At 42.5% G+C, this 270,471-nt stretch overlaps 5 protein-coding genes and 2 long non-coding RNA genes across 7 annotated transcripts; 4 read left to right on the forward strand and 3 right to left on the reverse strand.

Annotated features, from left to right (window-relative positions):
• Positions 1 to 11,180: 11,180 nt before the first annotated feature.
• Positions 11,181 to 15,672, reverse strand: RLN3 (relaxin 3). Its single transcript, XM_032208501.1, has 2 exons — positions 15,490 to 15,672; positions 11,181 to 11,437 (listed from the first exon to the last, which is right to left on the reverse strand). The coding sequence occupies exons 1-2, from the start codon at positions 15,647 to 15,649 to the stop codon at positions 11,181 to 11,183; spliced, it is 417 nt and encodes a 138-aa protein (XP_032064392.1). The 5' UTR covers positions 15,650 to 15,672.
• Positions 15,673 to 29,566: 13,894 nt separating this feature from the next.
• On the forward strand, positions 29,567 to 86,168 carry RFX1 (regulatory factor X1). Its single transcript, XM_032209479.1, has 23 exons — positions 29,567 to 29,786; positions 33,530 to 33,640; positions 35,314 to 35,418; positions 38,866 to 39,196; positions 45,988 to 46,097; positions 51,167 to 51,250; positions 52,354 to 52,446; positions 57,284 to 57,379; positions 58,732 to 59,112; positions 62,112 to 62,206; positions 63,984 to 64,425; positions 66,745 to 66,926; positions 69,268 to 69,387; positions 69,782 to 69,897; positions 70,742 to 70,860; positions 71,258 to 71,367; positions 72,108 to 72,259; positions 72,551 to 72,648; positions 74,118 to 74,267; positions 76,381 to 76,589; positions 76,714 to 76,867; positions 78,126 to 78,171; positions 80,508 to 86,168. Exons 4-23 carry the CDS (start codon positions 38,911 to 38,913, stop codon positions 80,672 to 80,674), a joined length of 3,210 nt encoding a protein of 1,069 aa, XP_032065370.1. The 5' UTR covers positions 29,567 to 29,786; positions 33,530 to 33,640; positions 35,314 to 35,418; positions 38,866 to 38,910; the 3' UTR covers positions 80,675 to 86,168.
• A 270-nt stretch (positions 86,169 to 86,438) lies between these two features.
• DCAF15 (DDB1 and CUL4 associated factor 15) lies at positions 86,439 to 109,455 on the reverse strand. The gene is made up of 13 exons (XM_032211209.1): positions 109,317 to 109,455; positions 104,380 to 104,477; positions 104,103 to 104,238; positions 100,593 to 100,699; positions 100,005 to 100,141; positions 98,290 to 98,460; positions 94,759 to 95,346; positions 92,563 to 92,654; positions 91,144 to 91,272; positions 88,661 to 88,746; positions 88,179 to 88,283; positions 87,266 to 87,381; positions 86,439 to 86,865 (listed from the first exon to the last, which is right to left on the reverse strand). Exons 1-13 carry the CDS (start codon positions 109,431 to 109,433, stop codon positions 86,810 to 86,812), a joined length of 1,938 nt encoding a protein of 645 aa, XP_032067100.1. The 5' UTR covers positions 109,434 to 109,455; the 3' UTR covers positions 86,439 to 86,809.
• Positions 108,772 to 115,023, forward strand: LOC116504283. Its single transcript, XR_004254793.1, has 3 exons — positions 108,772 to 108,858; positions 112,008 to 112,142; positions 114,989 to 115,023. It is a non-coding gene; the product is annotated as an uncharacterized LOC116504283 (long non-coding RNA).
• Positions 115,024 to 118,096: 3,073 nt separating this feature from the next.
• PODNL1 (podocan like 1) lies at positions 118,097 to 139,876 on the forward strand. The gene is made up of 11 exons (XM_032238987.1): positions 118,097 to 118,389; positions 122,321 to 122,578; positions 122,735 to 122,828; positions 124,421 to 124,485; positions 130,018 to 130,127; positions 130,618 to 130,774; positions 133,143 to 133,258; positions 133,854 to 134,511; positions 135,738 to 135,886; positions 136,547 to 136,715; positions 139,214 to 139,876. The coding sequence occupies exons 1-10, from the start codon at positions 118,387 to 118,389 to the stop codon at positions 136,695 to 136,697; spliced, it is 1,761 nt and encodes a 586-aa protein (XP_032094878.1). The 5' UTR covers positions 118,097 to 118,386; the 3' UTR covers positions 136,698 to 136,715; positions 139,214 to 139,876.
• A 2,770-nt stretch (positions 139,877 to 142,646) lies between these two features.
• CC2D1A (coiled-coil and C2 domain containing 1A) lies at positions 142,647 to 219,038 on the reverse strand. Its single transcript, XM_032211411.1, has 30 exons — positions 218,970 to 219,038; positions 216,521 to 216,634; positions 215,177 to 215,309; positions 213,354 to 213,463; positions 212,098 to 212,166; positions 209,305 to 209,442; positions 206,799 to 207,168; positions 205,235 to 205,359; positions 202,024 to 202,096; positions 200,100 to 200,213; positions 197,524 to 197,654; positions 186,778 to 186,850; positions 185,428 to 185,543; positions 180,143 to 180,275; positions 178,270 to 178,442; positions 176,745 to 176,867; positions 171,039 to 171,097; positions 168,560 to 168,676; positions 166,175 to 166,248; positions 164,657 to 164,715; positions 163,369 to 163,420; positions 159,444 to 159,543; positions 156,380 to 156,470; positions 152,419 to 152,550; positions 151,030 to 151,085; positions 147,291 to 147,357; positions 144,563 to 144,689; positions 144,371 to 144,447; positions 144,135 to 144,182; positions 142,647 to 143,268 (listed from the first exon to the last, which is right to left on the reverse strand). Exons 2-30 carry the CDS (start codon positions 216,581 to 216,583, stop codon positions 143,248 to 143,250), a joined length of 3,024 nt encoding a protein of 1,007 aa, XP_032067302.1. The 5' UTR covers positions 216,584 to 216,634; positions 218,970 to 219,038; the 3' UTR covers positions 142,647 to 143,247.
• A 12,951-nt stretch (positions 219,039 to 231,989) lies between these two features.
• Positions 231,990 to 236,372, forward strand: LOC116502967. The gene is made up of 3 exons (XR_004254634.1): positions 231,990 to 232,067; positions 232,636 to 232,737; positions 236,090 to 236,372. It is a non-coding gene; the product is annotated as an uncharacterized LOC116502967 (long non-coding RNA).
• Positions 236,373 to 270,471: the final 34,099 nt, after the last annotated feature.

The following is a 270,471-nucleotide window of genomic DNA, read 5'->3' on the forward strand; positions in this document are numbered from 1 at the left end:
GGGGCTGAGAGCTTAGCAACACAGGTATTTGCCCCGTGTAACCCTACCAGCCTATCACATATCCTGCACCAGGCACTGAGTTGTACACAAAAACAAGATAGCAGGAGTTCAATCACTGGTAGGAGCAAATGACAGAGGGAATTCTAATTCTTTTACAGGAGCAAAGCAATTCTTACAGAAGTTATTATTATTATGACCCAGTAATTCTACCTATTCTACTATTATTACCGTATTTATCGGCGTATAACACGCACTGGCGTATAACACGCACCCCCCATTTTAACACAAAAATTTGAGTAAAAATTTTTTTCATTAAAAATAAATGACTTGGAAGCTCGGAACTTAATGTTGGATTAAAATTTATAACATTAGAACATGAATTATAACATTAACTCCTCTTAAAAGGCAAATATGAAATGAAAAAACACCTCTTTGAGCAAAAAAACTTAATCAGAATCACTGCTTTTTGGAAAACCAAAAACCTCTTCCTCATCTTCACTCTCTCCCTCTTTTTTCCCTTCCTTCCCCCTTCCTCTTGCCTATCAACTTCATCCTCTTTGTCTTTCTGCTCTTTCCCTCTCTTCCCCTTTTCTTCCTACCTCCTTCCTTCTCCCTCCCTTCTTCTTTTTCTTCCTTTCTTCTTCCATCTTCCTCCTTCTCCTTCCATTCTTTCTCCTTCCATCCATCTTTTCTCCTTCCATCTTCTCCCCCCCTCCCTTCTTCTTTTCCTCCCCCCTCCCTCCTTCCTTCCTCTCCTTCCCTTTCTCACACACAGGAAGGGGAGGGGGGCTATCTAGTCGCTTTCACAGCATAATTTCTTTATCTAACTTTTAAAAAACAGTGTGCAAATCAAACGAGATTTTCGTAACCTGCGAAGCACCAAGTTATATTATGTTGTTACAAATTCGCAGCTACTCCATTCTTTCTGATAGGGAACTACATTTCCCAAGATGCCTCAGGTCCTCAAAGCGCTGAACGCAGCTTTGCAATTGACTCCAGCGAGGCCTGGCAGCCGCCGGCTGGGGTGGTTGTCAGGGCGATGCGGAGCGGACGCGCCGTTTGTTACTGCTTCCAGCAATCAAGACGGACAAGGGAAGCGACTGAAACGGACGCTGGCCTCGCTCTCCTGCTGCGGCTTCTGTTTCAGTAGGGAAGAAAACTTCCTTTCGCTTCCCGAATTTGACTGGGTCCCGGGGCTTCTGCCGGGCGGCAGAAGCCCGGGAAGCGAAAGGAAGTTTTCTTCCCTATTGAAACAGAAGCCGCAGCAGGAGAGCAGGGCTGCTGCCGGCCGTTTCACCTTGCGCAGCGAATTTGACTGGGTCCCGGGCTTCTGCCACCCGGAGTATCGGCGTATAACACGCAGGCAGGGTTTAAGCTTGCAATTTTAGTTTTAAAACTGCGTGTTATACGCCGATAAATACGGTATGTCCCTTCAAAATAAACAGCCTGCCCTTTGTTTGCTGGATTCATTGCTCTGGTCTTAATTTCCCAAATTTAGGGGTGTGTGTGGTGGGTATATTTATGGGCATTAGTTGCAATTAAATCAATTCCTTCCAATATCTGGATGTGTCAATAAGGATCTTGCATAGGAGTGTAGTATTTCAGCTGCATCTATGCCTGAGTTACTGTCCATGCTTATTTTTGTTCCATTTGGTTGCAAGAATGAACTGGTGTCCCATTTTTAACTGGGGAAAAAATGTTATTGGAAGGACAATTCATTATCTGTTAGCTTTAGTTCTTAGTTCTAGCCTCCCCCCCTCCCGAAAAAAAAGTTTGGTATACGTGAATTAAATCATAGAATCATAAGGTTGGAAGGGACCTTGGAAATATTCTGGTTGCAACCCCCTGCCCAGGGCAGGAGACCTAATACCATCTTGAACAAATAATTTTCCAATCTCTTCTTGAAAACTTCTAGCAATGGAAGCAACCCACAACTCCAGGACGCAAGCTCTGCCGGTTCACCGACAAATGCGCGATCATCAAATCTGCGCCGACAAAACCGCGCCCGCCATCAACAAACAATGTAATGGGACACGAAAACAACGTTATAACCCTAACCCTAACCCTTTATAACGTTTTCGTGTCCCATTATGTTGTTTGTTGATGGTGGGCGCAGTTTCGTTGGCACGGATTTGACGATCACACATTTGATGGGTCACGAGCTCTGCCGTTGGTTAGTTATTCTGTCAGAAAATTCCTTCATAGTTCCAGGTTGGATCTCCCCAGTGGTCTGCAGAGTGCAAAACCTTTTTTTTAAAAAAAAATTGTCTCTTCAAAATCTTGGTGCGTCTTATACTCCAGTGCGTCTTATACTCCAAAAAATACAGTACTCAAATTTTCCACTACCTGTTCTCCGGAACCTGTGGGAACCTGCTGAATTTCAACCATGGAACTCCTCTCTGATGAATATGCTTCTTGTCCTATTTTGGAGAAAAAGTCAATCTCCCTCTTCTCTGCGACACTCAGCATCTCTCAGGATCTCAGCGTCTTTTCTGTATCATAGTGATCAGAACTGGACACAATATTTTAAGTGTGGCCTCCCTAGTGCATGTTTCTCAGGATCTTGATACTCAGGACAAGCTTGCACTCAATCCAGACAAGACCGAGTGGCTATTGATGTTACCTCCCAAGGTTAGTCCAGATATTCCACCTCTTAGCCTGGGGGGTGAAATTATACACCCCTCAGAGAGGGCCCGCAATTTGGGGGTCCTCCTGGATCCACAGCTGACGTTAGAGCACCATCTGTCGGCTGTGACCAGGGGGGCTTTCGCCCAGGTTCACCTGGTGCACCAGTTGCGGCCCTACCTGGACCAGGAGGCACTTCGAATAGTCACTCATGCCCTCGTCACCTCAAGACTGGATTACTGTAACGCACTCTACATGGGGCTGCCCCTGAAGAGTGTTCGAAGACTACAGCTGGTCCAGAATGCAGCTGCATGAGCGATATGGGGTGTATCTAGATACGCCCATGTTACACCTATCCTCTGCGAACTGCACTGGCTCCCCATTGGTCTCTGGATGCGCTTCAAGGTGCTAGTTGTTACTTTTAAAGCCCTACATGGTATTGGACTTGCCTACCTGAGAGACCGCCTCCTGTCGCTTATCTCCCAACGACCAACAAGATCGCACAGGTTGGGCCTCCTCCGGGTGCCGTCAACCGGACAATGCCGGCTGGCGGCTCCCCAAGGGAGGGCCTTCTCTGTTGCTGCACCGGCCCTGTGGAACGATCTACCCGCTGAGATCCGGACCCTTACCACTCTCCTGGCCTTCCGTAAAGCCGTCAAGACCTGGCTGTTCCGGCAGGCCTGGGGCTGTTGATTGATATCCAGCCCCGCTTAGATGGAATGGATGATGTGGAATTTTAATATTGTATTTTCTATTTTTAAATTTTAAATGTTTCTTTGTCCCAATGGGAGTGGGCAGCATACAAATTTTATTAAACTTGGAAACTTGGAAACTTGATGCTTCTGTGGATGCAGGCTAAATTTTATTGGCCTTTTGGGCAGCTGCAGCACACTGCTAGCTCATACTTAAATGGTGGTCCACCAGGACACCTACCGTAGATTCCTCTTACAATTACTACTGTTGAGCTAGGTACCACCTATTCTACAACTCTGCATTTGTTTTTTTCTACCTAAGTGCAGGATCTTACTTTTCTCACTACTGAACCACGCTGCATTAGATAGGGCCTAATGCTCAGGTTTGTCAAGATTCTTCTGACTCTTGAATCTAGCTTGGTAGATGTTAACAATTTCCCCATCTTGGTGTCTTCTGCAAATTTGATCAGTTCCCCTTTTTGTCTCCCTCATCTACACCGTTTATGAAGATGTTGAAGAGAACTGGGCCTCAGACAGAACCTTGAGGTACCTCACTACATGCTTCCCTCCACATAGATTGAAGATTACACACAGTGTGTGGTTGGTGAGCTAATTGTGAATCCATCTGGTGGTTGCACTGTCTATCCCACATTGTTCTATCTTACCAAGAAGTAGGCGGTGATTTATTTGTCAAATGCCTTAGCGAAGTCCAAGTATACTATTATCCACTGCATTTCTATGAACCATTCATTTAGTCACTTTATCAAAGAAGGTAATAAGGTTTGACTGGCATTGGTCTGATAGTTTTTGAACTGGCTGTTTGATTTGTGGCCATGATTACATTTTATGACAGTGAACACTGTAAATAGCCAATATTTATTTATTTATTTTTATTTATTTATTTATTAGACTTATATACCGCTTCATAGGGCTTTCAGCCCTCTCTAAGCGGTTTACAGAGTCAGCATATTGCCCCCAACAATCCGGGTCCTCATTTCATCCACCTCGGAAGGATGGAAGGCTGAGTCAACCTTGAGCCGGTGAGATTTGAACTGCTGAACTGCAGATAACAGTCAGCTGAAGTGGCCTGCAGTACTGCACCCTAACCACTGCGCCACCTCGGCTCATTAATATTTGCAACTTTGCAACTTTAATAAGATTTGTATGCCTCCCACTCCCTAGGGACTCTGGGCGGCTCACAACAAAAGCAAAAACATAGAATATTAAAAGTACAATTATTTAAAATAAAATCATCCATTCAATCACGTGGGGCTGGATTTCAATCAACAGCCCCAGGCCTGCCGGAACAGCCAGGTCTTGATCGCTTTACGGAAGGCCGGGAGAGTGGTAAAGGTCTGGATCTCCATGGGTAGATCGTTCCATAAGGCCGGCGCAGCTACAGAGAAGGCCCTCCCTCGGGGGGCCGCCAGCCAGCATTGTCCGGTCAATGGCACCCGGAAGAGCCCCAACCTGTGTGATCTTATTGGTCGTTGGGAAGTAAATGGCAGGAGGCGGTCTCTCAGGTAGCCAGGTCCAATACCATGTAGGGCTTTAAAAGTAACGACTAGCACCTTGAAGTGGGTCCGGAGACCAATGGGGAGCCAGTGCAGCTCGCGGAGGATAGGTGTAACATGGGTGTATCTGGGTACACCCATTATCGCTCGCGCGGCTGCATTCTGGACTAGTTGTAGTTTCCGAACACTTTTTAGGGGCAGCCCCATGTAGAGTGCGTTACAGTAATCCAGTCTTGAGGTGACGAGGGCGTGAGTGACTGTCTGAAGTGCCTCCCGGTCCAAATAGGGCCGCAACTGGTGCACCAGGCGAACCTGGGCAAAGGCCCCCCTGGTCACAGCCGACAAGTGGTGTTCTAACGTCAGCTGTGGATCCAGGAGGACCCCCAAATTGCAGGCCCTCTCCGAGGGGTGTATAACTTCCCCCCCCCCCCAGGCTAAGAGGTGGAATGTCCGGACTATCTTTGGGAAGCAACATCAATAGCCACTCGGTCTTGTCTGGATTGAGTGCAAGCTTGTTCGCTCCCATCCAGACCCTGACAGCCTCCAGGCACTGGCACATCACTTCCACTGCTTCGCTGAATATTGCCCTTGCCCTTAATATGCACGCCAGGGAATCAGTGTGGGTGACTGTATGGTTAGCAGATGTCTTTCCTGAGGCAGTTTCTAAGCCTGGCTGTTCTCAAAAACTTCCAGATAGCTTATGATTAAGATCAGGAATGATATAAATTGTTTAATTGTCTAGCCTAGCAAGGAGGAGCTAAGTTCAATGTAAAGATGTTATCAATTTTCTATTTTTTTCCCCCAAATATATTTTAGACTGTTTTTGTTAAAGATTTATACTGTGTATGGGTTCTGGGAAGTCAGGGAGGGAAGGCTTGGGGGGGGAGGGGGGGAGGGATGAATATTAGGCTTGACGAGGGGTGTTAGATTTTAAAGTAATATGATTGCACATGTATACTGTCTTCTCTTATTTTTTCTTTAAAACTAAGATATGTTAAGTATATTGATATGGAAGCATAAATACCATCAACATAGATTGGAGTTTGCTCAGAAGCTGAAATACACCAAGTGAATGAGAGGAAGAGTGGGAAACAGGGGAGAGAAGAAAGATAGGAAGAGAGGGATAGGAGAGAGAGTAAGGGGGGAAGATGAGGATAAGGAGGAGTGGAATGAAGAGAGAGGAGAAGGAGGAAGGAAGGGGAAGTAGAGTAGAAAAGGATGACGGAGGGAAGAAAGGAGGTAGGAGAGAGGTAGAAGAAAGAGGTGTATGGAGAGCAGACGAACTAATAATGGGTTTTTATCTTTTTGGGCGTTGATGACAAGAGGAACTGATGTAATTACTATTTAATAATTTAATACAATAGGATACTGGCTATGTAATAGTATCCATGTGACTGTATGTTATGAAAATGGAAAATAAAAAAGTATATTTACGAGAAAAAACTTTTTGTGTTCAAATTATTTTGGGAGAAAACCACCTAGGAATCCCTGCGCTTTTAAAAAAAAATCCCAGAAAAAACACAATCCAAGCGAAACAGAATGTATTTCCACTTGGAAGCCCATTGATCCTGCTATTTTATACCATCTGTTAATACTGAAGTAAGTGAAAAGGCTTGGTGAGCCCATGGCTAGGAGGATTTTGTTTTGCAGGGGATTGTGTAATTTAAATATTAAGAGTTAGGGGCAAAATAGAGGAGGGATTGTTATGTACAGAATGTGAGGTCTTGCAGATATAAACAAATAAATTTATAAGTTTATTGAGTATATTCAGAGGTGGGTTCCTGCCAGTTTGCACCTATTCAGTAGAACCGGTTCGTCAAATCTACCGAACTGGTTAGAAGAAGTTCCACCAGTGGACACGGAAAGCAGGCCACACCTACAGAAGAGGTTCCAAAAATTTTTGAAACCCCCCCCCCACACACACACAGACTCACACAGAGAGAGAAAGAGAAAGAAAGGAAGAAATAAAGAAATAAAAAAAGAAAAAGTGAGAGAGAGATGAAAGAAAAAAAGGAAAAAGGGACAGAGAGACAAAAGGAAGGAGAGAGAGAGAGAGAGAGAGAGAGAGAGAGAGAGAGAGAGAGAGAGAGAGAGAAGATATGGCCGGCAAGCCACTCCCACCAGGTCACATGGCCGGCAAGCCACTCCCACAAAGAAGGCCACACCCACAGAGTAGGTTCAAAAAATTTTTGAAACCCACCACTGAGTATATTTAATATCAGATTGTCACAGGGGTGGGTTGCTAATCCCGTTCCAACTGGTTCGGTTGGAACGGGGCCGGTGGCGTCTTCATGCACGCGCGCAGTTCACGCATGTGTCTTAGCACCTGTGCGATGCTCCAGCTGCTCGCGGAGACTTGTGCAGGCGCTGTATGTGCCATCCAGCTGTTCGCGGAGAATTGTGCAGGCGCCGTATGTGCCATGCGCCTGCGTGGAAGCGCAGAAGCCTTCAAAGACCGGTAAGGAGCGCAGGCGGGCGGGTGGGCCCTTCGCCGTTCCTGGAAGTTACTTACTTCCGGGTTCGCCGACCAACCGGTTCACGGGGACCGCCGCGAACCGGTTGAAACCCACCCCTGGATTGTCACAATAAGAGGCACATACCACACGTGTATAATATATGACTGCCAAACACACAGTAGGGCCTGGGGTATAATGCAAAGATTAGGAATGGAAATGTGTTTGGAACAAGAAGGATACCTATGCCTTTTAGCTACCAAGCTATAGTTTACATTTACTGTTGCTTTGCAACTGCTGAAAATCAGTAATAAAGAGGTTTTTTTTTCCATCTGCGGAATCCAAATAGAGTTGCAGGTTTGTGCCCATCTGGAGTTCCACAAATGCACAAAAAAAATTATACAGGAAAGCTCTCTCGAGCAATTGGCCATTCCCTTCCCACAATGTGTGCATCTTTTTGATCTATTAGACCACTTACTCCTTTAATTCTGGCTAAGAAGAGCATGAGTTATAGTCCCACTTATGTAGATTAGTGAGAAAACTGGCATATACAATTCAGTATATCCCACCAGTCGGTCTTCCTTTTTTAGCCTAGTTGCAGAAGAAAATACGATACTAATATGATTTACATTTTCTCAAAGTTTGGTATTATGGCAGATTGTTCCAGGAAAAATTGCACATAACCACTCTGATAAATGTCCCTTTTAGACATTTAGACATTTTATTAAGACTTATAGGCCGCCCTTCTCCCTGAGGGGACTCAGGGCGGCTTACAATCACAAGGGAAGGGTGTGCAGTAACAGGAGACAAACAATAAGTGACCAAAATAAAATGGTAAACCACAACATGCATTCAACAGTCAACACTCGGGCGGGTAAGTTGGAAACCTATCCCCAGGCCTGCTGGGAGAGCCAGGTCTTAAGGGCTGTGCGGAAGGTCTGGATGGTGGTGAGGGTACGAATCTCGACAGGGAGATCGTTCCACAGGGTCGGAGCTGCAACAGAAAAGGCTCTCCTCCGTGTAGTCGCCAGTCGACATTGACTGGCGGATGGAATCCGGAGGAGGCCCAGCCTGTGCGATCTAATCGGTCGGAGGGAGGTGATCGGCAGAAGGCGGTCTCTCAAGGTCCCTGGCTTTCCCCTAAACTTTTCCAGCTCTTCTCAACATTGTTTAGGATGTTTGCATGAAGATAAAACTCGTCCAGCTGCTTGGAAATGTTGTGCAAACATCTTGTAGTGTTTATAGTTTGAGAAATACTGATGCCATCAAAATGAAACAAATCTATGTTGAGTGTCCCCATTAAAACAAACTGTTATGAGTCAACGTAGTGCATCTCATCAATTTGTTTCATATTTTTTTTCCTTTTCAGCTTTGCTTTATGGTCATTTGAATCTCAGAGCAGCAGATGTAGTTCCTCTCTTAAGAGATCAAATGAATAACCATGGAGGCACCACCACTCTGAAAGCTGTTGAGAGACCGCCTTCTGCCGATTACCTCCCCCAGACCCATTCGATCCCACAGATTAGGCCTCCTCCGTATTCCATCTGCCGGCCAATGTCGGCTGGCGACTACTCGGAGGAGGGCCTTCTCTGTGGCTGCCCCGACCCTCTGGAACGAACTCCCCGTGGAGATTCGAACCCTCACCACCCTTCGGGCCTTCCGGACGGCCGTGAAGACCTGGCTGTCCCAGCAAGCCTGGGGTTGAGTCCCCCCCCCCCTACTCGAATGTGCTGTGTCTGTTGTGCTTTTAAATTGTTCGTATTGTCCGATTGTTCTTGTTTTACTTTTTTGTAATTTCCCCTCCCTTGGCTTTTGTTCAGCCGCCCTGAGTCCCTTCATTTCATTTCATTCATTTCATTTCATTTATTATATTTATATGCTGCCCTTTCCCCCCGAAGGGGACTCAGGGCGGCTAACAAATCAAATCAGGGAAGGGGGGAGGGTACAGACAAAAAAATAAAAAATAAATGATACATAACAATACATAATTTAAAAACACACAACAGTCATACCATTCGAGACGGGGGCAACAGCTCTTTAGCCCCAGGCCTGTCGGAACAGCCAGGTTTTAACGGCTTTGCGGAAGGCCTGGAGGGTGGTGAGGGTTCGAATCTCCACGGGGAGCTCGTTCCAGAGGGTCGGAGCAGCCACAGAGAAGGCTCTCCTCCGGGTAGTCGCCAGTCGACACTGGCCAGCGGATGGAACTCGGAGGAGGCCTAATCTGTGGGATCTAATCGGTCTAGCGGAGGTGATTGGGGAATAGGGCGGCCTACAAATTGAATAAACTCCAAACTCCAACTCTGTTGGTTGTGAGACCAACTCAAATACCAACCAAGAATTTATTTATTTCTTTGTTAAATTTAATGCTGGTCTGTGATCATAATAAAAATGGATTGATTTTTTGATTTGTTTGCTGCCCATCTCACCATGAGTTCATTTGTAAATTATCAAATGTGAGAGAATATTTGTGACCTTCACCATCACTCAGAAAGCCATTGCATTACACTTTTCCACCAGGCGTTCTCTGCTTTTGGCCCGAATTTTCCTTGGTGCTTGGCCATTCCAGGAGATCCAGCTCTAGTAATTTCAACTGAGTGGAACAGGAGACTAGGGAATGCAACTGTCCATCCTGGTTGTGATTGAGGCTCATTGATGAAATTACAATTCATGGAAATAGTGTTAACAAGACTTACAAGACTTAACAAGACTGGGGGGGGGGGAGGTTGGTGGGGAGGGAGGGATGTATAGTAGGCTTGACGAGGGGTGTTAGATTTTAAAGTAATATGATTGCACATGTATACTGTCTTCTCTTATTTTTTTCTTTAAAACTAAGATATGTTAAGTATATTGATATGGAAGCATAAATACCATCAACATAGAATGGAGTTTGCTCAGAAGCAGAAATACACCAATAAGAGGAAGAGTGGGAAACAGAGGAGAGAAGAAAGATAGGAAGAGAGGGATAAGAGAGAGGGTAAGGGGGGAAGATGAGGAGGATAAGGAGGAGTGGAATGTAGAGAGAGGAGAAGGAGAAAGGAAGGGGAAGTAGAGTAGGAAAGGATGATGGAGGGAAGAAAGGAGGTAGGAGAGAGGTAGAAGAAAGAGGTGTATGGAGAGCAGAAGAGCCAATAATGGGTTTTTATCTTTTTGGGCGTTGATGGCAAGAGGAACTGATGTAATTACTACTTAATACAATAGGATATTGGCTATGTAATAGTATACATGTGATTATATGTTATGAAAATGGAAAATAAAAAAAGTATATTTAAAAAAAAAGATACAGCAGCTATTGCTATTGGAGAGATACAGGTTGATAGATGGAAGAGTATAATTCAAAATGAGCTAAGCTTAGTTAAATTCAATGATAATAGGTATAGTTAAATAAAAATTGATAATGATAGTAATGTATACAATGCTGAGCTGTTATGATAAGTAATAATTGGATATGAATAATGACTGTTACCTGAGAAGGGAAGGTTAGAAATATTTTTGGACTATATATAAAGATTATTAATAACAATAATAATAAAAAAGAACAAAATTAGACAGAGTTAAGTTTTAACTAATGGGGGAAAATGTTATGATATAGGGTGTAGTTAAATAAAGGATAATGATAATAAATTATATACATGGAGGATTAGAAAATTCTGGTATTAAATAAAATACCAGGGGGGGGAAAAAAGACTTTCATGTGAGAAAGTGGGATCCATAGGCCTCTTTGACAATCAGTGTCTACTTTGATGAAAGGCATGGATGTTTCATGGAGGAACTCGTGTTGCATTTGCACGCATGCTGGTTAATAAATCTTCAAGCCTCACAAATTCTATAGTATACTTCCTTGTTTTATTTTATTTTTTTTTAACCAAGGAACACATGCGGTAAATGAAAACCTCTATCTAACATAGAGAACTGATCTCACGCTTGCTGCAGCCCCACTTACAACAGGCATTGCTCAGGCTTTCCATGACATCTCGGGCTCCGCGATCCAAAGGCCAGGGCTCTTCGGAGAGGGCATAGCTCTGCCGACCTTGCCAGCTCCCATAATTGTCAGCGGGATCCTGTTGGGAGGAATGCACTGGATTCCACTCATTGGATAACGATGTTGCATCAAATGCTTCTGCAGGATCTCCCCCAAGGAAAGCACTGAGATTTCCTACAATGAGAATATAACACTGGAAAGTAGGGAGATCAGAGGCAACATATTGGACTCAGTAAGTGGACTCTCTGCTAGGAAGTCAATTGAATCAGAATATCTTAAAGTAATATGCATTAGATGAAGCATGAATAAATATTTAGCAATAGCAATAGCAGTTAGACATATACCGCTTCATAGGGCTTTCAGCCCTTTCTAAGCGGTTTACAGAGTCAGCCTTTTGCCCCCAACAATCCGGGTCCTCATTTCACCCACCTCAGAAGGATGGAAGGCTGAGATTTGAACCACCGAACTGCCGAACTGCAGTCAGCTGAAGTAGCCTAACTCTAACCACTGCGCCACCTTGGCTCTTCTCCCTGTTTCCTGTGTCTCTACTCAAAACAGAAGCTGCATCTCTGAAAGTGGCTGTGGTTGGAGGAAGAGGATATAACTACAAATTTGTAGACAAGGGACAAGCATCCCTGTCTGGGAAACTAAATTGCAAGCATTTCCTTCTAATGTCATCCCCCTTTCAATATGCTTTTAGTTGCCCAAACAGATCTGATGGCAATTAAATCGACACATGGCATTTCCCCATCAATGAGGCTCAATGTTCTGCACTAACCAATGATCATCTTCGCTTGCATTGACTTTGATACGTAGAAAAATGATGCTATCCAACCACTGCTCACTTTTTTCCCTTCTTCAAAAAAAGATGCTCACATTACTAAGCTCTGTTTGAAAAAGGTTTCCGTAAATCTGAATAATTTCTTAGTACCTGCTAAATCTTAGAATTTGCTCAGCCTTCTGCTTCAGGGTTATTTCAGATATTTTGTTTATTTACAAAATATTGATATTACCAATGAAGTTAATAACAATTCACCAAGGCAGACCAACAATCCGGGTCCTCATTTCACCCACCTCGGAAGGATGGAAGGCTGAGTCAACCCTGAGCCGGTGAGATTTGAACCACCGAACTGCAGAACTGCAGTCAGCTGAAGTAGCCTGCAGTGCTGCATTTAACCACTGCGCCACCTCGGCTCTCGGTGTTTAGGCAAACACACACACACACACACACCCATTTAACATCCTCTGCAGAAGTATCAAAACCTACACATTTCAAAACACCTTTGGAAAACAAATGCTTTGTAGGCTGCCTCGGTGAATTGTTATTAACCTCATTGGTAATATCAATATTTTGTAAATAAACAAAATATCTGAAATAAACCCTGAAGCAGAAGGCTGAGCAAACTCTAAGATTAGCAGGTACTTAGAAATTATTCAGATTTACGGTAACCTTTTTCAAACAGAGCTTAGTAATGCATCTTTTTTGAAGAAGGGAAAAAAGTGAGCAGTGGTTGGATAGCATCATTTTTCTACGTATCAAAGTCAATGCAAGCGAAGATGATCATTGGTTAGTGCAGAACATTGAGCCTCATTGATGGGAAAAATACCATGTGTCAATTTAATTGCCATCGGATCTGCTTGGGCAACCAAAAGCATATTGAAAGGGGGATGACATTAGAAGGAAATGCTTGCAATTTAGTTTCCCAGACAGGGATGCTTGTCCCTTGTCTACAAATTTGTAGTTATATCCTCTTCCTTCAACCACAGCCACTTTCAGAGATGCAGCTTCTGTTTTGAGTAGAGACACAGGAAACAGGGAGAAGAGCCAAGGTGGCGCAGTGGTTAGAGTGCTGTACTGCAGCCACTTCAGCTGACTGTTATCTGCAGTTCGGCGGTTCAAATCTCACCAGCTCAGGGTTGACTCAGCCTTCCATTCTTCCGAGGTGGGTAAAATGAGGACCTGGATTGTTGGGGGCAATACGCTGACTCTGTAAGCCGCTTAGAGAGGGCTGAAAGCCCTATGAAGCGGTATATAAGTCTAACTGCGTTTGCTATTGCTAAATGGGTTAAAGCTTAAGAAAGGATTATGGTATCTTGTCGAAGAAGGAATGCTATTTTGATGTGCCTTGGTTTCTGCATTTTTCGTGACAAATATGCTCTTTTCAGTACCAGATAAGATGTTTTCCTCAAACGGTATCCAAACTTTGCACCCAAAAAAACGTTCCACATTTGGTTTTTAGCATCTCTTGGTAGAGCAGAAAGGACTCCTGTTTTCTACAGGAATGACTTCTACCAGCCAAGTATTGCATTGTCCATTAGGAAAAACCTAATATAATAAAGTGTCTTCCTATATTTTTATATGATTCCAACTGGAGAGATTATATCTACTTTTAAACCCAATCTAGCATTCTTGGGAGGGTATGGGTGACAAATCTCATGTAGCAAGGTATTTACTGACTGGGGTAATAGGAATTTAACTCAACTTGCACAAAATGAGTAATGATAATTAATTTTCTTGGTGTATGGCAAGGCAGCATCCCTGAATGTGTTTTCTCAAGCTACCCTTTGCTGGAAATATCGTAAGGCCGTGATGGCGAACTTATGCCACGCCAGGGGTGGGTTCCTGCCAGTTCTAACCTCTTCTATAGAAGAGGTTCCACAAATCTACTGTGCCGTTTAGAACCGGTTCCAGCTCCCTCCCTCCCCCCGCCCGCACCACGCTTGCCCTGCCCGCCGCTCACTGATTGGCTGGCTCACCAATCACCCCGCCCACCTCTAAGAGCCCTATCTAAACCTTAAAATCTTAAAGCTGTCAAGTTTGAACACCCCTGGGGTTTTTTCCTCTAAAGGGTTAGTGGGGCAAGGGTCTTGTAACTAGACAGCTTTAAGACTTTCTCTGTTCAATGCCAGAGTTCCTGAGCCAACATGACTGGAGGAGGAATTCTGGGAGTTGAAGTCCACAAGTCTTAAAGCTGTCAAGTTTGAACACGCCTGGGGCTTTTTTCCTAAAGGGTTAAGGGTGCAAGGGTCTTGTAACTTGACAGCTTTAAGACTTGCACACTTCAATGCCAGAGTTCCTGAGCCAACATGACTGGAGGAGGAATTCTGGGAGTTGAAGTCCACAAGTCTTAAAGCTGTCAAGTTTGAACACCCCTGGGTTTTTTTTCCTAAAGGGTTAGGGGTGCAAGGGTCTTGTAACTTGACAGCTTTAAGACTTGCACACTTCAATGCCAGAGTTCCTGAGCCAACATTTTGGTTGCTAAACAAGAGCGTTGTTAAGTGAGTTTCACCACATTTTACAAGTTGGCCACACCCACCCAGTCACATGACTGCCAAACCACTCCCACCCAGTCACATGACTGCCAAGCCACTCCCACTCGGCCACATGACCAGCAAGCCACTCCCACAAAGCAGGCCACACCTACAGAACAGGTTCTAAAAAAATTTTGAAACCCGCCACTGTGGCACGTGTACCAGAGGCGGCACACAGAGCCCTCTCTGTGGGCACATACGCCATCACCAGCTGCTCTTCTGGTTTCCAGCATGTGCACCTGCGCCAACCAGCCAGTGTTTGTGCATGCCGGAGCACCGGAAACTCAAAGACTCTCTACATCGCTCTACATGGGGCTGCCCTTGAAAAGTGTTCGGAGACTACAATTGGTCCAGAATGCAGCCGCATGAGCGATACTGGGTGTACCTAGATACACCCATGTTACACCTGTCCTCCCTGAGCTGCACTGGCTCCCTATTGGTCTCCGAACGCGCTTCAAGGTGCTGGTTATCACCTTTAAAGCCCTACATGGCCTAGGACCTGGATATCTCTGTGACCGCTTCCTGCCACATACCTCCCAGCGCCCAATAAGATCTCACAGGGTGGGCCTTCTCCAGGTGCCGTCAACTACACAATGTCGTCTGGCGGCTCCTCGGGGGAGAGCCTTCTCTGTAGCAGCCCCGGCCCTCTGGAATGATCTACCCCCTGCATTTAACCACTGCGCCACCTCGGCTCCATGTTCTTGAAAGTATCCAGGTGTTGGAAGGTGGTAACTCAAAATTCCCGTTATGCAGGACTATGTTAGCTGGGAATTTTAGCAACTGTAATTCCCAGCTAACATAGTCCTGCATAATTGGAACCCCAGTCCTATTCCGTTCGGAAGACATCACATAAGGTAGAGCTCGGACCTTAACTGGACTCTACCCCAAGTTTGCCAAGATCCCCTTTTGCTCACCTGCTCGTCTCCAGCGGGATCCTCCACAGGTGAAGATGACAGCACGGATGAACTCCCTGCCACACAGCTTCACCCCATAGGACGGTGTCCTGGCTTCACTCACCAGCCACTTCTCTGAGAGCAGCACTCCAAGCACCAGAGCCAGCAGGAATTTGGGCATGGCTGAGAGCTGTGCGGGACGGAAATTGGGTTTCCTGCGACAACACAACTGCCTTTTGCTAGTTCCTCAGTGTAGCTGAGCCCCTTTTATATCTCCAGGTGGACATGAGCATCTTTCCGGCTATCTCCCCGATTAACAGCAGGAGGGGGTAGCGACCTTTCTTGGTGGAGGAGAACTTGGGAGATGTACGCTAATCAGAGATAACCTTTTCCTTGTTATCAGCTGGGCAGATAGGGAATTGTGTTCAGTGCTCACCTGGCCTTTCCGGGCATGGACAGGCGTGTAGGTGCATACCGAGAAAATGAACAGCAAAACATGCAAATGTTGATAACGAGTGGGAGAGGAACATAGGCAGAACAACTCCCCAAGACTTCCCACACTTATGTATGCATTTAGAAGACCTTTATGTTCCAAATAACAAGGTGGCACTCAATCCAGACAAGACCGAGTGGCTACTGATGTTCCCTCCCAAAGATTGGCCAAGTATTCCATCTCTCAGGCTGGGGGGTGAAATTATACGCCCCTCAGAGAGGGTTCGCAATTTGGGAGTCCTCCTGGATCCGCAGCTGACTTTAGAACACCATTGTCGGCTGTGACCAGGGGGACCTTTGCCCAGGTTCGCCTGGTGCACCTATTGCGACCCTACCTGGATCGGGAGGCCCTTCAGATAGTCACTCACGCCCTTGTGACCTCAAGACTGGATTACTGTAACGCGCTCTACATGGCGCTGCCCTTGAAGAGTGTTCGAAGACTTCAGCTAGTCCAGAACGCAGCTGCACGAGCGATTGTGGGTGCACCCAGGTACACCCACGTCACACCTATCCTCCGTGAGCTGCACTGGTTACCCATTAGTCTCCGAACTCGCTTCAAGGTGCTAGTCGTCACTTATAAAGCCCTACATGGATTGGACCTGGGTACCTGAGAGACCGCCTCCTGCCAATTACCTCCCATAGACCGATCAGATCGCACAGGCTAGGCCTCCTCCGGATTCCATCTGCCAGCCAATGTCGGCTGGCGACTTCCTGGGGGAGAGCCTTCTCTGTTGCAGCTCCAGCCCTCTGGAACGAGCTTCCCATGGAGATCCGGACCCTTACTACTCTCCCGGCCTTCCGTAAAGCAACTAAGATCTGGCTGCTCCGGCAGGCTGGGGGGCTGTTGAAATAGCCAGCCCCACTGTAACTATGAATGTTGTGCATTTTAAATTGCTGTTTGTCTATTTGTCTATTTATCCCCTTTCCTTGTTTATTGTAAGCCGCCCGGAGTCCTTCGGGAGTGGGCGGCATACAAGACTAATAAACACAAACACAACACAAATATATCAACAGAAGCAGCAGGGAAGACAAGCAGGGTTCTCATTCTTATTACATCTCCTAGTTTACCCTTATCAGCTTGGGCATTTGTCACGAGTAGCTGGGAATTATAGCCGAATTGCCCGCAATGCACTAGGATAGAGACAGTTCCTATTGTGCTACATACCTCTGTCTAACCTCAGATCGATGCTCAACAGTGGTGCTCCAGAGCAAATTTCCCCTTGCATTTGTGTTGTTTATTGGATTGATCAGGTCATTAAATTAGGAGACTTAAGACATTGTACATAGTTAAACTCCATTAAAATATAATATAAATTCAAATAAGTTATGGGAAGAATACTTACCAACTACCAATTATCCGTTAGTCTGTGTCAGAAATTGTCTTAACCACTGGCCTCTTTGAAAAGCTACTTTTTTTGGTTTTTAAAACAAAGGTGGAGTTGTTTCAACCATCTCTGAGTGGGGATGGTATTCCAGGGAGCTACCTGGACATGACTCTGGTGTTTCTCAAGATGTAGCTGTTTAGCATACCATCCCTTTGAACTTATATAGGAAGGGCACAGTGGTGGGTTGCCATTTTTTTTACTACTGGTTCGGGCGTGCTCACGTGACGTTTCTGCACATGTGCAGAAGCATCCGAGAGGGTGGGTGGAGCCTCCCGCCACTGCTACCAGTTCGCCCGATCCAGGCCGAACCGGGAGAAACCCACCTCTGGAAGGGCAGAGATAAACACGAGAAAGTTGTTCATTAAAGAACCAGGCTTTATAGATGACAATCAATACCTTGAATTACATCCAAAAGCTCACTAGTAAGCAATGCAGTGGTGGGTTTCAAAAATTGTTCGAACCTACTCTGTGGGTGTGGCCTCCTTTGTGGGAGTGGCTTGCCGCCCATGTGACCAGATGGGAGTGGCTTGCCACCCATGTGACCAGATAAGAAGATGCCGACGACACTTGTCAGAACCACCTTAAATGACCTCACACACAGCACTGGCATGCATAAGAATAGGATGTAAACTTGTTTTTTAAAAGGCATCTTTGGTTTGCGTTAAAACAACTTCAACACACGCAATGTTCTGATTGCACCACAAACGCAGTAGCCATCCTTACCTTTCACAGAGGCACTGAGTTTTATAAATAGGAGCATGATAGTGTAGAATAATCATCTCCAAGGACCAGTGGTGGGCTTCAAAAAATTTTGGAACCTCTTCTTTTTTTGTGTGTGTGTGGATAATGTTTTTATTTTCCATTTTTTCATTTTCATACACTCACATATATACTGTGCATAGCCAACGCCATACAACATTAAACAATAATCGCAGCAATTCTTCTTGTCAACAATATCCCAAAAAATAGAAACCCAATATACCTCTTCCACTCTCCATACACCTCTTTCTTCCACCCCCCTCCAACTTTCTATCTTCCCTCCATCATTCCCCTCTACCCTACTTCCCCTCCCCCTCTACCACTCCTCTCTCCCGGTCCACTCCCTCCCTTCCTTCTCACCTTCCCTCCCACCCTCTCTCCCATCCCTCTCTACCCATCTTTCTTCTATCCCACTCCTCCTCCCGGAACCTCCTCTGTAGGTGTGGCCCGCTTTCCGGGTCCACTGGTGGAACCTCTTCTCACCGGTTCGGTAGATTTGACGAACAGGTTCTACCGAATAGGTGCAAACTGGTAGGAACCCACCTCTGAAACAATGGAACTGTAACACATAGAGCAGAGGTCTCACCTTGGCATATTGAGGTGCACCCATAACTGGTCTTATGGCTGTATTTTAGACAATGATCTTCAACAGAAGCTCCATGCAGAGGGCATTGAGAGGTGTCTAGGGCATCAATAGCTGTGATCAAGTTCTCCTGATCCAAAAAAAGAGTATATGAGATAGATCTAGGAATATGGCTGCTGCTTGCTCTTTCTGCAAGAGTTGTGAGTTCAGCTAATATATCACAGTTTGGTCTCGGGAAGTGCAATCACATCACAATTAAAGATGGCGGATCTCCAACACAGCTGATCTATAAACCCCAAACTATTTGGTCTTGTAAGGTTTGAGCCTCAACGTTTTGTTCTTTTCAGATCTTATTTCCAGGCAGTGAGAGAGAACATCAACAGCATCACTTGGTCTGCCGGGGGTCAAAATGTACAGTTTGATGATTTTATATTAGACAGATACCTGACACCACGCTATTGGATGACCTTCCTCGTGGATCTCATGTAGATGGTAGATGAAAGAGTTTTGAGTCTTAAGAAGCATCAGAAATCCCAGATCTCTCTCTTTTTACCGACACTGAATCCAGGCAAATTATTTTAGCTCATAGGGAAGAAAATGTCGACATGCAGTAAGTTTCTAAGGGGAAGACTACTTGAATTGTTCCTTTTGTTCAGATTTCTTTCAAAGTTGATAGGCAGTGACAAGTTTTCTGTTCCTCACATTGGCCCAACAGACTTCCATCACTAAAAAGAGAGTAAAAATGCAATTTATCCAGCTCTCTGTGCCTTACTATGATGATCCTGGGACACTATACCTGGAATTCTTCAATGCTGCTTGTCCAATTGTAAAAAAAATGGGAACTACTGCAGAAGAACGATTGCCTGGCAGATGGTTTTAGGCTGAGGTGGCGCAGTGGTTAAATGCAGCACTGCAGGCTACTTCAGCTGACTGCAGTTCTGCAGTTCGGCTGTTCAAATCTCACCGGCTCAGGGTTGACTCAGCCTTCCATCCTTCCGAGGTGGGTGAAATGAGGACCCGGATTGTTGTTGGGGGCGATATGCTGACTCTGTAAACCACTTAGAGAGGGCTGAAAGCCCTATGAAGCGGTATATAAGTCTAACTGCTATTGCTAATTAGAATAAATCCATTCCTTAACCTCAGAAGTGTAGATTTCTTTCCATCCATTTAAAATAATTCTCTTTACGAAGTCCGAGGCTTGGTACAATTCTTCATGAAACGTCTTTATGCAAATATCTTCCACCTTTCGTTGGCAGCAGGAACAGGACTGAACTTTCCTTATCTCTCCAAATTCTGTCCTTTCAGCCTGCTAGAGATAGCAGACAGTCTTCCTTATTTTGTGATAAGAAGACCGCCACGGTCTCTCCCGGGCGTATGCATAGCAAATGCCATCACAGATAAGCTTTGGCCCAAGTGCTGAGTAACTAGCTTGCTCTGGGCTGCATGATAAGGGTAACATTTCAGACAAAGGACAGATATAGACCCTTCTTAATATCAGGGCAAGGGAGTGAAGTCAGAGGGATATGGCCTCTATGCCCTTGTTGAAAGCATAGGGGAAATAGGATCTTTGGATTTACCTTTCTCTCTGGGGTTTCTTCCTGGCTTCATTATAGAACTGAACAATAACTTGGGCTTTTTTTAAAATTTAAATTGGACTTTTATGAAAACTAGGAATTCACTTTTGTGTGGCGAAACTTCCAAAACAGGCTCAGCTATTACTAGCAAAAATCCAGACAACTGCTAGATGGAAGCAAACAGATATAACTGCTGTTATTTGCAGGTTGTTGTTCTAATTAAGTAGCCTTGTATTCACAATTCAACTGCGGGGGTAGTTAGTTATATCACGTTTTTTGGGTGTGCAGCAGATGAGCAGGTTAGCTGGGTTGCTCAACAGTAAGGCACTAGTGAAGCAGGTGTAGCAGAAGAGCACAACTTCCTTTCCCTATCCTTACCACTTTCGAGAAGGGATGATTGAAAGCATCCTGTTGTGTGATATTGCTGTGTAGTTTGGAGGTATTACTGTTTCAGGCAGGAAGATAGTGCAGAGAGTGGTGAGGACGGCAGAAAAGATTGGAAGGTCCTTCTATCCAGGACATAGCACATAAGCAATGCTTGAGTAGGGTTTGCAGCAGTGGTGGGTTTCAAAATTTTTTAGAACCTCTTCTGTAGATGTGGCCTGCTTTGTGGAAGTGGCTTGCCAGCCATGTGACTGGGTGGGCATGGCCAACTTGTAAAATGTGATGAATCTCACTTAACAACGCTCTTGCTTAGCAACCAAAATGTTAGCTCAGAAACTCTGGCATTTGAAGCACACAAGTCTTAAAGCTATCAAGTTACAAGACCCTTGCACCCCTAACCTTTTAGGGAAAAACCCCCAGGGGTGTTCAAACTTGACAGCTTTAAGACTTGTGGACTTCAACTCCCAGAATTCCTCCTCTCGCTCTTCATCTTGGGTGTGGGGGGGGAGGGAATTGGAACCGGTTCTAAACGGCATGGTAGATTTGTGGAACCTCTTCTATAGAAGAGGTTAGAACTGGCAGGAACCCACCCCTGGTCTGCAGGATTGTCTGCTAAAGGAGCAGGTTGTGGCCTGCACTGTTGTAAATTGTAAGCAAGAAAGCCTCTGCACAGATTTGTCCTTTTTGTTAATTGTACAATAAATGTGCCATTTACTGATTAGGACAGTCTATGGACAGTCAGATGACTGATGGTGATGATGATGATTTGGTTACCTTATATGTGGAGTATTGCAATGTGTTTTATATAAGACCACCCTTGAAGACTGCTCAGGAGCTGCAGGTGGTTCAGAACACAGTGTCAGGCCTGCATTTCTATTCCTCTTAGAATTTTGGCCTGCCACATTCTCTTATTTCATTATGCTGTTTCTTTAAGTAGAGTCAATGGGAGGGGGAAATAGAAGGAGTAGAATTGTGGAATGTATTGTTTTTCATTCTTTACTAGAAGCCAAGGTCATCCTTTGTTCTCCGCACAAGTACACCTGACCGGAAGAAGCTGGGCGTGGACGCCAGTGTGGAAGAATAATAGCAATAGCAGTAGACTTATATACCGCTTCATAGGCCTTTCAGGCCTCTCTAAGCGGTTTACAGAGAGTCAGCATATTGCCCCCAACAATCTGGGTCCTCATTTTACCCACCTCGGAAGGATGGAAGGCTGAGTCAACCCTGAGCCGGTGAGATTTGAACCGCTGACCTGCTGATCTAGCAGTAGCCTGCAGTGCTGCATTTAACCACTGCGCCACACTGCGCCAGATTGGACCATGTGGGTGTAGGGACAAGATCATGAACTTTTAACTGGGTGGGATTCTGATGTAACTTCCAGAGTTGGGATCCCCATAGCACGATGCCAACATGCCTGTTTTATTAAATTGGAACTTTAAGCATAGTTTTGCCTTCGACTCTGATTTAATTCTACATGGTATTTGAAACGCTGACACGCAGCATGGTTCAGTGTCCCCATCTAACATCTAGGCTTTCAGGTACAATTCAAGATACTAGTTATCATAAGGCCCGGCTGTTTACGGCAATTTGTTTATCTCCCATAGCATCTGCCCATCCTGTTCAATCGGACAGAGAATTGCATGCTTTCAATATAACAATACCCTTCTAATGGGAGCTATGCCTTCTCTATTAGTGCTCCTGCCTTTAAAACAACATACACCCTGACAAATGTCTACTTCTTCCCTGGCTTTGTTAAAAAAAATAAAAGGTTTCAAAATGTTTTTGTTTTTTTTTACTAGGCGTTGGGCTAACCTGGAGCCCTCAAGAATAATGGTATCTGTACTGCTTCATCTTTGAATGATTATTTTGATTTGCTGTATGCCTGTCAAGAGTTGAAATATTATGAAACAATACGGATTGGAGGACCCCCCCGTTCTTGTTTCTCTATTTACTTTTATTTATCATTTCATTCATTTCATTTATTAAATTTATAGGCCGCCCAATCCCGGAAGACTCCGGGCGGCTTACAACGAAAGAAGAAAAAAGAAAAGCAAAATAAAAGAATAATTTAAAATTCACAACACACATACGTTCTAATCGGGGCTGGACCTTAACACTAAGGTCAACAGCCCCAGGACTGCTGGAACAGCCAGGTTTTAATGGCTTTCCCGAAGGCCATGAGAGTGGGTAAGGTCCGGACCTCTGGGGGTATCTGATTCCACAGGGTCGGAGCAGCCACAGAGAAGGCTCTCCTCTGGGGGCCCGCCAGCCGACACTGTCCGGCTGACGGTATCCGAAGGAGGCCCACCCTGTGGGATCTTATCGGCCGTTGGGATGTGTATGGCAGTAGGCGGTCTCGCAGATAGGCTGGTCCTAAGCCATGAAGGGCTTTAAAGATAATAACCAACACCTTGAATTGCGTCCGGAGACCAATAGGTAGCCAGTGCAGCTCGCGGAGGATCGGTGTAACATGGGTGTACCTCGGTGCACCCAATATCGCTCGCACGGCTGCATTCTGGACTAGCTGTAGTCTCCAAACGCTTTTCAAGGGTAGCCCATCACACTGCACAGATTCCTGAGGACTGGGGCTGAGGTAATGCTGTGTCCAAATGATGATGACATTTGTCTGCGAATTACAGCCTAATAGCCTGTTAAGCATAACAAGCAATCTAATAAACTAGTTGATTGGATTGATTCAGAGCATATATTAAATGATGAGCAAGCAGGCTTTAGGTCTGGATCAGTGGTGGGCTCTGGATCCTGTTGCAACCGGTACAGGCCCGGTGTCCTCCACATGAACCCGTGTGGTGCGCATACACACGAGCATGCCTCGTACCTGCCAACGATGCCTCCGCAAGCCTCCGTGACTCTCCAGCGGCTCAGCGGAGTGTTGCGCAGGCAGTGTACATGCCATGCTCGTATGCGGAAGTGCCGAAGACTTTAAAGGACAGGTAAGGAACTCGGGCGGGTAGGCGGTACCTGGGCGTGCCACCTGCAACCCACCACTGGTCTGGATACTCTATGGACATGTCTTGGCTGAAAGATATATATCTGGCTGAGAAATATACATCTAAAGCAGGCTCTACACTGTACATTTGTTGATTTCTAGTCTGTGTTTGATCTAATTCCCAGATCAAACTTTTGCTCATGCATATAAGAACTCTAGATTCAAAGTCTGTTGCAATATGCAAGGTCACATACTAAGAAGATTCAAACTTCCAGAGGAATGAGGCAGGGATGTATTCTAACTGCTCCACTGTTTAATTTATATATAAACCCACCTGTGGCCAAAATGAACCAATTAGAGCACCACCCTTCCAAAATTAGCAAACAGGCATATTGCCACCCTGCTATATGCCAACTGCATGCTACTTTTGCCACAATAAATTGGACTCAAACAATCCCTTGAATGACTTGACCGGCTGTTGTTCTGAGGAAGTTTTCGAAATCACAGCAAAACCCAAATCCTGATTTTTTTTTTTTTTTTGCAAAGAGATCTAAACAGCCTGCCTGCTGGATAAATGGCTGAAATATTGAACAAGTTAAAATCTTCAAATATTTGGGCATGATTTCCCATAGTTCCACCAAGCGCTGAGCGTTCAGAAAGTCCATCTTCCTATCAGCATTTCATTTTCTAAGCAAGCCTGGGTTTTAACTTTCACTTTTTGCATTTATTGTTTTACTCTTCTTTTTGTCTTTAAAAGTTGACCAGCTGGTTGAATGCTGATTTGTTTCAACCCCCTGCTAGACTGTTTTTTTTCTTATTCCTTCCCTTTGATTTATGTTGTTCTTTTGAATAACTGTAAGGAAACATGTCGTGTTTTTGGATGGTGAAGCGCTTTCATTATATTTACATTATTATTGGACTCTCACTACATAATTTTTATATTTTTTGTATTCGCAAAATATTTAGTTTATTCCTTTTGATATTTTTTTTTAAAATCTTGGTTCGAAATATCCAGAAAATCTTTCTTGTTTCCTTCTGCTTCAGTGTTCTTTGTTCCCTGACCATGTTTCACAGAATAATAATGTATCAGATTATGGTTCTTTGGTAAGAAAAACAAACTGTATAGGTATTGATGAAAAACAAACTGTATAGGTATTGATGAAAGCAATGCCCTCCTGGGTTCAGTTCCAAGTGGGGAAGAAGACACTGGAGACACGGAGGCTGCTTGGAAAGATGGTTTATTGGTGGACAGGACCACATGGCTTGAGCCCTGAACAGAAAAGATGATCACATGCTTCAATGTTGGTGGAGAAGAAGAGAAGGGCTGAGGGAGGGGCTTGCTAGGCTTTTATACCCTGTTTAGTCCCACCTCTCTGTTTCCTGTTCCTGTGTAAGAAATGTCTTCTGATTGGTTGTCAGACTCCCATAGGGCCATGCAAGGGCAACTCTCTAGGCTGCGTTTTGAATCCAGGTTTGGTTGAGTTCTCAGATGCCATGTGGAGAGTTGAATAAAGTTCCAATATCCCTTCCCCCTGCAGCTGCAGTGGAGAAGTCTTTATTATGTAATTATGTATTATGTTTGTTTTGTTTTGTTTTGTTTTGCCTTTATTTGTATGCCACCCTTTTCCCTGAGGGGACTCAGGGCGGCTCACAATTCAAAAAGGGGAGGGGGAAAAGACAAACAATAGACAATACAACATGTTAAAAAGAACACAACAATCGCACAATTCGAGTGGGGCTACAATCTTAACCCCAGGCCAGCCGGGACAGCCAGATCTTTACAGCGGCGCGGAAGGATTGGTGTGTGGTGAGGGTCCGAATCTCCACGGGGAGTTCGTTCCAAAGGGACGGAGCAGCCACCGAGAAGGCCCTCCTCCGGGTAGTTGCCAGTTTGCACTGGCTAGAAGATGGAATTCGGAGGAGGCCTAATCGGTGCGATCGAATCGGTCTAGTGGAGGTAATTGGCAGTAGGCGGTCTCTCAAGTACCCAGGTCCAGTACCATGAAGGGCTTTATAGGTGATAAGTAGCACCTTGAAGCGCACCCGGAGATCAACAGGTAGCCAGTGCAGCTCGCGGAGGATAGGTGTTACGTGGGTGAACCGAGGTGCACCCACAATCGCTCACGCGGCTGTGTTCTGGACTAGCTGAAGTCGCCGAATGCTCTTCAAGGGCAGCCCCATGTAGAGCACATTGCAATATTCCAGCCTAGAGGTCACAAGGGCACGAGTGACTGTTGTGAGGGCCTCCCGGTTCAGGTAGGGACGCAACTGGTGTACCAGGCGAACCTGGGCAAATGCCCCCCTGGTCACAGCTGACAAATGATGTTCGAAGGTCAGCTGTGGGTCCAGGAGGACTCCCAAGTTGCGAACCCTGTCTGAGGGGCGTATAATTTGACCCCCCAGCCTGAGAGATGGAGTACTTGGCCAATTCATGGGAGGGAAACACAGCAGCCACTCGGTCTTTTCTGGATTGAGCACAAGCTTGTTGACCCCCATCCAGTCTTTAACAGCATCCAGCCCCTGGCTCATCACATCCATCGCTTCGTTGAGTTGGCACGGGGCGGACAGATACAACTGAGTATCGTCCGCATATTGATGGCACTTTATCCCGTGCCGTCGAATGATCTCACCCAGCGGTTTTATGTAGATGTTGAAAAGAAGGGGGGACAGGACCGAACCCTGGGGCACCCCACAGGTTAGGGGCCTAGGGGTCAATCTCTGCTCCCCAACTAACACCGACTGTGACCTGTCCGAGAGGTAAGAGGAGAACCACTGTAAAACAGCGCCTCCCACCCCCACCTCCCGCAGTCGTCACAGAAGGATACCATGTGGTCAGTTGGGGCCAATATTATCATGCTTTAATCCCATCCCCTGGAGCTGAAGTGGAGAAGCCTTTATTATGTAAAGTGGACTATCTTGGCCTTCTTAATGGCCCATTGACAAAGTGGGGATGGGCAGGAAGCTACAGGCAGCTATTCTGTCTTTTAAAACATGCTTCTTTCTTTTCACATCCAGAGAAATATTCTGCCTCTTCAATATTTCCTAGGATATTTCATTTTTCTGGGAGAGGGCTGGGTGATAACGTCCTACAGTATAAACTAAGGGAAACCTGGCTTAATGCCAGTAACTGCGAGAGGGATCTTAAGAATCCTAAATATGAGCCAACAATCTGTGGCAGCAGGCAAAAAAACCTAATATTAGGCTGCGTTAACAGAGGGATAGAATCAAGATCACAGGAAGTCCTAGTACCGCTTTACAAAGTCTTAGTAAGACCACACTTGGAATACGTCATCCAGTTCTGGTGACAATACAAAAATGTTGAGACTCTGGAAAGAATGCAGAGAAGAGCACCAAGAATGGGTTAAGGGACTGGAGGCTAAAACATACGAATGGCTACAGGATTTGGGTCTAGTTCAGTGTTTCTCAACCTTGGCGACTTTAAGTCCTGTGGACTTCAACTCCCAGAATCCCCCAGCCAGCACAGTTGGCTGGGGGATTCTGGGAGTTGAAGTCCACAGGACTTAAAGTCGCCAAGGTTGAGAAACACTGGTCTAGTTTAACAAAAAGGACCTGGACAGGGACATGATAGCACTGCTCCAATATTTGAGGGCTTTGTAGGGCTCCTACAAAGACAATGAGGGTCAAACTATTTCCAGACCACCAAAAGGCAAGACAAAAAAACAATGGTTGAAAACTAACTAAGGAGAGAAGCAATCTCGAACTAAGGAGACATTTCTTAATGGTGAGAGCAATTAACCAATGGAATAGATTGCCTTCAGAAATGGTGTGTGCTTCATCCCTGAAGGTTTAAAAAAAAAAAAAAAGACTGGACAACCATTTGTCTGAACTGATATCGGGTCTCGTGCTCAAGCCACGGGTTGGAGTAGATGACCTCTGAGATCTCTTCCAACTCTTGCCATTCTATGTTGTATGTTATTCTACAGTTCTTGTCAATTGTGATGATTTACAATTTACACCCTTTCACTTATTCTTTGGCTGGTCAGCCCCAAGCGAGAGTTATAATGCCTGAAATTCAAAGGGCGGCAAGGAAAGACAACAGGCCTCCAGATAACTCACAATACCCTTAATTTTAACAGCATTGGGAAATGCCGAGGTGGCGCAGTGGTTAGGGGTGCAGTACTGCAAGGCCACTTCAGCTGACTGCTATCTGCAGTTTGGTTCAAATCTCACTGGCTCAAGGTTGACTCAGCCTTCCATCTTTCCGAGGTGGGTGAAATGAGGACCCAGACTGGGGGGGGGGGGGGGGGGGCGATATGCTGACTCTGTAAACCGCTTAGAGAGGGCTGAAAGCCCTGTGAAGCGGTATATAAATCTAACTGCTATTGCTAAACCTCAGCAAAAGGTTAATAAATGGCCCTTTGCTGCCATCTATTGGCCACCAGATGCAAAACATCTGCATCACAATTATCCATACTTGATTAGAACTAAGAACATCCAGAACTAAGATCGATTCAGCCCAGTTTCCTGAATTAATCACATAAGCTGGATTCCCGTTGGCCAAAATGTAGTTTGCTGTTTTGAATTGGTGTATGCAAATAATAAGGCTGCTAAAAATTTCTGCATTTGGTGCAAAAGATCAAAGGAGAATAAGAATTATCAGTCACCATCGGTAATAACTGCTCAACAGTTATCATTAGAATCAGAAACCACTGCTTTGTTAAGTGCCAAAAGTGCAGTTCATTTAGTAACCCCCTCAAAGTTACAATGGCATTGAAGTGACTTATGGCCATTTTCTCACACTTTTATGTCGGTTGCAACATCCCCGTGGTCATCGTGAGATTTATATCCGGATGCTTGGCAACCAACTCACATTTATGACAGTTGCAGCATCCCGGGAGGGGGGGGGGTTCATGCAATTCCCCCTTTTGCAACCTTCTGACAAGCAAAGTCAATGGAATAAACCAGATTCACTTAACAACCGTTTTCCTAATTTAACAACCGCAGCGGTTGTTGACAAATGTGGCCAAGGAAAGCAGTAAAACGGGGCAAAATTCACTTAACGGATTTCTCACTCAGCAACCATCAGTGCTGGGACTCCAGAGTGGTCGTAAGTCGAGGACCATCTGTAGCACCTGTTCTGTTGGTGGGGTTTGCATAGGACAGTGTTTCTCAACCTTGGCCACTTGAAGATGTCTGGACATCGACTCCCAGAATTCCCCAGCCAGCATTCACTGGCTGGGGAATTCTGGGAGTTGAAGTCCGGACATCTTCAAGTGGCCAAGGTTGAGAAACACTGGTCTATCCTATCAGGTGGCAATTCTGCTATTATCTATTTATCTAAAGCAGTGTTTCTCAACCTTAGCAACTTGAAGATGTCCGGACTTCAACTCCCAGAATTCCCCAGCCAGTGAATGCTGGCTGGGGAATTCTGGGAGTTGAAGTCCAGACATCTTCAAGTTGCCAAGGTTGAGAAACTGGCATAGGAGTTTGATCGCCCAGCTAGAAACAGAACAGTGCTTGGTGCTTATCCACAGATCATGCCCAATGTAACGATTCGAGGGATACATTAATTAGTGCAATTAATTACGACCGTTACACTTCGTTCGCTTGCTTTCAAAACAGTCAGAAGAGGCCTTCGGCTGCATATAAACTGCATTTCCCAGAAGCCAAGGAATCACGCATGCGCAGTTCTGAGCGTAACGGCGATTTAGAACGCCCTCCCCAGCATATTGAAAGCTACCGAGCCAGTAGGAAAGTGCCACAGCTCCCAATTCGCTCGTGATGCCTTCAGGAAACACCTCTCTTGCTAGAATGACAGGCTCCTAATCAAATCCGTAGTTGGGATTATCAGCTTTGCCAATAGAAGGATAAAGTTTCCGGAAGGAGGCGAGGCTTAGAACCAACAGAGGAGGAGGAAACGCCAGGACATGATTGACAGCCGAACAGCCAATAAAATCCTACCCGCCGTCCAATCGGCTTCAGGCACCACCCACTTCCCCCCTCCCCGCACCGAAGTGGGTAGCAACAGTTGCCCCGGTGAGGGAACACGGAGGGCGCCATAGCCACCGTAGTCGTGGCGACCAGGAAGCCCGGCAACAACAACAACAACCGCCCACCCTTCCCTGCCTCTGCGCGATTCCCGCCAAAACCGAGAAGAGAGCACGATAGTCGCGACGACGTCCCCGCCCCCGCCCCCTCAGGGGACGAGGCCTCGCGGGGCCGGGACAGTCCAGGTGGGTTCGAGTCCGGTTCCCCCCTTCCTTTTTTCCGTAAAAAAAAATATGGCGAAGCCTGTGATTACTCTTTCCCTTTCTCCGAAGTAGTCGGGGAAAAGTGAGGCGGACAAGTGGAAGTGTTTCCCCCCCCCCCTCCTCCCCGGTGTTGGGCCCTACCGCGGCCACACCAAAACAGGGCTTGACGGCAAAGGGCCCAGGCCCTGAAAGGAGGAGGAGCGTCGACTCTCCTCGGTGATTGGTGGGCGAGAGGGCCAATGGGAGCGGGTGGATACTCTCAGGGCAGCCAATGACGTTCGGAGAGAGGCGGATGCGGGCGACCGCTCAGGAGAAGGGAAAAGGAGAGAATGGTTGACTTCAAACGGCGTCACAAAGTCGGGATGACGTCACGGGCATGAGCTCTTTTTTTTTTTTCCCCTTAGCGAAGTTGCGTAGGAGCGCTAATCACCCGAAGGATTAATTCTCTTAATGAGGATTTAATTAAAAAAAAATAAATAAATAAAAGGGTTTTATAGAAGTCCTGGTCGGTAGAGAAGGTGGCTATTTGATTGGAATAATTCCCATGGGGGGGGGGGAGAAAGTCATAGGTTCATTATACCAGTGTTTTTCAACCTTGGCAACTTGAAGATGTCCGGACTTCAACTCCCAGAATACCCCAGCCAGCGAACGCTGGCTGGGGTATTCTGGGAGTTGAAGTCCGGACATCTTCAAGTTGTCAAGGTTGAGAAACACTGCATTATAGAGTGTTATCTTATTTTTATTTTTTTAAAAAAAGATAAAAGAGCTGGAAAGACTTTTTGGCCAGGTGGTAGATAGAAAGTTCACTTTTGGACAAGAGGATAATAATAATAATAATAATGGCCAACTGCCATGTAAGAGCTGCTTACTTGGCTGTTTTTTTATAAATGGTTTGAAGAATGGGAGTTGCGTTGGGAAAGTGAGTTGTGGTGGGGGTTTTATTTTGTTTTATTTTTGGTCCCTGCTCCCTATGGTTATTTATTTATTTACTTGTTTATTTGTTTATTGAATGCATAGGCCGCCCAATCCCGAAGGTTCTCAATAAAGCTCCCATGTCTGCTTTGGACATGGGTGCCCACTCCTAGAAACTGGCAATACTGAATACGTCGTACACCACTGGTTTTTCAAGAATGTTGAATGTTGAATGTTTATTTTATTTATATAGCAATAGCAGTAATAGCAGTTAGACTTATATACCGCTTCATAGGCCTTTCAGCCCTCTCTAAGCGGTTTACAGAGAGTCAGCATATCGCCCCCAACAACAATCTGGGTCCTCATTTTACCCACCTCGGAAGGATGGAAGGCTGAGTCAACCCTGAGCCGGTGAGATTTGAACCGCTGAACTGCTGATCTAGCAGTAGCCTGCAGTGCTGCATTTAACCACTGCGCCACCTTGGCTCTGAAGGGGTCCCCGAAGGGGACTCAGGGCGGCTCACAATTCAAACCAGGGAAGGGGGATACAAACAAAAAATTAAAACGACACAACAATGCATAATTTAAAACGCACGACAGCCATACCATTCGAGACGGGGGCAACAGTTCTTTAGCCCTAGGCCTGTCGGAACAGCCAGGTTTTAAGGTGGCGCAGTGGTTAAATGCAGCACTGCAGGCTACTGCTAGATCAGCAGGTCAGCGGTTCAAATCTCACTGGCTCAGGGTTGACTCAGCCTTCCATCCTTCCGAGGTGGGTAAAATGAGGACCCAGATTGTTGGGGGCAATATGCTGACTCTCTGTAAACCGCTTAGAGAGGCCTGAAAGGCCTATGAAGCGGTATATAAGTCTACTGCTATTAAGGGCCTTGCGGAAGGCCTGGAGGGTGGTGAGGGTTCGAATCTCCACGGGGAGTTCGTTCCAGAGGGTCGGAGCAGCCACAGAGAAGGCTCTCCTCCGGGTAGTCGCCAGTCGGCACTGGCCGGCGGATGGAATTCGGAGGAGGCCTAATCTGTGGGATCTAATCGGTCTGGTGGAGGTAATTGGCAGCAGGCGGCCTCTCAAGTACCCAGACATAAAACAACATTCCTGTACCATGTTTAGAATAGATACTGGTAAGACAGTGGTGGGATTCAAATAATCTACCAACCAGTTCTCTGCCCTAATAACCAGCTGGGTAGGCGGGGCTCGGTGGTCATAGAGAGCCGAGGTGGCACAGTGGTTAGAGTGCATCACTGCAGGCTACTTCAGCTGACTGCAGTTCTGCAGTTCGGTTGTTCAAATCTCACTGGCTCAAGGTTGACTCAGCCTTCCGAGGTGGGTAAAATGAGGACCCGGATTGTTGTTGGGGGCAATATGCTGACTCTGTAAACCGCTTAGAGAGGGCTGAAAGCCCTATGAAGCGGTATATAAGTCTAACTGCTATTGCTATTGCTATGTGATCATGTGGGCATGGCCAAGTCAATGTCACTCAGGTCGATGGGCACTTCGCCTTAGTTGTTACAATGGTAATAAGGCAGTGGTAGTCAACCTGGTCCATACCGCCCACTAGTGGGCATTCCAGCTTTCATGGTGGGTGGTAGGGGTTTGCTATTAACTCTGCTTTATAAATTTTATAAAGTTACTTCCCTACTTTATAAATCACCATGACTGTGGAACCGGTGGGCGGTTAGAAAATTTTATTACTAACAGAGATACAAAAGTGGGCGGCAGATATAAAAAGGTTGACTACCCCTGGTAACAAGGGTTAACCGGAGAGGCAGTTTCTGTAAGCAGGGCAATAAAGATGAGGCTAGAAACAACACCAGAATGTTTCCTTCCTGCCTTCCTTACAGGATTAGCCCTGTAAAGTGGGAAAAAAACAAAATATTTCTTCCAACAACCGGTTCCCCGAACTGCTTAGAAAGTTACCAACCGGTTCTCCCGAATAGGTGCGAACCGGCTGAATCCCACCACTGTCGTAAGAGTAGTAGTTGAAGATTTTGAAATCAGAGGGGGTTTTTTTTGCATCATGTGCTCAAAAGAAACCTGTTGCTCACTGATAAAGGCACATTTTATGCAGAAGTTCTCAATTTTATTCTCTGGGAAACTCAGGATCAGGAACTTTTGAAAAAAAATATAAGGTAGCCAGAACAAATAGAAATCCTAGTGTGAATCAGTACTGTAGGTGTTAGAATGGTAAACACCCCTCCCCTACCCCTCCACCCCCGCTAATGGAATTGACAGTATATCTGAAACCTCAAATAAGGCAAACATTGCTGTTAAATGTAACTTCAGATTACTAATATAACTGATTTCGAAAAGCCATGCTGTTTCACACGGGTATCTGTTTCAAAATGCTTTAGGTAAAATTATTTGTGTCCTGTGCTTGTGGCTAGGTATAAGAGCACACACCACAATTGGTGAGAGTAATGATAAGAATAAGGTAAATATCTTAAATGTAATGATAGTATAAGACAAATAAAAATGATTATGGATAAGGATATTAAGATTTGTCATTTATGTATTTATTTTTTACTCCGCTCAGTACATAAATATGAATGAATTCTCTTCTTACAGATAGTTCTTATTTAATAACTGGTCATTTAGCGACCATTGAAAGTTACAACAGATCTCCCCCAAAATGCAGCTGGCACTTGGCAGACAGCCTTGTGTTTACAATTATTTGGTTTTATGCTTTTTGTCAGAAGTCTCTACTTACTTTTGGTTTCTGACAAAAAACGCCCATTGAGAACAGTGAGTTCATTTAATAACCACAGCATTCGCTTAACTATTGTGTTTGCCTTACCCCCAGGTATGCTTAACAACTGCTTCAAAAACATGTCGTAAAATTGAGTCAGTCATGTGATGACCAGCTTAACAACCAGCATGATTTATGACTATAATTTCAAGCTCAGTTACAGTTGTAAGTTGAGGACTTCCTGTATTTTCCTAATATTTTATTCCAGATAACATTACAGTTTAATGTTCAATTTCCTCACTGAGAGATATAGGCATTCATTTAGGTTCTAAGGAACATTCCTATATGGAAATGTTGAATTGCTTCACATTTTAAGGTACTTTTCACAAATTGGAAATGGAAACTAAACTGAGGTGAAATATTTTTGAGCGTTCTAGAGATACTGAATGCCAAATACTGCTTGATGTTCTAATGATGTGTTACATCTGATGTTCTTACAGATTGTTAAGTTTGAATTGGATCTAAACGTCAGTTTGCATTTGGGGGAGGTGCCTTTGATTTCTGGAGACTACCTGACAATTTTGGGGGGCAAGATTTCAGAAATGGATTCTTGGTTTTTCTAGGGTTGAGAGTGACTGGCCCCAGGTCATCCATCTGATTTTGTGCCTAAAGTGGGACTATATCTCTCAGTCTCTCTAGTTCAGTGTTTCTCAACCTTGGCAAGTTGAAGATGTCTGGACTTCAACTCCCAGAATTCCCCAGCCAGCATTCGCTGGCTGGGGAATTCTGGGAGTTGAAGTCCAGACATCTTCAACTTGCCAAGGTTGAGAAACACTGCTCTAGTTTATAGCCTGGTGCCCTAACTCCTATACCAGACTGACTCCCTTAGTTTGCCTTAGAAGTAGTTAAGATAACTATGGCATCTGCTATTTATTCACTTTATAGTTATGTTATGTTATGTTTATTATACTTGTATGCCGCCCTATTCCCGAGGGACTCAGGGCAGCTAACAAACAAGTGGGGAAGGGGGAGATACAAAAAACGAAGACAAAAAAACAAAATACAAGAAGCTACAGAACAATCGCAACCATTCAAGTGGGGCTGGGAACTCATCAGCCCTAGGCCTGCCGGAACAGCCAGGTGTTGACGGCTTTGCGGAAAGCCTGAAGGGTGGTGAGGGTCCGAATCTCCACGGGGAGATCGTTCCAGAGGGCCGGAGCAGCCACAGAGAAGGCCCTCCCCCGGGGGGTCGACAGTCGACATTGGCTAGCGGATGGTATCCGGAGGAGGCCTAATCTATGGGATCCAATTGGTCGTAGGGAGGTAATTGGCAGGAGGCGGTCTCTCAGGTACCCAGGTCCGATACCATGTAGGGCTTTAAAAGTAATGCATCATTTCTTTTCACCAAAAACTTATGATAGCAAACAGAAACTAAAGGAATGGCTGGCAGAACTTTAGTACTTTTCGAAACATTAAACAAATATGCCCAGGTTGTAAAATGGCCACAAAATTCAAATGTTTTAAAACTGATCCTGCTGCGTAGCACAAGGTAGACTTTAATGCAGTATCAAAAGGTCATTATAACCATTTAGAAATTACCAGTATCAAGTTCATAAGTTTCAATCAACTTCACGTTTTGCTGTTCATTGCATGGATAATCTCATTGAACATTGGAGGAATAATTATGGAATCTATTTTATGTTTGTATGTTTAAGATCCAGAAGTTACTGAAAGATGAAGGATTTTGGTTGCTTTGGAAAGGCTGAAAGAAAATAAGTACTAACCTTGTAATTGCTTGTGGGGGTTGGTGGTTTTGAATTTCTTGAACAATAAATATAATTTCTGATTCTTTTTGAAAATCCAGATTATACCTGTAATGTTGGCCTTTATTATTGCAGGTTTAATTATTGGCAGCTAGAACCACATGCCATATAAATAATACAACATTTTTACTGGAATATGCAGTTTGGCTACATGTGAAAACCATTCAATTCAAGAAAAAGGTATTATTAAAATATTTTCAATGTTTAATTTTTTACTTCAGCTAAAAATATCCAGTATTCAGAACCATCTAATACAGGGGTGTGAAACTCGATTTCATTGAGGGCCGCATCAAGGTTGTGTTTGACCTTGGGGGGGGGGGTGGCCAGGGTGGCGTGGCCAGCTCAATGCCCATTTTTGACTGTGACTGCCCCCTGCAGCCCTCTGCCAGCGAAAATGGAGCTGGGGGGGAGGGCTCTCCCAAGTTCCATTTTCGCTGGAAGAAGCACTGCGGGCAAGTCCTTCATTGTGCAATCTATCTATATCCATATTATTACCTTTACTTTGTTGATCAGATGGAAGTAAACTTCTGGAGATCTATATGGAACCGATCCATCCCAAAAATGGTTAAACACACCTGTCATATAAGGGAGCTGGGCTTCCTTGACAACGTTTTCTGTACATCCAAGAAACTTGTTCAGTTCTGGTTGAATGGTGGAGAATGGAAGGATGTATATTTTTACAGTCATCTGATCCTTAGCCCTCCGAAGGATGGTCAGCAGCTCTCTCAGACGGTGAGGCCACTCGCTGCAATACCCAGAAGCTTCCACACCCATTTGCTCTCTGATTCAGATGACCCTGGGGGGGATTGAGTGGCCTCAACAACTGTGAGAGAGAGCTAATGACCAACCTTCAAAGTGCTAAGGACCAGATGGCTGCAAAGAGTATAAATCCTTCCATTCGCCACCATTCTGCCAGAACTGAAGAAGCTTCTTGGATGAGAATTGAAATGTTTTCAAGGGGGAAAAAAAACCAAGAAATTCCAGTTGCTTTTTGAACAGCTCTTTTGAGACAACCATGACCTGGATGATTGAGAATCTCCATAGATACGACATTAATCTGGTTAAACTCTGTTCCCTGGGTAGCATAATGTACTGCTCTTGAGTTAATATTGAGGTTTAAAATATTTCAGAATTGTATTATTGAATAGTTGGGTTTGGATGTACAGTACACAGCTGTTAACTTTTAGAGAAGTTTTCAGATTCAAGAGAGCATACCCTGTAAACAGAATTGTGGCACTTTAGACAGCTGTTGGGATAAGAATGAACAATGCCCAGGAAATGTCATTCTTTTACAATATAAACAGGCTTTTCCTTTTTAATTTTTATGGATTCTCTCTAAATAATTGCATAAAGTAATTTTAATTTTTTTTTTGGAAAAGATAAACATACAAGGATAGACATGAGAAATATTTATCTGAACCTCCTTTTCAATATTTAGCAAGTGCAGATAACAAATTTTGAACCCTACTCCACTATTAAGAGCACTTTGTTAGCTCAGTTGTTAATTTGAGAGTTTACATCCTGGGATGTAGATAAATGTTTATCCATAAAGGGACACTATCCTTCTATTCAGTAAGTGTGCCATTAGTAGTGCTCTTTCTGTGCTGGATTACAATGCAGCAGATTTAGAATGATAAAATCACAGGATTGGAAGGGACCTCAGAGGTCTTCTAGTCCATCCTCCTGCCCAGAACAGGAGAACTTATTCCATCCTGATGAATGGCTATCCAGTCTTTTCTTGAAGACCTCCAGAAATGGATCACCGTAACTCGGGGAGGCAAGTTATTCCATTAATTAATTGTTAAGTTCTTTATGCAAATGTGCTAGTGAAAAATAACAATAGAATGGCAACACACATTGAGCTATGTTAAACTACGATTACACTTCGTTTTGACTTGGCTCATCGTGTGAATTGGCCATTTTAATTTATAGACCATGGTTAATGGGCATTGCAATGTATCAACCCAACCAATTGTGTCAATACAACCTCTGAAACGAGCTGTTGGGTAAGAACCAGATTTATAAAGATACCATTCCTCTTATGTCAGTAAAACACATAAATATGTGATCCCAATTTGGATCAAGTCTGAATTCTTAAGGTTCTAAAAAGAGCAAGTTATTTTCACGTTCGACTTGCACAAAAAAGAATGAGCAAGCATGTTGGAATCTTTGGGATGCATGTTGTGCATGATCTGATGCCTCCTATAGTTTTTATGCTTTAGTATTGTATTTTTAAGTCTTTGGCCATTTTAACTTGAAATAATTTATAATGCTTATTTGGTTAAAAGAGGTTTTTATGGTCTTTGTAAAGTGCCAGAAAAAAGGTTTTCCCTTCTGAGACCTCAAATGATACATTCAAAAATATATAGTGCAGGACTAAATGCAATTACCAGCCTGCTTCAGCAAGGCAGCTTCTGATTTTCCTGACAAAGAGTTAAACTCTGTTATTCAAAAGGATGATTATACACTAATCATAATTGTCTGGCTGTCTGAGAAAAACAGCCTTATGCGAAAATAATAATTTCCAGATAGATTGTAAAATATTCTTTAGCACAGTGTTTCTCAACCTTGGTAACTTGAAGATGTCCGGACTTCAACTCCCAGAATTCCCTGGCTGGGGAATTCTGGGAATTGAAGTCCGGACATCTTCAAGTTACCAAGGTTGAGAAACACTGCTTTAGCAACTGTGGTGATTTACTTAACTACAGTTGCATAAAATTGGATATGCTGATGTGATGACTCACTTAACCACAGTGACGAAATTAAAAATCCCAATTGTGATTGTAAGTCAAGGACTACCGTAATTGCTCCTTCGTGTATGAAGCAGCTTTTGAGGCCTTTACACTGTCTAACTACATAACATAAAAATATACTGAACATTGCTGTTGAGGTTCTTTGCAGTTTTCTCTCCATTATTCTTTTAGCTTTAAACAATAAAAAAGGGTTATTTTAAAGCATTTGACTACCCCTAATACTAGGTTGTGATTACAGTAGTCACTTTGGGGATTTATCATTAATGTTGTTTGTCTGCATATAAAACCAAATAGACTTTATATCGTCCATAGAGGCTTATTGAATTTCTTTAAAAACAGGTATACAAAATACTATGGAAGTTTACAAAATTGGCAAAGACACATTATTATGCACTTATTTAACCAGAAACACTGGGAGCAGAATGTGACAAATAGTAAACAAATTACTCTGAATCTTGCCAGTTGTACCATACTTTCTGTCTTAAAGTTCATACTCTGTTCTCTATTCCTTATCCTAACTAGCTGTAAGGGGGTATTGTAAGCAAGTTGAATTTCTGATGATTGTGAGCAGGTTTGTGTTTCATAAAAGAATTCTGAAAAATATGATTTAAGTAGTCATGCAGATTATATTTAACGTTCTGGATTGTTAATTTTCCAGACTAATATTTCACATGCACCAATTGATTTTCCTGCTGCTATTCTTTTCGATAATTGTTTTCAATTGGATTTTAAACATGGCGAGTTATTAAGTTGTCACCCAGTGAATAGAACTGTAGGGAGTTCTTTCTGTCTGTAAAATGCTTTATAATTGATTAATTATTTTTCTTTTCTTTTTTTTTGTTCTATTTGTTTTTCTTTTCCTCTTCAACGAAAGGAAGCAAAAAAAGCCTTATTTATTATCATTTTCCCCACTGTTGGCATGGCAACACAGGCTTATGTTACCGAATTACAGGCAGCCCAGCAACAATCACAACAACCGCAACAGTCTCAGCAACAGCCAGCAGCAACAGCAAACGCAACGACACCAGTGGTGGTGGCAGCAGCAACTCAACAGCAGTATGTGGCAGAATTGCAAAGCGCCCAGCAGCAGTCAACCCCAAAACAGTATGTGGCAGAAATCCCAACTTCTCAGACGCAGGCTCCACCCACTGGGCAACAGACACCAACGCCTGCGCCACAGCAGTACATTGTAGTGACTGTTTCTGGTAAGTGTTCAAGGGATGAAGGAAAGAGGGGAAATTGCCAGGGGGAAAAAAAAAATGAGAGCTGTCATTTGGAGAGATGAAATGCACTTTATTTACAGCAGTGTTTCTCAACCTTGGCCACTTGAAGATGTCTGGACTTCAACTCCCAGAATTCCCCAGCCAGCGAATGCTGGCTGGGGAATTCTGGGAGTTGAAGTCCAGACATCTTCAAGTGGCCAAGGTTGAGAAACACTGGCTTAGAGGATGCTGGCTGGGGAATTCTGGGAGTTGAAGTCCAGACATCTTCAAGTGGCCAAGGTTGAGAAACACTGGCTTAGAGGATGCTGGCTGGGGAATTCTGGGAGTTGAAGTCCAGACATCTTCAAGTGGCCAAGGTTGAGAAACACTGGCTTAGAGGATGCTGGCTGGGGAATTCTGGGAGTTGAAGTCCAGACATCTTCAAGTGGCCAAGGTTGAGAAACACTGGCTTAGAGGATGCTGGCTGGGGAATTCTGGGAGTTGAAGTCCAGACATCTTCAAGTGGCCAAGGTTGAGAAACACTGGCTTAGAGGATGCTGGCTGGGGAATTCTGGGAGTTGAAGTCCAGACATCTTCAAGTGGCCAAGGTTGAGAAACACTGGCTTAGAGGATGCTGGGTGGGGAATTCTGGGAGTTGAAGTCCAGACATCTTCAAGTGGCCAAGGTTGAGAAACACTGATTTACAGCCTTCACGTCGGGGAGCTTATGAAAGCCATTATCAGTGCCACTTCGGTAAAGACAATCAAGTGAAGGAATAATCAGCCCTAATATCAAATAGTTCTGATTCAACCAGTTAGGGTAGACTGACAAATAGTAGCTGGCAATGTCCTTCCTAGGCAGCTTTTAGGAAATATTTCCCTTTGTTTCAAGAACAGAATCCCTTAATCTGCCTTGAAATCTATTTGTGAAATATTCCCCTCACAGATTATAATCATTGAAGATCCCATCTACGTAACTAAATATATTTATAATTTGAACATTTCACCAGTTAACTTTCCTTAATTTGTATGATTTGCACTTCATAGCTTCTTCGTCTGTCTTTACTAGAAGAGTATGGTGAATTTCAAATAATAATTTGGTTAATCTCATCGATCCCAAATGAAGTCCTTTTAAATTTACTACTATATTTTAAAATTGTTCTAATGAAATATATATGTACAAATATATAGGGTAAACAGTTTTAAGTATACAGTACTGAAATTCATGATTAAAAGCTCAGGTGAGATAAGTGATTTAAATTTGGTTTGCAAAAATCAGTTGAAGCACCCATTGAGCATTGCCAGGCCCAGCATTTAACTTTCCTTTAAATATATTTTCTAATTCTCTTATCAGCTATTGTGAACAGATTAATGCCCATCTCTTTTGAATGATACACTTCTCATTGAAGTAGCTATATTTTATACAGTTATCACAGAATTAGTAAATACTGAAACATCTGGGAATGTCTCTGTTGAGTGACTATATTTTTCACTTCCCTGCATATCATGAATGGCCATGAAACGTCTTTTGGTGTTGATTTTGCAGTTACAAATAAATTTTGAGTAGGGAATTAGCAAATACAGAATAGTCTCAGCAAATTCATTCTGGGCCTTGCATCAACAATGAAGATTTGCATTTAGAACTTGGGTATGATGATGAGAATAGAATCTTCCCCCTGTGCGGTATGCAGCAGAACCTTTCTTTCACTAATCAGATTTTTATGATAGATAGATCCTATATATTTTCAATAATAGCCCAAGAATATTAATCTACGTACGAAGTTTACAAGATATGACATGAACTCTGCATCGCAGCCCTGCACGGATCTGCAAGGGTGAGATTCCAGGCCAGTTGGAAATTAAATATAGTAGATTGCTTTAACTCTTCTGCTTACATTAATAACAACTGAAAATAGTCTAAGAGTTCAACATCTGTCTGACTGAAGAGAAGGATGCCAGAGCAGGTTTTGGCTTGGGTTTAATACTTGACTGAGAGATCACCAGAGACTTCCCGGGCTGCAGACAGGACTAGAAAGTTAAAAAACAAAACAAAAAGCATTCGCTGGGTGGGGAATTCTGGGAGTTGAAGTCCAGACATCTTCAAGTTGCCAAGGTTGAGAAACACTGCTATAGAGAATCATTGCTATAGAGAGTCATTGCTACAGATTTTGGAAGATTCTGTAAGTTATCCCATTTGGTGGTATTTTGTTCAAAAATTGCTGCCCTATGATGCACTATTTCACCCAGTTAATGACGACAAGAGTTTTGGTAGTATACAGATTTAGTTTACTGGAATTTATTCCGTTTTTATAAATCAGCCTTCCTTCAGTTTAACAGTTTGTTTTCAATGTATGCTGAATTCTATTTTCATACGTGCCTTGGCAAAAATCAGAAACAGTAAAGGTGATACCTCTTGTTCATATTGAGATACAGATGATTTTGAATTACACTGATTTTCCACCCAGCAAGTAGAAGCAGCAGCTGATTTTCAGCTGCGCTGCAAAAAATGAAAGATATTAATTATAAGTACAATTTTAAAAGACACCATAGGTAAGCCAACTGAGGTGTTCATATGTTTTATTAAATGGTTATTGATATATTTTTTAAAATCAGTGTGTACAAAATGTATTTAATTGGTCTATTTTTGCTATTTTGCCCTTGTAACATAATACACTCAGACAGGCCAAGAAAATGGCCTTTGTGGTAATGATCACATTCTTTTCTGGCTCATTCTAAAGTTAAATACCCACACTCTCAGTTTCCCTTTCTTTCGGTGGAATTGAACTTAACGCATCTCTGCAAGCACAGTTTTGGCTCAGGTTCAAGTAGATTATGTTGCCGTGATTGCCTTTCACACAGTTGCCTTATAATAAATGATGTTGAATTGGCAAGGTAGGAATTTCAATGACTGTTATATTACAAAAGCATTGATGTCTAAAAGTGATGTGCTAAGTTGATGCTTCTGAGAAATTAATGCATAAAAAGAAACAAACTCATATATAAACATAGATTTATTGTTTTTAACGTTTGTAACGTTTCTGACTCTGTTTCCATCTATTTGCTTTCATATCTTAAAACAATAACTCTTATTTCCAAGTAACGTGTTTGATTATTTTTCAAGTAAGTTTAATTTTCTATCTAGCTTTCATATCAGGGAGGGTCATTATGACATTGTGAGAATTTCTGCCCTAGTTGTTAATTCTTTTAATGAATTGAAGAGAATTGGTCTGGCCCCGAGAAGTTCAACAATCCTCAAGTCATCCATTTGCCCGATAATATTGATTACGCTGATCATTCTTCACATTGCAAGAGAACTTCAAGGGAACAGTCTTGAAATCCTACATAATAAATTGCATTTTGTAAGAACAACAAATACGTCCAGAAGCCCAGTGCAGATGGCCCAGTCTGACTTCCTCTGCCCTTTCTCCCCTCCTGTTGATCATGTCAAATGAGACACCCATGAAATGTGAACTGCTCCTTTGCGATTACAATCGGGTGAACAGCCGGCATCCGCCACCCAATCCTGAGAAGAACAGAGAACGTACCTACTCTTGATGCGAATGTTTATTCGAAATCAATCTGCCTGGAAGCTTTAGTAGGAACAAATGGGGATTACTTGGCCAAGGTTCCAGTTTATAAAAGGCTTGCCCGTTTTATTTTCAAGGAAAAGAGCAGTTAGAGCTGAAACCTTTCAGGAGCTTCACCATGTATTATGATTGCCTTTATGCAATGCCTTTTGATCGTAAGTACTTCTGAAGGGATTTCTGCTTAGTACCTCTTGGCCTGTATCAGAGATAGATCCTTTACAAATTACCTGCTGTCTTTGCTCTCTTGCAAGCCCATTGCGGCCAACAGACTTGCAGCATAGAAGCAGAAGAGTCTGCTCTCAGCCTAGAAACTTGATTGTCATAGTAGTTCTTTGAACCATATGCTCTAGCCTGGCTTTTGGAAAAGAAATGTATGCACTGCTTTGGATTATATCTCAAAATCCGGAAGGAAACGAAAGGTAGCATCTTCAGAAAATAGAAAACATTTTTTTTTAAATGACAGTAACATCATTGAGGGTAGATGAATGCTGGAAACTCAACATCCTGATGTAATTGCAGAGGCATAGAGAGAAGTACCAGAGACAGCTGTATTCCTGCTTGCCTTTAGAAAAACACATGCTTCCAGGGATGGATATGGAAAGGAAACATCTGGCAAATAAATAGAAATCACAAAAAATGAAGATAAATAAATATATATATATGGAACTTTGCTGGTGTAAGAGTAATTACGCAAGGCTTGGGTTGTTACTATTAGCATTGTTGCACTAAATGGCTTACTTAAATTGTATTCAATCAAAGAGATGTCTAGGAGATCCAGCTTTCCCAGATAGGTTCTGCCCACCCAGTCCAGATGGCCAGAGAGTGCCTGCTGAAAGTCTCCTCCATTCTGGGGCAGAGTTGAAGGGCATCTTCCCTCCCATGATATAGACTAATGAAGGATGTTGATGATCCCACTCCTGTGACTTCCAGAGGCTTGTGAAATCCTGACTTTTGGGGTTGGGGGGGGGGGAGGAGGCTTTGAAGATTAATTGTTTGTGGAACAGTAGCCTGTATTTTTTTCCCTATTAATCATGATTGATCATAGTTTTTTTTTTTACAGTCAGCCAGATGTTCAGATTGGATTTGGCATTTTTATCTAATGGGATCCTATATATTGCCTAGAGCCCTTTTAGACTGGTTCTTTTTATTTAGCTCTAATAAATAAAATATACAATAAAACTTTGAAGGAGCTCCTAAAATAAAGAGAGGAGAGGCATTTGCTTTATCACTACAAATATTGCACAACTTTTAAATATCAGACTATGTGATGAAGGATGTAGTGGGGGAAGTTATCTTCATTTTTGGGTAAATATATATGGATTGCTTTATTACCATTACAGAGAGTGCTGGGAATTATAACAGCTTCCAGCAAAAACATGCTGGAGAAATCTCATGTAGACTTTTCCCAATAAGAACTGTGCATTTGTAGCCTAAGACAATCGTAGTCTGAACACATTCTTAGACATTACTTTATTCTTGTGAAGAAAATTAATTGTTACATTTGAATAATACGATTTGTTCTCATTTTAGGAGCTGGCTGCTCTGTGTAATTTAATTGTCAATATGAACTGTCAATGAAAGCCACCTGGGTGAAAAATAGGCGGAGGAAGATGTGTTGGATATGTTCACCGTCTTGAATTATTTACAGAAATAATAAATGTGGGATACAAATAAATATATAACTTCATAAAATAAAATATTAATATTTAGTCCCAAAACTCTGGATAAACAGTAGTTCATACTCTACATATGTAGTTATAAAATTATAGCGTTAATACAATAATGCAATAGCAGAGTTGGAAGGGACTTTGGAGGTCTTCTAGTCCAACCCCCTGCCTAGGTAGGAAATCCTATACTGTTCCAGACAAATGGCTATCCAGCATCTTCTTAAAGACTTCCAGTATTGGGGCATTCATAACTTCTGGAGGCAACTTCTGTTCCACCGATTAATTGTTCTCACTGTCAGGAAATTTCTCCTCAGTTCTAAATTGCTTCTCCTTGATTAGTTTCCACCCATTGCTTCTTGTTCTACCCTCAGGTGCTTTGGAGAGTAGCTTGACTCCCTCTTCTTTGTGGCAGCCCCTGAGATATTGGAAGATGCTCTCCTGTCTCCCCTAGTCCTTCTTTTCATTAAAACTAAATGTACTCAGTTCCTGTGATGAGTTGAAGTAAGCCATTTCGAAGACCACGCCTAATCCAAATTAAAGCCTTCCCAAGTGATATGAGTTCACTCTCTTCTTGTTCTCCTTCAAAAGAAGAGTCACTCTTGCCTTTACAAGTAACTCAATTTCCCGCAGCAGTGCTGCTTCTAAAGAAGAGTAGTGTCAGCATGGAATGGGACAACTCTGCGCAACCAACTCGCTGCTGCCAACTCATGACTCATAATAGAGCCGAGGTGGCGCAGTGGTTAGGGTGCAGTACTGCAGGCCACTTTAGCTGACTGTGATCTGCAGTTCAGCGGTTCAAATCTCACCGGCTCAAAGGTTGACTCAGCCTTCCATCCTTCCGAGGTGGGTGAAATGAGGACCCAGACTGTGGGGGTGATATGCTGACTGTGTAAACCACTTAGAGAGGGCTGAAAGCCCTACGAAGCGGTATATAAGTCTAATAAATAAATAAATGACACCAGCTGGCCATGGCCAACTTGCTGCAAGATAGCTTGCCATGGCCAACTTGTGGTGGGACAATTGCGATGGGGCAATTAAATAGTTCAATTTAATTTTAATTTTTCATCATTCGTATTTCATTTTTCTGTCCTTCTGCTTCCTTCCTTTAATGGTTCTATACCACCATTCCTTTGATATTAGCGTCCTTGTCCTACGGCACATCCTATTTCAAGTTCAAGCAGCGAGTCGTCCTAGACCCATGTTAGCAAGAGTTCAGCCTGGGAAAAAGACCCTGGCTCCCTTGTTAGAGTAAAAAAATATATAATGAGGCAATAACTTGATATCTTGTAGCTCCTAGAATAGGAAAAGGTGCTATATTAACTTTTCAGAGAGGTAATTGGAGGGACAATTGTTGGTCACATGCTGCTAAGTGTTGAATGAATACTAAAATTGCTGGTTATTCCTTCACTTCAGAGAATGAGTTCAGTTTTCTGCTCTTCCATTTTTATTTTTATTTTTGAGGTGTAATTGCAAAATTGGGATTTTCTTGGGGAAGCTAGTCTAATATTTATATATATATATATGTTTCTGCCTTTCAATAGAAGGCTCCATGAGGCCCAGCGACACAGTTTCAGAGTCCAGTCCAGGATCCACAGCTACGCAGTCAGGAGTGCCGACTCAGGTCGTTCAGCAGGTCCAGGGCACTCAGCAGGTACGTGGCTCAACTGAGAGTCTTGCTACTAACGTGACATAGATGCACTAAAGCAGTGTTTCTCAACCTTGGCAACTTGAAGATGTCCGGACTTCAACTCCCAGAATTCCCCAGCCAGCGAATGCTGGCTGGGGAATTCTGGGAGTTGAAGTCCGGACATCTTCAAGTTGCCAAGGTTGAGAAACACTGCACTAAAGCAATCAGAGGAAGTCTGGCTCAGGTTTCCACATACAATTCATAAACAGTAAAAGAACATGAGATGTAATGAGTAAAAACAAAAGGCATATTGGGAAAGCTGGTCTCCAAAGTAGCACCCGGAGGCTTCAATTGGTCCAGAATGCGGCTGCGCGGGTTATCATGGGGGCACCACGGTGCTCCCATGTTGCGCCCCTTTTAGGCGGCCTGCACTGGTTGCCGGTTGTCTTCCGGGTGCGATTCAAGGTACTAATTATGACCTTTAAAGCGCTCCATGGCTTAGGCCCAGGATACCTGCGAGACCACCTACCGCCACCAGTAGCCTCCCACCGTCCAGTGCGATCCCACAGAGTCGGCCTCCTCAGTGTGCCGTCGGCCAGACAGTGTCGGCTAGCCACCCCCAGGGGGAGAGCCTTCTCTGTGGGAGCGCCTTCCCTCTGGAATGAGCTGCCCCCGGAGCTTCGTATAATCCCCGACCTCCGGTCCTTCCGGCGCGCCCTAAAAAGTTGGCTTTTCCAGCAAGCCAGCCTGGCCTGAACAGAATAAAATAAATGATTGATTATTGTTAATTTTAATTGAATTGTAAATGTTATTGTTAATCTTAATTGGGTTTGTTTTTTGGATACTTTATGTAATTTTTTTAAAAAACTGTGTCTTTTTAAATGTTGTACGCCGCCCTGAGTCCTTTGGGAGAAGGGCGGCATGTAAATCCAATAAACAAACAAAGAAGCTAAGAATAGGAGATGGTTTGTTTGTTTCTCTCATAGCTTTTTGTTTCCTTAATAATCAAGGTGGTTTAAGATGATAAAAATACAAAATATGAGCTACGGTAACAATAATACAGTTGACATGAGAATTAATCACTGAAATAACAATTGAAATCCTGACCCGCTGAGGGAGTGACAGCCAAAAGTATTTTTCTAGGGAGTATGGTCCATGTCTTGGGTGTCATACAGGAGAACTGTCAGCCTTTTACTGACAAGAAAATCTTCAAAAGATCAGTAAGATCTCTCCTGCTAATCTAAGTAGCCAGGCAGGTTTATTGTTGGAGAGAGATATGTAAATAGTTACACCGCCAATCCATTAAAATGGCTTTAAAAGTCAATATCAATGTATTGGATTGTGTTGGAATGCAACTAGTAGCTAGTGCGAGTATCATATAATATCTATGCCAGTGTTTCTCAACCTTGGCAACTTGAAGATGTCCGGACTTCAACTCCCAGAATTCCCCAGCCAGCATTCGCTGGCTGGGGAATTCTGGGAGTTGAAGTCCGGACATCTTCAAGTTACCAAGGTTAAGAAACACTGATGTATGCTTTTCACTGACAATAACTTACCTATTGTATTCTGTAGTAATTGTACTAGCTTGCATACAGCTCATTGTATTTCTCAAGCAAGACAAGTTGTAACCAAGGCAGATAACTGTTGCTAAAGGCAGCCTATGGAGGAAGGGTCATATTTGCCCCCCCCCCCTTAACTATAATTGGTGATCACGCTCCTTCTATTGCTGTACAACTCCAACTGGAAGAAGCCTCATTTCAATTCCAGTGTCCAGGTTTTTCCCTACCAACAGCGATTCTATGTTATTTATTTATTTTAAAAAATATATGTATGGCTGCCCAATTTGCAGCACAACTCTGGGTGCTTCAGAACAATAAAACTACAAACCATAAAAACCAATAAATAACAAAAACATAAAGTAAAAAAACCAACCCCCACCCCCAAGCGCCTCGGTCATTCCTTGGGATGCCCCAAGATTCATCTATGGGACTGCCATTACTGTACTCCAGTGCTCGGCTAAAGAGTCAAATCTTAATGGCCTTCTGGAATGCTAAAAGACTTGGGAGGTCCAAGTCCTAGAGTGTCAGCACTTCTTCATTGAGTAATTAGGAAAGAAGACCACGAGACTCCATAGGTAGAAATCAAGTGTACTTTTACTAATTATAAATTATTAGAAGCGTAGCAAAGCGAGGACTGATTATTTAGGCGCGAAAGCGATTGATATATAAAATAACCCATTCCCCACCCCTTGGCATCCCAGTTGCAGTCCAATCATAATTCTCCTAAGTGTCAGGTGTGAGATAACTTCGAAAGGCATCACCAAGATGGAATGTCGGTGCCGTTAGCCTTGGCGGGAACCTCCTCCGCATGCGTAGTCCGACAGGCAGCAGAACTCCAGAATCTTCCTCCAGCAAAATTAGTAACCCCTCCCAAATACCATGCCCTCCCTCCCCGTTTCAATGGCAGCCGAAGCAGCAGCAAAGCAGAGGCTGACATAGAGGTTGGGAGGTCCTAGAGCCGAGGTGGCGCAGTGGTTAAATGCAGCACTGCAGGCTACTTCAGCTGACTGCAGTTCTGCAGTTCGGCTGTTCAAATCTCACCGGCTCAAGGTTGACTCAGCCTTCCATCCTTCCGAGGTGGGTAAAATGAGGACCCCGGATTGTTGGGGGCGATATGCTGACTCTGTAAATCGCTTAGAGAGGGCTGAAAGCTCTATGAAGCGGTATATAAGTCTAACTGCTATTGCTATTGGCGGGGAGGGTATTACACAAGGTAGGGGCAGCTATTGGAAAGACACCTATTGTTCTCCATTTTAATTGTTCTCTCTCCATCCTATGGAATATCACAAGTAAATAACACACGAATGTACTGTTTCATTCTTTGGAATCAGAAAAATAAGGAAAAATAGAGCTGGGTGTCAAAAGCTTACCAAGGACAGTACAGAACTTCAGATAATCTCCCTAGCAATTTACACGTAGATGGCAAAATAGCACACAGGTAGTCCTTGACTTAACCATTCGTTAATGGAGGGCCAAGGTTACAATGGCCTTGGAGAGGGCCCTTTATATCCTATAAAGTAATTCCAATCATCACAACATTCCCCGCCCCATCATGTAATCAGTTTGGTTGCTTAGCACCCATTTCACATTTGCACCTGGCTGCATCATCTTCTGACATAGATCTTAAGCTAAAATGACCAGAATAGTTCAATACATATTTGAACAAAATTCCAATTAAAATATATATTTGAAGTGTGTTTGTGTGTGTGTGTCTTTCTGTCTGTCTACACCAGTGATAGTCACTCTGGTCCTTACCGCCCACTAGTGGGGGTTCCAGCTTTCATGGTGAGCGGTAGGGGTTTGCTGTAACTCTGCTTTCTAAATGTTATAAAGTAAAGTTACTTCCCTACTTTATAAATCACCATTATTGTGGAACCGGTGGGCGGTTAGAAAATTTTACTACTAACAGAGATACAAAAGTGAGCGGTAGGTATAAAAAGGTTGACTACCCCTGGTCTACACACACACACACACACACACACACACACACACACGGCTACTGGTTTCTCAAACATTTTGCCTTAGAATGAATCTAGTTTCTAATTAATGAGACCTTCTGGATCAAGGAAGGCCTTTTTTCACCAAAGATCTTACAAAAGTCCATGTAAGATGATAGGACATGTACTATGCTTAAAGAAGCATTAATAACCTCTTAGCCATGGAACCAATCCCAATCTGACCATGATTCTACTGGGTGGGGCAAGGATGAAGCACAAACATGGTGCCCCCCCCCCCCCGGTAGCTATCTGCACATTCATTCCACATCATCAAGCTGAAAAAGACCTATATGAAACTGTCAAGGTTAGCTTCAGATGATTTGCCCCCAAATTCAAGTCTAAATCAAAATAACTCCATGACTTTGTCTGCAAAGAATGTTGAAGATTGCTCACAGGGAGCCTCCCGTCAGTTCCAGCTTTTCCTCTATCCACATCTTGTTCGGCAAAGTGTTGGAAATAGAAAACATGGTTACTCTGTTCAGTGCAGATGATGTGGACGCTGAGAAAAAGAACCTCTTTACTACATGCATTATAGCAAGGTAGATTCCAAATGGCCCTTGAAAGAGATTCTGCCTGTACTAAACTGTCTAATCCGATTTATTATGAATTCCTCCTTCTGCACCTCGGACCTCTGCTTAAGTGTTTTTTGTATTTTGTTCTTAATTGTAATATAGGTGTCAAGGGAATTATGATCTCAAATTGAAAGTGGCATTCTTTTTCTGAAATGCTTGTGCTTGTGCTACTGAGAACAATGGGTTTTCACTCAGCTTGCCTCAGTACCATGACATAACAAATACTAATATTTTACAGGTAGTCCTCAACTTACAACCATTCGTTTAGTGATTGTTCAAAGTTACAACAGCACTGAAAAAAGTGACTCATGATCATTTTTCACACTTAGGACCATTGCGGCATTTCATATGATTGAAATTCGGATGCTTGGCAACTGGTTCATATTTACGATGGTTGCAGAGTCCCCGGGCCATGTTATTTAGAGCCGAGGTGGCGCAGTGGTTAAATGCAGCACTGCAGGCTACTTCAGCTGACTGCAGTTCAGCAGTTCGGCTGTTCAAATCCCACTAGGCTCAGGGTTGACTCAGCCTTCCATCCTTCTGAGGTGGGTAAAATGAGGACCCGGATTGTTGTTGGGGGCAATATGCTGACTCTGTAAACCGCTTAGAGAGGGCTGTAAAAGCACTATGAAGCGGTATATAAGTCTAACTGCTATTGCTATTGCTATTTACCTTTTGCAACCTGCTGACAAGCAAAATCAATGGAGAAGCCAGATTCACTTAACAACCGTGTTACTAATTTAACAACTGTGGCAAGAAAGGTCATAAAATGGGACAGACTCACTTAACAACTGTTTCAACTAAGCAACATAAGTTTTGAGCTTAGTTGTGGTCATAAGTTGAGAAGTAACTATGTTGGCTTTACTATATAATAAACTTACAAATTTCTGAGTAAGAAAAATGGTGAAAGCGATTAAGGCTTTCTTTAATCCTGTCTTTTTTTAATCCTGTTCTCTTATTTGCAGAGGTTGCTGGTTCAAGCCAGTGTACAAACAAAACCTGGAACAGTATCTCCTCTGCAGCTTACAAGTGTGCAAGTTCCCCCACAAGTGAGTCTCATTTCTTTCACTGATGCTACCACAAACAGTTGGAAATGTGTTGAAGCTTTCTCTTTTGACCAGCAACCTGCCTGCTGGACAATATTCAAATGCTTCATACATTGCTGTAAAAATGTGCTGTATTTAATCATTCTATTTCGGGTATGAGGTGTAGCTGCATTACAGTACTAGCTCAAGCTGGTATGTTTATTGCAAGAAATGTCATGAATTGCTTCGTGATGATCCCTAAGTATTAAAACCCTTTTCCCAGTCTACAAAATGCATATTGATTAGTGTATTTGATTAACCTACTGAATGTATGTGATTAGGTAGCTTGGCCCAGCGAACGTAGCAACTTACCAGTTGGTCTTGCTTCTTCTTCTTCTTTTTTTTTTTTAATATAAATTTTTATTTCAAACACATAAACACATCAACAGAAACAGACACATGACTTAAAACAACATAGGAACAAGAAGTTCCATCGTATATCATACGGCAGTTCCGAATCGGTTTCTTTGCAGTTGGTGTTTTCCCTTCTATACGTTTCTACCTTTCATTCATGGTCCCCTTATTCGTTATCCATTTTTATGTGCTATTCTATATTTATTTATACTTAGCTATTTATAATATTGTTTACCTATATTGTGCTTTATATTCTTACTGTCATTTATTCTCTTACATACAATTCTAGGTGTACATTCACATGGTTATTCTTTTTCTTTGCCATTCTTATACTATTGTTATTCCATTTAAAAGGTTATAATATACAGTTTGGGTTGCTTTGTTTACCATACCTAGCGCCTGTTGTAACACCACCTTATTTTCCCTTTCTTTTCTTTTCTCCCTCCCTTCCTTCTCTACTTCCTTCCTTCCTCCTCTCCTTCCCCTTCTTCCTTCCCTTACCTCTCCCCTACTCCTACCCTCTTTCCTCTCCTTCCTGCCCTCTCTCCTTCTCTTTCTCTCTCTTCCTCCCTCCTCTCCTTCTCTTTCTCTCCCTTCCACCCACCTCTCCTTACCTCTTTCTTCTTCCCTTACCTCTTGCTTCTGAATGATTTGCTCAACCTATCGTAGTTCTTCTAAAGATAATCAGGCCTTTTTTATGCCAATTGTTTCAGCGGCTCGTGGTACAGAATACACCACAAACTAGCAAAGGAGGGTCAATAGCTTTGACTGTACATGGTGTGCAACAAGTCCACTCTTCACCTGAGGTGAGTGATCAGATATTCAGATTTTTCAGGTTTTGTGAAACATATACAGTATGTAGATGTCCTGTATGCTATGCACCAAAGAAACTGCGTTTTGACTTTCACTGGCTTTTTGTGTTGCTTATCTTCACATCTGGCTTCCAATTCTGTCTTTCCCTTTCCCTGCCTGCTCTTAGTTGCTTTATCTCAGTGTTTCTCAACCATGGCAACTTGAAGATGTCAGGACTTCAACTCCCAGAATTCCCCAGCCAGCGAATGCTGGCTGGGGAATTCTGGGAGTTGAAGTCCTGACATCTTCAAGTTGCCATGGTTGAGAAACACTGCTTTATCTAGTTAGTCCTGTCAAGTTTCCATCTCACTGTTAATTAGACCAAAAACAAGTACATAGTTTTATCATCTCAGCAATACTGTTAACTGTGGGAAAAATCAACATGTGTTGGCCACTTAAAAAAATCAAATAGTCTCTAAGGAAATATAACCGAATGAACAGCATGATTACAGTCCTTTTAGTATGAAAAATAAGATCTTTTTTTTACCTACAATTGATGGACAGTAAAATGGTAGTTGCAGAATTTGATTGCATGAAGTGTTTTTAGAGTATATATAAAGAATTTGCACTGCTTATTTTTTTTCTGTCTGTTCCATTCTGTGATCTGAGATCAGACAGAATAGGATAGATTCAAGCAGAAAGACTGCCTCATGAATTGAGTAGAAGGTGTATTTTTCCATGTAATTCCAAAAAAGTACTTCTGAGTTCATGGGAAGGAGAATGTAACACCTTATCCAAAACATACAACTTTAAAGCACTTGTATGTTATCAAAAGGGAGAAAGATACAAAGAAAAGCATGGCTGCTTTAGAAAATTGAAGACAGATACTGCATTTGTATCATCGATATGCCCAGGAATACCTGAAGCACCATTTTGGAATTGAAATCAAAGTGTTTCAGAGCTACAATGAAAAGCACAGAAAACAAATTCAAGACTAAAGATCTATTAACCAGGCAACCGGAACAGAACTTGGATAGCTTCATGTGAATCCCGGTGGATGATGTCCCGCTGCTGAGTGGAACGATGTTTTGTTTTCTTTGCTATTTTTAAAGTTTTGTATGCTAGGTAAATATAATTTTGCTGAATGTGGTTCCTTAGTTACTTTCCTAATCCCCCCTCCGTTGTTCTTTTAAGTAGTTAATAATGGGGCTTTTCCTATCTGAAACCCATTTTATTCTAAACCTCGTAACAGGAAATTCAGTTAGTGTAAATTTGAGATTTAGGTTTCAGTTTTCATTATGGGCCAGAATAGAAAACAGATCAATATCTTCTGTCTTACTATTCAAACTTGAGTCAACCTCTCAACATCCCAGTCATGGATCCTGTTGGCCTCAGCCAGCCTACTAACCTACGATTAGGATAGAGGATTTAATTTCCCAGATCCCAGCTGAATGGAGATTCTCAATCATCCAGGTCATATTGTCTCAAAGGTACATTTTCAAAAGGCAACTGGACTGGTTTTTTTTGAGGAAGAAGAAGGAAAATGTTTTGCTTCCAGTTACAATTGAAGAAGCTTCTTGGATGAGAAGTGAAATGTTGTCTTCTTCTTTCTTAAAAAATAATACAGATGCTTTTTGAAAAAGCACCGTTGAGGCAGATCCCAGCTGCTTACAGCTTATAGACCTGGAGACTAAACGGGGTTAACTTGCCATCCCAGGATTTAATAACACAACTATTAAAGGTAATCCTTGACTTACAGCTACAATTGGAACCAGAATGCCTGTTGCTAAGTGATGTGACTGTTAAGTAAGCCGCACCTGATTTTATTATCTGTATTGCTACATTTCTTGTTAAGTGAATCATTGTGGTTGTTAAGCGAAGCATGCAGTCATTAAGTGAATCCGGGTTCTTTATTGACTTTGCTAATTGGAAGCCCCCTGGAAAGTCCCAAGTGGCCCTGGGATGCTGCAACCATTGTAAATATATGTCGGTGGTCAAGTACCCACATTTTGCTCATGTGACTACAAGGATGTTGCGATAGTCATAAGTAAAAAGACTGATTGTAACTTACTTTATTCTATGTCATCATAACTTCCAATGGTTGTTAAATGAATGTTTGTAAGTCAAGGACTACCTATAATTCCAAAGAAGTTGCCCATTCTTATATATGTATATGTACTCACGCCAGGTTTTCTGAAGACAGCCTAAGAAAGGGAATCTCATCAACATCAGCCTCTACCACTCAAGTTTTCAACTTTTTACCAAAAGATTTCAGAGATGGACTATAATCAAGCTATCTCCACCGACTGGTGTCATAGTAGCAACTGTGTGAGGGATCTTGAATTCCCAGTTTGACAATCACTTAAATATGAGTCAGCAGTGTGTTGCAGCTGTCAAAAAAGTCAACACAGTTCTACGCTGCATTAACAGAGGGATAGAATCAAGATCACGTGAAGTGTTAATACCACTTTACAATGCCTTGGTAAGGCCACACTTGGAATATGGCATTCAATTTTGGTCGCCCCATTGTGAAAAAGATGTTGAGACTCTAGAAAGTGTGCAGAGAAGAGCAACAAAGATTCTTAGGGGGCTGGAGGCTTAAACAAATGAAGAACGGTTGCTGGAATTGGGTGTGTCTAATTTAATGAAAGGACTAGTGGTTTGGTTTGGTTTTATTCGACTTGTATGCCGCCCTATTCCCGAGGGACTCAGAGCGGCTAACAAAACCAAGGGAGGGGGGGGAGGACAATACAAAAAGGAAAACCACAAAAAACAAACAATAGTACAAAACAGTCTAAAATGTCTCAACACGCATACCCATTCGAGTAGGGGATGGGACTCAGCAGCACCAGGCCTGCTGGAACAGCCAGGTCTTGACGGCTTTACGGAAAGCCTGAAGAGTGGTGAGGGTCCGAATCTCCATGGGGAGATCGTTCCAAAGGGCCGGAGCAGCCACAGAGAAGGCCCTCCTCCTGGTGGTGGCCAGCCGACATTGGCCGGCCGATGGAATTCGGAGGAGGCCTAGTCTGTGGGATCTAATGGGTCTTTGGGAGGTAATGGGCAGGAGGCGGTCTCTCAAGTACCCAGGTCCAATACCATGTAGGGCTTTATAAGTGACAACTAGCACCTTGAAGCGTATCCGGAGACCAATAGGTAACCAATGCAGCTCGCGGAGGATAGGTGTAATGTGGGTGTACCGACATGATATCTCTGGGATTGCCACAAAGAAGAGGGGGTCAAGCTATTCTTCAAAGCACCTGAAGGCAGAACAAGAAGCAATGGATGAAAACTAATCAAGGAGAGAAGGAACCTAGAACTACCGTAAGGAGTAATTTCCTGACAGTTAGAACAACTTGCCTCCAGAGGTTGTGAATGCTCCAACAGAAGAGATTGGACAACAAGTTATCTGAAATGGCATAGGGTTTCCTGCCTGAGCAGGGGGTTGGACTAGAAGACCTCCAAGGTCTCTTCCAACCCCTTTATTCTATTATTCAAACCAAAGCACCCTCCTCAGTCCTGATACCAATGATGAAGATGTCCCTCTTCACACCAAGAAATTCCGAAGGAAAGACTCATTGACAATACTATTTATTATCTACCAGAATCTGTCATGGAACATCCAGCTAGTTTTTCCAGCCCTAATATGAACACTATTCAAGCCCATGCGCAAAGTAGCCATTAACATGGGGAGGGCATTCATAATTGCCCTTGAAATAGGTTCATTGTTGGTCAAGAAAGAATACAGTATCATCCATTCCTCAGTCCCTAAGCCCAACCTTTATTCTCAAGGTCAGTTTTGTCTTCCACTGGGACCTCCTTCTTCCCTAGCTACAAAACCCACAAACTACATCAAATGGAGTTATCAAGCTCTAGCTGAGAAGGAATTCAGAGTCTCTGACAGTTTCCTAGTGACTTTGTAATATTTCATCTTGACTGCAGTCTGGTGAATGGAGTTTGCACCAAATAAGCATAAGAGATTCAGAATAGTCCTGCCCCACAGGGAAGAACAGTTCATTCCACTGGGAAAGTAATCATTTTATCCACTTTCAACAGACATCTGTAGGGATTGCTACATGATCTTCTGTGATTTAACTGTGCAGAAAACGTGTTCTGAGCAAAAACTATGGGCCTTCCAGATGCAAATCCACCTCCAGGATGTTTATTCCCACTGTAGAATGATCTGGTTTTACTGTAAAAAAAAAATGGTTCGTTTTAAGTTTTCATAAAGGTCCTTTTTCTACACTGGAAGCAGGATATTTGAAACCCACCCAGACATTCACACACAGAGGAACTTGCAAACAGATTACTAGGGCCCCAATATATTTGAGCAATTTCTCAGCTATATCTTTACTCTTACTTTTTAAAAATCTGCTTCTTTCAAGCTTTCTTCTGCATTGTTAGTCTAGTACTGGGGGTGGGGGGGTTAGTTTCTCCAAAAGGAAGCACATTAGAATCTAACTCTGCTTCCTGAACAAGTGAGAGGGACTGTTGTAGAGTTCCCTATCACTAGTTTAGAAAAAGGACATTCATGGGAAATCTAATGAATCATTCTAGGTCTTGGTAGCTGCTCGTGTATGGGCATGCGCATATACTAGAGTCAGTTTTTGATTCCTGGTGACTGCCTGGGCTAGTCCCTGCAGTTTTCTTGCCAAAGTTTTTGAGAATTGATTTTCCCTTTCCTCCTTCCTAGGATTGAGAGAGCGGGACTGACCCAAGGTTATCCAACTGGCTTCATGTCTAAGCAAGAGTAGAACTAATGGTCTCCCAGTTTCCAGCCGGATGCCTAAGCCATTAGGCCAAACTAGATCCCAAAAGTACACTAATGGACTCTTGGTGTCTTTCATTCCACAGAGATCGGTCGTGCAGACAACTCCCACAACTCCCAAAGCAGGTACAGTGCAACAACTGGCAGTGCAAGGGCTCCAGCAGGTTCATGTTACCCAAGAGGTAAGTGCTTGTCTTCTTCTCCTGCGTTTCCGCTTCTTGTATCCTGTAGCCACGGAGGACTTCTGCCCTCTGAGCTAGGTAACTAATGTCAGAAAGGTTAAAGCCCTGTCTTTAACCCGGTTCACCCACAAAACGGCGCCCGACTAAACCACGTCGCTGACGTCATCAACAGGGCGACAACAGCGCGGAGACAGAAGCACGCTGTAAACCCTAAACCTAAAATTAACACCTAAACCTAAACCTAACTCCCCTAAACCTAACCCTAAACCTAACCCTAAGCCTAACCCTTAACCTAACCCTTAATCTAACCCTAAACCTAACCCTAAACCTAAACCTAAACCTAACCCTTAACCTAACCCTAAATCTAACCCTTAACCTAACCCTAAACCTAATCCTAACCCTTAACCTAACCCTTAACCTAACCCTAAACCTAATCCTAACCCTTAACCTAACCCTAAACCTAACCCTAACCCTTAACCTAACCCTAAACCTAACCCTAAACCTAAACCTAACCCTAACCCTTAACCTAACCCTAAACCTAAACCTAAACCTAAACCTAACCCTTAACCTAACCCTAAATCTAACCCTTAACCTAACCCTAAAGCTAACCCTAAACCTAAACCTAAACCTAACCCTTAACCTAACCCTAAATCTAACCCTTAACCTAACCCTAAAGCTAACCCTAACCCTTAACCTAACCCTTAACCTAACCCTAAACCTAATCCTAACCCTTAACCTAACCCTAAACCTAACCCTAACCCTTAACCTAACCCTAAACCTAAACCTAACCCTAAACCTAAACCTAAACCTAACCCTAACCCTTAACCTAACCCTAAACCTAAACCTAACCCTAAACCTAACCCTAAACCTAACCCTTACCTTAAGTTGAATCGGCTTTCTTTCAACGCGCTACTTAAAGCGCCCTTCTTTCTCCGCGCTGGCTGTTGTCGCCCTGTTGATGACGTCAGCGACGCGGTTTAATCGGGCGCGGCTTAGTCGAGCGCGGTTTTGACGGGTCACGCTTTAACCCTCCTGCAAAAGTACTCCCTTTATTTCATTCAAGTGATCCCAATAAGTCCTGATCCAGGATTAGTCTACCCTGTCCTCCGTCTTTCTCTTGTGGCTTGTAGCCATCCAGAGATTTCTGCCACTGACCACTCTACTCTACCCAAATAGTGAAGTGGAAAAAGACCCAGAGCGGTGATGGTTTCTTGGTCTTGAAGGTCCCTTTTGTTCTATAGAATATAGAATAGCCAGAGTACTGGGACCTTCTGTCCTCGGCCTCAGCCTTTACGTTCTTGTTTCTTTTTCCTTTAGCTCTGATGGCTTTAGTCTTTCTGTTTATCGTCTAGAATGCAGACAGTGGTCCTTCTAAGAGCAGTCAGCAGCAGGAGCAGCCGCAGGAGCAACAAGGAGTACAGCAAAACCTCTCCCTAGAATGCAGCAGCAGCAGCAACAGCAGCAGCAGCAGCAGCAATGCACCCCAGCTGGCCAGCTGCTGTTTACCCGGCCCGGAGCACAGGCTCCACTACATGCACTCCCTAGATTCTGCCTCGGAGCAGTGGGTGGAGCTGGTCCGCATGCTTCCTCAGCCACTCCTCCTGCCACAACAGAAGGTGGTGATAGAGCAGCTACCATTCCTCTCCTCTCATCACTCCAGCCCCGACCAGAGAGTCAAGATTCAGAGAGTCCCTCAGGTGCTAGTGTTCGGAACAGCAGCTACGGCGCTTAAAGTAGGTCCAGCAAAGAAGGGCAGCAACCGAGATCCAAGAATAGCAAGCCCTGTGCACACCCACTCCTTAAGTGACAGAAAGGCAGAGCAAACTAACACCCTTCAACTTCTCTGCGCCCCCCCCCCAAAGGAATCTCGTCGTAATCATTGGTGGTGGTCAAACGGCAATTTCCCCTTTCCCCCCCCCGTAACCCTGCCAGAGGAGTTGAAATTCTTGGACCTCTTTAGACTTGGAGTTAATTTTGCTTTACATAAATAAGGGGTAAATATAGGAACCTTAAGGAGCGTGCGAGATAGAATTGTTAGAGATGTGATGGCCTAGGGCAGTGTTTCTCAACCTTGGCCACTTGAAGATGTCTGGACTTCAACTCCCAGAATTCCCCAGCCAGCGAATGCTGGCTGGGGAATTCTGGGAGTTGAAGTCCAGACATCTTCAAGTGGCCAAGGTTGAGAAACACTGGCTTAGAGGATGCTGGCTGGGGAATTCTGGGAGTTGAAGTCCAGACATCTTCAAGTGGCCAAGGTTGAGAAACACTGGCTTAGAGGATGCTGGCTGGGGAATTCTGGGAGTTGAAGTCCAGACATCTTCAAGTGGCCAAGGTTGAGAAACACTGGCTTAGAGGATGCTGGGTGGGGAATTCTGGGAGTTGAAGTCCAGACATCTTCAAGTGGCCAAGGTTGAGAAACACTGGCTTAGAGGATGCTGGCTGGGGAATTCTGGGAGTTGAAGTCCAGACATCTTCAAGTGGCCAAGGTTGAGAAACACTGGCTTAGAGGATGCTGGCTGGGGAATTCTGGGAGTTGAAGTCCAGACATCTTCAAGTTGCCAAGGTTGAGAAACACTGGCCTAGGGGTTTTCCTAATTTATTCATTTCCAGCTTTCACATCTTTTATGTGAAACCACCATTAAGCCACTATAAGCCACTGACGCAGTGGTTAGAATGCAGTGTTTTAGGCTGGATCTGCCCACTGCCAGCAGTTCGATTCTCACCAGCTCAAGGTTGACTCAGCCTTCAACCCTTCCAAGGTTGGTAAAATGAGGACCCGGATCGTTTGGGGGGAAATATGCTGACTGTAAATCACTTTTAAAGGGCGCTGCAAATCATTACGAAGCAGTCTATGTCAAAGTACTATTGCTATTTACGGGACACATATAAACTCTTTAAACAAATTTCATTTGAGTGTACATGGAACTTAAAATATAAGTTTTAATAGCTAATCAGGATTTCAAGCTGGGTTTGTGAACAAGGTTCAGTCTACGAAAGAGGAATACTGAAATACTAATCATAAAGAGTATTTTCTGATAATTAAAAAAAAACACTGGACATTGGTATTGGTATTGGTATTTTATTATTTGTATGCCGCCCTTCTCCGGGAGGACTCAGGGCGGCGAATAATTCAAGGGGGGAAAAAAAGGGGAACATAAAAGACAGAATACAAATAATAAAAGTAGACAACAGTCGCACAACCATACATGTCAAGAGGGGAGGGAACTCATCACCCCCAGTCCTGCCGGCAAAGCCAGGTTTTGACGGCTTTTCGGAAGGCCTGGAGAGAGGTGAGAGTCCGAATCTCTGCGGGGAGCTCGTTCCAAAGGGCCGGAGCCGCCACAGAGAAAGCCCTCCCCCCGGGTGGTAGCCAGATGACATTGGCCGGTAGATGGAACCTGGAGGAGTCCAACCCTGTGGGATCTAATGAGCCTTTGGGAGGTAATTGGCAGCAGGCGGTCTCTCAAGTACCCAGGTCCAATACCATGAAGGGCTTTATAAGTGACGACTAGCACTTTGAAGCATATCCGGAGACCGATCGGTAACCAGCGCAGCTCGCGGAGGATAGGTGTAACGTGGGTGTACCGAGGTGCACCCACAATCGCTCGCGCGGCTGCATTCTGGACGAGTTGAAGTCTCCGAATACTCTTCAAGGGCTGCCCCATGTAGAGCGGACAATAGACATCTTTGTAAAGAGTCATTTTGCACATGATGGAGGGGCAACTGCAGTCAACTACAGTTCTGAATAATTGTACCGTACGGTGTGTTGTTATTGTAGTTGCAATACTTCCGAGAGTACCTGCATTTTTTTTTACTCTAGCTCTGCGCTTTGGTGTGTGGGAAAATGTACTTTGCCTTGCATTCCTTTCTTAGCGATCGTAATGCTGAACTTATTTTGTCTAATCAGAGGACCCGCGGTGTCTTTCACTTACACAGAGAATTCTTATTCCATAGAAATTCTGGGGTGAGGATTAGCCTTTGATCAGATTGAGATTGAGATTGAGATTGAGATTGAGAAGTTTATTTCTATGCCGCCCTTTTCCTTGGGGGGACTTAGGGCGGCTTACAACTCGAAGGGGGGGGGGAAACAAACATTTAACACGTAGGACAATACATCATTAAAAAAACACAACATTCGTACCATTCGGGTGGGTTACAGTCTTTAGCCCCAGGCCTGACGGGATAGCCAGGTTTTGAGGGCTGTGCGGAAGGTCTGGAGGGTGGTGAGGGTACGAATCTCCACGGGGAGATCGTTCCATAGGGTCGGAGCTGCCACCGAGAAGGCTCTCCTCTGCGTAGTTGCCAGTCGACATTGACCGGCAGATGGAATTCGGAGGAGGCCTAATCGATGGGATCTAATAGGTCGAGTGGAGGTAATTGGCAGTAGGCGGTTTCTCAAGTACCCAGATCCACTACCATGAAGGGCTTTATGGGTGACAAGTAGCGCCTTGAAGCGTACCCGGAGATCGACAGGTAGCCAGTGCAGCTCGCGGAGGATAGGTGTTATGTGGGTGAAGCGAGGTGCAGATCAATCCATGATAACTGAATGTCAGATACAGGATAAGAGCAATGCCCATGTGTGGAAGAAAAAGGATTCTGGTGGCCCAGGCGTGCTTTAGGGAAGTCTATTGGGAGGGGAGGGAGGGGGAGAAAGGGAGGGGGACGGTAAACACGGCCTTACTTCTTCATCTCAGTTTGATTTCCCTTTCCTTCCTGCTGCTCGTGTCCTCAGGTCCAGCAGCTTCAACAGGTTCCCGTGCAACATGTCTATCCTAACCAGGTTCAGTACGTGGAAGGAGGAGATGCCAGCTACACAGCAAGTACCATGTGAGTGTGAAGAATGCCCTCGTCCTTTCTCGCCTGGACTACTGTAACGCTCTCTACATGGGGCTGCCCTTGAAGAGCACCCGGAGGCTTCAACTGGTCCAGAATGCGGCTGCGCGGGTTATCATGAGGGCACCTAGGTGCTCCCATGTTACACCCCTTTTAGGCGGCCTGCACTGGTTGCCGGTTGTCTTCCGGGTGCGATTCAAGGTACTAATTATGACCTTTAAAGCGCTCCATGGCTTAGGCCCAGGGTACCTGCGAGACCACCTACTGCCACCAGTAGCCTCCCACCGTCCAGTGCGATCCCACAGAGTTGGCCTCCTCAGGGTGCCGTCGGCCAGACAGTGTCGGCTAGCCACCCCCAGGGGGAGAGCCTTCTCTGTGGGAGCGCCTTCCCTCTGGAATGAGCTGCCCCCGGAGCTTCGTATAATCCCCGACCTCTGGTCCTTCCGACGCGCCCTAAAAAGTTGGCTTTTCCAGCAAGCCAGCCTGGCCTGAACAAAACAAAATAAATTATTGATCATTGTTAATTTTAATTTTATTTTTTTTAAAAAAACGTTATTGTTAATCTTAATTGGGTTTGTTTGGGATATTCTATTTAATTTTTTTAAAACTTTTGTATTATGTGTGTCTTTTAATGTTGTACGCCGCCCTGAGTCCTTGGGAGAAGGGCGGCATATAAATCGAATAAACTTAAACCTAAACCTGCTTATGCTATCCTGAAGCTTGAGCCCAATAATTTAATTGGTCAGATTCAGGGTGACGAAGCCACTGCTCCAAATAATGGCACACTCTAGTTTTCCACACAATGGCAAAATCTTTCCGTATTGTGTCCGAACCAACGGATTCCATATTATTTCTAAACCGTAGAGATAACCCCTATTCCAACAAAAGCTGGAACTGAAAACATTTCAAGAAAGAATCTTATGCTACCTTAAAACATCCATTATTGTGCCCCAGTTGTATCTGATAGGCTGGAGTAGGAGTGCCCTTTACATGCCAGAGAAAACCTGGCAGGAACAGGATGCCTGATATGCATGCTATTATTGGTATTTTTACAGAAACTTTTAAAAGAATAAATCTCCTGCTTCTGGAACTTTCCTCCTCTGTGTCTGTTCTGCTCCGGGCAATGGAGGATGGGGAAATCCTGGCAGCTTTTCTCAGTTAAAATGCAAACGGAGTTTGGGATTCCACTTCAACGTCTTATTTACTCAGGAGCTTCTGGATGGGGGCAAATCATACAACATCTCTTTACTGTTCTGCTCCGGTCAATGAGGTTCTGCTCGGGCAGCCAGTTAACTCCACGCTTAGGAATCTCTTTCAGATCACGTTTATTATCAGGCATCCTTAATAGCAAAACTTACAGTTCAGTGTTAAGATTCTTCTGACTTTCCATGATCTGCCCCATCACGTAGTGTAAAAAGATGATGATTTTATCCCCATGCTGAGTGGAGATGCAGAACGCTACTATTCCGGTTCACAAAAGCAATTGAACTGCCCGGCTATAAACTTTGCACGTGGGCAAGATGCCCCGGTGGCCAATCATAAACAAGAGATGTGATCACATGTCATGGAACTACATTTCCCATAAGGCAGTCTCTGCCTGCATTTCCCATGAGGTAGTTTCTTAAAGGAGACCGTTCTTAATTCCTACACTAGCTATATACTGTGCTGTGTCTGTCATACAATTCTGGATATATGTAGTTTTCTCCTCTAGGTTGCTGTTTTCCCCCTAAGGTGTGCATGTGCTTATTTGACCGTGTTTCTTCCATTTCAGACGCTCCAACACTTACCCTTACACAGAAACCCCCCTCTATACTCAGAACACTGGAGCAAATTACTATGAATCCCAAAGCACCCCAACGCAGGTCTCCAGCCCAGCATCCTCACAAACAGTGGCCAGCAGCGGCTCCGTACCTATGTATGTTTCTGGAGGACAAATAATAGCCAATCCAAATGGAAGCAGCACTACAGCAGCAGCAGCAGGAGGAGGAGGAGCAGGAGGAGGAGCACCAGCAGCGGCCGGAAATGGTGCCGGTGGTGGCAGCACTACCGGAGGTGGTGGTGGTGGTGGTGGTGGTGGTGGTGGAGGAGGAGGAGGCGGAGGAACTGGTGGCAGCAGCAGCAGCAGCACAGGGACCTACGTGATTCAAGGAGGTTACATGCTGGGAAGTTCCAGCCAGTCCTATTCACACACCACCCGGGCCTCGCCCGCAACGGTAAGTTTCCACTGAAATATTTGCTTGTTGATTCAAAGGAACGGGACATTTCTTTCCTTGCTGCCAGTGCAACTAGCCTTATTAATGCAGTGATTTTCCAAGCCTACATTTTGGAAAAAGCAATGTTTTGTGGGCAGACTGCTCTAAAAGACAGCTTAGTGTTCGTGTTTTGCTAGTCTCTCTGAAAAGATGCAATTGCAAGAGTGTTGGGCTATTGTTAGGTTATACCCTCAACTCCCCAAAAGAGTAAGCTACCCGGAGTCCTTCAGGTGAGATGCGTGGCCATACACATTGAATAAATAAATGAGCAGACCAAGTTATGGATAGCACATTGTTGTGGCCCAGCAGGAGCCGTTGGAGCTGCCACCAGACTCCGACAGCGAGGGGCCCTATGAGTCGGCTCTGGAGGATGTGGAGGACCCTGGACAGGGTTCCGACTCCCAGCAGGGCACAGAGAGGCTGGTTGGCCACCAGGAGGCGCCTGAGCCTTGGACCAGTGGGGAGGAGACAAGGGAGTGTGATCCTGACGTCCTGCATTGGAGCAGTGGGGAGGAGACAAGGGAGTTGTTCCTGGATGCCCAGCAAAGGAGGGCTAATAGGCGTAAGGAACAGTTGCGCAGTTACAGGAGATAAGTGAACTCAGCTGGTGGTAATTAGGCTCCTCCCAAGACTATAAAAGGAATGGCTTTGCACACGCTCGTCACAGGAATCAACGTATTTACTAGAGCTGGAGAACTCTCGTGGCTAGCTTGGCAGGCTGGATTGCTGCCAAGGACTGGTCTGTGCTGGATTTCCTGTCTGTGTGTTAATAAATCCTTGAAGTATCTTTGTCTCTGCATGCTTTGGTGTAGGACGAGGGAGGTCAGAACAGCACATTATGCTAACTGAGTATATATTTTGAATACACTCCAAAAGTTTACCTACAATCTCTCACTAACCTGAGATTTTAGTAGCACACTTTTTTTTTAAAAAAAAAAACCTGTTTCCTCAAAATCAAAGAGAATTTTTAATTCCTCAAAAGTTAATTTTCCCACAAAACCCCAATAAATGACCTAAAACCACAACTTTTCTAGCTGATTTAAACCCTATGGCAATTTCTCGTAAGATTTCTTCTGGTGAAGGAGATTCTCTTTTTCTATGTTATTCTCAGTGGATTTCTTTGAATTTCATTTTTGGAGATAATGGAAGGTACGGCTACTGTGGCTAGGTTTTCCTGCTGCCCAGATCTGCGGCCGTCTTGGGAGTTCACTTAAGGTGCCTCCCTTTGGGAGACTTTACTTACAACAGCCAAAGATTCTGAATCTGTTTATAATCTCCCAATGGATTCTTGGGGGATGCAAGATGACGCGATAAGAACAAGGGTAACATTTTTGTGTCTGTGATTATAGCTCAGATTTCATGCATTTTTTCTTTTAGGCCACAAGGAGGACATGAATTAATTGTTAGAATTAGTTTTTTTGCCTAACTTTCGTTACATAAGAATTGAAAAAGTATTCCAAAAGTACTTTTTTCTTTCCAAAAGGTAACTGGACTTTCTTGGTTTTTTTCTTCTGAAAACATTTCACTTCTCATCCAAGAAGCTTCTTCAATTCCAGCTAACTGCTGGGGAAAGGATTCATATAGCTCTCTAGTGCTAATGACTAGATGACTTCAACGAATATAAATATAACCTTCCATTCTCCATCAGTTAGAACTGAAGAGGCTTCTTGGACGAGAAGTAAAATGCTTTCAAAGGGAAAAAAACTCAAGAAAGTCCAGTTGCCTTTTTTTTGGGGGGGTGGGGAATCACCTTTGGGACAACAATGACCTGGATGATTGAGAATCTCCATAAAATTGAACAGTATACAAAATGCTTTTTCTCTTTTCTCTGCCTCTCTTTAGAACTATTATAATTCATAAATCTCTTCACATTGATTTCCCAAATGAAATGAAATTGATTAAATGTTTAAATCTATCAACATGCATAGAAAAGGCAAAATATATCATACTCAAAAAGAGCAACGAACAGTTGTACAGGCAGGCAAAATGCAAGAGTTATTTTGACGGAAATAAAAAAGTTTGTTTTGGAAATGAGTGGATAGCAGATCAAAATAAAAGTAATAAAAAATTTCAGCTGAAACTGAAAGAATATTGAGAAAGTTATTTAGGATTAGTCAGAATTGGCACTGGTGGTGGAGTTCAGGGTGCAGAAGTGCAGGGCAGCTGAAAGGGTAGAAATGGGGGGTGGGGATGGGCCGTGGTGGGAGTTGAAGAAGGAAACGGTAAAGGCTTGGGAGGTAACTTGAAGGATCTGTGAATTGCATTCCTCTTGCTTTGTAGGTCCAGTGGCTCTTGGATAACTATGAGACTGCTGAGGGTGTGAGTCTTCCTCGCAGTACCTTATACTGCCATTACCTCCTGCATTGTCAGGAGCAAAAACTGGAGCCAGTCAATGCAGCATCTTTTGGAAAGCTAATCCGCTCAGTATTTATGGGACTCCGAACTCGCCGGCTCGGAACCAGGTAAACAGATGGAAGGGTGTGTAACAGTGGTGGGTTTCAAAAATTGTTCGAACCTACTCTGTGGCCTCCTTTGTGGGAGTGGCTTGCCGCCCATGTGACCGGATGGGAGTGGCTTGCCGCCCATGTGACCGGATGGGAGTGGCTTGCCACCCATGTGACCGGATATGAAGATGCCGACGACACTTGTCAGAACCACCTTAAATCACCTCACACACACCACTGGCCTGCATAAGAATAGGATGTAAACTTGTTTTTTAAAAGGCATCTTTGGTTTGCGTTAAAACAACTTCAACACACGCAACGTTCTGATTGCACCACAAATGCAGCAGTCATCCTTACCTTTCACAGAGGCACCGAGTTTTATAAATATGAGCATGATAGTGTAGAATAATCATCTCCAAGGACCAGTGGTGGGTTTCAAAAAAGTTTGGAGCCTCTTCTGTAGGTGTGTCCTGCTTTCCGGGTCCACTGGTGGAACCTCTTCTAACCGGTTCGGTAGATTTGACGAACTGGTTCTACCGAATAGGTGCGAACTGGTAGGAACCAACCTCTGGTGTGTAACCAGTATGACTTCCCCATATAAGGGCGGGGGGAGGGAGTGTTAAATTTGTGTTTCTGTTTTTATACTGGCAACTATTAGGAGGACACATATTGAAACAAGCATTTGTTTTGGGGAGGAATTGGATTAGCTATAAAACATGGATTGTATGTAATTATGGGGAATAATACTATCTAGCTTCCCAAAACATAATTAATTAGATAAACCTAGCAGCTGCATTCACACAGGACAACCTAATCGGTTTAATTTTAAATTCTTTATTACTGTATGCCTTAGCTTTGCATGTGACCCACGGTTATTTGATCAGTTTACAGTATAGTATTTGATGCTAAGTCAGAAAAAGCTTAATTCAATAAATTTGAAATTTAATAAATTTGTATGCCGCTCAATCCCGTGGGACTCTGGGCGGCTTACAGGGATAAGATAAAAAAGTTAAAAATTAAGAATAAAAAATACAGTTTTTAAAATAACACACCATTCATTCTCTCTAAGTGGGGCTGGACATTGATCAACAGCCCCAGGCCTGCCGGAACAGCCAGGTTTTCGTGGCTTTTCGGAAGGCCGAGAAAGTGGGAAGGGTCTGGATCTCTACGGGTAGATCGTTCCACAGGGCTGGAGCAGCTGCAGAGAAGGCCCTCCCCCTAGGGGTCGCCAGCCGGTATTGTCCGGCCGACGGCACCCGGAGGAGGCCCAACCTGTGAGATCTTGTTGGTCGTTGGGAGGTATGTGGCAGGAGGCGGTTTCTCAGATAGCCAGGTCCTAAGACATGTAGGGCTTTAAAAGTAATGACTAGCATCTTGAAGCGCGTTCGGAGACCAATGGGTAGCCAGTGCAGCTCGCGGAGGCTGGGTGTAACATGGGTGTATCTAGGTACACTCAATATCGCTCGCGCAGCTGCATTCTGGACCAACTGTAGTGTCCGAACACTCTTCAGGGGCAGCCCCATGTAGAGCGTGTTACAGTAATCAAGCCTAGTTATAATAACTAGTTAAATGTTCTGTGAACAGATTCGGTATTTCGTCAAGTCTCCAAGGCTGAAGAGATGCAGGTTCAAATCTCATTCCAGTCATGAACTCACTAGGCAATTTGGCATGAATAATAATAGCATGTTTTTTTGGAATACTTAAAATACTTCATAAACCTTTATTGAATCGGTGGTCCCCAATTTTTAGCAGTCTTGGAATTTTGTGAAAAAGTTAAAGGTACTGTCAAATAACGGCTACCTTACATATTTCCATAATGATCACAACATACTGCTTTCACAGAGGGGCAAGCTGGTAAGGACAGAAAAAAAATTAGTTGCCCAAGATCTTGAATCCAAGATAGATGATTAATTTGAACCTTAACCCTAATCCTTGCCAGCTCCTTAGAATGCTAGTTTTTATTCTGTAGTCTTTTCTTGGGGATCATCCTAGTCTCTCACTCCAGATTTGCTCTCTTCTTAGTCTAAACCAGTGTTTCTCAACCTTGGCGACTTTAAGTCCTGTGGACTTCAACTCCCAGAATTCCCCCAGCCAGCTATGCCAAGGTTGAGAAACACTGGTCTAAACATATAAATGAGAGGTTTTTTTTCCCCTTCCTATCTAAGCAAGCTTCCCCTATTCATAATAGCGTTCTAACCCACCTGCTGCCTCCCTTTCTCAAAACTGGCTAGAATGTCTTCATGTTGTCTTTTCCATTCTACCGAGTTTATTTGGCAGGAGGGACATTTCTCCAAAGTAAACGGTTTGTTATGGTCTAATCGATTTATATACAGGCTTCTATTTTCATTTTTTCTTTCAGAGGGAATTCTAAATACCACTATTATGGGTTGCGCATCAAAGCCAATTCCCCATTGCTGCGGCTCATGGAGGACCAGCAACACCTGGCCATGCGGCAACAGCCTTTTTCTCAGAAGCAACGGTAGGAGATTGTGCGGGGAAAGTGCGGAGTTCAGTGACAGAGGACGTATTCGTGGGTTGTGAAGATACTTGTTTAAACTTAACCCACAGCCCTAAAAATCTAATATGGGGGCCAGTTGGATTGGTGGTATAAGATTTCTGTTGGAACTTTTAAGTTTCCCTGCTATCTGGTTTTGTAGTAACCTTTGGAAGGTTCTGATTAGTACTTTCCCCTACCTTTTGGTTTAAATTTTGTGCAGTCTCAGAAGAACTTCCTTTCTACCTACATCCAGTTTTGAATATAGTTTTGGTAGGGCACCACTGCTTACCTGTCCTGATGCCATGCACGCTCCCTTCCTTTCCTCACTATTACTGTGCTCTGAAATGTCTTGACTCTAAGCTACTTTGTCTTTTAGGCTCAAACCTGTTCAGAAAATGGAGGGCATGACCAACGGAGTAGCTGTGGGGCAGCAACAGGCCTCGGGGCTATCTGATATCAGCGCCCAAGTGCAACAATACCAGCAGTTCTTAGGTAAGAATGAGGCTTGAGACACTGAGAACTTAGAGTACAGTGTCGGCTGGCGGGCCCCTGGAGGAGAGCCTTCTCTGTGGCTGCTCCGACCCTGTGGAATCAGCTACCCCCAGAGGTCCGGACCTCACCCACTCTCATGGCCTTCAGAAAAGCTGTTAAAACCTGGCTGTTCCGGCAGGCCTGGGGCTGTTGACCTTAGTGTTGAGGTCCAGCCCCGATTAGAACGTTATGTGTGTTGTGAATTTTAAACTATTTTTTTTATTTATTTTGCTTTTCTTTTTTCTTCTTTCATTGTAAGTCGCCCGGAGTCCTCCGGGATTGGGCGGCCTATAAATTTAATAAATGAAATGAAATGAATGAGTAGGAGGCAGAAGAGAATATGTACCATCCTTTATATCACTGACCTTGCGGTATTTCTGCGGTGGTAATAGCAATAGCAGCAATAGCAGTTAGACTTATATACCGCTTCATAGGGCTTTCAGCCCTCTCTAAGCGGTTTACAGAGTCAGCATATCGCCCCCACAATCTGGGTCCTCATTTCACCCACCTCGGAAGGATGGAAGGCTGAGTCAACCTTCAGCCGGTGAGATTTGAACCGCCAAACTGCAGCTAACAGTCAGCTGAAGTAGCTGCAGTACTGCACTCTAACCACTGCGCCACTTCGGCTCAGTGAAACGGTAGACCTCAGTGCTCCAATTTTCCACCTATTTCAAGAAAATAAAATCAGAGTGCAAATGCAGCCCAAATTTTCCCTAATAGTTTCACTTGCAAATGATAGAAAAGTGCAGCTGTTCATTGGGGTTTAGTTGACCTTGTCGGACTGCCTTTTCCTTCCTCTTTGCAGATGCTTCTCGCAGCTTGCCTGACTTTACAGAGTTGGACTTACAAGGGAAGAATCTCCCTGAGGGTGTCGGGGCGGAAGATGTGAAGGCTTTCCAGCTGCTGTATCGAGAACATTGCGAGGTATGTCACGGATCATATTGGAAAAGCCAAAATGAGGCATTAGAGCATGAGTAGGTAACCTGAAATCTTTTAGATATTCTAACTGATCCTTTTTCGCAATCGGTGTTGGACGTGATTAAATATGTTCAATGAATTTGGTTTAAAAAAGGGATTGCTGCTGCCAGAAAAAAAAACAATTCCACAAGATGAGCGAGCCTAGTCTTTTGGTAGAGAAAGTTCTTAGCCAGTGGCAGGCTGGAAAAATAGTCTGGGAAATAGAAAGTCAGTGAGCATGGAGAAGTGTTGCTTGGAGTCAGTCAGGTAAGGTGTGGGACTCAGGGGTTTAAGTTTAAATTTAGCTTTTCCGCTGCAAGGCGTAAAATATGCAGTGGATTATACAACTGCTGCTTCTCTGCAGGCTATTGTCGATGTGATGGTAAACCTGCAGTTCACACTGGTAGAGACACTCTGGAAGACCTTTTGGAGATATAATTTGAACCAGCCCAGTGAAACCTCCCCTATAGTTATGTGAGTATTACTGCAAAGTTGTCATTTCTTCCCCCTGTGTGCGCGAGGTGGCCCATTCAATTTACAGCCCTCCTTTGCCACAAATATTAACCGCAACCTTTAACCAACAAAAAAAGGCACCTAAAGATATTAGTGGATTCCATTGTGAAAAGATTGTTGTCAGGGCAAATAAAACATAAACTTCAATAGCAATAGCAGTTAGACTTATATACCGCTTCATAGGGCTTTCAGCCCTCTCTAGGCGGTTTACAGAATCAGCATATCGCCCCCACAGTCTGGGTCCTCATTTCACCCACCTTGGAAGGATGGAAGGCTGAGCCGGTGAGATTAGAACCGCTGAACTGCAATAGCAATAGCAGTTAGACTTATATACCGCTTCATAGGGCTTTCAGCCCTCTCTAAGTGCTTTACAGAGTCAGCATATTGCCCTCACAGTCTGGGTCCTCATTTCACCCACCTCGGAAGGATGGAAGGCTGAGTCAACCTTGAGCCGGTGAGATTTGAACCGCTGAACTGCAGATAGCAGTCAGCTGAAGTGGCCTGCAGTGCTGCACCCTAACCACTGCGCCACCTCGGCTCTCATTCAAAAGGAATGTTGACTTGGAAACAAATTTTCCTACTCATTGATTATTCCTTTGAAGAACTACAGGGAGTGTCATGCCGGCTTCTGAGCAAATGAGCTGTAATTTGGTGATGATTTTTTTTTTTTTAATTTGGCGTATGCATGTTTGACATTTTAGCCACGATGAAGCAGAGAAGCGTCTCCCGAAGAACTGCTTGGTGATCCTCTCTAAGTATGAGCCTGTTCTCAAATGGACTAAAGACTGTGACAACTTGCTATACCAGGGGCTGGTAGAGGTTCTCATCCCAGAAGTGCTCCGGCCCATTCCGAGTAAGCTTACTGCGCACGGCTCATTTTTTTTCCAGCCAATAATGGCCTAAGAGGAACCCAGGGTAACCAGTGGTGGGTGGAGAGACTTCAGCTCTTGGAAAGACTCCTCCTGAAACTGTTGCTTTCTCTCATTGTGGGCTTAAATCCCATGTTCTGTGATTGGTGGGGTAACAGTCTAATTTAGTAGAAAAGAAAGCGGTTAGGTCAACTGTCGATCCATAACAACAACAACAACTGTGAAAGTGCCTATTTTAGAGTGAAATTATTGTTGTGGTTCCAATTCTGCTCCAGGTGCCTTGACACAAGCAATCCGAAACTTTGCAAAAAGTTTGGAGAGCTGGTTGACGAACGCGATGATGAATATTCCAGAAGAGATGGTCCGAGTGAAGGTGAGCCGAAGAGCAAAAAGTTGTGGGGCAGGAAGTGTGGAGCAGTTTGAGATGTTTTCTTCTCCTCCTCCTCCTTATAGGAGATTCTAATATTTTGGGGGGAAACTTGAGGTCTGTGCGAGGAGAGATTGATAGACAATTCCACTAACAGTTGCTGTGTATATTTCAAGCTAGAATGCCACCTTCTTCTTCCCACTTTCTTTTGGAGTTTATTTATTTATTTGACTGATCTATTTATATAGTCACCCATCTCACATAAATGACTTGGTGACTTACAATAAAATAGATAGCAATAGCAATAGCAGTTAGACTTATATACCGCTTCATAGGGCTTTCAGTCCTCTCTAAGGGGTTTTACAGAGTCATCATATTGCCCCCAACAACAATCCGGGTCCTCATTTCACCCACCTCGGAAGGATGGAAGGCTGAGTCAACCTTGAGCCGGTGAGATTTGAACAGCCGAACTGCAGATAACAGTCAGCTGAAGCGACCTGCAGTACTGCACCCTAACCACTGTGCCACCTCGGGTCTCTAATAATAAAATAAAAACAAAATAACTCTTAACTCTTAGAAACAGAGCCGAGGTGGCGCAGTGGTTAAATGCAGCACTGCAGGCTACTTCAGCTGACTGCAGTTCTGCAGTTCGGCTGTTCAAATCTCACCGGCTCAAGGTTGACTCAGCCTTCCATCCTTCCGAGGTGGGTGAAATGAGGACCCGGATTGTTGTTGGGGGCAATATGCTGACTCTGTAAACTGCTTAGAGAGGGCTGAAAGTCCTATGAAGCGGTATATAAGTCTAACTGCTATTGCTATTAGCAAAACCAAAAGGCAAGCTTTATCACACGGCTAGGCACAGAATCAAATGTTAAGGCCAGCAGAACTGGGGCTAACCTGATCTCAGGTGGAATGATGTTCCAAAGGGGGTGCCATGGCAGAAAGTTCCTCCTCCTGAGTCCCACCAGCCAATACTCCTTAGTTGAAGGCATCTGGAGCAGGCTTCTTCTACTGGTGAGATGTGTAGAAACAATTGGGGTAACACAGTCCCGAGCCATGAAGGACTTTAAAGATAACTACCAGTACCTTGAATGTCACCAGAAACACACTGGAATCCAACGCTATTCACAGAGTGGTGGTACTACATGGGCCCAAACCCCAAAGACCTTAATCACCTGCGCTATCGTATTCTGCACCAGCTGAAGCTTCCAAACACACTCTTCAAGGGCAGCCCCATGAAGAGCAGGTTGCAATTTGGAGATCACAAGAGCACGAGTAATTTATAAGTAACACCCACCCCACCCACCCCAATCCAGGAATGGGCACAACTGCTACACAGTCCCAAGCTATGAAAGGCCCTCCTAGCCATGGCTACCACTGTGGTTATTTTGCAGTTGTTCTCTGAGCTCCTTAGTTCCTTCTCGCCAAGCAGAAGGGGGCGAGAAAAGTTACGTCATTCGTCTTTTCTTTCTCAGGTGGCTGCAGCAAGTGCCTTTGCCCAGACCCTGCGGCGGTACACTTCTCTGAACCATCTTGCCCAGGCTGCCCGGGCTGTTTTGCAGAACACAGCTCAAATTAATCAGATGCTGAGTGATCTCAACCGGGTTGATTTTGCAAATGTCCAGGTAACCATCCGTGTCGTTATGCCCTAATTTGGCCACGCTGGTTTTTTTTTCTTCTTCTTCCTTTTCCATTTGCAGCTAGAAACTAAAAATGTTTCATTTTCTTGTTGACTCAGATGGGCTGGGTGCTATTTATCACAAATATTTTTTTTTTCCCTCTCAGTTATTTTTAGTGAACTAAGTAGCAAATATAGAGGTTGCTTCAAATACAGACGTAAGAAGGTTTAGTTTATAGAAATGTTAATGTATACTTTTGATTTTGATTGATTTGATTGATTTGATTTTATTTCATTTATATGCCGCCCTTTTCCCCAAAGGGGACTCAGGGCGGCTCACAATTCAAATCAGGGAAGGGGGGTACAGACAGAAAATAAAAAGACGAAACATAACAATACATAATTTAAAAACACACAACAGTCATACCATTCGAGACGGGGGGCAACAGCTCTTTTGGTGATTGATAAGTAGAAATGTTAACATCTCTTAGATTGTCTTAGATGCTTAACGTTTATTTTCTTAGCACATAACTAACTAATTTGGGATTGAGGGAAAAGACCTACAAATCTTGTTAATAAATCATTGTTTAAAGATGGCTATAAAGGTATAATATTGTGTGGGTCTGTGGAGAGGAGAGGTGAGATAAACAGTAAATAACTTTTAGTTCACTACAATAATAACAAAGAAATGTTAATGGATAATATCTAATGATACATGCAGGTATGTTATGGGGTGGGGGGGAATGCTTAGATATCTTACTTAACTGAAGTTGTTTTAGAATATGTCATAAAGGTGTAACGTTATTGGAGATCTATTGAAACTGCAAATGAATGCCAGTAGGTGGTTGTGTCTTTAAATATAAATGATTCTAGATAAAAACATGTTTAAATAATGGTTAAATGAGAATTGTGGTACAGGGATAGTAAAATACGTAATTTTTCTTTCTTGACTTAAAATGTACAACTCGATTTGAATCAAGTATACGTAAGGATAGTGGAAAAAACTCACGGAATATATTTGTAACCAATCGATACGCTTTCTACAAGATGTAACGAAAGATGATTCTGTTTTTTTGTGTGTTTTTGTTTAACTAAAACAATAAAAAAAGAATTAAAAAAAGGAAGGTTTAGTTTACTGTGCCCATTTGGGTTAGCATTCTTTTTCAAAAGAAATCTATCTCATTATCAAAGTTGTTTTCTCGGTCATTTTTTATAGTGTTTATACTCCACCCTTCAGCCCTGAATTACTTTTAGAAGAGTAAAAACCAGACCATCCATACTGCCAACTTTATAATCTAAATAATACATTACATAAGGAAAGGGAAAAACAGATCATTCAGGCACCTATTCTTTTTTCCCCCGATATATTTTTATTATTTTTACATTTAAAACAATGCAGTACTGCGAAGTCGGAGTGACTATACATTCACATTATATACAGCTAGTCACAACTATTGACAGTTAAGCCTACTCAATACATTATCAATCCTTCTGTCCAATGACAATATTTACAGTTTGTTCCAGTCTTGTCACCTTGTCTTATACCAGTCATAAGATCTGTTCCAGACTTCAAAATATTCTGATTCCCCTTTATTTTTAAGTTCAAGAGTGAGCCTATCTGCTTCTGCACAGGGCAACACTTTTCTGATTATATCTAGCTCTGATGGTGTATTTTCTTTTTTCCAATATTGCAGGCACCTATTCTTAATGTTTAATTTTCCATCCTGTAATGGTCCAGCTGTCATAGGAAGGGGCTATTGAAAAAGGCTGAAATGACTTCCAGAGCAGAGGGACCAGCTGTTCTTCCTCTGGGGGCAGTGGGCAGCCTGACTGGCCTCTGGGAAGAGAGGAGGGAAGATCCTCAGTCCCACAAATCATTTTAGAACATCTAGAGTTAGTGAGCTGTTGGATGGTTCATCTTTTAAGCGGAGACAATATATTTCATAATAGCTCATGATGTATTATTGTTTTCTAAATACCAAATTACTTTGGCTGCTCTGTTTCCATATGTTTTAATTTCTTTAAGCCACCAGATTGGCTTATCCACACAGAGAGAGAGAGTGTGTGTATGCGCAGCAATTGCACTGAAGAATTTTCTCTTTCTCTTTGCTCCTCCAAAGGAGCAGGCCTCGTGGGTGTGCAGGTGTGAGGACCGTGTGGTACAGCGGCTCGAGCAAGACTTCAAAATGACTCTGCAGCAGCAGAATTCTCTGGAGCAGTGGGCAGTGTGGCTGGACGGGGTGGTCAGCCAAGTCCTAAAACCTTATCATGGCAGCCCCAGCTTTCCCAAAGCTGCCAAACATTTTCTCCTCAAGTGGTCCTTCTATAGGTAAGTGGACGGTGAGATGCAGAAGTTGGACCTGCTCTTTGGTGCCCAAGCTGTAAATGACTTAATCAACGAGCCTTGGGGTTCTACTTCAATGATATGTGCATTGGACCACTTCTCTTTCCAGCTCCATGGTGATTCGGGACTTGACCCTGCGAAGCGCAGCCAGCTTTGGCTCCTTTCATCTCATCCGCCTCCTCTATGATGAGTATATGTACTACCTGATAGAACATCGTGTAGCTCAGGCCAAGGGTGTGACTCCTATAGCTGTTATGGGAGAGGTAGGTCTTTTTTATTATTATTATTTTTTATTACATAGACAACACATACAAACAACAATGAAAAAAGAAAAAGAAAAAAAACACAAAAAGAGAAAAAAACCCATCATCACATACAGCATGTCGTTTGGTTACAAGTGTTTTAACATTTATCATTCTTATACATTGATTATTTCATTTAATAGGTTATAATATACAGTTTGGGTTGCTTTGTTTACCATCCCTTCCTCCTGTTGTAACACCACCTTCTTCTCCCTTTCTTTTCTCCCTCCCTCCCTTCTCTACTTTCTTCCTTTCTCCTCTCCTTCCCCTTCCTTCTTCCTGTACCTTTCTCCTACTCCTGCTCTTCCTCTTCCCCTTCCTACCCTCTTTCCTCCTCTTTCTCTCCTTTCCATCCTCCTCTCCTTACCTCTTTCTTTTCACCCTCTCTCCCTTCTCTACTTTCTTTCCTCCTCTCCTTTCCCTTCCTTCCTGTATCTTTCTCCTACTCCTGCTCTTCCTCTTCCCCTTCTTACCCTCTCTCCTCCTCTTTCTCTCCTTTCCATCCTCCTCTCCTTACCTCTTTCTTTCCACCCTCTCTCCCTTCTCTACTTTCCTCCTTCCTCCTCTCCTTCCCCTTCCTTCTTCCCTTACCTCTCCTTTGCTCCTGCTCTTCCTGTTTCCCTTCCTACCCTCTCTCCTTTGGGAGAGGTAGGTCTTATGGCTATTGAAGGTAAGAATGAATTGCTGGCAGAAAGAGTGTTCTGCAAATTCTGATTGTCATCCACTTGGTATCCTAATGAAAGAAATACTTTTCTCTGTATTTGATTATATGAGGTTTTGGTCTATATTCAGCTGCCTTATAAATCTGGTGTATAGCTGAATATAGACCAAAACTCCATATAATCAGGAGCCTCAGTTCTTCTGTTCTGATAGTATTTTTTTGCAGTAGTTCTGTACTTCAAGTGGTTTGATTAATAGGAGATGCCAAGTTAACTCAGGCTGGGTCTCCACTGTCCGTTTTCCTAAACCCAAAATAGAGTTACAGATGGAAAATCATCTATAATTACTCATGCTTTGTAGCCGGTGGAATCTCTTATGCAGGACACTCAGGTACAGCAAGGTATCAAGGTAAAATCATATGACTATATTCTGGATTAAAAAAAAAAAGCATTATGTATGTCTATGCAGCTCTGTGTGTTCCTACATCTGTCCCTTACACAAATTTGTCTCGCTGTAGAGAACATAATTGCTTATCCATGTTTTTTTGTTTTCTTTTAAGTTTGCAAATCTGGCAAGTTCCTTGAACCCTCTGGACCCTGATAAAGGTACTTTCCAGCACTTTAAGGGGTTAATTGTTTTAAGGGGTTACTTGTTTGTTTAATGTCAGATTGTTTGGAATTATTACTCCCTTCCTTTACAAATGGGAGTCAATATTGCTTCTTCCATTTGTATGGAGGGGGGAAATGGTCCAGGGGGGCATATTTAGATATGTTTGCAGCTATGCCTGAAACAGATTCTGCTCCAGTACAAATTGGTTGTCTAGGTTTAGGCTCTTGACACCAGGACTGAAAAAGGAAGACGGTTTACGGCAGAGAGGTATCCATGGGGTTTCATGTAATGATTAACTAGAACCAATGGTGGGATTCAAATAATTCACCAACCAGTTCTCTCCCCTAATGACCAGCTGGGTAGGTGGGGCTCGGAGGTCATGTGATCATGTGGGCATGGCAAGTCAATGTCGCTCAGGTTGATGGGCACTTCGCTTTGGCTGTTACAATGGCAAAAAGGGTTAACCGGAGAGGCAGTTTCTGTAAGCAGGGCAATAAAGATTAGGCTAGAAACAACACCAGAATGTTTCCTTCCTGCCTTCCTTATAGGATTAGCCCTGTAAAGTGGGAAAAAACAAAGTTTTTTTCCAACAACCGGTTCTCCGAACTGCTTAGAAAGTTACCAACCGGTTCTCCCGAATAGGTGCGAACCGGCTGAATCCCACCACTGACTAGAACCCATGTCAGCTATCTAAGCTTGGGAATGCTGCTTGGGTAGCATGCAAAACATGCCAGACTCCAATGCTGCGTACTTTTGGGTGGTCTGCATTTACCCCATACCTCATTTCCTGGAAGGCTTTACAATGTTGAATGAGTCCTCCCCTTGTCCATGCACAGGTCTGGCTCCTAGGTATGAAATTAAGAGTTATCCGCACATCTGGGAGATGTCGTGATTTTTAAACTCAGCACAGAGAGTGGAATTAAAGAGAGACCATTGATCCAGATGTATTTTTAACGCTTCTGCTCAAACTTACATTCGGTCCAAATAAAACAGTCTCTGTTGATTCAGAGGTTATTGATTCCAGGATTGTGCTATCTTTGACTCTTGATAGGGTTGCATTCTCCCGGGAAAAAACAGGTTTGCAATCAGAGGGACTTCCTGGACATGGTTTCTGCTTGGGGTGACATTTCTCAGTGGCAGCGGCAACACTGGGGCAGAAGTCGAGGCAGTGCAGCTGGCTGAGACTGTCGAAGGCCCAGGCCCTGCAACAATAGCAATAGCAGTTAGACTTATATACCACTTTATAGGGCTTTCAGCCCTCTCTAAGTGGTTTACAGAGTCAGCATATCGCCCCCACAGTCTGGGTCCTCATTTCACCCACCTCGGAAGGATGGAAGGCTGAGCCAACCTTGAGCCGGTGAGATTAGCAATAGCAATAGCAGTTAGACTTATATACCGCTTCATAGGGCTTTCAGCCCTCTCTAAGTGGTTTACAGAGTCAGCATATCGCCCCCACAGTCTGGGTCCTCATTTCACCCACCTCGGAAGGATGGAAGGCTGAGTCAACCTTGAGCCGGTGAGATTTGAACTGCTGAACTGCAGATAGCAGTCAGCTGAAGTGGCCTGCAGTGCTGCACCCTAACCACTGCGCCACTCTCTGTACTATCTTGTCCATTGAGATAAAGATGATCTCATGGGTTTTTTTGGAAGCAGGTGGAAGCATGGCTCTTCCAGAAAGCCCTTGGCATGAACTCTAAATCTCTAGATTGGAAATTAGATTTAAGGATATAATAATTTAATTGATTTTGTACAAAATTGATTTCGTACTGTTTTATATTTGACTTCAGTCTGTTAGGCTTGAGGGGGTGTTAAATAAATCACATAAACATCTTGCCAAATGTTGGCTATCTCATATAAGAACTAGTGAGATGTTAACAATCTTCAGCAAGGGCATCAACATTTTGGGAAAAAGTAAGCGATTTTTATTTCTCTGTGTGTGCATATGTGTGTGTGTGTATAAAAATTAAAAAAAAATGGGGGATTTGCAACCCCTCCCCTTCTGGAGTGAAAAATGTGTTGTTTCTCCTGAGTACTAATCCCTGGCTGGGGAATTCTGGGAGTTGAAGTCCAGTCATCTTCAAGTTGCCAAGGTTGAGAAACACTGCTCTGCAGGAATGAGCCACTGTTGTATCTCTCGGGTCTAGCAATTTTGACAGTGTAGGGACAATCTATATCTCTATGGCTGAAGTGACTGGAGGAATACTTAGCTTTGAGTTGATTGCTTGGTTAATGGACAACCTCTAAGGAAATAAAGTTTCAACGCCTCGGTGCTCAGGGTCTTAACTTGGCTTTGTGCCTCCCGTTGATGTAACGGCTTCTTCTTTTGGATTAGATGAAGAAGAGGAAGAGGAGGAGGAGAGCGATGAAGAGATGCCTCAAGAACTGTCTCTTAGCTCCAACGAATCCAGCAGCCTCACAGCCGAGCCTATGGAGCCACCCTCGAAACTGGCACGGACAGATTCACGGGGCATCTTCGTCCAAGCGCTGCCTTCCAGTTAAAGAGAGATAAAGGAGGGACTGACTATTAAAGTGGCCAGCAGGAAGTCAGGGTGCATCTTGCACTGCGTTGTGCTGCCCTGCGATAAAAGATGTGCTGTTCCCTGTCTCCGAGTGGTATGCAATGCGCTTTCATTTCACCCTCCCTGTCCCTGGCCTACCTGTACCCAATACAAAGATCCCAGTAACACTCCTCCTGAAAGCCTGCCTAATTCCTGGTAGCAGGAGAGGGTACTTGATTAGTGGGTCTGATCACGGTTTCACTGATCGGGTCAGTTTCTTTAGTCTGAAACTGGCTTAAGTCAAGGACCCCTTCGCCCTTGGCTGATTTTTGAAGGGAATTTATGTGCTTGACCAAGCATGGTCCCAGCTTATGCTGCTGGGAATGCAAAAAAAAAAAAAAAAAACCCATGCTTCGAGATTATAAAATTGGCCCAAGTTCTTAGCGAGGGCCTAGCCTTTTCTGCCTCTTAGCAGAAGTATGATATGCAGAGCCTCTGGCCCACCTGAGTGAGTTGAGCCATTGAAATTGATTCTCGGTGAGTCATTCCGTCCACTAGGTTGGATCAGGTTGAATGTCGTTATAATTGTGGGGGACTCCTTGTGTCTGCCTGTTCCTTGATGCTGAGCATCTGTCTTAATATTACTCAAGGCTGCTGGGCACAAAAGAGTTTGGAATTCCAGAAGCTCGGACAGTGACGGTCTAATGCTTGGGTATAGGGGCAGGAATTTGCAAGAATTATTCCAGCTTGAGTGAAAAGTTTCTGTTGTAATAATCAGCATTGAATTCTTGAAGCTTTCTGTGGCAGTGGCTGAATTTATAAGTGGATTTTCTCAGTGCAGTATATGCAACTGGGCTTTTTTCAGCTATTCAATGGTGCGGTGTTATTTGGAATAGGGCAGCATACACCCTGTGCAGCTGTAATTGTATCCAAGTTTGGTTTGCCATAGATGTATACATAATGATCATTACTAGGACAAGTGCCATCTGCCGTACCCGTCTTTCTGACCCAGCAAAATTCTGGCTACAGGTTCATTTTCTTTTTAGAGGAAAAAAAAAGGAGATTTCAGCATCATGGTTTCAGTTGAAACGTCTTGAGGTTGTGTCTGCCACTCTAGATTTTCTAATAGAGCTCATAGCAATTCTTCAGATTGTCCAGTGCTAATCTCTCTTGGGACAATTCATCCAAGCCCACTGTTATGTTTAAAAAAAAAAATCAGCCTCACATTAAATATGTCTAAATTTATGGATGTTTAATGTACATTTGAAGTTCTGCTGCAAGGTTTTTCTGTTTCTACTTTTCCCTACTTTTTGGGAGCAGGGTGGCAAGCAGGAGGAGCTGCGTGGTTATCATCCCTGAATACAGTTTTTGGATGCAGCTTTCAGAAGCACATCTTGGTGCTTCTCCTGACGATTGTGATACATTTGCAACTTCTAGCCCAATTCCGGAATTACCCGAGGCATGTCATGAAATCCCACGCTATTTGTGTGAAGCCAGCCTAAGTGAGCCATTTTTGAACTCTGCTAGCACATCAAACATTAACTATCTCAACCTGTTTTGCTAATACCTTTTATTTTTCAAGCCTTACTTTGTAAAGCTAGTGGTACTAAAAGTACAGTTAGCTTTGGCAGATGCTGGGGGCTACCCTTTTATTGACCAAGAAACAATGTTTAGAAACATTCGCCCCACTGTTGACTTCTTAAGGCCATTGAAGTGCTGGTGATTGGAGTGGGGTTATATATATTTTTTCAAGTGCTTGTAGTCCAAAGATTGCCTGCTATACAGGAATAAGCTAGTAAGTGGGTATAGGAAGTGCTACACCACTATGGAACCAGGGTGCTTACTCATCTCAGCATAAACTTCTATTAGCCCAGCTTTATGTTACTACAGAATAACTAGAACAGGGAATGCAACAGAAACTCTAATGGCCAAAATGATAGACAGACATTTCATTGCCAACTTGCTGAGAAATAGGAAGCCAAATGGACCAGAAAATAACTGAATGCATACAAAACCGTAAGCAAGGATCAGCAATTCAGATTCCCTTCCTGTTTGCGAAGCAATAGCACAAATGATCATTATAAAACAACTGGATTCATGGTTCATCAGCTGAAATTGTTTAGACTTTACAGCTAATTTAGAATGGAGCAGGAAGACTTGGGTTCCATTAGCAGCAAAAGGTATTTGATTTTGTAGCTGGGCAAAATTACTCCAGTGCTATTCTTCACCTTTTGACTAAATCTTGAAAGATTATGCGAGGTATATGCATCTCTGTGAAAATAATTTGGTGATTGTGTTCTTTCTAATGAACTTATTTAAGCACTAATAGCCAATGATTCTTGAATCCAAATTAATGATATTACTGTAATATTCCCCTGCAGAAGTCTATGACTGTTAAACAACTGTAGGCTTTTAAATGATACGGATGGGCAGAAGCTGTCAAAACAGTATCTTCTGTTTTAGCCCAACCTCTACATGCTCCCCATTTAGCCCAGCCTTCCATGTAAAAGCACTCAGTCTGATAAACCAGAAGTTATAGTGGAAGCCTTAATGAAAGAAACCCATTTTTAAAGTGTCTTTATTTCCATCCTCAGCTAAATAGGCAAGCAGATTCCTTAGCTGCAGGTGACGTTAGAGCACCAGGATCAGATACTTTGGGATTCTAGTCATGAAATCATTTTCTGTCCAATTTCTTTTGCTACAAGAAGTCAGATGTGTTCCAGGCACTGAACATAAACCTATTACCTTGTAATCCCTCTTAAATATGTAAGCCTAACAAAGCTATTTCTACGTAAAGCTGTCTTTAACGTAGTAGCCCAAGTTGTGAAGTGGCACAATCTTGAAAGGGAGTAAATAAGTGGGAAAACACAAAGTTTGGACCGTTTTGCTTTGCTCCCAAGGCAAAATGTTGCCTTCAAGGAAAAGTTTTGCACATGAAGCACCTCTTAGTTTTGAATTAAGCATAAATAGTATTTGCAAGATGCAAGTGAAAGAGAAAAATTCTCCCCTGCCTTTACTAGAGGTGCCAGAGCCAATACCCCCTGCATTAAGAACCCAGTCTTTCAGAGAAGCACCTTAATACCTCTATCTGGCTCAACTATCATTTTCATAAAACAATTTGTAGCAAAGCAGCGTGTAGTATCCATGGTTTCTACAGTACGATTCTCGTGGCATACCTAAAATTTCAACTCCATTGTCCTAGACATGTGCATACCTTGGTTTGTTGGATGTATGAGTATGTCCATCAGTGAATAGTAAGTTTCGTGCGCCAACAGGATAACCAATGATATCTACAAGGACAAGCACTAATCAGGTTTTGAGAAATCGATTCCTCTGTTCCAGCATTTCCCCCAATCCTTGCTCTCCAAAATGTATGCAGATTTACATTTAGCTTTATGACAGTCCCAATTCTGGTAAAGAAAATTGATCTTTTTGCAAAAAACCTTGCTTCTGTGAGCTAAGCTATTCCCTCTCTTTATAAACTGCATAATGCTGGATCCACCAATCACACAAGACCAACAACATGAATAAGCTTACCTTTGTATTCAGTTGCTGCCTTACACAACAAAATCCTTTCCTTCTGAACCAGGACTCTCTCTATTCACTAAACAAATTGGCTGCAGAGCAGCTAGGAACAGTTGTGAGCAAACCCAGGTCAGTCTGGATACTGCAGAAATACTTGCCGAGTATATTTAGTATCCCACACAGAACCAGTCCTGTTCCCTCTCTGTGCTAGTAACTAAGCAAAACAGATCTGATTACTTGCTACCCTAGTGGAAGTAATCACTCTTCTGGTTTGTAACTGAATATTAGATATTCTAGTTTTAAACAAAAAAATATCTGTGCTTTTCTATGTAATAACTAATTCTTGTTCTATAAACCACCTAAATATTGTGAGATTGGTGAAGATAAATTACTTGATATTTTTGGGTTTTTCAACCATCATGGCCTTATTTGTTCAATTTTTCCAGTGTTTTAAACTTGTGATATAGATGTTTATTGCAAAATCTACATATTGTATAAAATATATATTTTGTGTCAATCTTTTGTGCGACGGCGGCAACAGCAGCAGCTTTAGCTGTTCTATAAGACTTCACAAGTCGAGTCTGAAGAGCTTTGTAGGTGTCCTGGGCCCATGAGATGGGCAGTGTCTGTGGTCAGATGATGTATGTGTGTGTAGTCTAGAGTGCAACAGCTGTTTTCTACCTTTTGTAGTTCTTTCTTAAGAAATAAATTCAGCCGTGTTCTTTGCCTAGGATGCTGCTTGCTTACTCTTGCAAAAATGAGTTCACGTTTCAGCCACCTGCAAAATTAAAAATCAAGGTATTCTGCTTGGCAATCCCACCACAGGTTCTATGACTTGGATGAAGGTTCCCAAACTTTCCTGTAGTAAGGTCCCTAACAGTTCCATTTATTAAATATCCTACGCTGCCCCTGCGAGTTTGCTGTGGTGCCTGCCATGGCACAGGGTGTGGGAACTGCAGATCTAAACATATAAAGAGAGTCAGAGCTATATTCCACTCTTCATACAATTGAGAGAGGCAACAAATAGCAGGGAGGAATAAATCCGTTTCACATCTGAAGTCATGTTTAAAAATTCATCTGCTGGTGCCCCATCCTGGCAGAACCATTTAGATAGGATGAATACAATTGATGTTTTAAATGGAATGAGAATAGCCTTATAGGATTTTTTTCTGAGACAATCAAATGCCATTTGGCTCCCTTTTGCTATTTCACAGTTGTATATCTTCTGCGATACATTTTTTTTTAAATCAAGGTTTTCAGGCAAATTTGTTTCTATTGGAGTTCTATAAAAAGGCTGCTACTCATAATAACTGTAAAGTGGAACACATTTACATTAAACGTCTTAGGGCCTGAAATTCCTATAGTCGTATTTTTGCTAATATATGAATTTTATTCATGAGGACTGTTACCTCTGATTCAAAGTGAAGGTTGCCAATGAAAGAGGAAATGATGCTTTCCTCTCATACCTATCCTGAATTTTAATTACTCTCCCATCTTTTAAGACAACATTCTCTTGAACATTATGAAAAAAATATTTATAATAGTTATTTATGCTATCTGAAATCACACAATTCTGAAACACCTTGCTCAAACTGAGCAAATCTAAGCATGGACAGATACACCTAGGGACCATAGGTGCACCATGAAAAAAAAGAATGTATTATGACAGCCAGTGTGAATTATGGGATGTTCTTGTATAACAAAGCAGTAAGTATCTTAAATTTGCATACTTTCCAGATAGTAAACATTCCCTAATGTCAACCTGTGTGAAAATTCTTTTGTGATGCTGTAATTCCGTATTGAGTTCTTCATCAGAGAGAAAAAGGAACAACAAGAGTCAGTCTCAGTTTAAAATATTTATTGCAGGAGAATAAGACCTGCTGGAGAGAAAACAGAGAAAAAACATTTGTAATCAGTCCACTAGGTATGTGAGGTGGGGTGGCATTTACATTTAAGAAGGGAAAAAAATGGATAAAGTAACAAGTACAAAATGACATTAAAACAAGAAAGGGATTTGGTCTCCTTAAACAATATTGTTGCCTTGGAATTAATTTGTTCTTGCATTAGAGGGAGTCAAATCTTACAGGATATTCCCACCTATCCCTTGTAACTTTACCAAATACAGATTACTATAGAACAGTGTTTCTCAACCTTGGCAACTTGAAGATGTCCGGATTTCAACTCCCAGAATTCCCCAGCCAGCGAATGCTGGCTGGGGAATTCTGGGAGTTGAAGTCCGGACATCTTCAAGTTGCCAAGGTTGAGAAACACTGCTATAGAAGGTTAAACAGCTACTTTCTGCTTTTTCTAAATCAACTGAAGTTGAGCCATCTTAAACAATAATCCTAATCTGCAAGGAAAAGTGTGTTTTTCAGAGTCTCAAGCAACCTCGCCTTTTCACATACAACCCCCACCCCTCCCACAACAGCAACAAGGAAGAAGAGGATGTTTCTATTCACAAAAGCTAATGTATCCAAGATCCTCTTGGCAACATCTACTAAAAGAAATGGGAAAATTAAAAATGTTTTAACAAGGAGGTAGTTGAATTGGACATACAGTTATGGCAAAAAAATGAACAACTGTTGTGTAAGTTTTGCTTCTGAGCCAGATCTCATAAGACAATCCATGTGTACCGCTCATTATCTGCTAGGAATTTTAATGAGCAACCTGCAATTACAAAGAAAAAAAAGAGTTAGCCAGGAACTAGTGTCCTTCAAATACACCTTTCTCCAAAACTAATTACATTATAAAGTCATCTTGGATGGAATTTTTGAAATCTGCTATCTGAAACCAGAAACTACGATAGTAATTAACTGCTGCTTCTTCGTGGGCCATAATCATTCAGAGATTGAATGAAATCTCTTAAAAATCCAGAACCCAGACAGATGTCTACAATCTTTAACGTTACAAATTTTCTAGACAAATTATCCTACATTTTTTTTTCATGAACAATGTCAGAGACAGAAAGCGCCAAACATTTCTTCGATTGAAAGCTGGCTATTATGCAATATTGGTCAGCCAACTGAATTTACCGATTGTGATTAAACTTTCACAAGACAGAAAATACCTTTGTGAAGGGCTTCATTGGTCATTCGGTTGACGTAGCGAACACTGCTCTCTGGTACAAGCCACTTCATTACCATATCCACACAGCTTTTCCGGTAGGAGCTCCACACACTGCCACTGAGAGGCAGGAACTAGGGTTAGTTAGCAAGCCCAGAGTTCACACTTGGATAATTTTGATAACAGCATTTAGAATCATGGAAAAATACTAATCAACTTGCCCTCAAATGTAAGATCATCAGAACCAGTGGCAGATTATTCCCAGTTCCACCACAAAACCGCGTTTGACTAAACTGCACTCGACTAAACTGAGTAGCTGACATCATCAACAGGGCGACAACAGCACCGAGACAGAAGCACGCTGTAAACCCTAAACCTAAAATTAACTCCTAACCCTAAACCTAACCCCACTAAACCTAATCCTAAACCTAACCCTAAACCTAACCCTTAACCTAACCCTAATCCTAAACGTAACCCTTAACCTAACCCTAAACTAACCCTAACCCTTAACCTAACCCTAAACCTAACTCTTAACTTAAGTTGAATCGGCTTGCTTTCAAAGCGCTATTTAAAGCGCCCTTCTTTCTCCGCGCTGGCTGTTGTCGCCCTGTTGATGACGTCAGCGACGCGGTTTAATCGGGCGCGGCTTAGTCGAGCACGGTTTTGTCGTGCCACGATTATTCCCTACGTTCCTTTAATTTTGCTACTATATAATAATGGTCACCAGTCACTTCCATCGGGAGACATAGAATGGTACCTTTTGAAAATCTTTGCAGAAAGATTTCTGAAAATATGTCCGAGGAAAGAGTTGAAGGGCTGGTTTTCATTAGAAAGGTTGCAATAGAAAAATGGTAAAAAAAAAAAGAACTGAAGGATAAATATACCCCCAGAAAAGTAGTAGGTCAACCCCGTCTTACCTGGGCTGCCCTTTGACTTCTGTGAGATCACCTACACTGACAGTGACAAAGATGCCAGTATTCAGATCCCATGCCACTTTGAGGCTGGTGTGATATGTCTTTGGTCTGCAGACGATAATAATGATTAGAAGACCACCCGTCCAATAAATTCAGACAGATAATATCCCTACTTATATCAACATTTCCCCAACCTTACACAGTTGCTCCCAAGGAATTCTTTGCTCATACAGATAGCATATCTTGTCTCCAAACATTTTGAGCATGTATTTTTAATACCTGGGATATAATATTTTAAATTTCTGGTAGAACTGAAGACCTTCAGATTCGTTCAATGCTTCAGAATATGCGGGAGCACTTGGGGTTTTTAAAGCAGTTGGGCCTTTTTGCAGGAGATTGCAGTGTTGCTTCAAGAAGGCTTGTGCAGCAGACACACAATCTTGGAAACAAATCCAAAGAACTGTCTAGCGTGACACGGGACTCACCTGAGCTGTCCCTCTTCATCTGGAGAAGGAAATGCAAGCAGTAGGAGTCCAATATTGATGATGACTTGATTGGTTTCTGGACATACCTAAAAGACACATTTAAAAGAATTTCGTAAGTTGCATTTGGCTGGAAGACAAGGTTCTATTCCAGTGTTTCTGGCTGGGGAATTCTGGGAGTTGAAGTCCACAGGACTTAAAGTCGCCAAGGTTGAGAAACACTGGCATAGATATTATATGATACTCGCACTAGCTACTAGTTGCATTCCAACACAATCCAGTACATTGATATTGACTTTTAAAGCCATTTTAATAGATCGGCGGTGTAACTATTTACATATCTCTCTCCAACAATAAACCTGCCTGGCTACTTAGATTAGCAGGAGCTATGCTGGCTGGGGAATTCTGGGAGTTGAAGTCCACAGGACTTAAAGTCGCCAAGGTTGAGAAACACTGTTCTATTCTTATCTAAAGGGAACCCAAGGTTAAAAACTGAAAGAAAACAAAGGATTGTTCTTAGATCATTCACGCGCCATAACTCTTATAAACCGAAAAGAAATACGCTAAGCGGGAACCCCTGAATTTCAAAATATCAAAATATAAGCCTAATTAACTCGTTGGCAGTTCCTAACACCTAAGCCAGTTTTTACTGAATGAATAACAAAATGTTTTCCTACTCTGCCCTTTTACTAGTCAGAGACCTCTCTGAAGTAATTCTCTTTTCTATTCAAACCAGCTATTCTAAAATGGCTCAAGTAAATTTTTGGGGTGAACAAGTAGTCCACAATAAAATCAGCATACTATTAATATCAAGGAAATGTTGCCTGTACAACCTTATTCCAATTTTTTTATCTTTTTACTATTTCAATCCACATAAGCCATAAAACAGAGACTCAAAGGTCACCTCGAACAGGACAGGTTAGAACTGGCGAGACAGTCCCACTTGGCACTGAATACAATGAGGCAATAGTAGTTATGCCAGAGCTTTTAATTAAAACTTGGCACGGTTGATCAGAATAGTCAACTTGAAGCAAATTGGGAATATTTATCTTCTCCAGGTAGGTGGAGACATCATCCAGGCATGGGTATGGCTCCGTCAGGATCCAATACGACTGGGTCTACAAGTATTAAAGCCACGCCCACAAAGCTCCTCCCCAGAGACTCAGTCGATTCTTGGATTAGCTGTGTCTCCCTATCTCTCCTTGCTAATTACCATGCGCTAAAAATCCTTCAAAATGTTTTCAAACCTTCTCAATTGGCTTCCTCCTCAGACCTCTGCTCCACAGAAACTTTGATTTTTTTTAAAAAAAAAATAGTATTTCTTTGTTCCAATAAATTAGACTGCTGAGAACTTTTTAAAATAATAACAGGTAAGCTCTATTCAGTCAAGACTGCCCCCAAAATGTCTGGATTGGAAGAAGAATGGAAGTTTTTACAGAGTTCCCACCATTTGTATTTTCTGCATTTCTAGTTCTAGATATTAAAGTAAATGCTCATCTTATTCTTTAAAAAGAACTGTGAGGTTCTTCACTAGGGAGCATTTTTTTCATAAATCAGAGTGGATTCTGTCTGTCTCTCTCTCTCATCTATATCTCGAACTGCAACCATGAGACTCTCTTACTCTCCTGAATAATTAAGTTTTACTCTCCACAGTTAAATACACATGCATGTTACTCTCTTAAATATAAGCTATTTTGAGAATATATGTTAAAAGACAACATAAAATGTAAATAGAAGCATCCATTAGGGATGACCTCAAATCTCCAAAAAGCCATATCTCTTCTCTTAATTATACGATCTTGGACTGTAAAAATATATTAATTCTTAAACATTCCTATTTTAATAAGGTGTCTTCCAGAAGTAGAATATAACTCCTAGAACCCCCGTTTACTAATGCAATGAACATTACAAATATGACACAAGAGGAAAGTGGTCTAACAATTCTGGGGGAGGTATGTTGGGAAAAGTCTGGTCTAGAAAACTCTCAATTTGCACTATTTTTATTTATACCATGTGACATCCTCAGGGAGTCCATTTCCACCCCCTTTCAGACAGACAGGCAGCAGTTTGCCTCATACCCACTCTGTAGTCAAAAGTATTGAAAAACAAATAATTACAGAAATGGGACAATTTTGTGAATGGTAAGGGCCTTTATTATTATTTAAGGATGAATTTTTAAAAATCTGGGTTGCATTAGAGCTATTTCAAGCTATGCTGACATTCAAAGGACAGGTAAACTTGCAAGTCAATACTCAGCGCTCTGGTTGAAGGTGCTTGTATAGTGAATAATAGCCAAAAATAATTTATGTTTGTTAAATTTATACCCCATTGTTAAAAAAAAAATCTGAAATATCCTCAGATATTTCAAATATCCTCAAATCAGGCCTGGAGAACAGCGTCTGCATTTTTTTAATGAGCCAATAAGCAATACTATAAAAGTGATGTTCTCAAATAAGGTATCATTAAACAAATTATCATATTCCTACCTCCAAGATGACAATGTCATAGTCACTGAAGGAACAAAACTGCTTGGACCATGAAGCATCATTTCGAATCACTTCATTAATAACATATTCAAAATCCAAAGTCAGCTGCTCCACTGTTAAATATTGGCCCTAGAAAAGCAGAAAGATAGAGGGAAGAATCTGTATCCGTACTTTCTGGCACAGCCTGCTCCTTAAATTAAAGCATTTAATTTTCAGAAAGTCATACAAACAAATATAACTGCTCCTCTGTTTTCGCCTCTAACATTGAATCAATACTCTCTATCCCAATTCATTTTTTCCCTATCAACCAGATATCTTGTGCAAAATCTCCACAATCTACTAGCCAGAAAAAATCTGACATACCCGTGTAATATCAGACTACAATCTTGAATGTATATTAATTTCACAATTTCAGGCAAAAACCACTCAGGGCTTAACATTCTGCTTAAAATTTAGCATGCTATTAAGGCAACAGTTGCCTAAATATTATATTATAGCCAATATTTTTCTGCACATTGATTGATTCGCTTTTCACATACAGAATGTCTCCTCTCTGATCTGGACAGAATCAGCCTCAAAAATTATTTTAAATTGAAGTTCTAAAATTTCATTTAAAAAATAGGGGGGGGGGGGTTTGTCTTTCCAGAACAGAATCAACTGAAATGCAACACAATATATAAAAGACAAAAATATTACTTCTGAAATTCAGGAACTGCACATATAAATAAGCTATGCTAAAGACTTTTTCCTGTTTAAAGACTGAACATCTTTCAAATCTAACAGAAAAGAGAGAAGGAGATCTAGACTGGAAAATCTCTCCCATCCACATAGTTTTTGTCAAATTAATTTTATAGTGTGTATATTTTCTGGCTACTGTCTAGTCCTTGTATGAAGGTCCCCTAACTGATAAATTACACGCCTAGTATATGCTACGCCTGTTTAACCCTCATTTACAGAATAAACCAGAAACGCTTGGGTTCATACAACCCAAAACTATGATTAACAACCATACTAATCATAGTACATAATAAGCTGAGATGAAATCAAACAATATGTTTGTTAAACTGGCAGCTTAAACCAAAGATGCTTGAAAATATAAATCAGAAATACTTGAAACTTGCTGATAAACAAAGCGATACAATTTAAATAATCCCTCAATGAGTTCGGGATGCCTCCCTAATTTAAAAGCACTATATTCCAACTAATCAGGGTGTTTTGTGTGTCTGTGTGTTTCAATACAAATGAGATCAAACAACTGGATAAAGCCAAAAAAGCAAGTAATAAAAAGAATCCAAGAAAGAAAGTAATGAAAAAAATATTAATGAGGTCACATTTCCTTGAGAATAATTATTTAGTGGTCTAGTACTCAAACAGAGTAGCATCTCTTTCTCTCAGATCAGAAGATTCCTAGAATCTTACCTCGCAAACAGCCTTCTCCTTCAAGAGCTTCAAATTTCTTCCTAGGAGGTCTGTCACAACAAATGGCAAGGAGATTTTGTCATCCTCATATTCTGAAATGAAAAATAATATAAAGCCACTATGGACCTTCAAAAGAACGACTCCAAAAAATATCTTTTGCAAACCATAGAAGAATAAAAAGAGGGAAGCAAAAGCAGGAGAAGTGAATGTATTGGGACAGGGTGCTTCCAAGAGAATGCATTCAAAGCATTCTGCCTCCCCTTTGATTATCCAAGGTTAATGCGATTATTATTCCAAAGCATCCAATACCCACTGGGAAACCTTTTCTTTTTTCAAATCTGTCACATGAGATTTGTTTTCATATTTTGTAAATACCAATTCCATTTATTAATATTCTTGCTTTGGATAATTTATTAATAAATGCATAAAATTTATATGCTGCCTCAATCAAAGTAAAATGTCCTATCACTAGCGTACAAGACAAATTTACACGGTATCAGTAATTTATGTTTTGAGTATTTTTGAACAGGCAAAGTGTTTGCACTGAAAAATAGAACTGATTGACTTCAACATGCAGTTGTCTACCTGACTGGCTTCATAATCAAAAATATTTATTTTTGTCTTCTGAATTAGTTCTGGCAGGGTACCATGAACAAATATGCAAAAGAACACTCTTTCTGAATGTATTCTGAAAAACAAGTCAGCATTAATCTTTCCTACTTTCCCATTTTTAAAACACTTCATAAACTATACTGTATTGAAGAAGAATTTGTCACTGCAAACAATGATATTTAAAAAGCAAAACTTACTGGTTATATGTGAAAAAAACCTGTTCCACAAATCCATCTGAATATATATCAGTTATTATTATTAAATTTATAAAACCAAATCAGACACAGTCAATGTATCACTTTGGATTTCTGCATATTCTGATTATATACTAAGGATAAAAGGCAAAAATGAATACATCAAGTATTTAAATATATAGCAGGGTTAACAATGCACAGGCTGAAATTTTAGTTTTTAAGAAAATCAGACATTTTATCAGCAAAGAAATTGACTGATAGGCTGATTAAATAACAATTGTTCTCTTATGAGCAAAACAGTGCTTGAAAAGGTAGAAGAAAATCAACAAGATTGAGGGGATAAAACAAAGCAACTGGAAGGAAATAAGTTCTTCTCAGTTTTTTCTGGCCTTCACACATTGGCAGGCAATCCAATATTATAACAATTCACATTGGCAACAAGAGGAAAAAAGTGTGAATGCCATAGATGGACAGATGCATAAGGTATCTTTTTAAACATCACAACTACCTTAGACAATCAGAGAAGATCAGATGTCTCAGAATGGCTACAGTCCAGAAATTTCTTCCTAGACAAGCTTTAAAATTCAGGCAATACAAAAATACTGTGGTTGTCTACCATTCACACTCCACAGAAAGCAGTGCATAATATGTGACTATGTTACACTAATTTTAAAAAAAAATGTTTCAGGTTATGTGAAATAACACCCAGAGAGTCTATATACTATTAAAACTCTTTTCTGTAACTTTTAAAACCTATAACTGATACGTTATCTCAATTATGCCAGCACAAATCAGAGCACCAAATTTGATTTTTTGCTCACATATACATAATGCAGAATAACTCTTAACTGTGGATATTACTAAGAGAGTTATAAGCTACAGGAAGCAACAGGCCCAAAATTATGAATGAGTCACGGCTAGATCTATTAGCTATTACACAAATAGAATGCACAATTAGGATTCAAGCCACAGAATAGTTCTTCAGTGTTACATAGAAACAAGACACAACAGCAACTTTTAAATCTATTTCATTATGCTAGATATTTCAGACAAAAGGATTCCTCGTGATGTTATGCTACACCATCTGATCTTCTGCTAACCTTAATTGAAAAGGTTGGGTGAAGGGAGAAAAGGAAATCCATGCAGTAAAAGGAGACCCGATGAGGAAGCCATTATTTACACCTAGGCAATGGAGAAGGTGCAGGAAACATTCCCAAGGCTGGAGGAGGTAGCCTTCCCTTGTTCAAACAGAAATCTACTCAGTACATATGGGAAAGAGTGCCTATCCCCTGGAGAATATGGAAGCATGTTTCTTACTGAAATCTGGCTCATGCCTGGCAAATCCTGTCAGAAACCACAAACCCACTACCGCTTTCTTCCCCACACTCACCATCCTCTGTCTCGGAAGAATCGTTGGGCTCCAGGACGTAACGCAGTTTGGTATAGTTCACGTAGCCTGGCTCAGCTGGCAGACTTTCCAGTTCAAAATTGGCTACGAAAGATTCTTTGGGGGAGCTCTCTATATCAGAAGTGCTACCGGTTCCAGTAGACGATGCAGAACTATGAGCCACACTGCCATGTAAGCAAGATTCCAAAGTCTTCCTCAGATCCCAAGAGCTTAAAGTATCCTGGCCCAGAGCCCCAGAGTCAAGGAGGCACTTGAGTCCCTTGCCTGCTGCTGCTGCTTCTTCTTCTATGGGTGCGCTGCCTCTGGCTTCCTTGGCCCTTCGGAAGATGTCTGCGACAAATTCCTTTGCCATAGCTACAGCGGGTGAAACGTGGGTATCTATGTCGTGGGGAGGTACCGCAAGAGGCTGCGTTAATGGAGTCTCGCTCTGGCAGGAGCAGTGGTCTTTTTCCAACCCTTTCTCTAAGCCTTCAGGGCAATGTGTGATAAGGGATGCGTGGTTCACTTCCACAACAGGGGCCCGGGTCTGGCGACTCCTGTCATAGAGAATTTGGCAGAAGTTGCTGTCATCTAAAAGGAAACAACAACAATAAAATCAGAAGTGCCACATAATTTCTACGGCACATTTTCAAGGACTATTTGTAATACGTTGCTGACTAAATTCTATTCAGAAACCAATACATGAACATATATGTACAAATAATCAGTGTTTGGTTGTGTCAACTACGCTCTTATCATTTTTCCCCACTAGCAAACTGGGCTTTAGTCTGTTCTCCAGCAAAGCTTTTTTTAATATATATATATATTTGGGCATACCGGGGGTTGTGACACTAAATACATACCTATTTCCCTGACTCAGCTGATAAAGGAGGAGAACCTTGTGGCTTAGTGGTTAACACATCTGCCTAAGATGCAATACAGCACAGGTTCTAATCCCAGTAAGGGTATGGCTAGCTGATGGGAGCTAAATAGCTTGAAATAGATCTATACTAGTCTCCCTTTATTTATTTATCAGCACAAATGCAACACACACACACACACACATATACACACACACTCAATAGTTATGACAACGAACATTCTATGACAAGCAATCAAAGTAATTCAGAGGTAGATCATATATACGACAAAAGCATAATTTTTATTTCTCTCACGGCCTTCTAAAGATCCACAATAGAGAAAACACTTAAGTTACAAAGAACAATTATAAAAACATCTAGTAGCAAGTTTGACCATTACTATTCAAATCGTCTTGAACAGTAATGGTCCAGAACGTATTCTGTATTAGAATAATCTTTGATTTGCAATAGTTTAGGTAATTTGGGGGGAGTGGTATCACCACTATGAAGTAAGTTGATGTCATTCATTTTTATGAGGAAACTGAAATGCTGCACTTGGAGATATTACCAGAGCAGGCAAGGCATGCCCATCATTGCACTGTTTAAGAGTTCAAACGTTTAAAAACTCTCAGAGATCTCAAGAGAATTATTTATTCTGATAAAATTCCTGATTTATTCAGTTATTTGATTCTTAGACAGCCCATCCTAATAACAACAAGAACAAGAACAAGAAGTCAAGTTGTGGGGCTTTCAAAACCAAACAGACAGACATCTGGCCCGCAACATGTCTGACATCACTATTATGGAAAAGAAAAAAGTCTGGTTCATTGATATTGCAATACCAGGGTGGTTCATGAATTGAAAAGAAGCAAGTAGAAAAAATAACAAAATACTACAATTTGCAAATTGGAAGTCAAGAGATTGTGGAGGAAGAAATCAATAATTGTACCAATAGTAATAGGAGTCCTTAGAACAATAACCAAAGAGCTGCCTGGATACTTGGAAATCTTGAACTTATCAGACCTGAATAGCCTGACTTTGCAAAAAAACCACTTTACTTGGAACTGCCTATATACCAAGAAGTTACCTTAACAGCTCTTAGGTTCTTGGTTGGGACTTGAACACATTTTTACTAGCCCCATGAATCAAAAAGTTACTTGGAACTGTTTATATACCAGGAGTGTCAAACTCGCAGCATCATCTTGTCGTCACGTGACATATTGCGACTTTCCCCCTTCACTAGAGCGAGGGTGGGCGTGGCCAATGCATGCTTCATCTGACCTGCAAGCCGCAACTTTGACACCCCTGCTATATACTCAGATGCTACCTTAATAGCTAGGTTAGAACTTGAAACTGTTACATTTTTCCAGTCCCAGACTGTGAATCGAATTGAAGATTAAATCTTAAATAATAATAAACCATGGCAAAAGCAAGCAAAAGCAGTACCAATAGTAATAGGCGTCTTGGGTGCAATCCCAAAACAACTGGAGCACCACTTGAACACCATAGGCATTGACAAATTCACCATCAGTCAATTGCAAAAGTTGGCATTACTGGCAACAGCCTCCATCCTGCGACGATATCTGTAACACCATCAAACACCTACATCTGCCTATCCCAGGTCTTTGGTAAGGACTTGATAGGTAGACAAAAATGTCAAACCCATTCTGACTGTGCAATAAACAACAACAATAATAATAATAGGAGGAGGATTCATCCTATTACCACATATTACAATATTAGACAACACTATATAAAAAGTAGAGACCTTCAGGTTTCTGGGTTCTATAATGTCCCAGGATTTGAAATGAACACCTAACATTAGAACCATCATTAATAAGGCAACAATGTTCTCTCTGTGTCAACTACAGACGTTCAGATTGCCCCAGGATCTGTTGATTAAATTCTACAGGAGAATTATTGAATCTGTCATTTGTTCTTAACTGGTTTGGTAAAGCAACAAAACAGGACAGGTACTGACTTCAACAGGTATGACTGCAAAAAAAACCAGCTGTAACCAATCTTCCTTCCATTGAGGACCTGTACAGTATACATATATTATGAACCAGAAAGAGGGCTGAGAAAATATCTACAGACCCCTTACATCTTGGACATAAACTATTTCAACTCCTCCCAAGATAGCAATAGCAATAGCAGTAGACTTATATACCGCTTCATAGGCCTTTCAGGCCTCTCTAAGTGGTTTACAGAGAGTCAGCATATTGCCCCCAACAATCTGGGTCCTCATTTTACCCACCTCGGAAGGATGGAAGGCTGAGTCAACCCTGAGCCGGTGAGATTTGAACCGCTGACCTGCTGATCTAGCAGTAGCCTGCAGTGCTGCATTTAACCACTGCGCCACCTTTTGCATGCAATGCCGCTATAGGGCATTGCATGCAAAACAATTAGAAACAAATACAGGTTTTTTCCCCTTGTGCCATCACTCTGCGGATCACCTAATTACCACAGTACTGTCTTATGTCTAAGGATATTTACCCATGTAGTATGGCTGTATTACTATTATTCTTCTCATCTTTTCTACTAGCTTCTATCTACATTGGTATCTTATGCCTATATACTTTGTTGTTTGTACGTACACTGAGTACATACAACAGGCATCTCTCTCTCACACACATATGCAAATACACATAAACACACTTCCACACTCATGTACCTGATTTATGCACAGAAACAGCGCAGGCAACTAGAGAATAGCTGGTGTTCAGCAGCACCACTTGGTCCTTCTTGAGTTGGAATGCTGGCTGAAATGTGGGGAAAGGGTACACCACCTGGTACTTCATGTGCAGCATGAATCCATGCTGCAAACATTTGGCATTCGGGTCACCTGAGAGGTATATGCAAGGGAACAACAGAACCAAGAGAAAAAAAAAAAGCCTCTCATCAGTTGGGAAAGGACTCCTTAGGCAGGGTTTACAATTACCCATTTTTATTGATGAATTAAATTTCCAAGTTAGGGTAATAAGCATATGGCACAATGCACATAATCTAAGTTATGATATCATGCTAATTCCCTAAAATAAAGATTTTTGAAGCCACTGATAAAAAGTTCACTTGCAGGTAGTCCTTGACTTACAACCATAATCAGCATTGGAATTTCCATCTCCAAGTAATGTCGTAGAGTGGCATCATGAGACTGCATTGCTTAACAATAACAATGCTAGCATTCCCAGTTGCCATCCTAACCCCAGATGTGCAGGTGGTTAAGTGGGAAGGCATCCCAGATAATGAGTATGAGGTGCCGAAGAGGGAAGAAGGAGACCTTGGGAGGTTTAGCACAGACAATACACAAGTTGTGGAGTGCTGTAGTGTTCTGTGAGTTCAGGGAGGCTGGGGAAAGAACATGCTCCAACTCAGGGGAATCTCAGGACATCGCAACTCTGGGGCTGCAAGACCGTAGCACAATGTGAAGCTACAGCTTCTCCCTGGAAGCCTCAACCAGCCCAGCCCAGCAGCTCAAACCCACCAAGTCCCAGGACGCCCTGGCAGCATGGAAACCACACCCTGGAAAGCACAAAAGAACTTCTTGGCTCTGGGACTGCAAGAAGCCTCTGAGCTGAAGTGCAGTGCAAGGCTCAACCCCAGTCCAGGCCCAGCCATAGTCAACCACACCATCCTATACTCCAAGGCCCTTGCTGCCCTGCACTCCAACACCCTAACAGACCTTTGCCATTTTCTAGCTTTGGATGCTGACGAGTTGTGCCCAGCTGGCCCCTCAGGAGATAGCTGCTGATCATCTTCCCCAGTTCTCCTAAGGAAACCTCAAAGCATGACATAGGGGGAAAAAAAACCTTATGCAGCCAGCAGTTGCCTTGCAAAGGATCGGGCCAGGCACACCTTATTATCAGCGAAAGAAAGAAGGGGGCAAAGGTCAGTAACATGTCATGAACTATGGAGTGCGGGGGACAAAAGGGCAGAAATGGGAGGGAGATAGGTTGGTGGAGAGCACTGAAATGCCCCTGTAGTTTAAGTGCGGGTTGGCTGCGAAATGTCTGAATGTTGAATTTTTGGCACTGCAGCCGCCACAACCTCTGGAATTGAACTTAAGTCCCTTCATTCAGCACTGCTATGACTTCAAAGTCACTGAACAAATAGATCAGAAATCGAGAACTACCTGTATTCCTAACGATTAACGGTGTCATTAAAAAGATCGTTTCTCTCATATCTGAAAAACTGGAACTGAGCACAAATATGAAATGTTTTTAAATATTAGACAATAATCATCTGATAATGCATTAATCCTAGCATTTTTTTCTCTGTTTCTTTATTCTTCTCTGTCCTACTTAAAAGCTTTAATCATTACCTTCAAAATTATTTGAAGGGTAAAATAAGGGTAAAAAAATTCTCCTCTGTTACTCATGTTCAACTTACCTGGATGTGTAATGGCCATGTCCCGGCAACTGGGACAGTACATAAAAGGAGGCATAGCTACGGTGCTGATGTAGATATCTCTATGGTTTTCATCACTCATCATCATGTTCATCAGGAGGCCATTGGCTGAACGGGTACTGCCAGGACAAAAGGAATAGCGGTCATTCTCAGACAAGTCGACTTACGTTTTTGCATTTGTGTTTTTTAGTTCTGGCTTCCAAATTTTAAAAGTATCTGGCAGACTTCCAATCCCTCAAATTAATCCTCAATAAATTCAATGACATTTGTTTCTAATATACAGGAATACTGATTTAATCACTGGTAACAAAAGGTTGCGGTGTTCTGTTAAATCCCTAGATTTAATTTGTAACAATTCAGAAACTGAGAGGTTATTTGTATTCTGCTAAACTTCAGAGTAATTTCTGTTCCCCAACTTTTCAAGTCAGCATCTCACTTCCTAGATATTTATCATTTATAATATGAAACAAAAAGTATAATTTGGAATGCCTGCAAACAGAGTAAGTCTGCAGAAGGATATAGCAGATAAAGGTTTCAAACTCAAAAGGTTAATTTACTAAAGAAGCGTACTTGAAACCAAAAACGATGACCTTGGAGGAATCGCTGGGCCATTCACATACAGTCAAGTAAAGGTCACTGTAGATTTCTTCATCCTGGAATAATCGGACTTGGCGGACCTGAAGGAACAAGAAGATACTTATTGGAACACAGATGTACTTGGAAAAAGGATGATTAGGCTGTACAATAACTATCATAAAAATAAACCTTCCTAATCTGGAGCATTAATTCGAATGTGCTTTATGGTTCTATAGCCCTGTATCAGAGAATTGCCAAATGTAACTACATGACAAAGAAAACCAAACAGTAAAAGACAGCTAATGCAACCTATTATGCTAGTTAGTTAGTTAGTATTTGCCAAGATTATGAAGCAGGGTTAAGGTCAATCTGACTAGATGAAGTCCCTGATCCACCGATGCAATTAGGAAACATTCAAGGCTAGATTTCCTCAATGAGAAAATGAAGCAATACTATCTGAATCAAATACAGACAGAAGAACTTTGGGAGCAAGAGCAAAAGGAAAGCAGGGGCTCCATTATCTGATTCTTCCTTTCTTTAACCATCACCTTGAAGTTCCCATCCTGACAGATAAGATAAACATTATCATGGTTGAACAAAATATTTGCACTCCATTTGCAGGAGTCTTTGGATGTTGAGCAGTTCAAGTATATTTTGGTTTAACGGAGAATATTGTTTCAGAGGGGAATTAATATGTGTCTGATATAAATTAGATTTTAAAGCTTTCTATATTGGTAGGGATGGCTATTTTAAATTCAAATATTCTCAAAATATCAACTAGCAATTAATCTGGAAATTAATCCAAGGATCAGGCAGAAATCTGGCAATTAATCAAAGGATCAGGCATAACCATATGAAATTATAATCAATATGGTAATATGACAAGAGCCAGTTTGGGATAGTGTTTATGGGGCTGTCCTAGAAACCCAGAGACTTTGAGTTCTAATCCTGCCTTAAGCATGAAAGCCACCTGGATGGTTTTAGGTGAAATTCTCTCTCAGCCCAACACACCTCACAGGGTAGTTATTGTGGAGAAAATAGGAGGAGAGCACAGTAGTATGTATTTTCAGTGCCTTGACTTAGTTATTAAGCAATAAAGGATTTAAAAAATCGAATAAATAAAATGGATGTCATTAAAAAAAATTAAAATGTTAAGTGATCTAACATCTGACAAAATCTTGTATGTCTGAAGAAACTGACATGTAGGCAGCTTTGCAAGATTTGGGCATTTGTTTTTTTAACTTAATTTTTCACTAATGCTATTGCTCAATAAACTAATATAACAAACTATTTGTTACACTAAATTAGTACGTACATGGAAAGACCAACATACAAATGACTGAAACTGATTTATATTTCATAAAATTGCTAAAGAAGTTTGTGATTATTTTTGCTAAATTGGATTGTTACATCCAGTGTAACTTGTCTTCAGAAAGAAATGTTACCAATCTAATTTGTCAAAGCTCAAAGTATTATTTACATTGGTGAAAAGTGGTATTGGAAGGAAAAGTCTCAAGCACAAATTCAGATAGATAGATGAAAATCTAGTACAGGAGCCAGCAGTTTAGAATATGCTACAGCTGTAGCTTTATATCAAGGTATCTGAACTGTCTCTTCTCACAATTAGCTGTCACCAGAGGTTACACTGTTACTGCCTCCCCAGCCCCACTTCCTACAAAATGGTGATTTTCCTTAAAACAAAACAAAATTCAAGACCATAATGATTTACTCCTGCAACTGGTTTGAAAATGATTTTTTTTAATCAGTTTTTTCAGAATTATTCTTCAGAACCGAAGAAGCTTATTGGATGAGAAGCAAAAAGTCTTCAAGCAAAAAAACCAAGAAAGTCCAGTTGCCTTTTGAAAAAGCACCTTTGGAAAAACCATGACCTGGATGACTGAGAATCTCCACAGAAAGAATTATTTTATTTCATAATATGGCAGATATACAGAAAAGAAGAAATGTAAATCTACTAAATGAATTGGAGGGGGGGGGGAGACAACAACAAAATATTATACTTTAAAAGTTGGAGTAAAAGCTATGCATGTTCTTAGTTTGGAGATGTTTCTCTTTATAATTGTTCTTTCTGTGCTATCTTTAATATCAGCTACTATGACGTTTAATCTTCTCTACATATTTTGTTTAAAATGTAACCATTGTCTAGTGTAATCCAACATTTTAATCACTTTAAAACAATGGTTTTTTTTAAAAAAAAAAACCTTTGGTAGTGCTATCATCTTCTAGAAGCTTATTAATTCAGTATGTGCAATTGCTTTATGAGTCATAGCTCCTTGTTTTAAAGGAAAAATAAAGAAATACCATAAACACTTGTTATTAGAAAAATAAAATTCTCTGAAATAGATTACAAAGAAAACTTCCTATCTAGTTTTGAATGACATAAACATGATATCTGAAGATGAGAAACAAACACAAATGTCCCAGGTTTTCTTGATTATCCACCAGAAACAAGGCTGCAGACATGAGGCATGAGGCATGACCATTTTTTTTTCTAATATGGCATTCAATTTTTTTTGTTAGGCAAACTGAAGCTCTTAATGCCCACATTTTAATAAATCAATATATGATGGCCACTAGGAAACATAAAACCACCTAACAGCAAAAATCCAGCAGGAACATTCCGCACAGTGGTGGGTTACAACTGGTACGGCCCAGTATGGGCGTAGTGGTGCCTGCTGGGAGCACCAAGTATTGTTCCAATACGGTGCTCCGGAGGGCCCACCTGCCTGTCCGCTCTCCCTACCTCTATTTGAGCTGACCAGGGCATTTGCGCACTCACACAGAGCGTACGGCGTCTGCAGAGGGTACGCATGCTCATGCTGCATGCGTGCACATGGTTGACACCCAGCCCCGTTGCAGTGTACCGGTTGCAACGGGATCCAGAACCCACCACTGATTCCGCACCTGTACCTGTTACTACTCTGCTCTTCTCATAGGTCAGAGAATCCAAACCAGTGGTGGTTATGACCGGTACGCCCCGGTAAGGACATACCGGTGCCTGCCGGGATCACCGGGTGCCATTCCGGTACGGTGCTCCGGAGGGTCCGCCCACGCTCCTTACCTGTATTTGAGCTCTTCAGTGCTTCCGGGCACGTGCCCAGAGCGTACAGCGCCTAAGCACTGCTCCTCCAAGCAGCTGGAGTGTCGCGGAGCATTGCAGGAGGTAAGGACGCATGCGCATGCTGCGCACGTTCATGTGGTGGACACCGGGCCCCGTTGCACCGTACTGGTTGCACCAGGATCCGGAACCCACGACTGATCCAAACATTTTATACAAGCCCACTCAAAACTCCACACAAGGTTTACATTTGCAGCTTCAGTGCAAAGAAAAGCACTCAAATTGTTTTAATTCTTCTACCTTTTGAGCTGTTTGAATTTTTCTGAGAAGAAACATTAAACTTGTGCTAAATACAAATGGTCAAACTTTGTAAATGTATGTGATAGAGATCTCTGTCAAGTATATGCAATGTGTAGTGCAGTCCATACCATTTTTAGTTTGCTGTGAACGTTGAACTCCCACCAATAGAGATGGTAGATGTAAAAAGAGAAATCGTCATCTCCGCTGCTGCTGGTATAAGACAAGACGTATCTCCCACACTTAGAGAACCCAAGGAAAATGTGTCTGCAAGACAAGGAAAGGCAGGTCAGGGTGAAACTGTAAGATTTTCAAGCAAGCAATGTAAATGAACAGTTAATCACCTTACACCAGGGAAAATAACTAATCCGTAGCAAATTTTAAAAAAAGATTTAAATATAAACTTACCCTGCACATAGGAAATGTTCATCAACAATGCTCTTTAGAGACACACAAACTCTGGGTGGCAGCTTACGAAAGAGACGAGGTGACAACTGACCACTGATCTGTAAAACAGGCATCATAAGTTCTCAAATGCATACATATTCCCTTTATGCCATTCTAACCCAAATTTTATTATGATCTTTGACCAGCATATGTACATCTATACACACACACACATCAAAAGAAATGAAAAAGAAAAGATTAATTTATCCATATATCAAACAAATTTGAGCAAAAATTACAATGCAATAGAACACATGCTCAACAGGAATCACAGTGATAGTCGTTCATGGAAGAGATTTATTTATTTTGGTATTTACAATCAATGATTCCCAAAGGAAGTGCACTGAATCTAGTCAGAACAAATGCCCTGCAATGTCCATGCTTAATTAGAGATTGGGAATAATCACTTTTATTGTGTGTAAAAGACAATCTCCAACATTGAGGCTAAACTAACATCTCGTTACCATTCTGCATCTAGAATATTTCTTTCAATAAACTTTTTGCCTAATCATATCCCATCCTTTATATTGCCTTATTAGATATGCCATAGGCTGCAAGTTTTTCTCTGATAGATATCTTCCAAGTAGATTGGAAATTATCCTTGTTTGCCAGAAATGTCAGATCTGTTAGGTTAAACAGTGATTTTAGCCCATACTTAAAGGTAACAATCTAGATCCTGGCTTTTATCCTTAAAATTCCTAGTTCTAATTTCAATGTTGCCTTTGACATGACATGCTACTTGTCGACATGCTTAATCTTAAAAATTTGGACTGTCACTTCTATGTTGCAGCTAATTAAGTAAGGTCCCAGCTGAATCCCATATAATAGTGGTATCATAATTTTAACCTCAAACAGTTAGTTGAATGTAGCGTACACCTTCAGAGGAACAAAAGGACAGCAAAGTGACGCCACTCCTTTGACCAACCAGGTATGGGACTATGTCCTGATGAATGAAAAGTAACTCCCAAGTAGTCAAAGCATTTGTCTTGTTCCGTGTTACTGCCTTTAAGCTGCCTATTATGAATTTTAGGTCATTTGTTAAAGCCATAATTTTTGTTTGTTGATATTATAATTTTTTTCTTTTTCATATTGTTGAGCAAACCATCCCTATACATCCCGATCAGAGATAGTGGCCAAATAACATAAAGGAAATTGAAGTTTCCTTTGTTGACACATAAGTGAGTTTACATACAATTAAAAATTGACCTCCTCTCCACTCACACCCCCTCAAGTAATTGTGAAAGAATTTAGTAATAAAAAGACAAAAACGAAGATCGTCTTATTCAATAATCACTTACTGACGTTAACTCAAAATGCATTCAAGAGTAGTGAAAAAAGAACATCAAGCAAAGTGGCAAGTTTTACAAGTTATACTATACTACTACTCGCAACGTAATTGTCTATGTTTTTTATATTTATCCTACATCTAAGTATGCATATAGTTCCTATACTCACGCAATCATGCCTAACAAGTTACCCAGAGAAAAATAATAATTTGACCATAATTAATGACTGAATGATTGAACTAGGTTGGAGTTTTGCTGGTTCAAGTCCAGCTCTGAAGGTATGTCCACAAGCCCTTTTATTTGAGACAATCTACAATGTTTAAAACAAGATCTCAATTAGAATGAAAAAAAAAAGAAAAAATGGACATCTGGAAAACAAATCAACATCATCTCAAACACACACCAAGGGCCTACCATCCAATCTAATCCAAAGCCTAGATTTTAAGACCTGTTTGAACAATGCTAGGATACAGCCAATACACATCTTTAAGAGTATAGCTCATAGAGAAGAGGTGATACATGATCATTCCATGGCATGCCCATAAGTGCTGTACTGCCAAATTCTGGACCAGGTTCAGCTTTCAAGTTGTCATCAAAGAGCAGCCATTTATTACAATAGTAATGCAAAATGACTATGAAAACATCTTGGAGAGCTACCTGATCAAGAAATGGGAATAATTAATAATAATTGCACAGGATAAATCTATAAAGGAACTCTTCCTGACCACAGCTGCCATTTGCTCTTTAAGTAGGAATTGAGCCCCCCAAAAACCCCACCCAATATGTGAACCAACATCAGAGCAGTGCAATGCCATTCATGAGTAAAGATGGAAAATCTTAAATTCACAGCCACTCTATCTTCCTAAGATTGAGCTTGAGTATATTTGTCTTCATCTAGATCCCCACAGCTGTCAAAGACTGGGAGCCTTATTTAGTCGCTTACAAGCCATCTCTTTCCCAATCTGAAACATGAACTGAAGCACATCCAAATTATCCATTTCCTCCAAGGCCCTCTGAGGTTATAGCCTACTTTTTCAGAAAACCTTCCAAGAAAGGGAAGGTTAAAGGCTTGACAAAAGTTGTCCAGAACAGTTCAATCCAGGAGTTTACATACCACTGCTTCCTTCAAAGTCAGCAGAATTATCACCATCACCTGGAACTCAATGCTACTATATAGTATTGAATACCAATAAGCAGGTATTAAGTCAAGAATTCTGTCCATTTCTTCAGGAGTTAAAGATTAAATTATGCATCACCTCTGCAAGTCTTGCCCAGTTGGAGCCCAGGTCTAAGTGAATCTGAGTGATTGTATCCACCAGAAAACTGTTATTTACCGTGGCTATGCACATTGCCTTATGGCTCATCTTTTCTCAGTAATTGGTCACCTTTAAAAACTACAATCACCTGGCTATGAATGAACACAACAACAGCAGAAAGACAATATTTTGCAACTCTTAATGCCACAGTGTATTCTTTGATATGGACTTTCATTCACTCTTTGTTTTCTTCCAATAGTGCTCTAGGCATTTCTTCTAGAGTTTCATTCCCATTCCTCAGAAAACCAAGAGGCTGCAGAACAGCAATCCCATCCAAAACATCAAATGTCCATTCGGCAATAACTAAAACCTCAACTGAATCCTCTGGGGGAAAGAAACAGATCCTTTGGGGGGAAAAACAGATCCTCTGGGGAAAAACAGAGGTGATAAATTGAAGAGCAACCAGAGAATAAGACCCTATTATATAAGAACTGACTGTAGTTGGAACATAATCTTCCATTACCAGATTATGTTGTAATGCACCAACAAAAACATCACACGTTGCGTGCAACCCCTGGCACACATTGGGCCTTCAATTATTAGGGGCACACCTATGGCTGCCATTAAACCTTGAACTGCTCCAGATTCAATGTCGTCAGGGAGCAAGTTAAAGTCCGCAAAACCTGTTTGGACTTGGGCAGTATCAAACTGAATACATAAACAAATGCTTTGGCTACTCCACTGCCAGCCAACTCAGCCAGGGAAGCTGGTAGAGCAGCACAAATCAAACTACTGCCTGGAGCACAACGTAGTAAACTACAATGTCTCATATCTGGTTAACAGCAGAGCAAAATCTCTGGAAGCTGTTAAGGCATCCCAGATGACACTCACAACCCCAATCGGGGTTTTCCTGGGATTACAGCAGGTACTAAACTTGAAAGCAAGGTGGGCATACCTTCAAGGGAACTCCCATCTTGGGACCACCCAGGTATTAATCGATATGCCAAGCTGCGCCGAGGTGGCGCAATGGTTAGAGTGCAGCACTGCAGGCCACTTCAGCTGACTGCTATCTGCAGTTCGGCGGTTCAAATCTCACCGGCTCAGGGTTGACTCAGCCTTCCATCCTTCCGAGGTGGGTGAAATGAGGACCCAGACTGTGGGGGCGATGTGCTGACTCTGTAAACCGCTTAGAGAGGGCTGAAAGCCCTATGAAGCGGTATATAAGTCTAACTGCTATTGCTATTGCTAATCTCACCGGCTCAAGGTTGACTCAGCCTTCCATCCTTCCGAGGTGGGTGAAATGAGGACCCGGATTGTTGGGGGCGATATGCTGACTCTGTAAACCGCTTAGAGAGGGCTGAAAGCCCTATGAAGCGGTATATAAGTCTAACTGCTATTGCTATTCGTGATCAAATTGTAAATAAAGGTTGGTTTATTACATACATAGCTCTTGGTTTACAGCAGCATTCAGGGTCTAGGGCAGTATTTCCCAACCTTGGCAACCTTGGCAACTGGGAGTTGAAGTCCGGACATCTTCAAGTTGCCAAGGTTGGGAAACACTGGTCTAGGGGCACCAAGGATCCAGCGGCCTGGCATCCAAAACTATTTTTACCACCTGCCTTCAGATTTCCACCATACTGGGTTTAACCTGCCATGACCTTGATGGAACCACCACAGCTCTCTCCTCCCTCTCCATCCCTCTCCATCCCGCATTCATCCTCCTCATCCTCCTCTGGAACATAACCAACTACCCCCCCCCCTCACCTTCAAATTCCTCCAACAGATCGTAGGGACCTCCCCAGTTACTCCTGCACCCAGCAACGGAGGAGGCGCCGCCCCTGCCTTGGTCGACCTACCAACCGACCAGTCGCACCTCCTCTTCACGGCCACCCACAAAGGTAAACCGGGGTTCGTCACACACAGATCGCGGTCCCCAAGTCAAGGGCCCCTTCCTCAGTTTCTCCAGTCAAGAAAAGTCCGGGGAAACAGAACCCGGGGCCGAGAAAGGAAGGGAAAGAGCGGAGAGGCTGAAGGGCTTTAGGGGGGGGGGCATGAGCAGCCGCTCACCCCGACTTCTTCCCGCCGCCCCTCGAGGACTGTGGTGCCGTGGATTCTCGAGGGAGAACCCAGGCGCCACCCCGGTGACAGAGAGCGACTCCGGCTGAACCGCCGACACCAAGCGGGCCCGAGCCACGCAAGCTGCTCCCGCCGTAATGCTCGAAGCGGCTTTATCGACGCCTTCCTCCTTCCGTCCATCCCACCCCTGGCCCTCTTCCCCCCCCCTGAGGGTATCCTTCCAGCCGCAACGCCCAGCCGCATCCGTCTTTTTTCCCCTCCGGCGGCCGTTCCCGCTCACCTTGATGCGCTCCAGCTGCCGTATGACGTGCTCCCGCCGAGCCCCGCGCCCCAACTCCGCCGAGCCCCGTTTCCCTCCCGAGGCGGCGCCCCGCTCCGATTTCGAGCTCGGCGCCATTTTCCTCACCCTCCTCTGCCGTTCGCCGCTACGCCCCGCCCCGCCCCCCCCTCTCTACCTCCCTCAAGTGAGCGACGACGCTGCCGTGCCCTTGCTGATTGGCCGGCCCTCGCGCACGTGACCGAGCGTCAATGAGCGCTCGCTCGGGACTTCGTTTCGCCTCTCGCTTCCCATTGGTTAAATCTAACCGTCTTGTCATCCGCGGCCCCCTTCTGTGCTCCCACCTCACGGGTGAGAGATGCCACAGTTTGAGCGCTCGCTCGCTCGTGCCAGATATCCCCGCTGGATTTCGATTGGCGGAATCGCCTTTCAGTTTCGGAAGGGGAAGCGAATGGGGGCCACGCCCCCTCCCCCCTGAGTTTTCAGACGCAACGGCAGGGTAGAAAAAGACGCCAGAGAGGGAAAGTATTATGTTGCCATGGTAACGTGGCCACCGGCCCCGGCCTGGTCATCCTGTAGTCTGGACTAAAAAATAAACAGGACGTTATTGAGTTCTGTGGCATTAAAATGTGCTTCTCTGTTGTTGATAAATAATTTTAATAAGGGAATAATTGAAAATTGGTGTATGTATATATATATATATATATATATATATATATATATATATATATATATATATATATATATATATATATATATATATATATATATATATATATAGCTTGAAATAGATCTATACTAGTCTCCCTTTATAAATAAATATAAATATAACACATAAATATAACACACACACACATATATATATATATATATATATATATATATATATATATATATATATATATATATATATATATATATATATATATATATATATATATTTAATTTGTGCTGATAAATAAATAAAGGGAGTTTAAATCCCAGGTTCAAATCCCAGTAAGGGTATGGCTAGCTGATGAGAGCTAAATAGCTTGAAATAGATCTATACTAGTCTCCCTTTATCTATTTATTTATCAGCACAAATGCAACACAAATGTAACAAAGGCAACAGTAAAAATATTGGGTTTCTGTCGTGATGGACTCTTGTGACGAGCCGATAGACAGAGAATGGAAGCAGTTAGCTTCCTCCCATAATTGGGGCTTACCAGGGGTTGTAAAAAATCTATATATATATGTAGCGACTATTTAGAATATTTTGTTGAAAAATGAAGGAATAAGATTTCTGTTTGAATGTATGATATACAAGGATAATGATGAACATAAGCATACCTGATGGTTGATTGGTGGAATTATGCATAATTGAAAATAGTGATATACAAATACAAATGGTTGGTAAAAAAAAAAAATTCTATCATATGGGGATTATATAAAACAGTGTTTCTCAACCTTGGCCACTTGAAGATGTCTGGACTTCAACTCCCAGAATTCCCCAGCCAGCAAACAAGTACATGTCAAATGATAACCCAGCCCCCTCCCTCCAACGACCCCCACCCCAATGTCCAATCTGCAACTCCCTTAGGTGTCTTGGATTGCATCTCCAAAAGGCGTTGGTATGCAGGACGGTTGGCCTAGACCAGGACCAAATACCGGCTACCAGCATGCGCGGAAGATGGTGAGAAAAAAACTCCCTTTTCCATATCACCTCCTGTACCATTTATTCCCATCCCAAATACCATGGCCCCACCATCCCCGTTTCTATGGCAGCCGATAGCAAAGCAGAGGCTGACACCCTGTAAAAATTTTCGTATTTCTCCAACCTGATAATTTGGGTTAATCTAACTAATACACAATCCCGTAAAACAGAGTATGTTAAAATACACAGAAGTGTTAAATGTTTAAAATACGACATAACGCTATTGGGTTTGCTAATTTCTGGAAACCGCGCCATCTTTGTTACATTTAACACAGAGATGGGTTCCTACCAGTTCGCACCCATTCGGTAGAACGGGTTCGTCAAATCTACCGAACCGGTTAGAAGAGGTTCCACCAGTGGACCCGGAAAGCAGGCCATACCTACAGAAGAGGTTCCAACATTTTTTGAAACCCACCACTGCCCCCTCACACACACAGAGACTCACACAGAGAGAGAAAGAGAAAGAAAGGAAGAAATAAAGAAAGAAAAAAGAAAGAAAAAGAGTGAGAGAGAGATGAAAGAAAAAAGGGACAGAGAGACAAAAGGAAGGAAAGAGACAGAGAGAGAGAGAGAGAGAGAGAAAGAAAGAAAGAAAGAAAGAAAGAAAGAAAGAAAGAAAGAAAGAAAGAAAGAAAGAAAGAAAGAAAGAAAACAAACACATGGCTGGCAAGCCACTCCCACCAGGTCACATGGCTGGCAAGCCACTCCCACAAAGGAGGCCACACCCACAGAGTAGGTTCCAAAAAATTTTGAAACCCACCACTGATTTAACATTTATAAAGCTTCTGTTGCTGAAAGTTCTTACCAACAACCCATGTGATCTAGGATTTGGCCATTTGGGGGAACAAAGCTAATTGACCTATTTACTGTATAATCCAATGCACAGATTTTTATCAGATTTTATCTGTTTTGATGGGATTTATTCCTAGAATAAATCGTGTTTCCAACTAAGCTTTTCAGTGCTAGATCTTTTTCTGAATGCAAATTATTGCTCTTTTTAGATTGAACTTCATAACAGATTGAAACTCATCAAGCTGAATGCAGCTATGTCTAAGCCATCTGTCACAGATGTATTAAACTTCTTGTCTTGATGCCTCCTGAAAACTGCCAAGAAGAGTTGGGAATTGAAATACCTGGTGAATGTCAATGCATTAACTGAGCAGCGTTTGGCTAGATGAGTCTATAAAAGGAAAGGGTATGCTATATGAAACAGGATTAAATTTGGAGTTGAGATAAGAGCTGCTGAATGATTAGCATTTCTCTTTTAAATAAAACTTCCCTCAAGTCAAGTTTTGATTCCTCGTGACTAACTGGAGACATCAATGTGGTTTCCTTGACAATATAATAAGGAAGTGGGTTGTCATTGCTCATTTCCAAGATGTACTTTTGTTTTTCCAAAGAAGCCTACGCTCCAGGATTCCCTGGTAGTTTTCCATCCAAAAACCAACCAAATCCAGCACTGTTTTGCTTTTTAGTATCAGCTGAATTCTACTTGATGCTGTTACTTGTTCCTGGGTTGATATTTCATCCATCTCAGTATGCATACTACGCATACATAAGGCCTAACAGATCACACGATGCATTGGTTTTAATTTACTGTTTGGGAAGACAGTTTCTGAGCACTGCAGCATAAATATGTGAACACAAAATTTATATGTTTAGGGGCTGAGTGTTGGCACAGAGCTTCTGAAATTTAGCTGTGGGTCAGATTAAACATGGTTATGTATGAGCCAAATAAAACTGAGGCCTTGCCCATCACTTTACAGCATTTTCTAATCTCATACGTAATTTTCGGGAAATGATAAATGAGGGTTCCAGTATCTCTGGGAATATTTGGCATCAAAGATTGTATAAATATGCATGACTAAAGAAAAACAAAAAAACGCCTGCTCTTATTTAAAGACTATCTTTACATAATTCATTACTTCCCAAAGATAAGTTGCCTGACACCTTCAGGACAGGCAAACTTTTAAAGACAAAGGCTGGGAATGCTTCCAGTAAAATTGCAGTTGCTTAGCTTTATATCACAAATACTGTATGTCTAAGGTTCAATATTTCATTTGCTAGCAGAACTTGGAACTTCTTTGATTGATCTACAGAGAATGGAAGAAACAACATGGGACAACTTTCTTCCAGGAAAAAGAACCCATTCAGATTAGAAACCATTTAACCCAGCTTTCTGATTTCAATAGTAGCTAGCCAGATATCACCGCAGAGCACAAGACCCACAAATACACTAAACTCACTCCTGCTTATTCCCTAATAGCCACTATTGGAGGTAGTAGGCTTCCTCCAAATATGGACATTCCTTTTTTTATGCAACCATAGCTAATATCAACTTCCAGTCCACAAACTTGTATAATCCTGTTTTAAATAGCTTGTGGCTGTTACCACATTTGAGCAAATGCAAACACTGTTAATTGTATGTTGTGTAAAACAAGGACTTTCTTTTGTCTGTCTTGAATCAGCCACCCATCAATTTTGCTGAGTGAATGTGCACTCTAGTGTTTTGAGAGCGCGAAAGAGAGAGAGAGAGAGAGAGAGATGTCTACTCAACATCCTGTTTTTAGCTACTGTTTTCTTAATGTCATAGAGCAGGGGTGTCGAACTCAATTTCATGGAGGGCCGCATCAGGGCTGTGATTGACCTTGGGAGGGGGGAGGCGGGCATGCCCAACTGGGTGGATGTGGCCAACTTGGTGACCATGGCCACCTTGACACCACTCATTGGGCATGGCCAACTGGGTGGGCGTGGCCAGCTTGACGCCCCTCCCCAAACTACTGGCACGTTTCCTTTTTGCATTGGGTGGACTGGACAGAAGCCATGCTGGATCCGACCACATTGTGGGTCCGTGGGCCTTGAGTTTGACACCTGTGTCATAGAGTTTAGATTAGGAATCAAACACTATTCTAGTCTTTTATTGATTAATGTTCTGTCCCCCCTTCACGGCTCTTAACAAACAGCAGGCAGACAAATTTAAAAGGACTTTTCTTTATCAGTTCTCAGTTCAAAAGTGGCTGCGAGCCAAAATAACATAAATTAAAGTCTCTTCCAAGCAGATAACAGAATACAAAACACTCTTACAAGCAATGCACTTCTTCCAAAGTCTCCACGAATCAGGTTTACATGAAACACCAAAGCACTTATCCAAGTGTAACAAGCAATGTTGTACGAACCAAGAAACCCACAAAGGAACGTACATTGACTCCTGCAACTAGGCCATGGCAGTATCCGACCTTTTATCTCCAAACCTGCCTCTCACAAGCCCCAGCTGCAGAATGAATCTTGTATCCCGAAAAGACTCACAGCAGACATCTGCTGAGTCACAATAGATTAATATGTTTATTGTGGCATAAAGTTTTACATCATGTTCATCGGATGTAGTTAATATATTGAGATAGTTGCACCTAGATTAAAAAATTGGTTAGGAAACTGGATCAATTGAAGATATTGAAATAAAAAGGAAATTGCATTTTAAAAATGAGAATTATTTCTTGAGGCATTGCAAAAACGGGGTGCCTTGAAGTCAGTATGAACTCTTGGACAATTTGATTTAGTTTTCTTGGCAAGATTTCAGAAGTGGTTTTGCCATTGCCTACTTCCTAGGGCTGAGAGAGAATGACTGGCCTAAGGTCACCCAGCAGGCAGGGCTAGAACTCACAGTCTCTGTTTCTAGCCCGTACCCTTAACCTTTATACCAGACTGGCTCTCTTTTGAAAGAGGAGAACCATGTTAATATATGATAGCCAAAAGAAGAAGAAGCCTGATAGCATATCTAGAGTTTTTCTGTATAATATGCTGTTTGTATGTCCATTATGTAGTTATACTGTGACATCAAGGAAGTGGGCTTCTTCTATAGATTAACTGAAGTTAAGGTTGATGGTAGAGTGGAAGTTATTGAGATCTTGATGGAATTTGATGGAAAGTGTTTTCTGTGGGTCCAAATTATGAAAATTTTAATTTTCTTCTTCTTGTGCCATAGACATCATCGGAGGTTGGCGATCATGTTGATGATCCTATTTTTATCAATAGCTGCATGAAAAAGTGCTGTTGAATTTTGTCCAAACCAGATTTTGAAGCCATGATGTTCATCTTCTGCCTGGACCTCGTTTGCCTTCAATCCTTCCTTGGAGCATTAAGTGAAGTATGCCGTATTTTTCTGTGTGTCGCATCACATGTCCAAAATATTTAAACTTTCACTTTTTTATGGTTTTGATTATTTCCCTTGGATATCATCTCCTCATTTCTGAATTTGTCAACCCAACTTATGCGTAACAGCCACCTCTAAATCCACATTTCAAAGGCTTCTAGTCTCTTCAAGTGGCTTTCTGTCAGAGACCAACTCTCCAACTCCATAGAGCAGGATAGAAAACAGTGATGGGTTTCAAATTTTTTTTGAACCTACTCTGTGGGTGTGGCCTCCTTTGTGGGAGTGGCTTGCTGGCCATGTGACCTGGTGGGAGTGGCTTGCCAGCCATGTGTTTTCTTTCTTCTTTCTTTCTCTTTCTTTCTTTCTTTCTTTCTTTCTTTCTTTCTTCTTTCTTTCTTTCTCTCTCTCTCTCCTTCCTTCCTTTTGTCTCTCTGTCCCTTTTTCCTTTTTTTCTTTCATCTCTCTCTCACTTTTTCTTTCTTTCTCTTTATTTCTTTCTTCCTTTTTTTCTCTTTCTCTGTGTGAGTCTGTCTGTCTGTCTGTGTGTGTGTGTGTGTGTGTGTGTGTGTGTCAGTGGTGGGTTTCAAAAAAATTTGGAACCTCTTCTGTAGGTGTGGCCTGCTTTCCGGGTCCACTGGTGGAACCTCTTCTAACCGGTTCGGTAGATTTTATGAACCGGTTCTACCGAATAGGTGCGAACTGGTAGGAACCCACCTCTGATAGAAATGATGTAGCATCTGACAAGCCTGATGATCCTTTTTTTCCTCCCCTTACTGATATGCGTGCTCTTAAATATAGGACCAAAATGACACATGTTTGAGCTATGGTATTCCTAATGTGTACATTTGGGGAGGAGAGAGGGGAAATGGACATTTTGTGATTAAATTCAGTTTTAGCTATTAAGCCTCAAGGCACAAGTGATAGTGGTTGTAGAGCTAAAGAAACAGATATTGGTCCAGAGGTGGGTTCCTACCAGTTCGCACCTATTCGGTAGAACCGGTTCGTCAAATCTACCGAACCGGTTAGAAGAGGTTCCACCAGTGGACCCGGAAAGCAGGCCACACCTACAGAAGGGGTTCCAAAATTTTTTGAAACCCACCACTGGTCCTTGGAGATGATTATTCTACACTATCATGCTCATATTTATAAAACTCAGTGCCTCTGTGAAAGGTAAGGATGACTACTGCGTTTGTGGTGCAATCAGAACATGGCGTGTGTTGAAGTTGTTTTAACGCAAACCAAAGATGCCTTTTAAAAAACAAGTTTGCATAATATTCTTATGCATGCCAGGGCTGTGTGTGAAGTAATTTAAGGTGGTTCTGAGAAGTGTCGTCGGCATCTTCATATCCGGTCACATGGGTGGCAAGCCACTCCCATCCGGTCACATGGGTGGCAAGCCACTCCCACAAAGGAGGCCACACCCACAGAGTCGGTTCGAACAATTTTTGAAACCCACCACTGCTGGAAAGGATAGGAAAGTGCCGAAAAAGTGGCATAACACATATGCAAACAACCTTTTGTGTGTTGTGAATTCCTTGTCAGGTTTTGTCTGCTGTGTTAAATAGAAATGTTTTGAATCCATAGATGAGTTCTCAGATGCCATGTGGAGAGTTGAGTAATATCCCTTCCCCCTACAGCTGCAGTGGAGAAGTCTTTATTATGTAAAGTGGGCTAGCCTAGCCTTCTCAATGGCCTATTGACAAAGTGTGGATGGGCAGGAAGCTACAGGCAGCTATTCTGTCTTTTAAAGCATGTTTCTTTCCTTTCACATCCAGAGAAACATTCTGCCTTTTCAATATTCCCTAGGATGTTTCATTTTTTTTCTGGGAGAGGGCTGGGTGATAACTTCCCACAGTGGGATGGGCTCAGAGGTATTGAATATTTACTATACGATACACTAATGGTAATTCAGATCAGAACAAACTTTTTGTGCTGCTGGTTTGAGGAGGGCCACAAGGTCTGACCCAGGATTTATGGTATTGTTGAAAGAAATGTCCTTCTGGGTTCAGCTCCAAGTGGGGAAAAAGACACTGGAGACATGGAGGCTGCTTGGAAAGATGGTTTATTGGTGGACAGGACCACATGGCTTGAGCCCTGAACAGAAAAGGGGATCACATGCTTCAATGTTGATGGAGAAGAAGAGAAGGGCTGAGGGAGGGGCTGGCTAGGCTTTTTATACCCTGTTCAGTCCCACCTCTGTTTCCTGTTCCTGTGTATGAAATGTATTCTGACTGGTTGTCAGACTCCCATGGTGCCATGCAGGGGGCAACTCCCTAGGCTGTTTTGAATCCAGGTATGAGTTCTCAGATGCCATATGGAGACCTGAGTAAAAGGCCAATATTATCATGCCTTTCTGTAGCTGCTGCTGAAGTCTTTATTATGTAAAGTGGGCTAGCCTGGCTAGTCTTAATGGGCCTATTGACAAAGTGGGGGTAGGCAGGAAGCTACAGGCAACTATTCTGTCTTTTAAAACATGTTTCTTTTCACATCCAGAGAAACATTCTGCCTTTTCAATATTTCCTAGGATATTTCATTTTTTTTCTGGGAGAGGGCTGGGTGATAACTTCCCACAGTGGGATGGGCTCAGAGGTATTGAATATTTACTATACGATACACTCATGGTAATTCAGATCAGAAGAAACTTCTGGTTTGAGGAGGGCCACAAGGTCTGACCCAGGATTTATGGTATAAAGAGAAAGCACTGTACTCCATATTCTGCAGCGTTCAGAGGAAGAGCCGAAGAGATGCCTTGGAGAAATTTGCCCGAGAAAAAACAAGCAAGGCAGCCCAGTAGGCGAACCGCAGCTGATCGGTTCCCCGAAGAGTCAGCGCCTGGCTGGCAATCCCCCAGCCTCCTTCGGCCAACATTTATGCACATTATGCAATACGAGCCCCTCCTTCTTTGACTTGGATCGGGTGAAAAACAAAGGGGAAGAAAACATCCCCTTCTTCTCCCTCGCCCGCAGAAGGGGCAGCTGCACGGCGGGAGCCGGTCCGTCCCAGACGCCTTGGTGGGGGGGAGAGAGAAGGGAGGAGGGGGGGGGTTCTTTCCTGCGCTCCCGGGATTCCTCCGTGAGTTGCCTGCGGGCAAAAACCGCTTTGGCTTCGGAAAGAGGAGGAAGAAGGTCGCGCAAGGGCCCGGTGGGGGTGCAAGAGGTACCGCCCTGCGCGGGTCTCTCGATCCCCTTTGGGATCCGTCGGAGGACAGACGGCTCCGGCCAAGCAGGGCGATGGTGAGCGAGCGTGAAGGCGAGGTTTCTAACCGCGTGGGAACCGGGAGCCAGGCGCCCGGCAGCTGCACCACGGAGACCCCCGTAGGGGCGGAGCGGGCTTTGGACGGCGCCCACCTGAGCCGTGGCGGAGGCCGGCCAGGTGTGCGCGCTCCGCCGCTGCCACCTGAAGCTGCCCTGGAGGAAGAGGAAGGAGAGCCGCAGACAGGTCGCAAATGCTTGAACGGGGAGGGCGGAGGGGCGGCGAATGAGGCTCTTGAATTCAGACGCGGTGCCTCCGATGCGTGTCAGCTGCAGAAGGGCGATTGGACTCCTTTAATCCTAACCACGCGGATAAAGTGGGAATCTATATCCGGAATTGGTACCCTGGGAGACAGATTGCTTCGAATTAAGGAGGGCCAGCACGTAGGTGTAACGTGTGGACGTAGCAAGAAAACGGGGAATCTCTGTTAGTGGCATGAAAATTCTTTGCAGCTCACGAAGTTCATGCGCACGTCGAACAGCTTATATCAGGCAGAAATTCTACAGCTATTTGGAACATTTCATAGATAGATAGATAGATAGATAGATGGATGGATGGATGGATGGATGGATGGATGGATGGATGGATGGATGGATGGATGGATAGATAGATGATAGATAGATAGATAGATAGATAGATAGATAGATAGATAGATAGATTAGATAGATTGATAGATAGATAGATAGATTGATTGATAGATTGATAGATTGATAGATTGATAGATTGATAGATTGATAGATTGATAGATTGATAGATAGATGATAGATAGATGATAGATGATAGATAGATGATAGATAGATAGATAGATAGATAGATAGATAGATAGATAGATAGATAGATAGATAGATGATAGATAGATGATAGATGATAGATAGATAGATAGATAGATGATAGATAGATAGATGATAGATAGATAGATAGATAGATAGATAGATAGATAGATAGATAGATGATAGATAGATGATAGATATAGATAGATGATAGATATAGATAGATATAGATATAGATGATATAGAGATAGAGATAGAGATAGAGATAGAGATGATATAGATATAGATATAGATATAGATATAGATATAGATATAGATATAGATATAGATATAGATTAGATATAGATATAGATATAGATATAGATATAGATATAGATAGATAGATATAGATATAGATATAGATAGATATAGATATAATGTATTTAATTCGATTTCTGTAACAACCTATGGAAGAAACTCTACCTATGAAAATTGAAAGTGTCATAAAGATGTTAAAAGGAGAAGATCTTCCCCCACCCTCAAAAAAGAATCAGAAAGCAGATACTTTAGGAGCTAGGACCAGAAAAGAGAAGGAGAGGAGGGAGGGAGGGAGAGAAAGAGAAGGAGAGAGGGCAGGAAGGGGAAGAGAGAGGGTAGGAGTAGGGGAGAGGTAAGGGAAGAAAGAAGGGGAAGGAGAGGAGGAAGGAAGGAAGGAGAGGAGGAAGGGAGGGAGAAAAGAAAGGAAAGAGAAAATAAGGTGATGTCACAATAGATGCTAGGGATGGTAAACAATCCAATCCAAACTGTACCCTATAATCTTTTAAATGGAATAACACTAGTATAAGATTGGCAAAGAAAAAGAATAACCATGTGAATGTATATCTATAACTGTATGTAAGAGAATAAATGATAGTAAGAATATAAAGCACATTACAGGTAAACAATATTTGGTTATAAACAGCTAAGTATAAATAAATATAGAATTGTACATAAAAATGGATAACGAACAAGGGGACCATGAATGCAAGATAGAAATGTATAGAAGGGAAAACACTAACTGCAAAGAAACCGATACGGAACTGCTGTATGATATACGATGGAACTTATTGTTCCTATGTTGTCTTAAGTCATGTGTTTGTTTTTGTTGATGTGTTTATGTGTTTAAAATAAAAATTTATATATATAAAAAAGGAGCTAGGACCAGGAATGGGGAAAGTGGTGTCTAAATGGGTAATGTTGATTGGTTCCTGCTTTCGATTTCAAAAGTTTTATTTCTTTTAAGGCAAACATTTCATCATTCCTCAATCAGTAAGACATTGAAGTACAATTTCTTGTATATCAAAATAATTCTAGTTTACCACCAAATTCTTGTCTAGCCTAATATTTACCCCTACCTCCCTCCACCCTCTCCCCCAACCCCCCTCCAGATTGGTTCCTGCTTTCAACAAGATTATATAGTCCTGTCCCCCACAAATATTTGTCCCCTGCACTGTGGCACCTGTCACAGAAGCCCCTTGGATATCAGCAGACTTCCTTCTCACTCCCTCTTCCTCATTTACACATTTACACATGTAATGCTCTAGACTAGATGATCTGTCTGTTGCACTTCATTGGCCTTTGATTTTTGCTTGAAATTCCTCCTTGTAAGGTCTATTGTGAGGAATTTCGCTCCCGCTTTCCCCAATAATTAGTCAATAAAGCCCCTTTCCATGCCAAGTTAATGAAAACCTTGTATAAGCCCATTCCCAACACTTTGGACACTGTTCCATGTGTGCATGGATTTTATCCAAACATTTAGGGCAAGCATCTGTTCTTCCTACCCTGCATGTGATATTTTTCTCATCCTCTATTTTTTTTTTATTTTCCATTTTCATAACATACAATCACATGTATACTATTACATAGCCAATATCCTATTGTATTAAGTAGTAATTACATCAGTTCCTCTTGTCATCAACGCCCAGAAAGATAAAAACCCATTATTAGCTCTTCTGCTCTCCATACACCTCTTTCTTCTGCCTCTCTCCTACCTCCTTTCTTCCCTCCATCATCCTTTTCTACTCTACTTCCCCTTCTTTTCTCCTTCTCCTCTCTCTACATTCCACTCCTCCTTATCCTCCTCATCTTCCCCCCTTACCCTCTCTCCTATCCCTCTCTTCCCACCTTTCTTCTCTCCTCTGTTTCCCACTCTTCCTCCCATTGGTGTATTTCCGCTTCTGAGCAAACTCCAATCTATGTTGATGGTATTTATGCTTCCATATCAATATACTTAACGTATTCTAGTTTGAAAGAAAAAATAAGAGAGAACAGTATACATGTACTATTACATTAAAATATAACACCCCTTATCAAACCTAATATATATCCCTCCCTCCCCCCCAACCCCTGGTAGACGGTACATGGTATAAATCTTTAACAAAAACAGTCTAAAATATATTGGAAAAAAGAATAGAAAATTGATACCATCCTCTATTTTTAAAAAACCAAACACCCTTGTGCCTTTTGGGGGTTCCACCACAAAACTGCGGAGGACAAAATCGCGCTCGACGAAAGCGCGCATTTGACGTCATCACAGCGCGATGAAAACATCGCGCTGTGATCGAAAAATGTAAAAATAAAGCGAAAACCTTACCCTAACCCCCCCAAACCTAACCCTAAACCTAACCCTAACCCTTAACCTAACCCTAAATCTAACCCTAAACCTAACCCTTAACCTAACGCTAAACCTAACGCTAACCCTTAACCTAACGCTAAACGTAACCCTAACGCTCTAAACCTAACCCTAACCCTTAACCTAACCCTAACCCTAAACCTAACCCTTACCTTTATGTGAATCGGCTTGCTTTAATTTTAATTTTATTTCAATTTTTAATTTTTTTCGTCGCGCTGTGATGACGTCAAATGCGCGCTTTTGTCGAGCGCGATTTTGTCCTCCGCGGTTTTGACGGGTCATGCTTTTGGGTGCCCAATTTCAATTAGTAAGGCATTTCAATACTGTGAACGACCTCTGTCTACATTCCCAAAGGCACAGACTTGGGAAGGGAGAGGGGAGGGGTGCTTCCTGGCCTACCCAATGGAGCAAACAGGAGAAGCATTGAGAGAAAAAGCATGGTATGATATTATACAGAGCACCATTGATTAGCCCCCTCTTCTGCCCCAGCAGCTGTGCAGTGGTCATCTACTACTACTCCTGGCAAGTATTCCTTATAGCTTTCTGCTGAAGAACTACGAGGAGGAGGAGGATGAAGAGGATGACCTGTCACTGTCAACATCCCAGCCCCATGGGGACCCTGCCCAGAATGTGTCTGGTTGCCCAGCTAAATGCACGTGCCCAACAGAGGAGACTGTGGATTGTGGTGGCCTCGACCTGCACATTTTCCCCAGCAATATCTCCACAGATATCCAGCATCTTTCATTGCAGGTGATGTTACCCTGATAATGATTGGGGCAGATGAGCTTTGCTCTATGGGGTAAAATAATAGTTCTCAGAAACTGCAGGTGTGCAGAGAAAGACCACGCCATGGTGGTATGGATGCCTTCCTACCCTTGTTATACAGTGCTGATCTTCCTTCTGTAGAATAACCAATTGCAAGAGCTACCCTACCATGAACTGTCCCGTCTGGTCAACCTACGAACCCTCAATCTCCATGACAATCTGATCACTTCTAATGGTAAGCGGGTATTCCCTGGTATTCCCTGTGTTGCAGGAGGTCCTTCCGAATGTACACAAGTTAACCCTTAATCTGCTTAATCTGCATTGTTCTCTTTAAGAGTAAATGGCTTAGTGGGTGGAAGGGCTCTTTCAAATATAAAGTATCACTTGCTTTTCTTCCATCGAAGAGAGGGTTAAAAAGTTGGGTTCACCGACAAAAGGGCGAACGACAAAACCGTGCCCGACTAAACCGCGTCGCTGACGTCATCAACAGGGCGACAACAGCGCGGAGACAGAAATGTGCTGTAAAAGTAACCCTAAACCTAAACTTAACCCCTAATCCTAAACCTAACCCTAAACCTAATCCTAAACCTAACCCTAAACCTAACCCTAAACCTAACTCTAAACCTAATACTAACCCTTAACCTAACCCTAACCCTAACCCTTAACCTAACCCTAAACCTAACCCTTAACCTAAACCTAATCCTAACCCTTAACCTAACCCTAACCCTAATCCTAACCCTTAACCTAACCCTAACCCTTAACCTAACCCTAACCCTAACCCTAACCCTAAACCTAACCCTTAACCTAAACCTAAACCTAACCCTTAACCTAACCCTAACCCTAAACCTAACCCTAAACCTAACCCTAAATCTAACCCTAAACCTAACCCTAACCCTAACCCTAACCCTAACCCTTACCTTAAGTTGAATCGGCTTTCTTTCAATGCGCTATTTAAAGCGCCCTTCTTTCTCCGTGCTGGCTGTTGTCGCCGCGTTGATGACGTCAGCGACGCGGTTTAGTCGGGCGCGGTTTTGTCGTTCGACCTTTTGTCGGGTCACAAAAAAGTTGAACTGGTTAGAAAGTGGCCAGTCTACCCTCAACCATGGAAGCTCATTGGGTGAGTGTGGGTCAGTCACTCCCTCTCCCTTCCAACCTCATCTTACAGGGTGTTTAAGAGAAAAATGGGAGGGGTTGCTACATACAATATGCTGCTTTAGCTCATATAAAAGGCAGGATAGAACTCAAGTATATTTTGCAGGCGTGTGGGGAAGGGGCTGTTCAGTTTGGAAGGGCTGAGAAATAGCAGCTTGGTCTCAGTCATAGATGACTGGATCATCAGGAGACTGTAAACCAGTTTTATTTACTTTCTGAGCTTGGCACGAGTGGACAGCGAAAGGTGAATAATACCTGTGGATCAGGGGTGGGTTTCTCGCCCCGTTCCAACTGGTTCGGTTGGAACGGGGCCGGCGGCGTCCTTGTGCACGCGCGCGGTGCACGCATGCGTACTAGCATCTGCGCGACGCTCCAGCTGCTCCTGGAGGATCGCGCAGGCGCTGTATGCGTCCTGCACATGCGTGGAAGCGCAGAACTCGTCAAAACCGGGTAAGGACCGCGGGTGGGCGGGCGTGCCCTTCGCCATTCCCGGAAGTTACTTACTTCCGAATTCGCTGACCAATCAGTTCGCAGGGACCGCCGCGAACCGGTTGAAACCCACCCCTGCTGTGGATACTGAGAGGTCTTGCATGGGGTAAGAAATCTAACTGGCACAGCAACTTAGCAGAACCCCAAATATAGATCGGCCTTATTCTAGTTTGTCCCATTTTAAAGGTCTCCCAGACGAAGCCTTTGAGTCACTCCAGTCACTTCAGTACATCTACCTGGCCAATAACAAGGTGAGTATGTTTGGATCAATAAGTGCACACAGTCTAGTGATTTGGGTTTTTACTTGCACAACACCCCCTCCAAAAAAAAACCCCGCAAACATCAGCAAAGAAGATGGGAAATGCTAAGTTAAGGAACCACAAGATGAAAAAAAAAATAGGCTCTGAGATTTCTATATAAAAATCAAATGGTTAATGCAGTGTTTCTCAACCTTGGCAACTTGAAGATGCCTGGACTTCAACTCTCAGAATTCCCCAGCCAGCATTTGCTGGCTGGGGAATTCTGGGAGTTGAAGTCCAGGCATCTTCAAGTTGCCAAGGTTGAGAAACACTGGGTTAATGGATAAGAACCAGGGTTGTTTAAAAGAAGGACTCCTTGATATTTTTTTATTATACTTTTGCCCAGTTTTCCTCCAAAGGAAAACCATTGGATCATGGTCACCATGCATGACCATTACTTTATGTCACCTGGCCAAATCTGGCTGGTTTAGAAAAGTAAACAGGGTTTGACTTGGTTAGTATTAGGATGAGAGACCACCAAGAATACCAGGATTGTAGGCTAGGCGAGGAGGAACACACACACCCAACAACCTTGGATGAAGGCAGTGACAATCCACTTCCATATTATTGTCAAGAGAACCACATGGTTATATCTATGTAGCCAGTAGGCATCAATCTTGATTTAAAGTTTTTTTGTTTCTCCCAGAAATACATAATTTCTTTGGCTGATTAAAAAAAACAATCCCCAAAATTAAGAACAGACATGATTTATGCAAAGATGGAATTCCTCCCTTCCTGTTTAGATTTCTAAATTTAAATTTGATTTCTTAGATTTATTTGGATTTCCAACTTGTCAAATCAATTCAGAAAAACAATATTCTTGTAGAAAATCCCATTAAATTATCTTTAATTTTCAGACTATTGGCTCAATCTTTTTTCTAACCCTTCGATAATAATTCTCCTCTCCAAACAAAGCATGGAATTATAGCCAGGCTAACTATCCTAATCCAGGACCTGGCATGCTCTGGGCTAGAATATTGGCGTTACCTCCCAAATCTAAGGATAAAATAAAATTTAAAAAGCACAATTTAAAAAAAAAACCAAACCAAATTCAAAGTAATAACCAAATACAACAAAGACAGTGGAAAATTAATGTATAAAAACCTACAAAATTAGGTTTTGACAACTAAATAATGAGGAGATTTCAATGAAATGCACTAAAACTGGGTGGATAATAAATTAAGAATTAAAAAAATAAAAACAGATAAACATGATGTCATCACTCTACAATTGGGACTTTTTATGCCTTTTTGCAGAAAGTGCAGAAAATAGAAACTTAGCAACTCTATTAGGAACAATAGGATTCTGAACTGTGAGTGGAAAAGTAGCTTCACCCTCATTTTTGTTACGATTTGGTAAGAATAGACCTGCATGGAATCTTACAGTACTTCCCATCTCACACCGCTTCACAATTGAATTCATTTCCTGCAGTACCTTCTTTTTATTATTTTATTTAACAGCCGTATGCAAGAAAGTATAGAACAGTGATAACATCCTAAAAACTCTTTATAAAAAAATAGAATCAAAATTTAAATGGAAGTTAGCTAGATAAACTTCAGCATTCTTAAAGTACAATAAGAGCTTGTTCCTCGTAAAAGTTTCTCAGGAAAGTAATTAGATGTTTTGGCATATCTATTATCTTTAATATATTTCATGTTTATGATATATTATCGAAGGTTTGTCGTCAATAAAAAGGCTTACATATTTCCCTCTTACATTCTTTTGCTCTCTCCATTATCCTTCTTAAGTATTAGTTATCCGGTGTCTTTCTCTCTTTTCTGAAGCCTAATTAGTTTTCTGCATTATTGGAATTTTGGTATTTATTTATTCAATTGATATAGCCACCCATGTCCTAAAATAATCCTTCCTTCTTTAGGAACTGCTATCCTTTTTTTCTCAGTAGCTTCTACAGCTTATATTTGTTCTGAGTTTATTAACATTTGCTTTTTGAAGTTCAAGACGTGTATTTGAATATGCTCGGTGTAAGTTTCTCTCTGTTTTTTTCTCAGTCGAATCTTTCCTACTGGTTAACAGCAAGTCAAGAACAGTTTGTGCTTTCTCCATCTTTTGAAGGAAAAGTTTGTTCAGAACCTGTTTATCTTCAAAAGCTCCAGTAATTACATTTCCAGATATCTAATCCTCTTGCTCTGGATTGATACCATCGTCTTCTGCCCTTCTTTCTCTTTTTTGTTTTCATATTAAGGTTACTTCCACTGTGCTGCAAATTTATCTCTCGTTTCTAGGCAAGAAGATCTGGTGCAAATCATCGTTTCTTTTTGTCTTCTTAGAATGTTACCTGTGGAAATGCTTTTATTTCATTTTCTAACTCTTTTTAGAATCCTTAGTTAAATATTCGACTCTTGATTTAGATCAGTGTTTCTCAACCTTGGCAACTTGAAGATGTCCGGACTTCAACTCCCAGAATTCCCCAGCCAGCATTTCCTGAGTGGGGAATTCTGGGAATTGAAGTCTGGACATCTTCAAGTTGCCAAGGTTGAGAAACACTGATTTAGATGAAAATCTGTTAGTGATTCCCCCTTAAACTGCCTCAATAGACACCTATTAATCTCCACTGTTTTCTTGCTCAGTGATCTCTTAGCTCTTTAGAATCTCTTTCATATAATTTGTCCACCAGTTAAAATCTGGTACCTCTAGCAAATTAATTTTTGAAGTTTAACCCATACATTAACACCAATAGTTTATTACTCATGCACGACCTGAACCTAGAGTGGATTATATTTCTCCATATGGTTGGTTTTGCTGTTATGTTGCCTGAAGAGCCGAGGTGGCGCAGTGGTTAGGGTGCAGTACTGCAGGCCACTTCAGCTGACTGTTATCTGCAGTTCAGCGGTTCAAATCTCACCGGCTCAGGGTTGACTCAGCCTTCCATCCTTCCGAGGTGGGTGAAATGAGGACCCAGACTGTGGGGGCGATATGCTGACTCTGTAAACTGCTTAGAGAGGGCTGAAAGCACTATGAAGCGGTATATAAGTCTAACTGCTATTGCTATTGCTATTGAAGCAGAGGTTAGTGATAAAGAAGCATTCTCATTTATGGTAGTTTCTGTATTGTGTTTATCTAATCCATTTTCCCCTCTAATTCCAGGTTTCTCCTTTCTTCCAACCTTCATTCCAATCACTCAGTAGTAGTACATTTGTCTTGATACCATATTCAGCCCCTCCTGCAATTTGCCATGAAGTCCATGTTTGCAGTGGTGGGCTCCTGCCAGTTCAACACCAATTTCTCCTGAACCGTATGTTAATTTTCTGAGCAGTTTGGAGAACCAGTTGTTGGAAATCTTTCCCCACTTTACAGGGCTACTCCTGCAAGGAACACAGGAAGGAAAGATTCTAGTGATTTCTAGCCTAATCCTTATCTTAATTGCTGCCCCTGCTGCTTTAATTGTTTTCAGAAACTGCCTCTGGGCTAAGCTTTGTTACTTTGTAACAGCCTTGATGGTTTTTGGCAGTACACCCAGGCATTCTGTCTGTAGTTGAGCTTCTCCGGAGCAACCCCCTTCCCCCCAGTTTTTTGTGGTACTTTTATTCATGGGGCTTTTACAGCTATTTACAGAAGGGTTGGTATAGCCATAGAAGAAATGGCTGAGAGGAAGGATGCAAGCTTGGCATTCTGTGGGATTTTTTTTACTGCCTTTCGGAGGGCATACGATTTTTCCTTAAATCTGGATGATTACCTTAAGATATCTTGTGAGGTGAGTGAGAGCAGCTGGTATCTTTAAGTGGTGCAAATGGATCTAATGATTGCGTCTCCTGGGTGCTTTGTCAGTTCACTTAGCACAGGAGTCTCTTGTCTATGGGGATCCTTCAGTCATCCAGGTCATGGTTGTCCCAAAGGTGCTTTTTTCAAGAGGCAACTGGACTTTCTTGGTTTCCAGAAACCAAACTTTAGTACAGGAGTCTCTCGCATTGCTTCAGAGTGGCCAAGCTACATGATTGCTCACTGATAATAAGTGGATCCTCCTTCCAAATTGTTGTAATTTGCTCTCATGATAATATGGCATAGTAACATGGCACCAATTGTAGAAAGTTAGCACCCACCCCTCTTCTAGAAGAATAACGTATGTTGAGAAATATTAAAAAGGAAGAATATATTTTCCCGGATGAGAAATGGAGAAACTTGTTTTCTTATTGAGAGAAAGCAGGCCCCACCTCCCTCAATAGCCCACAGCAGATGTCAACACTCAAAAGATAAAGAAATAAAAAGCTATATTCATAGGCAAAAATTCCCTGCAGCAACTTCTGAACAAAGACCAAATGGGATTAGCCCTCACTCAAGATGTTAATTTGTCTCTTCAGCTTCTTTAGCATTTTGTAGCCGGAAATATACCCATTTTTTGGAGAGCTTAAATGACCTGTCTGCTAAAGAGTTTCACTTTATGAGCAAGAGTTGGCTGTATTTTAACTATTTTAATTCTTCAATGTGCTCTGGCACCCTGCCTGATTTGTAACTCCGGGTTGCAGGTATTCCTGAGGAAAAGGAATGTATTCAGACAGAATGGTTTAGGTTTCCATGATAGCTGTGACTCATTGATCTTCAGTGTGTATTCCCCCATTTCTAATCTAATGATTGGCTTCCTCAGGGTGCCGTCAGCCAGACAGTGTCGGCTAGCCACCCCCAGGGGGAGAGCCTTCTCTGTGGGAGCGCCTTCCCTCTGGAATGAGCTGCCCCCCCCGGAGCTTCGTATAATCCCCGGCCTCCGGTCCTTCCGACGCGCCCTAAAAAGTTGGCTTTTCCAGCAAGCCGGCCTGGCCTGAACAAAACAAAATAAATTATTGATCATTGTTAATTTTAATTCGAATTTTTTTTTAAAAAAATGTTATTGTCAATTCTAATTGGGTTTGTTTGGGATATTCTATTTAATTTTTTAAAAAACTTTTGTATTATGTGTTTCTTTTAATGTTGTACGCCGCCCTGAGTCCTTGGGAGAAGGGGGGCATATAAATCCAATAAACCTAAACCATTTAGGGCAGCTTTTTGCAAGCAAAGAAGCTTTTTGTATTTTTGTACAGGTAATCCTTGACTTACAACAGTTCATTTAGTTCATTTCATGACCATTCAAAGTTACAATGGCACTGAAAAAGTGTCATAACTATTTTTCACACTTATCACTTATTGCAGCATCCCAATGGTCATGACAGGCCAGGCGAGGCTAAACACCCCTTGATGTGAATGACATCAAGTTGTCCACGCCCAGCCACATGACCACCCCGCCATGCCTACCCAGTTGATCATTAGGGCAGAGAACTGGTTGTTAAAGTATTTGAATTTATGTTCTGAATCTTGCTTCTGTGATCCCAGTCCATCTAAGTTCATATTATGAAAGCATTCATTTTAATATGCTTTATTTTCATTTGAACCATTTTGGGTTTTTCCTGGTTCACGTTTCCCATTTTCCATGTTCCAACTGTGTGCATAAAATGAGAAAATCTTCCTTCCGTACATATTTTCACGTTTCTTTTCCAGCTATCCGTGGCACCACAGTTCCTACCCCACACACTGCGCATTGTGGATCTTGCTGCCAACCACCTGACGTGGCTCTATCCACTCACCTTTGGGCATAAGCCTGGTCTCAGGTAAAGCTAAGACAAAAAAATCGCCACATTTAATTAGAAGTAAAGCCAGCACTGCAAAGTGTTGGCCAACTCCCTGAAAAACTACATAACAAGAATGGCATCGTGGGGCAGGGTGTGGGAGGGTGGGAATGCCAATTTTTGGAAAAGTCAAGCCACTGGAAATCACACCCTCTGTTCAAGGTGGCGCAGTGGTTAGGGTGCAGTACTGCAGGCCACTTCAGCTGACTGCTATCTGCAGTTCAGCGGTTCTAATCTCACCGGCTCAAGGTTGACTCAGCCTTCCATCCTTCCGAGGTGGGTGAAATGAGGACCCAGACTGTGGGGGCGATATGCTGACTCTGTAAACCACCTAGAGAGGGCTGAAAGCCCTATGAAGCGGTATATAAGTCTAACTGCTATTGCTATTCAAGAAGCTGCAAAAGGCCTGACCTGAATTACTAAACAGGGAAGGTTGAAATTTTTTCCCCTCCATTTTTTCCCCTCCATTCAGGTCTGTTTATCTGCACAACAATTACTTGAATAACACCGGTCTGTCCTCTGCTGCTTTCAACGGCTCGGATGCTGTCAGCACCCTGATCCTTTCCAACAATCAGCTCACCTATGTGCCCCAGAATTTGCCCCGTGGTGTTGTTCGCCTCCATTTGCAGGTCTGTAGCTCTCTCCCATCCTGTCAGGGTAGGGAAAAAAGGGTTGGCTAGACCCATATGACCCGGGAAGCTGTTAAGAGAGTGTGCCGTTAGCAGAAAGAACGCAAACTTTTGTGTTAAACTCAAGTTATTCAATTGTTTCTCCATTCTCAATTGTACAAGCCCATCGGAGGCGGGTTGCTCCCGGTTCAGTCCAGTTTGGCTGAACCGGTAGTGGTGATCTGGCCTGGGTCACAGAACCAGTAGCGACCCAGGCTGGCCACACCCCTGAACTGGTTCCTTGGTCTCTTCTGCCATTGCTGGCATGTGCAGAACAATTTTCATTCAACTGAGCAATGTGTGGTGGGTGCGCCCGCAAGGAAAGCGAGCCAGTACCAAATGGTACAGGAACCCATCCCTGAAGCTCATGCTCCATGGTGGAAAACCTGGAAAGCAGAGGTGGGTTCCTAACAATTGGCACCTATTCGGTAGAACCGGTTCGTCAAATCTACCGAACCGGTTAGAAGAGGTTCCACCAGTGGACCCGGAAAGCAGGCCACACCTACAGAAGAGGTTCCAAAAATTTTTGAAACCCACCACTGGTCCTTGGATATGATTATTCTACACCATCATGCTCCTATTTATAAAACTCAGTGCCTCTGTGAAAGGTAATGAGGACTACTGCGTCTGTGGTGCAATCAGAACATTGCGTGTGTTGAAGTTGTTTTAACGCAAACCAAAGATGCCTTTTAAAAAACAAGTTTGCATCCTATTCTTATGCATGCCAGTGCTGTGTGTGAGGTCATTTAAGGTGGTTCTGACAAGTGTCGTCGGCATCTTCATATCCGGTCACATGGGTGGCAAGCCACTCCCACAAAGGAGGCCACAACCACAGAGTAGGTTCGAACAATTTTTGAAACCCACCACTGCTGGAAAGGATAGGAAAGTGCCGAAAAAGTGGCATAACACATATGCGAACAACCTTTTGTGTGTTGTGAATTCCTTGTCAGGTTTTGTCTGCTGTGTTAAATAGAAATGTTAACTGACAATCAGAGCTAATTCTTTTTAGGAAACACAGTTATGGGCTAACACATGAAACCTACAGAACCATGAAAACTGCTCTTTAACAGTATCCCTTCAGAATGTCAAGTGCCCTTTCCTTGTCTGAAGAGGCTGTATTTTATTTATTTATTGTCCTTTATTATTATTTTATTATTTTAATGAATAATTCAAGGTGGCAAAATATGGCCATTTAGTTTGAAGGTGCGACAGCACTGAGTTATGACAATTTTTTCACACTTATGACCATTGCAGCATCGCCACATGATCACATGATCAAAATTCAGATGCTCGGTAACTGACTCATACTTATGACGGTTGCAGGGTCCCGGGGTGATGTGATTATCTTTTGCAACCTTCTGACAAACGAAGTCAATGGGGGAGCCCTATTCATTTAGGCAATTGTGTTGCTAACTTAACAAATGAGATAAAAAAAAGGTTGTAAAATGGGGCCAAGTTCACTTAACACATCCCACTTAGCAACAGAAATTTGGGGCTCAATTTGTGGTTGTAAGTCAAGGATTACCTGTAGTGTTTCTACCTGTACTAGATAAATCATATTACATGACTATTGGAAAATGTCTAAGCATGGAAAACATGCACATTCTTCCATGTTCGCTAAGTTTTAATGATGAGCAAATATATTCAAGAATTCGGGCTCTCTCCAGCTGGACTCAGTCCTGGAAAGTTAAAATTAATTAATTTAATTTAATTTATTAGATTTATAGGCTGCCCAATCCCGGAGGACTCCGGGCGGCTTACACAGAACAAGAAAGGAAAACAACAAAATAAAATAAAAAATGAAGATTAAAATTCTCCAAGACGCATACATTCAAGTTGGGGCTGGACCCTACATAATAAGGTCAACAGCCCCAGGCCTGCCGGAACAGCCAGGTTTTAACAGCTTTTCTGAAGGCCATGAGGGTGGGTGAGGTCCGGACCTCTGGGGGTAGCTGATTCCACAGGGTCGGAGCAGCCACAGAGAAGGCCCTCCTCCGGGGCCCTGCCAGCCGACACACTGTCCGGCTAACGGCGTCCTAAGGAGGCCCACCCTGTGGGATCTTATCGGCTGTTGGGAGGTATTGATTTCTCTGTTTAATATCAACTGCCCGAAAAGCCAAAGAGATTCTGAGGAAGATGCCAGAGTTGTGATTAGTTACCGCAATCCAGCTGTGGATGTTCATTTCCTATTTATTCTGCTTCTGCAGGATAGCAATACCATGAGAGCTTTTTTGGCCATTCTCACCTATAATGCCGTTCTAGATTGTTGGGTGGGGTGGTGGGGAATGAGAGTGGGGCAATTCTTTGACCACAAGACTTCCTTTTGCAGAATAATCACATTTCTCGTATCCCTAAAGGGGCCTTGAGCAGCCAGGGGCGTCTCCGGGAGCTTTACCTGCAGAACAATAATCTATCCAGTGGGGGCCTGAACCATCCCGCCTTCAGGTAAGGATGGTAAGAAGTGAAACTGGCTGTGGCAAAGAGCAATATAATTTAAAATCAAGATGTTGGGTAGACAACTCGCTGGAGTGAGGGGCATTGGAAGACTTTTTAGGCTGAGCCGAGGTGGCGCAGTGGTTAAATGCAGCACTGCAGGCCACTTCAGCTGACTGTTATCTGCAGTTCGGCGGTTCAAATCTCACCGGCTCAAGGTTGACTCAGCCTTCCATCCTTCCGAGGTGGGTGAAATGAGGACCCAGACTGTGGGGGTGATATGCTGACTCTGTAAACCGCTTAGAGAGGGCTGAAAGCCCTATGAAGTGGTATATAAGTCTAACTGAGCCGAGGTGGCGCAGTGGTTAGGGTGCAGTACTGCAGGCCACTTCAGCTGACTGTTACCTGCAGTTCGGCGGTTCTAATCTCACCGGCTCAAGGTTGACTCAGCCTTCCATCCTTCCGAGGTGGGTGAAATGAGGACCCAGACTGTGGGGGCGATACGCTAATTCTGTAAACCGCTTAGAGAGGACTGAAAGCCCTATGAAGCGGTATATAAGTCTAACTGCTATTGCTATTGTTTATCTGGCATCCTGTATCTCTATAGCAAGCTGAAGAGCCTCGAATACCTGGATCTCTCCAACAACAACTTGACGGAAGTTCCTGCTGGTCTTCCTGCCAACATAGTAATACTACATTTGGGCCGAAACCGCTTGAAGGGACTGCCGCCTGAGCGTCTTAGCCGTGCGCGGGGCCTGCAGTACCTCCTATTGCAAAGCAACGCTTTAACAACTTCAGGGATACACCCGGAGGCCTTTGCCCACCTGCGCTCCCTCCACACACTCCATTTGTACAATAATCAGCTTGATGGAATCCCACCTGGACTTCCGCGGCGCGTCCAGTCCTTGATGCTGCTGCACAACCAGATTGCCCGCATTGGCTTGAATGACTTTGCGGCCACCTATGCTTTGACCGAGCTCAATCTCAGTTACAACCGGCTTTATAGCGCCCACATCCACCGCCTGGCCTTCCGCAAGCTTAGGCTCCTAGAAACTCTGGACATCTCTGGCAATAGGCTCACGCTTCTCCCTGCTGGGCTGCCCATCAGTCTTCAAGTCCTCAACCTTCAGAAGAACCAGCTCAACGCTCTTTCTCCAGAACGGTTAGTTAACCTCACCGTGCTTAAGGAGCTGCACCTGGCACACAACCGGCTGAAGGTCAGCAGTATTTCTCCAGGCACTTGGCATGAGCTGCGTGGGCTCAAGGTGAGTCAAGAAGGAAGACGGAAGGAGTTGACTACACAATGTATATTCTGGTGGCTAAAAGAAAGGTCATTTTAGGACAGCAAAATGGTAGAGCTTTTCAGAACAAATTCCTATGTGTAAGTAGAGCCGAGGTGGCGCAGTGGTTAAATGCAGCACTGCAGGCTACTTCAGCTGACTGCAGTTCTGCAGTTCGGCTGTTCAAATCTCACCGGCTCAGGGTTGACTCAGCCTTCCATCCTTCCGAGGTGGGTAAAATGAGGTGGGTAAAATGATTGTTGTTGGGGGCGATATGCTGGCTCTGTAAACCGCTTAGAGAGGGCTGAAAGCCCTATGAAGCGGTATATAAGTCGAACTGCTATTGCTATTGCTAAGCAAATTGGGAACTGACGTTCAAAATCAAGTTGTAACAAATGTGGACGTGTAGATGCAAAATTAAGTTTGAATGTGCAAATAAGTAATTTCCTCTCATATTTAGTTCATCCAGTGAAGTTATATTATTATGGGTTCAGGGCAGACAAAAGGAAAAGCTGCTTTACGTAGTGCATTGTTGTGACTCAGCAGAAGTTTGCTGTGTGTTGAGTCGGGATGCAGGAATATTGCTCCAGCTGTTGCTCGTTAGTGTCGTCTTCTGGAGATAAAAGGACTGATGGTGCCACGCCCTGGTTGCAGAAGTCAATCTGTTCTGACCCCCCTTCTTCGCTTGTTCACAGACGACAGTCAGACAGACTTGAAAGGAAATAACTTTATCAGTCCTGGCTCACGCTGGCTGCGAGCCCAAAATAAACATAAATAAAGTCTCTGGCAAGAAGATAACAGAATGCAAAACAAAGATCTCTTACGGCCAAACCAGGTGTACAGAAAGAAAGCAAATCACTTCTCCAAGTGTCTCTTTGAATCAGGGTTACAGAAAGCAAATCACTTATCCAAGTGCCTCTCACAACAAACCAGGACCGATGAACGATGAACGTTGACTTCTGCAACCAGGGTGTGGCACCATCAGTCCTTTTATCTCCAGAAGACCACACTAACGAGCCCCAGGTGCATTGTTATTCCTGCATCCCAACTCAACTCACAGCAAACTTCTGCTGAGTCACAACAGTGCATTATGAAAGTCTGTGGAAAATACAGATTAGTTAGGTTTATGGAGAAATAGCTTCTTATCTCTAGTTATTGCCATTGTACATGACAAGGAAACCTAATATTTAGTGGATTTTTTTACTTTCCAGCTCCTGGATCTGAGTTTCAATGAGTTGTCATACGTTCCACCAGACCTTCCAGAATCACTGGAATATCTATACTTGCAACACAACAGAATTATTGTCATTATGGCTGAGACTTTCCTCACAACATTCAACATACGGGTCATCTCTCTCAGGTATTATTATTATTATTATTTATTATTTGTTAAATTTCTAGGCCGCCCAATCCCGGAGGACTCCGGGCGGCTTACAAAGAAAGAAAGAAAAAGAAAAAAGAAAAGAAAAATAAAATAATAATTTAAAAATTCCCAACACGCATACATTTCTGATCAGGGCTGGACCTTAACAATAAGGTCAACAGCCCCAGGCCTGCCGGAACAGCCAGGTTTTAACAGCTTTTCTGAAGACCATGAGAGTAGGTAAGGTCCGGACCTCTGGGGTAGCTGGTTCCACAGGGTCGGAGCAGCCACAGAGAAGGCTCTCCTCCGAGGAGCCGCCAGCCGACACTGTCCGGCTGACGGCATCCGAAGGAGGCCCACCCTCTGGGATCTTATCGGCCGTTGGGAGGTAAATGAAAGACCAATTAACTTGCCTTTTATAGAATGAATACGTAACTACTGTAACCTGAATATTATATGCTTACAGCCCATAAATGATGCATCTGTGAGTTTAGTTTATGCGTACCTCTTCCTTTTTAAAACAACGTCAAGCAAAACAAATGGTCTGTATTTGAAATGAAAATAGCCTCCTTTGGACTTCCCTCCAAAAATCTTTTCAGAACCAAAAATGTCAAGCTCCGGTTCTTGTGAGATTACTCTACCCTCCTTGTTTTGTAGATCCAATCGCTTACTGGCAGCCAATGTGTCGGAAGAGGCATTTGCGGATCTGAAATTCCTGGAAGTTGTAGACCTGGCGGGCAACCCGGAGCCGATCACCACCTCTCTCCTGCACGCTAGGCGCCAGGCCCAGACTCAGATGGGCACCTAGGAAAGCAGCCTGGAAGAGGTTAGGTTTAGAGCTCACCGTGGGCCTAACTTATAAGTTTGCATTCACCCTATGTATTTTTCAGCTCTAGCGGAATCAGAAATTTAATGATAGCAATAGCAGTTAGACTTATATAGCGCTTCATAGGGCTTTCAGCCCTCTCTAAGCGGTTTACAGAGTCAGCATATCGCCCCCAACAACAATCCGGGTCCTCATTTTACCCACCTCGGAAGGATGGAAGGCTGAGTCAACCTTGAGCCGGTGAGATTTGAACAGCCGAACTGCAAAACTGCAGTCAGCTGAAGTAGCCTGCAGTGCTACATTTAACCACTGCGCCACCTCGGCTCTGATATAAAAGTTATTAAAATATGTTCACTGATAATAGATTCCTTATAGTTTCCAGCTGGTAGAAGAGCTGGATAATGCAAGAGTTTACAGGGGAAAAAAGTGTAGAAAATTATCTCATGAATGTATGCTTGAAAGTTGGACTACAAACTTGAGAGTGAGATTCATGTGAATATACCAAAGCAGCTTTTATTTTCATCACAGCAAGTACAAGAAAAAAAAATGATGCCATTCCCTACTATGGCAGTTGCCTCCAAGGAAATGTGTAGAGGTAGTCCTTGCTTAATGACTAGCCACTTAGTGACCGTTCAAAGTTACGACGGGCCCACAAAATGTGGTTTGCTTCCAGAGTTCTGATAATTGCACCTCCTCATGGAGGCATGACTGGCATTTGAGATGTTGGCATATGGCTAGTATTTATAGCCATTTGTCCTATGATTCTTGCTGTTTTTTTGGCAGTACTTCCATTGGGTAAAATGAATTTAATGCCTGTCACATTTGTTTAATGATCCTGGCATTCACTTAATGATTGCTGCAAAAAAAGGTCATTAAAATAATAACCACAATTTATGGCTTTTAGTCAATAGCAATAGCAGTTAGACTTATATACCGCTTCATAGGGCTTTCAGCCCTCTCTAAGCGGTTTACAGAGTCAGCATATCGCCCCCAACAACAATCCGGGTCCTCATTTTACCCACCTCGGAAGGATGGAAGGCTGAGTCAACCCTGAGCCGGTGAGATTTGAACAGCCGAACTGCAGAACTGCAGTCAGCTGAAGTAGCCTGCAGTGCTGCATTTAACCACTGCGCCACCTCGGCTGATGGACTCAATAGTCAAGGACTATCTGTCCATATAAAAAATGACAGGGGGAAGAGTGCTTTCAAGTCAGTGTTGAATCCCAGTTGACTGCCTGGACAAATCCTTGGTGTTTTCTTGGCAATATTTCAAAAGTTTGCCATTGCCTCCTTCCTAGGGCTGAGAGGGTGCCTGGCCCAAGGCCACCCAGTTGATTTTCTGCCTAAGGTGAACTAGAACTCAAGCTCTCCTAGTTTTTAGATTACACCAAGCTGGCTGTCTTGTATGAATAGTACGGTGTAAATGCCACCTGCAATTTGATACATCCTAGTTGCAGGTAGATTGGGGGTTGACTTTTCTACATTGCTTTTTAATACTGTTTCCAAAAAAAAATGTGTAGTGTAAATCCAGTGGTTTATAAACATCTATTCTATGCAGTGTAACAGAATGAAACTGCAGCAAACTGAATATCCACAGAAGCTGCAGTTAATTGTTTTAATGTCTTCACCCAGCACTAAAATGATAGCAATGTGTTCTGACCTCCCTCGTCCCACACCAACACACACTCCGAGCCAAAGATAGGTTACGGCATTTAATTAACAGACAGACAGGTCCTTGGCAGCAAACCGGCACAGACAAGCTTGGGCAGCAATCCAGCACAGATAAGGCTTAGCAGCAATCCAGCCTGCCAAGCTCACAATAATGTTCTCCAACATTAGTTCCTGCGTTGACTTCTGCAAGAGGGGCACGTGCGCAAGCAGTCCTTTTTATAGTCTGGAGAGGAGCCTAATGACCACCAGTTGAGTGCAATTACCTCCTGTACTTGCGCAACTGTTCCTGACGCCTATTAGCTCTTCGATGGCGTGCATCCAGGAACAACTCACTGCTGACATCCGGATCACACTCCCTTGTCTCCTCCCCACTGGTCCAAGGCTCAGGCGCCTCCTGGTGGCCAACCAGCCTCTCTGCGCCCTGCTCGGAGTCGGAACCCTGTCCAGGGTCCTCCACATCCGCCAAAGCCGACTCATAGGGCCCCTCGCTGTCGGAGTCTAGTGGCAGCTCCAACGACTCCTGCTGGGCCACAACAGCAATGATTGTGTCAGATCCTACCAAAATGGGGTGGATAATCCCCTGCTTGGACTGGATCCTTGGATGGGGATCTCATTGCCCAAAAAGATTTGTTTGGCCATTTTTATCACCTTGAGTTTTCCCTTCCCGCCCTAGTCCTTTCCCAGTCCACAATGCAGTTCAACTTAAATGTGTAGTATTGTTGTCAGTGCTGCTTCTGCCTTTGCAGAAGATCTCGTGTTACAGGTATAAATACAGCCAATCTTTCTGGATGTGTCACACCCAGCTGATTGTATCTCTTTCTTCTGCAGATTGCCACCTAGAATTCTCTGCACTACTCTACTTCCTTAGGCCTTCTGATGAATCTAACCTACCTGCCAACTTCTGGAAGGGGTTTTGTTGTACAGTGTTTTACTCTTTCGGTTTCTGTCAGCCAAATAAAACAAAGCCGGGGCAAGCAAGTTGCTTTTCTTGGGAGCAAAACTGGAATGCTGATTGCCAGTGGATCTCCGTTTGGCTTGGCTAAGCTTTCCAGGAACTAATTTGACAGTCATACCCAGAAGATGCTAGTGCCTCCTCCTGCGCTCGTTTGCAATATTGGCAAGGGCATTAAAATATTCAGTGGAGCACTTCGCCCACAGTTCCTTCTTCTGCATCACTTCTCACATGTATTTCCAATCTAATAGCCCGGCTTGCTGCAGTGAGCTAGAAAGTTGCAAATGCCAAGGGTTTTCTTTCCCGTGTGTCAAAGCCCATTTAATCGTTTTGCAAAGGAGATGGCGACAGAAATGACAGCTAGGGTTCACAATCACACAGAATTAATAGCCAGAATTATTGGTGTTTTGATTCTTCTACATTTATAGACTTGGGGCAACATTCAAAAGAACTTACCTCTAGAACGTGCCTCCAGAAATCGTGGTGCTCCATCACTGGAGGTTTTCAAGAAGAGACTGGACTGCCATTTGTCCAGAATGGTATAGGATTGCCTGCCTGAGCAGAAGTTTGGACTGGAAGACCTCCAAGGTGGTTCCACCACAAAACCGCATTCGACTAAAGGGCGCTCGACGAAACCGCGTAGCTGACGTCATCACAGGGTGACAACAGCGCGGAGACAGAAGCACGCTGTAAACGCTAAACCTAAAATTAACACCTAAACCTAACCCCCCTAAACCTAATCCTAATCCTAACCCTTAACCTAACCCTAAACCTAACCCTTAACCTAACCCTTAACCTAACTCTAAACCTAACCCTAACCCTTAACCTAAACCTAACCCTCAACCTAAACCTAACCCTAACCCTTACCTTAAGTTGAATTGGCTTGCTTTCAAAGCGCTATTTAAAGCGCCCTTCTTTCTCCGCGCTCGCTGTTGTCGTCCTGTTGATGACGTCAGCGACGCGGTTTAATCGGGCGCGGCTTAGTCAAGCGCGGTTTTGTCGTGCCACGCACCAAGGTTCCTTTCAACCCTTTTATTCTATGTTCTAAATAAGGGTCCATCATTACAGGACTAAAATCATAATAAAGCTTGTATTTTTCTATGGAAAATGTAACTTTGAGATCAAAGACATCATGCCTGTATCAAGGCCATAGAAACTAAATTATTTCAATATCAAATGACTTCATAAACTAATTTGTGTTAGCAGATTTAAAGTCTTTTTATACAAAGATGAATTGGGGGGGAAAATAAATTAAAGTGATAAAATAGATGGAAGTTTCCGTAAGAATGGCGTCTTACTGTTGAGCAGACACATAAAACAGAATCCAGATTAAAAGGAGGTTTGGATAATTTATTACTGGTACTTTTTGTTTTGAACAAAGCTTCTCCCTTCCCTCCTTTAAAAACGTTATATCTTTGTGTCATCCTATACACAAAATAAAGCCATAACACAGATTTTTACAGCCTTTGCTTTTAACATTAATTCTGAAAACCTCTGGCTGAACAATAGTTTCAGAGACAGGCACTTTTATAAAAACGAGGTTGTGAAAATGGGTCGGGAAAGAAAAGGGTATATCGTACATTTGTTTTCCTTTTATCATCTTTACAATAAACTTAAAATTTGGCTTTAAAAGGTATGTAGACAGGGAAGGCCACCTGGATACAACCCACAATTCATCACCTCATTTCATCCTGAGCAGCAACAACAATCCTGAGTTAATTTCTTAAACTCAAATCTTCCAGAAAAAAAAGAACTAGGAAAGATCACATTTCCATCTGTCAAAATGGATTATATTTTTTTAAAAAAGCACCCCAACAGGTTTCAGTAGCTTCTCCCCTGTCTTTGTGTGGGGAAGAGGGGAGCTAAGTGACACAATCACACTCTATATCAGTGTTTCTCAACCTTGGCCACTTGAAGATGTCTGGACTTCAACTCCCAGAATTCCCCAGCCAGCGAATGCTGAATGCGAATGCTGGCTGGGGAATTCTGGGAGTTGAAGTCCAGACATCTTCAAGTGGCCAAGGTTGAGAAACACTGCTCTATATAATGTGTCAGGAAGTAGGGAGTTTTATCTTATCAGATACCATTTTCCATTCAAGAGAAACAGTACAATCACAGATGTTATGAGAAGAAAAATCTAACCTTCGTAAGAGTACCATGGATGAATTTCACAAACTGTTTGTACGCCAGAACTGAAGAGTTATTTCTTTCCCTAGGAGAAAGTCTGCTCTGCTACTCTCTATGCATTAAAGAAGGGAACCATCTCATTTAGCAGTCTTCAAAGATGCTTTGCCTCTTGGTCCCTCCAAGACAAGGTAGAAACAACGAGAAAGTGTATGTTATAAGTCCAGACCAGGGGTGGGGTTTCAATCCCCTTACTGGGATTTGAACCTGTGCTGTATTGCATCTTAGGCAAACTAAATAGCTTGATATATATATATATATATCGGGTGGGTTTCAACTGGTCCGCGGCGGTCCAGTTTGAACACAGGCCTCAACTAAAATGCTGTCTCCTCTACTCTTTGGTAGTAGATATATATATATCAGGAGTGGGTATCAACTGGTCCGTGGCGGTCTGCACGGACCGGTTGGTCGGCGAACCCAGAAGTAAGTAACTTCCGGGAACGGCGAAGGGCCCGCCCGCCCACCCGCCCGCCCTCCTTACCGGTCTTTGAAGGCTTCTGCGCTTCCACACAGGCACATGGCACATACAGCGCCTGCGCGATTCTCCGCGAGCAGCTGGATGTCACATACAGTGCCTGCGCGATTCTCCGCGAGCAGCTGGAGCATCGTGCAGGCACTAAGACGCATGCGTGAACTGCGCGCGTGCACGAGGAGGCTGCCGGCCCCGTTCCAATCGAACCGGTTGGAACGGGATTAGCAACCCACCACTGGTCCAGACCCATCAAAAACTATTGAGTCTTGTGGCTACATACTTCTCCGTGTTAGAGATTGTTTTAAAGAGCAGACTACTTAGCTCTCAGAAGGGAAGGATACCAACATATGCAGGACCCTCAACTGGCATACAAGGCACGCAAGGCTGCACACACAAGGAATCCCAACGAGATCTATTTGACCACTGAAAACCCCTGAAAAGTAATGACGTGAGTCAAAAGTGAATTTTCAGTTGTCAGAATACACCACCAAGGGCCAGGAAATCAAAGAGTGTGCCTGATGCAAAAGAGAGCAGAGTGATGGATGTAGCTATAAGGAAATCTAGGAAATGAATGCAGGCTCTATGGCAGTGTTTCTCAACCTTGGCAACTTGAAGATGTCCGGACTTCAACTCCCAGAATTCCCCAGCCAGCGAATGCTGGCTGGGGAATTCTGGGAGTTGAAGTCCAGACATCTTCAAGTTGCCAAGGTTGAGAAACACTGCTCTATGGCTTCTGGAATAACCTCGTTAAACACACTGAAAGTGCCAAATTCCAAACTGGGCCACCTCAAGTTAATTTGGGATGTTCTGGAATCTCCCATCACTGCAATGGATCTCTACATTACACACCTAAAACCATTTAAATACCCTGGTCAGGGGAGAAAGACCATGTGAATGGGACTTGTACTTCAACCGGTATACAAGGTAGATTTAAAAATTGGAATCCCAATTTTTAAAAAAACAGAGCATGTGCAAAATGCTTAGTGCAAAAGGAAGGAAGGAGTGGTGGATGTAGCTAATAAGGCACCTGTCACATGGATTGTCTCTCTTCAGGTCATTGGGGTTACAATGTACTTATGGTGAAGCCTAGGAAGAATTCTCTGCAAAGTCAATTAATCAAGAATCGGTCTGTGGCATGACTGATCCATCAGCATACAGCCTACGCATTTTGGTCTTTCCACTACCCCTTCACCTGTAACAGTGAAAAGACCGTGCTTGAAAGCATTGTTGCTTGGATAGATAAATGCTTTTGCTTCATTTCCGGAACTTCTGCAGCTGAAAGATAAAAACATATAGGCACATCAATGTTTCCAAGAAAAGTACAGGTAAACCATCAATGGCATTCATAAGAACCAGTTTGGTCTAGTGGTTAAGGCACTAGCTCAAAACCAGAAGTTTGTTAGTTCTAGTACCGCCTTATCATGCAAGGGGTAAGTTAAACCTACTTCACAGAGTTGCGGTGGAGAACATAGGAGGCGGAAAGGATATATCTATATATCAGTGGTGGGTTGCTCGTCCCGTTCCAACCGGTACGGGACGAGAAAATCAAAGAGTGTGCCAAATGCCTGATGCAAAAGAGAGCAGAGTGATGGATGTAGCTATAAGGAAATCTAGGAAATGAATGCAGGCTCTATGGCTTCTGGAATAACCTCTTTAAGAGCCGAGGTGGCTGCAGTGGTTAGGGTGCAGTACTGCAGGCCACTTCAGCTGACTGCTATCTGCAGTTCAGTGGTTCTAATCTCACCGGCTCAAGGTTGACTCAGCCTTCCATCCTTCCGAGGTGGGTGAAATGAGGACCCAGATTGTGGGGGCGATATGCTGACTCTGTAAGCCGCTTAGAGAGGGCTGAAAGCCCTATGAAGCGGTATATAAGTCTAACTGCTATTGCTATTGCTATATGAAGTCCACAAGTATTAAAAGATGCCAAGATAAGAAGCCCCTGATTTGTAGAACACTTTCAGTAGCACGAGCACTCAGTTAAATTGTGCAAACTTAAAATCCTTCAGGAAAACCGTTTCTTCCTGTCCAAAAAGAAAGAAGGGACCCCCCCCCCCCCAAAGGGGAACCCATGATACAAAATGGAAAAGGTTCCGGACTTGTTTCCCTGACCAACTGGGCAGGGAAAAGAAGAATCTACTCACCTCCCTTTCCACCAGATTGCGCTTGTAAAGGGCATCCTTAGCTGCCTCCTGCCAAAGAGTAGAGGAGACAGCATTTTAGTTGAGGCCTGTGTTCAAACTGCCCCTAGTATCGACACATATCCCAATTCTCTTTTTAAATAAGTGCTCATCCATTGAAAACCAAGCTCATGGAGGGCTTGAAAAAGGATTTTTCTTCTTCCCTCGCCCTACCGCCATTCCACAAAACCACTCCGTACCCGTTTTCCATCATTTCCAAGGCGCCGTGCTGCCTCTGTGTACCATTGGAGGTATTGCTCCAATTGAGCCAGATATTCTGTAGAATGAAGGTAAAACATGGTCAGGAACCGTCGCTTGGGGCTCACTGGTGTACCAAGGTCAGTTCGGAGGAGAAAGACAGTTCCGTAGCTCAGCCGTCCATATCAAAATACCTTTCATGATGGCAGCTCCTCCGTGCTGTAGCTGGGACTTTTGCCAGTTGATCTTCTGAATGATGCTTTGATGCTGCTCTACCAGGTCCCTGGGTGGAGGCTGACCAGCTTGATTGTACATCGCTATCTGTTAGCAAGAGTGAGGCGTTCGTAAATCCCTGACCAAATCATTGGGAGAGTGCAGAATACACAATAAGAGACATTCTAGGACCGAATTCTAGCAAGCTAATTGTCAGGATGAATAATCATCCCCCAGAAACATCCAACCTCAAGAGCGTTTCCAACCTTCTGAACTCTCCTGAACAGGTGCTAAGGGGGAGACTTACAGGCACTGAGCAATACAGGCCTAGATTAGAAAGGTTGTCTGTTCGGTGGTTCGAATCCCTAGCTCCGCGTAATGGAGTGAGCTCCCGTTACTTGTCCCAGCTTCTGCCAACCTAGCAGTTCGAAAGCACGCAAAAAATGCAAGTAGAAAAATAGGGACCACCTTTAGTGGGAAGGTAACAGTCAGAGGTGGGTTCCTAACCAGTTCGCACCAGTTCGGTAGAACCGGTTCGTCAAATCTACCGAACCGGTTAGAAGAGGTTCCACCAGTGGACCCGGAAAGCAGGCCACACCTACAGAAGAGGTTCCAAAATTTTTTGAAACCCACCACTGACACACACACAGACTCACACAGACTCACACAGAGAGAGAAAGAAAGAAATAAAGAAAAAAAGAAAAAAAGAAAAAGTGAGAGATGAAAGAAAAAAAGGAAAAAGGGATAGAGAGACAAAAGGAAGGAAAGAGAGAGAGAGAGAGAGAGAGAGAGAACACATGGCCGGCAAGCCACTCCCACAAAAGAGGCCACACCCACAGAGTAGGTTCTAAAATTTTTTGAAACCCACCACTGACACACACACACACAGACTCACAGAGAGAGAGAGAGAGAAAGAAATAAATAAAAAAGAAAAAAAGAAAGATGAAAGAAAAAAAGGAAAAAGGGATAGAGAGACAAAAGGAAGGGGAGAGAGAGAGAGAGAGAGAGAGAGAGAAACACATGGCCGGCAAGCCACTCCCACCAGGTCACATGGTTGGCAAGCCACAGCCACAAAGGAGGCCACACCCACAGAGTAGGTTCCAAAAATTTTTTTGAAACCCACCACTGCCTTGAACAAAGCACTTACATCTCCTCCTTTCTCTTTTAGTTTGGCACAAAATAAGACCTTAGGAAGGATAGACATGTTTCACAAGGGAAATCTAAAAGATAGTTTTATTTTTCTTTACTTTGAAAACAAAACAAAACATAAGATTATGTTGAAGCAGCAGGATCAGAAAACAAAAATAACCCGCAGAAAAAATGGGCAGAACATAAATATCCATCTCTCTCTTTCCCTCTCTCTCCAGCTGTGACCAATGCTATCCTCAGCGCCATGCTATACAGAACCAGGGTGTTTGGAGATGTGCAGTCCCATCAATATTTGGTTTGCAATTCTACTATGGAAAATTCTCATGACCTTTATTTTTCTGGAACGACGGAAAAGGATGCCGAGAACTGAAACCCAAGAATTTTCCTCATGTATAGACAATTTGTTGTACGTTTCACACTTCTTCTTATCACCTATCTGTCTCTCGCCCTGTCAACATTTAGTTTAATATTGTAAAAGGTGAATATTGACTCAATATTGGAAACTTAAACTGCTTATGTGATCAAACTCACATGTAAGAAGAACAAAAGCAAAACAGGGAAATGTTTGGTAATATTAGGGGCGATTCAGCTGTTATTTACTGAATTTTGTGGAACAAATATTATAATACCTATGCTTTTGAAGAGATAAAATGTTTATAAAAAGATAAAGTCAACTGGAAAAAAAAACTTCCTTGTGTGTAACTATGTATGTATGCAGGTCAGTGGTGGGTTTCAAAATTTTTTAGAACCTCTTCTGTAGGTGTGGCCTGTTTTGTGGGAGTGGCTTGCCGGCCATGTGACTGGATGGGAGTGGCTTGCCAGCCATGTGACTGGGTGGGCGTGGCCAACTTGTAAAATGTGGTGAAACTAACTTAACAAAGCTCTTGCTTAGCAACCAAAATGTTGGCTCAGAACTCTGGCATTTGAAGTGTGCAAGTCTTAAAGCTGTCAAGTTACAAGACCCTGGCACCCCCAACCCTTTAGAAAAAAAAACCCCAGGGGTGTTCAAACTTAACAGCTTTAAGACTTGTGGACTTCAACTCCCAGAATTTCTCCTCCAGGCATGTTGGCTCAGGAACTCTGGCATTTGAAGCACACAAGTCTTAAAGCTGTCAAGTTACAAGACCCTCGCACCCCTAACCCTTTAGAAAAAAACCCCAGGGGTGTTCAAACTTGACAGCTTTAAGACTTGTGGACTTCAACTCCCAGAATTCCTCCTCTCGCTCTTCATCTTGATGATGTGAGGACGGGCAGGGGGAGGGAGCTGGAACCGGTTCTAAACGGCACTGTAGATTTGTGGAACCTTTTCTATAGGAGAGGTTAGAACTGGCAGGAACCCACCCCTGATGCAGGTACACATGTATCCTCCTTTCTTTCTCCCTCACTTCCTAGAAATGATTTAATCTGAAGGACAGAGAATTGAGGGCCTGCCTTTTAGTGTACATTAAAGCAAAGCAAAGCAGAGTGTGTACGGAAGTTGTGCAATGTGACTGCCTCACCCCCCTCCCTGCATGTGTCTTTGCGCATGGACACACATACATAGAGATCCACATCACTGACCTTCTTCTCCAGCCTCTCCTTGTCAGAAGTTAATATGCTGAAGCTTTGCAGAGAATAGGCCGGCTTGCTGGAGGGAAAAACAAACACAGCGTAACCTCAAAATTGGCCAAAAATCACAGAAACACAGTACAATGGAAACCAAAGGCCATTACCGCTACTTTTGGGGGAAGCCTGCTTTCAGAGGGAAATTATGCTGGCTTCACAGAAAGCAAATTGTGTGAGCAATAGCAATAGTTAGCAACAGTTAGACTTATATACAGCTTCATAGGGCTTCAGCCCTCTCTAAGCTGTTTACAGAGTCAGCATATCGCCCCCAACAACAATCCGGGTCCTCATTTCACCCACCTCGGAAGGATGGAAGGCTGAGCCAACCTTGAGCCGGTGAGATTAGAACCGCTGAACTGCAGATAACAGTCAGCTGAAGTGGCCTGCAGTGCTGCATTTAACCACTGCGCCACCTCGGCTCTTGAGCAGTCTCCCCATCTCTTCCATTGGGGAAAAATATATATATAAATTCTCTTTGGATTTTCTACTGCAGGCATCAAAATATCCCAGGCGGACTCTGATTTAGTTATTCGGCAACGTCTCTCCTGCTTAAAAATGCCTGCTTAACATTTCTCTCTTGTTCAAAGAGGAGCAAAATACTCCTTTGTGGGGTGCAGAAATGGAGCTCAAATCCTGAATATTCGAGCTCCTTTCCCGCACCTTGCCGAAGGAGTTCTCCTCTGCGCATGGAAGGGGAGCTGAACTCCCTCTACTGGCTGCTCTTTCACCTTGCCCCCCCCCCCCCGAGATGAGAGGGAGGCGAAAGCTGAGCAAAGAGGCAGCATAGGAAGATACGGAGGGTGGGATGTCTCAGACAGGTGAGGAAGATCCAGTGCAAACTTATGCTTCTTTGCTTAAGGGCGGAATATCCTGTTCGGATTTCAGCAGGAAGGATTTTTAAGTTCCGGAGCGGAGTCTCCCAGGGTCTCCCCTACCTCCTCCTGAGGAACTCCATGCTCCTTGCCTGACACTGCACCCACTTAATGACCCACGAGATTGCAATTGGGAGCCCTGTTGTTGAGCAAAACAGTTGCGTGGTATCTTAATGTCTGCTTTGCTCAGACTGAGATTCTGGTCACAAATAAACAATCTGTGATTGTTTTTTCTCATCTATTATTATTTACATAGAGGAAGGTGTTGTGGCCCAGCAGGAGCCGTTGGAGCTGCCACCAGACTCCGACAGCGAGTGGCCCTATGAGTTGGCTCTGGAGGATGTGGAGGACCCTGGACAGGGTTCCGACTCCGAGCAGGGCGCAGAGAGGCTGGTTGGCCACCAGGTGGCGCCTGAGCCTTGGACCAGTGGGGAGGAGACAAGGGAGAGTGAGCCGGAAGCCAGTAGTGAGTTGTTCCTGGATGCACGCCATTGAAGAGCTACTAGGCGTCAGGAACAATTACACAATTACAGGAGGTGATTGTACTCAGCTGGTGGTCATTAGGGTCCTCTCTAGACTATAAAAAAGACTGCTTGTGCACACGCCCTTCTTGCAGAAGTCAACACATTGACTAAAGAGAACTGTTGTAACTAACTTGGCAGGCTGGATTGCTGCCAAGGTTTGTCTGAGTTGCTGCCAAAGTCCTTATCTGTTTGTTTGCTTGGCTTTCAGCCACCAAGATTTTGGTCTTGCTATTAAAGTACATTCTAGTTAAGCTTGTCTCGGCTTTCGTTACTGGACGGAGGAGAGGGTCAGAACAGGAAGGTATACACATGATTATGTTTGTTATGTGTGTATGCATATGTACGTAGTTATAGATCAGACATTACATGGTGAAGGATGCCAATGGCTGAGAAATGCAATTACAAAACCCCCTAAGATGGCATCTTGAGACAATTGAGAGCAGTATCCAACCTGAATCAGGCAATTTCCATTTCATCCTTTGTGCAATTACTACTCAACGGGCAGGCATGACATAGTATGTTTTAAGTTATAGTTGAAGAGAGCCTTTGTCTCACTGGGGTTGTTTCTTTATGTGATCCGTCAAAACCGTGCTCGACTAAACCGCGCCCGATTAAACCGCGTCACTGACATCATCAACAGGGCGACAACAGCCAGCGCGGAGAAAGAAGGGTGCTTTAAATAGCGCTTTGAAAGCAAGCCGATTCAACTTAAGGTAAGGGTTAGGTTTAGGGTTAGGTTTAGGGTTAGGTTTAGGGTTAGGTTTAGGGTTAGGTTAAGGGTTAGGGTTAGGTTTAGGGTTAGGTTAAGGGTTAGGTTTAGGGTTAGGTTTAGGGGGGTTAATTTTAGGTTTAGGGGTTAATTTTAGGTTTAGGGTTTACAGTGTGCTTCTGTCTCCGCGCTGTTGTCACCCTGTTGATGACGTCAGCTATGCGGTTTAGTCGGACGCAGTTTAGTCGAGCGCGGTTTTGACGGGTCACGGTCTGGTGGCACGAATGCTCTGCCAGTGAAAACGTGCTCCCAAGCTCTGTTTTCAGCCACAATAGCCTCCTGCCGCTCTCTGCCAGCAAAAATGGAGCTCGAGGGACTGAGCTCCATTTTTGCTGGCAGAGGGCGGCAGGAGGCCGTCACGGCTGTAAACAGTTTTGTGGTGGAACCGTTTCTTTACTGAGGAGGCCTTTTTGGACAACAGCACAAGCAGCCAACATGCTACAGAGTGAGAAAACCAAATCTGGTTTTGATAACAATCCACCAAGAAAGTTTTCCCTGCAAAACTACTGTGAAAGGGATGTTTCACTTTCTTTGAAAAGCTGTGCTCTGGTAGGTTTCTTATTCATTTAAGCATCCTTTCCTTTCTATGGCAAAAACATATTCAGCACAAACTTCATGGTAATAACCTTTCAGAGGACAACCTCTTGGTGGATTGCATGCCCAAGACAAATTATCCTACTTTCCATTCTATTAACTTAAATGATACTCAGAAGCTCCTTCTGAAGTGGCCACCTGGGATCTATTTAGTTCTTTCATTTGAACATTCAAGCCTTGCATGCATTCACTTTCACAGGCTGAACAATGTCCATAAGGTTGAAAGTTTTATTTTTTATGTCTCAATATATTTTAGACTGTGTTTGTTAAAAATCTATACTGTGTACGGGCTCTGGGAAGCCCGGGGGGGGGGGGGGGGGAGGGAGGTGGGGTGTTTGGGGGGAGGGGAGGGGGGACATATACTATGTGTTAGATTTCAACGTAATGCGATTTCACATGTATACTGTTTCTCTTTAATTTCTCCGTAAAAATAGGACAAGCTGAATACATTGACATATAGTAGAAATACACCAAGGGGAGGAGGAGTGGGACAGAAGGAAGAGGGGTAGAGAGGGATGGGAGAGAGGATGGGAGGGAGGGTGAGAAGGAAGGGAGGGAGTGGACTGGGAGAGAGGAGGGGGAGAGGGGGAGGGGAAGTAGGGTAGAGGGGAATGATGGAGGGAAGATAGAAAGTTGGAGGGGGGCGGAAGAAAGAGGTGTATGGAGAGCGGAAGAGGTATATTGGGTTTCTATATGAGTTTGAGTCTTATTTTATTTATATCTCTGGGGATATTGTTGACAAGAGGAACTGCTGTGATTATTGTTTAATGTTGTATGGCCCCGGTTATGCACAGTATATATGTGACTGTATGAAAATGGAAAATGGAAAATAAAAACATTTTAACAAGGTTGAAAGGACAGAAGAGATCCCCGCAGGTCACTGTGTGTAGAATTCAAATCCTGAAGACTTCAGCATAGTCAGAGAACATACCTACCTACTTCCTGCATCTTTCACAGGAGCCACTGCTGGCTTGGATTTTGAAAAGGCAGCCTACAGGAAGAAAAGAGAGTCCATTAATTCCTTCTGCAAAAAAATGGGTCATTTTCATTCAGGCGTTTCAGGATAACATAAACCATCAGCGTAAACTGAAGGTTTTGAATTTCAATTTTTCAATTTAATAAAATTTGTATGCCGCCCAATCCCTTGGGACTCAGGGCAGCTTACAGAGCAAGATAAGAAAAAAAAAACATTTAAAAATTAAGAATAAAAATACAGTTGTTAAAATTACACACCATCCATTCTGTCTAAGTGGGGCTGGACATTGATCAACAGCCCCAGGCCTGCCGGAACAGCCAGGTTTTGGTGGCTTTTCGAAAGGCCGGGAGAGTGGGAAGGGTCCGGATCTCTACGGGTAGATCGTTCCACAGGGCCGGCGCAGCTACAGAGAAGGCCCTCCCCCGAGGGGTCGCCAGCCGGCATTGTCCGGTCGACGGCACCCGGAGGAGGCCCAACCTGTGCGATCTTATTGGTCGTTGGGAGATATAAAGTTACATACATACTAAAGATTCTACAGCAGTGTAGATAAAGATAGAATATGGGGTTCTGGGCATGGAATCCAGGTTCCTATTATTTCAGTATTCATTTGAAAGATGAAGGAGTGAGTTTATGGTTCTGATGGGTTGTGAGGATAGAGCTGAAATAGTGTGAAATAAAGGTCTGGTGAAACCTCAAGGGACAAGCACAAGAGGCAGAAGGCAGAGCTTCAACGCCCTCTTGGATATCTGCTAACACGTCCAATTCTTGCAAAATTGAAATATAATATGCAAAGTAATTTAACTGTTGCAAAATAATTTATGCACGCCCACTCTTACACATTTGCCAGATCTGTGCACACTTCAGAGTTTAGGATATCTTGGTGCAATTCTTTTCCTTATCTCTGTAGAATGCACAGGATTGGATGCAATCTATAGCAATAGCATTAGCAGATAGACTTGTATACCGCTTCATAGGGCTTTCAGCCCTCTCTAAGCAGTTTACAGAGTCAGCATATCGCCCCCAACAATCTGGGTCCTCATTTTACCCACCTCGGAAGGATGGAAGGCTGAGTCAACCTTGAGCCGGTGAGATTTGAACAGTCGAACTGCAGAACTGCAGTCAGCTGAAGTAGCCTGCAGTGCTGCATTTAACCACTGCGCCACCTCGGCTCTAAAATGGAATTGTACTGACTGAAGGGGACGTTATAATCAGACTTTTCACAGTACAGGAACCCCAGCTACAAAAAATAAAGCTCAGAACGGGCTAGAATTCTACGCAAAGCCATACATGGAAGCTTTGCCATCACTGAAAAAAGCCGCTAGAATGCGCGGAGTGGTTCAGCTCTTACTGGCGGCCCAGTGAGGGGATCAATGACCAGCCACTTCTCCGTTGTGGTTTCCAGCTGCTGAGATGTCAGTGGTTCTCTGAGACGGACAATCACTTCTAACCTGCCTCCTGTGGGTCGTCGGCCATCCAAAAGCTAGAAAGGGGAAGAGGGAAAGATTGGGGAGTGAGACATACGATTGTCTTCTTCAAATGAAGCGGTGAGGCTCCGAGAGATATTTCATCCCTTCCACGTGGGATCGGAGCCTGAGTGAGTCTACGTTATTTAAACTTGCATCTTAAAACCATTCAGCATTATTCTTCCAAGCCCAGTTAAGGAAGATGTTCTGACCCCCCCCCCCCCCTCATTCCACACCAAAGCACACTCCGAGCCAGAGATAAATTACGGCATTTAATTAACAGACAGGCAGGTCCTTGGCAGCAAACCGGCACAGACAAGCTTGGGCAGCAATAAACACAGATAAGGCTTGGCAGCAATCCAGCCTGCCAAGCTCATACAATGTTCTCCGACATTCGATCCTGTGTTGACTTCTGCAAAGAGGGGCGTGTGCACAAGTAGCCTTTTTATAGTCTCGAGAGGAGCCTAATGACCACCAGCTGAGTGCAATTACCTCCTGTAACTGCACAACTGTTCCTGACGCCTATTAGCTCTTCGATGGCATGCATCCAGGAACAACTCACTACTCCCTCTCCCTTGTCTCCTCCCCACTGGTCCAAGGCTCAGGCACCTCCTGGTGGCCAACCAGTTTCTCTGCGCCCTGCTCGGAGTCAGAACCCTGTCCAGGGTCCTCCACATCCTCCAGAGCCGACTCAGAGGGTCCCTCGCTGTCGGAGTCTGGTGGCAGCTCCAACGGCTCCTGCTGGGCCACAACAGGAAGGAACGATCATATTCATTACAGATAGGAAAACACTTGCTATCTTAATATAAATTGGGACACTATTTCTTTTTTTATGCTATCCTATTTTTCTCCAGGAGTTGAGGGAGACATACTTGGAAACTTCCCATCATGTTATTCCCACAACAATCCTTTGTGGCCCAAAGTCAATCAGGAAGTATTTGTGGCTGCAGATGGACTAGAGCCAGCTTTCGCACGTCCTAATTTAAAACCTCACTCACTCTTCTGCACCATGGAGGCAGTCAGGGAGTGAGTGAACTACCCTTACTCATCAAAAGCTAGTTAAGGGCACTGAAACCCATTAGGTACCTACAATTATATAGCCTCTGTTTGTCCACCGTATTACCTATGCTACACAAAATTAAATCAAGTAACCAAAGTTGGAAGCCCAGAGAAACTTTAGGCACAGTGAAGACGGGGTGTTCTGCTCCGGGCAATGAGGTTCTGCTCGGGCAGCCAGTTAACTCCACGCTTGGGAATATTTTTCAGATCATGTTTATTGTCAGGAATCCTTAATAACAAAACTTACAGTTCAGTACTGAGGTTCTTCTGACTTTCCCTGATCTTTCCCTTCACGTAGTGTAAAAAGACATTAATTCCTCTAACACATGCTGCTGGTACAAAGCTGCTTCTGGTAGTGCTGATAGCGATTCAGTGAGTGTGCAGTAATAAACAATTTCCCGGGGCAAAATACCCCACTGCCCAATCAGGGAGCACAGATGTGGTCACATGTTATGGGACTACATTTCCCACAAGGTAGTTGCATTTCCCATGAGATAGTTGCTTAAAGGAGACAGCTTCTAATGTTTAAATTAACTATATACTGTTGGGACAGCACACAGGGAGTTATTTCAAATGTATCAGCTTTTACAATGAACTAGGGGCCTAGTTTTTGCCTGGGTTAAATAGGTTAAATCAGCTTCTTCCCTGGAAGCAGAAATAAAAACAACCTAAGATACACAAAGTTAGAATGCAAATAACAAATTTAATCAATTCAGTTTTTTAAAGTTTTGATTAACAGAAAGTAGACGATAAACAATTGACAGTAAAAAGGCCTTGATCTTTAGCACAGAAGGCTAAAGAACGATGCTTATGTCAAAAGTTAAAAAAGCGTAATAGAAACTTAAAACACTATCCTGTTGGATCAGACCTCAAACCCATCTAGTCAGGGGTGGGTTTCAAAAATTGTTTGAACCTACTCGGTGGGCGTGGCCTCCTTTGTGGGAGTGGCTTGCTACACATGTGACTGAATGGGAGTGGCTTGCTAATGCCGCCGCCACTACCGCCGCCGCCGCTACCACCGCCAACGATGCCCCCCACCCGCCTTCGGCCGCGTAGTGCACGCGAGCCCGCGGCTTTTGCAAGGAAACTAGGCCGCCACCCCCCACTTCAGCCGCTACCACCGCCGCCAATGCTTCAGCCACTACCGCCGCCGCCACTAATGCCGCTCCCCCACCCAGCTTCGGCCGCGTAATGCACGCGAGCCTAGCTCACGAAAGCTAGGCCGCCGCCCCCTTCAGCCGCTACCGCCACCGCTACCGCCCCCCCAGCTTCAGCCGCATAGTGCACGCGAGCCTAGCTCGCGAAAGCTAGGCCGCCACCCCCTACTTCAGCCGCTACCGCCGCCACCGCCACCACCGCCGCCCCCCCACCCAGCTTCGGCCGCGTAGTGCACGTGAGACCGCAGCTTTCATGAGCGAAGACCTGGAGGCCTTCCCTCACGAAAGCTGGGCCGCCGCCACCCACTCGAAGCCTCCCGAGTCCCGCTGCTGGGGCTTTGTTGCTTACCTGAGGGGGAAGCAGCAAGTGAAGGCCGAAGGGAATTTTCAAATGGAGGTCAAGCGCGAAAAAAGCTTCGCTTCGCCTCCAGCCCGCTCACTGATTGGCTGGACTCCAGCCAATCAGTGAGCGGCAGGCTGGGCTTAGTGCAGACGGGCGGGGGAGTGAGGTGCGGATGGGCGGGGGAATGAGCAAGTGAGCTGCGACGCACCGGCAAAAGGGCGCTTTGCAGCGACAGGGGCCAGGACCGGTACCGGCGTTCCCGGAAGTTAATTACTTCCGGTTTCACCGACGAACTGGTTCATGCGAACCGGTGCGAACCTGGAGGAACCCACCCCTGCATCTAGTCCATCAGTCTGTTCCCATAGCGGCCAACCATCTGCAGAAGGAGTCCTACCAGTTTCTCAGAAAATGGCTTCTCCTTTGTTTTAAGATATTTTAGACTTTGTTTGTTAAAAAGCTATACCGTGTACAGGCTCTGGGAAGTCGGGGGGAAGGGAGGTGGGGTTTTAGGGGGAGGGGGGAGGGGGGAAATATAATATGTGTTAGATCCTAAAGCACATGATTGCACTTGTATACTGTGGCTTTTTAATGTTAGTGTAAAAATAGGACAAGCTGAATATATTGATCGACAATAGAAATACACCGAAGGGAGGAGTAGAGCGAAAGAAGAAAGAGGGGTAGAGAGGGTGGGAGGGAGGATTGGAGGTAGGAGGAGAAGGAAGGGAGGGAATGTATTGGGAGAGAGGAGCGATAGAGGGGGAGGGGAAGTAGGAAGTAGAGGGGAATGTTGGAAGGAAGAACGAAAGTTGGAGGGGGGTGAAAGAGGGTGTATGGTGGGTCAAGGTGGTATATTGGGTTTGTATTTTGGGGGGCATTGTCTATAAGAGGGAGGGCTGTGTTTATTATTCAATGTTATATGCCCCGGTTATGCACAGTATACATGATTGTACGGAATGAAATGGAAATAAACATATTTTAAAAAAAAGAAAAGAAAATGGCTTCACAGCCGGTCAGGCTGCCAGCAAGGCTAAGAGCTACTGATCCCCATGACTTCTGTGAATTAATCCAACCCTTTTTCGAAGCTAGCTAAGCTGGAAGGAAGCGCCTCATTTTATGATAACAAATCCCAAAGTTTAATTATGTATTGTATTAAAAAAAAAAACCTCATCTTTTCAACAAGTCTTGCATAGAAACTGAGAGGCCAAGCAAAAGCAGCTTGCCCAATCTATTCTACCTAGCCTGGCCCAGATTTTCATGGATACTGACTCACAAAAAGAGAAGACCTACTTCCAAAATCTCTCGAAGCTCACACTTGGCCTCCAGGGCTTCCAACTTCAGTTGAGCTGTTCCCACCACACGGTCATTTTTGAACAGCCCCCTGTAGAGAAATAGCAATAATTAATCCCAGCGTCCATTCCATTTCAGAAAGAAAAATACCACGGAGCCTCTTCAAAATAACCCTGCCTTATTGGCTGTGAGTTGCTTTAAGGATGTTTTTATTTTTTTTAAAAAATGATTCATAACAGTCACTCAAAGCCTCAATCCAGATTTTGTATCTTTTAGAAGTTTTAGCCCCTGGAGTCAAGCCAGTTTGGTGTAGTGGTTAATGTCAGCGTTCCAAGTATCATGCAGAATTAAATCAGAGTCCAAGGCAAAACAATCCTTTTTGTTCCAGTTTAATAAGACAGACATCTTAGGCACATCTGTGTTAATCCCAATACTGGAAATGACATCAGGATTCCACCCAGTTAAAAGTTCATGATCTTGTCCCCACACCCACAGTCCATCACATGGTCCAATCTTCTCCTTCCATGCTGGCGTCCATGCCCAGCTTCTTCCGGTCAGGTGTGAAAGTGCGGAGACAAAGGATGACCTTGACTTCTAGCAAAGAATGAAAAACAATACATTCCAAAAGCCTACTCCTTCTATTCCCCCCTCCCATTGACTATACTTAAAGAAACAGCATAATGAATTAAGAGTAAGTGTGGCAGGCCAAAATTCTAAAAGGAATATAAATGCAGGCCTGACAGTTAAGGCACCAGGCTAAAAAATGTGAGACCAAGACAGTGGTGGAATTCAAATAATTTAACAACCGGTTCTCTGCCCTAATGACCAGCAGGGGAGGTGGGGCTCGGTGGTCATGTGACTGGGTGGGTGTGGCCAACTCAAGGTCACTCAGGTCGATGGGCGCTTCGTCTTAGCTGTTACAATGCAATAAGGGTTAACTGGAGAGGCAGTTTCTGTAAGCAGGTCAATAAAGATTAAGCTAGAAACAACACCAGAATGTTTCCTTCCTGCCTTCCTTACAGGATTAGCCCTGTAAAGTGGGAAAAAACAAAAGGAGATTTCTTCCAACAACCGGTTTTCCCAACTGCTTAGAAAGTTACCAACTGGTTCTCCCGAATAGGTGCGAACCGGCTGAATCCCACCACTGGATCAAGAGTTGTAGTCCTGCCAGAGGCACAAAGCCAGCTGGGTGACTTTGAGACAGTTTCTCTTTCTCGGCCCTTGGAGGGAGGCAAGGGCAAAGCACTTCCAAAATGATCACCAGGAAAATTCCAGGGACTTATCCAGTCAGTTAATGCTGATTTGAAGACCTATAACCACCATCCTCTTAATAAGAGTTTGAGATTTTGATGTAAAATCGAATTAAGCTTATGACCTTAAGATGTACCTTTACACAGCAGCCCTTCTCATCTGCTCACAGATACCAACTGGCATTTAAAGCAGCTCTGCAAACATAGCACATCAGAATTGGAAGGGACCTTGGAGGTCTTCTAGTCCAACCCTCCGCTCAAGCAGGAGATGATATGCCATTTCAGACAAATGGCTGCCCAGTCTCTTTTCAAAGGTCTCCAGTAATGTTGCACCCTTAATCTAAGAGCCGAGGTGCGCAGTGGTTAAATGCAGCACTGCAGGCTACTTCAGCTGACTGCAGTTCTGCAGTTCGGCTGTTCAAATCTCACCGGCTCAGGGTTGACTCAGCCTTCCATCCTTCCGAGGTGGGTAAAATGAGGACCCGGATTGTTGTTGGGGGCAATATGCTGACTCTGTAAACCGCTTAGAGAGGGCTGAAAGCCCTATGAAGCGGTATATAAGTCTAACTGCTATTGCTATTGCTATGAAGGCAAGGTGTTCCACTGGTTGATTGTTCTCATTATCAGGAAATTTCTCCTTAGTTCTAGGTTGCTTCTCTCCTTTGTTAGTTTCCATCTATTGTTTCTTGTTTTGCCTTCTGGTGCTTTGGAAAATAAGCTAAGCCCCCTCTCCTTTATGGCAGCACCTCAAATATCTACCTATCAAAATGTGCTATCATGCCACACCAGAGCTTCCTTGTTGCTCTTCTCGGCACTCTTTCCAGAGTCTCCATATTTTTTTTATGGTTCACCAACAAATGCGTGCCGACAAAAGAGCGACATCATTAGCGCGCCGACAACAGCGCACCATCGACGAACAACATGAAAACAAGGTAATAACCCTAACCCTGACTCTAACCCTTACCTTAACCCTAATCGCACTTTTGTGGGCGTGGTTTTGTCAGCGCGCTAATGACGTTGCGGCTTTCTCGCCACGGTTTTGTCGGCGTGCTTTTGTCGTGCGCGCATTTGTCAGGTCACGCTTTTTTATATCGTGGTGATCAAAACTGGATGCAGCATCCCAAGTGTGGCCTTACCCGAGGCCTTATAAAGCGGCACTAACACCTCCCACCTGTGAAAACCAAACAACACCGAGCGCGTAATTTTCCAGATTTTATTAAAAGGCATAACAAGCCTTTATGACCTGCAGCTGACGGTTCCACCACAAAACCGCGGACGACAAAATCACGGTCGACGAAAGCGTGTATGTGACGTCATCACAGCGCGACGAAAAAGATCGAAAAATGTAAAAATAAAGCGAAAACCTTACCCTAACCCCCCCAAACCTAACCCTAAACCTAACCCTAAACCTAACCCTAAATCTAACCCTAAACCTAACCCTTAACCTAACGAAAAACCTAACGCTAACCCTTAACCTAACGCTAAACCTAACGCTAACGCTCTAAACCTAACCCTAACCCTTAACCTAACTCTAACCCTAACCCTTAACCTAACACTTACCTTTATGTGAATCGGCTTGCTGTAATTTAATTTTTATTTCAATTTTTTGATCTTTTTCGTCGCGTTGTGATGACGTCACATACGCGATTTCATCGACCACGCTTTTGTGGAACGCGGTTTTGACGGGTCACGCAGCTGACTTCATCACAAAAGCTTCCACCCTTAAATAAAGTCTGTTAATTGGAGAAGTTACTACTGTAGGAGACTTCCGTTTTCAAAGAGGGTCTATTGGCATGGAGACAAATCTGGCTTACCCTTTATGGACAACTTCAAATTTGATGCCTTTGGACTGAATGGCTCTCTTGAATCCCCGATGGCTCCGGTTAATGTAGAGTTTGAACTTCTCTTGGAACTCTGCCAAAGCGAAATGGCGAAACTCAAGATCAACTGGGTTGAGATGCGAGTCTATATTAAACTTAGCAAAGTCTATAACAAGCCTACGGGGAGGAATCGTGATTACAATACTTGGTAGGCTGATATCATTACAGAGCTGAATTCAAATGGTTTTTTGTATTGTATTGTATTGTATTTGGTTTATTTGTATGCCGCCCTTCTCCAGGAGGGACTCAGGGCGGCGAACAACTCAGCGGGGAAAGGGAACATAAACAACAGTACACATAATTAAAATACACGAAAATCACACAGCCATACCAGTCGAGAGGGGAGGGGAACTCATCAACCCCAGGCCTGCCGGCACAGCTAGGTTTTCTCTTCCTTCCCTCCCCCCCCCCCCGACACTGATCAATGACTCAAATGAACACAGTTGTGTTAGTGTGTGAGGCAGATGCCTAACCTCTACAGGGTAATTCTTCAACAGATTACATTATCCAAAAGTAAGGGGCAGGAAATGTAGTAGCCTTACTTTGTTTTTTTAATGTAACGTGATGAAAACTTTGGGGAATTATAAAATTGGCATACAGATAATTGGGTGGGTCTTCTAAAGTTGTCACTGCCTGTGGACTTTTATAAGTTAATTTAACACAAACTAAAACAGCCACCGAATAAAATCAAAGTAAAATTAGCAATGCGTGTATAAGGTTCTAAAAAGAATCAGCACACATTTAAAAGGGAAAAGTTAAAAAAACTCGAGAAAACAGAGAAGCGTTTGTTTGATATAAAAACACCAGTTGAGTCTCTTTTTGAAGAAGACACTTAGCTTAGGCATTAAAAACACCCATTGTTCTCTAAATAAATCACTTGGTCACTCACGCCCTTGTCACCACAAGGCTGGATTATTGCAACGCGTGCTACATGGGGCTACCCTTGAAAAGCGTTCGGAAACTGCAGCTAGTCCAGAATGCGATATTGGGTGTACCGAGGTACACCCACGTTACACCTGTCCTCCGCGAGCTGCACTGGCTACCAATTGGTCTCCGGACGCAATTCAAGGTGTTGGTTATTACCTTTAAAGCCCTACATGGCTTAGGGCCAGAATACCTTCGAGACCGCCTGCTGCCACATACCTCCCAGCGGCCGGTGAGATCACACAGATTGGGCCTCCTTCAGATGCCGTCAGCCAGACAGTGTCGGCTGGCGGTTCCCTGGAGGAGAGCCTTCTCTGTGGCTGCTCCGACCCTTTGGAATGAGCTACCCCCAGAGATCAGGACCCTACCCACTCTCATGGCCTTCAGGAAAGCTGTTAAGACCTGGCTATTGGGGCTGTTGACCTCACTGTTGAGGTCCAGCCCTGATCAGAACGAATGCATGTGTTGTGCTTTTAAATCTGTCTTTTTTTTATATAATGTCTTTCTTCCTCTTCTTTTTGTAAGCCGCCCGGAGTCCTTCGGGATTGGGCGGCATATAAATCCTATAAATAAATAAATAAATAAATAATGCACAGAGATAAATTGAATATGGGAGGAAATGATCCTTCAAATAAACTAGTCTCAAACCTTTTAGGAAATCTGAATTCTAATATTCTGAGGGGCAGGAATTGACAGAAAGGCAAAGAGGAGACTTAGTCATGGAATATTTTTTAGTTGTTCCTTTGCAGAAAATGCATTCCCAAAGGTAACACTCAGCAAATTCCAAGAAATGCAGGCAAAACTTGATAACTATCTCCCCCTCTCTGTTCCAGTTTCTCAAAAAAAATAAAAAAAATAATGTTTTCTGGCTTCTAGCCCTGTCTATCAAGAAAGAAGATTGTGTTACAATCATCGCAAGTCCATGCCAGTAATAATGTTCCAACAGCCTTTCCTGAATCGCTCAGAACCAACAGACCCCCACTTTTGTCTTCAAATTTCTACTGATCGTATCTTTTTTAACTCTCAGCCAACAAACAACTATCTCTGCAAAAAGTTTCGCCAGGTAACAGCAGCTTCATGACCTGACAAATACGCGCACGACAAAAGCGCGCCGACAAAACTGTGGCGAGAAAACTGCGACATCGAAATCACGCCCACAACAGCGCGCCGACAGCAGCGCGCTGACAAAAGCGCGATTAGGGTTAAGGTAAGGGTTAGGTTCAGGGTTAAGTTTAGGGTTAGGGTTATTACGTTGTTTTCGCGTTGTTTGTTGAAGGCGGGCTTTTGTCGGCGCGCTGTTGGCGCGATTTCAATATCGTGGTTTTCTCGCCGCGGTTTTGTCGGCACGCTTTTGTCGTGCGCGCATTTGTCGGTGAACCCAGCAGCTTCAGAGAAAGGAACTTATACGTTCTGACGCCAACTGCAAGCTGAAGGATCTGTAGTAGCTCATCAGAAACATGTCCGAGGATACAGTCCACTAAACTTACTATCTCTCTAGGGCAGTGTTTCTCAACCTTGGCAACTTGAAGATGTCTGGACTTCAACTCCCAGAATTCCCCAGCCAGCTGGCTGGGGAATTCTGAGAGTTGAAGTCCGGACATCTTCAAATTGCCAAGGTTGAGAAACACTGCTCTAGGGTGTGAATTACCAGCATTCTGGTGACATGTTGCTCTATTCCTTCAACAAGTGGGCATTTCAGATTATTAAACTTCTCTAGTGGTTATGGGTTTCTCTCTCTCCCCACGGCCTGTTTCTCTCTTTGCTTGTATGTTCCCAGTGATTGTCGGATTACTAATCTGGCAACTTCACTTCTTTCTCAGATTTTGCAGTCGGCCTTGGTACTTGAGACATGTAAGGGGCAGGAGACATTGTAGAAGATGAAGAATCTGCCCATCCAATCATGTCATAATGAAATCTCATCAAAGGAAGACCAGCGCTAGTTCCTAATATTCTCAGCTATTTGAACTGTAGCACTTCCTCCGGTTAAAAGCATGGCATTGTAACTGCTCAAGAACACATCAATTATTATTAAAATTTATTTATTATTAAAATTTATATGCCTCCCAATCCCGAAGGACTCCGGGCGGCTTACAAAAGAAAGAAAGAAAAAAAATAAGAAAAAAAAGACAGTTTAAAATCACAACATGCATTGATTCTAACCTGGGCTGGACCTCAACAATGAGGTCAACAGCCCCAGGTCTGCCGGAACCGTGACCCGTCAAAACCGCACTCGACTAAGCCGCGCCTGATTAAACCGCGTCGCTGATGTCATCAACAGGGCGACAACAGCCAGCGCAGAGAAAGAAGGGCGCTTTAAATAGCGCTTTGAAAGCAAGCTGATTCAACTTAAGGTAAGGGTTAGGTTTAGGGTTAGGTTTAGGGTTAGGTTTAGGGTTAGGTTTAGGGTTAGGTTAAGGGTTAGTTTTAGGGTTAGGTTAAAGGTTAGGATTAGGTTTAGGTTTAGGGGCGTTAGGTTTAGGGGTTAGTTTTAGGTTTAGCGTTTACAGCGTGCTTCTGTCTCCGCGCTGTTGTCGCCCTGTTGATGACGTCAGCTACGCGGTTTAGTCGAGCGCGGTTTAGTCGAGCGCGGTTTTGTGGTGGAACCTGCCGGAACAGCCAGGTCTTAACAGCTTTCCTGAAGGTCAAAGACTTTAAAGTTACAACCTTAAGAAGGAAATAAATGAAATCTGTGAAGGAGGGTCATTTTTAAGCTTTCCTCTTTAACCCCAATAAATCACAAATATTTAACCTGGGTTGCTATGGAGGGGAATTAAAAGTTGGGGGTGATAAAAGGATTATGCACCTCAGCTTTAAGAGAAAAAAAAATGTTAACGCTTATTGCGTTTCCAAATACTACCTTCCGATGCACTTTTAACCTAAACCCAGAAAAGCAAAATTTGCCCTCTTGGTTTTCAAGTCACGCAGAAAGATTTACCAGGACAGTTGGAGTTTTTGATCACGCTTGTCTTATCTTTCTGAGCTTCTTCCTAGAAAACACAGGAATGTGAAAGGCAATAAAAAACCGCTGCTTCTTTGAGAATTAACAAGGCTCTGATAACCATCTGACAAAAAACAGTTTTATCCTTTCTATCTATTTCTTCTGTCTCTGTGTTACATATCAGCAAAAGTAACATCACGTCAACCTTAATGTGTAATGAGTTCATGGGGTTTTTTGGGCAGCAATATGGAATTAATTTGCCACTGTCTACAGGATAATTCTCTGATTTTGCAGTCTAACCTACAACCTAGATAGGTTTAATATGATACAGATATTCCCTATGTTTCTCCCATCCAGCCATACAGAATACTAGTCAGGCCTGACCCTGTTTAGCTTCCAAACCCAAACAAGATCAGTCATAAGCTGCCACCTGCAGAGATATATTAAGAGAAATAATTATAAATAGATTAAAAGTTTCTTTTAGGGAGGAAGAGAGAGAAAGGGAAGGAGAGAGGGCAGGAAGGAGAAGAAAGAGGGTAGGAGTAGGGGAGAGGTAAGGGAAGGAAGAAGGGGAAGGGGAGGAGGAAGGAAGGAAGTAGAGAAGGAAGGGAGGGAGAAAAGAAAAGAGAAAATAAGGTGGTGTCATAGCAAGTGCGAAGGATGATAAACAAAGCAATCCAAACTATACCTTATAACCTCTTAAATGGAATAATAATAATATAAGAATGGCAAAGAAAAAGAATATGTGAATGTATATCTATAACTGTATGTAAGAGAATAAATGATAGTAAAAATATAAAGCACAATATAGGTAAATAATATTTGGTCATAAGTAGTATAAATAAAGAATTGTACATAAAAACGGATAACGAATAAGGAGATTGTGAACGCAAGATAGAAATGTATAGAAGGGAAAACACTAACTGCAAAGGAACCGATTCGGAACTGCTGTATGATGTACGATGGGACTTATTGTTCCTATGTTGTTTTTAAGTCATGTGTTTGTTTCTGTTGATGTGCTTATGTGTATAAAATAAAAATTAATACTAAAAAAAAAAAAAGTTTCTTTCACTCTCCAAGAATGGGATTGTCAATGCAACACCATGCCTACTATAACATGCTACATCTTTCTTGACACTCGTTAACTACGATAGCCTTTCTAAATGTTTCCATAGGCTCAAAAATGGCAAGGACCGTGGGTACTATCTATGAACTCATTCGATGCTCAGATAAGCTACATTTCCATGTAGATGAAATAGTAGCTTTTAAACCTGCAGTAACTTACCACATTAGGATAGGGAAACTCAAAACGCACAAAAGCATCCAAATCATCAGGAGATATGCCTGAAAAAAAAACAGCAACAGGAATATGGCAAATTATACCCCAGAATTTTTTTTTTTGATAAGACATCATCTGAAAGCTAAAAATAAATTTTCATAAAGCACAATCTTGCATGACAGCAGCTACAAACCGCAAACAGGATTATCTGCCACACGAAGGCAAACAAATTTAGACTTAAGGTGTGAAACAGAAATAGAATCAGAAATATTTTTCTACACCAGGGTGGTCTCTACAAGAGAAGCTTGGCCTTTGGTTAACCTGCAAGTCACCATGACTGGAGTCTAGTCCATTGGACATAATTGTTGAAGGATGATGCCCTTTCGGGCCCTTATTTTGTTTGATGATGCTAGCAACAGATTTGTTCAGAAATCAACAAAATCATGTACTTTTTGACTAAATATTCTATCTATTGCAGTAGTAACCAACTAGAACAGAGCCGAGGGGGCGCAGTGGTTAGGGTGCAGTACTGCAGGCCACTTCAGCTGACTGTGATCTGCAGTTCAGCGGTTCTAATCTCACCGGCTCAAGGTTAACTCAGCCTTCCATCCTTCCGAGGTGGGTGAAATGAGGACCTAGACTGTGGGGGAGATATGCTGACTCTGTAAACCGCTTAGAGAGGGCTGAAAGCCCTATGAAGCGGTATATAAGTTTAACTGCTATTGCTATTGCTAGAATAGTAACTGAAATTAGATTATCCAATGGTTATTTCTTTTTTTGCTATTTATTTTTCTGATCCTTCTTCTGCAACCAAAGGCAGGGCATACACTGAATGAAAATTCAGCTCTTAAAAGACAGCCACATTGTTGAAAAAAGGCAAGAGAGACACAGTGATGCTTTCAAGCATCCATCTTGTCAATCTACTGGGGACAGTCAAGAATCAACAATAGTCCCAATCAGTGGTGGGATTCAAATAATTTAACAACCGGTTCTCTGCCCTAATGACCGTCTGGGTAGGTGGGGCTCGGTGGTCATGTGACTGGGTGGGTGTGGTCAACTCAATGTCACTCAGGTCGATGGGCGCTTCGCCTTAGCTGTTGCAATGGAATAAGGGTTAACCGGAGAGGTAGTTTCTGAAAGCAGGGCAATAAAGATGAGGCTAGAAACAACACCATAATGTTTCCTTCCTGCCTTCCCTACAGCATTAGCCCTGTAAAGTGGAAAAAAACAAAAGGAGATTTCTTCCAACAACCGGTTCTCCCAACTGCTTAGAAAGTTAAGAACCGGTTCTCCCGAATAGGTGCGAACCGGCTGAATTCCACCACTGGTACTAATGATGAGGATGAATACTGGCGAGAATATTTTGTCTTCTGCCACTCTTAGAATGGCAAGAGAGTAATAACACAAAAAAGGAGCAACGGAGGGGCATTTTACAGAGGTCAGCCATTTCAACAAAAAGGATGGCAGCATTGGGGTTGGCCCCCCCCAATTTAGTTAAAAAACAAGGCTCATTTTATAGATTACCTGGGGGAGCTGGGAGGTTGATTCCTTTCACTATTGAAAGAATCATATCGTTGCTGTTTAATTCTGGAAAGATCCTGAAAGGAAAAAAGCAGCAAATAGTTTTAAGTTCAGTATTAGATAACTCATTGGGTCATCAGTTCAGAAATATTTCCTTACCTAACATTTGTGCAACTCTACATGCCCTCCCTGTGCCATCTTCACATCCCCACATTTCCTTCCGGCTACCTGAGAGACCGCCTCCTGCCACTTACCTCCCAACGACCAACAAGATCGCACAGGTTGGGCCTCCTCCGGGTGCCGTCGACCGGACAATGCCGGCTGGCGGCCCCCCGGGGGAGGCCCTTTTCTGTAGCTGTGCTGGCCCTGTGGAACGAACCGTGACCCGTCAAAACCGCGGTCCACTAAAGCACGCCCGATCAAAGCACGTACGTGACGTCATCAGCAGCGCGACAAATAAAATTAAAAATAAATTAAATTAAAATTAAAATAAAATTAAAGCAAGCCGATTCACATAAAGGTAAGGGTTAGGGTTAGGGTTAGGTTAAGGGTTAGGGTTAGGGTTAGGTTTAGGGTTACGTTAAGCGTTAGGGTTAGGTTTAGGGTTAGGTTAAGGGTTAGCGTTAGGTTTAGCGTTAGGTTAAGGGTTAGGTTTAGGGTTAGGCTTAGGGTTAGGTTTAGGGTTAGGTTTGGGGGGGTTAGGGTAAGGTTTTCGCGTTAATTTTAAATTTACCGCTCACAGCATGCCGTTTTCATTGTGCTGTGATGACGTCACGTATGCGCTTTCGTCGAGCGCGCTTTAGTCTACCGCGGATTTGTGGTGGAACCGAATGAACTACCCGTAGAGATCTGGACCCTTACCACTCCCCCGGCCTTCCGTAAAGCCACCAAGACCTGGCTGTTCCAGCAGGCCTGGGGCTGTTGATCGATATCCAGCCCCACTTAGATGGAATGAATGGTGTGGAATTTTAATAACTGTCTCTTTTATTTTAATTTTAAATGTTTCTTTTATCTTGCCTGTAAGCCGCCCAGAGTCTCAAGGGAGTGGGCGGCATACAAATTTTATTAAACTAAACTAAACCTTCCACACTCCACCCCTGCACAGTCTCCCCAATTCACAAGGCATCTCTTGTACAATCCCCTCACCCTCCCTCCCTGCACAGCACCTCCCTGCACACACACACACACACCTGCCAAACCCCACAGTGCCACTCGCATACCCTTATACGTCATCCTTTTTCAAGCCAAGCACTTCTTTAGTCCAATAGTTTGGATTGCATATGGGCAACCAAGCGCATTTTAGAAGCTCCCACGAACAAGCAAGAAAGCCTCTGCCTTCTTCTACTGCCATTTTGCAGCAGCTGGTATGTGAAATACGCTGCCCGTGATTAGAAAATTTATATACAACCACCAACAGCCTCAACCTCCATAAATAAAATGTGGCCATGAGCACATCTAATGTCCAAGAAATCTCAAGGTTTAACTATACACTATATGTAACAGCAGTTGATTAGTTCCTTGATTTGATTACATTTTTCCCATTTTTAATACTATGAAGGGAAAAAAACTTTTTAACCTATATTTTCTATACCATGCATGTTTATATATGTGTGTGTGTGTGTGTTTTCTTTCACTGTACCTGCTGTTGGCATTTTTATTTATAGGAAGACCGAGGTGGCGCAGTGGTTAGAGTGCAGCACTGCAGGCTACTTCAGCTGACTGCTAGTTCTGCAGTTCGGCTGTTCAAATCTCACCGGCTCAAGGTTGACTCAGCCTTCCATCCTTCCGAGGTGGGTGAAATGAGGACCCGGATTGTTGTTGGGGGCGATATGCTGACTCTGTAAACTGCTTAGAGAGGGCTGAAAGCCCTATGAAGCGCTATATAAGTCGAACTGCTATTGCTATTGCTATAGCCTTTAGTAATATCAATTGCCTTTTCTCCTCCTTTACTTGAACTAAAATATCAGTCTACAAGTGCTCTGGCAAGAAAGTCAGTTTGATGTAGTGGTTAATGTGACTGACCCAGAAGCCAGGAGAGTTCTAGTCCAGCTGGGTGACTTTGGGCCAGTCCCTCTGTCTCAGTCCAACTCACCTCACAGGGTTGTTGTTATGGGAAAAATAGGAGAAATGTGGCCACTTCTACCCCGTGTCAATCTGGGGGTAGTTCTTGCTCACTCCCAAACCCCACCTTGCCGGCACTAACTGAACATTCAATTGTGGCAACCTTATGAAGACTGGGTTTAATTCGTCTGGATTGTTAACTGTTGGGGTTCAGAGAGAAACTTAATCAGGATGTCCAAAACCCGAAACCATTTCTGATGAGGAAAGTAACTGAAAAGCATTTCCTAGCAGGGAAAAATTTGCTATAATCGTGACAAGTTCACACACTTGATCATACTGAAAGTCCGCTGCTCGTAATGGTATTTTGGAAGTGGAAATCCTTTGGCGTGCGCTTGTTTTAAGATCTCCATATTTTTCTTGCAGTCTTCAGCCATCTTCTCAAATCTGGAGAGGGGAAGACCAAAACAAACATCTAGTTTATATCTGATTCATGAAATTTAACCAGACACCTTTCACACACATGCTCCGCTGGATGGCATGTTAGCAGCCAGTTTACACAATGAATTGCACTGTGTTAAGTTTGCAGACTATGTTACCATTATCATTTTGTAAGTTGTCCAGAGTCTCTTCCACAGTGAAATGGGCAGCATATAAATTTACTAATTAAATAAATAAAATATTACAGCATGTGACGTGACCACTGAAGCAAAGCAGTCATCTAAAACTGTGGATGGTTGAGCTATAAAAGCAGGAATACACTGAACATGTCATAGCATTAGATAGGCTATATCAGAAACAGGACTAGGTAACTCTGGACCCATGATTAAAAATTAGCTTTTAGTAAACTAGCAACCCTGATCCCAGGCTGATAAAAGTTCTTGGGATCATTACATCAACAAGAAGCTGAAGGTTTCCCCATTACTAATGAAGGAACCCATAGAAAGAAAATCAGAAACTCTCTGTCCTAATGAGATATCACTGAAGTCTTCTTCCTAAAAGGCCTTCAGGCCAGAATGGAAATAAAGCAAACACATAGAAATAGGATAAATAATATAAACAGGGATAGAGTGGTATTAGTTGAGAGCAATTCAATTCTTGGAATTCTTATAATCCCATCCTTATCATCTCAGTGCATTTTCTATAGAAACTCTGGATTTTTAGATAGCTGCCGAAGAATATGAAAACGTCTGAAGAATTCAATCTAAAATAGTTAATTTTTGATCCCAGCAAACAGAAGCAGTATTATTCACAAACAGTGAATAAAACTGGAACTTCTCCAGCCACAGCTAATTGGCAGGGGATCTGGAAACAAGTTGTGTTTTGAGAACTGCATTGGCAAAATGGAACATTCCATACAAACCAGAATGCTTTGCACCACTATTGGGCTCAGATCTGCCTAGCGAATGCAAACTTTACCAAACATTGAGTAACACATCAGGCACATGACCCACGAATTATGCCATAAAAGTTATATACAAAAAAGGGAAGGAAGGAGAGAAGGAGAGAAGAAAGGAGGGAAGGAAGGAGGGAATGAAGGAGAGAAGAAAGGAGGGAAGGAAGGAGGGAAGGAAGGAAGGAGGAAAGGAAGGAGAGAAGGAGAGAAGAAAGGAGGGAAGGAAGGAGGGAAGGAAGGAAGGAAGGAGGGAAGGAGAGAAGGAGAGAAGAAAGGAAGGACAGAAGGGGGAAGGAAGGAGGGAAGGAAGGAGGGAAGGAGAGGAGAGAAGAAAGGAGGGAAGGAAGGAGGAAAGGAAGGAAGAAGGATTTTTGTAAAATAAGATGGGTGTATGGGATGGTAAGAAAGCAATCTCAATTATATTGTCAATTGTAGGGGAGAAAAATTGTTATAAATACATATTATTAACAACAGTTATGAGATTATATAATTGTGAATGTATATATGAGAAATAAAAATTTAAATCTAATAAAAAAAAGAAAAGAAAACAAAAATGGACCTTTAAGAGGCGAAAAATATGGGACACATAGGGAAGATGTAATGTATTAGATGCAATGCACCTGGGAAGATTTAGTTATATTCTCATGATCTGGGGCAAAGAAGATAACTTCATCATTTACCAATGTTTTCTAATTATTACTTTTAATTTAGGAGCTGAATCTCTTTAGTGTCAATAGCAACTAAGGTTTTAAACAGTAATGTTTTCCAGCATGGGTTGAGAGATGCTGGGAGTGGGTTCACCGACAAATGCGCGCTCGACAAAAGCACGCCGATGAAACCGCGGCGAGAAAACGGCGAGTTCTAAATAGCGCCGACGAATGAGCACAGAAGCGCGCCGACAACAGCGTGCCGACAAAAGTGTGCCTTCAACAAACAATAACAACCTAATAATCCTAATCCTAACCCTGAACCTAGCCCTTACCTTAACTGAAATTGCGTTTTGTGGGCGGGTTTTGTCGGCGCGTTGTGGGCGCGTTTATAACGTTGTGGTTTTCTCGCCGCGGTTTTGTTGGCGCGTTTTTGTCGTGCGCATATTTGTCGGGTCACGCTGGGAGTGAACCTATGGCATGAAAACATGCTTCTTGTCTGACTTGGCCTCTCCTGATTACGGATTATTTTTTTCCAAGAAGTTGCAGTTTTTCCTAAGGCAAAATGCTTACTGTTATCTTTAATTACTCTATAATTTGCTTCAGGAATATTTGTGGCTGTCTTCTTAAATCCAAAGGAAGTCTATTCAACGGCTTAACTCCGCAAAAGAATATTCATTACAACAAGGACATGTCTAGCCAACGTGAAGATCATATAACAGTTAACAGAAGAGAAGGACGTTTGTAAGTTTACTGATATACTTACTTGACGGTTTCTGTGATGTTCCCTAAATGGGTGAACTGCTTTGAGTAACTGATGCACATCTGGAATCAAGAAGAAGCCACGTGAGGAATAGACAAACATGTGATAGACTTGGCTGCCTCTTCTCCATTCAAAATCCCTCAGGCAACACTCATATTCCTTCCGTTAACAAGCCCAACTCTTACGCAAGAGTCCGCAGCCTCCTTCCCCACAGAACCCAGGAACATATTTCTCATGTAATCCATCCCCCATCCAGTAGCTGTGGTTAACTCTCTCCTGGGACTTGCGGACAACTTATTCACAGTTGCTGATGGCTGTCAGGACTGAATCTTTGGGGAGATCAACAGACATGTAGATGACCCATTCCAATCTGATGCGCGGGAGGCAAGATACTTTAGATAAAGATTACTGGACCCTCACCACTTTCGGAACTTTTTCCCCCCTTGGCTAAACCAGGCGTGGGTGTGGCCAGCCTGTCACGTATCCTGCCCGTGAGCTGGCAGTTTGACAGCCCTGCTCTAAGGTTATATTGCTGGGGCTGGACCCCAAAGAAGGGTGATAGCAATAGCAATAGCGGTAGACTTATATACCGCTTCATAGGCCTTTCAGGCCTCTCTAAGCGGTTTACAGAGAGTCAGCATATTGCCCCCAACAATCTGGGTCCTCATTTTACCCACCTCAGAAGGATGGAAGGCTGAGTCAACCCTGAGCCGGTGAGATTTGAACCGCTGACCTGCTGATCTAGCAGTAGCCTGCAGTGCTGCATTTAACCACTGCGCCACCTTGGCTCACTCTGGTGACCCATGATGGGTGCGTCACAGATGGAGGAACAGACTAAATACAACCCGCGGAATGGGAAATGACAAGAATACCATGTTGGCAGGATACTTCAAGATTAACAGTGATTGTTAGGCATAACTACTGATTGTACTGTTATAGAGACTAACTTGATTTTGTACTTAATAACGGCAGCAAGACTGCTGGTGGCGCAATACTGGAAGAAGGAAGATTTGCCTACTATTCAAGAATGGACATTAGAAGTAACAAACTTAGCAGAAATGGCTAAAATATCAGCATATCTCAAGGACCACTCAAATGAGAAATATAAATTGGAGTGGAGAAGATGGATTGACTATATTCAAAATAAATACGAGACTAAGAAATTCCAGATAGTTTATGACTGAAGAAGCAAGGAATGATATAATCTGTTTAGAGTTAGCCTAACAAAAGAGGAGTTAAAGTTCAAATGAAAGATGATACTAACTTTCTTTAAGTTTATTTTAGAACATTTTTGTTAAAGATTTATACCCTGTATTGGTTCTGGGAAGTCGGAGGGGGGGAGGGGGGGTTGGGTTCGGGTGGCGAGGGTGGGGGAGGGGAGGTAAATATTTGTAACAGATTAACAGTGACTAGGGAAGAGCAGAGGGGAAATACAAATAGTACTGGTGCTGGCTTTGACAAGCAAAGTCAGTGGGGAAGCCAGCAGGAGATCGTAAATGGCGATAATGTGATGTCGCTTCTAATGGTCGTGCAGCAGAGGTGGTATTCAGCAGGTTCTGACCAGTTCTGGAGAACCGGTAGTGGAAATTTTGAGTAGTTGGATTGGATTGGATTTATTGGATTTATATGCCGCCCTTCTCCCAAGGACTCAGGGCGGCGTACAACATTAAAAAAAAACCACATAATACAAAAGTTAGAAAAAAATTAAATAGAATATCCCAAACAAACCCAATTAGAATTAACAACAACATTTTTTAAAAAATTCGACTTAAAATTAACAATGATCAATAATTTATTTTGTTTTGTTCAGGCCAGGCTGGCTTGCTGGAAAAGCCAACTTTTTAGGGCGCGTCAGAAGGATCGGAGGTCGGGGATTATACGAAGTTCCGGGGGCAGCTCATTCCAGAGGGAAGGGGCTCCCACAGAGAAGGCTCTCCCCCTGGGGGTCGCTAGCCGAAACTGTCAGGCCGACGGCACCCAGTTCAGAGAAATACCACCTCTGGCTGGCCTCACCCCATCTATTCTCTGCCTCCCGAGTCCCAGCTAATCGGGAGGGAATGGAGATTTTACAGTATCCTTCCCCTGCTACGCCCACCAAGCCACACCCACCAAGCCACAGAACCGACAGTAAACATTTTTGAATCCCACCACTGCAGGGATAGGTTCCAGCTACTGCTACTCCTGGTTCGCTCAGGGATGCTCTGCGTGTGCATGTTTAATGCATACTATGCACGCATGCGCAGTATTAAAAAAAAGTGTCTGTACATGCGCAAAGCAAAAAAACAAGATGGCAGTGCCTACTGTGCCGCCGAGAGGACGGGTTCGGGGGCGTGGCAGGCCAAGTTACTACCTACTTAGCCAAACCAATCCAAACCGGTAGGAACCCACCTGTGCGCCACTGCCATGCAGGATTCGCTTAAATGTGTCAAGCGAAACTACTGCAACTGCTGTGTTAAGTTGATGCAGTCACCTAATGCCATGCTTTATGATCACTTAGCATAGAGTTGGGCTTGTTAAGGGATTACTCAACAATTACTTTCATTAAGTGAGGACTACTTGTACTAGTGAGAAACAATAGCACAGATCTAGGTAAAATGCAGAGAAATCACAAATACTGTTAACATTTGGCTGTAAAAGCTAGACAAAGAAAAATAGATGCCTCTGAATTGGGGCGCTGGAGAAAAATGTTGAGAATACCCTGGACCACAAGATGAATCCAAATGTTAATTCTACACGAAGAACAAGTCTTCTCACTGGAAAACTAAAAAAAAAAAAAGCTAAAGCTTGATATTTTGGACACACAGTTTGAAGAGAACAGATTTTGGAGTAATTGCTAATACTTGGGGAAATCAAAGGCAATCAAAATGGGGTCAACAGAAGTCAAAATTGCTAGATGCTAGCAATAGCAATAGCAGTTAGACTTATATACCGCTTCATAGGGCTTTCAGCCCTCTCTAAGCGGTTTACAGAGTCAGCATATCGCCCCCCACAGTCTGGGTCCTCATTTCACCCACCTCGGAAGGATGGAAGGCTGAGTCAACCTTGAGCCGGTGAGATTAGCAGTAGCAATAGCAGTTAGACTTATATACCGCTTCATAGGGCTTTCAGCCCTCTCTAAGCGGTTTACAGAGTCAGCATATCGCCCCCAACAACAATCCGGGTCCTCATTTCCCCCACCTCGGAAGGATGGAAGGCTGAGTCAACCCTGAGCTGGTGAGATTTGAACAGCCGAACTGCAGAAGTGCAGTCAGCTGAAGTAGCCTGCAGTGCTGCATTTAACCACTGCGCCACCTCGGCTCTGCTATCTCTGATAGTGACAACATCATCTTATACAAGCACTCAAAGTAACTCTTTCTAATAGACAATCCTGCTGAAATATTATCCATTGGTTCATGAAAAAGTGGATGTAACTGAACAGCAATGAAGTGAGAATCAAGTCTTTGGACTGTTTTTATTTTCTTTCTTAAAGTTTCTATTCTAAAAACCACCGAACCATCTTCAAATAGTTTCCTTACGCGCATAACTTCTCTAATATCCTTTGGAATGGTAAACAGCCTAAGCAGCCAAGTTCAGCTTAGCCCAGACATCTGCTCCAGATATGAAACAGGATTTTTAAAAACAAAAATAGCAAAGTAGACAAACAATTCCACCCACTCTCAGTCTACTACCTAACTCTTTACCTGAACACAGTTTATATCAAAAATGAGTTTTGTTGAGAGGAAAACTGCTTAAAAAAAACCGAAGAGACGCTTTCTCACCTAATTCCACACATCCTTTGGGAATTCTCACTTTCCACCGCAAAAATGCACACATACATGCATACCGACAAGTCAGGTAAACAGAAAATGTGGCTGCTAGTATTAAAATTTCAACTCCCATGAAAGCTCATTTAAATCAGACTCTCATTCTAAGCGGTTGGACCCTTCTCCAGATGTACTGGCTCCCTGAATAGCTTAGGAGTTGATGTCCAGGGTTCCACCACAAAACCGCGTTCGACTAAAGCGCGCTCGACGAAACCGCGTAGCTGACATCATCAACAGGGCGACAACAGCGCGGAGACAGAAGCACGCTGTAAACGCTAAACCTAAGATTAACCCCTAAACCTAAACCTAACCCCCCTAAACCTAATCCTAAACCTAACCCTAAACATAACCCTTAACCTAACCCTAAACCTAACCCTAAACCTAACCCTTAACCTAACCCTAAACCTAATCCTAACCCTTAACCTAACCCTAAACCTAACCCTAACCCTTAACCTAACCCTAAACCTAACCCTAAACCTAACCCTAAACCTAACCCTTTCCTTAAGTTGAATTGGCTTGCTTTCAAAGCTCTATTTAAAGCGCCCTTCTTTCTCCGCGCTCGCTGTTGTCGCCCTGTTGATGATGTCAGCGACGCAGTTTAATCGGGCGCGGCTTAGTCGAGCGCGGTTTTGTTGTGCCACGGATGTCCAGGACGTTTAGAGAGAGGGCCTTTAGGTTACAACCCTTCTTCACCCATTTCTGTCCAAGATCTCTCCAAAAGCAACAATCAGAAAAATGGTGTGGCTGAAGAATGAAAGAACTACAAGGATGCAGGAGGGACGTGCAGTCACTAGAGGCAAGGGAGGCAAGGCCGCACCAGTCTCCTCAGGGAAAGGAAAGAATTTTAAATAATTTTTTTTTAAATAATTAAAGCCAGGGTAGTTGCTACCAGATTTCAAGTCACAGTGGCTTGGTGTCTGCTCTCAGTATTAACTAGGAGGAGGCCAGAGAACTAGGGGCCTCTTTTGCATAAGGAATTTTTCGCCTTTTAAGAGATAACCAAGGGTTAACAAGCGAAAAATTCCTTTTGCAAATGAGGCACGTATTCTCTCGCCTCCTGTAGAGGGCATTTTTAGAGGCTTTTAGAGTTCTCTGGGAGCAACTAGCTCAGTCTGACTCAGAGCTCTAGCCTTTCATGAGGGCAGGGCAGGGAGAAGCAGAGTTGAAATCGTCTCTGAAACAGCTGGAAAAGGTAGCAATAGTTAGACTTATATACCGCTTCATAGGGCTTTCAGCCCTCTCTAAGCGGTTTACAGAGTCAGCATATCGCCCCTAACAACAATCCAGGTCCTCATTTTTCCCACCTCGGAAGGATGGAAGGCTGAGTCAACCTTGAGCCTAGTGGGATTTGAACAGCCGAACTGCTGAACTGCAGTCAGCTGAAGTAGCCTGCAGTGCTGCATTTAACCACTGCGCCACCTCGGCTCAGTGTGTGTGTGTGGGGAGGGGGGAGGAATTCAAAAAGTTTGATCGGAAGGCAGCAGGGGAAGGGGGGGGTATGGCAGAGGAGCTGCTTTCAAGCCTTTGGAAAATATATCCAATCCAACTTCTGTGTTTGTGTTTGAGAGTGAGTGAGTGAGAGAGGGATCGAAGTTCTCGGTGTGCGTGTGTCTGAGAGGGGGGGGAGGGAGGGAGAGAGGGAGGAAGGAGTGGGAGGGAGAAGAAAAAGAAGGGGAAAACTTATTTTGCAAGGGGGAAAAATGCTTTCACTTTAAATCGGAACTGAGCATGCCTGGCTGTGGAATTCTGGGAGTTGAAGTCCACAAGTCTAAAAAGCTGCCTCACCAGGCCTAAAGCTGACCGCACATCACTGATGTACATAGTAAGGAAAGGTCAGAATGTCTTCTATCTCATCTCTTAGAAGAGAAGAGCTTTGTGCCCCTTTTCAGGGTTCAGCTTTTACTACCTCGTGCTGTTGCCTCATTAGCTTCACAAGCTCAGTGTACTGGGCAGTTGTTGCTGGGGAAATGTTGCCTCCACCCCGCTGCACAAGCATGAATTCTTCCTTGTTCACGGGAGCCGGGGGCACCTAAATGAAGGAAAGAAGAAAGCAAACATTGGAATTAATCACTTCTGAAATTCTATGCCTTCGTGGATACCTTTTTTTTACTATCCCAGCAAGGGGAAATCACGTCAGGGCTCTGTTTTACTAAAGGCAAATTGTTCTGTGCAAAAAACTGACATGGGCTTTTCTAGGTCTTGTGTCAGGCCTGCATTTATATTCCTTTTAGAATTTTTGGCCTGCCACACTTTCTCTTGTTTCATTATGCTGTTTCTTTAAGTATAGTCAATGGGAGGGGGGATTAGAAGGAGTAGGATTTTGGAATGTATTGTTTTTCATTCTTTGCTAGAAGCCAAGGTCATCCTTTGTTCTCCACACCAGTACACCTGACCGGAAGAAGCTGGGCATGGACGCCAGCGTGGAAGAAGGAGATTGGACCATGTGATGGATTGTGGGTGTGGGGACTATACTAATGAAACAGCATAATGAAATAAGAGAAAGTGTGGCAGGCCAAAATTCTAAAAGGAATATAACTGCAGGCCTGACACAAAAAATAAACAAGCTTTGGGGTGAAGCTTCTGGCTAGAGATGAGGTTTTCTTTCTGAAAGCCCAGCCACTAACATGATCTGACAAATCCATGGAGGTGAAGAGCCAGTTATCCAATCTGATTCATTTTCCATGCCTGACACAAGAACTGCCATGCTGGATCAGACCAATTTGTTTTGATCTGGCCCAGGTTCTATTGGTCTGATGCTTCTTACAAAGATGATTTCTTGCTTGTACATTTGAAAACTTATAGCAATAGCAGTTAGACTTATATACCGCTTCATAGGGCTTTCAGCCCTCTCTAAGCGGTTTACAGAGTCAGCATATTGCCCCCAACAACAATCCGGGTCCTCATTTTACCCACCTCGGAAGGATGGAAGGCTGAGTCAACCCTGAGCCGGTTAGATTTGAACCACCGAACTGCAGAACCGCAGTCAGCTGAAGTAGCCTGCAGTGCTGCATTTAACCACTGTGCCACCTCGGCTCGACTTAAGCCATGCCTAACTGAAACGAATATTTTGACAGCTGCCGTTTCTTTAAAATAAAATAAAAAATGGCAAAACAGAATAAAATCCTGGCTGCAGGCATTCAGATTAAATGAAAACATCCAATTGGCCAAAAATATATCTGAGATTACAATATTCTTGCATGAGATCATTAAAATCTCATCAGATTTCAGGCATTTCCTTGAACCGAAGAAGTCGCCAAAATCATTTTAAATGAAGTTCTCTTGGAAGTCTTGTAAGCCAGATACTCCAATTTTCTGCCATCAAAATTGCTTCACACTTAAGAGAAGATGGTACTAAACAAGTAGGATGTTGACATATCAACTACGAGTCAAGGGACACGCTCCCTCCCTAGATGGACGGAAAAACAACTTGCCTTACTTATGTCGACAGGGAGCCCACTTTGTGATGCCTCAATCATGGGGTCCAGCCCTTTGGCCTGGCATAAGAGCAGCTTGGCTCCCTCAATGTCATTCCGCTGCTTTGCTCGGAGAGCTGCCTGTTTCAATTGCTTCCTCCGGTTTTCTAAGAAGGTCAGCTGCTGTTGAGCTGCAGGGAGGAATGGCAAGCAAAGGAGATACTATTCAGAGTAATTGGTTAAACCCAAGAAAGGAAATTTTCCACGTGGACGAGGGAAACTCGTTGTATAATCCACTAATTTGCTCATGCTCTGTGCAAAACAGTTGCCATTTAACAACAGCACGGGGGAATACGAGAAGACATGTACTCAAGATGATTTTGAAGATTTGTAAATCTATCCTCTTCTCGGGTCTTGCTAGGTTGCTCAGTGTGATGGGTATATGTGTGCGGGTTCCTGGGAGGAATGAGTGAAGAATGTGTACACGCAGAAGATATACTCCCAACGAGGGTTCCACCACAAAACCGCGTTCGACTAAAGGGCGCTCGACGAAACCGCGTAGCTGACGTCATCACAGCGTGACAACAGCGCGGAGAAAAAAGCACGCTGTAAACGCTAAACCTAAAATTAACCCCTAACCCTAAACCTAACCCCCCTAAACCTAACCCTAAACCTAACCCTTAACCTAACCCTAAACCTAACCCTAAACCTAATCCTAACCCTAACCCTTAACCTAACTCTAAACCTAACCCTAACCCTTAACCTAACCCTAAATCTAACCCTTAACCTAACCCTAAACCTAATCCTTACCTTAACTTGAATCGGCTTGCTTTCAAAGCGCTATTTAAAGCGCCCTTCTTTCTCCGCGCTGGCTGTTGTCGCCCTGTTGATGACGTCAGCGATGCGGTTTCATCGGGCGCGCTTTAGTCGAGCGCGGTTTTGTCGTGCCACGCCCAACGAGAACACCCAATGGTGAAGGTCATCCTAGCTATCTAACTAAAGCATTATTGGGCAGACAGGATACCCAGAGATTCAGGAAGGAAAAAGCTAAGGCATAATTTCATACTGCATGGTTGGGAGAAAGCAGTGAGAAACCTATAAAAGAACTACCGTGTTTTCACTCGTTTTTGCCTTTCCCAGCCCCCAAGAGCCCCCAAAACCCTCTGCACGTCCATTTTTGTGAAAAACGGGATGCGCGGGCTGGGATTTCAGGAGGCCAAAAATGCTGTGTTCAGTGTACAAGACACACAGATTTTTACCCTCTTTTTGGGGGAGGAAAAGGTGCGTCTTATACTCCAAAAAATATGGTACTACTGTATTAGCTGGAGGGTTGCACCAGTACCCAAATATGAGAGAAATTTCTTGAGAAGTTCTGTCCATCCTAGTCAACCACCTGATCAGGGGTGGGTTTCAACCGATTCGCGGCGGTCCCTGTGAACCAGTTGGTCGGCGAACGGCGAAGGGCCCACCCGCCCGCCTGCACTCCTTACCCGGTTTTGACGAGTTCTGCGCTTCCACGCATGTGCAGGACACATACAGCGTCTGCGCGATCCTCCAGGAGCAGCTGGAGCATAGCACAGACGCTAGTACGCATGCGTGCACCGCGCGCGTGCACGAGGACGCCGCCGGCCCCATTCCAACCAAACCGGTTGGAATGGGGCGAGAAACCCATCCCTGCACCTGATCATCATCACCGAAAAGTGCAATGGAAGAGATACTTGAATTTGCCTAATTTCTTCTTCCGTCTCTGACTCGCAGTCTTTATGCACGCCAAAGAATGCAAGTCACAGGTTTTACATTATTGACCGGGTTGAGGACCCCAGTAGCAAAATGATGCAGAAGAAAAAGGAAATGAGTAAAATGGAAAGAAAAAAAAAAAAGAACCACTTACCTTTTCCAATATTCTTTGGGGCACTTTTAGCAGTGGGCGCTGGTTTCGCAAGGGCAGCTTGTGGGCCTGGCTGATGGGGCAGTTTCGGCTGGACTGAGGGAGCCAGCTTGGATGATGCCAGAGAGGAGTCGGGCTGAAAGAGGAAGGATTACACCTATGAAGTAGTTCCTTCTGGGATTCAGCACCATTTCCACAGTTTAAAAAATCCAAACATTATTGGAGGTGTTCTGCCCCCCCTTCTTCGCTCGTTAACAGACGACAGTCAGACAGACTTAAAAGGAAATAACTTTATCAGTCTTGGCTCCCGCTGGCTGCGAGCCCAAAATAAACATAGATAAAGTCTCTTGCAAACAAGGGTTACGCAGCAGGATGCAGAAACAAAACTCTTACAGCACCAAGTTTTCAAGAAGCAAAATCACTTATCCAAGTGTCTCACAAACTCAAACAGGAATGGAACTGAATTCTCCATAAATGAACGACGAACCACGAAAGAACGATGAATGAACGTTGACTTCTGCAACTAAGGCGTGGCACCATCCGTCTTTTTATCTCCAGAAGATGACACTAACGAGCCCCAGCTGCATGGTTAGTCCTGCATCCCGACTCAACTCACAGCAAACTTCTGCTGAGTCACAACAGGAGGCATGGGAGATGCTTTGGCTGGTGTCTATTGAAGAGTGTATTACTTCAATAGAATCACACAATCCTAGAATTGCCGAGGGCAATTTAGATCAGCAAGGCCAACCACCTGCTCAGTTGAAGAATCCAAAAAGAACCCACTACTTCTCCAGATAATTGGTTCTACTATCAAACTGCTCATACGCCATTTTTTCTTTTCTTTTAAGAGAAAGATAGCCATCCCAGCTCTCAAAAAGATAGAGAGAACCTCTTAGTTATGATCATTTCGGCCAAGTAGAACACTGATCTGTTGTAAGAGACTTTTGGGTGAACCTTTGTTGTTGGATTATGTCTGCCCCTCTTTGTTAACTGCAAATCTTGCATGACGGGGAAAGTGGAAAATGGCATGGCGCCCAGGTTCCCACTAGGTTTGCTTCAAGTGTACACATGCAGAGTTAGGATGTCAAGGATCCCCCAATATGTACTGTGTTGTGGCCCAGCAGGAGCCGTTGGAGCTGCCACCAGACTCCCACAGCGAGGGGCCCTCTGAGTCGGCTCTGGAGGATGTGGAGGACCCTGGACAGGGTTCCGACTCTGAGCAGGGCGCAGAGAGGCTGGTTGGCCACCAGGAGGCACCTGAGCCTTGGACCAGTGAGGAGGAGACAAGGGAGAGTGAGCCAGAGGCCAGTAGTGAGTTGTTCCTGGATGCCTGGCACCGAAGAGCTACTAGGCTCAGGAACAATTATGCAATTACAGGAGGTGATTGTACTCAGCTGGTGGTCATTAGGCTCCTCTCCAGACTATAAAAAGCTATTTGTGCACACGCCCCTCTTTGCAGAAGTCAACACTCTTGCTTATTTTAATTATCTGTATTTGTTTTTATGTTCCCCTTTTTCCCCTTTTGAATTGTTCGCCACCCTGAGTCCTCCCGGAGAAGGGTGGCATACAAATAATAAAATTCAATTCAATTCAATTCAATTCAATTCAACACAGGATTGAATGTCGGAGGACATTACTGTGAGCTTGGCAGGCTGGATTGCTGCCACGGCTTATCTGTGTTTATTGCTGCCTGAGTTTGTCTGAGTTGCTGCCAAGGTCCTTATCTGTTTGTTCTGCTTGGCTTTCAGCCACCGAGGTCTTGGTGTCTTGCTATTAAAGTACATTCCAGTTAAGCTTGTCTCGGCATTCATTACTGGACGGAGGAGGGGGTCAGAACAGTACTGTATGAGGTTCAGGGAGGGGACAGGAGACAGTCATTGTTCCACCCTTCAGCAAAAAACTGCCCCCCTTCTCTCCCGAGGCCAGCTAACTCTTTCCCTGGTGGTGGGTAGGACAGTTGAAGCCCCCAAACACTGTATTTTACTTAGCTGCCTTTCCTACCCATGTCTCACTTCATAAAAACTTCTTGGTAGTTTTTTTAAAACTCTTAATTCCGAAGAATTCTGTTCTCTACAAGCTTTTCCAGATTTGCTTTTAAACTTTCTATTTCTTGGTTTCTATCACCTTTTCCACTCTTGCAATTTCAAATCACACATCCTCCTCTAGTCAAATAATCCCACGTTCAAAAATAAACCTCGTTCCTTCCCAACTTTTTCATAATTAGCCAAAAATACGAAGTCACACCTTTTGCTAGGAAAAACATACATATATTACCTCCAAAGTATTTGTGGTTGGTTTTCGCTTTTAGTTTTTAAATTTCAAATCGCGGTTTGCGAAGATAAAAAGAGCATCAAATTCAGTTCACCTTTAAGGCACAAGACACCCTTTCACATAACCATTTGCACCTCCTTTTCACTGACTCTCTCTCTATACCATAATTAAATCTTTGTCATTTTTAACACACTCATTTTAATAATTTTATATGGCCTTGTATATACAACTAGCTGGATACCCGTGCTCCACTACGAAACTATGTGATCGGGTTTGATAAATCAACACTGACAGCTTGAAAATTAATGAGTAGTTACGACAGAGGCCTCTCCTATCCTATCTCCTTCTCTCCCTCAGTCTAACTCCTTAGCATGAGAGCATGTTAATCTATATATATAAATACTGTATAAGAAATACTAATGATCTGATGGTAATTTCAAAAAATATTTTCTTAGCGAGCATATAGAAGCCAAGAGGAACATACATGCCAAATTTCAAGTTTGTAGGCTTTTTACAGTTCTGGAGATTTCGTGATGAGTGAGTGGATTTGGCTTTTATATATATATATTGATTTTAATTGATCTCAGTGCTTATTCAACAAAGTAAGGCTCCCCCCGCAAGTGTTTTCTGGATTTCTCACTTTTGGGAATGTCAGTTTTCCTCCACGCCCAGAGTTTAACATTATAGATCTGTAAGATTCTGTTTGTAATGGATTGATTATACTCAAAATAAATATGGAACTAAGAAATTCCAGATAGCGTATGATTAAGATTAGGAAGGATATAAATTGTTTAGTGTTAGCCTAGCAAGGAGAAGCCAAGTTCAATTTAAAGATGTTATTAATTTCTTACTCTTTTTTCAAATATATTCTAGACTGTTTTGGTTAAAGATTTATACCGTGTATTGGTTCTGGGAAGTCAGGGGAGGGAAGGTTGGGGGGGGGGGGGTGGGGGGGAGGGAGGGAAGTATATTAGGTTTGAGGAGGGGTGTTAGATCTTAAAGTAATATGTCTGCACATGTATACTGTCTTCTCTTATTTTTTCTTTAAAACTAAGATATGTTAAGTATATTGATATGGAAGTATAAATACCATCAATACAAAAGGGAATTTGCTCAGAAGCTGAAATACACCAAGTGAATGAGAGGAAGAGTGGGAAGCAGAGGAGAGAAGAAAGATAGGAAGAGAAGGACAGGAGAGAGGGTGAGGGGGGAAGATGAAGTGTATAAGGAGGAGTGGTAAGGGGAGAGAGGAGAAGGAGAAAGGAAGGGGAAGTAGAGTAGAAAATGATGGAGGGAAGGCAGGATGTAGAAGAGTTGGAAGCAGAGGAGAGAAGAAAGATAGGAAGAGAGGGATAGGAGAGGGGGTGAAGGGGGAAGATGAGGTGTATAAGGAGGAGTGGTAAGGGGAGAGAGGAGAAGGAGAAAGGAAGGGGAAGCAGAGTAGAAAATGATGGAGGGAAGACAGGATGTAGAAGAGTGGGAAGCAGAGGAGAGAAGAAAGATAGGAAGAGAGGGACAGGAGAAAGGGTGAAGGGGGAAGATGAGGTGTATAAGGAGGAGTGGTAAGGGGAGAGAGAAGGAGAAAGGAAGGGGAAGTAGAGTAGAAAAGGATGATGGAGAGAAGAAAGGAGGTAGGGAGGGGGAGGAGAGAGGCAGAAGAAAGTGGTGAATAAGGCATAAACAGGGTGTATGGAGAGCAGAAGAGCCAATAATTGGTTTATTTATTTATTTTTTTCCGGGAGTTGATGGCAAGATTCTGCCTGTATAATTCCCAGGATGCGATCTAAATGCAAGAGTGAAAATTAGCAGATGCAGAGTGAAGCTGTCTTCTTTTCACGTGTATTTGCCAAACTTTGTGAAATCAACTTAGCACTCCCAAGTGGGAGATGAAGGAATATCTTTCCTCGTATCTTGCTTTAGTTGTGCAAAATTGTAAGAAGTACAGTGTGGCATAATGTTTCTATTCAAGACGGTCTTTAGCTCTGATTAAGGAGAAACCTAGATGGTTTTGATTAAACTTCCTCCCACCTCTGCAAGGTTAAGATAATTAGAGGAAAGTTTTTTTCTCCTTTGTCTCTTGAAAGTTCATTTGTCACCCGCAGAAGAAAAGGGGAGCCTCTCTGTTGCAACTTTGAAAGTTATCCTGTGATACAGAGGTAGAAAGAGAGGCAGGAACTGGCATTCCTGACAAACAATATCAACCAAAGCAGACATCAAAGGTGGCGCAGTGGTTAAATGCAGCACTGCAGGCTACTGCTAGATCAGCAGTTCAGCGGTTCAAATCTCACCGGCTCAGGGTTGACTCAGCCTTCCATCCTTCCGAGGTGGGTAAAATGAGGACCCAGATTGTTGGGGGCGATATGCTGACTCTCTGTAAACCGCTTAGAGAGGCCTGAAAGGCCTATGAAGCGGTATCTAAGTCTACTGCTATTGCTATTACATCAAAGGCTTTTTTACAGTATAAGGTGCAATTGATGAAGGTAATTTAAGAAGTGATTGGGTTGGTTAGACAATTTAAAATAAAAAAGGGGAAACAATATAATCAATTCCACACAGAGAAGGTGACAGTTACAAACAGGTGGGAATATTGTATATATTTGGTCTGATTAGGGTTTCCAGCCGTGACCCGTCAAAACCGCGCTCGACTAAACCGCGCCCGACTAAACCGCGTCGCTGACGTCATCAACAGGGCGACAACAGCCAGCGCGGAGAAAGAAGGGCGCTTTAAATAGCGCTTTGAAAGCAAGCCGATTCAAGTTAAGGTAAGGGTTAGGGTTAGGGTTAGGTTTAGGGGGGTTAGGTTTAGGGGTTAATTTTAGGTTTAGGGTTTACAGCGTGCTTCTGTCTCCGCACTGTTGTCGCCCTGTTGATGACGTCAGCGACGCGGTTTAGTCGGGCGCGGTTTTGTCGGTGAACCGTTTCCAGCTACTCCCAATATATACCCAGTTCTGTCAACCATGGCACACGCATGTTGTTAGAGGAAAGCATTTAAGATCTTGCCTAGCACTTAATCCAACCTTTTTGGTCTCTTCTGCATCTTCATCCTCGTTTGCTAGTTTCATCGCCGTTTCAAGAATCCCTCCCAAACTCTGATCTCCTGGCAAAGATTCCATTCCTTGAATAGGTGGGAAACCTGCCAAAGAAGGTGAAATGAAAGTTAATTTAAATAAGGCATCACTGCCAGCTGCTCGGGGTCATTCTTGGCTACTTAGCAGTCATTCATTCACTAATTAGTAAGGAATCAATTTCTTCATGTATTTGAATAAAATTACAGAATTTGATCTACCTGGCTATTCCGGCAGGCCTGGGGCTGTTGACCTCATTATTGAGTTCCAGCCCCGACCGAAACGAATGGATCTGTGTTGTTTTTAACTTGTCTATTTTTATTCTTATTTCTTTTATGGTTTTTTCCCCTCGCTGTAAGCCGCCCGGAGTCCTCCGGGATTGGGCAGCCTATAAATAAAATTAAACTCAAACTCAAACTCAATGCAAAGACCAAGCACTCTTGATTAGGACTCAAAGGAACACAAATCTGTCTAATCAAGGAAAGCAAAACCTGAAATGAACTGACATAATTCAGGCTGAAAATAAAACGCTCCCGTGTTGTATATACAAAGATTCTCGCATAGCCCACCAGGAGTGGGTAAAGTTTAAAAGCTCTCTTTATGCGAGTAGGAGAGCTTAGCAGGGGAGTTTTTAAAAGGGACAAGGCTACCTGTGGAGAAGGGACGTGCAGTCAGGGGAGGCAGGGGAGCCAGAGCCCCACCACTGTCATCATGAAAAGAAAAGAAAATGTAAAAGGAAAACGGCAAGAGCTGAGATCAGGCTGAGCTAGTTGCTGCCAGAGTCACCATGGATGACTCTGCTTAACTGCTTAAAAAAGCCTCTAAAAAGCGCCCTCTACAGGAGGAGGCAGGAGAATGACGGGAGTGAGTGAGAGAGGGAAGGGGGTAGGAGAGATAGTCCAATCCAACTTCTCTGTGTGTGTGTGTGTCTGTTTGAGAGAGGGGAGAGGCAGGGAGGGAGGGACAGAAGGAGGAAAGAGGGGGAGGGAGAAGAAAAAGAATGAAGGAAACTTTTTCGCAAAGGAGAAAAACAAATGCTGTCCCTTTAAATCGGAACTGAGCATGCCTGGCTGTGGAATTCTGGGAGTTGAAGTCCACAAGTCTAAAAAAATTTGAAACCCACCACTGTGTCAGTGCCTCACCAGCCATAAACCTCACCGCACGTCACTGCTGTGGAGGTAAGAGATGTGATCCGCTCCATGACCTGCCGTACTCCTGGATATGCTTTCCTAACCCTGACACTGAAAATCTAGAACAATCCTAAAGCAAACAACATAACTAGCAGAAATGGAAATTAAATACCTGGTGGCACAGGAAGATCAGCAAACTCCACAGGTTTCCCGGCTTTATGAGATTTGATGGCCTCTTGATATTGCTGGAAGAATTAAAAAAGAAGAAGCAATAAGCTACAAAATTCCTTTAAAAATGGTCTTTGTGTATAACAAGGTTGGTTCTGTCCAAACGGTTGCTTCTAATATTATTTTTATACCTTCCATCAGGAGCATCAAGAATATTCTCAAATAATCAGTCAATCAATACTGCTAAGAAAGAATATAACAGCCCTCTTGATAGAGAGCTGAGGTGGCGCAGTGGTTAGGGTGCAGCACTGCAGGCCACTTCAGCTGACTGTTATCTGCAGTTCAGCGGTTCAAATCTCACCGGCTCAAGGTTGACTCAGCCTTCCATCCTTCCGAGGTGGGTGAAATGAGGACCCAGACTGTGGGGGCGATATGCTGACTCTGTGAACCGCTTAGAGAGGGCTGAAAGCCCTATGAAGCGGTATATAAGTCTAACTGCTATTGCTATTGATATATTCCATATAACTCCTAGGATGCTGGTTACAACAAATGGGTTTTGTAGCCCCACAAACCTTGTATGTTGTTGGAGAAGGCTATTATAAGAGGTTTTGCACTAAAAGGCCTGGCTTGCTTTGCTGTCATTGTCAGTGACAATAATACCAAGGGGTTAGAATTTGTAAATCTTTCTATTGCACATCAAAAGCACTAGCAATAGCAGTTAGACTTATATACCGCTTCATAGGACTTTCAGCCCTCTCTAAAGCGGTTTACAGAGTCAGCATATCGCCCCCACAGTCTGGGTCCTCATTTCACCCACCTCGGAAGGATGGAAGGCTGAGTCAACCTTGAGCCGGTGAGATTTGAACCGCCGAACTGCAGATAGCAGTCAGCTGAAATGGCCTGCAGTACTGCACCCTAACCACTGCGCCACCTCGGCTCTAGCAAGCACCGTAAAATAGAATGTTCTTGGATGAGCTGCAACTGGGACTTTTTAATCCATGTCATTTGAATATTGTGAAGCGATTCTGCAATTCCTTCTGGAACGTGTACTTCTTTTTAAAAGATATCAATAGGTTGCTTTGTTCAAAGGCCTACCTTGTTAACTTTCTGTCTACAGTGGCAAATTCTGAAGGAATTCAGGCTGAAATCCCTCTTTCAAGAAGCAGAAAGTCTAGAGGCTTCCTTTTTTCCCATAAAGAATTAAAAGCAGAAATGGGGGAGCGGGGAAATGGAGAGCAAACTCTTAAACTGTTCTGAGAGTAGCCCACTAGAGATGATTTTTTTCTAAAGCGCAATCAAGTGGCACATTTGACGCTAACATGATATACTGTTCTTAGACACTGAATATCGACAAAAGCCATCAAGCTGCTTTAATCTCCATCATCTCTTCCTTTGAGCAAAACCCGAGTCTTGGATGGTTGCAGTATCTGTGCAATTCATAGAACCTGTATCCCAAAGGTGCTTTTTTCCTAAGAGGCAAATGGACTTCCTGGTTTTTCTTTGAAGATGTTTCGCTTCTCATCCAAGCAGCTTCTTTGGCTCTGACTGGATGGTGGGGAATGGAAGGATTTATACTCCTTGCAGACAGCTGTTCATTTGCATCCTTTTAGAGGGTCGTTGAGGCCACTTGGAGGTTTAACTGTGTCCTGAGTGTCAGCCTCTGCTTTGCTGCTGCTTCGGCTGCCATGAAACGCGGAGGGAGGGCATGGTATTTGGGAGGGGTTTACTAATTGTGCTGGAGGAAGATTCTGGAGCTCAGCTGCCTGACGGACTACGCATGCGGAGGAGGTTCCCGCCAAGGCTAACGGCACCGACATTCCATCTTCGTGATGCCTTTCGAAGTTATCTCACACCTGACACTTGGGAGAATTATGATTGGACTGTAACTGTGATGCCAAGGGGTGGGGAATGGGTTATTCTATGTATCAATCGCTTTCGCGCCTAAATAATCAGTCTTCGCTTCGCTACGCTTCTAATCATTTATAATTAGTAAAAGTACACTTGATTTCTATCTATGGAGTCTCGTGGTCTTCTTTCCTAATTACCTAATGAAGAGGTGCTGATACTGAGGTTATGTGCTGTATCAGGTTTCTTTTTGAATATGATTTGCTTCCCCTCCAAGAAGCTTCTTCAGCTCTGACTGGATGGTGGGGAATGGAAGGATTTATACTCCTTGCAGAGAGCTGGACATTTGCATCCTTGTAGTGGGGCCCTTAAGATCACCTGGAGGTTTATCTGTGTCATCAGAGTCACCTGAGTGGTGCAAATTGGTGTGTAGCCTTCTTGGACCTGCTGAAAGGACTGTGTTGTAGACTGGAGATAGATGATGTCATATCTATGAGAAGCCAAACGTCCTCAAATAAAAACCAAATAAAAAAACAGTTGCCTCTTAGGGAAAAAAAAACACCTTTTTGGGACAACCATGACCTGGATGACTGAGAATCTCCATGGACAATAGAACCAGTGACGTGCGGTGAGGTTTATGGCTGGTGAGGCAAAAAGAAAGAAAGCGGATTTCCGACATAGAGGAGTCCCGCGTGCCTCATCTACATAAGGAATTTTTTGGCTTTTAACCCTTGCTTAACTCTGCTCAAGGGATCATAAAGTCAGACTAGATGAGGCACGTGGTTCTCCCGCCTCCTCCTGCAGAGGGCACTTTTTAAAGAGGCTTTTTTAAAACAGTTAAGCACTAAGCAGAGTCATCCACTGTGACTCTGGCAGCAACTAGCTCAGCCTTTTTCCTTTTACATTTTTCTTTTCTTTTCATGATGACAGTGGTGAGGCTCTGCCTCCCCTGCCTCCCCTGACTGCACGTCACTGAACCTATAATGAACCTGAGAGACCGCCTCCTGCCGATTACCTCTCTCAGACCAATTAGATCGCACAGGTTAGGTCTCCTCCGGATTCCATCCGCCAGCCAATGTCGGCTGGCGACTCCCCGGGGGAGAGCCTTCTCTGTTGCAGCTCTGGCCCTTTGGAACGACCTCCCTGTTGAGATCCGGACCCTTACTACCCTCCCGGCCTTCCGCAAAGCCACCAAGTCCTGGCTGTTCCAGCAGACCTCCACGGAAATTGTGAATGTTGGTCTTGTTTTTAATATGTTGTCTTTGTCTTGTTCCCCCCTTTCCCTTGTCTTTTGTGAGCCGCCCGGAGTCCTCCGGGAGTGGGCGGCATACAAGATAAATAAATAATAATAATAATAATAATAATAATTGATATAATAATAATAATATGATTATAAATTGCGGCACAATTCAGTAGCACAAATGATCCATTGGAATTTGTGCAAAAATTATAATATTAAAACAGCAACAAACTGGTGGGAACATCAGCCTGAAAAAGTCACCGAAAATCAGATGGTCAAGATCTTGTGGGATTTCCGTATACAAACGGACAAAATACTGGCGCATAATACACCAGACATCACACTGGTTGAGAAAAATAAGGTCACAATCATAGACATCGCAATACCAGGTGGTAGCAGGGTCGCCGAGAAGGAACATGAAAAAATCGCAAGATACCAGGACTTAAAAATTGAAATTCAACGACTATGGCACAAACCAGCAGTGATAATTCCAGTGGTAATTGGCACACTGGGTGCTATTCCAAAAGCACTGGAATTACATTTAAAAGAGTTAAAAATTGACAAAATTACCATCAGTCAAATGCAAAAAGCCGCACTGCTTGGATCTGCACGCATATTACGAAAATACGTTACGATGTCCTAGGCCCCTGGGTGGGGCCCGACTAGTAACCAATGCCAAATCCGGCGAAACAACTGGCCGCTGTGATACAATTGTATAATAATAATAATAATAATAATAATAAGCTGACGAAACTGTTGATCACATTCTCAGCTGCTGTAAAAAAATCGCGCAGACTGATTATAAATTGCGGCACAATTCAGTAGCACAAATGATCCATTGGAATTTGTGCAAAATTATAATATTAAAACCGCAACAAACTGGTGGGAACATCAGCCTGAAAAAGTCACAGAAAATCAGATGGTCAAGATCTTGTGGGATTTCCGTATACAAACCGACAAATACTGGCGCATAATACACCAGACATCACACTGGTTGAGAAAAATAAGGTCACAATCATAGACATCGCAATACCAGGTGATAGCAGGGTCGCCGAGAAGGAACATGAAAAAATCGCAAGATACCAGGACTTAAAAATCGAAATTCAACGACTATGGCACAAACCAGCAGTGGTAATTCCAGTGGTAATTGGCACACTGGGTGCTATTCCAAAAGCACTGGAATTACATTTAAAACAGTTAAAAATTGACAAAATCACCATCAGTCAAATGCAAAAAGCCGCACTGCTTGGATCTGCACGCATATTACGAAAATATGTTACGACGTCCTAGGCCCCTGGGTGGGGCCCGACTAGTAACCAATGCCAAATCCGGCGAAACAACTGGCCGCTGTGATACAATTGTATAATAATAATAATAATAGATAACAGCAACAGCTAGAAAAATTGAAAGATATGAGGCACGAATCATCCAATATAAACAAAATCAGCAATTTCGATCAGACCAACGGTGTTTTTATCAAAGTCTTAATGTGAATGGTGACACCAAAAGTGAAAAACCAGAAAAACAGGCCACAGTTGAATTCTGGAAAGAATTGTGGGAAAATGCAAAGGACTACAACAAGGAAGCAAAGTGGATACATGACTTTGAGAAAAGCATTGGCAACAAACAAATGCAAGTATTAGAAATAACAACTGAGATGATCAAAAATCGAGTTAAAAAGGTAAAGAATTGGACATCACCTGGAAAAGACCAATTACATGGTTTCTGGCTCAAATATCTGACCAGTTTACATGCAATATTGGCCAGGCAACTGAATGAAATTTTACAAAAGGGCCAAATTGATGAATGGTTGACAACTGGAAAAACATACTTGATTCAGAAAGATCCAACTAAAGGAACAACACCTGAAAACTACAGACCAATAACATGCTTGCCAACAACCTTCAAATTACTCACAGGCATTATTGCAGATAACATGATGGATTATTTGGAAATAAACAACATCTTGCCAGTAGAGCAAAAAGGCAACAAAAGAAGGAGCAGGGGCACCAAAGATCAGCTTCTAATTGATAAAATGATATTAGAAAATTGTAAGAACAGAAAAACGAACTTGAATATGGTCTGGATTGATTACAAAAAGGCATTTGACTCACTGCCACATAGTTGGATCATAAAATGCTTAGAAACAACTGGCATTAGCAAAAATATTACATCCTTTACTGAAAAGGCAATGAAACAATGGAGAACTGAGTTGGCAGTAGGGAATGAGAGCTACGGAATGGTTAATATCAAGCGAGGAATTTTCCAGGGTGATTCACTTTCACCTCTTCTCTTCATCATCGCAATGATCCCACTATCAGTAATCTTAAAAAAAATGAAATTAGGCTACCAAACAGCCAAAAAAGCTGAAAAAATTTCGCATTTACTATATATGGATGATTTGAAACTCTATGGAAAGTCAGAAATAGAAATCCAATCATTGACAAATACAGTCCGAGTATTCAGCACCGATATTTCAATGCAGTTTGGCATGGAAAAATGCGCCACTGTATCCATAAAAAGGGGCAAAATCACTGCATCTGAGGGAATTGAAATGCCCAATGGCCAACTAATTAAATGCAAAGAAAATGAAGCCTACAAATACTTAGGCATTCTGCAGTTGGATAACATCAAGCATGGAGAAGTAAAAACTATTGTCAGGCGAGAGTACACCAACAGAGTTAGGAAAATTTTGAAATCTAAATTGAATGGTGGAAATACAATCAAGGCCATAAATACCTGGGCAATACCAGTTATAAGATACACAGCTGGCATAGTTAACTGGACACAAGCTGATTTGGACCTTTTGGACCGAAAAACCAGGAAACTAATGACAATGCACTACAGTTTACATCCACGTGGTGATACTGATAGACTATATCTGCCCCGAAAATCAGGTGGCAGAGGATTATTACAAGTGAAGCAAACAGTTGAAGAGGAAAAACATGCACTGGCTGATTATTTAAAAGAAAGTCAAGAACATCTATTAATCGAAGTAAAGAACAAAAATCTACTGAAGGCCCAACAGACAAAACAAGAATACAGAAAAGATGTGATAAAATCAAGAATGGAGAGTTGGCAGAACAAAGCACTGCATGGTCAATTTCTGGAAAAAATAAAAGATAAAGTGGACAGTGAACAAACTTGGTTATGGTTAAAAACAGGTACATTAAAGAAAGAAACAGAGTCACTAATCCTGGCTGCGCAAGAACAAGCTATCCGCACAAATGCCATTAAGGCCAAAATCGAAAAATCCTCTGATGATGCCAAATGCAGACTTTGCAAAGAAGCTGATGAAACTGTTGATCACATACTCAGCTGCTGTAAAAAAATCGCGCAGACTGATTATAAATTGCGGCACAATTCAGTAGCACAAATGATCCATTGGAATTTGTGCAAAAATTATAATATTAAAACAGCAACAAACTGGTGGGAACATCAGCCTGAAAAAGTCACAGAAAATCAGATGGTCAAGATCTTGTGGGATTTCCGTATACAAACCGACAAAATACTGGCGCATAATACACCAGACATCACACTGGTTGAGAAAAATAAGGTCACAATCATAGACATCGCAATACCAGGTGATAGCAGGGTCGCCGAGAAGGAACATGAAAAAATCGCAAGATACCAGGACTTAAAAATTGAAATTCAACGACTATGGCACAAACCAGCAGTGGTAATTCCAGTGGTAATTGGCACACTGGGTGCTATTCCAAAAGCACTGGAATTACATTTAAAACAGTTAAAAATTGACAAAATCACCATCAGTCAAATGCAAAAAGCCGCACTGCTTGGATCTGCACGCATATTACGAAAATACGTTACGACGTCCTAGGCCCCTGGGTGGGGCCCGACTAGTAACCAATGCCAAATCCGGCGAAACAACTGGCCGCTGTGATACAATTGTATAATAATAATAATAATTAAAACTCCGCCATTGCCGGTCCCAAGCCCGGATGAGAAAGGAGGAAGGTTGGGATCAGGTTGGCATCTGGTCCCGTAAAAAACCCCCCGCCAACCCATACAATATGGTGAAAAAAACAAATAAGAATTCCATACCGCATCGGTCGTCGCGCGGGTTAACAAGGGCCGCGGCGGATGTTGGGGTCCCTGGACATCCGTCGACAAGTGGGCTACAAGTGGACCAGCCAACAAAACGACAAAAATATAGTGCAGATGAAAACCGTGCCATAATGGCCTGTTACTACAACTCAGAGCCAGAAAAAAGAGGCTATTTAAAGCGAATGTATGAATTATGGAAACAACAATATCCAGATTCAAATGTTAGTGAACAACGACTAGCAGATCAAAGGCGATTTATTATACGGAATAAAGTGTTTAGTGAAGTTGAACATGAGGAAATTCAGGCAAATTGCAAAACCCAAAAAACAATATCACAAGCGGAAATAACTGATATTCAAGACACAACTAAAGACATTATAGTAGAACTCCCAGAAGAAGCTCTTGGGGAGGAAATAACACCACCACCACTAGAACCAGTTATCACTGAACCAACTGATGAACTAACTCAAAAACAAAAAGAATTGAAGGATAAGATCATGGAGCATTTTCTGCTTAATGAGGAAAGGCAACGTTTACCAACACTAAAAACTGTGCCTAAGAAAATTTTGGCCCCTATCATGAAAATGGTTAATGCAGTGTTTTCAACAATTGAACCGGGATCCATCTTGGAAACAACCAGTTAATGTACAGCGCAGCTGTAATAGTCACTAATGAACTAGGCATTAAAATTAAAGTACCTAGTCATACAACAGAAAAAGCATCAAAGCCAAAGTGGAAAATCCGTTTAGAACAAAAAATAAAAAAATTAAGGGCAGATGCTAGTAACTTAAAGAACATGCATGAGCAACGGCTTAAAAACAACAAAATCATAGATCGGCTAATCAGGAGATATAGATTGGATACAAGAAACATCAATGAAGCTGTAGAGATTGTAAAACAGCAGATAACAGCAACAGCTAGAAAAATTGAAAGATATGAGGCACGAATCATCCAATATAAACAAAATCAGCAATTTCGATCAGATCAACGGCGTTTTTATCAAAGTCTTAATGTAAATGGTGACACCAAAGTGAAAAACCAGAAAAACAGGCCACAGTTGAATTCTGGAAAGAATTGTGGGAAAATGCAAAGGACTACAACAAGGAAGCAAAGTGGATACATGACTTTGAGAAAAGCATTGGCAACAAACAAATGCAAGTATTAGAAATAACAACTGAGATGGTCAAAAATCGAGTTAAAAAGGTAAAGAATTGGACATCACCTGGAAGTGACCAATTACATGGTTTCTGGCTCAAATATCTGACCAGTTTACATGCAATATTGGCCAGGCAACTGAATGAAATTTTACAAAAGGGCCAAATTGATGAATGGTTGACAACTGGAAAAACATACTTGATTCAGAAAGATCCAACTAAAGGAACAACACCAGAAAACTATAGACCAATAACATGCTTGCCAACAACCTTCAAATTACTCACAGGCATTATTGCAGATAACATGATGGATTATTTGGAAACAAACAACATCTTGCCAGTAGAGCAAAAAGGCAACAAAAGAAGGAGCAGGGGCACAAAAGATCAGCTTCTAATTGATAAAATGATATTAGAAAATTGTAAGAACAGAAAAACGAACTTGAATATGGTCTGGATTGATTACAAAAAGGCATTTGACTCACTGCCACATAGTTGGATCATAAAATGCTTAGAAACAACTGGCATTAGCAAAAATATTACATCCTTTACTGAAAAGGCAATGAAACAATGGAGAACTGAGTTGGCAGTAGGGAATGAGAGCTACGGAATGGTTAATATCAAGCGAGGAATTTTCCAGGGTGATTCACTTTCACCTCTTCTCTTCATCATCGCAATGATCCCACTATCAGTAATCTTAAAAAAAATGAAATTAGGCTACCAAACAGCCAAAAAAGCTGAAAAAATTTCGCATTTACTATATATGGATGATTTGAAACTCTATGGAAAGTCAGAAATAGAAATCCAATCATTGACAAATACAGTCCGAGTATTCAGCACCGATATTTCAATGCAGTTTGGCATGGAAAAATGCGCCACTGTATCCATAAAAAGGGGCAAAATCACTGCATCTGAGGGAATTGAAATGCCCAATGGCCAACTAATTAAATGCAAAGAAAATGAAGCCTACAAATACTTAGGCATTCTGCAGTTGGATAACATCAAGCATGGAGAAGTAAAAACTATTGTCAGACGAGAGTACACCAACAGAGTTAGGAAAATTTTGAAATCTAAATTGAATGGTGGAAATACAATCAAGGCCATAAATACCTGGGCAATACCAGTTATAAGATACACAGCTGGCATAGTTAACTGGACACAAGCTGATTTGGACCTTTTGGACCGAAAAACCAGGAAACTAATGACAATGCACTACAGTTTACATCCACGTGGTGATACTGATAGACTATATCTGCCCCGAAAATCAGGTGGCAGAGGATTATTACAAGTGAAGCAAACAGTTGAAGAAGAAAAACATGCACTGGCTGATTATTTAAAAGAAAGTCAAGAACATCTATTAATCGAAGTAAAGAGCAAAAATCTACTGAAGGCCCAACAGACAAAACAAGAATACAGAAAAGATGTGATAAAATCAAGAATGGAGAGTTGGCAGAACAAAGCACTGCATGGTCAATTTCTGGAAAAAATAAAAGATAAAGTGGACAGTGAACAAACTTGGTTATGGTTAAAAACAGGTACATTAAAGAAAGAAACAGAGTCACTAATCCTGGCTGCGCAAGAACAAGCTATCCGCACAAATGCCATTAAGGCCAAAATCGAAAAATCCTCTGATGATGCCAAATGCAGACTTTGCAAAGAAGCTGACGAAACTGTTGATCACATTCTCAGCTGCTGTAAAAAAATCGCGCAGACTGACTATAAATTGCGGCACAATTCAGTAGCACAAATGATCCATTGGAATTTGTGCAAAAATTATAATATTAAAACTGCAACAAACTGGTGGGAACATCAGCCTGAAAAAGTCACAGAAAATCAGATGGTCAAGATCTTGTGGGATTTCCGTATACAAACCGACAAAATACTGGCGCATAATACACCAGACATCACACTGGTTGAGAAAAATAAGGTCACAATCATAGACATCGCAATACCAGGTGATAGCAGGGTCGCCGAGAAGGAACATGAAAAAATCGCAAGATACCAGGACTTAAAAATCGAAATTCAACGACTATGGCACAAACCAGCAGTGGTAATTCCAGTGGTAATTGGCACACTGGGTGCTATTCCAAAAGCACTGGAATTACATTTAAAACAGTTAAAAATTGACAAAATCACCATCAGTCAAATGCAAAAAGCCGCACTGCTTGGATCTGCACGCATATTACGAAAATATGTTACGACGTCCTAGGCCCCTGGGTGGGGCCCGACTAGTAACCAATGCCAAATCCGGCGAAACAACTGGCCGCTGTGATACAATTGTACAATAATAATAATAATAATTCCACCACATCTTTCCGCAGGGAGACAACAGGAAAAACCAGAGCACATTCAAGAATTCCAAATTCTGCTCTGCTTCCTCTTCCCAGTTTCACCCCGAGACTTGATGCAGCCAATGAACATCCAAAGTCACAAATGGCAGCCACTTCACCTTCACGATCCGTTCGTGCATTCTGGCCTTCCTGTCCTCTCCTTTGCTCTTTGCCTGGGCAGCCGCCGCCTTGTATCTGTCCATCCTCTGCTGCAAGGCCTCCATCATATCTCGAGGGGGTGCTGGCTGCTCTGGAAACCAAAGGTAGGATTCTAGGTAGCACGCTGGCAGAAAACATCTATCACATATCTTATAAAAGCTTGAGGCCTTCCAGGTACTCAACCCAAGAGTAGTCACTTTGGACCAAGGGTGGGAGGTCACCTGACCGAGGGTACCTCCCTAGAAGCAATGTTTTCTAAATATTAAAAGCACAATTTTCCCCTACCTATATTCATAGGGACTCAAAGGAAGTTTTAACTAAAGAATCACGTCTCTCGTATAAAATAGTTGCTCTGTGACGGGACTCTGCTGGCCTTATTAAGACACAGAGGGAGCAGAGTAGAATAGGTTTAGAAACTTTTCAACTCTTTTCACGAGTAAGTCAAGCTATTGTGGCCCAGCAGGAGCCGTTGGAGCTGCCACCAGACTCCGACAGCGAGGGGCCCTGTGAGTCGGCTCTGGAGGATGTGGAGGACCCTGGACAGGGTTCCAACTCCGAACAGGGCGCAAAGAGGCTGGTTGGCCACCAGGAGGCGCCTGAGCCTTGGACCAGTGGGGAGGAGACAAGGGAGAGTGAGCCGGAAGCCAGTAGTGAGTTGTTCCTGGATGCACGCCATCAAAGAGCTAATAGGCGTCAGGAACAATTACACAATTACAGGAGGTAATTGCGCTCAGCTGGTGGTCATTAGGCTCCTCTCCAGACTATAAAAAGGCTACTTGTGCACACGCCCCTCTTTGCAGAAGTCAACACAGAATCGAAGAAAAAGTAGCAAAAACTGATAGATCGATGAATTGAATACTTTAGAATTTTTTTTTTAAATGGATAAGGATAACAATGATTTTATGTATACTTGATAGAGGATTGGTGATATAATGTATAACCCTAAGAATATATTGCAAGGATATCTTGTTGTTGATAAATAATTTTAATAAGGGAATAACTAAAATTGATATATATGTGTAGTGACTATTTAGAATATTTTGTTGAAGGAATAAGATCTCTGTTTGAATGTATGATGTACAAGGACAATAATGAACATAAGATCCCCGATAGTTGATTGGTGGAATTATGCATAATTGAAAATAGTGACATACAAATATAAATGGTTGGAAAATTTTGTTTTTATATTGGGATTTGTGATTATATAAAGGTATACTGTTATCAAACAGACAATTAAGAATGTGGGGGAATTAGGTTTATTAGAAAAAATAATAATACTAATTGCAATTGAACATATACTGTACAATGAAAGTGAGATATTTAGTTATACTAGATGAAAAATCTGTGATGGTAAATGTTATTCAAGAACATGGATCAGGGGTGGGTTTCAACCGGTTCGCGGTGGTCCCCACGGACCGGTTGGTCGGCGAACCCGGAAGTAAGTAACTTCTGGGAACGGCGAAGGGCCCACCCGCCGCCCGCTCTCCTTACCGGTCTTTGAAGGCTTCTGTGCTTCCACGCAGGCGCATGGCACATACAGCGCCTGCGCGATTCTCCGCGAGCAGCTGGATGGCACATACAGCCCCTGCGCAATTCTCCACGAGCAGCTGGAGCATTGCGCAGGCACTACGACGCATGCGTGAACTGCACGTGTGCACGAGGACGCCGCTGGCCCCGTCCCAACCGAACCAGTTGGAACGGGATAAGCAACCCACCACTGACATGGATGTAACAACACTTGTAACCAAACGACATGCTGTATGTGATGATGGGGTTTTTTTGTGTGTGTTTTTTGTTTTTCTTTTGTGGTGTGTGTGTGTTGTTTGTTTAATAAAAATAAAAATTTATATTAAAAAAAAAAGAAGGAAAAAGTAGCAGCGGTGCATATCCCTTCACTCGTACTTCAAATTGAACTGCAAACTCTCTGGGTAGAAGAACATTGCATAGGGATCCTCTAACTTGGGGGCTAGGTAGTATGGGCTGTGGGAGGAAGGGTTTTCTGGGGGTGGGTGTTGAGGTTGCACCCCAAGAACTCTGTGGTGAGGGTTGGGGTGACAGAGGATGAGCTGCTCTGAGAGAACATGGGCACAGTCTCTTATCCTATTGGGCTAGACCTACAAAGTCCTTTAGGGCACACAGCAAAGTTATTGAAGGTTTAGGTTTATTAGATTTATATGCCGCCCTTCTCCCAAGGACTCAGGGCGGTATACAACATTAAAAGAAACACATAATACAAAAGTTAAAAAGAAATTAAATAGAATATCCCAAACAAACCTAATTAGAATTGACAATAACATTTTTTTAAAAAATTCGAATTAAAATTAACAATGATCAATAATTTATTTTCCAGGCTGGCTTGCTGGAAAAGCCAACTTTTTAGGGCGCGTCGGAAGGAACCCAATGCTATCTAGTCTGAGATATATTAATTCTGGAGGAATTAATAAATTGAAATAATATAAATTGAAATAATACATAAACAAAGAAGCATTATTATCAAGAAACAGGAAACAAAACCAAAGTGTTTTGGAGTTCCCACCTGCTGTCCTTGAGACTCCTTGGGCTGGATGACTGACTGCTTGAGCAAGGGGTGTGGCTGTTGCCACCGGAGTGTGTTGTACAGGTGAAGATAACATCTCCTTGGGTAACTGATCTGTGGAAATCAGATAACCAACTAAAGTAAGTTAAAAAGCTAATAAATAAGAGAGCCTGCATTTCATCTCTTCCTGTCTACCAGACATTCCAAGCTCCCACTATTTCTCTGCCCTCTTGGAAACAGCCCCTCCCGCCAGCGATTCTTGATTACATTTCACCCCAGCCCATCCTAACTCAGGAACTCAAAACATACCGATCGATTCAAATATACATTAACAATGCTTTCTGTTGTGGCCCAGCAGGAGCCGTTGGAGCTGCCACCAGACTCCAACAGCGAGGGGCCCTATGAGTCGGCTCTGGAGGATGTGGAGGACCCTGGACAGGGTTCCGACTCCGGGCAGGGCGCAGAGAGGCTGGTTGGCCACCAGGAGGCACCTCAGCCTTGCACCAGTGGGGAGGAGACAAGGGAGAGTGAGCCGGACGCCAGCAGTGAGTTGTTCCTGGATGCCCGGCACCGAAGAGCTAATAGGCATCAGGAACAGTTGCGCAGTTACAGGAAGTGATTGCACTCAGCTGGTGGTCATTAGGCTCCTCTCCAGACTATAAAAGGAATGATTGTGCACACGCCCCCTTTGCAGAAGTCAACGCAGGATTGAATGTCGGAGGACATTACTGTGAGCTTGGCAGGCTGGATTGCTGCCACGGCTTATCTGTGTTTATTGCTGCCTGAGTTTGTCTGAGTTGCTGCCAAGGTCCTTATCTGTTTGTTCTGCTTGGCTTTCAGCCACCGAGGTTTTGGTGTCTTGCTATTAAAGCACATTCCAGTTAAGCTTGTCTCGGCATTCGTTACTGGATGGAACAATTGCGTAATTGTTCCTGACGCCTAGTAGCTCTTCAATGGCGTGCATCCAGGAACAACTCACTGCTGGCCTCCAGCTCACTCTCCCTTGTCTCCTCCCCACTGGTCCAAGGCTCAGGTGCCTCCTGGTGGCCAACCAGCCTCTCTGTGCCCTGCTCGGAGTCGGAACCCTGTCCAGGGTCCTCCACCTCCTCCAGAGCCGACTCAGAGGGCCCCTCGCTGTCGGAGTCTGGTGGCAGCTCCAACGGCACCTGCTGGGCCACAACAGAGCACCAAGGACCCCCTTATGTCAACCCTGAGCTACAAATATTATCCTTTATAAGAACCTGAAATGATGACATAAGAATTGGTACCAAGCTAAAACAGATTGCAAAATTAAATTTGTCCTTTTTTTTCATTAATCATAGGTAGGACCACCCAGAACCACAAAGAAGAATCCAATTCCATTAATCCTTCACCTTTTTCTTTACAACTCCCAAACACCTGCCCTGCAGGCTATTGCAATTCTACATGCCTTAGTGTTTGGCAATACCTTTGTGTAAATCAGAAATATATCCTACGCACAGGCAAGCCTGCTGAATTCCCTAATATTTATTTCCACTGAAAAAATAATTTATGTCCTGAAGGCTGCTAAGGAATTAAAAGCTATATCCACTTCCCGGTCTATGCCTAGATGAAAAGCAGTTGCCACTCAAGGATTATCCCAATGTTTTGTTCAAGGTCTGTGTTTCAGCTTTAGAATGCCTAGCTGTTATGAGAGCAAACACCTTGTTGGGATTATTCCATTCTTTGGGTTGAGGAACAAATCAATAAGCTTCCATTTACTTTCATCTAGTAATCTGATTGGTGTTTCATGTTTCAATAGCAGGCCTTTGACAGTGAAACTCTAAAAGAAACAAGACTTACTATCTTCACTGCCATCCGATTTGACTTTCTGATGCATAATCTGTATAATCAAATTCTCAACAAAGATAATGCCTGACAAATATTGCTTATTTCCCATTCTCACCTGGAGCTGGCGGCAGATTGCTGAGATCCACAGGTTCTCCTTTATCAAGAGACTCTAAAATAGGCTCAAAACTCTGAAAAACACGAATAGAGGCAAGTTAAGTGTTAGTTCTTCTATACACATCGTTCTCAACTTACAACTCCCTATACTACATTTAACCACTGAGCCGAGGTGGCGCAGTGGTTAAATGTAGCACTGCAGGCTGACTGCAGTTCAGCAGTTCGGCTGTTCAAATCTCACCGGCTCAGGGTTGACTCAGCCTTCCATCCCTCCGAGGTGGGTGAAATGAGGACCCGGACTGTTGTTGGGGGCAATATGCTGACTCTGTAAACCGCTTAGAGAGGGCTGAAAGCCCTATGAAGCGGTATATAAGTCTAACTGCTATTGCTATTACTTCCTTTGTGTTTCCCCCCCTTTGGTTTTTTTTATTAAAAGTTTTAAAAAAGTTTTACAAATATATACCTGCCCCCCCGAACCCATCTCCCCCCCCACAATCTCCCAAAGCAAATACAGGGTATAAACATTAACAACCATATTCTAAAATAAACTAACAGACTTTAGCATCATCCCTCACTTGTACTTCAACTCCCCTTTTGTAAAGCTAACTTTAACTGTATCATTCCTTGCTCATTCACTCATAAGCTATCTGGAGTTTCTTAGTCCCATATTTATTTTGAATATAATCAATCCATCTTCTCCATTCGAGCTTGTATTTCTCCGGCAGGCCTGGGGCCGTTGAGTTGTCCAGCCCCACTTCAGGTTTGTGACTGTTGTGTAATTTTAAACTGTTGTTTATGAAGAGCCAAGGTGGCGCAGTGGTTAAATGCAGCACTGCAGGCTACTTCAGCTGACTGCAGTTCTGCAGTTCGGCTGTTCAAATCTCACCGGCTCAGGGTTGACTCAGCCTTCCATCCTTCCGAGGTGGGTAAAATGAGGACCCGGATTGTTGTTGGGGGCAATATGCTGACTCTGTAAACCGCTTAGAGAGGGCTGAAAGCCCTATGAAGCGATATATAAGTCTAACTGCTATTGCTATATTGCTATTTTATATATCCCCCTCCCTTTTATTGTAAGCCGCCCTGAGTCTCTTCTGAGAATGGGCGGCATACAAAATTTAATAAATAAATAAATCTGAATGGTCCTTAAGATATGCTGATATTTTAGCCATCTCTGCTAATTTTGTTACTTTTAATGTCCATTCATTAATTCCAGTACTGCGCCACCAACAGTCTGGCTGCCGTTGTAAAATTCAAAATCAAATTAGTCTCTATAAACTGTACAGTCTGTAATTATACCTAACAAGAATAACTGATGACCCTATACTTCCACTTATGATCACATGATTGAAATTTGGGTGGTGTAAATTACGCTCTGCGTCCTTTTTTTTTACTGGTTTCCAGCAAAAAATAAAATCCGTTGGAGAAGCTGGATTTTGCTTAAAGGCTGCAGTGAAAATGGTAATAAAATCACATCCGGTCACACGATAAGTCGCTTTACGGTTGCCCCAATTTATGAAGGAAATTCCAGCCCCAATTTTTAAGTGGAGGATTACATGTACACTTTCAGATAAAAAAAAAATTAATGTGACTGAGCAATTAAATATCACAGTTCAATTTAGATGAAAAATGTAAAATCTGAATTTTGCCACCACTTCATAAGAGGGATGGATTAGAGAAATTAATGAGCAACAGAGGAAATACAGCAGTTGCTTCGTATCCTACCTACAGTTTCCTCCATCAAGTAGTTTTTACTGGCTGCCATGAGGCAGAAACACTCCGCATTCATTATCTCTGTTATCTGTAGTACCAGCCTGCCAGACAGATCCCTCTTATCCAAAGGGGAGAATATGAAAGAAGAACTACAGGTACAGTGGCAATAGCAATAGCAGTTAGACTTATATACCGCTTCATAGGGCTTTCAGCCCTCTCTAAGCGGTTTACAGAGTCAGCATATCGCCCCCAACAACAATTCGGGTCCTCATTTTACCCACCTCGGAAGGATGGAAGGCTGAGTCAACCTTGAGCTGGTGAGATTTGAACCGCCGAACTGCAGATAACAGTCAGCTGAAGTGGCCTGCAGTACTGCACCCTAACCACTGCGCCACCTCGGCTCTATTAATGTGCTTAAATAGTCAGGCTCTCTAGGAATTCTGGGAGTTGCAGTCCAATCTCCCTGAAGGGCTCCAATCCTGGGAAGCTCCCATGCAATATCTCAAGGGGATTCTCCCTTAGCAATAGCAATAGCAGTTAGACTTATGTACCGTTTCATAGGGCTTTCAGCCCTCTCTAAGCGGTTTACAGAGTCAGCATATCGCCCCCACAGTCTGGGTCCTCATTTCACCCACCTCGGAAGGACAGAAGGCTGAGTCAACCTTGAGCCGGTGAGATTAGAACCGCCGAACTGCAGATAGCAGTCAGCTGAAGTGGCCTGCAGTACTGCACCCTAACCACTGCGCCGCCTGGGCAAGAGACGGCAGACTTTACCTAAGCCAAAATACTACATAAGCTTTTATCCGAATGGCTGCTTTTGCATAATTGCCATCAAAAAAAGAGCCGAGGTGGCGCAGTGGTTAAATGCAGCACTGCAGGCTACTTCAGCTGACTGCAATTCTGCAGTTCAGCAGTTCAAATCTCACCGGCTCAAGGTTGACTCAGCCTTCCATCCTTCCGAGGTGGGTAAAATGAGGACCCGGATTGTTGTTGGGGGCAATATGCTGACTCTGTAAACCGCTTAGAGAGGGCTGGAAGCCCTATGAAGCGGTATATAAATCTAACTGCTATAAAACTGGACAATCCAGGCAAAGGGACCCTCCTAATTTTAGTGATATGAGCTGTGACTCACATCAGAATCAAAGGATACCCTTGAATGTGAGCCATCCTAGAATATAGAGCAAAATCCAACCTGTGCGAATTCTAGCTTTTATACCTGGTCCATATATATGTCTGGTTTCATATCTCTCCTTAAATTATAGTTCATTCATCAAGTCGGGATTTGCTCACACGTGGATTACAAAATATAGCAGCTGGGTTCCCGTGTTTATGCCAGGGCAAGCAAGCCACATTATAGTCTAATTCATTGGGTATAAGAGGAGTCTTGAGGGCAGGCAGAAAAAAGAATATAAACGTTTTCTCCCTTGCTAATTTCCCAGTGAGGATTTTCCCCCCCTCTTTTTTTTTTTTTAAAGTCACAGTTACTATGAAAACACACCTACCTTTGCCAGGCGATAATATTTGGTGGCCATTTCAATGTCACCTTCTTGCTTAGAACGCAGGGCTGCCAGTTTATATTCCCGTATTCTGGCTTGGAGGGCAGTTTGAGTGCTGGAGTTTGGCGCATCTAAGGGCAAAGAGGGAAGATGTCACAATCTATGTGCCCATCTAAGGGTGCCCGTATCTGCATGCGTTCTACTCAACAAACCTGCACAGAAGGTAAATTGAGCACACAAAAGATTAAGTTACCCCCCCCCCCAATAAGAGGCGAGGTGGCGCAGTGGTTAAATATAGCACTGCAGGCTACTTCAGCTGACTGCAGTTCGGCTGTTCAAATCTCACCGGCTCAGGGTTGACTCAGCCTTCCATCCTTCCGAGGTGGGTAAAATGAGGACCCAGATTGTGGGGGTGATATGCTGACTCTGTAAACCGCTTAGAGAGGGCTGAAAGCCCTATGAAGCGGTATATAAGTCTAACTGCTATTGCTATTGCTAAAGGGGTGTGTGCACAATCATTCCTTTTATAGTCTTGAGAGGAGCCTAATTACCACCAGCTGAGTGCATTTATCTCCTGTAACTGCGTAACTGTTCCTTCCGCCTATCAGCTCTTCGGTGCCGGGCATCCAGGAACAACTCCCTTGTCTCCTCCCCACTGCTCCAATGCATGACGTCAGGAACACACTCCCTTGTCTCCTCCCCACTGGTCCAAGGCTCAGGAGCCTCCTGGTGGCCAACCAGCCTCTCTGCGCCCTGCCCAGAGTCAGAACCCTGTCCAGGATCCTCCACATCCTCCAGAGCCGACTCATAGGGCCCCTCGCTGTCGGAGTCTGGTGGCAGCTCCAACGGCTCCTGCTGGGCCACAACAGACCTCATAGTCATGATACCCGATAAAATTGACAGATTTCTCCACTGCTTTTTCTCCTTCCCCAGCTTTTGGGCTGACTCAGATGATAAAAGAGATTTTGGAGAGCGAGAAAGCTTGTCACTTTCTCGTGGCATTTTAGTTAGTCCTTTGAACTACCTTATATACTCAACTCCTTAAAAATAGTACTGGGTCCAGAATCAAAGCTAAATTCAGCTTTTGTTTCCTCTGCAGAAAATCATACGACCTCCACACGACCCATTAGATCTCATCGTTTAGGCCTCCTCCGAGTTCCATCCGCTGGCCAATGCCAACTGGCCACCACGCGGAGGAGAGCCTTCTCGGTGGTAGCCCCGACCCAATGGAACGATCTCCCCGTGGAGCTTCGTACCCTCACCACCCTCCAGACCTTCCGCACAGCCCTTAGAATCTGGCTATCCCGTCAGGCCTGGGGCTAAAGATTGTAACCCGCCCGAATGGTATGAATGTTGCGTTTTAATCATGTACTGTCTATATGTAAAAGTCTGTTTTCCCCCCCTTCCTTTTGACTGTGAGCCGCCCTGAGTCCCCCCAGGGAAAAGGGCGGCATACAAATAAACACAAATTCAAACACAAATTCAAATTCAAAATATATTTATCTCAATGCAAACCACGCCTTTCCTCCCCTGGTTACCTTTAAGCTGGGTCATATTGTCCACTACTAACCTGGTGAAAGGGAAGATGCTGTTGGGGCAGATGTTTCCAGTGGTGTTTCTGAGGAATTGAGTGGTGGACCGGTCGTTGGAGAAATCTTTGGTTTTGGAAGCTTTGGTGGTGGGATTTTGGGAGGCAGCTGTGACCTCCCAGGGGATGATTTAGATGGTGGATGTTCAGGAGCTGTAGCTGGTGACTCTGGAGCAAAGACGTTGGTTAACACTTCACTTTCTTCTGGTGTGGAGGGTTGTGAGGCTGGAGTGGTCTTCGAAGAAGCAGCCTGCGGACAATTACTACTCTTTCCTGTAGCTACTGGTGGAGGAATCTCATCTTCATCGATCTTTTTGCCTTTCCTTACAGAGGTCAATAGGTTTTCTAGAGTCTGGGGGGAAAAGGCTTCATATAATTACAGCACTTTGCAGGTTCATCCATAAATTGAATATTGCCACCAGTAAAAGGACATGGTTTTTAAAAATCACATCCTTTACCCACCCCAAAAGGATCTTCAAGATAGACGTGACCCGTCAAAACCGTGCTCGACTAAGCCGCGCCCGATTAAACCGCGTCGCTGACGTCATCAACAGGGCGACAACAGCCAGCGCGGAGAAAGAAGGGCGCTTTAAATAGCGCTTTGAAAGCAAGCCGATTCAACTTAAGGTAAGGGTTAGGTTTAGGGTTAGCTTTAGGGTTAGGGTTAGGTTTAGGGTTAGGTTAAGGGTTAGGATTAGGTTTAGGGTTAGGTTAAGGGTTAGGTTTAGGGGGGTTAGGTTTAGGGGTTAATTTTAGGTTTAGGGTTTACAGCGTGCTTCTGTCTCAGCGCTGTTGTCGCCCTGTTGATGACGTCAGCGGCGCGGTTTAGTCGGGCGCGGTTTTGTGGTGGAACCCAAGATAAGATAAGACTGGAGCATTATAAAATCCTCATGGGAAACAATGGTTATCTACCACTGAAGTTTTTTTTTTTTTAAAGCATTTCTCATTTCATTTATCAGCTGCCCAAATGACAACTTTCCATATCTGTCAAAGTTCCATCTTTATCTTGGGTTTCCTCCTCTGGCCACATCTACTTATAGCTTTGTTAGTACTTCCAAGACTCTTGTAAACCATACGCAAGTCTTTCCTGGATATCTGAGAGACCGCCTCCTGCCACATACCTCCCAACAGCCGATAAGATCTCACAGGCTGGCCCTTCTCCGGGTGCCGTCGACCGGGCAATGCCGGCTGGCGGCCCCTCGGGGGAGGGCCTTCTCTGTAGCTGCTCCGACCCTGTGGGACGATCTACCTGTAGAGATCCGGACCCTCCCCACTCTCTCGGCCTTTCCGAAAAGCCACTAAAACCTGTCTGTTTCGGCAGGCCTGGGGCTGTTGACTTCATGAACGAGGTCCAGCCCCACCTAGACTGAATGTATGGTGCATTGCTTTTAAATTTGTTTCTCTTTTTCTATTTTTAACTCTTTAATCTTGTTTTTGTAAGCCACCCGGAGTCCTACGCGATTGGGCGGCATATAAATTTATTAAATTACAATTACAATGAATTACAATTTCCATAACTTCTGCATCTTGCCAAGATCTGTAAAGGTTTTAATTCTTAAATCGGGTAAGATCCCAATAGTTAACCATGTCATTACTCGACTCTAATATCCTGTATAGAACCGACATTCACGTGCCACTGTCACAGTTAGCACTAAAAAAATAGACTTACTCGTACGTCTAGACACCGAAACACAAAATGATTAGGATTAGTAATGGCTTCCAATGGAAATACTTTCACAATGGAAAGTACCTGAGAGACCGCCTCCTGCCAATTACCTCCCAAAGACCAATTCGATCGCACAGGCTTGGCCTTCTCCGGGTTCCATCTGCCAGCTAATGCTGGCTGGCGACCCCCCGGGGGAGGGCCTTCTCTGTTGCTGCTCCGGCCCTCTGGAACGAGCTCCCCGTGGAGATCCGGACCCTTATTACCCTCCCGGCTTTCCGTAAAGCTACTAAGTCCTGGCTGTTCCGGCAGGCTGGGGGCTGTTAAAGCACCCAGCCCCGTCTTAATTGTGACTATTGTGGATTTTAAAATTGTTTGTATTGTCTTATTTATTCCCTCCCCTGTTTTATTGTGAGCCGCCCGGAGTCCTTCGGGAGTGGGCGGCATACAAAACCAATAAAGAGCTGAGGTGGCGCAGTGGTTAAATGCAGCACTGCAGGCTACTTCAGCTGACCGCGGTTCGGCTGTTCAAATCTCACCGGCTCAGGGTTGACTCAGCCTTCCATCCTTCCGAGGTGGGTGAAATGAGGACCCGGATTGTTGTTGGGGGCGATATGCTGACTCTGTAAACCGCTTAGAGAGGGCTGAAAGCCCTATGAAGCGGTATATAAGTCTAACTGCTATTGCTATTGCTAATAAACCAAACCCAAACCCTACTAGGTGTGAAAGGCATGAAAGTCCTTTCCAGCACAGGTTTCCTATGAATGTTATTAAGAAACACTAAAGATCTAATACATTTATCCCAGCAAATATTTGGTGTCTTACTTTGAGGCCTCTTTCGTAGCGGCGCATTTTGGAACTTTCCCCAGCTTGTTTCGCATTAGCAATAGCAACCTTGTACATAGCCAGTCTTTCCAGCAAAATGGATTCAGATGTGCCGGAGGCAGCGGGAGCACTGTGTTCCTGGCAAAGCACAACACCGATCCTTATTTCTTATACGGAAAGCCAACATTAGTTCAATTGCAGAAGAGCTATAATGGTGTACATTTGAGGTCAAACCAGTGGTGGGTTTCAAAAATTGTTGGAACCTACTCTGTGGGTGTGGCCTCCTTTGTGGGAGTGGCTTGCCACCCATGTGACCGGATGGGAGTGGCTTGCCGCCCATGTGACCGGATATGAAATTATGAATTAGTACTTAGGTTGGTCCAAGTAGCTATTCAGAAACTCTGGCATTGAAGCACGCAAGTCTTAAAGCTGTCAAGTTACAAGACCCTTGCACCCCTAACCCTTTAGAAAAAAAAAAAAACTAGGGGTCTTCAAACCTGACAGCTTTAAGACTTGTGGACTTCAACTCCCAGAATTCCTCCTCCAGTCACGTTGGCTCAGGAACTCTGGCATTGAAGCACGCAAGTCTTAAAGCTGTCAAGTTACAAGACCCTTGCACCCCTAACCCTTTAGAAAAAAAAAAAAACTAAGGGTCTTCAAACCTGACAGCTTTAAGACTTGTGGACTTCAACTCCCAGAATTCCTCCTCCAGTCACGTTGGCTCAGGAACTCTGGCACTGAAGCACGCAAGTCTTAAAGCTGTCAAGTTACAAGATCCTTGCACCCCTAACTCTTTAGCAGTGGTGGGTTTCAAAAAAATTTGGAACCTCTTCTGTAGGTGTGGCCTGCTTTCCGGGTCCACTGGTGGAACCACTTCTAACCTGTTCGGTAGATTTGACGAACCGGTTCTACCGAATAGGTGCAAACTGGTAGGAACCCACCTCTGGGTCAAACCCAGGATATGTTCTCCCCCGCCTTTCCCCTCCAGCAATAAACCATAAACAGCAATTTACAAAAGAAGGGGAATCATATTCCTGGCAAAAAAATAAGAGGGGGAGGGGACGGCTACTAACTTGGAATCAAAACTATACACGCGCTCTACATGGGGCTGCCCCTGAAAAGCGTTCGGAGACTACAACTGGTCCAGAATGCAGCCACGCAAGCAATATTGGGTGTACCTAGATACACCCATGTTACACCCATCCTCCGCGAGCTGCACTGGCTCCCGGTCGGTCTCCGAACGCGCTTCAAGGTGCTGGTCATCACCTTTAAAGCCCTGCATGGCTTAGGGCCTGGATATCTATAGGACCGTCTTCTGCCACATATCTCCCAGCGACCGATAAGATCTCACAGGGTGGGCCTTCTCCGGGTGCCGTCAACTAGACAGTGTTGTTTGGCGGCTCCTCAGGGGAGAGCTTTCTCTGTAGCTGCTCCGGCCCTATGGGACGATCTACCCCCAGAGATCCGGACCTTACCCACCCTCATGGCCTTCAGAAAAACTGTTAAAACCTGGCTGTTCCGGCAGGCCTGGGGTTGTTGACCTTATTATGTAGGGTCCAGCCCCGATCAGAACGTATGCGTGTTGGGGAATTTTTAAATTATTTTTTATTTTATTTTGCTTTTCTTTTTTTTTCTTGTTCTCTGTAAGCTGCCCGGAGTCCTCCGGGATTGGTCGGCCTATAAATCTAATAAATTGAAAATTGAATTGAATTGAATTGGTACTCCTTGTTTACTCAGCAGCTCTCAGTATTATCAGGCATAGTATCCTTATTTGACTATCTGCAAAGAATAGGGGTGGGAGGCAAAGTGTTATGGTGGTTCTCCTCCTTTCTCTGTGAAAGTTTCGGTCAGTGTTGGGGAGACGGGGAAGAGTTTGAGTCCAAAACCCCTGAACCCTGCAGTACTGCAGGATTCAATGCCCTCACTCCTCTTCTTTAATGAGGCCTCTCTGAGAGGTTGCCCAACAGTTCGCGGTCAGGTACCACTGATATGCTGATGATACTCAGTTGTACAAGCCAACCTTGGTTAGCCGAACAAGGCTGTTAAGGACTTGTAATAGCGCCTGTAGGAAATCTGGATGGAGAAGAATAGTCTCAATGATATTATTTATTTAAGATCTCCGAAAGATGGGAGCTGTAATAACTTAGACTGAAGATCTCATAGAAGTCTCCATCCATGATCGAAGAGCCAAGGTGGCGCAGTGGTTAAATGCAGCACTGCAGGCTACTTCAGCTGACTGCAGTTCTGCAGTTCAGCTGTTCAAATCTCACCGGCTCAGGGTTGACTCAGCCTTCCATCCTTCCGAGGTGGGTGAAATGAGGACCCGGATTGTTGTTGGGGGCAATAGGCTGACTCTGTAAACCGCTTAGAGAGGGCTGAAAGCCCTATGAAGCGGTATATAAGTCTAACTGCTATTGCTATTGCTATGATCAACTCATGCACTTGTGATGGGTGGACAAATTAAAACAAAATTGTCCTCATTTTCTATGAAGATTCTCAATCATGAATCCACAAAGATAATTTTTTTTCCCAAAAAGCAACTGGACTTTCTTAGGGTTTTTTTTTCCCCTTTGAAAATATTTCACTTCTCATTCAAGAAGCTTCATGGATTAGAACTGAAGAAGCGATTTGGATGAGAAGAGAAAGATTTTCAAAGGAGAGGGAAAAAAACCAAGAAAGCCTACTTGCCTTTTAGAAAAAGAACCTTTTGGGACCTTTTTTTTTTTTTTTTTTTGAGTTGCAATTTAAAAGTAAGCAAGAAGAACAAAGCTAAGTTGATATGAAAATATGCACCTTAGTAGCAATGGGTACCACAGCATCTGGGATCCTATCATCTTCTTCAAGTACTTCTGTTAGTTCAGCCTGCAAGCCAGGGAAATATATTGTTAAAGCTACATGTGAAATTTAAACCAGAGAATTTTTGTTTCCACCTCTAACAGAGTATGCTTCTTGCAGTGGTGGGTTTCAAAAAGTTTTCCAACCTACTCTGTGGGTGTGGCCTCCTTTGTGGGAGTGGCTTGCCGCCCATGTGACCGGATGGGAGTGGCTTGCCAGCCATGTGTTTTCTCTCTCTCTCTCTCTCTCTTTGCTTCCTTTTATCTCTCTGTCCCTTTTTCCTTTTTTTCTTTCATCTCTCACTTTTTCTTTTTTTCTTTATTTATTTCTTCCTTTCTTTCTCTTTCTCTTTCTCTCTCTCTCTCTCTCTCTCTCTCTCTCTCTCTCTCTCTGTGTGTGTGTGTGTGTGTGTGTGTGTGTGTGTGTGTGTGTGTGAGTGGTGGGTTTCAAAAAAATGTTGGAACCTCTTCTGTAGGTGTGGCCTGCTTTCCGGGTCCACTGGTGGAACCTCTTCTAACCGGTTCGGTAGATTTGACGAACCGGTTCTACCGAACTGGTGGGAACTAGTAGGAACCCACCTCTGGCTTCTTGACAATATAATATAGCACCTAGGTCAGTGTTTCTCAACCTTGGCCACTTGAAGATGTCCGGACTTCAACTCCCAGAATTCCCCAGCCAGCAGTCGTGTGGTCTGAGACTAGAACATCGGGCAGGCCGTGCATGGAGAAAAGTCTCTGTAGCACCTTGATGACCGCCTCTGCCATGGTGGTGGTCATTAGAACTACCTCTAGCAATTTCAAGTCCAAAACTACAAGGAAAGTTTGCCCATGCACTGGGCCAGCGAAATTAATGTGTACCCTAGGCCAGGATGTCTTGGGTCTTTCCCATTCGTGTGCGGGTGCATGGGGGGGGGGGGGCTGGTTGGGATTTCTGGCATGGTGTGCAGGTTGCCAACCACTCTGCAATCTCCCCATCCATGTTAGGCCACCACACGTAACTCCTTGCCAAAGATTTCATCCGGATAATTCCGTAATGCCCTACGTGCAAGGCCTCAAATACTGCAACTCGCAGTTTCATCTTCAAGTAGCCAAGGTTGAGAAACACTGACCTAGGTGTTATGAAATCCTGTTCCAAACTACATTTCTTTCGTTTCCACCTCTAACATAATATGTTTCATAGTGACCAGGTGTGATTAGATCCCAAGGTACTGTTACCATTAGTTCATCATCATCTTCTAAATCTTCCTCTTCTACCCCATCCTCTTCATCAAGGTCCTTCATACAGAGGGCAGCCATTTTTTCAATCGCTTCCATTGGCAAAGGAGCTGAGAAAGAAAAAGTAGCAGCATCAACCAGCAAGTCGCTCAATCGTGACATCAAATCAGCTCAAGATTGTATTACTTACATCTTACATAAATACAGCAGAAGGTAAAAATGGATACACACACACACAGACACACAGACACATACACACACAGACAAATATATGAGAAACTTCTGCATATATATATTGGATTTCAGGTGAGCAAGGATCATGACAATGCTAGATCTCGCTCTTTCTTTTTGGTCCGGAAGCCAATGTGTATAAAATCCATAGATAAAGATTTTCTCTCAGCATCTGCATCTGTAGCACTCAAGTAGTCCTGACTTCATCCGAGCACTGGTGATTGGATTATTTTCTCTACTCCTGAATACTGTATCTGAATAGAAGTACTGAGACCACAAAAAATATGAACAAGGTCCATTCCACCTTTCCTAACGGTGGTGTCTTTCCCAAGCCCATTCCCTCATCCTTTCTCCCCTGGACTACTGTAACGCTCTCTACACGGGGCTGCCCTTGAAGAGCACCCGGAAGCTTCAACTGGTCCAGAATGCGGCTGTGCGGGTTGTCATGAGGGCACCTAGGCTCTCCCATGTTACACCCCTTTTAGGCGGCCTGCACTGGTTGCCGGTTGTCTTCCGGGTGCGATTCAAGGTACTAATTATGACCTTTAAAGCGCTCCGTGGCTTAGGCCCAGGGTACCTGCGAGACCACCTACTGCCACCGTTAGCCTCCCACCGTCCAGTGCGATCCCACAGAGTTGGCCTCCTCAGGGTGCCGTCGGCCAGACAGTGTCGGCCAGCGACCCCCAGGGGGAGAGCCTTCTCTGTGGGAGCGCCTTCCCTCTGGAATGAACTGCCCCCGGAGCTTCGTATAATCCCTGACCTCTAGAGCCGAGGTGGCACAGTGGTTAGAGTGCAGCACTGCAGGCTACTTCAGCTGACTGCTAGTTCTGCAGTTTGGCTGTTCAAATCTCACCGGCTCAAGGTTGACTCAGCTTCCATCCTTCCGAAGTGGGTAAAATGAGGACCCGGATTGTTGTTGGGGGCAATATGCTGACTCTGTAAACCGCTTAGAGAGGGCTGAAAGCCCTATGAAGCGGTATATAAGTCTAACTGCTATTGCTATTGCTATTGGTCCTTCCGACGCACCCTAAAAAGTTGGCTTTTCCAGCAAGCCAGCCTGGCCTGAACAAAACAAATCAAAGTATTGATTACTGCTAATTTTAATTTGAATTCTTTTTTAAAAAATGTGTCATTGTTAATTTTAATTGGGTTTGGGGATATCCTATTTAATTTCTTTTTAACTTTTGTAGTATGTGTTTCTTTTAATGTTGTACGCCGCCCTGAGTCCTTGGGAGAAGGGCGGCATATAAATCGAATAAACCTCAACCTCAAGTAATAGCTTATCCCTGCGTGTAAAACCCCCTTCCTCTGAGTTTCTGAAAAGAAGTAAAAACGTGTCTCTGAAGGACAGTATTGGATGGTTGTTAGGTTTTCTTTTATGAATAAGTTCTTGTCTTTATTTCTGTTGTAAGCCACCTGGAGTTGGTTTGGAAGAGACCAGAACAAAAATACCAATAATAAAATTCTAGAAAAATGCAAGAAAGCAGCAGCGATTTTTAAAAAAATAACTTCGCGCATATCCACTTTGTAGACCTCATTAATCACTACTTTTAAGTCATAACAACCCCATAAAACCCCTTGAGTCCACTTACTTTTTCCATTTGGCTTTTGTTTGGGATCTGGTTGGCCTCCAACAATGGCCAGCAATTCAGCTTCCAGTTCGTGATCATCCTGTTCATTGCTAGCCATCATGTTTTCAGGAGAGAAATCCAACAGCAAACCCATCTGTACAATAGGATTCAAGCATGTAAACTACAGAATAGCAATAGCAATAGCAGTTAGACTTATATACCGCTTCATAGGGCATTCAGCCCTCTCTAAGCGGTTTACAGAGTCAGCATATCGCCCCCACAGTCTGGGTCCTCATTTCACCCACCTCGGAAGGATGGAAGGCTGAGTCAACCTTGAGCCGGTGAGATTAGAACCATTAGAACCGTTGAACTGCAGATAACAGTCAGCTGAAGTGGCCTGCAGTACTGCACCCTAACCACTGCGCCACCTCGGCTCTTCTCTTATTAAGCTTTATTTTTTGTGCTCTTGTCAAAACCATTGGCCCCCTCTGTTGCAGCCTAATCATAATGGCTTAAAGCTGTCATTAGAGAGTCAATAGAGCCACACTGTGTTAGGAATGGGAATTTAGGAATATTGTTTGATATGCATGAGATTTCATAAAATATGCCCTCTCTTCCTGTACAAGAAGGATCCAATGCTTGGATTTCTGATGGACAATTAAAGGCAATACTAGATCACATTTCCAAGAGTCACGATAATAAAAAAGCCTACGTCACTTTCAATTGGCAATGATGAGCACTACAGTATTTCCTGTCTTAATGCTATAAAGTTTTCTGAGAGGGAGAAGGTTTGACCTATAAGCCACAAAAATAGGACAGCGGGGAGTTAGAACAGGTATTACGATAGGTTGCACAGTCAGCCAGATGTTTAGAGTTGCATCTGGCATTTTTGTGCACCAATTGAGTGCTTTTCAAGGACCAGGAATAAGCATGTATTGTTTTTCAATAATATTAAATGTATTGTTGCAGAATGTAAAGCTGCCTTATGCAATTGACTGATGGTGATTTTGTCAGTGCCAAAGGGGTTCAAATGCTCTTTCCAGTATTTTGGAATTATTATTATTTATTAAACGTGTAAGTCTGCCCATCTCATTTAAGCAGCTCTGGACAACTTACAAGAGGTAAAAAAAACAACCCAATCCAATAAAAACTAATATACAGATATATAACAACCATCCACAATTGAAGTAAAACAAAAAAATTATGATCATAGGCAGAAGACATCCTTACATCAGCTCAACACAGCCATTGTAAAAATTCCCCACCATCACCAGAGCCCCAGGGATGATGACAGTACCAAGTGTCAGGGTCTTCCTACAGATTCCACGTGTCAAAGGTTAGAAGTAGAAATGTATAATGACTTACTTGTCTGGCTGCAGCAGTCCCCTTGCCTCCTGGTGGAGGTGGCGGCTTCCTGTTCTTCTTCATTTTCCTTTATTCTGCCCTCAGTAAGTGCAAGTTAGCATCAGACAAATGGATCTACGGATATTTAGAAAGCCTCCCGTAAGCTCTTGTCTCTGTTTCTCACCATCCATCTCATCTCCCTTTCTGTTGTAAGCCCTCACTTCCTTCTCCATATAGACTTCAAACAGCAGGAGACAAGTTAAATTTAATACCTTGTAAAATGAAGTATCAAGTGCTTTGAGCCGAGTCTAACTCACAATTAGTACTGTAAATAGACAGATCCATGCATATATTTTTTTGGCAACAGCATGGAAGCGTTTTGCCATTCCTCTCTTCCCATTTTCTTCTTATTTCAGTCTAGATCATAGTTCCTGGTGTTATCCCACTTTAGTACCCACCAAGTACAACTTTCTTAGCTTTTTCAGAAACAACCAAGGATGCCTAGGTGTTGCCACCTATAATGACTGTAACATGCTTTAAATCAAGAAGCACCCCGCTTCTTGCCACCACACCCTAATATCTCCCACATTCTTTTGTCAACGTGCTGTTGAAATCTGTGGAAGTTTTATTTATAAGGATATCTGGAGTGAGTTGTGTAGAGTATCAATTTTAACAACACTTATGATCGCTGTGTTATAAATCATAATATGTCCTTTACTATAAAGGACAGTCCTTTATTTCAGAACGCTTTCCTTTAGATATATTTTTTCTTGGTTTTGCTATAGAATAGGATCGCTGTGCATATACATCACCAAACTCAATGTCCCTGCGTTATAAATCATAATATGTCCTTTACTATAAAGGACATATTACTTTATTTCAGAACGCTTTCCTTTAGATATATATTTTCTTGGTTTTGCTATAGAATGGGATCACTGTACATATACATCACCAAACTCAACATCCCTGCGTTATAAATCATAATATGTCCTTTACTATAAAGGACATATTATCAGATCTGACTATCTGAGAGACCGCCTTCTGCCAATTACCTCCCTTCGTCCCATCAGATCGCATAGAGTAGGCCTCCTCCGAATTCCATCCGCCAGTCAATGCCGACTGGCGACTACGCGGAGGAGAGCCTTCTCAGTTGCAGCTCCGACGCTTTGGAACGATCTCCCCGTGGAGATTCGCACCCTCACCACCCTCCAGACCTTCCGCACAGCCCTCAAGATCTGGCTATCCCGTCAGGCCTGGGGATAAGACCTTAACCTCGCCCCACCCGAATGCTGAATGAATGTTGTGTTTTATCGATTTTTTTTTTTCTTATTCACATTTTTTTTTCTTGTGTTGTCTCGCACTCCCTTCCCATTAATTGTAAGCCGCCCTGAGTCCCCTCAGGGAAAAAGGCGGCCTATAAATGTCAAATAAATGACTAAAAAAATGACTTTATTTCAGAACGCTTTCCTTTAGATATATATTTTCTTGGTTTTGCTATAGAATAGGATCACTGTGCATAAACATCCCCAAACTCAACGTCCCTGCCATCCTTACAAAATAGATTCTAGAAAGATTTTCCAGAAACATAACACGAGGCCATCTTTCCAACCTCTTATTCTCATTAACAGCCTAGAACTGTAGAATTAGTTTGCACAACTAAATTTTAAAAATAACAGACGGCATTTCATATTTAATAGGAATTACCTTGCTACCTATGTACCTGGTGTGATATTTTTGTCCTTGTAAAGTCAGCCCCTATTGTGCCCCTATTAATATTAATCAAAAAAACGCCGAGGTGGCACAGTGGTTAGAGTGCAGTACTGCAGGCTACTTCAGCTGACTGCAGTTCAGCAGTTCGGCTGTTCAAATCTCACCGGCTCAGGGTTGACTCAGCCTTCCATCCTTCCGAGGTGGGTAAAATGAGGACCCGGATTGTTGTTGGGGGCGACATGCTGACTCTGTAAACCGCTTAGAGAGGGCTGAAAGCCCTATGAAGCGGTATATAAGTCTAACTGCTATTGCTATTGCTATTGCTCCTATTGGGCCCCTATTAATATTAATATTTTTTTAAAAACGCCCCACCGAATTCTGTTTGTATTGAGAGCTTATTATTCCCAAGTAAGGGCGTCCTACTATTTGGCCTACCTATATACCACAAATCAGGACAGGTATTACAGCAACCCCTAGTTCTTCAGTGGAAACTCCCGATTTTTCCCCTTCCGTAACGTAGGAATCACGATACCCGTATCTGGGTTGCAAAATTAACTTGCAAAATTAACAAGGAAGGGAATTATCCAGGTTTAACTCATCTTGATTTGCGGGTTCCCTATTCCCCCCTCCCACCAAATAAGCTTTCATGCAGCGATTTGGGTCGTTCCCCCCACCCCACCCCACGCCCGCAACACGCAATGCAACAGGGGGGGACGACATGTCACCCCTTCCCCTCCTTTTTGCATTAAAAGGCACTCACTTCCTGCTTTCTCTCCCGAAGCCTCCCGCGACACCGCGCTTGGCTTTACGGCTCCCTTGCCTTGATGTGTTCACGACAGGGCCCTTCCTTCCTTTACGGCGCCTCCTGCCCTTTTGCTATTTTGAGAGCCGTCCTTTTCCCTCTTGGACGCAGCAGCGGCTGAGTTTTCGCGTTAAGAGGGTCAAAAGAAAAGAGAGGGCGTATCGTTGCAGCTATTAGGTTGCTCAACGCTTAAAAAACGGCAGATTAAGCAGTGTTTCCCAACCTTGGCAACTTGAAGATGTCCGGACTTCAACTCCCAGAATTCCCCAGCCAGCGAATGCTGGCTGGGGAATTCTGGGAGTTGAAGTCCGGACATCTTCAAGTTGCCAAGGTTGGGAAACACTGGATTAAGGACCAAGCAGCCATTCTCAAAAGACCCCCCAATTTAAGCTTGAACAAACCAGACCAAGGGTCCCTTTAAAGTTGGCAACTTTTAAGACTTGTGGACTTCAACTCCCAGAATTCCCCAGGCAGGCAGCAAAGCTGGAGGAATGGGTTGCGGGGAACCACCCAAATCGCTGCATGAAAGCTTAGTGGGAGGGGGGAATAGGGCAGTGTTTCTCAACCTTGGCAACTTGAAGATGTCTGGACTTCAACTCCCAGAATTCCCCAGCCAGCGAATGCTGGCTGGGGAATTCTGGGAGTTGAAGTCCGGACATCTTCAAGTTGCCAAGGTTGAGAAACACTGGAATAGGGAACCCGCAAAGCAAGATGAGTTAAACCTGGCTATTCCCTTCCTTGTTAATTTTGCAAGTGTCCTTGCAACCCAGATTACGGGTATCGTGATTCCTACATTACGGAAAGGGAAAAATCGGGAGTTTCCACTGAAGAACTAGGGGTTGCTGTAATACTTGTCCTGATTTGTGGTATATAGGTAGGCCAAAGAGTAGGACGCCCTTACTTGGGAATAATAAGCTTTCAATACAAACGGAATTCGGTGGGGCGTTGTTTTTTTTTTAAAGACTTGTGGACTTCAACTCCCAGAATTCCTCCAGCTTTGCTGCCTGCCTGAGGAATTCTGGGAGTTGAAGTCCACCAGTCTTGCCAAGGTTGGAGACCCCCTGAACTATAGATCAGGTTTGAAAATGTGAGATGTTGCCTTCCAATTGTTTTCTGCTGCAAGAGGGGTGGTGGTGGAATAGTCCTTATTAAAAGAAGGTTGGTGTTGACTATTATTCCGATTGGGAAGTCTGGGTACAGAGGCATCATTTTTTCCCTATTATTGTTTTTTTTAAAATTTTTTTTTAATTTCCATTCCATTCTATACAATCACATGTTTACTGTGCCTAACCGAGGCATATAACATTGAATAATAAACACAGCCCTCGCTTGTGTAGAAAATGCCCTCTACAATACAAACCCAATATACCTCCTTGATCCACCATACACCCTCTTTCAACCCCCTCCAACTTTCATTCTTCCTTCTTACATACCACTCTACTACCTACTTCCCCCCCCTCTATCACTCCCTCTCTTAAACCAATCCCTCCCTTCCTTCTCTTCCTCTCTCTCTCACCCCCTCCACTCTCCTTCTTCTTACACTCAACTCCTCCCTTCGGTGTAATTCTATTACCTTCCAGTATATTCAGCTTGTTCTATTTTAACACTAATATTAAAAAGCCACAGTATACAAGTGAAATCATGTACTTTTAAATTGACACATATTGTATTTCCCCTAGAACCCCACCTCCCTTCCCTTCCCCCGACTTCCCAGAGCCCGTACACGGTATAGCATTTTAACAATCACAGTCTGAAATATCTCAACATTGAGCTCAGCTTCTTACTGCTACCCAAAACAATTTAAGTTATTACTAATGTTAATCATAATACGCAGTTTACATTGTTCGTATACAATAAACTCAACTTCTCACCATTACACAAATTTAAGCAATTTGCTTTGTTCTATCTATTTCCAAACCCATTAATTTTTGTTCCCTTTGTGCCTCCTTCCCCTATAACACAATTTAAATACATTTGAAATTTTTCTATTGATTTCCTCTTCCAACTCTTTTTTACCTTTACTTATCTCTCTCTCTCTCTCTCTCTCTCTCTCTCTCTCTCTCTATATATATATATATATATATATATATATATATATATATATATATATATATATATATATATATATATATATATATATATATATATATATATATATATATATATACCCCTTCACGCACATATATATGTATATGTATACGTACATATCCATAGATATATATTTTAAGTACTCCTCTCATATATGCTTTTCTTGAGTCTCCTGAAAGTTCCCTAAATATGCCCTTATTCATATTCCAAACATGATATTCAGATAGCAATTTTGCAATCATTAATATACTTTTCATATCAAAATAGTTCCCATTCGACCTCCAAGATCTTCTTAACTACACTATTATTGTTTTTAGTCTCCCCATGACCCGCAGACCGAGAATCCGATGGGAAACATGCAGCGATGAACTGAGCTTGCAATTTAGTCCCAAGTTGATGCTTCCCACCTTCAAAACGAACTGGTTGAAACGGAGTGGGGACAAATGCTTACCGAAAGTATTTCTGGAATAAATGCATTTGTTCCACTGAAGAAAACAGAACAATTCGTAATAATTGGGGGCTGAGCATCCGCTGGCATATTTAGAAAGTGTTGCTACCCCCCCCCCTCCGAACTAAGAAGATCCCTCAAGTTGCACCGCAAATGAGACGGCGCACAACTCTTCAGTTTCCTACGTTTATCTTCCTGCCGGTGTCTAAGTGAAGCGGGCAGGATTTCCATCGAAGGGGCGTGGCCTTAAGAAAGAGAGTGGGAGGAGCCAGGGCTAAATAAGGAGGTTGAAAGGCGGTTACTTTAAAACGGTTCGTTTGGCGGGAAAAGCCTTTGTCGGTTTGATCAGCTGGACATATAGGATCAGTTACGCGCATAATAATAATAATAATAATTAAATAAATAATATAAATGCTCCTTGGCAAATTTCCTTGCATGGAAAAGGAGTGTAATTTCTGGATTCCTTGTCTTTCAAGAAACAAAAATCTGTCTCCACATAAAAATACCCCAAGCACATAACAACAGTCCCAATACAGCCATTTTCAAATATACTGGTTCTGAAGAGAAAAATCCTCCTCTGACAATAATCGATGAGATGAATGTTAATGAACTTCAAAAGATGCTTTCTTGAGGGGGCTGCAAACATAAATGTTATTCTTTTTTTAAAAAAAAAGTTTTAGTCAATTTTACAAATATTTCCCCTTCCTTCCCCCCCCCTCTGACCCTCCCTCCCCCCAATTTCCCAGAGCAAAATACAGGATGATATTATTATTATTATTATTATTATTATTATTATTATTATTATTATTATTATTATTAAATGGATTTATAGGCCGCCCAATCCCGAAGGACTCCGAAGGATATAAACATTTAACAATCATAACTAATATAAGCTAACTAACTATAGCATCCTACCTCCCTCTTGTATTTTAACTCCCCTTTTATTAAACTAAATTTAGATAAATTGTAACATTCCTTGTCCATTCATAAGCTAGTTGAAATTTCTTAGTCCGATATTTATTTTGAATGCAGTCAGTCCATCTTCTCCATTCCAACTTGTATTTCTCATCTGAACGATCCTTCAAATATGCTGAGATTCTGGCCACCTCTGCTAAATTTACTACTTTGATTGATATCCAGCCCCGCTTAGATGGAATGGATGATCTTGAATTTTAATCTTGTATTTTCTATTTTTAAATTTTAAATTATTTTTTTTTGCCTTGTGAGCCGCCCAGAGTCCCAATGGGAGTGAGCGGCATACAAATCTTACTAAACTTTATTAAACTTGGAAACTACTTTTAATGTCCATTCTTGAATGGTAGGCAATTCTTCCTTCTTCCAGTACTGCGGCACCAACAATCTGGCTGCCGTTATTAAGTTCAGAATCAAATTAGTCTCTATAACTGTACAGTCTGTAATTATACCTAGCAAGAACAGCTGGGGAGTGAACTTTATCCTCTTTTTAAGAACGTTTTGAATAATCCACCATATTTTTTTATCCAAAACGCTTTAACTTTTTTTACAAGTAAATGTTATTCTTGAATACAAAACTTTTTTTTAAAAAATTACATAAGGGAATACATTTATGGCTAAAAGCAAAGAATGTCCATTTTACAGATTAACAGGTGAACAAGTGTTCTCTGATAGGATAAGATGTCTTTTTCCTACGATGGATGGTTTTATGTGGAGGAAAAAAAATAAATTAAAAAATTCTTCAACATTTCAATCCATCTAATTACCTCATCTACATCAGTAGGCTTTGTAGCCACATATTTTTCACTGCATCATCAGTTTTATTGTATTATGAGTCTTTAGGACCCAGATTATTGGGGGCAATATGCTGACTAAACCCCTTGGAGTGGGCTATAAAAGCACTGTGAAGTGGTATATAAATTTGTGCTATTGCTATTTAACATCTCTAATAAGCCACTCTACAGTGGATACTTTAAAAAAAACAAACTTAGTATTTGAAGGAAACATGCATAAGTTTTAGATGTTTCACATTTTTTCCAGATAATATAGTAAGGTCCCATTAAGCTGGTAAGCAACTTGAACAGAGCAGAAAGTCTTATTTTCATTTATCAGGGTGTGGGTATGGCTCCCATAGACCGATTAGATCACACAGGTTAGGCCTCCTCTGGATTCCATCTGCCAGCCAATGTCGGCTGCCGATTCCCCGGGGGAGAGCCTTCTCTGTTGCAGCTCCAGCCCTTTGGAACGACCTCCCCGTGGAGATCCGGACCCTTACTACCCTCCCGGCCTTCCGCAAAGCCACCAAGTCCTGGCTGCTCCAGCAGGCCAGGGGGCTTGTGAAACATCCAGCCCCACGGAAACTGTGAATGTTGCGTATTTTAAAGTGTTGCTTTTGTCTATTTATCCCCCTTCCCTTGTTTATTGTGAGCCGCCCGGAGTCCTTTGGGAGTGGGCGGCATACAAGACAAATAAGCTAAACTAAACTAAACTATTCCTATTTTGCTTCTTCACTCTCTCATGAAAAAAAAGGAAGCCAAGAAGATTGATGTCAGTTTTAAATAGAAAAGTAACATATCAAAATTATTTTGCTCAAACTTTAATATTGAAAGATAAAAAATGTAAACTGAAATGTTTATCTTAAAACAGTTTCACTTTTCAAAATATAATGAAATGTGATTTTTTTTTAAAACAGAAATCAGTTCCTTTTCAATTTACCAGGTCTCCCCAAAATGAGTAAAAGAAGAAAGACTCAGATTTCAGGTAATAGAAACATAAAAACATATATTTTTATATCATATTATTTACATCTTCTTAATCATTAATATCAAACTTCATCCTCTTCCCACTCTCACATGTGTACATAATAATCGAATAATAGTTATACTGGTCCTTCTTAGTCCAGTATTTTGTTCTGACAGTGGTAACTAGAGGTCTCTAGGAAACTCTCAAACCTGCTCCCCTCTAACTGGTATTACATGTATATTGGGAGCTTTGATGGTGTAGTGGTTAGAATGCAGTATTCCAGGCTAATTCTGCCAACTGCCAGCAGTTTGATCCTGAACAAACTCGAGGTTGACTCAGCCTTCCATCCTTCCGAGGTCAGTAAAATGAGGACCCAGATTGTGGGGGGGAATATGCTGACTCTGTAAACCACTTGGATAGGGCTGTAAAGCATTGTGAAGCAGTATATAAATCTAAGTGCTCTTGCTATTGCTGTTTGCAAGCATGCTACCCCAATCCAGAGCTACACTGAGTCTCCGAAATCAGTAAGTCTGCAGTACTAGTAAGATCTTCCTCCCATGAAGTTACCCAATCCAGTTTGAAAAGATCATCACACATACAGCATTGGTATAATGCATTCCAGAAAGATAATTTTTCTATGTGCAATTTATCTATTACATCAATCCTAGTAGAATGTTGGCAGCGTGCATTATGTGAAAATAAGCTTTCTTTAGTCTTTTTAAAATCTCTTTCTAATCAGTTTCATTGGGTAAACCATAATCCTATTGACCCACTTTCTCCATGCCAGCCTGATTTTATATAAAGATGATTTTCTTTATATCAAACCGCAGGCCCAATCTTTTGGTTTGCTCTCTTCTGTACTTTTTTTCAGCTTTATTATATCCTTATATCCTTTCTCAAATATGGCAACTAAGACCGAACAGAATACTCAAAATGCAAATATATTATACATTACTAAAAGGGTATTACTAGGTACATTTATTTTCAGTTCTTTCCCTAATGAGAAGAATTGAAGGATCTTTCCCAAAGATGTAATGAGAATACTATGCAATACCTGTCATTTTTAGAAATAATGTTGATAGTCTATGCTTTAATAAACTGAGCCTAGGTTATTTATTTAGTTAAGAAAACTTTTAAAATTTAAGAAAATCATGGCCACCCAACTCACTTTCAGTGACTCTGTGAGACTTACAAGGATAAAACCCCAATATATTGAATTGAATACTTTATTTGGCCAAATGTGATTACACGCACAAGGAATTTGTCTCTGGTACAGAATCTCCCAGTATACATGCAAAGCAACAAAATAATAAACAAAAAACATAAAAGCAATAAAAAGCAATAATTCTTACCCTCTTAGCGGCAACAATCAAATTAAACATTTGATGTGCTCCATCCCACTCTGGGGTCCCCAAGCTCATTGACAAAACTAGATCTTTGTGGCCTTGTGTTACAGTTTCAAAATGGGGGCTAATCTCATTATTTCCAGTGGGAATGATGTTCCACAGGGAGCATTTAATTGAAGCCTCATATTAATAGGAATTGTATACATTATGCATCATATTGGTGGCACACTGGTTAGAATGCAGCATTGCGAGCTAATTCTGCTGACTGCTGATTGCCAGCAGTTCGGCTGTTCAATTCTCACTGGCTCAGGGTTGACTCAGCCTCCCATCCTTCCAAAATCGGTAAAATGAGGACCAGATTGTTGGAGTCAATATGCTGGCTTTGTAAACTGCTCAGAGAGGGCTGTAAAGCACTATGAAACAGTATATAAGTATTTGTAATTAAATCAATAGGATGTTCGTTTTCATTTGGTAAGTATTAAACAGTTTGCTGTGTTTCTTATGCATTATAGTTTATTGATATTATTTTACCCTCTCTCTCAAAAGAAGAAAATAACAAGGAAGGCATTTCTAAGCCAAAGAAGAATACTAGGAAGAAAATGCATTTGACAAAAGAAAGTGATCTAGAAATATTAACCCAAGCTTCTCAGACCAGTCATTCTCTCTCTATACCCGAAGTATATGAAGAATGTAAGGAAAATTTGGAAGAAGATCAAGGGCTAAGGTAACAATCATCTCTCTCTCTCCCTCTCTCCCTCCCTCCCTCCCTATCTATCTATCTATCTATCTATCTATCTATCTATCTATCTATCTATATATATATATATATATATATATATATATATATGTTGTATTTGTGCTGATAAATAAATAAAGGGAGACTAGTATAGATCTATTTCAAGCTATTTATCTGAGACGTTCTAAAACAATCTTCAGCATATTTTATGGCTCACAAGACTAATTTACTTCACTGCTTTAAAATGTTTGAGAAGGATTCAGCAATGCTCAGCAATTCCTGAAAACAAATACAATTGCAATACTACTTTAATACTAATTGCAAACTACTTGGCAATTACTAACTCGAAGAAATAAACACTACATTAATTCATGTTTATTCTTTGGTTTTTACAAAATCCACTCCTGTCAGTTCATGCCTTAGTAAAATGTAAAATGACTGTTGGATTATTCATTTAATAAACCAGATAACTAAAATTTTGCAGTACCGATCAATGTTACTATTGAAGAACAAGTTGGGAATATCCTATTTCATATTCCTCCTGATAAAATGCTATTTTTAATTTATAGCATCATAGAATCTTAGGGCTGGAAGAGATCTTGAATATCTTCTAATCCAACCGCCAGTCTTTTCTTGAAAGCCTCCAGGAATGGTGCACCCATAACTTGGGGAGGCAAACTGTTCAATTGATTAATTGTTCTCTCATGAAATTCCTCCTTAGTTCCAGGTTGGATTTCCCTCTAACGAGCTTCCACCCACTGCTTCTTGTTCTGCCCTCAGGCGCTATGGAGAATAAATCAACTCCCCTCTTCCTTGGCTCAGCCCTTCAAGCTATTACCACCTAATCTTTCTCTTTGTTAGGCTTAGCCCTTCATCATACCATCTGACCTCCAGACCGCATATCTTTTTTTTTTTTTGTTCTGCTCTGCACTCTTTCTAGGGTCAGCATCTTTTCTTTTTTTTTGTATCAGAGAGTTTGACACAGTATTTCAAATTTGGCCTCACTCGTGCAGTATTTAGTGGTACTACCACAGGAGGTATATAACTTCCTGTGATCTTGATGCTGTCCCTGTGTTGATGCAGCCTGGGACTGCATCTGCTGTTTTTGGCCACTGGAGTATACTGCTGACTCCTACTTGTGGTGGCTCACAAGTAGACCTAGCTCCCTCTCACAGGCACCACTCTTGAGCCAGGTACTGCCTATCCTGTGCCTGTGTATTTGTTTTTTTTTTCCTGCCTAAGTGTAGGATTTTACTTTTCTCACCGCTAAACTGTATCTTGTTGGATAGGGCTCAATACTCAAGTCTGGCAAGATCCTTCTGAATCTTGAGTCTCTCTTCCAAAGTATTAGCAATTCCCCACACCTTGGAGTCGTCTGCAAATCTGTTGAGTGCCCTTCAATCATTTATGATGTTGAAGAGCACTGGCCCGTAAGAAAACCTTGAGGTACCCCAGTGCATTCTTCTCTCCACGTAGATGTAGTTCCATTGAGGACCTCATACTGAGTACAGTTGGTCAGCCAATTGCAAATCCGTCTGCTTCCTTTTTACTCCATATTTTTATATCTTACCAAGACGTAGAATGTGGTCTACATTTATCATAAGCCTTACTGAAATCTGAGTGTCCTATATCCACAACATTTCCTTGATCCACTTTATCAAAGAAGGCAATAAGATTTGTTCTCACAGCAGAAATTAAATTGAGGATCAATTATGGTTAAATTAGTGAAGAACTTCAGGGGGAAAAAAGTCTGTAAATGGTTATAAAACTATCACAACCATTAGTCACAAAACCTAGCTTGGTAGCCACTGAATATAGGATTAAATTCACTGAAAGTGGGAGAAAGCAGCCTACCTTGTATCATCTATTGGATAAAGATTTTTATTCAACAGACACTTTTGAAAGTGTTAGCTCTTCTTTTTGAGTGAACAAGATAAACGGACCATTTTACTGATGAGGCAACAAGATAATTCAAGAAAAGATGGATAACTTTAGTTCTGGGAAAAGCGTGTGTGTGTGTGTGTGTGTGTGTGTGTGTGTGTGATATCATCACAGGGGGTCTGCGAAGGCTTGAAGAAATGTCATGATTTAAATCTTGAGTTAAGTCTTAGGGATCCCTGGCCTTGCTCCATGGCCACAAAAGATGTTTAAAGGGAGCCCATGGTGGAGAATAGTTTGAGAATTGCTGGCCAGCCAACTTGGCAACAGCTCAATCAGGGAAGCTGATAGAGCTGCACAAATCAAACTATTGCCTCGGCCCCATCTTAAGCTACAGTGTCTCACATCTGGTTAAACTGAAGGGCAAAACCTCTGAAAGAGCTAAAGGGGGGGGGGGTCCATGGTAAATAAAAGATTAAGAACCACTGCCCTGACTTCTTTAATAAATCTTCCTCTTCACAGCTTGACAAGGCTCCAAAGGTGTCAACTAATTATGCCTCCATAAATTCAACTGCAATCTATCCTCTTTCTGCCTGAACTTGCTTATCTGAATAAGAATAGAATAGAATAGAATAGAATAGAAATAGAATAAAATTCTTTATTGGCTAAGTGTGATTGGACACCCAAGGAATTTGTCTTTGCTGCATATACTCTCAGTGTACATAAAGAAAAATAAAATAGAATACATTCATACAACACTTAGAATAATAGTAATGCAGTCTTAGTAGATAATTTGATAGTGTTGTGGGGATTAGTTGTTTAGCAGAGTGATGGCATTCAGGGGAAAACTGAAAGAACATTCTTTGTTGTGCTTTTTTGATGACATTTTTCATGTTAGGTGTCCATTTTAAGTCTTGAGATATGATAGAACCTAGAAACCTGAAGGTCTCTACTGTTGATACTGTGTTGTCTAGTATTGTAAGAGGCGGTAGTATAGGAGGGTTTCTCCTAAAATCTACCACCATTTCTACGGTTTTGAGCATATTTAGTTCAAGATTGTTCTGGTCACACCACAAGGCTAGTTGTTCAACCTCCTATCTGTATGCAGATTCATCGCTGTCTCGAATGAAACCAATCACGGTTGTATAAGTGTCCCCAGAAAGCAGAGATGGTTTGTTATCTTTGCAAGAGAATCACTCTTTGGTTCTCATTACAGCCCATCTTATTAGGAGGCCACTCCATCAAATGTATGTCAGTTGCATAGTAATGACATTGAAATAATCAACTTAGGGAATGAGTAATTACTTTCTTTGAAGCCCACTGTCTGCTATTGAATCTATTAAGAGTGATTTGTAGGTAAATCTGCTTACTTTGCAATACACAAGTTGTTTGGAGTTTGATTTTCAACCCTTCCCTGTCTCAAAAGTAAAAGAACAGGATTGGGTGAGGGGGGGGGGCGTTCCCTTTTCACAGTAGATTCATCTTATTGAGTCTTCACTTTGGGTTACAGTGGCTTGATCATTTTTGGATTCAGAGCTTTCTGCTCCAGTTAATTCATTACATTCACACACATAACAAAAATACAAACCAATAATGGGGATGTGAATCTCATAACTCTTACATTCATTATATTGGAGCAGCACAGTGAGGTTTTAAACTAAGACCCCCGCCCCAGTAGAAACATAGAGTTAATTTATGATAGGACTGAGCAAATACATCAAGGGGCTCTTTCAGTGAATCCACTTTCACTTTTATTTCGCTTAAATAATGAACAATTTACAAAGCAGTCTGCACCATCAGTAAGCTTTGCCTAGACATAACATCTGTAGTTTTATTTTTAGAAACCTCTTCCTGACAATTTTTTGGAGTACAGGTTGCAATTAAAACTGCTATATCTGCCTCAAGAAGAGGAAACTGTTAAGAGGCGCAGGGAATTTGGTTTCTCATGTTGTTGATGGGATGATCCACTACACTTTCATCTTGTGAGTTCCAATTCAACACATCATTTTTTTCCTGGAGTCACTTGGTTTACTAATAACACTAATGCTGGTGGTTGTCATTACTTAACTTTATCTTCTTCAGCTACCTTTTTTAAATTCCATGAGATCATCTAGTTTTTGGTCCTTGGATGGTTTATGCACACCAGAATTCATTCTTGTTATGTCTTCCTCTTTTCCATGCTGCAATGTTGTCTTGACGGTAAAATATACTTTAATCAGTTCTTACCCAGTGTTAGCACTGAATAGTAGTGTTAGCTGTCGAGAAAATTATATAAACTGCCATGGTCCCAAAGCTAGATGTCTCAACAGTATTGAGGCTGGTTGAAGATTTGAAGAGGTATTCCAAGTGCTGGTAAAATCCTCCTAATTTTTAGCCTTCAAGTAGTAGAGATGTCCAAAGGCATGACTGTGAAGTTCCCAGAAGATGACCTAATTAGTTTATGAGCCTCAGACAAAGTTCAAAAGAAATCCACTCATTTATTAGGACCAACATTCTGGCGTGTCCAAAACTGCTTCCACTTAATTGTGTTTGAACTTTACCCCCTATCTCCTCCCTTCTGTCATGCGTCATAGATCATATTCACAACTAGGTCATAGAAATATGAGATCCAACTCTGGCCAAAGGTATGCATGGAATCCTCCCTGAATGCCAACCTGATAATAGTCACGGCAACGCTTTACAAGTTGACATCGACTACCTAAATGCCTGTTCCCAGGAAATGAAATAATTGTAGTACACATTTCTTTGCTAGCCAGAGAAATGTATGCAATTGGTTACCTTCCCATTTGTATCCTAATTGTTTAATCCAATACAGGTATGTCTCATATCTCTTTGTAGTCCCACATAACCGTTAATACACACTGTCCTGTGCACAGTTTATCTGACATTTTCCATTTTCCTCTTCAATGTATGCATTATTTCCTCATAGCTCTTGTTTTGTTTTGTTTTTAATGCAGGCTGCTTTAAATGTGCTCAGCAGATGCCAGTCATTTGAATAGCCAGTTGATCAGAATCTCATTTCTATTTAAATCTCATTGTAGCTTTAAAAAATGGTAGACTAACTGCTTTCATAAAGTAGATAGAGTTAATTGACACTCAAATAAATGCTTGTAATTCTTTATAAACACTTGGTTCTCTGGGTATATGAAGGACAAAATAATTTATTACACACACACAGATACCAGAAATGCAAATGAATAATGAAGATGATAAACTCATAACTCTTTATATTGCAGCAGCAAAGTTTTAAACTAGATTTTTTTCTCAATAGAGAAAATTTGGGAGAATTTTTCAGTAATTCCTTAAAATGAGGCACAGTGAAAAAGCCCAATGGAAGGTAGATCTGCCAGTTTCCTTCCTTGGGATTTAACTAAGGAATGGAAAATGAGGGAAACCGTAGATCTTTGGAGACTGGACATTAATTGATATATGCAGCTTGGGGTGACTGGCAACTAAAAAGTACAAATGGGCATGGCGCTTTCTATTAGTGATAATTCAAGTTTCTTTCCCTTTGAAGAAATTTATAATGCAAATGCTCTTTAATCAAGGGGAAAATGAATGTGTGACTGTAATATACACATATAAGAAAATAGAATGTGAATATAGAAGGAAGAGATGTGGGCTTCTTGTTTCGCTGCAATTGCCAAGAATAAAGTTCATTTATAGGAAGGTGGAAACCATCTTTTCCCTATTGCAGGATCCTTCTTTTGGGTAATTTAAATTAGTAATTTGTTGTTTCTAAATTTGAATTCATTTTTTTTCTTTCCAGCTCTACCAAGTTACTTAAGGATGGTTGTGAATGGAAAGAGCTAGATTGCACTAAGGCTGCAATACCTTCTTCACAAGTAAGTATATTAAAATTTCAATGCAAAAATGACATCTTAGTAGTGTAATTGCAGTTTATATTGTCTTTTTCACCTTCCGCCTTCCAAAGTTTGCAGGTAATCTTCCCTTAACTACCAGTTGTTCAGTGATCATTTAAAATGATGATGACACTAACAAATAGTAATTACAACTAGTCCTTGAGATTATGGCCCTTGCAATACTTCCACCTCCACCACTTCCAAGTTATAACTGTTTAGACACTTGGCAGCCCATCAATTACAACATTTGGGCTGCCAACATTTACAACACTTATTTCAACTCTTCCCCTTCCACCTATCTCCCCCTCATTTCTGCACTTTTGGCTGCCCTGCACTCCGCTTTCACTGACCTTCACCGTCTTCTTACAGAACCAATCAAACAACCAACTAATCACAGAACCATTACGGCTTTTCCATAGTGTATTTTTCTAGCTTAGCCACTAAGCGAAATCTTCACGCATATGGAATAGTATTACTGGGCCAAATTGAATACTTTAATTTTAAAAGTTGTTGAGGAAGTGAATGTGACTGTCTCATTTTTTTATTATAGAATAGGAAGCTCATACCAACATTTACTACTAAGGCAAAAAAATCATTGATTAAAAGACAAGAAAAATGTTTTGAGGAAACTACAGTAATTTGGACCAAAGAGGTATGAGCTGATATTCGCAACAAACTTTCTGCTTGTTTACAGTATAATGTAATAGATATTTGCCACCATTAAAAAATGGTTGCGGTTAGATGAAAAAGAAATATTTAAAAAGTAATGAAATACAACTAAGATTATATTTTTTGCTGCTATTTACAATTATTTATTTGTGCAGCAGTTAAGTTTTGTAAATGCATTTCTGAAGCTAAGCATTTTCTTGTTCATGTTGGCATTAAAATATTTTTATTCAAAGGCCTTTGATTTTGATAACTCCTGACTCTGACTCTGGGCAGGTCACAAATAAGGAGTGACATGCACACAAAAATGAATAGGAATACAATAAAAATTAATCTAAAAATATTTTAAAGACTTTGTTACAGCGTTTTTGTAGCTATATGGTGAATTTATATTCACTGATATTAGAAGAGAAGTTGAGCTAAATTTAATAGATATTTGGAGAAAAATGGAACCAGAAAAAAAACAATTTATCTTTTACTCCAATCTACATCAGTCCTGGTCACGGATTGATATGGCATGAATGAATGGGGAAATTGGGGCAGAAATAAATACAATTGAAATAGTATCAAATATGTGGGTGGATCACAACCCCATTAAAATAATTTGGGAAGGAAAAAAACCCTAGATGAAGATGGATGTTAAATTTGCAAATATTAAAAGAAAAAGAATTTATTTAAAAATGTAGAAACAAATTGGAGTTATTCCTTAAGGTGAGAGATTGAAAAACTATTAAATGACTATATACATCCAGACCAAAATGGATTTCTCCCAACAAGACAAATTAGGAATAATACCAGAATAGTAGCAAATATCTTAGAATACTATGAGGCGCATCCAGAGAAACAAGTGGCACTTGTTTATCTGGATGCACAGAAGGCATTTGACAATTTAAATTGGGAATTTATGATGCAACAAATTAAGAATATGAAATTAGGGGACCAGTTTGAAAGATTAATAGAAATGATAGACTCTACCCAAAAGGCAAATATTAAATGGGGAAAGTACAGAGACCTTTAAAATAATGAAAGGTGTAAGGCAAGATTGCCCACTATCACCTCTGCTCTTTATCCTGACACTTGAAAGTCTGCTAATAAGAATTAGGCAAAATTCGGAGATAAGAGGAATTAAAATTAAAAGAGAGGAGTATAAAATTCAGGCCTTTGCAGATGATTTGGTATTCATTAGAGAAGATCTGCTAGAAACAGGAAATACTTTAATGTGAGAATCAGAAAAATATGGAGATGTAGCAGAGTTAAAGATTAATAGAGAAAAGACTAAAATGATAACTAAAAATTTGAAGGAAGAACAAAATAAAGAATTAGAAATAATAATAGGACTGCAAGTGACAAAGAAAGTTAAATATCTTGGAATATGGCTAACTGCAAAGTGCTCAACTATAAAAGAAAATAATTATACAAAATTAGTGCAACAAATAAAAAAAGATCTAGAATTATGGGGGAAACTACAATTATTATTATTAGGGAAAATAGCAGCGATAAAAATGAATGTATTACCGAGACTATTATACTTATTTCAAACAATCCCCATAAGTTAGGGAAATTTTTTTTTTATTGAATTGAACAAGATTATATTAAAATTTATATGGCAAGGGAAGAAAGCCAGGATAAAGTTGAAAGCTCTACAGGATGACAGAAGCAGAGGTGGTATGGCAGCAGCATTAACATGGATTAGGGATTTGATAAATTTAAAAAATAAAAGAATACTAACATTAGAGGGACATGAGCCAAGGTGGCGCAGTGGTTAGGGTGCAGTACTGCAGGCCACTTCAGCTGACTGTTATCTGCAGTTCAGCGGTTCAAATCTCACCGGCTCAAGGTTGACTCAGCCTTCCATCCTTCCGAGGTGGGTGAAATGAGGACCCAGACTGTGGGGGCGATATGCTGACTCTGTAAACCGCTTAGAGAGGGCTGAAAGCCCTATGAAGCGGTATATAAGTCTAACTGCTATTGCTATGATCTGCAAACGGGATGGCACTTTTTCCTATGGGAAAAGGGTAAAAAGAAACAAAAATACTTTAATAGACATATATTAGAGATGTACTGATACAGGTCTGGAATAAAATTAGAGAAAAATATTACATGAAAATACCGACATGGCTTTCCACTATGGAAGCCATGACACATCCCAATACACTAGCTCTATCGAAAATGGTTAGATATAGTGAAATTTTAGACATCCAAGGAAATTTGAAAACAAATCAAGAATTAAAGGAGCTAAATATAAATATAGACTGGTGGCCAGACCTTCAACTACAATTGAGGTACAAAAAAGATATTAAAGAATATGGAATATACACAGAATTACAACAAATAGATAAATTTTTAATTTACCTGGAAAATAAATTCATAACAAAAATTTACAAATATTTATTAGAAGTAACATTAGAAGAAGAAAAAGTTAAAGGTTGCATGATAGCGTGGGCCAAAAACTTTGGACACAATATAGATCTAGTAGATTGGGAAAGAATTTGGAACACAAATTATAAAGTAACTTGATCAGTAACACTCAAAGAAAATATGTATACAATGTTTTATCGTTGGCATTTACCACCAATGAGATTGGCTAAAATGTACCCAAACATGAATCCGACCTGCTGGAAGTGTAAAAAAATACAAGGGACTTTCTATCACATATGATGGATCTGCCCGGAAACTGAAAAATATTGGACAAAAATTTGGAAATGGGTGCAAGAAAATTACAGGAGAACAAATAAAATACAAACCCGAACTCTTTCTACTGGGAGTAATCAAAGGGAAATATACAAAGAAAATTAAGTACATATTAACACATCTGCTGACGACAGTTAGAATAGCGTTTGCCCAATTCTGGAAACAAAATAATACCCCCTCGGACGAATTAGTGATACAAAAAATTTGGGATTGTGCAGAGATGGACAAATTAACACTAAAATTAAAAGACAAAGAAGAGTCGGACTATATTATGAAATTTGGAACAATTGGTACAAATGGCTGCAAGGCAAGAATAAAATTAATTAAGCCAAAAAACAATATATATTTATATATATAGAGAGAACTGTGTATAAAGGTTTATAAACATAGAAGCGAAATAATATTTATATGTACAGGTATGATGATATAATAATGTTGATATAATGACTGTAAGGTGTTGTAGAAGGAAAAAATAATAATAATTTAAAAAATTCAGAAGAGAAGTTGAAAGTGGTAACAAGAATCAAAATATAAATACTAGATAATTAAACACATTTATTTTTATGAGGTGAGAGAAAAAATATTCAGAAAATGCTAAATATTTGCACTGCTTTTTTATCTACTCGTCTTTTTTTGCCTTTTGATAGGGGCAACACATGGATAAAAATGTATCTAGAACAGCAGAAGATACTGTTCAAAACCCAGTTACACCTGCAGAATCCTCAGCGACAAAAATGGAGAGTGCCAGAGATCAAATAATCCCTCATTGTGAAAGAATAAATGAAGGACTAGATATAAAAATACAAGATGAATATGGGATTAGAAAAATAAACAATAATGATGTCACATCAGGATTATCTGATTCTCAGCAAGAAGCAGGAATTGAATCAAATTCACAAGCAAGTAACTACAAAGAAGAAATGTCACAAAAGCAAGTTTCTTTTTCTCTATGTGTATCAAGTAATAAAGATGAGAATAATTCTGAAAAGAAAGCTCTCCCTACAGAGCCAGTTAAATACCAACTGGCGAAGCAGATGAAGGTAAGCATGTTGCCAGAAGATAGGCGTATTGACCATATTAAAAGTGGCCAAAATGAAGAAGATAGTTCAGGTACAAATATGCAACAAGATAAATCGATGCAAATTATCTTGAAAGCAGGTGAAACAGATGACGCTAGCTGGATTAATAATGGAAACAGCAAAGATTCACATTATTCCGAGTGCATGGATAGCCAAACCCAAAAGGTGACCAACGTAATTCAACTCCCAGTTATTACAGATATATTCATTCCTACATCAGAAAAATTGAACACTTCTCCATGTACAATTAGTGCAAATAAACAGAGAAATGCGGACACCAAAGACACAGAAGGACTTCCAGATAAAAGTGGAAAAACTGAAGAACAAAATGACAACTGTACATGTAGCAATAATGAAATTTCTGCCCCTGAAGCCTATAAATCTGTACTGATTAAAAAAGCTTCTGATCAGCAGAACCTCGAATCAAATGGCAAACCTGTAGAGAAAGGCATTAGAAGCATAGACTCCTGTAGAAAAGAGTCAATTCTTGCAGAGCAAAATAGTGTAAAAAACCAAGGTATTTCTGGGAAAGAGTTTCCTTATGTTCAGCCTGTTGATTCCTATTTAGAAAAGGGAGTGGATCATTCTGAGCCAATTTGTGACCAGATCATTTTACAAGGAAGTCTGGTTTCCCCACAGTTTAATGAGGATGTTCTACCCAAAAGCAGACAAATTTCTTTGGAGGATACTGTTTGCATAAAGGAGAGCATTTGTAACTCGACTGAACCAAATGTTCCTACTCTGCTGATCCAAAAAGAGAACGCAATTTGTTCTGAACATTTGGTGTTGAATATGCAGCAATCAGAACTCAGAGAAAATAATTTGATTATAGACAATATTATGAATCCATTGCCAAGCAGAAACGTTGTTGAGAAAACAGTGATGAAGGTTTCCAAGGCAGAACCAAATCCAAGGAAAAATGTCTTCTTTTCCAGCGATATCTGTATGGCAGATGAAGAATCAGCGGAGTGTGAAGGAAACAGGAGAGAACCTGACCAGGTGAACAGCAGCCTTCATTCTGTAGAGATTCTTCCACCACAAGTGTTGGGTGACCCCGATAAGGAAATTAATGCACAGTCAACAATGCAAGGATCTTTTGCTGCATGTAGGCCAGATTCCAGCATCAGGGCACCAAATGATCTTGACGTGGAAGTTCAAGCATATTCTCCTTGCCCAGATTCCTTTTCTCTGGATCTGGAATCCTTGCCTGACACTCTATTGGAGGGCGTCCTGGAAAGCCACGGTGTTGAATCTCAATCACAGAAAGTAAGCTGACTATGATGACTTTTTTTTTAAGTGCTATTGTTATTCAACACAACAGTCGAGGTCTTAAAATTTGATTAACATTATTAATGTTTAGGTCCTTCACAATTAATAGTCAATCTCATATTGATTTGGAAAGAAATGATCTTGTACTTTATTTATTAAATTTATACGCTGCTCATCTCACTCTGCAAAGGAAGTCTGGATAGTTTTATATACTTTATTATGTTATATATATATATATATATATATATATATATATACACACACACACACACATACATACATACATACATACACACACACACACACATACACACATACACACATACATATATATGTGTTTTTTAAACACAAATATAACAAAGGCAACAGTAAAATATTGGGTTTCTGTCGTGATGGACTCTTGTGACGAGCCGATTGACGGATGATGGAAGCAGTTAGCTTCCTCCCATAATTGGGGCTTACCAGGGGTTGTAAAATCTAATAAATACATACATACATACATACATACATACATACATACATATATATATCATATAATTTAAATTCTTGTTATATTGTGGGAAGTTATCATCCAGCCCTCTCCCAGAAAATGAAATATCCTAGGAAATATTGAAAAGGCAGAATATTTATCTGGATGTGAAAAGAAAGAAACATGTTTTAAAAGACAGAATAGTCGCCTGTAGCTTTCTGCTCATCCCCAGTTAATGGGCCATTAAGACTAGCCAGGCTAGCCCACTTTGCATAATAAAGATTTCTCCACTGCAGCTGCAGGTGGAAGGGATATTGGAAGTTGCTCAACTCTCCACATGGCATCTGAGAACTCATCTATGGATTCAAAACAGCCTAGAGAGTAGCCCCCTGCATGACCCCATGGGAATCTGACAACCAATCAGAATACATTTCTTACACAGGAACAGGAAACAGAGAGGTGGGACTAAACAGGTTATAAAAAGCCTAGCAAGCCCCTCCCTCAGCCCTTCTCTTCTCCTCCACCAACATCAAAGCAGGTGATCACCTTTTCTGTTCAGGGCTCAAGCCATGTGGTTCTGTCCACCAATAAACCATCTTTCCAAGCAGCCTCCATGTCTCCAGTGTCGTCTTCCCCACTTGGAGCTGAACCCAGAAGGACATTTCTTTCAACAATATAAAAACTAAAACAGTCTGAGGTTAAATCCTTAAAGCTGGAGATATCATTTATAAAGTGCAGTACTTTCATTAAGATTGAGGTAAAAAAATTCCAATATTTTATATAATTTTAATGTTTTAAATGTAAAAAGTATTGCAATTAATTGCTGATATCATAGGTCCAATCAAGTCCCAGTTTTCATTTAGTCCCATGGTTAATCCAAGCTCACCCTTTTTCTTTTTTGCTTTTCAGAAACATTCAGCTTCTTTCCCTTATTATCTCATTTTTTAGTTCTTCTGTGTGCTTTCTTGGTGGCATCCAGGTGCAAAACAAAAGCCTTTTTGACTCTTATTTTAATCCATTTCTAATAAGATGAATTAAGAGTTACTTGGCTTTCAATAATTGTCTTCCTCCTCTTCATTTATAAAAGGGTAGCAATAGAAGGAGGACAGGAGAAAAGAAAATTAGAAGCGTCAGGAATTCTGGAAACAGCCGAGAAGAAAGCTTGCTAGCAAAATACACTGAAAATGAATAAGATTTATTCTCTTGCCACATAACAGATCCTTTCCAAACAGCTTAATCTCAAACTTAACTGGAAAAAGTCTTTTAAAAAAAATCCTGCACAAACCTGAGATTCGTTACTGGCAGAATGAAATGATACCCCCACCTCCAAGTCAACTCTTTGTTATGTGGAACACAATTATATCTCTTCCATTTCTTTCCTTTCAGACATATGTTCTGAATGATTTACAGACATGTTTCAAGGACAAAAGTAATCAGTATACCACAAAGAAACAAGGAGAAAATAAACCTCACCCCCTGATTCTTCTGAAATATCTGCAAATAATGTCAGGTTAGTGGGTTTCCTGACATGAGTTTTTATTTTACATTCCCCTTCCACATGGTCTCATTAAGGACTCCCATTTTAAGTATACACACAATCAAGCACGTGTATATATGTTTACCTGGATCTGAGTAAAGTTATGCTAACATTCCGTGTTTTTTTAATCTATTCTTTATCTTACACTTTTAGCAGACTGCTAAGGGGAAAAAAGCAAAATAACAAAATGCAGAATTAAAATGCTTATTCTAGAAAGGATGTCCACATCGAATGTAATATCATAATAATGTTTGGCAGCTTTGGGCCGCTCCTTTATCCTGTATTAGGCATTTTGGGCAGGTACAGAAAGTTTTATGAATAAGATATCTAAGATTTCGTGGCAACAGCACTTGCTAAAAACATATTTAATATTAAAATGTACACTAAAATATACTTAAAATGAATTTAAAAACTACAATGCCTGATAGTCACTTAACATTTAAGGGCATTTTACCATTGAAAAACCACTGATTATGCCATTGATCTGATGCCCTAATTCTTTTATCATTTTTTAAAAAAATCAGAGATGAAATGAAGATGATTTGTGATCCATCCAAACAGGAGGATGCAACAGAGGTTGTTTATGGACTAATTAAAGAACTGTCTAATCTCAAGTAAGAATATATTTGTTATAAAACACATAAAAGAATTTAAATATAGTAGGCAGGCATCTTCATAATATCCATAGCATGGAAGGAACAGGTTCTTTTTACTAAAGGTTCCAGATTTATCACTTTCAAAGGTCTTTGAAATTAGTCCAACAGACAAATGAAATTATGTCATCTGACCACAGGTTTTCCATTCTTGACCTAATATCTTTGTCTACTAACTGCCTTGTTTAGCAACCATTCAAAGATATGAATAATAGGTTGCATAAATAACAGCTTGCACTCGGATTAAACTTCCCACCAGACAAATCAGTAGAGACTTAATAGGAGGGATGCGGGAGACCCCTTGCAGGGTAGGGCTGAGGATTATGCTCAATTCTTGGCGGACAAAGTAGCTCGGTTTCGATCGGACTTGGACTCCACGCAGTAGATCCAGCTGAGACACAGGAGGATTATTTGCCACACCAGTTCTGGGTTGAGTTCCAGGAAGTTGCCTCTGGGGATGTGGACAAGGCCATCCGAGCTGTAAGTGCCTCCACTTGTACTCTGGACCCGTGTCCCTCCTGGCTGGTGGCCAACAGCAGGGAGGTGACACATGGCTGGATCCAGGCGGTTGTCACCGCCTCCCTTCGGGAGGGGCACTTCCCCGCCGTACTTAAATCGGCGGTGGTGAGACCCCTCCTAAAGAAACCATCGTTAGATCCAGCCATCTTAAACAACTTTCGTCCTGTCTCCAACCTTCCCTTTATCGGGAAGGTTGTTGAGAAGGTGGTGGCCTTTCAGCTTCGACGGGCCTTGGAGGAAGCTAGCTATCTTGACCCCTTCCAGTCCGGCTTCAGACCTGGTTACAGCACAGAAACCGCTTTGGTCGCATTGACCGATGATCTCTGGAGGGCCAGAGATGGAGGCTATGCGTCCATCCTGGTTCTCCTTGACCTCTCAGCGGCTTTCGATACCATCGACCATGGTATCCTTCTGCGACGACTGCGGGAGGTGGGAGTGGGAGGCACTGTTCTGCGGTGGTTCTCCTCCTACCTCTCGGACAGGTCGCAGTCGGTGTTAGTCGGGGGGCAGAGATCGTCCCTGAGGTCCCTAACATGTGGAGTACCTCAGGGTTCGGTCTTATCCCCCCTACTATTTAACATATACATGAAACCGCTGGGCGAGATCATTCGGAGGCACGGGATAAAATACCATCAATACGCGGACGATACGCAATTGTATCTGTCCGCCCCGTGCCAACTCAATGAAGCGGTGGACGTGATGAACCAGGGTCTGGAGGCCGTTAAGAACTGGATGAGTGCTAACAAACTGGTGCTCAACCCGGATAAGACCGAGTGGCTGTTGTGTTTCCCCCCCAATAATTTGGCTAATACACCAACGCTTAGGCTGGGGGGTCAAATTTTATACCCCTCAGATAGGGTCCGCAACTTAGGAGTCCTCCTGGATCCACAGCTGACTTTTGACCACCAGCTGTCAGCTGTGACCAGGGGGGCATTTGCCCAGGTTCGCCTGGTCCGCCAGTTGCGGCCCTACCTAGATCGGGGGGCTCTCACAACAGTCACTCGAGCCCTTGTGATCTCTAGACTGGAATACTGCAATGGGCTCTACATGGGGTTGCCCTGAAATGCATCCGGCGACTACAGCTAGTCCAAAATGCAGCCGCGCGAGTGATAGTGGGCGCACCTCGGTTCGCCCACGTTACATCTGTCCTCCACGAGCTGCACTGGCTACCTGTTGGTCTCCGGGTGCGCTTCAGGATACTGATGACCATCTTTAAAGCACTCCATGGTAGTGGATCTGGTACTTGAGAGACCGCCTTCTGCCGATTACCTCCCTAAATCGACCAATTAGATCGCACAGACTGGGCCTCCTCCGAATTCCATCTGCCAGTCAATGTCGACTGGCGACCACACGGAGGAGGGCCTTTTCTGTTGCTGCCCCGACCCTATGGAACGAGCTCCCCATGGAGATCCGCACCCTCACCACGATCCAGACCTTCCGCGCAGCCCTCAAGATCTGGCTCTCCCAACAGGCCTGGGGATAGGCTTCCAATTACCCGCCCGAGTGTTTGATTGCTGAATGAAAGTTGTGTTTTATTATTTTTCTTTTGTTCACAAAGTGTTTGTTTTGACCTTGCACTTCCCCTCCCCTGTGGTTGTAAGCCGCCCTGAGTCCCCTCAGGGAAAAGGGCGGCATATAAATCCCAATAAACCTAAAACCTAAACCTAGAGACAAACCAATTCTCAGGGAAAACCTATTAAAAATCAGAATGCATAACACCCACTGATTGTCACTTATAACTTGCAACTCAAGCCACTAAAATATACAACCCATATTGGGCAATGACCCTGCACTTTCTCAGGTACTGGGTGGCAGTTCATGCTTGTCTAGGCTAGAGAAAGCCATCAAACCTGAAGTGGGTTCTCACAAACAGTAAGAAATGATAACACAAGATCCTGCAACAAATCATATGACTTCATGTTGCTCACTAATCTTTTAGCTCATCTTCCCCACATACATCAGAAGGTCAGAAGAAACAATGGGTTTTAACCCATTATAATTGCTAACTGATAAAGATACAAGTACTTGCAATCATGGTACCTGTATCTGTAAAATCACTGTCTCCCTTTATATCTTACATCAGTTTAATCTTGCATCTGATGAAGTGAGCCTTAGTTAACAAAAACTTATTTTTTTCATTAAAATCTGTTGGTCTGAAAAGATGTATCAGACTCTTCCTGATTTTTATTAAAGGTTTTAATAAAAGGTTTAAAGGTTTCTACTATGTTTTCAACGCCTGAGCACTACTAATATATTAGGATGTTCCTAGGTGAGGCCTAATTATAATAGTATAAATAACAGCAGTAGATAAAATGGAAATGTAAGACCAGACAATATTTTGATAAATGCCATTCCTTCTATCTCCTAGTGGAGGAAAGTACAAAAAATAAACAAAAATTAGTGCTTTGTCACTATATAAAACCAAAAGCATTTAAAAGATTATTTTGCGTAGAAAAACCAACTCAAGTTATGCTGTAACAAACACAATTAATATTTAGAAATTAACAATCATCGGATTCAAGGCAACTACCAATGCATATTCACTTTTAATTCAACTAGCGTGAATCATTTATTTTATTCTGTTCAGGCCAGGCAAGCCGGCCTGGCCTGAACAGAATAAAATAAATGATTAATTTAATTGTTAATTTAATCTAATTTTTAATTTTTATTGTTAATATTAATTGGGTTTGTTTTTGGACACTTTATTTAATTTCCTTTTTAACTTTTGTAATATGTGCTTTTTAAATGTTGTACGCCACCCTGAGTTTTGGGAGACGGGTGCCATATAATCCAATAAACACAAACACAAAAGTTTACTGAAATAAAACTATACAAATGACTTTTTAAAAAAAGAATATGGTAATGGTTAGGAATTTAGACAGCTCTGTGAAAAAAAGCCATTCTGGTCTAATCATGGTTAAATGGAGCTTTGCATTTCAGACTCTGCTTTTTGTTATGTCTGTACAACAGTGAGAATTCATAATTTGATTCTTGCCTTGTTTTCAGCCGATTGATCATGAGTACACACAGAGATCTGGATTCCTTCAAGAGACTGAAGTCTCGGAGAAACAAACAACATGGGAGGCTCCTATCCTACGGCATGAACAATATGACAAGTATGGCTTGTGCAGTGAAAAAGAAGAGAGAATTATAACATGTTATTCCCTTAATATTTATAAGAAGAGTTTGCTCTACTTTTGGCAGTATTCCTTAGCTATGGCAACCTATCAGGAGGCATTGCCTTTATTTTCCGACAGTTAGTTTTCACTTCAATAAACAAAAGTACATTTTATCTTTGTTTAAGTATCTACCTGGTTATTCAACTCTGAGAAGAATTAAAGCTAGTGTCCTGAAATAACAAAACTTTCCCACTACTCTCCCGTCTCTTAAGATGCACATTATTTGAAGAAATCTCCCATGATTTCTTCATATAGCAAAGTAGCATATCTGTTGCTTTTAAATACAAGTTAAAAAAAAACCTTCAGTCACACTACAAAATGTACAACATTTTGGTTTAACTATTTAATAGTTTATTAATAAGTTAGAAAAGCCTTGTGCAATGTGATTCCATACAAATATATTAGCTTTACAATTGCCATAATTCCATATCATCAGGTAGATAATAGAAATCTAGACAGTACAAATTGTGGAAGGCAAGATACATTCACTTTGTGGGGGCTGTAGGGAAATCTGAATCCTTTATTTGGGCACAAGTCAAACAAAGTGGAACGTTTAAAATAATACTGATTACGTGGCATCTAGATGTCTCCAACTGAAACAACTCTGGATGCTCCGTTTTATTTGCAAAATTTCTTCTTTCCTACACAAATCCTTTTGTGGATTTATGTATTGTTAATCCATCATCATGGAAAATACCTCCTTTTTATTCCAGAGTTAAGAAATATATTCGTTTCATACAAAAACAATAGTAACTACAAACTTAAAAACCAAACAATGGTTCACAAAAATAACTTGTAAAACAAGTATAAACAATTATAACATATAAATAATAAACATAAGGAACCTTAAACAAACCAACAAAAAGCATTCATGTTAGTTGAATGCAGAAGAGCAGACTGAGGATATCATATAACACGTCTTGCAACTCAATCAGATAGTTGTAACAAAATGTGAACACAGGTGGAGGAAAAACAAAAGATTTCTTGATATCAGGTGTGCTAATGCTGGGTGTGTTGCTTGTATCAGATTTGTTAACTAGTCTTTTCTGCATCACTTTTCAAGTTGCTTATAAATTGATTTCTGAGCACCAGTGATTCCACATGAATGGTTAGTCCTACAGTCTTCTCCAATTCTTCAGAAAAGTGCTATTATGAGACCTGAAAGAAATAATATACATTTCACTAATTCAATTATTTTCCTCACCAGAAGGAAGCATAATTAATGTTTGTTAACATGGGAAGATTTAACTCTTAACAAAGTTGCTTTCGATAGTGAGATGGGCAGCCATATACATTTAATGAATAATCCAAGTCCAGTCTTGTAAAAGAGCAAATGAGCATTGGGGATTATACATTACCAGTTATGATTCATATGACTGAATGCCATGTTTGGAGGCAACCCAAAGAAATATGTATGATCAAAAATGGGCCCTCTAATATAGTTTTGAGAAAATGGTATGGGATTCTCTTCACAAAACAAGATCAACAGTCATAAAGGTAAAGGTTCCCCTTGCGCATACATGCTAGTCGTTCCCGACTCTAGCGGGTGGTGCTCATCTCCGTTTCAAAGCCGAAGAGTCAGCACTCTCTGAAGACGTCTCTGTGGTCATGTGGCTGGCATGACTAAATGCCAAAAGCGCACAGAATGCCGTTACCTTCCCACTATTTTTCTACATGCCTTTTTTAAAATAAATTTTTATTTTTTTTTAATTTAGAACAAACACATCCTTCTTTACATGCTGTAGAAAGTGTATCAGTTGGTTACAAAAAGACTTTTGTGCATCTCTTCCACAGTCAACAAACGTAATTCATATTAACTCAAGTATTTTAACTCAAATATTTATACATGTTACCATCATCATATCTCCATTTTCATTTGACTATAATTGTTTAAACGTCCATCCTAGAATATACCAAGATTTAATACATAACCACATTTACTATTTCTAAAATCCTCCACTAACACTAAATCCTTATGTCCTATTCTAGCTAAACATCCCTAATATTCAATAACAAAATTTTCTAATCCTCCTTTCCAAATCACTGTTTAGAATTTACATCTAGTTTCCTTATGTTACACCCATATCTATATATACATTGTTATTCTTATCCCTCTTTTATTTAACCTATATCCTGTATCATAACATTTCCCCCCTAATAATCAAAACTTTAACTGTATCTAACTTAGTTCTTTTTTATTATTATTAACCTTTATATATAATCCAAAGGGAATTCTAATCTTCCTTACATGGGTACCATTAAATATTAATATCCAATTATACTCAGCGTAACACTACACATTGTATACTTTAGTAACTATCAATTATTTATTTAAACTACAGTATATCTATTGTCAATAAATTTCACAAAGTTTAACTAGTTTTAAATTATATTCTTCCATCTATCAACTTGTATCTTTCCAATAACAAACAGTCTCATATCTTCTGCCATTTGTGGTGCCAGTCCTCTAATCTTGGTGAACTTTGTATGGAGTCCTCTTAGCAACTCCTTGCTTATAAGATCTCTCATGTAATCTTGATGCCTTTCTTCTGTTTCCTCAGTCAGATTATCTTTGATTGTCAGTAGTGTTATCAATGCTATTGCTAATAAAATTTCTCTCTTTAAATCCATAAATTGTTTGGTTTTTTTCTTCTTCTGTATTTTGCCATCTGGGATAAATTTCCCCCTCCATTTAATTCCTCTTTTAGTATTCCACTCTTTCCATTTTCAGAGACAAACCAATCACATAAATATCAGCAAATTTAATCTCTTTATATTCATTTTCCACTTTGATTTTTTGGGTTTCACCACCATGTTTTCCATTTGATAAACATCCTCAACTTTTTCATCATATTTTGCTGTTAGATGCTCTAAGTCTTCCAGCTTCTTCTCTATCCTCTCATATGTATTTGATAATTTCTGTATTTCTGAAAATATCTTTTGCAAGCTTAAGGCTTCTTTTCTGCTGTTGAATTGGTGCCATTATCTCCAGCTAACAAACACAGCTGCTTCTGCTTGGAAGGTTAATAAAATTAAGCATAGATTCACAAAAACGTTTTGTTTTCACTTTTCTCTGGTTAAAGATATACTTCAAAGGGACATCTGTATGCTTCCCTTCTTATCACTCTCTATAACCGATGCAGTGAGATCTTGTAGTGCGCCAAGCCAAAACAATCTGTGAAGAGAAAAAAGTGTTCTGTTTCCAATACACAAACCTTCCAGCCTCCCAGTAGCAGTGTTATTGTTGCAAATTTCCTTTTTGTATCTTTTTTGTATTTCAAGTTAGAAAAAAGAGTCCCAATTTTTAAATGGGTTAGGAGAACACCCACAGTAATGAAAGGAAAATTTTAGTCCATAGGTTAGAGAATGATAAAAGGAAAAAAAAATAGAAGAAAACTTAATCCATTCATTTTAAAAGGCATGCATATATTCCATTCATTGAAGATAGCATTTAAAAGTAAGATAACCACTGTCCAAAACCATTCCAATTTAATTCCGCCGCTTGATAAAGTTCCTCACCAGCTGGAAACACTTTCTCTTTCTGTATCCTTCCATTTTGGAGCCGCCCCGACTTCGTCAGCCTTGGATGGATTTTTTGTCGCCGGCTTGAAGAACTTATCTTGCAACGATCAGGGACTTTGCGATGTCCCTGAGGTCAGAAGACTTATTCTTCCTGTTCACCATCTCTTTGGGATGGTTTAGGTCCAGATTGGACCACCCAGCGGCAAAAGTATCAGCTGCGGTCTCGGAGCATCGAGGACCGCACGTCGTATTTGTTGTGAGGTTGGCTCCTCCTTTTTTTTCTACATGTATTTTTACATGCTTTCGAACTGCTAGGTTGGCAAAAGCTCGGACAAGTAATCTTACTCCGTTACATGGCACTAAGCGCTGAACTGCCGACCTTTATGTTCAACCAAACTCAGCATCTTAGCGCCACAGTGTTCCCTAACAGTCATAAACAATGATAAATATAATACTGTGAAAAAGTAATTCGATTTAATAGTTCGTAGCAAAGATGAGGGGACTTTAAGTCTATAAATTACCAGCTTATAACTCCAACTTAACGCCCAAGAATTGTGTTAATATATATTGATCTTTTTCACCCGAGAGCACCAAAACCCACTCTGCTAGCAGGGACCCAATTAGATAAATGTACCGTACATTTCTGTTTTTGGAATCACTCTCATTAAGTAAACAAGCCTCCAAATCATACACGGAAGCTCTTTCCTATTAGTTCCTTGCCTCCTAATCATTTGCAAACAATCACACAAAAGTGGCAGAATTTTGCCTAAAGATTCGCAAAGCAAAAGAGCAGATTTTTAAAGTCCCAATAATTTTTACTAGACAAGTTGGTTTGCCATCTAGAGATCATCAAAAAAAAAAAAAAAATGGTTACCCTTTCAAGTGGCTTATTTGGACACTATAAGTAATTTCTCTCCCAGTGTATCTTACACATAATTTTGCAAAGTAATTAGACTAGGAGATAGTGACTGGGTTCACTGATTTATTCATCGATCCTGAGTGAATTGAGTATAAATTTGAACCTAGCCCTCCGCAATCTAAAGCAATAGCTTCCATGGCATCAGTTTAAGCAACCACAAAAAATATGGCCTATGTTTTTGTTTTGTTAAAATGATGTCCGTTGGGCCTCCTCCGGGTACCGCCGACCGGGCAATGCCGGTTGGCGACTACTCGGGGGAGGTCTTTCTCTGTAGCTGCTCCGGCCCTGTGGAATGATCTCCCCGCAGAGATCCGGACCCTTCCCACTCTCTCGGCCTTCCGAAAGCCACCAAAACCTGGCTGTTCCGGGAAGGCCTGGGGCTGTTGACCCCAAAATATGGTCCAGCCCCACTTGGAATGGAGTGCATGGTGTGTTTTTAAATCTATCTTTTCTTTCTTCTATTCTTTTTGATTTATTGTATTGTTAGCCGCCCGGAGGTCCTTCGGGATTGGGTGGCATACAAATGCTATTAAACTTTGAAACTCCAAAAAAAATTGTAAGAATGTATAAAGAATTTCAAATTCATGTTGGAAAAGTGAACAAATGAAGGGTCATTTTATCATGCCTGGTAGATTGTAAAAATCCCAGAAAAACTGTGTCAAAATATACAATGATAGCATTTTAAAATCAGCATTTATCTGAAACCATAACTTTTCATGTTGGGATTAATGGATAGTCAATTAGAAAAGAGCCATGGAAGATTATTTTTAAACACAAGTACTGCAAGGGTACTACTATAATTATATGCACAAAAATGAAGTCTCTGAAATACCTCAAACAGAGGAATGGTTGGTTAAAATGACAGAACTAGCCGAAATGGCAAAATTAATTTGATTAGTGAAAGATTAACAAATATTAATGATTGGAAACCCTCTATGGCCTTTTTGCTTAAAAATGAAAAAAGGGGGGGGGATTTATGGGTTTGAAGATTAAAAGTAGTTTATGAAAAGAAGAAAAGTGTGATGTAATCTTAGAGAGGGTAAAACATAATTGTTGTCACAAGGAAATCAGAAGCCAATTCTTTATAATCTTCCTTTTCTCACTACTTTTCTTTATTCTATATTCTCTTACAGCTTTTACTTTAACATTTATCTACCATTGATCACCTCCAGCTCATGGCTCAAAACATTCAAATACATCACTAATTTGCTACAAGCCACGCTGAACAATAGAACTGCAATATCTCAGCCACTAGTCATGATATCCACACTTGTATACAGACAAACTGAAGAAAAAAATATCACAAGTAACAAGAAATAACAGGACAATGATACCACCAAGAGAATCATATAGCAGTAAATCCAGATATCTACTTCTCCCTACGATACTAACACCAACATGTTGTCCATAAACAACATCTTTTCTAATATGATTTACCAGCAATACTATTCTGGGTTCTACACAAGATGATCTGACATCAGGACTAAAAACAAGGAGAAATAACAAAATATTTGACCTTCCAGGATATTGTAACATAGATAGCAAATAACAATTCTGGACCAAGTGGCTTTTTCATCAAGCCTAAAACTTGATGAGAGTTTAAATCTCTCAGAAGGCCTGAACAAACCCATTAGAGGGATTAACTAACTGATAAGGTATTTAGGAGCTTTCTCACATGATCTTCATTTGCTTAACTACCCTGTCCTTCCCCCCCCCCCCCATCTTTTCCAATGTATTTACATTCTACACATTATGTAATTAAGCTACCCGATCACAAAGTTTATGCCTTAGACTCAGAGCCTTAAAGCAAATGCTATCAGAATCTTTTTGAGGAGTGAAAATTATTGTGAGTGGCAACTATTGTATCTCTTTTAACACTTCCTGACTTTTTAGTTACCAAGTCTTTTCCTTCCACCTGTATTCGTATATCACAGTTAGAACATTATGCCATATTACATCACATCACCTTCTTGATCCAACTGAAATAAGTAGAATTTCCCTCTATAAATACTCCAGATATTAGCATCCTAACATGTGTCTCTTAGGGTTTAGCCCCCTGGTTATATATCTTATCTTTGGGAAACCTTTGCTGCAGATACATACATACATACATACATACATACATACATACATACATACACACCACACACACCACAACACACACATACATACACACACTTTTTATTATACCAAAGAAACATTTTTAGAACTTCAGCAATTAAATTCTTAGTACTTTTTAATATGCAGATGGGAGTAAGAATTACAGGCTCCTCTATGGGATAAAAAGCAGACCCAGCATAAAATTGGGATACAATTTTTAAAAATTCAACCTGTTGCTAACTAGATCTCTAGATCCTCTCCCACCTCCCCACCCCCCCAAAAAAACCACTTTTTGCCCCACTCAGGAATTCACCGTTCCTCCTTATTGCTGGGACTGACCAAGTTTCGATCAACCGGAGTCAGTCCGTTTCCTGTGTTCGCGTTGAGAATGGGAAGAGGGATTTAAAATGCCACCCGGAGGTCAAATGGGCAAATTCCCGCTCCTTCTTCGATTTAGATCAGTGTTTCTCAACCTTGGCAACTTGAAGATGTCCGGACTTCAACTCCCAGAATTCCCTTCGATTTAGATCAGGTTTCTCAACCTTGGCAACTTGAAGATGTCCGGACTTCAACTCCCAGAATTCCCCAGCCAGCGAATGCTGGCTGGGGAATTCTGGGAGTTGAAGTCCGGACATCTTCAAGTTGCCAAGGTTGAGAAACACGGATTTAAATAGTGGATTTTTAAAGTGGACCTCCTTGACTTTGGTGCCTTTGGGGGGATTTAGATTAAAAAAGGAAAAAATCCCAACCCCACTGGACGCCAAAAACAACATTTAAGGGTTGTCACTGCTATATAGGGGGGGGGGGAGTCCAGTTTCAAGTTTAATTTATTTATAGGCTGCCCCAATCCCGGAGGATTTGACCGTTGTGTCTAACTCCTTTGGGTAGCTCTACACCAACCGCCGGTAGTCACCGATTAAGAGCCGCCGCCGATCCATTTCGGGTGGCTTTCAAATCTGGCTGGAGGGAAAGGATTTATTTTTTTTAAATATAGATAAAAAGACTTGCCTTTTTTTTTCCGCTTCCCAGCCGAGTTCCTGGTGCAGCTGGTGTAGACAGACGTGTAGCCCTGCTTGGTTAAAGGGCAGAACCTCCTGGTGTGCGCCCAATCCCCCGACGCTCCGCATTGAGGACATTGGTATTTTCTCAAGATCGGGCATTGCACCAAGCCGGCTTCGTCCTTCAAGCAATGCGAGGTGTAGATGGAGCGCGACTCCCCGTTCTGCTTGCAGAAAGAGCAGCCGGGCTCGTCCCATCCACGCGCCGCCGAGGGAGGCTCGTCCAGCTGCTGCTGCCGCCTCCGTCTCCGCCGCGCTAAAAGTTGCTCCTCCGGCTGCAACTCCGGCGCCTGCGGTGCGGGCTCTTCTCCTTCGGAGGGTCCGTCTCGGCTCATCCCTTCCACCAACTTGGCCAGCTGGAAATAATCCCTCCAGAGTTGGAAAGCGGCCGGACTCATCCTCCCTGCTGACTGGGCTTCCAGCCGGACCCCCGCGGGTTTAAAGAGGGGGTTTTCCCCCGGAGGAAGCCAATGGCAATTCTCCGAAGCGCCCGGTCACCACCCCGGCAATTGCTTGGAGCCCGAGAGTCTGATTTTGCCCAAGGAAAAAAAAGAAAAAAAAGGCTGGGCGGGAGAGAGACCGGGGGGGGGGGGGGGCTTCCTGGCCGCGAACTCCTAACAGCGCAGTTTATGGAGGGAGGAACGGGGCTTTCTCAGCCCTTCAGCGAAGCCCGGAGATGCTGGAGGACCTTCTAAGGTTCCCCTTTTGCAGGAAGGGCCTTTAGCAGAAGGAGCTCAAGGCGCGCGCAAAATGTCCTTCGTTAAGTTTAATAGCAATAGTTAGACTTCTATAACGCTTCATAGAGCTTTCAGCCCTCTCTAAGCGGTTTACAGAGTCAGCATATATTGCCCCAACAACAATCCGGGTCCTCATTTTACCCACCTCGGAAAGGATGGAAGGCTGAGTCAACCTTGAGCCTGGTGGGATTTGAACAGCCGAACTGCTGAACTGCAGTCAGCTGAAGTAGCCTGCCGTGCTGCATTGAACCACTGCGCCACCTCGGCTCTTCCATGTTATAAATAACATTTATATGCCGCCCAATGATCCCGTAGGACTCCGGGCGGCTTACAGTACAGAAATAAATCAAAAATAAAATAAGAGAGAAAGAAAAGATAAGATTTAAAACACAACACACCATGCACTCCGTTCTAAATGGGGCTGGACCTGGTTCCTTCTGCAGGGTCTGTTGAAAGAGAGGATTAGCCCTTCGGACTGTCAGCTTAGCCCAGAAAGTGATTTGAAAACAATACGTGTTTACTTTGTAAAACTTTGTAAAAGATGGGTGTTTTTTTTTTTTAAATCTATCTATCTTCACAGCAGGAGATTTCCCAAATTGTACCGATTGGCTGCCTTGCTAAATTGCTGTCTTATTTGGAAATGCGAAAGTCTAAGAGGTTGACTGGTTATCAGGAAAGGGCTTGTTTTTCTGGATCGGGTGGTTTCCTCCCCCCATTTTAAAGGCAGCTGGCTTGATTGTTTCCCCTCCAGCCGGCTGCCAATTGGGCCTTGCAACATTGTTAACAGTTATAGGAAGGGGGAGTGCCACAATAAGCTGAGTCTAATTTTGGCAAGGAAAGATAGATAGATGATAGAGATAGATAGATAGATAGATAGATAGATAGATAGATAGATAGATAGATAGATAGATAGATAGATAGATAGATAGATAGATAGATAGATAGATAGATGATAGAGATATAGATATGATATATAGATATAGATAGATGATAGATAGATTATATACATATATACATACCGGGTTGTGACTTTAAATATATATGCCCAAATATGGGAGGAAGTTCACTGCTTCCATTCTCTGTCCATCGGCTCGTCATAAGAGACCATCCAGACAGAAACCCAATATTTTTACTGTTGCCTTTGTTACATTTGTGTTGTATTTGTGCTGATTTTTTATCAGCACAAATACAACAACACACACACAAACACACACACACACATATAGTGTGTGTGTTTTTTTATTTGTGCTGATAAATACATAAAGGGAGACTAGTATAGATCTATTTCAAGCTATTTAGCTCTCATCAGCTAGCCATATCCTCACTGGGATTTGAACATACTAGGCAGACTTCTTAGCCATTATCAGCACAAATAAAAAAACACAAATATAACAAAGGCAACAGTAAAAATATTGGGTTTCTGTCGTGATGGACTCTTGTGACGAGCCGATTGACAGATGATGGAAGCAGTTAGCTTCCTCCCATAATTGGGGCATACCAGGGGTTGTAAAAATCTTATATTTATATATATATATGCAACTATAATTGTGTAAATACAGCTACATGTAAATATAGGCACTCCTATATGTACATACACAAAGGTACACATACATATATACAGGTGCATGTAAATGTTCAGGCACTCTTGAATCTTTAAGTAAACAGAAAGCAACAGAAAAGAGAGAGACTCAAAAAGCTACAAGGGAAAGGAAAAGACCAGAAGATCTCCACCAGCAATCAATACACAGATCAGAAGAGATTAGCACTAGGATTAATTCTAGACTAGCAATTAAGCAGTGAACTCAGTCAAGGAGCTACCAAGAACACTGATAGGGCAAGCCACTTGTATGCAGGTAGCCCTAGACTTACAAGCACAATTGAGCCCAAGTTTCCTGTTGCAAATTTCCAAGAGAGTAGCTAGATACTGGAACAGGAAGAGGAACTCAGTTAACATTGTTTTCAGCCTCTGATGGATTTTAATCCTTCAGAATTTGGAAAAATCCAGGATAAGAATTTGTTCTAACGATTCTTTGTCTTTTTGCTATAGGTAATATATTTAGTCAGTGTGAGCTTAAATGGACTCCAGGGGATGGTAGAGGACAGGAAGGCCTGGAGGAACGTTGTCCATGGGGTCGCAATGGATCGGACAGGACTTCGCAACTAACAACAACAAACATACTTAGCAAGGAAACTTGATTTAGTCCTTTGTGTGTGTGAGCGTGCATGTGTGTATGTGTGTTGAAATCTTTACTATTTCCAGTTATTATGACCTTAAATCTGTTATTAATGTATGCTTGGTATGTATTTCATTGCAACTGGGAAGCTCATTATAGTAAAGAACTATACCTCTAATTTAGGGACAAAACATTATGCTAAATATCTTGTTATTGGTTTCTATGGGGATTTTTTTTTCAGAGGCTGTATTTGAGCAGTTCTGGACTTTTGCCTCCTTTGGCATTTATGTTCTAATAATCATACACAATTTAAAAGATTATATTTGATAAGCACTCGTTTTTTGGCTTACAGCAGTGTTTCATAGCAATATTTTTCTGAGAGTGGAGTCTAGAAAAGCACTGTGAGTCCTTTTCCTGCAAGCTCACCAATTTGATGTCAATACACGATGAATGAAAACCAAAGACCAGGATGAAGCAGGGGTTCTCTTCCTTACTTGCCTTTCAAAGAGACTCCTGTGCCAGACATCGACTGTCTGACCTGAATCTTTTCTGCAAAGGGGGTTACAATATGAGAGGGAGGGAGGCTGTGAGAATGCAGTGGGAGTGATTTACCAGCATCAGGAGGCTAGAAGGGAAAGAAATGGGCCTGTGATCATTATATCACATTAATACATACATACATACATACATACATACATACATACATACATACATACATACCAGAGGTGGGTTCCTACCAGTTCGCACCTATTCGGTAGAATCGGTTCATCAAATCTACCGAAATGGTTAGAATAGCAATAGCAATAGCAGTTAGACTTATATACCGCTTCATAGGGCTTTCAGCTATGTAAGCGGTTTACAGAGTCAGCATAACGCCCCCACAGTCTGGGTCCTCATTTCACCCACCTCGGAAGGATGGAAGGCTGAGTCAACCCTGAGCCGGTGAGATTTGAACCGCCGAACTGCAGCTAACAGTCAGCTGAAGTGGCCTGCAGTACTGCACTCTAACCACTGCGCCACCTCGGCTCTCTAGAAGAGGTTCCACCAGTGGACCCGGAAAACAGGCCACACCTCCAAAAAAATTTGAAACCCACACTGATACACACACACACACCACACACACACACACACACACACACTCACACAGAGAAAGGAAGAAAGAAATAAAAAAAGAAAAAGTGAGAGATGAAAGAAAAAAAGGAAAAAGGGACAGAGAGACAAAAGGAAGGAAGAGAGAGAAAAACACATGGCCGGCAAGCCACTCCCACCAGGTCGCATGGCCGGCAAGCCACTCCCACAAAGGAGGCCACACCCACAGTGTAGGTTCGAAAATTTTTTGAAACCCACCACTGATACATACATACGTATCTAGGTATGTACACACACACACATATAACTGGTACAAGAACTGGGCATGGCTAGCCTAGTGAAGAGAAGGACCAGGGGAGACATGATAGCAGTGTTCCATACTTGAGGGGCTGCCAGAGAGGAGGAGGGGCTCAAGCTATTTTCCAAAGCATAGAAGGCCATAATGGATGGAAACTGAACAATAGCAGTAGACTTAGCAGTAGACTTATATACCGCTTCATAGGGCTTTCAGCCCTCTCTAAGCGGTTTACAGAGAGTCAGCATATTGCCCCCAACAATCTGGGTCCTCATTTTACCCACCTCGGAGAGAACAAGGAGAGATTCAACCTAGAAATAAGGAGGAACTTTCTGACAGTGAGAACAATCAACCCATGGAACAGAAGTTGCCTTCAGAAGTTGTGGGAGCTTCATCACTGGAGGCTTTCAAGAAGAGATTGGACTGCCATTTGTCAGAAACGGTAGGGTCTCCTGCTTGAGTGGGGGGGGGGTTGGACTAGATGACCTCTAAGGTACCTTCCAACTCTGTTAATCTGTTATCAGTACAGCTGCCCTGAATGGACCAGAGGTTCAAAAGTTATGCTGTTTGGGGGGTGGGGAGGACAGCTTAAAAGAAAATCCCTTTCCACCCCATCTCCGTTATGAGTGATGAATGAAAGTGGCTGTTCTCAAAAAAAACCTCACTTTCAGGAATTAGGCAAGGACAATCAAGTAATATTTCCAATTTAAATATGGTTTTAAGTTGTATCGGTTTTCTTTTTGGTTTCTTACCAATTAGATGGTCCAATATTATAAACTTTCTAAATTTCCCATCATTGTTGCTAGCCTTATAGATTAAATATAATTATAAAAATTAAATGGCATACTTATTTTTGTGCACCTAATGAAGTCATTTGATTTATGGCTGAGGGTCACATATTTTTGTTTACCATCTTAGGGGGATGTGTACATTCTTCCTATGGGAATTCAGTGTCCTTCAGTAAGTGTTGTGGCCCAGCAGGTGCCGTTGGACCTGCCACCAGACTCCGACAGCGGGGGGCCCTCTGAGTCGGCTCTGGAGGATGTGGAGGACCCTGGACAGGGTTCCGACTCTGAGCAGGGCGCAGAGAGGCTGGTTGGCCACCAGGAGGCACCTGAGCCTTGGACCAGTGGGGAGGAGACAAGGGAGTGTGATCAGGACATCAGTATTGAGTTGTTCCTGGATGCACCCCATCAAAGAGCTACTAGGTCAGGAACAATTACGCAATACAGGAGGTGATTGTACTCAGCTGGTGGTCATTAGGCTCCTCTCCATACTATTAAAGCTACTTGTGCACACGGCCCTCTTTGCAGACGTCACGCAGGATTGAATGTCGTACTGTGAGCTTGGCAGGCTGGATTGCTGCCAAGCCTTATCTGTGTTTATTGCTGCCTGAGTTTGTCTGAGTTGCTGCCAAGGTCCTTATCTGTTTGTTATGCTTGGCTTTCAGCCACCGAGGTCTTGGTGTCTTGCTATTAAAGTACATTCCAGTTAAGCTTGTCTCGGCATCATTACTGGACGGAGGAGGGGGTCAGAACAAGTAACTATACAAATGGGACTAGATGGAAGACTCCTGTATTTCTCCTCTCCAACTTCACATAAATCCACTAAATGGATGGGATCATATATTGTTGCAATTTTGCTGCTGTGATCTGGAAAAAGATAAAAAAGATGGTGCCTGCCTTGTGTCATCACTTCCCCTGGGATCCAGGAAGCTGTCACCTTCCTGGCCGTACAGAGGACTATGATGACCTGGCTTTTCTTCCAAGTAGTGAGCTAGAGGGCCGGATAATTCCAATCTAACCTTGCTATGTGAGACTGAATTTTGCCTCGTTTCATACTGTGATTATTTTAATGTAATAGACTGTTTACTGTGTTTCCCCAAAAATAAGACCAACCAAATTAAGCCCTAGCATGCCTTTATAATGCTCCTAATATCGTGACCCGACAAAAGGGCGAACGTCAAAACCGCGCCCGACTAAACCGCATCGCTGACGTCATCAACGCGGCGGACAAACAGCCAGCGCGGAGAAAGGGCGCTTTACATAGCGCGTCGAAAGAAAGCCGATTTAACTTAAGGTAAGGGTTAGCTTTAGGGTGAAGTTAAGGGTTAGGTTAAGGGTTAGGTTAAGGTTTAGGGTTAGGCTTAGGTTAAGGGTTAGGTTTAGGGTTAGGTTAAGGGTTAGGTTTAGGGTTAGGTTAAGGGTTAGGTTTAGGCTTAGGTTAAGGGTTAGCTTTAGGGTGAGGTTAAGGGTTAGGGTTAGGTTAGGCTTAGGTTAAGGGTTAGGTTAGAGTTAGGTTAAGGGTTAGGTTTAGGGTTAGGTTAAGGGTTAGGTTTAGGCTTAGGTTAAGGGTAGCTTTAGGGTGAGGTTAAGGGTTAGTGTTTAGGGTTAGGTTTAGGGTGAGGTTAAGGGTTAGGTTTAGGGTTAGGGGTTAAGTTTAGGTTTAGGGTTACTTTTACAGCGTGCTTCTGTCTCCGCGCTGTTGTCGCCCTGTTGATGACGTCAGCGACGCGGTTTAGTCGTTCGCCCTTTTGCCGGTGAACCCCTAATATAAGACCTACCCCCAAAATAAACGCGTTAAGATCGTCAGCCTGGGGGGGGCGGGCTGTGAGGCAGAGGATGGGGGTGGAGATGGCGCCATGTGCATTTGGCCTCACCAATTTCCCTTGAATACCATTGACCGTTATCTAACTTTAAGCAGGGCCAACCATGCAGGAGCTGAGCACACGGGGGCCACAGTGTGGAGTCCCCCGGCCTTGCCTTGTGCCAGGACCAGGTGGAAGGGGAAGCATGGGCTGCCCACCTCTGTGGCCAACAGCCACTGCAAGCACATTTTGGGCAGCCATGAACTCATTGGTCTCGTCCCTCCCAAACCACCAACAGGAAAAAACCTTCAGCCAGAGCAACTTGGTGAAATTTAAGGCTTTTAATTTACAAATAAGAAAGTCTGGTTACTAATACTTCTATTTTCTCCTTCTTCTCTTCTTTCTTGGCTTCACTTTTTTCCTTCTCCTTTTCCTTGTTATTCTTTCTTCTTCTTCTACCTCTCCTCCTTCTCGGCATCTCTGTTGGCAATCTTGTTGATGAGATTGTGCAGGAGGGTTCCACCACAAAACCGCGGTAGACAAAAGAGCACTCGACGAAAGCGCGTACATGACGTCATCACAGCGCGACGAAAACATCGCGCTGTGATCGGTAAATGTAAATTAAAGCGAAAACCTTACCCTAACCCCCCCAACCCTAACCCTAACCCTTAACCTAACCCTTAACCTAACGTTAACCTAACGCTAACCCTTAACCTAACGCTAAACGTAACCCTAACGCTCTAAACCTAACCCTAACCCTTAACCTAACCCTAACCCTAACCTTTATGTGAATCGGCTTGCTTTAATTTTATTTTTATTTCAATTTTTAATTTTTTCCGTCACGCTGTGATGACGTCACGTACGCACTTTTGTCGAGCGCGCTTTTGTGGACCGCGGTTTTGACGGGTCACGGTGCAGGAGTACCACCAATTGGACCAGGCGAGGCCGGTGGCAGGGCGGGGTGGCACCATGCTGCGGCCCCCTGTGCACTCGGGGCCCTGCCGTCCAATGTTGTCCTCCAGCTCGGCTGCACACACAGGGTGAGCCTCCGTGGCCGACCCCCTACTCTGTCCCACCATCTGTCTTCATGACCACGGGGCACATCCAGTGGGCCAGATTGTGACCTATCCACTGCCCTCTTCTTCCGCCTGCTGCTTTGAGGGCCATCCTGGTGGTTGCAGCGCTTGGACTCACCTGTAGTATGTGGGCTACACAGCCCCAGAGTGCGCTGGCCAAGGGACCAATGGGCTACAACTGCTGCTAGACACCATCAGCCCCCGTGTGCTCACCGCCTCTTGTGCATGTGCCAGGGGGTGGGGCACCCGGCTGGGCTGATCCCCTTATACCATGTTTTGCCGAAAATGAGCCTTAATGCATCTTTTGGTGATATCTATCTATCTATCTATCTATCTATCTATCTATCTATCTATCTATCTATCTATCTATCTATCTATCTATCTATCTATCTATCTTTCTGTCTATCTATCTATCTATCTATCTATCTATCTATCTATCTAATCATATATATATCTAATCTATATCTATCTATCTATCTATCTATCATCTATCTTTCTGTCTATCTATCTAATCATATATCTAATCTATATCTATCTATCTATCATCTATCTTTCTGTCTATCTATCTATCTATCTATCTATCTATCTATATCTATCTATCTATCTATCTATCTAATCATATATATATATCTAATCTATATCTCTCTCTCTCTCTCTATATCTATCTATCTATCTATCTATCTATCTATCTATCTATCTATCTATCTATCTAATCATATATATATATCTAATCTATATCTATCTATCTATCTATCTATCTATATATCATCTATCTTTCTGTCTATCTATCTATCTATCTATCTATCTATCTATCTATCTATCTATCTATCTATCTATCATCTATCTTTCTGTCTATCTATCTATCTATCTATCTAATCATATATATATATCTAATCTATATCTATCTATCTATCTATCTATCTATCTATCTATCATCTATCTTTCTGTCTATCTATCTATCTATCTATCTATCTAATCATATATATATATCTAATCTATATCTATATCTATCTCTCTCTCTATATCTATCTATCTATCTATCTATCTATCTATCTAATCATATATATATATCTAATCTATATCTATCTATCTATCTATATCATCTATCTTTCTGTCTATCTATCTATCTATCATCTATCTTTCTGTCTATCTATCTATCTATCTATCTAATCATATATATCTAATCTATATCTATCTATCTATCTATCTATCTATCTATCTATCTATCTATCTATCATCTATCTTTCTGTCTATCTATCTATCTATCTATCTATCTAATCATATATATCTAATTCTCTCTCTCTCTTCTATCTATCTATCTATCTATCTAATCATATATATATCTAATCTATATCTATCTATCTATCATCTATCTTTCTGTCTATCTATCTATCTATCTATCTATCTATCTATCTATCTATCTAATCATATATATAATCTATATCTATCTATATATCTATATCTATCTATCTATCTATCTATCTATCTATCTATCTATCTATCTAATCATATATATATCTAATCTATATCTATCTATCTATCATCTATATATCTATCTAATATATATATATATATATATATATATATATATATATATATATATATATATATAATCATATATATATATATAATCTATATCTATATCTATATATCTATCATCTATCTATCTATCTATCATCTATCTTTCTGTCTATCTATCTATCTATCATCTATATATCTAATCTATATCTATCTCTCTATCTCTCTCTCCCTATATCTATCTATCTATCTATCTATCTATCTATCTATCTATCTATCTATCTATCTATCTATCTATCTATCTATCTATCTATCTATCTCTATATCTATCTATCATCTATCTATCATCTATCTATCTATCTAATCTATATATCTATATCTATCTATCTATCTATCATCTATCTATCTCTTATCTCTATCTCTCTATATCTATCTCTATCTATCTATCTATCTATCTATCTATCTATCTATCATCTATCTATCATCTATCTCATCTATCTATCTCATCTATCTATCTATCTATCTATCTATCTATCTATCTATCTATCTATCTATCTATCTATCTCTTATCTCTATCTCTTATCTCTATCTCTCTATATCTCTCTATATCTCTCTATATCTCTCTATCTATCTATCTATCATCTATCTATCTATCTATCTATCTCTTATCTCTATCTCTCTATATCTATCTATCTATCATCTATCTATCTATCTATCTATCTATCATCTACAAAGGTCTTATTTTTGGAGAAATGCTACATATATTGTCATTAGGACTGATAGAAATGCCACACAAGAAAAGTGCCATTGAATACTTTTAAAAAAAAATCCTCATGAAAGACTCGCATGTAAATCAGGCAGCTAACCAGACAAAGAGTAGGAATAAATGGGCAGTTTTCTCAATGGGGAGAAGTAAAATGTGGATTTCTTCTGCTGGCCAAGTGTTTTTTTCCAGTCACAGTTGCATTCACTGATCAGTGAGCTTCTCCTCCAGCATAACAACCCCACCGACAGAATGAATGTGATTGTGACTTTTTTACTTTTGGAGACTGCCCAGTAGGTAGAAGATTCGTCCAGATATGGTTTTCCAGATAGAATGTAACCTTCCCAGCGAAGTATGAGTGGGGGAGAGATTTAGGGGGGATGAAAGCAGTGGTGGGATTCAGCCAGTTCGCACCTATTTGGGAGAACCGGTTGGTAACTTTCTAAGCAGTTCGGAGAACCGGTTGTTGGAAGAAATCTCCTTTTGTTTTTTTCCCACTTTCCAGGGCTAATCCTGTAAGGAAGGCAGGAAGGAAACATTCTGGTGTTGTTTCTAGCCTCATCTTTATTGACCTGCTTACAGAAACTGACTCTCCGGTTAACCCTGATTACCATTGGTAATTAACTAAGGCGAAGCGCCCATCGACCTGAGTGACATTGACTTGGCCACGCCCAGACAATCACATGACCACCGAGCCCCGCCTACCCAGCTGGTCATTAGGGCAGAGAACCAGTTGTTAAATATTTGAATCCCACCACTGGATGAAAGCTTGCTGATTTTGCACTGGGCTGGAAGGAGGCAAAACGAGTGACAGTGAAGAAGTCTGGGACAGAAGTGTGATATGCTGATGGGAGCAAGCCACTAATTTACTCCAGCAGTGTGTGGTGGTCCTTCAGTGAAGTGATTTTACTTCCGGTGTCTGCAAAAGCCTCAAGGTACACTCAACAGCCGATGGTTTGACCTCACTGATAAAAACTCACCGACAGCGTTGAATGTTCCCAGAGAACTTTTATCAGTTGGGGCGGGGAGGGGAGAAAATGTCACTGAATCAGTTGTTTCGCGCTCTCCCGAACTACCCACAAACTCCTTGGTGTACTGCCCTCAATAATCTGTTTCTTTGTCTTTTTAATTCTTTATTTTTTTATAATTCACTTCCTGTAAGCCGCCCGGAGTCCTCCGGGATTGGGCGGCCTATAAATCCATTAAATACAATACAAATACAATACAATACAATAACCTCTGGACCACAATACCATCATCTGTAGCCACGGGGCGACGGGAATTGCAACTCAGTCCATTGGATTTCACCGGATGTTGGAAGGCTCTCCTAGCCTAGTACCCCATCTGTGAAATTAAAAAAAAGAGAGAGGAGAGAAAACTACCTTTTATCCTTCTTGCGTAGTTGTGGCATCTCCCAGTTTGTAAACATTTTGCCTTGTTCCTTTGCAGATTGGAAAGCTGTCTGCTCAACTCATTTTTGCAGAGCTAAAAATGAATGATAAAGAATAGCTAAAGGGATACAAATACACATCCTGTGTTAAGCTGGTAAATTTAATACACAAAAGTCCAGGAGTAGCGAACAACTTCACCTGCTGAGTTTCTGTCTGTCACGTAGCAAAGATGGAGTTAAAAGTAGTCACCAGTAAAAGAAAATCATAACTGAATCTCCTTATATATGTGGCTTTTGTGCCAAGCAAGCTGCTCTGTATAATCAGAAAAGCTGAAACAACATCTGCTGTTTCTTGTGAGGAACAGCTGATCATTAGCGTGTTCCCAAATGTGCATCCTTCCGACTAACACCCACTAGCTGGTGCACGGATATGGTAATGCACTCGTGGCAATGCTAATGTTTTCCTGGACTGGAACTACTCCCTCTGATTAGGAAGTAATGCATCATTCTCAGAGTATCTTGGTTTGCCCATTCGTTCACTTAGCAGCCTCCTTTTTTTGAATGAACAGAGACAATGCATAATATAGCAATAGCAATAGCAGTTAGACTTATGTACTGCTTCATAGGGCTTTCAGCCCTCTCTAAGCGGTTTACAGAGTCAGCATATCACCCCCAACAACAATCCGGGTCCTCATTTCACCCACCTCGGAAGGATGGAAGGCTGAGTCAACCCTGAGCCGGTGAGATTAGAACCACTGAACTGCAATAGCAATAGCAGTTAGACTTAAATACCGCTTCATAGGGCTTCCAGCCCTCTCTAAGCGGTTTACAGAGTCAGCATATCGGCCCCAACAACAATCCGGGTCCTCATTTTACCCACCTCGGAAGGATGGAAGGCTGAGTCAACCTTGAGCCGGTGAGATTAGCAATAGCCAACTTAGCAGTTGGCCTTCTAATGCCTCCTTTTTTTGAATGAAAGGGAGACAATGCATAATATAGCAATACAGTGGTGGGTTTCAAAATTTTTTTGAACCTACTCTGTGGGTGTGGTCTCCTTTGTGGGAGTGGCTTGCCGGCCATGTGACCTGGTGGGAGTGGCTTGCCGGCCATGTGTTTCTCTTTCTCTCTCTCTCTCTCTCCTTCCTTTTGTCTCTCTGTCCCTTTTTCCTTTTTTCTTTCATCTCTCACTTTTCTTTCTTTTTTTCTTTATTTATTTCTTCCTTTCTTTCTTTTTCTCTGTGTGAGTCTGTGTGTGTGTGTGTGTGTGTGTGTGTGTGTGTGGTGGGTTTCAAAATTTTTTGGAACCTCTTCTGTAGGTGTGGCCTGCTTTCTGGGTCCACTGGTAGAACCTCTTCTAACTGGTCCGGTAGATTTGACGAACCGGTTCTACCGAACTGGTGCGAACTGGTAGGAACCCACCTCTGTAGCAATAGCAATAGCAGTTAGACTTATGTACCGCTTCATAGGGCTTTCAGCCCTCTCTAAGCGGTTTACAGAGTCAGCATATTGCCCCCAACAACAATCCGGGTCCTCATTTTACCCACCTCGGAAGGATGGAAGGCTGAGTCAACCTTGAGCCGGTGAGATTTGAACAGCCGAACTGCAGAACTGCAGTCAGCTGAAGTAGCCTGCAGTGCTGCATTTAACCACTGCGCCACCTCGGCCCATATAGAATGGGATGAACAGCTCTGGAACTCATCTACAATTTTTTTTTTTCCTCAATGATTACCAGAGCTGGGCAGTAAAAATCTGGACAACTACTAAGACGGCTGCAGAAAGGTACAAACTCTTGTTCAGTACTACCATCTGATGGAATTTATGTCAAATAAGCCATCAACAGGCACACAGATATAAACAACATCTATATGCCACCCAAAAGAGGCAATCAAACAGCTAAAAAGGAAACAAAAATACCCAAAACACCTCCTCACCCGCAATCAGCACCCAGATAAACAGAGATTAGTGCCAGGATTAATACCAGATGAAGAGTAAACCATACCCCAATAAACAAATCGTGACCCGACAAATGCGCGCACGACAAAAGCCCACCGACAAAACCACGGCGAGAAAAGAGCGACGTCGAAATCGCGCCCACAAAAGCGCGATTAGGGTTAAGGTAAGGGTTAGAGTTAGGTTCAGGGTTAGGTTTAGGGTTAGAGTTAGGGTTACAGTTACTACGTTGATTGAAACAGAACTGAAAACTAACATCCTTAGTGGGGGAAAACCTCATTTTAATTATCCTGAGATAATCACTATAGATTTCACTATTTATACTCACCATACTGCCTAAAGCATTCCAGATCTTTAAACGGGGGTAAAAATTAGTTGTAGAACTCTTCCATCAGCACAATCTGGGAACCAAGATGATTACTAAATCCACTGTGGAGTTTGTAAAATTACAGCTAATCTAGTTGTTTTTTTTTTCTTTTGAAACACTGGAAGGAATGGTTCTTCTCCCTCCCTCTAGTGGGAATGCTCATAGTTAACATTTAATGCACCATGCCTTCTGTGATGATGATTGCAGCAAATTGTAGTCTGGTTTTTGAGGGATGAGGGGAACAGGAACGGTTGTAGTTATGGAATTGATCTTCTTGCTCATGAATTCCCAAGAGAAAAATGTTGTGTTTTCACTATTCTGACTAGTGCTGCCAATCTCGGGTTCTATTCCTGCTAATTCTATTGTGGTTTTTTTTTTCCAACTAGGAGAGAAGGGATCAGTTTTTCAGATTCAGAGAAGAGCCGAGGTGGCGCAGTGGTTAGGGTGCAGTACTGCAGGCCACTTCAGCTGACTGTTATCTGCAGTTCGGCGGTTCTAATCTCACCGGCTCAAAGGTTGACTCAGCTTTCCATCCTTCCGAGGTGGGTGAAATGAGGACCCAGACTGTGGGGGTGATATGCTGACTCTGTAAACCGCTTAGAGAGGGCTGAAAGCCCTATGAAGCGGTATATAAATCTAACTGCTATTGCTATTTAAGGCTAGCTAGTCATTGGTCTTCCCACCAGATGCAAGGAGAAGAATGCAAAACATCCAGGCAGAGAGAGAGAAGTTAGCAAACAGCTTGACTGCTTCCACAGCCTTAACTCCCATCTTTTCTGCAACTCCGCTGGATGCCTTGGCTTTAAGCTTGTCATGTCAACTCCCCAGAGGATGGTTTGCATGCGAGAGACAGCTGCTCAGGAAGACCCAGAAGAATTACCTGCCAAGAGAACAGAAGGCAATTTAATCCACAGCAGCTATCATTTAAAATGGTAATGATATCCTTGACTTACTTCAGCTTGTTAAATAAAAAAGTAAATCATTTCCATGAGCAACTTTACAAACAGAGCCAAGTATCTAAGGGATGGAAGGACACTCCAATAATAAACACTCTCATCCGCTAGGGATGTGCTGGCTCTAATTTTTTTTGCATTGAACAGCGGGTGGAAACCTCATCCATCTATTTATCATTATCATCATCAACACACTGCAGATTGGGGTGCAGACAATGGTATTTATTGGAAATGGGATGGTGTGTGTGTGTGTGTGTGTGTAAGCAACATTGTAACTTTGAATTTAATATTTGAATTTAATAAAATTTATATGCCGCCCAATCCCGTAGGACTCCGGGCGGCTTACAATACAGAATAAATACAAACTAAAATATAAGAAAAAGAAAAGATAGATTTAAAAGCAACACACCATACACTCAGTCCTAGATGGGGCTGGACCTCATTATGGGGTCAACAGCCCCAGGCCTGCCAGAACAGCCAGGTTTTAGTGGCTTTCCGGAAGGCCGAGAGAGTGGGAAGGGTCCGGATCTCCGCGGGCAGATCATTCCACAGCGGCTACAGAGAAAGACCTCCCCCGAGTGGTGGTCAGCCGGCATTGCCCGGTCGACGGCACCCGGAGGAGGCCCAGCCTGTGAGATCTTATAGGTCGTTGGGAGGTATGTGGCAGGAGGTGGTCCCGCAGATATCCAGGTCCTAGGCCATGTAGGGCTTTAAAGGTAATTTTGTGTCAGAAGGTCCCATCCTTTTCCTAGATATGTTGCAACTCTGCACGTCTGCCTAAACGAAATCCTGCAGGTGCCAATGTGTGCGTGGAAAGTCCGGTGAAGACAGAATGATTTTTCTAACCCTAAACTTCTTTTAGTGAACCAGGAGTAGGGAAAATAAAAGTTGAACGAGAGACCCGCTTCAAAGTGCATTGCATGAATTCAACATGGTAGCCAGCATTTCCTTAAGTGGAAAGAAAAGACGTAAATTCACAAAGGGTATATTGGAGTGCCAATTTCTCGAACGGCTTTGTAAAGTTAGCAATCTGAAGTTTCATAATGCAAGCTAGGCAGCCCACTTCTAACATTAGCAGTTTACTTCTTCAAGTCCTAGAGACATCCCCTGAATAAACAAACAAACAAACACTTTACAGAGCTGCTATTAGATAATTAAATCAGAGTTTACAAAAATCACACTGTGTACCCAATATAAAATATGACAGCTAATTCCTGGAGCTGAAAATGGCAGGGAAAATGTTAAAGTTTAAAAGTTTAATGAATTTATATGACACCCAATCCCGAAGGATTCCCGGCGGCTTACGTAAAAACAGCTCTAAAAAGAATACTAAAAAATTTGAAATAGAAAGAAGAAGCAAGTTAAAAGGCACATCGTACACTCAACCTTAGTGGGGCTGGACCTCATTTATGAGGTCAACAGCCCCCAGGCCTGCCGGAATAGCCAGGTCTTAGGAGACTTTCAGAAGGCCGAGCTGAAGAGTTTAAAGAAGTCTTACCTCCCCCCCCAAAAAACCTGTTTATTTTCACTAGCAAAAGAAGGAACGGACAACAATATTACTGAGGAAGCATAATCCATCTGGCAAATATACAGTAGTTGGAATATAGTACAGGTAGAACTTTCTATAGCAGCCTTTTCCAAACTGCTATCCTACAAAAGTGTTGCTTGCTACCATCTTGGGGTGATAGCCCTTTTTTTTTGGGGGGGGGGGGGACGTTATAGGGCTTTGGTCCCACATGTCTGGCAGAAAGTAGGAAAAGATGTTCTAAACTAGTTCTTCTCAACTGTGGCAACTTTTTAAGATGTGTAGACTTCCAAACGCCAGAATTCCCCAGCCAGCACCGCTTTAAACATGGTTCCACCACAAAACCGCGGTAGACAAAAGTGCGGTCAACGACAGCGCGTATGTGACGTCATCACAGCGCGACGAAAAAGATCGAAAAATGTAAAAATAAAGCGAAAACCTTACCCTAACCCCCCCCAAACCTAACCCTAAACCTAACCCTAAACCTAACCCTAAACCTAACCCTTAACCTAACGAAAAACCTAACGCTAACCCTTAACCTAACGCTAAACGTAACGCTAACGCTCTAAACCTAACCCTAACCCTTAACCTAATCCTAACCCTAACCCTTACCTTTATGTGAATCGGCTTGCTGTAATTTAATTTTTATTTCAATTTTCGATCTTTTTCATCGCGCTGTGATGACGTCACATACGCGCTTTGTGGAACGCGGTTTTGACGGGTCACGCTAAACATTATGTACAGCTGCTGAAACTTGGTTCAAACTTCAACCTGCTTCTGCCTGGCTTGGCAGTCCTGCCTATCAGCATGCCATATCCAAAATAGGCATAACACTGGGACAGAACTTTTGTATTTGGGATTAATACATGAGTTAGAAGGCTGATTACAGAAATGGGGCACAATGCAGTGCAGTTCGGTGTCTTAAGAGTTGTGAAATAGTAAATATCAAAAAGGATTATCCAGTATATTTTATTAAACTAAAAAGGTGTTAGGGTCTGTCATTGGTTTCCACATATAAAAAGTAATTTCCCCACATTCTGGAAATTCTAAAAATATATTGATTGTCTTGACGGTTCTTCCTCTAGTCAATTTCTGAGTAGAACCTTGTTGAACAATAATTGTCAAAAAAGACATTTTTGTTCAGATAGGTCGGGTTATTTGAAAAGTGTTAAGATGTTTATTGGAAAGTGAATGTGCTTTATAAAGTGGTTTTTCAGTTGTATAATTTAAAAATTATTGCACTGTTTCGTACTCAGTATTAATATTCCTTGTCAGATATTCAAATACTATAGTAACACATTTTAATGCTTCCTTTTTAAAACAACTTCTTGCTTTTAAAAAAATAATAATGGTTTAGGACAGTGGTTCCCAAACCTGGCAACTTTAAGACTTGTGGACTTCAACTCCCAGAATTCTCCAGCCAGCTCTGCTGGAAAATATCAAAGGCAATAGAAGAGCCCAGCAGAAGACAAGATGACTGGAAAACACCATTGATATAACAAACATGAACTTTAAGAACACAAAAAATCAATCTGGCAAAATTGCTATCTATCATGTCCCAAAGATTGAGAAGCAACTGAACCACAAGCTGAACGGGAGCGTGATGAAAACCAGCTCTCTGCCATTGTCCCCATCGGTATTACCCAGTTTGGCCACCAGATGGCAGCTGCCAACCTCAGCACACAATGGCTTAAACATAGAAAAATGATCTATGGAAGTTTTAAGTTCATCTAAAGATATATGAATTTATTGGAAAATCTCAAGCTGAATGCAGCAATAGCAGAGTGCAGAATCCTGGCCTCTGGATCTGCCATGGCAATTCTACCCATACTCCCTAAATTGGGGATCCTGCTTCTTTAATATGATGGAAAGAAATGTCCTTCTGGGTTCGGCTCCAAGTGGGGAAAAAGACACTGGAGACATGGAGGCTGCTTGGAAAGATGGTTTATTGGTGGACAGGACCACATGGCTTGAGCCCTGGACAGAAAAGGGGATCACATGCTTCAATGTTGGTGGAGAAGAAGAGAAGGACTGAGGGAGGGGCTTGCTAGGCTTTTTATAACCTGTTCAGTCCCACCTCTCTGTTTCCTGTTCCTGTGTAAGAAATGTATTTTGATTGGTTGTCAGACTCCCATAGGGCCATGCAGGGGCAACTCTCTAGGCTGCGTTTTGAATCCAGGTTTGGTTGAGTTCTCAGATGCCATGTGGTCAGTTGAGTACAGGGCCAATATTACCATGCTTTAATCCCATCCCCCCTGGAGCTGAAGTGGAGAAGTCTTTATTATGTAAAGTGGACTAGCT

Source organism: Thamnophis elegans, chromosome 2 (assembly GCF_009769535.1).
Source record: "Thamnophis elegans isolate rThaEle1 chromosome 2, rThaEle1.pri, whole genome shotgun sequence".
In the NCBI taxonomy this organism is placed as follows: Eukaryota; Metazoa; Chordata; class Lepidosauria; order Squamata; family Colubridae; genus Thamnophis; species Thamnophis elegans.

What these genes read in the sequence shown, in the direction of transcription:
- PODNL1 (XM_032238987.1), top strand. An exon ending in GGGCATAAGCCTGGTCTCAG is followed by an intron (nt 130,128 to 130,617) that starts GTAAAGCTAAGA and finishes CCCTCCATTCAG; the next exon opens with GTCTGTTTATCTGCACAACA. An exon ending in CTGAACCATCCCGCCTTCAG is followed by an intron (nt 133,259 to 133,853) that starts GTAAGGATGGTA and finishes GTATCTCTATAG; the next exon opens with CAAGCTGAAGAGCCTCGAAT.
- DCAF15 (XM_032211209.1), bottom strand. Translation starts at nt 109,433, where the DNA reads ATGGCGCCGAGCTCGAAATCGGAGCGGGGCGCCGCCTCGGGAGGGAAA. An exon ending in GAACATTTCCTATGTGCAGG is followed by an intron (nt 104,239 to 104,379) that starts GTAAGTTTATAT and finishes CTTGTCTTGCAG; the next exon opens with ACACATTTTCCTTGGGTTCT. An exon ending in ATGACATTGTCATCTTGGAG is followed by an intron (nt 88,747 to 91,143) that starts GTAGGAATATGA and finishes TGTGTCTTTTAG; the next exon opens with GTATGTCCAGAAACCAATCA.
- CC2D1A (XM_032211411.1), bottom strand. Translation starts at nt 216,583, where the DNA reads ATGAAGAAGAACAGGAAGCCGCCACCTCCACCAGGAGGCAAGGGGACT. An exon ending in GCTACGAAAGAGGCCTCAAA is followed by an intron (nt 207,169 to 209,304) that starts GTAAGACACCAA and finishes TTTTCCCCCCAG; the next exon opens with ACTCTAGAAAACCTATTGAC. An exon ending in TGATCTTCCTGTGCCACCAG is followed by an intron (nt 185,544 to 186,777) that starts GTATTTAATTTC and finishes CTTCTTTGGCAG; the next exon opens with GTTTCCCACCTATTCAAGGA.
- RLN3 (XM_032208501.1), bottom strand. Translation starts at nt 15,649, where the DNA reads ATGCCCAAATTCCTGCTGGCTCTGGTGCTTGGAGTGCTGCTCTCAGAG. An exon ending in ATCCCGCTGGAGACGAGCAG is followed by an intron (nt 11,438 to 15,489) that starts GTGAGCAAAAGG and finishes TTCTCATTGTAG; the next exon opens with GAAATCTCAGTGCTTTCCTT.
- RFX1 (XM_032209479.1), top strand. Translation starts at nt 38,911, where the DNA reads ATGGCAACACAGGCTTATGTTACCGAATTACAGGCAGCCCAGCAACAA. An exon ending in CCTTTTTCTCAGAAGCAACG is followed by an intron (nt 69,388 to 69,781) that starts GTAGGAGATTGT and finishes TTTGTCTTTTAG; the next exon opens with GCTCAAACCTGTTCAGAAAA. An exon ending in CTCAAGTGGTCCTTCTATAG is followed by an intron (nt 76,590 to 76,713) that starts GTAAGTGGACGG and finishes TTCTCTTTCCAG; the next exon opens with CTCCATGGTGATTCGGGACT.